This window comes from Mchenga conophoros, linkage group LG15, assembly GCF_057382185.1.
Source record: "Mchenga conophoros isolate Kocher_MC1m ecotype Shallow Benthic linkage group LG15, M_conophoros_male_GT1.1, whole genome shotgun sequence".
NCBI classification, from domain to species: Eukaryota; Metazoa; Chordata; class Actinopteri; order Cichliformes; family Cichlidae; genus Mchenga; species Mchenga conophoros.
Window position 1 is genome coordinate 21,926,217 of NC_140540.1, and position 254,420 is coordinate 22,180,636.

At 39.6% G+C, this 254,420-nt stretch overlaps 11 protein-coding genes and 1 pseudogene across 14 annotated transcripts; 6 read left to right on the forward strand and 6 right to left on the reverse strand.

Annotated features, from left to right (window-relative positions):
* Nucleotides 1-695: 695 nt before the first annotated feature.
* On the forward strand, nucleotides 696-18,456 carry trim54 (tripartite motif containing 54). The gene is made up of 8 exons (XM_085246548.1): nucleotides 696-1,403; nucleotides 2,604-2,782; nucleotides 5,603-5,777; nucleotides 8,507-8,602; nucleotides 9,381-9,614; nucleotides 14,853-14,875; nucleotides 16,974-17,098; nucleotides 17,287-18,456. Exons 1-8 carry the CDS (start codon nucleotides 1,212-1,214, stop codon nucleotides 17,352-17,354), a joined length of 1,092 nt encoding a protein of 363 aa, XP_085102674.1. The 5' UTR covers nucleotides 696-1,211; the 3' UTR covers nucleotides 17,355-18,456.
* A 7,493-nt stretch (nucleotides 18,457-25,949) lies between these two features.
* ucn1 (urocortin 1) lies at nucleotides 25,950-29,065 on the reverse strand. Its single transcript, XM_085246560.1, has 2 exons — nucleotides 27,950-29,065; nucleotides 25,950-27,533 (listed from the first exon to the last, which is right to left on the reverse strand). The coding sequence occupies exon 2, from the start codon at nucleotides 27,528-27,530 to the stop codon at nucleotides 27,084-27,086; it is 447 nt and encodes a 148-aa protein (XP_085102686.1). The 5' UTR covers nucleotides 27,531-27,533; nucleotides 27,950-29,065; the 3' UTR covers nucleotides 25,950-27,083.
* Nucleotides 29,066-29,698: 633 nt separating this feature from the next.
* mpv17 (mitochondrial inner membrane protein MPV17) lies at nucleotides 29,699-45,569 on the reverse strand. 2 transcript variants are annotated; one of them, XR_014888518.1, is made up of 8 exons: nucleotides 45,450-45,569; nucleotides 44,644-44,724; nucleotides 42,190-42,305; nucleotides 39,684-39,776; nucleotides 37,681-37,776; nucleotides 33,822-33,854; nucleotides 33,631-33,740; nucleotides 29,699-33,308 (listed from the first exon to the last, which is right to left on the reverse strand). XR_014888518.1 is itself a non-coding variant. In XM_085246559.1 (8 exons), the coding sequence occupies exons 2-8, from the start codon at nucleotides 44,714-44,716 to the stop codon at nucleotides 33,239-33,241; spliced, it is 534 nt and encodes a 177-aa protein (XP_085102685.1). In that variant the 5' UTR covers nucleotides 44,717-44,724; nucleotides 45,450-45,569; the 3' UTR covers nucleotides 29,722-33,238. The 2 variants fall into 2 exon arrangements, 1 of the variants encoding a protein (XP_085102685.1); XM_085246559.1 differs by having other exon boundaries at nucleotides 29,722-33,308; nucleotides 33,688-33,740.
* Nucleotides 45,570-46,235: 666 nt separating this feature from the next.
* Nucleotides 46,236-75,822, reverse strand: LOC146558303 (uridine-cytidine kinase-like 1). Of its 3 annotated transcripts, none has more exons than XM_085246538.1 (15): nucleotides 75,684-75,822; nucleotides 73,139-73,347; nucleotides 67,086-67,192; nucleotides 66,554-66,724; nucleotides 62,676-62,747; nucleotides 58,115-58,304; nucleotides 57,962-58,023; nucleotides 54,176-54,195; nucleotides 52,440-52,538; nucleotides 51,934-52,027; nucleotides 51,171-51,233; nucleotides 50,853-50,975; nucleotides 50,496-50,603; nucleotides 49,834-49,990; nucleotides 46,236-48,924 (listed from the first exon to the last, which is right to left on the reverse strand). In XM_085246538.1, the coding sequence occupies exons 1-15, from the start codon at nucleotides 75,770-75,772 to the stop codon at nucleotides 48,848-48,850; spliced, it is 1,641 nt and encodes a 546-aa protein (XP_085102664.1). In that variant the 5' UTR covers nucleotides 75,773-75,822; the 3' UTR covers nucleotides 46,236-48,847. The 3 variants fall into 3 exon arrangements, with proteins under 3 accessions (XP_085102664.1, XP_085102665.1, XP_085102666.1); XM_085246539.1 differs by lacking the exon at nucleotides 54,176-54,195 and adding an exon at nucleotides 56,003-56,019; XM_085246540.1 differs by having other exon boundaries at nucleotides 75,693-75,820.
* A 2,596-nt stretch (nucleotides 75,823-78,418) lies between these two features.
* slc30a2 (solute carrier family 30 member 2) lies at nucleotides 78,419-103,566 on the forward strand. Its single transcript, XM_085246543.1, has 8 exons — nucleotides 78,419-78,800; nucleotides 88,696-88,907; nucleotides 89,759-89,905; nucleotides 91,370-91,523; nucleotides 91,871-92,090; nucleotides 94,902-95,007; nucleotides 97,712-97,846; nucleotides 98,083-103,566. The coding sequence occupies exons 1-8, from the start codon at nucleotides 78,718-78,720 to the stop codon at nucleotides 98,226-98,228; spliced, it is 1,203 nt and encodes a 400-aa protein (XP_085102669.1). The 5' UTR covers nucleotides 78,419-78,717; the 3' UTR covers nucleotides 98,229-103,566.
* Nucleotides 103,567-103,650: 84 nt separating this feature from the next.
* gtf3c2 (general transcription factor IIIC, polypeptide 2, beta) lies at nucleotides 103,651-131,976 on the reverse strand. The gene is made up of 20 exons (XM_085246537.1): nucleotides 131,711-131,976; nucleotides 130,992-131,101; nucleotides 130,074-130,641; nucleotides 129,574-129,680; nucleotides 128,193-128,389; nucleotides 127,709-127,794; nucleotides 127,287-127,364; nucleotides 125,853-125,954; nucleotides 125,349-125,576; nucleotides 124,987-125,098; nucleotides 124,770-124,887; nucleotides 113,657-113,688; nucleotides 113,394-113,523; nucleotides 113,065-113,209; nucleotides 109,620-109,781; nucleotides 108,153-108,231; nucleotides 107,096-107,224; nucleotides 106,620-106,877; nucleotides 106,322-106,429; nucleotides 103,651-105,508 (listed from the first exon to the last, which is right to left on the reverse strand). Exons 2-20 carry the CDS (start codon nucleotides 131,014-131,016, stop codon nucleotides 105,326-105,328), a joined length of 2,847 nt encoding a protein of 948 aa, XP_085102663.1. The 5' UTR covers nucleotides 131,017-131,101; nucleotides 131,711-131,976; the 3' UTR covers nucleotides 103,651-105,325.
* A 7,064-nt stretch (nucleotides 131,977-139,040) lies between these two features.
* LOC146558306 (uncharacterized) lies at nucleotides 139,041-140,010 on the reverse strand (annotated as a pseudogene).
* A 2,710-nt stretch (nucleotides 140,011-142,720) lies between these two features.
* LOC146558307 (uncharacterized) lies at nucleotides 142,721-148,420 on the forward strand. The gene is made up of 9 exons (XM_085246554.1): nucleotides 142,721-142,835; nucleotides 143,075-143,407; nucleotides 143,795-143,911; nucleotides 144,008-144,088; nucleotides 144,274-144,302; nucleotides 144,532-144,600; nucleotides 144,696-147,016; nucleotides 147,192-147,260; nucleotides 147,364-148,420. The coding sequence occupies exons 1-7, from the start codon at nucleotides 142,775-142,777 to the stop codon at nucleotides 144,807-144,809; spliced, it is 804 nt and encodes a 267-aa protein (XP_085102680.1). The 5' UTR covers nucleotides 142,721-142,774; the 3' UTR covers nucleotides 144,810-147,016; nucleotides 147,192-147,260; nucleotides 147,364-148,420.
* An 868-nt stretch (nucleotides 148,421-149,288) lies between these two features.
* LOC146558308 (uncharacterized) lies at nucleotides 149,289-173,351 on the forward strand. Its single transcript, XM_085247772.1, has 8 exons — nucleotides 149,289-149,397; nucleotides 149,664-149,760; nucleotides 149,996-150,328; nucleotides 150,720-150,836; nucleotides 172,128-172,214; nucleotides 172,288-172,316; nucleotides 173,052-173,120; nucleotides 173,226-173,351. The coding sequence occupies exons 2-8, from the start codon at nucleotides 149,700-149,702 to the stop codon at nucleotides 173,349-173,351; spliced, it is 822 nt and encodes a 273-aa protein (XP_085103898.1). The 5' UTR covers nucleotides 149,289-149,397; nucleotides 149,664-149,699.
* A 28,857-nt stretch (nucleotides 173,352-202,208) lies between these two features.
* LOC146558309 (uncharacterized) lies at nucleotides 202,209-206,355 on the forward strand. The gene is made up of 7 exons (XM_085247773.1): nucleotides 202,209-202,316; nucleotides 202,546-202,878; nucleotides 203,270-203,416; nucleotides 203,526-203,603; nucleotides 203,677-203,705; nucleotides 206,050-206,118; nucleotides 206,224-206,355. The coding sequence occupies exons 1-7, from the start codon at nucleotides 202,256-202,258 to the stop codon at nucleotides 206,353-206,355; spliced, it is 849 nt and encodes a 282-aa protein (XP_085103899.1). The 5' UTR covers nucleotides 202,209-202,255.
* A 12,448-nt stretch (nucleotides 206,356-218,803) lies between these two features.
* On the forward strand, nucleotides 218,804-221,967 carry LOC146558310 (uncharacterized). Its single transcript, XM_085247774.1, has 7 exons — nucleotides 218,804-218,864; nucleotides 219,103-219,438; nucleotides 220,093-220,239; nucleotides 220,637-220,723; nucleotides 220,836-220,864; nucleotides 221,271-221,339; nucleotides 221,447-221,967. The coding sequence occupies exons 1-7, from the start codon at nucleotides 218,804-218,806 to the stop codon at nucleotides 221,564-221,566; spliced, it is 849 nt and encodes a 282-aa protein (XP_085103900.1). The 3' UTR covers nucleotides 221,567-221,967.
* A 7,711-nt stretch (nucleotides 221,968-229,678) lies between these two features.
* On the reverse strand, nucleotides 229,679-246,736 carry znf512 (zinc finger protein 512). Its single transcript, XM_085247052.1, has 16 exons — nucleotides 246,495-246,736; nucleotides 244,278-244,410; nucleotides 244,098-244,156; nucleotides 243,844-243,902; nucleotides 240,200-240,774; nucleotides 239,896-239,985; nucleotides 239,076-239,180; nucleotides 238,539-238,663; nucleotides 238,041-238,127; nucleotides 237,842-237,940; nucleotides 237,568-237,735; nucleotides 237,176-237,373; nucleotides 236,998-237,099; nucleotides 236,290-236,352; nucleotides 235,793-235,891; nucleotides 229,679-235,473 (listed from the first exon to the last, which is right to left on the reverse strand). The coding sequence occupies exons 2-16, from the start codon at nucleotides 244,375-244,377 to the stop codon at nucleotides 234,712-234,714; spliced, it is 2,691 nt and encodes an 896-aa protein (XP_085103178.1). The 5' UTR covers nucleotides 244,378-244,410; nucleotides 246,495-246,736; the 3' UTR covers nucleotides 229,679-234,711.
* Between the last annotated feature and the right edge of the window lie 7,684 nt (nucleotides 246,737-254,420).

Sequence of the window (254,420 nt, forward strand, 5' to 3'; positions counted from 1 at the left end):
TCCAAGCTCCTGTATAAATGTGATATAATCTGAGGTTTTCTTGCACATTTGACACAGATATTCAATAAATGCTTTCTCCTGAGGCTGAGGGTGCTGAGGGTAAACAGTAGATGGCGTTCTTGAGTCGGTTATCTAGTCTCTGACTGATATTTCTGTATTTATAGAGTTTAAATGTCCTGTGAGCCGTTGTTTGTTTGGAGAGACGCTTGGCCAGTGATTCTGTTAAGCTTATTATTAGGATCTGGTTACTGACGGACTTTGTTTTTTTCTTCTTCTGCCTTCCTGCTTGAAGACTCAGTTGCACACCTCACATTTATATATTTAGTAGAGTGGAAAATGAACATTAAGTTAAGAACCAAACTAAAATTTTTAACTTTATTAGAATTTCTTTTAAAATTTGAACCATTTTGGTACATTTAAAAAAAAAAAAAAAAAAAGTTCTTACTGAATTGAATGTCGTCAAGAAACATAAATCAGCCGTGGGGGGAAAAAATGCTTTATTGTGTTGACTTGTACCCAGCTCATTATTTAGCAAAGCTTTGCTTGTTTGTTTTTAGTGGTTTCGATATTAAATATCTTTGATTAAATGATATTTTCACACTTTGCTTTGCTCCAAATAAGAAGGAGGCTTGTTGGAAAAATACAGCACAACAAATACTCCGGCTTTCTGACTAATCTCCTGGTGAGATTAGTCAGAAAGTTGGATGAACAGAGATGTTGCATACTCAGCGTGTTCTGCAGGAACAAACAGACATCTAAGTTGAGTAATGCTTCAAGCTGTTTATGCCAGCATGCTAATCACCTGAAACTTTGCTGTCACAGGTTGCATTATGTCACCAGGATCCCCTCTGAAGTATCAGACTTCATAAAAATAGAATAATTTGAACCCAGATACCGAACCCTGCTGTGATCCCCTGCCACTCCCAGACTTTCAGGAACGCAGTTTAGACAGTAACCCAAGCCAGAACAAACTGAGGAGCTAAAAATACCAACAGAGGGACAGGCTGGCTGCTGTGGGCCTGAGGTGTGTGGGAGGGTCTTTACATGGGCTTCAGGCAAGCTGGCTGTGGCATAAAGTGTTGGACAACTGGGGTTAGAAATGGCGCAACAGCTAAGTGGAAAATACTAAAAGCAACTAACTTTACAGCCATTTGAGAGTAGAAGGGCGGAACTTCCTGACGTCTTTGACATCTTCCTCACCACTGGAGGTGATGAGCTTTGCTCTCAGCTTTAAGCACCCGACAGCAGGCAGCTCTGGGCCCGGTGCTGGAAGCGGAGCAACCATGGAGAATCTGGAAAAGCAGCTGATCTGCCCCGTCTGCCTGGAGATGTTCTCCAAACCTGTGGTCATCCTGCCCTGTCAGCACAACCTCTGCCGCAAGTGTGCCAATGACATCTTCCAGGTGAGACTAAAAGAAAACAGGAGACGACCTTCTGGGTTAGTTTTAAAGGTTTTAGATGGCGTTCCCCTTTATCTACACTCATCCTCAGAGTCTGCAGTGAGCTTATATTCACGCTACAATGTGATGGAGTGAAAACCCAAACAGACACTATTTATTTTGTTCTAGTCCACTTCCATGTTAGCAGATAGTATCTGTATATTAAATATGCTTTTGAAATTTAGAAATCAGATTTAGTCATTAATCAACACCAACAGCAACCTAAACTCAGAGGCTTTTTCTAATGTAAAAATATTTCTTTCTTCTAGCTGTTTCTTTACATCAGGTACGAGAATCTATGAACACATAACCCCAATTTTAGCCAAACTACATTGGCTCCCTGTTAAATATCGTATAGATTTTAAAATTCTTTTTTTTATTCACTTTTAAAATTCTGAATAATTTAACGCCCAGCTATCTCTCTGAACTACTCCACTTATACAATCCCATCAGAGTACTTAGATCGTCCAATCACAGGCTCCTAGCACAACCTAGGTCTCGACTGAAGTCGAGAGGTGACCGGGCCTTTGCAACCGTGGCACCCAGACTCTGGAATAACCTCCCTGTTCATATTCGTACTGCTGTGTCTCTCCAGTCTTTTAAATCACGTCTTAAAACTTATCTTTTTACTTTAGCCTTTGATTCTAACTAGTTGGCTGTTCTAGCTTATTGTGTTGTTACCTATTGTTTGTTGTCCTGTATTATTGTTTGTTTTAATTGTCTCATGTTTTTACTGACTGTGAAGCACTATGGTCAACACTGTTGTTTTAATATGTGCTATATAGATAAATTTTGATTTGATTTGATTTGATCATATTTTAATGTAATTTAGGGGCACAAACATTGCAGTTAAATGGCCAGATGTCACAACACACCTAACATCTGGCTCATGGAAAGTGGATCTGTGGCTGAGCTGAGGCCTTGACTGACAGTGCTGACTCAGGGTGAGTCAGCACTGTCAAGGCCAAATGTGGCCTGTGGAAAACTGCAGATGTGGGTCACATTTATTGCCATCTGGCTATAAATGTTTAATATAAGTTTAATATAAGCCAAAGCAGAGTCTTCCTCTCTCTACACTGATACTGGGTTCATATGTGCAACCAAACAGAAATGCACCAGAAAGCAGTCTGAAGCAGTTTGTTTCTTTTCCCCTCTTAAATCCAGTCAGCTAATCCTCTGTGGCATTCCCGCGGTTCCTCCAGTGCGACGGCCAGTGGCGGTCGCTTTCGCTGTCCATCGTGCCGCCATGAGGTGGTGCTGGACCGCCATGGAGTCTATGGCCTCCAGAGGAACCTGCTGGTGGAGAACATTATCGACATCTATAGACAGCAGGAGTCCTCCAGGTGAATGACCCACCGAGGGAGGGTTGAAAGAAGGGGTAGTAACCCAGGCAAATGTTTCTTTTAGTGAACTTTTTAAGTCATCACATGTACATATTTGAGGGTCTTCAGGGGCACACTAGCATTGTAGTGATGCCTCAATACAGCCACAGGATTGCTCTGGTGAAGCTGTGCCTCTTAATAAAGTCTAAGCAGAATTGTTCTTTTGTTTTGCAAATACCAGATACAATGGTGTGGTGGAGATAAAATACTCAGTTTGAGACAGTTTTTTCTACTCTTGCTTCTGTATGACGTCAACGAGAGGGTACTAATAATGCGCTCATCTCAGGCCCAGACTCAGTGGCTGGAATTACAGAAGCCCCACCCACCTACTAGTCAACCTTCTATTTGCAAAAGCTGGCCAATCAGGAGAGGGTTGTTTTGAAGGGAGAGAATCTGAAACAGCTTGTTCAGTCTTTGAATGCACTTTCCCAATAATATTTGTTAGTTGTATTAAACCAAAATCAAGTAATTGTACCATTGGACACCCAAGACAACCTGTTTTTATTTCTTGTTGTTACTATGGGACTCACCTTCCTCAGAAACATTTATCTCATCAAACCAATCCTGATTCACTACTAACTGCCACATCCAATCCGGGTAACTCACAAAAGTTAATCAGGGCAAGTTCATCCAACTAATTTATTTTATATTACATTATAATTATGTAATGAGATTAATACAAATCTAAGTAATCAGAAGAATCATTAAATTAAACATTATGCTGATTGTAAATCTTGAAATTCTTCGTTCATCATTTAAAAACACTAACATGTGTATTGAGTGTGCACTTAGCTGTAGTAATGAGTGACTGCCTGCAGAGTGCAGCATCGTATTTTATTACAGCAGGTTTCTGGGTTTGCATGTTTGTCAGCAGAGCAGAAGTGATGTATGCATATACTGTATGTTGTGTTCTTGTTCATTGTGGCTGATATAAAGTATATTTAGCAGTAACGACAAAGCCGTGCGTGCTTACATAATCAACATAATCATAATCAAATAAACAACAACATTGTAGCGTTCATTTTTGGGTTATTTGTCTCCTTTATTTCCAGAGACATATTTAAAGACAAAATCAAGCACAAGTCACTCAGTTTTGAAGTACAGACTAAAATATGTTAGCCAACACGTGTCTTGAGACACGTGTTGGTTTTATATTTTATTGTATTTTCTTTATTGCTATATTAATACATTTTGATGCACAGGTTGATGATCACAGGAGAATGTGTTGTGTGCACAAGGAAAGATGTTGGAGATATGAAGAGTAACGAGAAACGCCTGATGCTTTCGCTGTAGTTACAGATTATTACAGATTGTTGCAGGTAACACGTTTGATTTTTAATAATAGGTAAACAGAAAGATGTTTAATATTTAGATTTTGGCTGAAGAAACACAAATTCTGAACAAGGTCTAAAAGTAGAGTCGTTTTTAATAAGTGTATCAACCAGAATCAGTTATCAAATATTTCCCCAGCTTGACTCATGTGGAACCTGACACAGTAACTGTTCCACCTGAGTATAACCAATACCCGAGCACTGTAGAAATGACAGTATGACAGTTGTTTCCACATGCATCCACTTCGTATAAAAAGTAAAGCGTTTCAAGCAGAAGGCTCTTTAGTATATCTGCTCTCCACACTTACCACAACAGATCGTCCTCAGTGTAAATATGCCTCTCAGAATAGAAGCTGAGTGAGTCAGTGATAAAAAAGAAGAGCGACAGTAGGACAGGAGTCCCCTCTTTATCCGTGTGGGTTAAAATAGATGTGATTGTTCACACGGATGTAAACAAATCTTTTGTAACTTGTGGTTTTCTCATCATTTTTTCACATGCGAAAAATATTATCATAACTTAATCATCGTTTCTGTCAGAGATGCCTGCGTCAGAGTACAAAGGACAGTTTGTTTCATTAAATTTAGCTGTTGTTTCTCGGAAGCTACGTGGCACCAGAGTTATCCATGTCCGAGTCAGCTTCTTTTTTTTAAGTGAAATGTCTGGCAGTGATCAATCTGGGAGGAGAATGATGTCAAATCACACGCGCAAAAATAAAGGAGACAGCAATGATAATGACCTTTAAATGCATACACTATTCTTGTATATATTAAAGCTATAATAAAGGAAACCAGCTGAGCTGTAAGTGAGCAGTGACATTCCTGATTTGCAGGTGGCAAAGGGACAGCTGCCACCTCTGGCAAAATCTTTATGCAGTTCTTCCATCATCCACTGACGTCAAAGTACGTCAGTGATAACAGAAGTAAACTAAGCTGCTTCAACAATACAGACAATGATGCCAAGTCTTGTGCATGCTATGCATGGGAATGAGATTAAAAATGAGCCAAGTTTCCTTTTAGTCACATTTTAAGGGTATTAAAATGATGGCTAACAGCTTATAAAAAAGAGCTACTTTTGGATTATTTTGTAAGTGAAACACTGGTTTTCATCTGAACTTTCTATGTGATTTACTGTGCAACTGCCTTTGTAGCTGTAGGCTGCTGCAGGCTATCTGCAGGGGTGGGATGTTAAATTTAATTTCTTACAACCTTATTTAGATTTACTGTAATGGAGTTTAAGACATTTTAATTACAGGCTGCTTTAAGTTAAAGATTGACTTAAAATATACTTTTTTCACTGCTAATATGTTAAGGTAAATATTAAAACTTACTACAAATGGGTGTGATATTGACAGAAACCTGTTATATAAACCTACCAGGCTTTTATGTCCACATCCAAATTTCCCTGGAGCAATCTTTACATTAAACGTGATATTTTTTTTGTATCTTGCAGACTTGTTAGCATGAAGCCAGAGCAGCAGCAGCTCATGTGTGAAGAACATGAAGACGAGAAGATCAACATCTACTGTTTGTCCTGCCAGACGCCGACCTGCTCCATGTGCAAAGTGTTCGGACAGCACAGAGACTGTGACGTGGCTCCGCTCGGCACCGTCTACATGAGACAGAAGGTGAAGGACAGTTACAGCATACAGTTTCTACTTCGCGCCACTTCACGCCTGACTAAACCAAGTTGTTTTCGCTCTCCTACCTCTCCTTTTAACCAGTCTTTATTCTAACTAGCCGACCCTTGCAATCAGGTTTAAACAACAGGTGGATGATGCTCGTATATTATAAATATCATGAAAAATTACATTATAGCGCAAAGAGTAGGAAAAATACTGTTCAAACAGTTTGAATAGATCCACTTTAAACTCGCTCATAGCACATCTAAATATGAAGTTAAACATGTGAAGATCACAGATAATCCAGTCAGCTTTCAAAATAAAACACTGCTTGCTGATATAAATGCCCCATCTTTGTTTTCCCAGGGTTCATTTGTGATTCTCACCCCTTATTTCCATCTCATACTTTAAATGAGCTCAGTCAATTCACATTTCCACCCTCACATCAACTTCTTTTACCTTCATTTAAGTTTATTTTCAGCTTATTTGCAGAGAGCCCTGCTCCGAGAGCTTGAGCTTGTTTAAAGGTCAAATCACCACAGAGTTGGTAAAATAGTTTCTACCATGAAAAATACAGGTAGGTGTGTTCTTACGATGACCTTTATCTTCCAGCATTTTTTATCTTATTTCTATTTTTACATTTTTCCTCTTCCTCCTCGGCAAAATGCACACCAGCTCCCACTGTGGAAACCAATTCATGACTAAAAAGAGAAACACAGCAACTGTTAGGATGTGAAAATTTAAGACATTTTTTAACCTCAATTTTGATTATTCTGATCAAACTTAAGACCTTACATTATACATGACTTTGTGTTTATGATGCAGCTAAAACGAGACCAAGAGCTGACTGATCGAATACCCAGAGCACACGAACAGGATACATATAACCACTAAAATCAAGGCTTCAGTACATGTACATGATCATCTGTCCATCTAAACATCAGTGGCATTGCTCTGTGCACAGATTAAAAGTGCAACTTCTGTTTTTCAACACACAAAGTCACACAAAGACAAAGTGCAGCAGTTTTGTCATGCAGATGGCAGCAGCAGCGTCCGGCATGTTATCGAGCAGTTGGCTTTGTTGACATTTCAGTGCCGGCCTCTCCATCTCTCACTCTGCATCTGATTCACTCATCTGAAATTTAGATGAGGCTCCTGAAAGTTGTTGATTCCCCATCTTTGTGCAATCTGAAAAACAAAAAAGTTTGGTGATCTCATTTGGCCGGCACAGAAGCGAGAGTGTTTGTTACACGAGCAGCTCATCAAATCGCACTCTAACTGTAAAGTGGCTATAAAAATATGCATGATGTCATAAGATATTCTAAACAGATGCATGTTGATGACTCATGTTGTTGTTGTGCTTGCTGGTGGCGGCGGTTACTAATGAGAAAGTACTCGTCCTGCGGAGCAATCCTGCGATTACTATGAGAGAGGTTTGAGTTAAAGTCAGCATCTGCGAGAATGATAAGACACTTAGCAGTCGACTGTCAGATTTTCTTGAAGGTGGAATTTATTTCTAGTTTGTGTCTGTCCGAAAGCAAAAGTTGAAACCGTCTTTGCAGTCCAAAGAGAAGTAGTTTAAATATAAAAAACAAACAAGGAAAATAGTGAAAAGCTCAAAGTAATCACGGACCTCTGATCAGAATTAAAGGATTGAAACCAACCATATCTGAACAAAAGTGCATTTTTCCAAAACACAAATCACACACAGACTGTTAAATATGAATAACATTTAAAAAAACAACAACAACATTGTATTTAAGAAAAATAGCGGTACTGAAGTGTTTTACTTTAACATATAATCATAGAGGCAGGAAAAAATGCTGAAATTTTTATTTTATAAAATATAACTGGGGCTCCGACAGTATTTTATCAGCTTATAATGTCACCATGAATACAACAGAGTGCCTCTCAGTTAAGAATACCAGAATAACAGTGACGCAGTAGCTCATCTGGCTCATGGCTCGTCATAATTCACAGGTTACTGTAAAGTGTGAAGTACAGAAAGAACATGATGTTTTCTCGTCACTCGCTGTATCGTGAGAATTAAAATTCACTGAGAATGGAAAAAATGTGACCTTGACATTAAGCAGAGTTTGGGTGAAGACCTTTGAGGTGATTGCCAATGTTTGTAAGTTTAGTAGCAATAAACGCCTCACCACTGTGTAAGATCATTGCAGCTTTGGTAGGATGTATTAAAATATAATGTCAAATATTTAGAAAATATGTAGGGAAACATTTAAAAATTCATTTTAAAGATCTGCTCTGGTAGATCGCTCCATATCTGAGGAGCCTCAAGAGCAAACATTAGATAAAGCTTAAAAATCCCTCCTGAAACGCATGTTGAGTCATTAAAATCTGGGTAATGGGCTCACTTTTTCTGCATTATGATGAATTTAACACTTGTTGATTCATTTTTAGTTGGTAGGTGTTAAAAGATGATTGCAATAGTCTAACTGAAAGGAAATAAAATAATTTATAATTGTTCTAGTGTCTTGAAATTTGAATATGTCTTGAATAGCTCTTCTTGGACTTGGGCTGGATGACATTTATTTGTTTATTCACTGGTAAGAAATAGCAGACATTTTCCTGACAGCTTATTTCGTTGTTGACGGATATGATGTTATCAAAGCTGACGATTTCAAACACATTAGGTTTGTTTTTGTAATTTTTTTTCCATGTTAACTTTAAGTTTCCGTATTAACTGATGTCAGTGATGCTCTGAATGTTTGCAGACGGAGCTGAGTGACGGCATTGCGATCTTGGTGGCCAGTAATGACAACGTCCAGGCAGTCATCTCTCAGATGGAAGCAATCTGCCACACCATAGAGGTTAGACATGAACACATGAGGCGCAAAGGATGCAATTTCATGTCTAAATCCAGCCGCTTTAGCTGTACGAGTATATAAGGGTCGCTGAAGAAAACACAATGAAAGGGCTGAGTTAGTGTCAAATACTGAGAATAAAAACTTGAACGTTTTGGGATTAAACTCATAAATTTGTGAGAAGAAAAACTGTTAAATGTAAGAAAGAAATTATACATTTATGAGGAAAAACTAATTTATTAGAAATACGCAAAAAATACAAGTTACAAGACAATGAAAGTTATATGAATGAAATTAACATAAAACAACTTGAATCAGTTACTGAAGAGAGATCATCACCACATCACCCTCATTGTTAGTCTGTACTGCCTTAAAAAACATAATTTAATTTTGTTAAGGATAATTATTTCCTTAAAGAGACAAACAGTAATCAGTAGATGAAATCAGTCTATCCTGGATCAAACTTAGCTAATGCAAAATGTGGTGTGATAACATTAATTTCAGCAATAAACTGAAATTGATTTCTCAGTTACAAAAAAGTTGCTGTGACTGAGGCTAGGTGTAAGAGCACACAGACTAGCTGTGTTGTGGTTTCAGTGATTTAGTTTTTGCATCTTAAAGGAAAGACACACTGGTTTGGGTGATGTCGTGGTGGCTTCATCCATGTTTAATAATTAGTACTGGAAACAATGATGGTGAAGTTTAAGTGGGACTGATGAATAATATTAGATATCTGACATGTTAGTTAGAAAATGACTAACACTGTCACGCCATCATTCTTTAGGAAAACGGCCAGCGGCAGAGAGAACACCTGAGCGGCCACTTTGAACGTTTGGTGGCCATCTTGGAGGAGCGGAAGCAGGAGCTGGTGGGTCTCATCACCAAAGAACAGGATGAAAAGCTCAAACATGTTCAGTCGCTCATCCGTCAGCACAGCGATCACCTGGAGGTGGGCGTCACGCTGGTGGAGTCGGGCATACAGTCCATGGAGGAGCCACACATGCCTCTGTTTATACAGGTGGGAAAAAACTGCAGTTTCACAAAAAGATTCCTTGTGTTTCCAGACTTGATCAAATATGACTCTACAGTGTTTCTCACAGTACACCTCCTAATTTTGCAAATGTGAGGTGTGTGTCTAAACATTCACATTTAAAGATATGTACATCTTTGAAACATAAGGTGAACATCCTAAAATCAAATTTCTGCATCTTTACAAAGAAATATTTCTGTTGTAAATCAAAGTAAGGCATCAGCACGGCTCCTCGTCTTTCCCATTGCTTCTGTATCTTTCCACAGGACGTGGTTATTGTTCCACTTTTCAGTAGGAGGACTGTAAACCTAACCATGATTCAAACCTCTGGCTCAGATGAAATGAACAGCTCACACAATAAGCCTCATTATGCAATCCATTCTAAGGGCCTTGTAACGTCACACTTCCTGGTGCAAAATACAAACGAGAGTCCAGAAATTTCTGCCTCCAATTTTTACACTTCTAAGTCTTCCAGCAAGAGATTGATTCATTGATTCGTTATTGTATTTTCTTTTATTGAATATTATTAGGTGGGCCAAAGATTTCTGCTGGAAAAGGGACCAGCAGTGGACAGACCTCCGGGGTCCAGGCCCACTCTATAAGTCGCTGTACTTCTTCACTTCAATTATAACGTGCGTTAAAACAGTTTGGTAATGGAAAACTTAAAACACCAATATTGGGTTTGCAAAAGTTGAGTGCTTCTGTAGCGATCGTGGTAACCAACATGAGGGAGGAGGACACTGAGTGGACGGGCTTGTGCTGGTCAGATTTGTGTGCAAAGTGTCTCTTTGAAATTAAATAAAAGGTCATTTATCGGCTTGTCAGACTAGTTTTAAAGCTTTATGCTCCTTGAAAATTTGCAAAACAATTAGAAATGTGTTGTTCTAGTGTGTGGTGAGTTCACTTGCCTCCATTGCCTTTGGTTTTGGATACATTTCTCTATGATTATACTAGCGCGCTATACATATATGCTTGTAAATATGTATTGCATTTATTTAATTACTTTTTTGAGAATAGCAAAGTGGATTGAGTCGAATGCCTCTCCATGAAGGTTGGCTGCTGGTCCAGTTTGCACGCTATGCTGGTATCTAGTTCATGATGAAAATTTTTACAATTTACTAAATTTTTACTATAAATTTATACACTCCAATTTTAATGTACTAAAATCATTACTGCAATTTTTTTTGTCCCATTTAGAGTCAAACCTGTACTACATTAAGCTTCTTTTTAAACCATTATTTTTTAGCTGTTCCATTACCAGCAACCCCACTATCATTACTCTTTGCTGTTTATCACTTTCAGATGTCTGTGTCTAACTACCTGAAGTGTTCGTTAATTACTTTGAGCTTTTCCATCCTAATCTATTTATATTGACGATTCATCCAATATTTATAGCTAAGTCAACATGTTATCTGCTACTTCAGAGATCTATTTCAAACATCTATTTTATTGATTAGCACCAGCAAACCCTTTATTACTTTTAGCCCATCATTAAAGCCTTTAAATTTAGCCAACAGGTAATTACTGGTCATTTGTTTTCCAACCACTCGGCTGCCCTTTTAATGCCTTTTCTTTAAATACGTTTCTCGGATTTGTTCACATAATTACAGTAAATACAAGAACACATAATTACCGGAAATGGGAAAAAAAACTCAAAAACTCACTGCATAATGTGCTAAAGTATGCCTGAAAGATGGTCAGCGTGTTATTTACCATCAAGAAAGACTGAATATAAACGTTTTATTTTTATATTTAAATTCTAATTCCTGTTTTTAGCTGACAGCTTAATTCATTTTTCCACATCAGCCTCCAGGCTTCCTTAAATAACTCGCTGCTCGATGACACCTGGCCCTCTTTTAATTATGTTAAAGCAACCGATGACACAACAGCACCACAGACGGATGTTTAAATCAACAGTTTATTTTGTTATTTATTTAACAGTCTCACCGCACTCTTCACGTGCTCCTCCGCTTTCCCTCTACTCATCGATATTTTCCCAGGCTCAGCTCTCATTAGACAGGATAATCCATGCTCACTGATGATCAAGAGCTTTATGTATACAGCCGCAGGGCGAGGAGGGAAAGTGGAGGAGCGAGCCCAGCGGGACGCCTCTCCATCGGGCGCTCTGCTTCAACAACACCCCCAAGGACACATGAGTCTCCTCCGGTCCTGAATAGCTTAAAGGCAAACATCACGTCTGACGCTCCCGTGATTAATTCACACTCGTGTAGAGATAATGAGAAGCAGGTCAGCCCCTCAAGTACACTGCATTGATCCACCAATCAATCACACGCTCATACATTTTGATGTATTCCATATTCAATGTATGGACTTTTAAAACACACTTAATTATGTAGAAAACACACAATAACTAGCTCGGCCTGAGCACGGGGATGCTCAGCAAGAATAAATTAAATTAACTGATTTGTTTTCCTGCTGTTTTAATCACTGTGTATCTGTAGGTGTTCTTAAAAATTACTACTTCAGCTGTAGCTCAAATTAATAAGAACCGGGCTGACGGAGCAGCAGCACGGTGTGATGGTGATAATGAAAATAAACACCATGGAGTCACCGCAGGAGACGAGTTTAACTCATGTTGAGGAATCTCAAAATTACTCACGAAGCATCTTTGAACTTGTCATCCTTCGTGACGAGCCCTTGTGTAAGTGGACCAAATTTAACAACAACAGCTGAAGAACATCAACAATGACCTAGAGCTATACATGAGTCACACTTTAGATAAAAAAGTGTGACTTTTTTATTTATACTGGCATTGCATGCAAACACTCAGTTCGTCCTCGTTCTAAAACATGATCTGAGGATATTTCAATTGATGCACTTTTTGCAGACTGGGTCTTACCTGTTAAATAAGTATTACCTTCTGTATGGAAGGAGCCATTTTACCCACAGTGTTCAATGCAGTCTTCTTTTCATGGTCAGAATAAACAGGTACAACTGAAATTTGTCAACTTTTTCAATTTTGGGTTTTCAACAATAGAAATGAAATGAAAATACTGGTGATGGAACATTCTTTTCAATCAGTTTTTCTTATAACCAAAAAAAAAGAAGCAAAAACACAGGAACACACTTCCTATACACTGGGTGTGAGTGGAGCCCTCTAGTGGTCCACCACAAACTATTCTTTTAGTGGATTTTATGTTAGTAACTCAAGAATTAAACACATCTTTGCTTATGAAATAATCAGAAATATGTCTAGACGTCTAACAGGTACTGTAAGGGTAACATACCCTTAACTATATGTAGAGCAGCCACTTCTCTCGGTTCAAGCCAACTTTCTTCAGATTGGCTGTCCCTCGTAAACTGACGGTTTGAACAGCGGGTGAGTGGGGTAACTGTGTGACCACATTACGAGTATCCTCTCTCAGTGACATCATACAGAGCCAGGAGTACAAATAAAACTGTCTGAAAGTGGGTTTTTAGAGTAGTCTGAAGCCAACGCTTACATACAGTTACCTCGTTATTTGAAACTTTAGTATGTTCAATATGATCATTCATTATTATAACAGTATACGTACACAATAAATAATATACACTTTAAGCTAGCTCCATATTTGGGTTTTGCAGATGTTAACATTGGATGTGCTTCCTGATGCACTGTGTCCCTGCCCGGCCAACCAAAAAGTCACACTTTAGCATTTTTTGGATCAACTTTAGCTTTGATGACAGCTCGCAGTCACCAAGGTATTGTTTCGATATATTAAGGCATGGTTACAGCGTTTTTCATTTTCCGTCCACAGTGGTGTTAATTTTTAACCAACATCTTGTACTGATGATGCGTAAAGTCTTCTCCAACATGTGCCAAAGATTCTTAATGGTCCATATGTGAGAATGATGCCTCATGCACCCCGAATCATCCTTTTAAAATCTGAGCCAAATGAATTCTGGAATCATCTTGAAATACAGCCATGCCATCAGGGAAGAGATAATCCAATCATGGAAATCCTGGTTCATTCAGTGTATTCATGTAGTCAGTTGACCTCATCTTTAAGAGGTGAGAACTCAGTGGGAGGTTCGTACCTCTTAAATATAGCGTAAGTAGCTCAGGCTGGAGATGCTACTCGTTACATCAGAAATAACCTGATGATGTGGTTTAAAAATCTAGTACGCCTCGTTGATGCCTCCTAAATAAGGTGTTTTGAGCAAGTCCTGGAGGAAGACCCTGGGGCAGACCCATAACACACTGGAGAGATTGTCTCAGCTTGCTTGGGAATACTATGGTTTCCCTCCCAGAAGAGCTGATGGACATAGCCAGAGAGAGGGAGGTCTGTCCCTTATCTAGATCCAGATAGACGACAGAAACATCCCATCCATGATGAATAATTCTGGCAGAACGGGTAAAAGCACAACAGGTTGGCATTTTTCAAGAACCCAGCCAAGGGGCAGTGGTCAAATGAGTATTTCAAACCAAACAGAAGCCCTAAAATTTCAACGATGGTGTTTTCAGCTGGACTAAAAGAACAGGCTACTTTGCCTGTTTGTGAATATTTTACCATTACAACACATCAGTTCCACTAATCTAGATTTATGCAGATTGTGTCAGAATTAATCCAGCTACAACTTTCTCAGTCGGCTGCCTGAATCAGTTTTTACCACCTGAAAAAAGTCAGTAATAAAGATCATATTCACGCCTTTCACTTTGGACAGAGCACACATGATTAAATACGATGTTGTAAAATGTAGATGGACTGACATAAATGTGTTTTCATAAGCTCCAAGTATTATTATCACTACAGATATTCAGGCTCTTCTATAGAGAAAAGGTTTTATGGCACACTTTGAGGACTGATGAAAACCTGAAATAAGTTCATAAAACCTGAGAGCCGACAGTTGGAGGACCCACGTGTCCCTGACCCGATTTTAGGTTGTTACTAAATTCGGCATCTTTACTGCTGATGTCTGCGTCACTGCGTCTCCACGGAGGAAAATGTGTTTGTCTGCCGATGCGTTTGTAGGAGAGAGAAAGTCTGAGCCTCAGGTGTCGCTGTTTTATGCCAGAACAGGTGTTAAAGAAGATAGAGCAAGTGGAAGCAGGTAGTAAACACCATCAGGCCATTCTGGCAGCTGTCAGTGTTAAAAAATCCATGTTTTCATTTAGCACGGTGACGTCTATGACAAATACTTGTGACAGATGTTGTTGGCAGAGATGACTGAAGCACAATGTAATTAACTTTCTCTTTCCTCTTTTCTACTTTTCTCCAATACCAGAGCGCTGAAGCCATACTGGAAAAGTAAGTGCTCGTGGATGAAGCTCTGATTGTGAATGTGACCTTTCCATCCTGCATGTCAAATATTTTACTTTTTACTCTGAGAAGTTGATCTAACCTTAATTTTTAACCCAGCCATCTTCAGTCTAGATGGAGTCCTGTAAAAAGTGTCTCACAAATACATTTCCATAGGTTTGGGAAAGCTTTCCAACCTTAAGGTGTTCAATCATTTCACTGATATGACTTCCAACATTAAATCGCTCAACAATCCACGCTGATATGGACCGAGTAATGTGTTAGGAATGAAAGGATGCCGCGTTGTTTGATAGGAGTAAAAATTCATCAATCTACAGAGGGCTGAATCCAAAGACATCTTGAAAATCAAAGTGAAAAAAGTCAGTGTTGCCGAAATTCCATTGCAGAAACTCAAGGTGGTAGTTTGTAAGCCCCCATATGCCTGTATACCTCCATAGCAGCGTCAAGGCATGCACCTATTGAGACCACGGATGGTGTCCTGGAGGATCTCCTCCTAGATCTGCACCAGGGCATCGTTGAGGTCCTGGACAGTCTGTGGTGCATCCTGGCACCACTGGATGGACTGATGCATATCCCGGATGTGTTCTATTGGGTTTAGGTCAACATGGGGCACAGTGTCACTTCCATCATCCTCCAGGAACCAACTGTATGCTTCTGCCACTGCACTAGTGTAGGGTCTGACAATGGGTCCAAGGATTTCATCCCGATACCCAAGTGCCGTTGCTTAGCCTGTAGAGGTCTGTGCATCCCTCCATGGATATTCTTCCCCAAAACATCACTGAACCACCACCAGGCTGAACGATGTTATAGGCGGCATAAAGTTCTCCACACTGCTTCATGTCTGTCACACATGCTTGAGGTGAACATGCTCCTTTTTTTTAAAAAGGAAAACAAACTTTTGTAGCTGAAATGTTTGCGTACACGTGCTTCTCAAAGACATCTCCCCTGGAAAAAGCGTTTGCTTTTGCAAAGCACAACAAGAACGACCAATAAAAAGAGCAAAAATGAGCAGAACACAGAGACAGCTCACTTCAAAAATCTATTTATAGTGATTGATACAAAATTAATTGATTTATATATACAATGTAGATTTTGTACTGTCTTAACCTTCCCCAACAGTCGTTCCCTCTCTGTCAGATGTTTGGCCCTTTCATACTAATTACTTGTGGAGCAGAAGACCCTGCTGGGGCCACGAGATCAAAACACCAAACAATGCTGCAGTCAGCGAGCAGCCACGCGGGGATACCTGGAGGTCAGCGTGCGTTTGCTTTGCTGATAGATCGAGTCACATTTGGCCTTTTACTTGAAATCTCCATCAGTCTCTGAGATGGAAGTCTGCCTGATTAAATACTTAGCGCTGGTTTTATTGATCCAACACTGGCTGCAGATTAGAAGCAACTAAAGAAAAATGAGTTTAACACGACTGAGCATGTCTTATTTTTAATATTGACCTGGATATAAAAGGTGAGAATATCTATAGTTTGCCAGCGCTGATAGACTCTGTTATTACAAGCAGCAAGTCTGAGGGATTGTTAAGTGTTCTGATTCTGATTTTCATGAAGAAGTATGTATTGCTCGAGTTTGATTTGAGTTTAAAATGCTTCAAAATGAAATTTTATTTTGTGCTAAATGCAGAAGCCTTTTATGTTCTTTACTGTTTTGTTGTCGTTTTACTCGTGTGGAATTTACACTTCAAGTAAGAATAATTCATTTAATTTATGACCATTATGATCAATTTCTTAAAAATGTGCAGCTACTTTTTATCTGCAATAAACTCATAAATTCACTTTCTTGCTTTCTGCAATTTTCCATGTTAAAACTCAGGCTTACAGTAAGGTGACATTTTAAATGTTTTATTGGGTTTGGCTTTTGAAAATAAATTAACACAAAGTACAATGCTTCACTTTTATTGCAGACGTAGCAGTTTAGTCTTATGCAATGCATCTCTTTACATGAGAGTTCAGGTTTTTGTATTTCTTTTTAAAGGGGAACAAACTTTTGCAGCTGAAATGTTCGGTACAGTACAGCTTTAATGAAGTTAAAAGCAGTACAGCTTTTAACATGAAGTCTCTGCATTTGTTTACAGAATGGCGGCGATGGCGAGAGCCTCGAAGTTGGAGCTTCCAGAGCTCGGTTATGAGAGCATGAGCCATTTCATCATCGATATCGATGACCTCGCCGACACACTGAGAAACATCAGCTTCTGCTGCGGTATGTAGTTAACGTGGTTATATACACATTTTAAATAGTTGGAAAACAAAACAAAATCCTCACACGGACTAAAATCATTGACCTGAGCACATTAAAAACCACACTGAAGTTTCAGCACAAATAAGTTGAGTCTGACGTCACTCTTACTGGTATATGAGGAGACTTCAACATGTTTGTGTGTGTTTCAGGTGTGGCGGCTGATGAAGAAGATTTTGAAGAAGTTGAGGAAGATTTGGACTTTGGCTCCAGATTTTAAGACCGAAGAGCAAAGAAGCTGATCAGTTTTGACTGACTTCAGTGGAGATTTTTAAACGTTGTCAGAGATACTGACCGAACAGCCTCTGCAATCGATAAACTGGAGTTTTGTTTGGCCAAGGCTGGAGAGTGTGTGCGACTTTGGTATCGAAAGTGTCAGATTCCTCACAGTAGTTATTCCACTTCTAGTTCTTGCCCATCAGTCGTAGAAGAACAAAGTTTGCAGAAATATAATCACATTTTCACAATTAGAGGACAGAATGTATTTATGAGTTTTAGCTCCAAGGACCAATTTTAATAGTTTATTTAATACTAAATTTGGGAAATGTGACAAATGTTCATTATACACCTTTCCACAATAAATAGGGAATGTGTTTGAAACAAACAAACAAAAAAAAGTTCCCTAGAGAAGCTATAACAATGTTTATATATTGTAATAATTGTATGATAAAGAAAGGGGGTGTTTGTACTTCTGCTGAGGAGGCTACGTGATTGGTTTGTCTGTTTGTTACCAGGAGTTACTCAAAAAAGTCAACAAACGGCATGAAAATGTTACCAGAGGTGAGCCTATGATGCAAAATGCCAAAAATTGGACATTTTGCACCATATTTACAGAAATATGCATAAAATAAAAAAGAATCAAAGAAGAAAACCCATATTCACACATGCCATGACGAGAATTTTAAACCATAGTTGTACTAATGCTCGTGTTTACTGGTGGCTGTGAAAACAGAGGAAGCTCATTTTTGATGCTTTTTGGTTTAACTTTTTTAATCAGGAAGTGAAACTCTTGAGATTAAGAATCTCCTTTTTGCAGCAGCGTCGTGGGACAAGCAGGATTAACCCAGCATGCTTTTCACTCACAGACTAATTTGCTTTGAAATTGGGATGAGGATCTCAATATTGTTCCCATCCCTGCTTTAGTCTCAGGTGCTGAAACACATTTGTTTTGCTGTCGGATTTTTGCAAATTACTTGCGCATTGGTGAAGTATGGATATTTCAAGAGACCGACATTATGCAGAGAATCCTGAATTAAAATCAGAGGGAGTGTTTTAAATCTGTATTTTGTGGCAAAGTCATTAAACTGTTTTCATGTTTCTTATCTTTGATTTGACTGGATTTGACTGCTGAACCCATACATGTAGTTTTTAAATCGTATTCAACAATAAAATGTAAACTATTTTAGAAAATGCTTCAATTTTCCAGACGTGTTAAGATCACTGCCGAGTGGTGGTCCTGCTTGTAGAAGGACATTAGTAATGTAACTGCATTTTTTCCTCATGTTGCTTCATTGTCAGTGAATATGTTTGGTGGCAAAGTTCACATATTAAACAAATGACATCATCTCAAAGCTCATCTCAACACCAACACTCGGGTTGTTCTGGTAATATTCCCAGGTCATGATGCTTTTTGATAACATTCAGAATCCACAATTCTGACCAAAAGTATTGACCTTTTACAGAAACTGACAAGAGGCACTGACTGTTGACGATATTATTACTATTATAATATTCACTACCAGTCAAAAGTTTGGACACGCCTTCTCTTTTGATGGTTTTTCTTTGTTTTTACTACTTTCTAGATTGTAGATATATCAATTACATGAAGCAAGATATTTGGAATTATGAAGAATTACGAATTAATTAAGAAAAAATTGATTACCTCCCCCAACTCTTACATTTTAGATTTCTCAAAGTAGTCACTCTTGGCTTTGACAGCGCTGCAAACCCTTGGCCTTGCTCTACAGGTTCCCACCGTGAAGCATGGAGGAGGTGGTGTGCTACCACAGCATCCTGCAGTGACATGCCATTCCATCTGGTTTGTGTTTAGTGGACCCTCATTTATTTTTCAACAGGACAATGACCCCAAACACACCTCCAGGCTGTGTAAGGGCTGTTTGACCAAGAAGGGGAGTGATGGAGTGCTGTGTCAGATGTCCTAGGCTCCACGGTCACCTGACCTAAACCCAGTCGAGATGGTTTGGGATGAGATGGACCACAGAGGCAAAAGGGCCAACATGTGCTCAGCAGCTCTGGGAACTCCTCCAAGACTGTTGGAAAACCATTTCAGGTGATTACCTCATGAAGCTTATTGAAAGAATGCCAAAAGTGCCAAAACATATTTTGAGTTATTTCCCACATTTTTGTTTACTACACAATTCCATATGTGCTCATTTATAGTTTTGGTGTCTTCTGTGAGAATGTACAATGTAAATAGTCATTAAAATAAAGAAAAACCATTAAATGAGGTGTGTCCAGAATTGTGACTGGTAGTGTATAATTGTTATAGGTTATTGTCTAATATAGAAACCTCTGCTAAAAATCATTATGTGTCTTTGTTTTAAATCAAGTCCACTCTTCATCTCACAACGATCTTCGTCATAGCAGAAAGGAAACCTGATTGGTTCCTTTTTTTGTGAGTCTGCTATCCAACCAGAATCCTAAACATATTTCTAACAGTTAATAGTTTCAGTTTTATAACATCAAAACGTTTGAATATGAACTGTAGGCTGAATAATTTACGTGACGCGGTGACCTTAATTTTATCAGAGTTTAAAAGAAGCTTATTGTTGGTTTCAGCGGCAGACTGTAAATTTGCAATGGCCAGATTAAGGAGACAACTATGAAAAACGGAGCAAGACTAGAAGAATTAAATGTGGCAGACACTTAATGCCCAATGTGACAAATTAGATTAACTAGTTTTTGCATTAAAACTATAACTACTGAACAGAAAAACATTGTTTCATACCTGCCGTAGATGAAGGAAACAGTAAAGTTGCAGTTAGCACAAACAGAGTCAGTGAGAAAGAATCCCTGTATGAAATCTTGGTGGTTTGAGGTTAAAAGTGCAGAAACTCTGAAAATTTCTACAAATGCAAAAGGAAAGAAAAGAAAAACATGTCTGATCGCTTCTGACTGAATTAGTGCAAATGTGTCAGAGGCTGTTTGTGGAGGTTCTTGTTGCTGTACAGAGAGGATGTGTGAAAACATCTCTAACAAGACCACTTACGTAAAGCAGCGTGAAGGATTCCCCTCATCAGTGTGTTTATGCTGATTCAGTCAAAAGGCTGCAATCAACAACAGCGTCCTCCTCCTCCTCCATCCGTGCTGCGTATGCGTGGAGTACAGGAACATGAGGCCGAGCAGTTGGAGAGTCACTGGTGATTGTTCAGACGTGGGATGGTGACACTGATCTCATGATATTTGTCTTTTGTTCTGTACTTGAGGTCCCTGCAGTCCTGAGGGAGGGAAAAAACCCACAGAGATGCAAATAGATGTTTTCCATAATCCTCGGACATAAAAGACCACATGAAATCACACATTTATGTACCTCTGTGTTTCCTCCTGCAGCAGCAGATGCAGGGAGGACTGACTTGGCCACATATCTTGCCTCCCACATCATTTTGTTTAGCAGAAGAAGCCAATGCATTGTGTGTAAATATATCTGTGTGTGTGTAACTCACAGGAAATGCATCCAGTGGATTTAGCACTGTGTTCTGTGCTGTGGGTGGGAAAGGGAAAAAAGTCTTTTCCATGTGTTTTCTTCAGGATTAAATCTTTCCAAAAGCTGCAGTACAGCTTTTAACATGTTAGGTAAATTTTAAGAGAAAATAACGTAGAGATTAAAGTCAGTGGGATCAAATGTGTGTCTGTATGTCCTAAACCTGGAAATACAGCAATAGATGATTTTGTTAATATCTGGAACGAACTGTTTTTAAATATGTAAATGGCAGGATATAAGCAGGGATGCTTTATCTGCTGCTTTTAGTTAAAGAATGAATGATCATTTATATCGTCACTGGTAAATATGAAACAAAACCAACAAAGAATTGATTTTCCTAAAGACAAATACTCTTTGTGCATCCCAATTCTGAGAGATCTAATTCTTCTGTGGCATTCCAAAAGCTATTAAAAAGACATCAATGAGCAATGCTGCCGGAAATACCCACTAGAACACCAAATGTGTATTAATCCGTGGCTGAAACTGGTCCAACAATCGCACAAATTTAACATAAAAAGCCTCAGAGCCAGGATGATTAAAGACATTCGCTCCATGGGTGGGAATGTTGGTTGATTCACCACTTTGGTTTAGATCAAAATATCTCAACATTTATCAAATGGATTGCTGTTGGACCATGCAAAGATGTTTATAGTTCCAAGTAGAGTTATTGTTTTATTATCACTTTTTTTTTTTTTTAGCATTTTTGAAGTTACAGAGAAGGATTTGAGGGTGGTGCAGGATATGTCTGAGGACAGTGGTGAGGTGTGCTGTAGGAATGACAGATGACAGGCTTCAAGGTGAAGGTGAGGATTACATTACGGATTGACTCAGAGCCCCTTCCTGTTTACGATGGTGATGGACAGTTTGATAGTTGAGGGCAGGCTGGAGTGGACGATGATGTTTGCAGATGATTTTATGATGTGTAGAGTAAAAAGCAGGTTGAAGAAAGCCTGGAGAGGTGGAGGTGCGCTCTGAAGAGTGGAGGAATGAATATCAGTAGAAATGAGACAGAATAAATCTGTCGCAGATGCAAACACATGGAGTCACACATCCAAAGAAAAAGATGAAGTGCAGGATGGAGTGGGTGGAGATTCGATTTTATTTATACAGCACCAAATCACAACAACAATGGCCTCAAGGCACTTTATATTGTATTTAAACTAATTAAACTAGAGTAAATGGTGAGGTAGACCCTACAATAATACATACAGAGAATAACACAACAATCATATGACCCCTATGAGCAAGCACTTTGGTGACAGTGGGAAGGAAAAACTCCCTTTTAACAGGAAGAATCCGGCAGAACCAGGCTCAGGGAGGGGCGGCCATCTGCCGAGAATATTTGGGATGATGAGTGTCAGCGGTGATTTATGACAGAAGGATACCAGCAAGAGCGTAAGAGAAGGTTTTCAAGATGGTAGTGAGACCTGCTGAAGTAATTTTTTTGGAGACAGTGTCACTGACAGGCGACTGAGCTGCAGGGGGCAAAGCTGAAAAGGATAAGAGTTTCACTGGGAGTGACCGGGATGGACAGGATTAAAACTGAGTGGACAGCTCAGGTTTAGCAGTTTGAAGTCAAAGTTTGAGGGGCAAGGTTAAGTAGATATATTACAGAGGAGGGTAGTGTGAATATACTTTATTTGACAAAGGATGTCAAATATGGAGCTGCCAAGCAAGAGGAAAAGAGGAAGAGCACAGTGAAGACTAAAGGATGTAATGAAGGAGGACATGCAGAGGGCTGGTGTGACAGAGGGGGGTGGTAAGGAAAGGCTGAGATGGAGGCAGATGATCCACTGTGGCGATCTCTAAAGGAAACAGCCAAAAGAAGAAGTAGAAGTTAATTAGCCCTGTGATAGACTGTCAACCTGTTCAAGGTGTACCCAGCCTCTCACCCTTTGACAGCTGGGATGCCTGTGGGAGTGCCTGGCAGACTCAAACCTTTCTAAACAAAAAAAAAAAAAAGAAAACCAAAGACACAAATGTGTCTCTCGACTATGCATACTATATCTATTGGACATATTTTACATTTTATATTGTATATAGTATTGTTGTGATTTGCTTGTCTTTCTTTTAGCACCAATGTGGGACAGTACCAGAATGTCAGTGTGCCATTGTACAAAGTATAATTGTGCAATGACAACAAACGTCAAAGTGATGACAGTCAAATGATTAAACAAAGGTATAATCAAGTTACAAAAACACACAAACACAATTAAAAATAATAACAATTAGCCACACACTGACTTAAACACAACTTGGGATTATAATAGCATGGCTGATTATCATGGGAACACTTTCATGTTTTGAGAAAGACTTGTAGATGTGGATTTGTTTTCATGTTGTGTGATGAATGCTAGAAATTTTGAACAAAGCCACAGTTTTTTGTTTTTTTTGTTGGTGCTTTTGTTGTAGAGTGAATTGACTGAACCATGAGATGCAAAAGGATGGTGGTGACTGGAAGGAGAACTTTCAAAGCTGGTGGCAAAAGTTATTCCATGATTTTACATTTTCTTACCTTGACTGCAGGTTTTGACGTCAGCATCCGTCAGCCCTCCTTCACTGGTTCAAGCCAGGTCACAGTGAGTCAGCTCTGAGAGATTAATGATCATGCTTCTCCTACACCAACCAATGCATTGATTTTTTTTGTAACAATATTTTCAATTTTTAAGGCTTTGGTCAAAAATACATTATTGATCTGTTTTCCTCTCATTGGCTGGTCCGTGATTGGCATTTCTGGGTCAAACCTGATGGTTTTTGTGGTCAGGACAATCAGACAGTCCAACTTAAGGTAGACACGGACCTTTTTCTATTTCTGTATCTAAATACCACAACACACACTGTAGATCATCACTTTGTTCGAATCACATTATTATTAATAATTGTCAATATAATTTACTGTACATTTTAACAGGTCTGTGTTATATGGATTCATTTAGAATAAATAGATATTTGCTGAACCAGGGGACAAAGCACTGTCACAAGAAGCTTCTACGTATAATAATATTAATAATATTAACCTCAAGGATGCTTTACAGAAGAGTAAAAATTAACAAACATATATTAATAAATAAAACATCTTAGGTTTGCAAAGTAGCATCTAAACAAAACACAAAACGTCTGGAATGTCCTTTAGACAGGCCCGAGCAAAGTAGAAATATGCACAACAGCACAAATACAGCTGTCAGGCTGTCAGGAGGGGTGATGGTTTGGGCTTGTTTTGCAGCCATAAGGCTTCGGTACCTTGCAGTCATTTAACTAAAGATGGACTCCAAAGATCCAAAGCGTTTTAGGGTGAAATGTGAGCATGGTTGAAAATATGTTACACAACCATCCCAATGATCCCAATCTAATAGAACGGCTGAAAAAAAGAAAGAAAAAAATTGTTACGACGGCCCAGTCAAAGCCCAGACCTCATCCCAGTAGAAATGCTGTGATGTGTAAGTGAATCCTCACAAACCTCAATGAACTGAAGTGTAAACGAGAAAATTCCTCCAGAACAATGTGAGAGACAAATAATACAATGATACTGAATCATCAAATTATTCATTAGTGAATTCAGATGATGTCATTCTTGGAGAGAGATGAGTTGCCAAATATGCATAAGGGGTGGTTTTAACGTACGTGGGTACACCACCAAAGTAATGTCTATATGTGAGAAACACTGGCCATGTAGAACAGTGCCATCTGCATAAACATGTACATTACAATTTTTCTTGGCTGAGGTAATGGCTTTTTGTGTGTGGAGTTCAAAAGAGGTCCAAGAATGGATCCTTGTTGAACACCTGTTTGTCTGATTCCAGATAATCAATCAGTAACCATTTAATGGATTGTTCATCTAGTTTTTCCAGTATTATCTATTATCTGATGTATGCAAACATTTTTAACTATTGTCCAAGGCTTCAGTGATGTTAAGTACTGTTATACAGCTGCTTTTTTATACACACATAATCTACATCCTGACTACTCTGATTTCAGTTTATATGACCCCAGACACATGAGAATTTAAAAACTTTATGCATGTATAATTAAAAAAGACAGGAATTTTTCACCAGGCCCAATCCAAAAATATCTACTATATCATAAATAAAATAATACATGACTTAGCATTACCTCATAATTAAAATAAGTATAAGTAAAAAATAAGTAAAAATGCTTGTTGGCCTTATTTACTACTTGAACACATTAACAGAGTTGAAAGAAATACGATACGTTTGTCTTTCCTTTGATGCACAAAGTGAAGTGCGATGGCATTTGTGAGGCACAATGTACACACTCACGCAGACAGCTGGTGAAGAATCAGCCACACACCCACAATATGGACTGAGTCATAGAAACACAGGACCCAGAGGCCATTTTCACTTCTGCGTTTGTTTCTTCTCTGTCTTATCATGTTCAACAACTTGGACACAACTCCACTAACTGTCACTTCTATCAAGCCTGAGCCTAATCAGCTGCTGCTCCTATGATGAGATAACAAACTACTTAAAAATGATGACACATTCTTCGCGGATTTTCTTGATATATTTTACTGGTGTCCTTCAACAGCTGTTCTAATTCAGTACTTGAAACTTCACTTAATTTGCTTATTAGAATTTCTGCTTTGAACACAGTCCCAGGTTAAGACCTAATGAAAACAAGCTTCCCAAACAGAGCCTCCTTGTATTGGACCTAAACCAGAAAGTAAAAGCTGAATGCAAATGTAAGGCTTTTAGATTGGAGTGGCATCAGAGAAAAATCAATGGAGGTCATTTGAATTCAAACTAAGGCACCTTCATGACTGAAAAGTTTAGGGTGGGCCTATGCAATCTTTGGCGAAATGTTCCATTAAAAAAAAAAAAAAAAAAGAAAGACTATGAAGAGATGCAAATCCATCAAAAATAATCATAAAGTCCTGCACAGTAATCACAAGGAGATGAAATATCAAGATAGGGAGGAGAATTGACTGCCACTTGTTTCATAATCATTCTATGGACCAATAAACCTGCCCATTTCTGCCCTTCGGCCAATGAAGACAGGAAATAACCCTAAACTACTGTAATGTAGACAGTGAATATGCTGAGGAAAATTCCAAAAATTGCTGTAATAAACACTTGATGACACTTCATCAGAGTATGAGGTTGTATTTTATGATCAATACACACACATAGATGGCAACAATAACAACATCAAAGGCATCCACTTTTACTTCAAACTTTTTTATTACAAAATATAAATGGCAAAAAGCTTTGTTTTTTTTTTCATTTGCTAAAACAAAGAGACTGGTGTCAGACATGAATGTTACAGTAAAATTAAGCATTTTTTTTTCCTTTTTCTTTTTCTTTTTTGTAGGTTACCATGCTACAGTAGATACAGTACAGGTGATAGTGCTCCCGCTCAAAGAAAAATGACAGAAAGGGGGGAAATTAATGTAAAAGGTAATAGCCATCTGTCTATTGAGCTTGATCAAGAGACAAAGTGATGATATACAAACGAGTTGGGCCGACAGAAAAAAGTTTGAAAATTTGTCCTCTGGTTCTCAACAGTGACAGAAATTTAACTTTGGGCAAGCAGATACAATTTCTACAACTCTGTACAAACATGTAGTTTGCTTAAACTAATCTAAATGAATCTGAATGTGCATTTGTATTACTTTATACTTAACTAAATATTAATAAATACATATTTTTAACATTTGTGGCTGCTGGCAAACATAAACTCTTTCTTTTAATCTGTCACATCTACAGCATTCAAAGGTCAAACTAAAGCACTTCTCAGTGGGTTCATAGATTTCCAGGTCAGCTTAGTCTTTCTGAAAACATTAAGCATACAACACATACACACAAACTGCTTAAACAACTTATTTTAGACATAAATTCATAAAGAAGTGTTGATTTCCAAGTCAAACCACATCCATTACTTCAAAGAGTGAAAACGACTTGATATCCAAGGGTTTTCCCTTTTTGCCACGAGTCCACCACAAGTCCAGAGATTAAGAGGATTGTGTGTGTTTGAAATGAGCGGGGTTCTGAGAGGTCCTTTTCCATATCTTCCAACAATGTCTTTAAATAACATTTAAAACATTTTACATTTTAATGACAGCTGCTGTGATGCGTAAAATGGCACCAAATGTGCGTAAAATGATGTGGAGAGGAAGGCAGGCGCACGAACAGAAACTAATGTCAGAGGTCTGGAATATTGATACAGCTTCTGGGCTCTGTTAAGGAGGCATTTTCAAAAAGAAGCAGAGATTTACTTCCCCACCTCGTCGAGCACTTTGCGGTTGAGCTGAGCCTGCTCTCTCTGGCTCTCCATCTTGGCCATTTGGATCATATTCCTCAGCAGGTGGAAGGTCAGGTCGATGGAGAGCGGCGGCTCTTCGCTGCGTTTCAGCAGCTGCGCCGCGGTCCTCATAGCCGCTTCCTCCGCCTCCTCGCTGTCTTCTTCTGGCGGGAGCAGGTGGAGACGATCCGGGTTCCTCCTCTGGAGAATCCTCATGATGTTTTCGCCCAGTAGATCGGAGGCGGCGTTGTCCCCGGCGGCAGCCGCTCTGAGGAGCACCTCGTCCAGTTGCTGCGTTTGAAGGCGACCGCTGCCATTCATCCAGCCAGGGAAGGTGCGCGGTCTGCCGGCGGCTGGACGGAGGTGTGATGACAGGAGGACCGAGGAGAGCAGCAGGAGAAGGGAGACTGGCTTCATGTCCTGCAAGAAAATGAAACATTTAAGATGACATTCAGGTTTAAAAGTACGTTTCATAGTGTATCTTGGAAATGTTGTGTTTTATTTACATTCTCTCTGAGCTAAGCGTGACATTCATACACTTTTAAAACTTTAAAGTTTGGTTTGGGTCGTGATTCGGCAGATGTAAAGTCTCATGTTCGCTCCAAAGGCAAAATAAATGTTATCTGTCAATCTGATGGAAAACCTAAATCTTCTAGAACATTTACTTGAACTGGAATTAAAATTACAAAAGAATATTTAATGGCAACATTTTCTTTTGTAGCAAAAGATTGTTCAAGCTAAAGCGCATAAGATGACGAGCACCTCGCTGCGCGGTTATTAAAAAGTTTAAATGATGAACAAAACTTTAGACTGAATGAAAGAACTACTGTTCTTACTTTACTGTCTCCAGATGCTGCAGCTGGACTTTGCGGTCGGCCGGTGAGATTCAGCAGAGTCTGAAAAGTCCCTGTGAGCGGAGACTAGAGGGGACCGGAGGGTTTTATACGTCCTGCCCGCTCCTTTGACGTCAATGTGAGCACAGATAGCGCATTGGAAACCGGACAACTATCGAGACGCAAAGCACAGAAGTCCCGAGGGACAGCTGGGGAAGCTGTGATGGACGGCGAATAAAGGACGTGATTTTTTTTTTTACAGCTTCATTTCTTTTTCATCCTTGGTGTGTCATCAAGTTTGATGAGGTAAACTCACAGGGGTACAGGAGGAAGGTGCCAATAGGTGTGGGATTTCTGGGGCGATTCAGGAACCTGCCCAACTTTTTATTCTTATATTATCAGAATTATTTTGTTGTGCGTGATTGTTTTTTCTTTGCAACCCGCACTGCCTTAAATTCTCTCTTAAATATGAATAATCTGAATAATAATAATATGAATCAAAATCTGTGAAGAGCCTGTCTCCCTGCACTGCATTGCTAAAGGGCTATTTCACTTTCAGAAGTTCAAATGAAAGAATTAGAGGTGAATTAGAGGCAGAAACTAAGCGCTGAAGTGATGCAAGAAGATGTAAAAGACAATAAATCAGCATTAATTCAGCTCACATTCACCTGCCTGAAGTTAAAACTTTATTTTTCACCAGGCTGTGCTCTAAAGCAAAGTATTGCTTTGGCCAAATGAGACAAAGAAATGACTTTTAAAGATTAAATAGAAGCTGTGAACATGAAAAACGTCTTTAAACTGCAGGCATGTCATGTGCCTGCCTGCTTCAAGTCCTCCACCATAATCCCTGTCCCCAAGAAACCTAGGATCACTGGACTAAATGACTACAGACCCGTGGCTCTGACATCTGTGGTCATGAAGTCTTTTGAGCGCCTAGTTCTCTCCCATCTCAGGACCCTCACGGCCCCCCTCCTGGACCCCCTGCAGTTTGCATATAGAGCCAACAGGTCTGTAGACGACGCCATCAACATGGCCCTACACTTCATCCTGCAGCATCTGGACTCCCCAGGAACCTACGCCAGGATCCTGTTTGTGGACTTCAGCTCTGCCTTCAACACCATCCTTCCAGACCATCTCCGAGACAAGCTTTCCCAGATGAATGTGCCTGATCCCATCTGCCGGTGGATCACTGACTTCCTGACGGACAGGAAGCAGCATGTGAGGCTGGGAAAGAATGTCTCGGACTCCCGGACCATCAGCACCGGCTCCCCTCAGGGCTGTGTTCTTTCTCCTCTGCTCTTCTCCCTGTACACCAACTGCTGCACCTCCACCCACCAGTCTGTCAAGCTAATCAAGTTTGCAGATGACACCACCGTTATTGGACTCATCTCGGACGGGGACGAGTCTGCCTACAGGAGGGAGGTTGAACGTCTGGTGTCCTGGTGCAGCCACAACAACCTGGTGCTGAATGCCCAGAAGACAGTGGAGATTATTGTGGACTTCAGGAAGCACACAGCCCCACTCCCCCCCATCATCCTGACTGACACCCCCATCACCTCTGTGGACTCATTCCGCTTCCTGGGTACCACCATCACCCAGGACCTGAAGTGGGAGCCCACCATCACCTCCGTCATCAAGAAAGCCCAGCAGAGGATGTACTTCCTGAGGCAGCTGAAGAAATTCAACCTGCCAACACGGACGATGATGCAATTCTACACTGCAATCATCGAGTCCATCCTCACCTCCTCCATCACCGTGTGGTACGCTGGAGCCACTATCAGGGACAAACAGAGACTGCAGCGTGTTGTGCGCTCTGCTGAGAAGGTGATTGGCTGCAGACTCCCATCTCTGCAGGACCTGTACACCTCCAGGACACTGCGGCGTGCAGCCCGGATCTCAGCTGACCCTTCTCACCCTGGACACAGTCTGTTTGACCTGCTCCCCTCAGGCAGGAGGCTCCGGTCCATTCGCACCAGAACCTCTCGCCATAAGAACAGTTTCTTCCCCTCTGCTGTTGGACACATGAACAATAACCATATGACTGTTCCCACCACTAACACATGACCCTACGCTGTGTTCACTGCATGATTCCATGTTTGGCACTGATCACCACCTGCACTCATGTATATATCTTTCAACGTAGCACTCTTAATTCTTATCCCTACTTTTATTTTTTTTCCATGTCTATTTAAGTGCTATTTATGACACCATGTTTGCACTGAAGCACCGCAGCAATTTCCTAATGTTGTAAACCTGCTCAACATTTGGCAATAAACCCCATTCTGATTCTGATTCTGATTCTAAAGTCGGACTGAATGGGTGAGGGAGCTGTCTATGGTGCTGAACCTTCACGGGATTATTAGTAAAAGCTCACTTTTTATACCAGTCAAACCAGAATATAAAGAAATCCATAGTACATGTTATTTACTCTGAGTGAGTCACAGAGCTGCATAGTTAAATATTATGAATCACGTAAATAGGGGACAAAAGTAAATAAGGCCAAACACAAGTTTACATCCTCAAGTTCAACTTTTCCTTTTACAGACCTGAAACATTTCCCAGACTCACACTTAGCTATTCTTAATACACTGCACATTACATAAAGGTGGTCTGGCATAATCACAACAAAGTTTTCTTCTTTTAAAACACTTCAAATACTTGGGGTTGTTAGCTCTGTGTGCACTTGCTGTTCCCTTCTTTTTTAAAGAGGGAGATTATTTTTAAAGGAGCAGCAATTGTATTTCCTGTATTTGCATTTCCTCTGATTCATTAAACAACTCAGTTGTTTGACTCAATTCACTGTGAGCTAAACAAACCGACTTCTATGGTGTTAAATCATGATAGTAGATGAAATTAAAGAAGAAACTTAAAGAAGTCTAGTTTCTTTTCTTTCTAATCTCCTTAGATTACCTATAACATACACAGACAGAGATGAAATGTACTCCCTAAATGTTATCTTTGGGTTCTACAAATTTAGACAATAAGCTATAATATGGGAATCAAAAGAGCATTTTTGTGCTTTGACACACAACAATGCCTGCTAGCAACAGCCTGTAGAACAGTTTGATAAAGAAAATTTGTAAATATCATCTTTCATATGAAACTGTTGCTGTTTTCACTTTTTCTTCAGGACAAACATGAAAATGAGGAGAAAACGACTTCTTTCAAACACTTTGAGGTCACAAATTATGTAAATCCACACAAATTATGAGCCAACATCAGTAACTTCAAATTACAGATCAGATCTCATTTTGATCACAGATGTCAGCCCCATCACACACTGTTTTCAGGTTGCGCTGCTAAAAAGCCTACACACTGTATCTTCGTTTAATTACTGGGCCTTAATTCTCAAACACAGCGAGCCTGGGAGATGAATTCCAGATGAAAAATGAAATCCAGCTTTCTGGGGAGAGGCTCATTTCCCTCAGGCAGGCGGTGGGGATATTTGGCAGATTTTCAATCGATTCGTCAGACGTTTTCCGCTTGTTTTTCCCTGATATGGACCATGAGTGTGTGCGTTTGTGTGTGTGGGGGGGGGGGAACAAAAAAAAAGAAAATTTGTGCAGTTAATTTGGTTGGCAGCCCAGCTCAGCAGCCTCCACATCTCCCTCCAAACAAACAACCCCCACCCCATCCAAAGCAAAGTTAGCGAGGTCAAACACACCACAGACTCATAAACTCAACTCGTGTAAAACTTTATTAGCTCTTACACCAGACGTGACCTTTAATTATCAAAAATGTGCCCATTATGGATAAAGCGATTCTTCATATCCTGAAAAAGGGGAACGCAGCACTGACATGATCCTGGGTTATGTTGCGGATTAGTGGTGACTCTTCAGCAGCTACAGAACAAATGTGACGCTGACTGTTAAAGGAACAGTTTGACGTCTGAGTAAATATGACTGTCCTCGCACAGAGAAGACTGATCTCACTCGTGCTTTTATGACACGTTATGTTAGTGTTGCATTAATGTATTTGCACTTGCATAGCAGTTTTCTCTCCTTACTGAACACTCAGAATGCTTTAGACTAGAGGAAACAAACTCCCGTTTATACAATGGTTTATTCTGTTCACTTTATTTTAAATGCTTTCTTGGGGTGAGGCAGCAGCAGTGTGAACCACTGGACCACAGTGATAACCAACCCAATAAAAGACTGGAAACAGGAGTAAACAGCTGCCTTGCTAACAACCACGATTTTAAAGCAAGTATGTAAATCTGAGTATAAATGTCTGACAACAACTGTCCAGTTGACCGTTTTCTGTTTCCAGCCTTTAAAATAGGATAAGCTTGGTGGTTGCAGACACCAGAGACGTATTGAGCTTGTATCATTCAACTCTCTGCAAACTATTCCTTTAACATTATGTTAAATAAGATAAGGAACAAGGCTCTTTCTTTACATAGCCATGATGTTAGATTAGGTACTTTAACCACAGGAACCTCGACCAACAAAATAAACTCAAAGCAGATAAGAGTTGGTGTAATCTGAGTGAAGACAAACTGTGGCATCTTGTCCATTTATATCAGCTTTTTCCTGAGATCTGTCAAATGTAGAAGAAAAGTAGAGACAGCTGACACAACCTCACCTGCTTGCAAACTTCACAGAGGAAAGGAGACAGTCTGAAGATGTCAAATCTGCTGCAACACTTCTCGAATGTAGAAAAACGTCACTACTCTGATTTTTTTTTAAAAGAAAGAAAAAGGCCCCAAGCCAAATGAATTTAATCCAGTAATGCAGCTTTGTAAATGCTGCAGGAGGTTTGACCTCTTCGTCTGTCAAATTAGGGGGAAATGAAGTAAAAGATGAGGCAGGTTTAGACAAAGCAAAAAAACACAACTATGTAAACTAAAATCACATTATTAGAAACTCTGGAATGCACTTAAAATATCTGACTAGAAGTCCATTATAGAAAAAAACCAACACATTACAAAAACAATGATGTCAATACACTAAAGAGATTAGAAAAGTTTCCTTTGTGAGCAATAGGTGTTAATGTATGAGTGTGTATGTGTGGATACACTGCAGCACCACCGCCAAATCCCATTTCCATAAATAAGAAACTTTCACAGACATTTCTGCAAATGCAAGTTTGACTTTCAAGTGTGAATTTGTCACTCGGAGTAGACGAGCCGTTTCTCCCGACCTTTACGCGTGACTCAGTCACAGCTTTACACATTGGAAATACCAGCAGACTAAGTAGCCTAAAGTAAGTTACGCCCATGTCACACACACTACGAATGAGTGCAAAGTAATCATCAGCGAGAACGACACAGGCTGGACTTGTGAGCGTCCTTCACATCTTATTGGCCTTCCAGGTCAGGTAGGAGTTCCAAGCAACAGCAACGACCTGGACGACAGCCAGCCTGCAAGGAGGACGAAATCTGATGTGTCTGGTTTGGATGCAAGTCGGAGAGTTTCATAAAGACGGAAATAAAGGCTTTCTGAGACAATTAAAGTTGGTTTCATGTGACATTTTCACAAGTGAAACAAATGATGTCTTATTTAGACGCAGAAGTAGTAAAACTACAACTTCAAAACATGTTTTCAGGTTTAAAATAATCCACTAAGATCAGACAGAGTATGTATCCTAAAAGTGCAGAAATGACTGTGTTAAAGCAGTCGAAATGTAAAAATAAAACCCTTAAGATTTGACTCTGTACACAAGCTTCTTCTGCTCTCACTAACCTTCAAATATGATCAGAGCTCACTGCCTGCATGCTAATGAAGCCATCAAACTCTCACCTGTGGTGCAGAGGGATGAAGTAGAAGTTGGCAATCTGGACTGGAGGCCAAAGCTGAAACAACCAGGAAACATTCAACTGATCAGCGAAACATATTCTGAAGAGATAAAAAGAGAGATTACACTGAACACTTACATAGTAATTAGAGATCAGGGCATCTGTGTAGTCCTGTGAACACAGAAAGAGAAATATTATCATGTCGGTACCATCTGAAATTACTTTAATGAAAAACATTCATGCTAAACTCAATTTATTACGAAAACAATAGAAAGGAAATGGTTATTTTGCTGCTTTCTTTTTCAGGTTCTCGTATCGTCTTCTGTTATAATCAGAGCATCACGCTCCTCTCCACTCCTCTAAAACCCCAAATAAACAAACATGGTCCTGACAAAAGTTCAACATGAGGTTTCAAATGTGAAGTTATTGTGTTAAATTAAGCAACTCTAAAACATAATTTACTATCTAAGAAAGAAGAACTATTTCTTTATTAGCTAGCTCTTCATGTGGAAATCAGAGGACGTCCAGAAGAAATGTGACACTGTCCCGTGAGCCTGTAAGAGAAACTCTGTTACAGATTCTAAACATACTTTCTTTTAATAAAAAGTAAACTGACTCAACATCAAAACAATCCCATTAAAGATGTGATTTGGTCCACAGTTAGCAGCACAGATTGTTTTACATAATTGAACAAAGATCTGTTTGTTTCTTTGTTCCTTCATCAAGCTCCTGTTCATGGATGAATATTTTATTTCACATTCACTGCCACAGATCCAAGCTTCTGGCCCCTGAGATCATCAGTTAGATCGTGGATGAACGAGTGTCAGAAGACTTCCTGTCCACCTTCCACTGCAGACACTGAGAGTACATTAATTCATGAAAGCTGCACTCCTCTCCCTCAGCCTACTAAAAAAAAAAGACAAAAATCTTAAGAGGAAACTTTTAGTTGTATTTAAAAGACAGAAGTAAAGTGTTTCTCCACGCAAACATGACGGACAAACTCGTGACCTCCTGCTTAGGTACGAGGTTCAGCCCTGCAGCGTTTTCCATCAGAACAGTTGAAGCTGCCGGTGGGGGAGGAAGTGAGGAATGCTGATGTGCTCAAACTACAGCTGGTGAGTAGTTTCTGTCCAAACGGAAGGTAAACTGTATGCATGAACACCTTCATCAGCCACACATAAACACACTTTATTTCACTCATTTTGTTAAAACAAGAAAAATGTATTTACATTGTTACAATAAGTAAATAAATATGATGTGTTAATATATTGCTATATTGAAACTTCAGAGTAAAGGTTATTTAACATAGTTTCCTTCTGCAGTGAAACAAAGAGCTTCACTTATTTATTTGACACAACATTTATCCACCTGTGTCTGCAAGTCGATTACAGGCTGTGCTGTCAGCACGCTGTCTGATCTATGAAATAAAGCATGCTGCCCTCCTCCACCATCGCCATTCATTGAAGTTAATCTGAAATTTATACAAGTTAAAGTTGGATTCGTGCAAGCGTTCATGTAGCCACTGCAGCATATTTACAGGTAGGCCCACATTTTTTTGGACACTGACACAATTGGCTGTAACTCCTCTATATTTAATCAAATGTCTGCTTTTAAAGCCCTCATTCATCAGATAACCCTAAATTCAATATACTCTAAAACCCTGACAATACTTTTACAGACCTAACTGGATATTACAGACGATTTGTGTCTGAAGTCTGCGTGTATTGTCTTAAAGCCCTTTGAATCATTGCTCTGACGTTAATGTGACAAAAATGATGCTGACAATATACCTAAACTTGCACATACCATTTAAAGAAAAAAGAAAAGGCTTCTTTTATTTGTTCCCTTATTTGACGTGGTAGAGCTCAGCAAAAAGATTATGAATTATACTTAAAGAAATGTTTTGGCGTGAGTGCGTCGTGTAGTTTAATCATGTTGTTATGCTGGCGATGCAACCTGAAGGTAGAAATCAGGTGTTTGTTCTTAATAAGCAACTTTCTCTCTCAAACACACGATATTACAAAACACACAGACCGAGAAAAAAACCCAACCTGTCTACTTAAAGGTCACCCTGACATCTCCTGGCATATAAAACCAACAAGCCAATGTTCCAGCTATAATATTTTTCTGCCTTTTTTCCAGGGTGAAAACAGTGTTTTAATTACGGTCAAACAAGCTAGTTTGCCACCTGGGGTGAAATTACGTCAATGTCTTTACCCATACATGACGGGACCTTTCTTACCTCTTCTAGGAGCTTTGTAGGATGCAATAAATATGAAGTTTTGTTGTAAAACTTTAGTGAAATACTAAACCCCAAATTCAGCTAAATTATTCATTAAAAATGATCTAATAAGATTGTCTAAACATTCAAGTTTTAGGATCCAGGTCTTCTCAGGGCAGCACGTGGAAGCTAGATTTGTGTTTGCACTTTGCACACTGTACTGTATATGCAACATCTAACACAGGTCACACTTTTCTGCTCTTCCTGTCTTTACACTGTGCAGAACATTATGAATGTTCAGACTCTGATCAGTTACACAGCACAGCATGTGGTCTGACCCTGACATCGTGGAGTTGATCTTGGAAGAGAATGACGGCAAACGGAACAACATGCTTCAAAACCCCAACCTGCCAAGTGCCTCGAAAAACTGTGCAGAGATAAAGTTGTGATGTTTGAAAAACAGAGCCTCACACTTCTCACCTGTTTTTCTCACTTTTTCTCCAGCGTACTGTGTTTTATTTTTGAGTAATGACCAAGACTCTGACCAAACAGTTGCAGGTAAAAAGCAGAACAGGTAAACAAGAGAGGCAAAGCTGCGACTGGAACTCTGTCCAGATTTATCAATCACAGCGGCTGTTTGGTCAGAGGCTCCATTCATTTTCATCTCACATTTCCTCAGTGCCAGACCCCGTTGTAACGAGCGCATTTGTCATTTATTTTCTGTCCTTTGTGACATTTACCGGGTTGGCCTTTCAGGTCTGCGCCTCTCCTTTTGTAAATAATTGATGGTGATCAGCAGCATGTTGGGAAAGCAAGGCGGCGACGGGCGTTTGAGCAGCTGGCACAAGATGACAGTTAGCTCTGACCTGGCATACAAACACACACTCGCACACGTATATATGAAGGTATGAGTCACACTGGTTATTTCCACACTCCCTCCCTCCCTCTCTCTCTCGCCTCTTCCTCCATCACAGGAAATAGTTTCCAATAATAATGAGAGGTGAGTGTTGGAGGTCAGATACTGTAGCTACGATGAAAACCAAACTTCCTCTCTGTGTACTGTCGTTTACCTGAGCTGTGTGCGTGCAGGAAGCTTACTGCTCTCTGACCAGTTTGTTCGTCTCAGGTTTAGTTTTAGTGCTTAAAAAGGTCAAATTCATGCCACACAATGACGACTGTAAAACTCTACACACGAAGAACAAAGAAAGGAGGGTTCGACGAAGACTTTGCATCTGAAATCTGAATCATAGATTCTTTTTTCTATGTATTTAAATGCAATTTTAGGGTAACACAAAGTAATTTATCTGTGCAATTCAAACTGATACCTTTCAGGCTTTGGATAAACCTGTTTTTACGTGACGATGTAACATTTATAAATAAAAAATGAGCTGAAGACACATCAGGTCAAACTCTAACCTTTTACCTCAAGTGGAGTTTTTCAAATTGATCAACGTCACCTGGAAGATTTTCCACATCACTACAATACTGATGGACTCATTCAACACAGGGTTAAAGGTGACCATTAAAAATGGTCAGAAAAATGTCAAGCAACTGTACCAACCCCCAGTTTATTGCCCTAACTGCTACCAAGCTTCTTTTTGAGGCTCATTAACGCCCTTTTTCAGACTTACACTTCACAAGGGTCAAAGGGTGAGAGACACATGACACAGAGTTATTTCTAGTGTTTTGCATGTTATTTCCCATTTTACACTGGATTGTTTTTCCGCTGGGTAATGATGTTGGGAATGTCAGGGTACTGAAATAAAACTCACTCACCCTCCTGAGCTTGGTGACGTTCTCCTCGACTGTCAGTCCATTCAGCGCGCCAGAGATGCAGAGGAAGGCTCCCAGAAAGCACGGCGCAAAACACAGCTGTAAGGAAACAAACCAAAAAAACAAGAAGAAGAATCATAAGTTAATCATAAGTGTAACTGCTGTGGCCTAAATCAGCAGATTTCAGGTCAGTTTTATTTAAAAAGCTCCCCTCTGGCAGTGTGACATCAACCTAAACTGAGCAGTAAACGTGCAACCTAAAAACAGAACATGACTTTTGATTATGAGAAATTGGGTGATAAATATCTAATTAATCTACTTGTGACAAAACATTTTCCTGCAGCACATCCGGAAAAGGAAGTCTTTAAAGAAACATCATGGAGGATGAAATCTTTCCTTCGCTGTCATTCTTCTTTTTGTCTTACTTTCTTGATGTTTCATTTCCTTCGATTGGATTTTTTTTCCGAGGATCTTGGGATGCTTAGCTGCTACTCCATAGAAGCTGATGGAGTCCAGAAACAAAGTAACAAACTGAGTTTATAACTAAGTAATAAAATACATACCAGTGATAATCTAAGAAATCTGAAAGACTGAGGTTAAACTGTTCCTAGTATGAATCTTACATGAACAGTCACTCGACGCTACAGCTGCATCACCTTAAATCTTTCAAGTGCTGCTGTTTGTTATGCACACTGAGGTGAAGCGAGCAGCGCTGACAGTGCGACTGGATCACTATTCAAGCATGCAAGTGAACCCTTTGCTCCAGTAAATATTTTATTCAGTAACAAGCAGATACTGCTTTTTTTTTTTTTTTTTTTAACATTGTGCTCTGCTGCAGTTTCACTGAAACACAGCAGGGGGCAGCATGAAGCTACCAAAAATGACTCGTTTTTAGACATTTACAGAAAAGTTGCATTCCAAGTTTATGCTATATAATTTTATTGATATGTTTGTGTTCCTTAATCTCAAGTTAATGATTCATTCAGAAAGCATGAGGTACAGATTATAGTTATGTGCAACTAGTCGACTGAACATTTAAACGTTGCAGCTTTTGCTACTCAATGCCAAAAATGATAGTCAGTTATATTCAGCAATATTCTTATTTTATTAAATTACGACAGGAATTCCTGGTTCAAAGTTGTTCTACCACCATCGGCCACTCCCTGGGGCTGAACCCTGTTTCCTCTCTTTCTATGAATGAAGCAGTAAATAAACAGAGGCTTAAACTAAAAAGATGACAGCTGTTCTGCAGCACTTATAAATCAATCAATGCAAACTAACTGTATATCAAGCTTTGTCAGAATAAACTGGAATATAACTAAGCAACCGAAGTCAGATGTAGTCAAACTGCACCTGCAACTCTTAACTAATCTGACATCACATGTGTTTGAAACATTATACAAAGTAAACAACATTTCAAGTATGTTCTGCTTTAGATAGTTTCTTAGGTTTTTCTATCAATTAGGCTATTAAATCTTTTTTTTGGCTGTCTCATTTAAACAACTAAATGAGCAACTACAAAATACCAGTGCTACCACTCAGCACCCTAGTAGATACACCTAAGGTATTAATTTGAAAATCCTCTGTGACTTCCTTCTTGAGTTATCGCATTCACAAACGTGGGTGTCCGCACCGCCCGCTCACCCTGTAGATGACAATGATACCCCACCAACCTACAGCTGAGGGGCAAAAACTGGAGCTCTGTTGCATAACTCAGCCTCTCCACTCAAAAGCTTCACAAAAAGGGAAAACAGTCTGCTAACAAGAGTTTCCTCCCATCAGGACAACAAAGACTCATCTGTCAGTCAAAACGATCTCAGCAGTCAGGCTTCATCCACTCTGTTTGCCACAACTAACAAGCTCAGTGCGAGTGGCAAATACACACTTACACACAGAGAGCTGTTTTTATTGCTGAGCTGGTGTTCGGTTTGCTTTGCTGAGAAGAAGAAGAGGAAGAAGAGGAAGAAGAAGACGACCATTAAGGGTCCTTAAGATGCTCATCTCACCTGGTCGACCAGCATTTTCTTCATGGCAGCGCTTTTGGTTCCTCCAACAACCAGTCGGTCCAAAACCTTGTACCAGCTGCCGATGACAGGGCCCTTTATTGCAACAGAAATAAAATTACTCTTGAAATCCCCCACTTAATTCTCTTCTAATATCTTTAACTGCAATGGAAGCAGAAGACCGATGATGGATTTCATGAAAAATAAAAACATAAAATCTTTGCTTTTTGGTTTGTGCATTAAATACTCAGCCATTTATTCACAATGAACTCACAAAATGAACCAAAGTTAACAACTTGCTATGTGAACTATACAAACCTTTGTGTCTAATTGCAATTTTCTGTAAATGTGTGTCCTTCACAAATCAACACAGGTCCACAAGAGAGAAACTGACACTGACATGGAGTTTGTTCAAAATCAGTCAAAATTTAACAATATTTCTACAAGGTGCAATCACAAAGTTCTAAATTGCTGCTGATAAAATTAAAAAACATGACCTGGCTTAGATTTGGGTTCTCTCCTCAGACTGCTGACAGCTCAGCTGCTGTTTTCAGATCACTCCTCCTCAAAGTCACATTGTTGTGTCCATAAAACTACAGAGTACTTCTTGAAATCAAATTCTCCAGCTTTTATAACACCACTGTGGGCTGTGATCCTCGTTGGCCAGATCAAGGAAAGTATTTATTAACAAACCCATCATACTTGCTAGTTTTGGCCCACTGCAACTCCTTCCTGTTCCCAAAATAAAAGTTACAAAGATGGACTGACATAGTGGGGAACCAAGGAAAGTATAAGACTCCAGCTGAACACCAAACAAAAAACAGATGTCCAGAGGTGCAAAAAAAGATGATGTTGAAGATGAGACTGGCTAAAAATCAAGTATTTTTTGTTTGTTTGGGGTTTTTTTTATGTGCCGAGTCCTGTAACTCTGTGTTTGCATCTTGCAGAAGATGCACAAGTAACAACAGAACAGGGAATTCTTCTCCACTACCAAAAAATACAAAACTTAGGCCATAAAGGTACAAAAATGTTTTATCAAATTTTTACATTAAAAGTTTTACATTTTAAATTAATGTCCAATTTTAAAAACATTTTCCAAAAGAACTCAGCAGCTTTCTGTCAACAGCTTCCCTCCTTAAACGGAAGCACGAGCAGGCTGGCTGAAGATAAACCGAATTCAACCAACAAATGGATGCATTATTTATGTGAAGGAGAACGATACATGATGCATGAATATAGGTGCCAATAAACATGTGTCTCAAGTCCTGTGTGTGCTGAATAGCCACCCTCCAGACAAGACTAAATATCTATACATCTTGCGTGTATATTTTTGTACGATGGAGGAGCTTCAGATAATTACGGAAACATAAATAAACTTTGCCTTCGTCACAGCGACGTCAGAAAGAAATGAGCTACTTGGAGGGCGAATTGTGCAGCTGTCACAGTTAGTGAAATACTGATGAATTAAACATACAAAGACATGAATGAGTGGTATACAACAAGTAACACAGATCAGACAAGTACATCATGAACACACACACTTAAAGTCATTAATTACAGATGCACAAACAAGCAGGAATCTTTTTTTTTTTTCCATGAACACAATAATTTTCCTTTATATTAACTTCCTCAATTTAAACAATTAACCAGACAGTAAAAACCTGTGGCAACATTTCTTCTTCCAGGGAGCCACACTGACATGGATCGAATCAACGAAAACACATCACGCAGTTTAAGTTAAACTCTAAATTTGCACAGCACAGTGTTGTACAGTGTGTTATCTGCACAGTAGAAGGCCTGCCTCTGTATGTTTAAAACTTTGTTTTAAAATGTTGACTTTGTTTTACAAAGGTGCTCATTTGGTGTCCTCTGAGGTGGCAAAATAAATCTTACAGAAAACCTTCCATATTGTAAATCCCCTACTGCATTATATCATATATAACTAGTTAGCACTATGTAGCATAACACACAATTTCGGGACACAGCATTTGGGAATGACTGCTGTGAGTAACTGTGGTTGTCTATAATAAAGAAGCATGATTCAGTGGTTGAGTTTGGGAACGTTTCTGTATGAAATGACTTGGAAGTGTCAGCATAGCGACCACAATAACAAATGTATGAATTTTCCAAATCCTTTGTTTCCCTTTAGCAGAGGACACACTGAACCATCATTTATAAAAGAAAAGGAGATAATGCCTCCCATGATAACAAATTTTAAACACATTTGATTCTATGATGCCGTTTTTATGTCTTGGTGAGCACTAATTACTGTTTTAAATGCTTAACATAATGACCCGGGTATGCACCGACAGGCATCACAAAAATGGCTGCTGAGAGGCTAGACTTGCTTTCATATGAACTAAAATATTATTCTATTTCACCATGATTCACACAGTTTCTCTAGATCTAAAAAAAAATCAAGCATGTAACAGCTTTTTAACAAAATAAAATCAAAAGTATTTAGAAAATTTTAAAAAGTAAATGAACTGAGAGTCAGAAGGATACTTACCACAAAGAAGAAACCAATACTCATCATCTTAGCCGTCCTCTGCACGTTGTGGTTAGCCAATCCTCTCCTCTCGATCAGCTGCTGGGAGATGACATCACCGACACCTACTAAAGACCCTGGAGGTCAAACAGAGTTGATACTGCATCTCAGTCCCCTGAGCACAATCTTCTACAGATATGATCCGTGCAGACATGTTACTGTTCCTGCAGTGAGAATCTGATTAGGCAGCACTCTTGTAATTACTACATAATAACCACAAATATGCCAAAAAATGTATTCAAAGAATCAACTTTACTGTTAATATTGAAAATAATGTGTTAAAATACTTTATAAGCCTTCCAAAATTAACAAAAGCTCCCAACCAAATGTGAACTACTAAAAAAATCTGCATTGTCTTAAAGAGAGATCAGCTGAAGTCAAACTCGACCTGGAAAAAAGGAAAAGTTTCTTGAGATCAAATTTTAACACAACTTGTGATAAAATGCTGCCACCCAGTGGTGAAAGTTTAAGTGACATTTTGCAGGGGGCGTTTACAAAAAGTATCTTTAAATGCAACAAAACAGTCCAAAAGTACAAACTCCCATCCGAGTTCAACTTGGCGATGGTCACGCAATGTGTCCCTCAAACAGACTCAGTTGTTTTTCTTCTCTGTAATTTATCTTATTTATACGAACAAATGAGATTTCATCACCGAGCTCTTGTCTTCATTTGTTTCACACTGTTTATTAGCAGGCATTAAAGGGTTGTCACCAACAAGCCACCATTAACTCATCATCATTGTGTTTTTACTTTGAACTTGGCGCCATCCATGAATTTCCTGAGTCACTGCTAATTTTTTATTTATAAACCAATTTTAGACAAACAATCCTGCTTAACACTGCAGAGATTTCACAGAGGTCCTCTTCAAGTCTTCTGTTTGTTTCTAACAAAAATCCTTTAAAAAAAATAATAAATTGGTCCAGCAACTCATTTAAAGGCCTTAATATCTCCAGCTTGAGTCAGGACCTCAGTAAGCTCTGTGGTAAATTATTCCACTTATTAGCTTTTCACTTTATTATAGTGGGCAGCTAAAACTTCTTGGGTTTGGTACAGACGTGTCACCTCTCATCCATGAAGCTTCTTCAGTTCTAAAGAAAAATGGTGGAGAATCCTAAACATTTAAGTCCTAGTGAAAGTTGTGCCCCTTGGAGGCAGCCCCGACGGTCGTTGACCAACTACTGATTTATGCTTCAGCAGGAAATCTACACCACAGTTATGTAATCACAGTAAACCCCTCTGAACCCCTGTGCTGTAACCTGACGTGCACCTACCTGCAGATGTAACTACATGTTAGGTCGATGCTGGCTGTTCAGCTCCATTGATTAGGAATAATAATCATAGTATCAGTATAAATACAATTGTCAGCTGATTAGACGTCAGCTGGACGTAATGGAATAATAGTAAGATAAACTAAATTCATGTGTCATAACATGTAGTTATAACAAAAACAATTTAAAAACAGACCAACTGCTCAGAAATTCATGATGTGTCAACACTAACCTCAAATCTTTCAATAAATTTGGGTTGGTTTTTTTTCCCCTTTCTTTTTTTGTAGGAAACTGAATGCAAACTGAAATTAAAAACTTTGAAAATGCATGAAGACTGTCAATAGGGAAACTGATTTTTCTTTTTTTAAATTCCTCAGAGAGGCTCCTTTTAGCTGCTCTAGCTGCAAGGTCAAACCTCTGCCTCTATCTAGTGGCGACTAAATAGTACTGCAAACAGTACTTTAAAACTACAGCCTTCTGAAAAAAGTAAAGGGTTAATGCAACACTAACTGCTTAGGTTAGATCATTTACATCTGAAACTTGCTCCAATGTGTGAATCCACCAGAGCTCTAAAAGCCATTTTCAACGCTATGAAATCCAAAAGTGCTACACAACAGTTACAGAAATATTTTTGGTCTAATACCTGCATCATATTAAACTCATCAGCATGCTTTAGCTCTCTGTATCACGTTTTAGACATTTTGGGCAAACAGAGTTCAATTCAAATGTTTTTGTGTGTGTGTTAAATCAATATATTTATGGTTTCGTCTGGATGTTCTGATCACTTATCCTGTAAAAATATATGCAAACTTGATGTTCTCATGAGTATGTACGACTCTACAACCTTCTTGAATAGATGTACATATCATACACATATTATTGATTCTTTTTTCATTTGCTTTTATTCCTGATCACAGTACAATGACCTTTAGCCTGTGTCTATTTGTACACTAAACTGGAGCAAAGGTTTGTAAAGTCAACCAGAAGCTGAAACGGGACCCTTCATTTTATTTTAATCAACAAAGGTCAGTGTATGGTGTACCCAACTGCACCTTCTCATGTGACATCTGTCTGCAGCTTTTCTACATTTACGTTTGCGCATTCAGCGTGTAACTTATTTTTATGTGCAGTGACAAGGTTGTCCTACCCGCTGTCACTATCTGAACTGTCCAGGGGTATTTAGTCATCAAGACCTGGTAGCCTCTCCAAAGGCCTGCCATTCCTCGTCCTAGGAAGAAAGAAAAATAAAAGCTTGTTGCAAATGCAGACTTTTCTGCTCAATCACCCCGCCCGCCGGTTGTAACGTGATTCAAATCAAGTGATACCACTAACAAGTTCCGTTAAACTGTCCATTAGTGATTGCCCATTAGTGTAAACTTCGGGCTTTTTTAAAAATTATTTCAGGGTTTTAAAACACTTAAATGTATCCAAGACCTATATCGAAGAGGTTAGCTCACTCTTTCAAATTCAGTCAAACGGCTAGCTAATCCTCTCCATTCAGTTACATCACACTTATGGTCAACTGCTGACTCAAAGTTAACATGTTATTAAAGTATTCGTGTTTCGGTAAATTTTGTCAATGCCGAATTCTAACACTGGGTCTAACATTTTCTCTCAAGCTACCGAAGTTGTTAATAGATGTCTAGTTTTACGACAGCTTAGATTAACTGTAAAATCTATTTTTTTTTTATGACGTTTGGCTTGAGGCTCGGTCTCGTGCTGGCTGGCGAAGCTAACGTTGCACGGAACCTACGACTTGCACAGTGCGTCATTAGCGTCTCTAAATCACAGCACTAACTTTTAATCACTCGTTTAGCTTACGAAACCAAACTAAACTGCACTCCTAACACACTGTAGCAACTCACAGTTTAAATCAAGAATAACGAACTGCTGAGTCTTTCATCGTTTCTGTAACTTTCCGTTTAACATTATTGCAGCTGCTGTTTAACTCACCTTTACAGCTCACCGTAGTTAACTTAAAGGTCCGTAAACTAGCAAGCTGTGGATAATGTAAATAAAACTGTACACATGCCCGTCTTCCCTGAGGAAACAGGCGGAGATGCTTTCACGGCACGGAATCAGCTCCGACTTTGCAGTACTCCAACTGTACAGCACAGAAAAATATGAATACAAATTTATGTGGTATACTGTTGTTTCTATTTTAAATACACTTACTTCTTTAGGCTTAGCTCACATCAGTTATATTTTTATAGTTTAAAGAAGTTGTCAATCAAGTTGGGTCTTATTAGTCTCAAGTTTTGTATTTATTATATTGGTAATTCTTCCAGTGCAACAATTAAAAAAAAACCTGGTACACAATTAAAGGTCTTCTAAAAATTCCAATACAATAAAAAGGGGATCCAGCTAACACAGACATGTAGGCTTCCCAGTCTCAAAGATATTTCCTGAATTATTTTAGTATTTTAAGTACATGATGTTTTTATTAGTTTATATTAACTCTATATTATTGTCATTTCAGTTTAAGTGAATTTTACAGATTACTTTAGAGTTTACTTAACTTTGACTAACACAGTATTCATTACATCTGCGTAAATTGATTAGTAATCAACAATTTATTTAGCTTTGTTGCAACCGATAAGGGCAGAAGAAACCGTGATCTACTACGACCAGTGAAGACAGCATAGGAACTGTAGTCTGCGTCAGTTCCGCTGTACACAATAACATAGGCACACCCCTGCCCTCTAGAGGACAACTCCAGAATAACAACATGACAGGAAGCAAATTGCAATGATTTTTATTCTGTTCAAGTGAAGTGGCACTTACGATAAATGAAACAAAAAAGAAAGAAAAGTTATTACAATGGGACTTCTGGTTTACAAACAGGTGTAACTGGCATAAATATGACAATGGAATGGCTTACCAGGAAACCAAAATGTAAATCACTCAAGGAGAGGTCAATACTGTCCCCAGAACACATTTTTCAAGTAACGTGTTGTAATTTGCTCTAACGTGACCTTTTTTATTGACTCAGTTTGCATAAAGTCAGAAGAAATAGAGTTATTTGAGAGCACGGGGTGTCAAACATGCAGCCCGGGGGGACCAGAACCAGGTCCATTTTGGCTCATTTGATGACTTCACAAAGTGTAAAAACTGGGAGAGATCTCAGCTTCACTAGCAAGGAGTGACAACATCTGAAAAGTTAATAGTTTTAAATCTAGACAAGTTAACACTTTCGTCATTGGTAACTGAAATGACAACAGACTCTGTGAATGTGGAAAAGCTGAGGCATACTGTTGAGATTGCACTTTTGTAGGATGCAGAAAATGTAGTTTCAAAATGGATGACCAATTAGACAAGAAAATGTAAATAAATAACAAGTAACGAGGGAGTGGGGTAACTGGTGTGGTGTGCTAGGGACAGGGTGAGATAGGGGCCGATGTGGTGACCCTGAATTGGAGCAGCTGGAAGAAGAAGACAAAGACGACACATACATAATCTTACGGGCGTGGCTCACTTAAGATTATTTGTGGCCATTCGTGGGCTGTGAACTGATGTTTGACATCCCGGCTTTAGAGTTTTGCTCACAGTGGACATTTGGCACATGTGTAACAATATCCACGCAGCTGCTGCTCCTGCTCCCCAAAGCCTCATCATCAACTTTACTCGCTTTTTGGTACCAGCTTCCCACTTCACCTCAACGTCGAGAAGAGCAGCCATCACAGCAAGGTGCAACATTACACGAAGCAAAACACATGAAGAGCAACGATGGCACGTATGTGGCTTTGGAAATGCAGAACTTCAGCATTTTCTTAGCTTGCTTAAAACACCAAAAATGGTGGTACCAAGAATCAGTCGCACTGTGTGGTGGAAATGAGGCCTTGTAAGGAGCAGGTACGCAGGTGAGGCTTTTAAGCATTGAAGCACCTGAAAGAGCTCAATTTAAACTGCTTTTAAATCTGTGTTTCTCAAATCAAACTGTCATTAAATAAAATGATACGGCACTGGATAAGAGCACAGAACTGAAAACATATAACATGCAAACAACATTTTCATGATGCAGTTTGAATAAACATCTGTTATGTGTTGAATGTGTGAAGAACCCTCATACAATACAATAAATAAATAAGAAAACATTTTTTAAAAATGTCTGCAAACAGAAGCAGTGTGTGGCATTTACACATGAAATGCTACTAAGACTTAAAGCCAATCAAAATCTGGGAAATCTGAATGCAGCTCTGTTTTAAATCAAAACGTTATAGCAGCAAAGACCCCTGCTGTCATTTGGTTTAAGATGTTTTCTGTTGATGAGAATCAATAAAATCTCACAGTAACAGGGGCTTCAGGTCAAGAGCTGACAAGAAATACAGTACAAAGCATTCCCTAGTTGTGTGTTGATTCAATTAGCAGCTGAAGCTTGGCAGAAATGTTTAAAATCTCAAAATTTAAATTGCTTCAATAAAAAATAACTAACTGGGATATCCTGGCTCTCTTATTGCTGTACAAGAACCATAAAGTCAAAGACACTGAGAAAAAAAAAACAATTTAACAGGAGAGTAACCGAATAAAAAGGAAGCTAAAACCTTTCACCTTTTCACTCGGTCAGTCTTCTTCAAGTATGAGTCGTTGCTGTCCCTTTCAGTGGAAGTCGCCTGAGATAAAAGTGTTTTACAGTACAGACAGCTGCAGCTTCAGCAGCAGAGCAAAGCTGGAATACACTGATTCTTACGAGAGCTTTAAGCTAGGAGAGAAAAACACCAAGCTACACCGCTAACTAGGCCAGACGCATCACCTCCACGCTCGCCTTTATGTATATGTGCAAAGCAAATGATAACATTATTATTGACTGACCCAGCACCAGGAAGTGACCATTTTCATAAACTGCTTATACATCATTATAACTGAGCGTCGCTGGAGCTGGATCTTCCAGTTAACTTAGCGGCTGGGTTTTAAAATCTGTCAATTAGTCATTTTATTTACATTATGCAGGTTATGAAGGTCAGCTTTTCCAGTAAACTGATGCAAATCTAAACATCACCCCTGAAGGCTCACGGGCTGCAGCTTCAGCAACAAAAACACATCACTGGCAAAATTATTAACACCAGAATTAGTTCTCTTTTTCAATAGGTAGCTTTAGGTTTCCCCTTTTTAAATTATAACTTAATGGTATATCATCTTTTTAGAAGCATCCCGCATCCTGCAGGACAGCTAACGCTTTCAACTTTGGCTCCTGACTTTTTTAATAACCAAACTGACCTTAAAGTATATCATTGTGAATGGGAAGCAGTTTGTAGAGCAACAGCTGACTGTTCAGGAGGACATCAATGGCACCAATCAGCTGTCTTCTTCTTCCAGTGACTAAGTGCTTTTGTAACAACCCTGCACCTCTCTCCTCAGAACTCCATCCCCTCGTCACTTTCACACCAGTCCGACGGAGCATCGGTGCCGAAGTAACGATCTCCGAAATTCCCTGAGAGGAGCAGAAGACGGGACAGAAAAAGTTGGACTTTTCTTTATTGTGTTCTCTGTAGTGGGTGACATCCGTTGCGAATATGGAAGATTTTAAAGAACATAACTGCCTTTTTTTTTACCTTTTTCCTAACTTTATAAGATTATAAGCTACACTGTGTACAGAGAGGCTCATTTATAATCACAGTGGGAAATTTCTAAGATCATTTTTGCACCTTTGCTGCCACTGATTTGGATGTGAGACTACAGTGTGTATAAAGAACAGAGCTCTTTCGAGCAAATGTTTACATTGTAAACCTTCCCAATAACTCCCTTTACCTTGCTATTCAAATATTTATAATCCTGGCTAATAATCTACTTTAAATAAACCTAAAACACACCGCTGACTTTTCTGTGGCTTTCCCTAACTCGCAAACACCCTGCAGCCGCTCTGCTGGTGCTAGATTTTGTCTGCAAACGGTAGAGCTTTCATCCATGCAGCAGTGGTTTTGTACTTTGTGTAATTCACAGATGATTTACCTTTTAATGCCTCTTATTGATTTATAGGTGACCTTTTCTTATAGCCTTCCACTGTTTGTCAATAAAGGCTAAAAAATACATTTCAAGGCCAGAGTGCAAAAAACAAACTTGGTTGTTGATCTCTTCCAGCTCTGCAAAGTCCATTAATTTCTTCCATTAAGGCCTCTGACACAGTCCTTGTTTCTTATCAGGACACTTTACCCTAGATATGCTGTCAGTAAAGTTTCTTAACACACTGTTTTGTTTTGTTTTGTTTTGGGCAAAACCAGAAGATTTATGGGGCTAATTATGCTTAAAACTCTATAAATCATGTTAATCGTCTATTAAAAGTACAATGTTTTTCAAACAGATGATAAATGAACTTTGATAAAGCCAGAGTGCATGTACTCACCGATGCCTGGTATGATGTGGAACTGGTCGTTGACCTCCTTGTCTACGGCGGTGGTGATGATCCGAACTTTAGGGAAGGCGTAGGCCACCGAATGGACCCCCATCTCAGCCATAAGCAGGGACAACAGGAAGATCTTATCCTCAGCTACATCGTGGTCCTTCATGTGGAGAAACACAGAACTTATTTCTAGATGATGTCGGTGAAAGAACACATCCAAGCAGAATGAATAATTTCATATATTTACATAATAACTTCAGCTTCATTAACAGCATCACAGGGTAATAAATACTAATGACCTGAGCCTGCACAATGTTTGATAATGGATAAAATAAATCACCTGCAGCACTTTTATTAAACTGATGGTATCTTTTAAAAACAAGCATTTCATTGTTTGCCTACCCTGAAACAGACACTTCAGCCCTGAAGGGTTGGAGCTGGCCAAACAGCCTAATCCCTGCAGTAATCACACTAAGGTAGCTTAGAGAGAATTTAAAAACATCAGCACTTTTTAGGACACCAGTTTTCACCTTTATTTAACCAGGAAGTGAAAGTCTGTTAGCATAACAATGTCTTTTTGCTCTTGGGTCAAGAAATGCAATATTAACCTAGCACGTATTTTGAGGTACGAACAACTGAGCTGTGAAGACGTGGGGCCAACCTACCAGCAGAACTCTGACCGCCATGAGCGCAGCAGCTCCAGTGGACACGGTGCTGTCCATGAGGATGACGTAGTCTTCACTGATGTCTTTGGGCAGACGAAGGTAATGAAGCTGGAGGATGGAGAGAAAAAACAGTGAGAAAGCTTATTAAATCTATACAACATAAAAATCTAACTTGTACAATAATTAGCACTGTGGAAAAAAATAAATCAAACAAGCAACTTATTAAAGAGACAACCCTGTTTGAACAACAGAGTCGAACACGAAGAACCAGCTAGATCTGACATGTAAAATTGTGTTTTTAATGTTGCCACACTGATAAAACTTTTATAGTATTGCCTAAAACACACACACACACACCTCTGGTTCTCCTGTGTCATGATTGGTCTGAATGAGGATCTTTCCAAGTCTGATGTCTTTACACACAGCCATCAGAGCCTGCTCCATGGTCTCTCCCGCCCTCAGGATAGAAACACCCGTTATCTGGAAAAACAGACATTTTTGTGAGGTTTATTAGAGCGATGCAGCTTATCTGGACCAGAAAACACTAAAAGGTTTAAAATTTATGTGCACTTAAACCTTCGGCTCCTCCAGATCTTTACATATGTGCAAAATTATCATCTTAAGTTAAATGTCCTCTTATTATAGTAACTGTTAATGTCATCTTAAAGGACTTACTCTGTTACCGCACAGCCTCTTCCCCTCATAGATGCTACCCTGTGGCGTTTCCACAGACACTGACTGCAGAGGAGGAGAAAGAGCCAAGAGGAACAAAAGGAAATTAAAGGCTGAAGTAAAACAATCTTAGCAAAATCCCAAAACGTTGAATCTGTTCATCTGGACGTAGCATTTTCAGTGGGAGAAACATTTCGTCAATCAGTCTGAAAACGCGACGTCCAGATGAATGGATTCAACCTAGCTGGATGACTGAGCAAGCATCAAGACAAATCTTGGCAAGAGTTGATGCTGCTACTATTGAAAATGTTATTAGTAGACTTCCTGTTCAGAACAGAAACGCCAACCTGCTACGGAGCATAAGCAACAGTAGAAAAAATGTGCTCTACAGCAGCGGTCCCCAACCTTTTTTGCGCCACGGACCGGTTTATGCCCGACAATATTTTCATGGACCGGCCTTTAAGGTGTCGCGGATAAATACAACAAAATAAAACTAGTACCGGTACTGAAAAAAAAGAAAATTTATTCATAACACACGTGAAAAGACCCAGGAAAACAGAGTAAACGATAAAAACGATAACAAAATAACGCTGAAAACCGATAAAAACCCTGAAAACCATACATTTCACACCTGAGCCTCAACTCTCGCGGCCCGGTACCAAACGACTCACGGACCGGTACCGGTCCGAGGCCCGGGGGTTGGGGACCGCTGCTCTACAGGAGTAAGAGCAGGAGTTCAGTTAAAAATCTTCATGCAAAAACTCACCTTGAGAGGCAGGAAGGAGAGGGCATGCTCTATCAGGAGCCTCATTAATCTCTTGGAGTAGAAGATAAACTCATCTCGGTTAGTTTCCCTGTTCCTACACAAACACAGACGGCAGATGCAAACAGGATGACCCTCTGCTTTTTTATATTTTTTAAAAAGAAAAGATTTTTTTATGGCCTAATAAAAAGTCAGCACCATTACACTAGCAAGCTCCTGTTTGATTATAATTTTTAAAGAAATAACTTTTAAATATTTTCTTCTCGTGATCCACATCCCAACTGCAGCGGCTCTATAGCTCAGAAAACTGTCACTATAGAAAGGTCCTGTCTCTTATTTTATTTTGAAGTGGTGCCCACAGTAGGCCTGTAAAAACGTGTAAAGTACAAGAGGTGGTTTGGTTGCAAATCTGCAGCTTCACAGGTAGGTGTCTCTAAATCCTACTCACTGGCCAATTTTAACAAGACTTTGCTTGTGAAATGAGCGTATGAAAGAGTGTTCGTTCTGACCTGATTATGGTGTGCATGCCACGGACTTGTGGCGTGCTCTCCATCACGCTGAGGGTTTTGGGTAATGGCTGACCCTGGTGAGCTGAGGCCAGAGCCGATCTGCGGCAAACAAAACACATTCATGCATCCAAAGTAAGAGACGTGTCTACATTCATTCAACTAAATACTTTTACTGGATTTGCAGGTTAACTAATCAGAACCAATCAGTTCATTTTTCATCTCTTTTTTTATTATTCTGAAAGAAAATATTGAAAACAAACTAGTATTGTAGGTTCTGTAACAAATATTTCAAAATGCCAGGTATTGTACAGCTGCTCAAATATGTACTAATACAAATGTAACCTAAAATCATTTCATTAATTCAGGAATTGATTTAATTTGTACTTATTTGTTTTTTTTATATTTAAGTGACATCTAATAATCATCCAGCATAGTGATGTAATCAGTCAGCTGACCGATGAGCCAGAGCTACCCTGATGTAAACAGAAAGGCTTCAATAGATGCACATCAGTTCTCATATCTGCTGTTTAAAAAAGGTTCAAGTGTCATTTTCATTAACTGCCTTGAAATATCAAATCTGTAATCAATGAGCAACTTTTTACACCAATAATCACAAAATCACACGACACAGAACGATGCTCAAAGAGGTTATATTAAGAAGCTGCAAACATCTTAAGTCCTACCACTACAGAGAGTGCACTGCTTACAAACACCAACGACCAAACGCTCTGCAAAGCAGACATTTTAAGGTTAACTGATGAGCAGAGTTTCCTTTTTTAAATAAATTAGCCAAGGCGTCCATCCATCTCACCAGTCTGTGTAGATATTAACTGCTATAATCAGGACTAATGTCAGTGGCACTGCTTCCTACACGAACGATAAACATGTAGAGCGGGCGGCTCTACGGGATTACAGCGTTTGGCCACCCCAGCATAAGCATGAGGCATCTTTGTGTAACTCGCCCCACATTACACGGTTTAACAAGCCTTTTTGATTTTAAAGCAAAAGTCGAGAAAGAAGCTGATTCTGTGTGTCAGCTGCCAGACTTTTAGAAACACAGCATTAAAAGCCTTGCTTTATTTAAATCAGTGTTCCCCCTCAGACACTTCAGGAATCGACAGCATCGCTCTGAGGGGCAAATTCAGAGTGCAAAAGTACATGTCAATAAATGAAGGACTTGATCCTGCCCTGGCTTTTCACCTGATGTAGAGTCTTTAGATTTAGAAACTGTGGACTCTTCAACTCTATTGCTCCATTGTTCGTGGCACTGGAAGCTTTCTTAAATCTAGCAAGGCTTTTGTTCTCAGAACGTTTTGATCATAATGCCAGATAAAAGTTTGCACTTAAATAAATCAATGCGTGCCATGACCTTGAGGCCACAAACAGAAAAACAATAAAAGCAATCATGAAAAAATTAAAAATTTGGCATATGTGGCGCATACCATTTCAAACACATGCTACTTAGAATACTAAAGAGCAATGAAACTATTCTGCTTCATGCACACTCTGCTGTTGAAAAATACAGCATGCTTTGTTTTAATTGTGCACAGCTTAGATTAATGGAACTGTGACATTTGTGGAATCAAACCCAGCAAACGTGTCGGTTTAACTACAGTCAGAATATGTAGTGCATAGTTTAACAAGTTAAAAAGGCTTGAGTGCATTAAATCTAAGACTACAAATCTGTATCTTTAAAGACTACAACAGTGAAAAAAGGTGCACGAGGTGAGGCTCACATATCCCAGCGCATCTTCCTCTGAAGAAGGTGACAGATATTTGTTTGGTGAGATTAAGTGTTTAAAGGTGAAGGCAGGAGGAAACACAGGGAGGAAAAAAAAAACAAAAAAAAAAAAACACACACACACAAAGGGACAAGAGGAGGAAAAAAACAAAACAGAGAAAGGAAGAGAGAGAAGAGTATTAGCAGTGAAACAGCTTCACCACATTGCTGCTGTACAACACCGAAAAAACACATTCCAGCTCTGCACTGAGGAGCACGCTCACTTCAATTTATCTCATGAGTGGGGTTCGCTTAAGGTGACTCAACTTCAGAAACTGGGATTAGTTTCAGTAAAAGCTGTGAGGGCAGCCGGAATTTCTCCACATTCAACAAATCCATCTAAGAGCTGACCTTAGATTTGCTGAACCATTTAACCCACTGAAACTTCAGCTGAAGTAGGCTTGCAAATTCATCTTCGTTCAAGGGTGAACTGAAGCTAAGAACTTCTACTTCTCAGCAGGTTTCATCTCACACATACAGGAGCACATGACCATCTGTGATCACACATAATTTAGGTCTCCACTCCAGCTTTTCTGCAAGTTTACAGCATCCTGTGGACACCAAAAACTGATCTTTCTCCTCTATCCTGCACCATAAAGTCTATTCTGTGCCTCTGGACCAAAACATGTCCCATTTCTGTTTTTTTAAATGATGTGAACTGGCACAGGCTTCGCCGAGCTGGCTGCATGTTGTTGTGGTTAGGTGTGAACATGACCTGAGGAACTTCAGCAAACTAGCCAATCTATGTCTGAGAGAACCAAATCAGAATTTGCCTAAGTTCATAACCATGAAAAACAGGTTGTTGGTCCAGAATAGAAGACAGGACATAACGACTTGTCTTCTTCTGACCAATCACATTTGTGCTGGATGTGTTTGCATACAATTCATGTGGAGAGTAGAGACACATTTCTCAGTGATTTTGCTTTTCTCCTTTCTTTCTATTTTAAAATCTAAATATTTAAGCAGCTTAAATAAACAGTTCACAGAACAGGAAGTCTTGGCTCAGATAGATCCTGTTTCAATATTGTTTTATTTTCCAGACAGTATTACATAGTGGATAGCACCTGGCTCTACAAAAACACTCAAATATTGCCTGTTGTCCTGCATTAGCAGACTAGATGATAGTTTTCCAGATTGCTTCTGATCTTATTCACTACCAGGACAAAATGAAGGGAATTTCATTTTCTTTTTCAATTCTGGGATCTCTATGAGACTTTTACCTGAATAAATAAAAGATAACAAGTGTGAATAACTCATTCATTAACTTGTTATCACAATTTCTAAACTTAAACTATGATCAATGGTTTCCAGTGACTTACAGGAAACTATTAAACTCACTATTCAGGTCATATACCGTAGTTATATGACAGTACAAGAAATATTACACACAAAATGTGCCACTGGTCATGACGCTTTAAATGATGTTTAATGACATGTTTTTATTTTAATCCATGACTTGAAAAGTATAGGCTGATTAGGTGTTTTCACAATGAATACATTCAAATATTTCTGCTGAGTAAAACAAATAAAAGATTAAACAGAGACAGAGATGATAAAATCATTATAACCCTCTGACCATTATGAAATGAAATCGGGATAAAACAGAATTAAGTGAAAAGGCAGGTGAAGCACTGACATGTGTATGAGTTTGTAGTAAAAACAAAACAGTTTAGTCTTTGCAAATAAAAGAGTGAGGCATTCTTGAAAATGTAGTGGCATAAAAGAGCAGAAAAAAGATGACTCTGAGGATGTGGTAATAAAAAAAAAGCACCAACAATCATACCTCACAGTGATCTCACGCTGGAATGGTTACACAGCATTCAGCCAGGAGAGGAGGGGTCGTGCACGTACAAGGAGACACACACACACACAGACACGTGTGTGCAAACAGCGAGAAACATAAGAAAAAAACAAAAAATGAGACAAGCGGCTTGTCAGAAAAAAAGGATCATTCACAACATAAACCTCTTCCCAAAAGAGAAACAAAAAATTCACAATACACAATAAATGTTTGCCTGTGGAGAGTCGTACATTTGAACAGACAAACACTTCAAGTGTGAACTTTAATTTCATGTTTGGCTGGACAAGAGTTTAACTGTCATATATCAGCTTTTTATGACCACTTCATTTTACTGTAGAAACAACAAGTGAAAACAAGCGAATTATTTCATGAGCTGTCAATCTTATATGACCAAGTGCGAAATAATGTAGTTTAAAACCACAGTCGTGTCAGAAGTACTGATTTAAAAATCTGCAACTTTCTGGATACACAGCACTATGCAAAGGTCTTGAGCCACCCCGTCCTTTATATATCAATGATTTAAAACACAAGCAAAGAATAGTGGTAATACAGTTCAGAAGGCAAAGAAGAGTTGGTATTCTTTCCTTGGCCAACAAAGGAAAGCGCATAATGCCAACGTTTGTACTTTCCATATAAATATAACCATGAATGTGTTTTTTAATTTAAAAAAGGCATATTTTAGTAATTTTAGTAAAGGCAAAGAGAAAAATATACATGCTGACCTGTGTGTGCCCGTCTATTTCTCATTATTACATACTGCACACACGCCTGTGAATGTGACAGATGCTGTGGGTGTTCTGGCACCGACCATGACTGAATGTGCTGAAGGTGGAGCAGATCATTGTTAGCGGTAGATCAAAAAGTGAGTGGATGACAGAACAATGAGGTGAGCTAAGATGAAGGACACGATCTTTCCTTAAAGGGTCATTAATTTAAGGTACCTACTTAAGACCTCTAACCACGAGGTGTAAAAGGAAAAAAAGCATAAAAAGACGTCACAAATCTTCCTCCATCACTTCAAATGGCAAAAGGGAAAAGTGTCCAGGAATTTTACTTTCCTGATTTTTAGTACCCTTAATTACTTTTAGTACTATTTTTATCATAAAGGCCACTGTCGCTTAACTTCATCCAAACTACTAAAGCAGAGGAGAAAAATATGACATCAGCTAATGTGCTCTACCATCAGACGGGAAAAATAGCAGCATGTGACATCGTGTTATTGTCCACAGCCCATCCTGTTCACCAGGTTTAAATTCCTGCAACTTCTTCCAATTTTTCAAAAGTTCAAGTCAAAAGTCTGCTGTGTTCGCACAACAGAGGCAATCCAGCACAGGACAAATGCACACCTGCAAGTGGTCAAGTGGTGTGTGTCACTACCATGAAGGTGCCAGCGTTCAAATTAAAGTGAAGTGTGTTTTTCATTTTCTTTTTTATAATAGGTGAAAAAAAGAAAAAAAAAAATCAAACTTCACCTTATTGTTTGTCCCAACTATGGACCTGACATGTCTGATGAATCTTAGATGTTGGGATGTTTTGGTAAATTTGCCTCCGTCTTTTATTTCTGTATCATTTCCCCCAAAATAAAAATAAATAAAGAAGAATCTTTTGCAGTCAACGCCCCATAGGCCATGTTCACACTATTCCACACCAGCCAGCACCACACTTACTTTGAAAGGTTAAAAAAAGATTGTGCTGAAGTAATCATAAAGGCATTCCCACCTTAGAGTTTTTAGAATATGTACCTACAGTGAAAGCCGGTCAGCAAAATATAAGAAGCTCTATCTAAACATGTAGGAATAGTTAATGCCAGCTTTAATACATTCCACCTGTCTGCAGAAACTACAGATCATAGTATCCTTTATAAGCCCATGCAATTAAAGCTGCAATTTTCCAAAGTAATCCCTCACATCCTCAAATGACAAAATCATAAACATTCCTTACCTTCTCCAGCTGACTGTGTACGTGCTGAACAATCAAATCCAAAGCTACAAAGTTCTCTCCACCTGCACATAAAAAACAAGCAACGTGTAAAGTGCTGATAGAGAAGAGCGCTCCTGTGCTTTTCTATGGTGAACTAAAAATACTGCCACTGACCTCTGGGAACCACAATGTCAGCAACCTGCACAGTGGGCTCAATGTACTGCTCAAAGGCTGGCTTTACAAATTTATTGTACTGTTTGATGATGCCGCTGATGTCCCGTCCACGTTGTGATATGTCCCTCTTCAGCCTCCGTATGAGGCGGATGTCTGAATCTGTATCTACGAACACCTTCATGTCCAGAAGCTGGCAGACAAAAGCCAAAAGGAGGAATCACTCATCGACCTGTAACATTTTTATATGCGCAGTTTTTTGCTTTTGCTGCATTTATTTGATCATTTTATAGTGATTTCATGTTTCTGTATATGTATATACATATTACACACAATGACTATCATTATTGATATTAGGATATTTTTGTAACTCTTTATGGGGTCAATACATTTAAGGTGCTGGCCCCATAAAGGCACCACCAGTTCAGGTTTTATATCAATACTAGTAGCAGGCTTTTCCTGCAAAGTTTTTGGGTATCCTTAAAGTTTAAGCACCTGTGCCCCATTTACTACAGTAAGCTGCAAGTTCTCCTTGATTTGCAAAAGTATCGATAACAGCATCACACACCCACATACATTAACAAGACGCTCCATCAATGGTCCAGTACTTTTTTTTTTAAATTGCTGGCAGCGGACATATTTATATCCTCTAATAGCATCTGTTAACATATGTCCGCCCCTAGGATTCTGTTATTGTGGCCATTTCCCTGTAAATAATGGTTAGTCGGGCTGAGTACATAAAACTTTGGAGTTTATGTGAACAGGCTGAATCCCATTCAAAGGCATCTCTTTTTGCGCTACACATACTTTACTTATGCAGAGTACTGTTGGATCCACTGAGGTCACTTCTCTAAGGTGAAATATGTTGCAACTTGACTCTATATCTGTATATCTTGACTGTATGTCAAGAAACTTTGACATATAGACTGAAGGAGCTAAGAATCATACCACAAACCTTCCTCATCATCAATGACCTCCTGATCCACAGTTGCCCCTGAAATGTAGCTCTGGTGTGTGTATGTGCTTTTAATTAGAAACTCTGGTGATACACTAGTGGCTGTAGTGCAGGACACTGCAGTCATTTATGTTTGAAGAGTTCTCTGTAGGCCAAAACAAAGTTTCCGTTCATAGAATTTCTGAAGACGATGAATGAAAGATGTTTTATTCATTATTTTTCTGATAGCCTTAGATTACTGTCTGAGCATGAGTAAAAATGACAGAAACAACTCCTGAGAGCTGCATATTTATTTTTTTAAAAGCCTGAACGCTTCTAACAAATGTCACTACCCATCAGTTAGGGAGTGTTTTATATTCCCAGCTCTCTGCAGTAAACACTTGATCTTGATATAGTCAGAATTTAAAGTGGGACATTAAATGTCCCATTTCCATTTTTTATCCTTATATGCGACTAAAATAACATAACACGACTCTCAGTGAAAAATATTATTAATAGTATTTTTTATCTTGCACAAGAAGGATAAATGTATTAAAGAAGAAGAGGAAGTAAAGAGCACAAATTGCACAGACTTCATTTTTCAGTCTCAATAAAGTCAGTGTCCGTGAAAAGGCACTTTGAGCTGCTTCAATGATTTGACATTTTTACATCGGAAGCTTGACGCTGGGGTCGGGACATGCTGAAGAATCTGAGGAAACACCAGTTATCATTGCAGCTTCAAAGAGAAAGTCAGCCCCGATGCACCAACTAAGCTCCACTAAACTGAACCTCAATTCAGCAAAGCCAGAAGACAGAAGACAAAAATCAATGGGGCAGCATCACAACAAAGGTGGGACAACAAGGAGGCAACACAAAGAACTATAGATGACTTGTGTGTGATTTAGAGGAGGACGGCAGTGGGAGCGCAGTTATAACTCAGTTGCACAAAAAGCCACTGGCTGGCAGTTCAGGCTGCTGTAAATCTGACAGACTGACCAACCAAAAAGGTGGCAGGTTGCTGGATAAGCAGTGCTGTCAGCTTGGAGCAGGTGAATGAAGAGTGGCCTGGTCCCAAAGGTTAGACAGCAAGGCTGTGGCTCTAGATCATTTCCTAACCTAGGAAAGCTCCCAGTTTTCTTTTGCCAAAGTGATGAGGCTGGAAAATTGGAAAGTTTTCCTTTGATGCAGCTACAAGCCTTGAATGTGCAATGAGCAATGAACACCAGGGAAATTTGTGGATTCGTTGATGACATTTATGATATAGTAAAGAAAAGGTGGAAATTTGTGGATTTTTTTGGTTTAAGTACAAGTGCAGGATTACACAACATATCATACAAACAATATTGCTGGTGGGTTCAGGACTGGGCATGAATACAACTGAAAAATGAAAAGCTATATCTGTATCAGGAACAATACACAAAATCTTTTGCTCTACACTTACTATTGTTCAATCCAAACAAAAAATAATCTCAAACAATTATTTTTTTAAATTAAATCTGCACATTTTTCTACTGGAAGTATGCCTAAAAATGAAAAACCAAAGAAAAAACACCACTGGCTCGGTGTCCAACGCTGTCTATGCAGATGGTTTGTGCCAGCACTGCTTTGACTTCAGGAACTACTTCTTTTGTTTTTAGCACAGACAGGTCAGATGTCATTTTAAAGACCATTTGATGTCCATTCTCACATAAGATGGTCTTAATGGTACCACGTGCACCTACTTTGTGTATTATGTATTGTAAGACGAAACCTTGAGCCAAAAACCAAAACAAGAACAGCTACAGAGCAGAATTTGGCACAACTGAAGTTTTATTTTGATTGGCTTCTAATTGTTTGAAAATAAAATTCTTTAAGATTTATTTTGTCTCATGTGACAAATGCATTACTGCAGCCACTGTTTGTGTTTGACAGGATAGAAAGATAAGGACTCCAAGTTAATTCAACTTGATTTTAAATAAAATATAAAATAATATGGAAGGCACGTGTGTATTATCCAAGAAAATCATTTGAATGAACCCTTCACTGATGTAGTGACTCAAATAATATTTTTCTGTGCTAGTAGTGTTTTATTAAGCCTAAATAAATGAACGGGGGAAGCGAGATGGAAAAGATCTATTATAAAACATATGCAAATTTAATCTGCAAAAACAGCTACTGACATTTAGAAAATACATATATCAATCATGATTCAAATTCAGATCAACAACATACAGACAAAAACATGACATCTTTAGAAAATCCAATGAATAAATTATCTGAAAAACAAGCTGCTTCATCACAATAACTGAAAATTCCTCCTACTATGAAGCAGTCTTCCATAATGATCTGCAACACTGACCACAATGGTTTGATAGCGTGAGAGAAGCACCAAATCCTATTATTAACCATGTCCTTTTGCAACCTCTTGGTTTCTTAAAGGAAACCTCTTTATTAGCATATCGGATCTGCAGCTGTAATTGAATTCAATTACAAGAATGGACAAAAAACACCATTGATCACATGAGACGCTGACTGCTATTAACTTAATCAGATGGTAATCAGCTACACAGCCGGGTCTCAGGAGAGGCTGCCTGTCTTATCATCACAGTCCAGCTCTCCTGCTCTCTCACACTCACTCATACACAATAGAAGAGGCTGGAGAGAGCGACTGCAGGACTGATTAGCAATGAAGAATGCCTCTTTTTATAAGTGTTTATTCCCTCTGACCCTCAAGAGCATTGCAATGATGGCAATGTCTCCTTAGCCTCCTAGCACTAGTCTTCTCTACACATCCATAAAAATGGATGTAAATATCAGCTTTAGGAGCCTAAAAAGCAAACTTTTAAAATAAAGCTTAATTTGAGTCAATTTCTGCATCACATCTTATTTTTATAGTCCAGATAAATATACACACACCCTCCTACCAGCACATCACCCCTGTTCTTCAGGAACTTCACTGGCTCCCTGTGAAATTCTGGATAATATAAAAACTTCTTCTGCTCACCTTCAAGGCCATTCATAACCTCGCACCTCCTTAACCTTTCTGACTTGTTAAGCACCACCTTTTCTGCCCGCTCACTTCAATATTCTTCTATCCAGCTTGCTGTGCCTTCCTTCTGCCTCACCACCATGGGAAGCAGAGCTTTTAGCTGCTCTGCTCCCAGGCTGTGGAACGCTCGACCCCCAGATATAAGGAACACTGGTCCTTTCCCATAGTTTAAATCTCAACTCAAAACCCATCTGTTCAAATCTGCATATTCACTGTGAACCCACTGTTTGTTAATTTTATCTTGTGCTTTTGTTTTATTGTTCTTCATTTTGTCATTTTTCCATTATGTGTTTTATCCTATTGTAAAGTGTCCTTGGGTGTCTTGAAAGGTGCTTTATAAATAAAATGTATAACCATTATTATTATTATGACATAAATATGAACATACACTCAACTTCTTGTTAACACTAACCAGCCAATCACATCTCAACAACTCATTTTAGCATCAACAACAAGCTGAAGTTCAATCCAAGCATCACAGGTGATTTAAGTGATGTGGTATGTGGCTGTTGGTGCCTCAGACACGCACATTCGAAATATTCTAAGGAAGAAAAATGTAAAAGAAAAGTAAAACAGAGTGGAGGGGATACTGATATTCTTACCTTGAGCAGCTCCTTGTTGGCGAAGGCTAGGATTCCCTCAAAGATGACAACATTAGCACCATACACAGTTTTCTGTAAGAGAGGACAAATTTAAGGACAGGTTCACATTTTTTCCCCCCACTTGAAGCTGCACTTGCAGTGTGTTCATGTTGATTGTACTGGTGAACACAATGTTTCTTAGGTTATTAGTTACAAAGGGATAGGGGTCAAAATCCTCCAACCCCGCACTGTGTGGACACCTTGAACTAAGTGGTTCATTAACTAAAAATAATTTCAGTGTCATAAGTGAGGATATGAAAATTAGTCACAATTAATGAGCTACAACGAGTGTGAAATTAAACATTTATGATACAATACGGATGCGTTTTAATTAAGAAAAAATACACTTGAAGGTCAGAAAAAAGTTGTTTCCTTTTTTTTTTACCCAAATATATTTTTAAAGTATTCATTCTTCATGCTGGTCATTTAATGTCCTTTTACTTTGAAACACAAAAATAAATCGAATGTTTTGTTTATACAGTTAAATTTAAGCTGTTAACTATGGATCGAAGAGAATTAGAGATGTCTGTAAAATAGTCTTCTTCCACACAAATTGAAATAATCCACCTTTACTTTTTGTTTTGGTTATCCAATTCAGAGTCAGAGGGTGAGAGTCAGGGTACAAACAATAAAATAAAAAGAAATATATGAAGAATCTATGCGATATTTTACATTTCAAGGCACATGAGTTCTGGTTTAATCCAAGTTCAAAAACACAAACAGCACCACTGTAAGTTGCAAAATTGTCCTCCAAACTATTTGTGATATCACAAAAACCCAAACATCTGGCCACATCTTGGACTGTGACTTAAACAGAGTATAGAAAAGCTTTTCTTCTTCTGGATATGAACATTAAAAAAAAAAAAAAGCCTGCATCTACTTGATTCTGTCAAATTGTCCTGGTCACATACAGAACTGGGAACAATAAGTTTAAACTTGTGGGTTGTCTGTGTTTTCTTTGTGAAACTATGACTTGCCAGATGCACAAGCCTGGACAGCACACTGCTGAAATCTGTGACATATGCAAATCTGGTCTCCTGCTCTCAGACATGAAACCCTCTGCTTTCAGATAAACATGATTCCTGCATTAACTCAACGTAAACCAAAGAAAACTATGAGACTTAAGCAGTTATTTTTTCTTTTTAAATTAAAGGAAACACAATATCCTTGGTAAGGTGCAATAAATGAGATAAAAGACACTGCCCAAGATAACACAAATCTACTGTATATAAGATGAAAGCATAAAACACATTTACAGATGATTTTTATTTGCCTTCAGACTTTTACAGATGTCAGTTAAACACTGTCACTTGCATGTGTGTGCATGACATACAGCCACTGACGCACAAACACAACCTCAACCCATGTTTGCTTTACTAACTTATCTGATGAAACTCACCCAGAACCAGTTTTACTACCAGGCGTTTGAGAAAGAGGTTAATAACCGATTCAATCGCAGACAAAATGGTGCAGAGTATGTCACAATCCTATTACCTTTCCACGACCAGCTTCATGCTAAAGTCAATAGGCTGAACACTTTGCTATTGATTTTGAGAAAGAGCGGCGAGAGAGGCAGAGGCAGTGTGCACAGTTTGAGAGAAAGTGAACTTTAAACAAACAGATGAGTGTTTATTGATTTATTCATTTCCTCCTTCTTTACTAAGAGATGATTTAGTGGCTCTTTAAAATACTTACGTGCCAGTGCTTGAAAGAAAGAAAGAGAGAGAGAGAGGGAATGTGACCTAAAGTTTTACCAAAGAAGAAAAACTAAGTTGCTCGCTCTTGTCCATCTGTATTACTGCTTTATAAACACAGCCTGCAGCTTGATGGCCCTCGGCACCCTTGAGGCCTGAGTCTTAATTACATCCTCCCCGTTACAAAAGGCCCATAAAATGATCTCAGATCTGAGGCGATTTCCCATGTGGTGTTGTGGCTTTCAGCCATGAAATTACATCGCAGAAAAATAGACAGTGAGCTATGCCACCTGATTGATTCCTCACAATGCCTCTGGGAGGAGATGCTGGGCTTAATGTACTGTACCCTAAAATCCTTAATAATTAGCAAATTAGCAAGCATCTGAATTTTCACCAGCTTAAATAACTGAAGCATCCCCGGAGGTGTTAGGTGATTTGTAGCTGTAATGTTCATTTTTCTCCTCTCAAGTGTTCAGTGCTTTTATTTCAATGAAGACAGACTACACTAAACTAACCGAACTCAAGTGAGTGGAAAACTGCTTCTCTTCTCACGACTTTGACACATTTGGGAATATTCTAATAATACACATTTTTATCAAGTCATCAGCTTCAGTAGCTGAAATAGCTCACAAGTTAGTTTAAAGCAACAACGCCACTGAAAACTACTCCTCTATGTGGAGTAAGGCAGGGACTAGTAGGTGGTTTATGGGAGCAGACCAAGTGTTTCTATGTCTTCCCACTGTAGAAACCTCGCTGGTGTCTCATGCTTAGGCATAACTGATGACTCTGTTCTGGTCAGAGTTTGCACCAATCACATGAAAGTCACAAATGAAGTTTTTTTTTTCTTCCTGTCAACATCGTGTTTTCACATTAAAGGAAGCATAGGAGGGTTTTTTATGGAAAAACAACAGAAAGGTTCAGAATTCAATAGAAGTTCACTTGCATCTGAGACCTCTGGAAAAATAGTCCCTGTCGAATATATTTAGGAGCACATTTGCAAATATCAAATATAACATATTCAGCCTAAACTGTTTTTTAAAAGGCTGAGTGAAGATGTCTATGACACACACAGGCTGCAAATACACGATGTCCCCACCCAGACAGTAAACCCACACTGGGAGGAAGAGAAGCTGAAAACAGCAGCGCCTTTTATTGTGATTGCCATGAAAACCTTTGCACCTAAAAAGCCAATAAGAGACAGTGGGGGGAAAAACATTAAACTGGACATTGCCTGCTGGCAGTGGGCATCCTAAAAACTGAGAGGGAACAACAACATTAAGAACCACTTTAAAAAAAAAAAAAAAGCACAGCAGAAACAAGACCAAGAACAGCAGCGCAAAAATGAAAAGAGCTCAAAACTAAGTCAGAAATTGATCTATATGGTGGGCGGGCTTTTGGACTTTGAAGATTAAGTTCAAGGAGATTTTTTTTATTTGATTTTATTGATTAGCATTCAAATATCTCAGAGATCTAATGTCAAAGACTGTGAGTGAAGAGAGGAAGTGGTGCTGAGAACAAAGCAGTGAATGTGAATACTCTCTGTCTGTCTCACAGGTAGCTGAGATATCAGGTTTAACATTTATACAGTCCTGCATGTCAAAACAGCTGATCCTTCATCAGTAGACCAGCATCCCTAATCTTTGTGTAAACAAACAAACAGCAGCCTGAAGGACCTTTTAGTTCCTGGGAAAAATGTTCCTGAGACAAGCACTCCTGGGGGCTTTGGATAGGAGACGTCTGCAGATGACTAGCCAAGACCAACCAAGCAAAGTTATGGGAAAAACATCTTCTGTTATGCTTTACGAGTGTAATCATCAATTACACTTAATCTGTTTCATGAGGACTTTGTGGATGGGATTTGATCACATGACTGACTGAAATTTGCAAAGTGTTCACAACAAAAAGCAGATTATTCTCAACTGAACCCTCCCCACTTTAAACCAGAGTACAGAGCACAATGTGACGAATTAAAACACAGAGGTAAACCAACCAAAGCTGTAAAACCTCTGGAGGAAAGTTTGTGTTAAAAATGCAAATGACAGTAAAAATGGTGCTCCGATTGGGGGAAGGTTTCAGTTTCAATCACGAAACTGAAATTTTCAATCACGACCCAACACAGTGTTAAAGTTAATCAGAGGGTCTCACCCATTCTTTGCGTCTGGAGTGAGTGGTGAAGTCATAAACTGGCACTTTGATGCTTTTTCCCTTCTTCAGCTTTCTCAGGATGTTGACCAGCAGCTCAAAGTCGAAGGCATCGGGGTGATCGAAGTTGTACTCATTTTTAGCTGCCAGCTCCTGCTCTTCTTTATTCAACACCTGAATGACAAAGAGATATAAAGAAGAAAGGAAATTCACACACTGCAAACCAACTGAGCCCTTTGGTTTCAGGTATTTCAGGTGCCTGAGATGGATTTTACCGGCCAGTTTGCATTATCTGTTTTCTTGGAAAAAAAAATCTGAGAGATGACAGATATCCAGTCACAGAGGGCTAAGCAGTACAATTTATATTTTCAGCAAGACTCTTTTCAAATCAAAAAGCTCATTACTTATTGTGGCTTAAATACAGTATGTGAAATAATAGTGTGTCTTGACTGCAGCACTAAAGCTGCTAATGAGCTAAAATGCTATTAATCACAGTACTTATTTACACTTCAGTGCTTTCAGCTGCTTTTTGTACCTTGTAGAAAGAGTCCATTGAAAGCAGAACCACCCAGGGGACATCCAGCGCCTCAATTATCTTATTGGCTACTGTAGTTTTCCCAGAGGCACTTCCTCCACACAGACCTGAAAACGATGGAGAGAGAGAATCACAACACTATTACTGATGGATAACGACAATCTGCTCGACTAGTGCAGAAACGTTAGTCTGTTATATTAGAAGCAGACAGCAAAGCTTTCACTGGATACTTTTCTTTAAGTCAAAAGTCCAACACAATTCTTTTGATAATAATTTTACTTCTCATAATTTCTTCCACCACTTCTCTGAGGTGCATGAAAAGGAATAAATGAAATACTTGGGATTAACAATGACTGCAGCATGAAAGGCACCCAGGAAAACTCATGCAGAAACATTTTATTCAACATCTTGATATCAGGGACAGCAGGAGTAAAAACGCAGGACATCCCTCTAATAAATTAGCACCTCAGTCTATTATATGAATGTCAGTCACAGTTATGCAGTTTTATCTAAAAGGCAAAAAAGTCATGTCATTCATAATTAGGGAGACTTATCTCAGACACTACTGGGTCAGTTTGACTAATGGAAAGATGTGTTTTAAAATATCCTTCAATCCTTGAAGGCCACTGACAGTAATAAATTAGGAAGTCAGAATTTCACAGTTAAAATTACTTGCTTGATTTCCCACTTGGAAAGCCTCAGCAACCCCGTGTGCCCCACAATCCAAGTTGGCGGCACTGAACACAAACAGTAATACAACTGTAACACTTTTAATCTGCAGTGCCACTGTTATGTATTTGTGACTCACTAAATAAGCCACATCCTCCTGAGAACCGAGGAAAAACATTTTTCTGTTTAACTTTCTTGGTCCACTACAGACATAATGATTGGCTGGGACTCCGAGCACTGACCGAGCTCTATCCATGAATGCGCTGTGGTGGTGTTTTTAAGAACAAAACGAGTATAAAAACATTTATGTATATTGTTAGTGATACCTGAATGGATCTACCTTGCTAAGAACCAACACAAATCCTGTTTTCTGTGCTTTTTCTGGAAAACGGTAACACACTGGAGTGACATCACTCCTGTGTTCCAACATCCAAGTTTGGAGATAAATGTTACGACGTCAGCTAAAGATAATCCTAATCCAGTACTTTTTTTAAATTGTTATGGGACAACAGACTGCAATGTTCCTGACCTTACTGGTACACTGCTTCTGTTTCCGATTCATTTTCTGTTTTCCTGGCACATAAACAGAGCGTTCTCTTTACAACTTTGGACACACCGTGCAGATTATGACCCAGGTGATCATGTCTGACAATCATCCCAATCATCTATTTATCACTGCTTTCAAGTTAAAAATCGCCAGACCGATAGATTTTTGTTGCATTTAAAAAAAAGCAGAAAATACTATTTTGTTCATTAAACAGCTGAAAACCACAGGAAAATGCACAGATTTCTATTAAGCGACTATATGAAGACTAATCATTCTTATATGTAGTCACCACAGCATTCTGACCCAGAAAAAAACCACGAGACAACAAGTGTTTATGCAATAAGTTTAACTGTACGGTTGGTATTCTCAAGCTCTTTTCAAGCCTAACATATGTTGAATGAACTGATGAGTTTGTTTGACACAGATGTCCACATGCTCCATTATTAAAACTGTTACACTTCTGTTACACATGTTATCTTTTCTCTGACTGCTCTGATTGCTATCAGCAAATGTCCCCTGACCACATTATACAGTTCTATTCAAATTATCTGTGAAACGACACCAAAACATAAATGCAAAATCAAAATGTATTCAATATCAAGAATTAACCTGACTGCAGCTGCCTTAATAACTGCTGTCACTATTTATTTAATAGCTGATTGGTTTTTTCATTAATCACTGACACATTCAGCTGTCAGATGCCGACAGGTGGTGAGATAAAAGCATAAAATCAATTATCAAAATTAGAGCTCTTACTGACCCATTACAGTGGCGTAATAATGGCTTTACGTATTTGGGTATACAAATTGGTTAATCCGAGGATCAAATGTTCAAACTAAATTATATCAAACTGTTGGAGCAAACCAAACTTAACATTCAGAGATGGATGGATTTTCCATTATCTCTCATAGGGAGAATTAATGTTATTAAAATGAACACTTTGCCTAAGTTCATTTACTTATTTCAATGTCTCCCTACAAATGTTCCTAGAAGTTTCTTCAAAGAGCTTAATAAACTTATAACTTCTTTCATATGGCAAAAGAAAAATCCAAGAGTCAAACTCTCCTCCCTACAGGCCCCATAATCAAGGGGAGGACTTAGTTTACCAAACTTTAGGAACTATTATCTTGCCTCCCAGTATCGATCAATTTGGATCTGGCTACATGCAGAGAGGAGTGAGGTTCGATGGGTTCCAATAGAACAACATGAGGTGAACCCCATACTATTAAAAGATGTTCTATTTTTAGGTACAAAAAAATGTCTATCCAAGCTCACAAACAATTTGATAATATTAACCACCTTCTGCGCCTGGCAGGAATCCCACTCACTTCTGAAAATAAATATCTCTTTTCTTAGAAGGACACCCCTATGTGGCAACCCTGATCTCTCTCATCATATTGCTGACCCAATATTGCAGGGATGGAAGGACAGAAATATTTGAACTGTTGCCGACTTATACAATAATGATACATTTATTGACTTTCAACAACTAAAGGAAAAATTCAAACTCCCAGGACAAAGTTTCTTCAAATTCCTACAAATAAGAGATTGGGTCAAAGAGAAATCCAAAGGGTTATTCCCCGAGATACCAAAAGAAACTCTTCTTGAAACGCATCTTTGCACCAAACCATGGAAGTCAATAAAAGGAATAGCATCATCTATATATGCTATTATCAATGAAAAGTTACCTGACCATAACAAAGCGTCTATAAAAAGAAAATGGGAGACAGACCTGGGCCATGTCTATGAAGAGGTAGAATGGCACCATTTATTGGAACAGGCACAGACCATGTTAATTTCTACAAATCACAGGCAAATGCAATTTAATATATTTCATAGGATATATTACACCCCTTATAGGTTACATAAAATTGATAATAATTATTCCCCCAAATGTTTGAGATGTAAGGTAACAGATGGTGATCTCCTGCACATGCTGTGGAATTGCCCAGTGAAGAGGTCTGGAGACAGGCCATTGAAATAATCTCAAGGGTAATGGGGATCCAAATTGAACTGGACCCAAAACTATGGATTCTAGGTGACACAGGTTCTATCAATGTGAATTACCATAACAAATATTTTATTTTACTTGCGAGTACTGCAGTGAAAAAATGTATTCTGCTACATTGGAAATCTGAAAATTCTTCAACATTGAGACACTAGATTAACGAGCTAGCGTCCTACTGCACAGCTGAGAAGATATTGCATGATGTAAAAGGGAAATATGGAACCTTTGAAAAAATTTGGGGGCCCTTCCTGGCAGTACTACCGTCTTTGGACCTAATAGATCATAGAGATGACGCAAATCCCCTTGGGTCTGCCTTGATTTGATCCCCGGTTAGGCCTTCCTGACTCGATTTCCTGAATGCTGCAGTTTTATCGTGGGGGATGTTGATTCCTGTGCATGAGAGTTTCTATAGATAGGTGTAAATATGGGCTGTCTGGATACACGAATGTGATGAGGTTGAGAGCCATACAGGGGTAAAGGGGTGGGGGGATGGTGGGAGGGGTTCACATGATGTGTTTTCTGTTTTCTGTTTTGCTCCCTTTTTCTCCTGAGTTCTTTTTTGTTTGTTTGTTTGTTTTTAAAATTATGTAATTATCAATGTTGTTATGTTATTATTATTATTATTATTATTATGCTTGTATTTTCTGTGTTTGGTTTTCAGATGTCTGAGGTTATCCTTGAAAGGCATAGATACAAGAGTGTGCACCTGGGAGTGCTTCTGTGGTCACAATGGCCTGCCATGTTGTGGTTATTTGTTGATACTTGCTCTGTCCCATAGTTGTGAGTTTTCTGTTTGTTTGTTTTTTGCTTTGTTTGTTTTTGTTTGTTTTCCAATTTAAAAATGAAAATAAAGCTTAGGGGGGGGAAAAACGTGTCCTTTCTGCTTCACATTTAGCCATCATCTGGATGTGAGGTTAAAAAATACTGAACGTGATGGCGATGAACAAAAATCATGCAACACGCTTTATGCTTAAGAGTGCAGAAAAATCTGTGAACGCAAACATATTTTGAGCTGAGAGACAAAAAAGAAAACATGAAACCAATGGGACAGATGTCTAAAATAAAAGTCAATCCCTGCCTCACCTCCCTCGACCTCCTGGGTTAAAGACCAAAACAGCAATCTTTCAGGAAAACAATCCTGGGAACGGGGCCAGAACACCCTGCTGGCTGGCAGGAGCGGGTGAAAAGCAGGATGAATTTGCTGTTGTGTCTTTGTTGGTGCATGTGTGTGTGTGTGTGTGCACACAGGAACAGAAATAGCCTACAGAGCTGCTTCAACGACATAAACAACTCTTGGTGACATGTTGAAATGGGTTGTTTTTTTTTTTTGCCCTGATAAGACTCATCGGGGTCGAAACTGCTGACTAGGAAACCGGTCAAAGAACACTGTGGGGCTGCTTATTTCCCGATTACAGCTCTGAAGATGTTCTAGAAATACTAGCTAATCCAAAGTATCACAAGCTCCTGCATAGACAAGAAATTCTCAGCACGTCACCCAGCAGCAAAGCCTAGCCACTGGAAAATCCTGTTAAAACAGATAAAACTGCTTTTTCTATAAGCAATAAACCCAGACTGTAGAGACAGCAGCCACCTTTGATACCTATGAGGCTTTACAATGTTTTTCTGCCATTCACTTTTGCTTCCATCCCTAAATCCATCTGTTCCTGCAACCCCAGTACTTTATATTCTCCATTGTTTCTTGGGACCAGATCAGCACAGTCCCCCTTATGTTACACAGACTGCTCCTTTAAATTGGGGGCCACGGTACAGTCGAGTGTGAAATTGTAACCAGTCATTGCGCGCCATTGACGGTAACAGATTGCCAACTAAAGATAATGTCCACCTCTCCCTCCACCTATCACCAGTCATGCCAGTCTGATGCGTTTAACCACGGTACGCTGGCTCTGCGGCTGTTAAACGTGCACAGGCACACACAGGTTTAGTGTCTCTGTCACGCTCATTTTACTGCTGCTGGGACTTGTCCCGATGCAGATATTTTACTGAGCTGATCAGCAAGATGGCAGCCTGCTGTAAATGCACACACAATGCACCCAGAGCCTCATGAAAATGTTAGATTTCAGTCTGAGAAAATGCAAAGCTGCTGCCCAAGATAACTGAAATGTCAGTTCATTTTGGTAAATAATTATTTGTTTTATCAAGTAACAAGACTAAGAACCAGCAGCCATGCAAACATCGCACTAGGGATGTATTTTGGCACAGCAGTGTTTAGACTTAAATGCCAACAAGATCTCACATATGCCTCCTTTCCACCAGCAGCGAGTGCTGAGCCAACTTTCCCTCAGTGGCTGTACAAAAAGAAAAGACGCCACATTATCGCGGGTCTGATAACCAAATACTTACACAGCATTACCTAGCATGAGTTAGGCAAATATTTCTGGGAATAAAACAAAGACTGACCAGAATCTGCTGACTGCATCTGTACAACACAGTTGCAAAAGCTTCTCCCAAATTCCAGTGACATCACTGGTTTTATTGATAGTGCGCCTGTTACAATTTTTTTTGACAACTAAAACCAGTTTTTTCTTTTGTGTGTGTGTGTGTGTGTGTGGGTGGGGGGGGGGGGCTCTACATTCAACAACAGCACCATGGTGGTCAAAAATAATAATATGATTCTGTCCCCAGGTATAATGTTCATTTTAATGCACTAGCTACAGGAAGCGGACGAAAGCACCTGAGATTTTTAATCTGGAAAAACTCAGATAGCTATATTATTGATAGACTCTGGCATTCACTTCCTCCTCATCAGAATGCCAGGAGAATGCTTGGCATAATTTTAAACAATTTAAATGAAATAAGATGTTCTCTCACCTATAACGAAGGCTTCTTTGAAGGTTGTCCCAGTGACATTATACCAAGGTGGTCTGCCAGCAGTGTAGATCGTCCTTTTACTAGTCCTCAGCAGAGGAGGCTCTGTCTTGGACTGGCTTGTAGTCCGTTTTCGTGGCGATAGCGAAGGGGTCAAAGGACAGCGGGGGACATGGTTTGAGAGGCCATCCAAGGAATCGTCACCACTTCCACTGGGGTAAAAGAAAGGAAGGTAAGCGAGCAACATTTAACCCTTTTAACAGGTTTTTAATTAACAGGTGACATTAATGGGAAACTAGGATTCACATGTAAATAAGTATATATCACGCAATGTGTCCCTTGAAGGCTACACTGGACCGGTCCCCAGGCTGTGATGGGGCAGGACTTATAAAGAGACATGACAACCATTCATATTCACACCTACATCCAATTTAGAGTCACTAATGAATCTAAATATGATCTGATATGGGTGAGATTTACGCCATGGAAAAAACTGGACAGGGGTGGGTCTGTCATATCATATCACAGCAGCAATGCAGTTATGCAGCTTCAAATAACACCAACAGAAGAGACATGTTTGGGCACCACAGGGCATTGTATTTTGAACACTCCTCTACATTTCAGGTGTGCGGCTTGACTTTCACCAAAAAACAGATTGTTTGCGTATTTTTAGGCAAGCAAAGAAACACTTGTGGGATGTTTCCAAAGTGCCGTGAGATCATTTAAAGTAATTTTTAGACTCATACTAAGGCTAAGTCCTCATGTTTGCCTGCTTTTTGAACAGTTTGTGTTTGCAGTATGCCATCAGAGATGCCTTGTTCGCTCATAGTGGACCCCCGCTGCTGCTCCAATACAGGCATTTTCATTTTTACAACATATCTGCAGGTTTATGACCACCATTGTGTCAAAAGTAGCCTTTTTCTAACCAAAAGAAGCTCAAAGATGTGAAGCTATAAATGGGTATAAAAAGGGAAAACATTTAGCTAAATATATTCAAAATATTAACTCTTGGGAACCTGCAGATACACTGTTGTCCTGCAGAGAGAGAAGAGGGTCTCTGCTCACTCCGGAGACCCTCTATGAACTCTCCTCTTCACAGGGAAGCATCTGCTGTCGGTGTGGTTGAGGGGGAGGAAGGGGGAACTTGCCGGCCCTCCCCAGGAAATCACACCGCTGCCCTGGACACAGCATGACACTGGGTGGGGAGCCACCATTCACATGAGTAAGGCTGTCATCATTTGGCTGGACTTTATGGTTTACAAGTCACTACAGTTTGAACATGCAGTCAGTTTCTCAGATCGTATTTAGAACACTAAGAAAGCAAGTGTGAAAGCTTCACCACAAAGTTTCACTTCACTAACCAGTGGATGACCACCTACTGGCTATGTCCGTTTTTTATTTATAGTCTAATGCTGTAGCTCAATGGCAGAGAAGGTAGGCCATTAAATATTAACTTGTAAGCCTGCAGAAATAGGCAATAGGTTGCTTTTTGCAGAAGCAAAACATTATGCAAATGTAACACTTTTTAGGCTGATTTATGATTTTATGGATTTCCTTTTGGGGGTTTTTCCCGCTTCTGTGCTTCATGCACATCTTTGTCCCTGTAAAGATAGACACCTAACGTAGATAACTCGCTGACCTAATGTAAATACAAACTAAATGCAACTTTGTATTTTATTTACAATCAGTGCAGCCAAGTTAAAAGAACACCTTCACAGTAACCATCAATTTTTTGAGTGGTTGATATGCGTCAAAGTATGCAAGGATCCAAGGTTTTTCATTGGTGCAGTGACATTTCAATGATTCAAAAACTCATGCATTTGTGCATAGATTTAACACCCAGCTGCACTACAGCTACACAGCCAGGTCACCAAGCTGCCAGACAGACACCTGATCCCCAGCACATCCTCAGTGCTACGTGTTATGAATAAGGGGGCGTTAGCAACAAAGCAACACTAGCTTCCGTTGTGATACCATATGGTCAGTGAACATCTAGAAACTGGTGGTAATTAACAGAAACAGACCCTGGTTAACAGTAGCCATTCCTAAAAATAAACATTTGAAATACACAATTTGAAAGTGAATATTTTTTTTGAGATGTGATGGTTAATACGGCCGAATTTAATAGGCCGCACTGAAAAGCTGCCGAATACTTTTAAATGATGAATAAACGCTTTGTAAGTTGAAAACGTTCATAAAATCGTCATTTGTCGCATTAGTCTTGCATACAGAATGAGAGGATCTGTACAGATGCTTATGGAAAGAGACGAGGGAAGAAAGTAGTGATGTAACCACAGATAAAACCTCCATAGAATATTTTACGACCGGGCCCAGGTCTCTCTGTCCTCACTTAGGTGTTTTTTCGCTAATTCTCCCATGTTCTTCATTAAGCTTTTGTTCTCTGCACCCACGACAAAACACAATGCGTGGGTTACACCGAGTGTGGCAGCTAGCTGGACTAGCTAGCTGCCAAGAGCAGTTTCCACCGCGGGGCTCGACAACACCCCCGCGTGCCACAACAGCCATATTTTATTCCTTCCTTTTTTACCTGTCTGACCTCGACATGGATCTATCCCCTTCCGTCCCTCCATCTGTCTGCGGCTCATCCGGTTTGCTGTCGCTGCTGGTTGCTGCCATGTCTGCTCAGTCAGCTCAGCTCGGCGCGGCGCGGAAACCAAACACTGGGAGCGTCGTGACGTCAGCGGGCGTAAACTAAGATTGTGTTCAAGGTAATAGAAAAAAAACCGAAACTTTTTTCCAAAATTATTTCGAGGATAGTATAAAAGAAATACTATCTCCTGGTTTAAATTTAACAACAACAAAAAACACTAATAATGTATTTAAAGACTTCTATTTATTTTAGCTACTTCTATTAAGGGTTGCCACAGTGGATCATCTCCATCGCACCCTATTCTTAGCATCCTCCTCTCATGCCAACTCGCACCCGTTAATCTCCTCTGAGGTTTTCTGTCCGGTGTATTCATTATACATCCACTGCACATGCCCAAACCATCTGACCCTTTCCTTAACTTTGTCTCCAAACTGCTCATCCTGAACTGTCCCTCTTTCTAATCTTGTCCATTGTGGTTGCCCCCAATGAAAATGTTAGTACCTTCAATCTGCTCTCTCTCTTTTTGTCAGGATCCCCATCTCCAAGCCATACATCATAGTAGGTTTCACTGCCATCTTGTAAACGTTCCCTTTCTCTCTTGCTACTATCATTCTGTCACAAATAGCCCCTGACACTTGTTTCCACCTGTCCTACCCTACCTGCACTTTCTTCTTAACCTCTCTTGTGCACTGTCCATTTCTTTACATGGTTGACCCCAGGTGCTTAAATTCATCTACCTCCCCTACTCCTGCTTCTTGAAGCTTTGCTGTTATAGCTGTCTCCATGTCATTTGGAGATGCATTCTATCTTTCTTCTACTCACTTTTCATTCCTCTTCTCTCCAGACCATACCTCTGCCTGCCTGGTCCCTGATCTCACTACAGATCACAATGTTGTCTGCAAACAGTCCACAAAGACTCCTGCCTGACCTCAACTGCCACTTATCGCACACCTCTATACTGTCTTGCTGTCTTCATAGTTTCATAAACTTTTTCCTCTGTAGTTACAACAGCTCCGCACATCATTCCTGTTCTTAATATAATTAATTTTAAAATAACTTTTAAAATAATTTTTTGGTTACCTTGTTCTTTTGTCTTAGTTCTAATGGTCAATTTTGTGATTAATTTAATTCGCTGGTTTGCCACTATGACAAAATAATGAATTGATTTGTGCTATTATTACAGTAAATTAAACATTAACTATTTTGTTTAGCTAACAGATTCTATCGTTAATGCTTACATAGTAAATAATCTTTTACGTGGTAAAAATACAGGTTTAGAACAAGAAATAATTGCTTATACAAAGATTTAAATAAATTGTTAAGTTCAAATAAAGTCTTGTCATTGTTTTGCCAAGGACTGTCATTGTAAACTGGCAGTTTAAGGCACGCTTGGAAGTCTTTGTTTTACGCTTGGAAAAAGATGCACACATGCCACTGACTGATTACAGGTAGTTTAAATTTACTTTAAAAGCATTTTGGGTGAATTTCTGTGTTTAAAACAGTTTGAAATCGTCCACATATTCCACATATTACATTAGAGTAATACTAGTTTGCACCACAAGATGCTGTGGTGAGTCAGAGTAATCTAAAATAGGCCATGAATAACTTAAAATTATTTTTAATTGGATTCAGATATGTGGAAAAGTTCTTGGGAAAACAAGGGTAAGGCTAGATATAAATATTCTAATAATTAGTGAAAGTTAAAATATGAAAAAGAAAATCCCACTTGCACTGCCAAATAGTAGTAAAAATTAGTTTTTGTTCCAGGTGGTGATTACAAAAAGACAGGTTTCTGCAAATCCAGAAAATTTACGTTTGTCCCATTGGAGCCTGAACGCAGCACTGGAGCGCTGTAGTGCTGAATTTGAGACGAATTACAAGAAAAGTCTCACAACTTAAAATAATTAGCGTATCATGCTGTGTAATGAATAAAACGCATTTCAAAAATAGAGGATTTTGCATGCTCATTAATTCAAATTCTTCTTTAGTTAGAGCCGCATTAACCTGCAGGTACAGAGAAGTATTATTTTAGAATTTTAGAAGCAAACAAATATTTTGCGAAAATGTTAATATGAAATCCTCCTGAGAACAGAGGGGGAAAGGATCTTTCAGTTTAACTTTTTAGGATTTGCGAGTTCACTACAGAGGACATGAATGAAAAGACTGGCGCCAAGACTAACTGAGATTTTATGTACAGGATATTAGTATATATGACTGTGTCCTTGTATTACTTTAGTCGTATGTTTTACTTATTTGTTTATCTATTTATTTATTTGTTCATCCATAGCTACATAATGATAATTTAGGTATAAGAGCTATTTTATTAATTGTTACCCATCTGTTTAGAGTTACGCCTAAAATGTCCTGTTTCCCTTTGTCTAACAACAAACACAGAAATTGCACAGAAATGTCCTTTGGCTTTCATATGTATAAATAAAGCTGTAATGAATGTAAAATGTGACGGTGGATCTGAAATATATATATATATATATACATATATTTGCGTGGGTTTTTTTTAAGCTGACGTTTTCTGCTAATTGACTTTCTTTCACGCTCGTCCCATTAGCATTCACCAATGATGTGCACCGGGTGATCAGTCAGGCTCTGCGCTGCAGGTATCTCTGCTGTCCAGTCACAGCAGCTGCAGTGATCAGCGCGCTGTGTGCCTCGTTACTGCCGCTGCAGCTCCACGTTCGAACCTACAACTCAGACCAAATTAAAACCTCCCTCAGAAAAAGCCGCATGTGGTTTCCTCCTCCTGCCTCTCAGCACTGCAATGAAGGAATTTCCTCGTTTGTACTGAAGTCTCTGCGCTCACAGAAATGAGGTCTCGGCCTGAGTTTTCCCCGCGCTAACTACACAACAGGAAGACCGGAGCGGTCGATTCTCACCTGCATCATCTTCACCTTAGAAAAAAAAGTCGTACTTTTTTGCCTCTCGGACAGGACACCAACTGACTGCTGGCTGCAAAATGGATAATAATGCTGGAAATTCGGAAAAATCTCACCTCATAGACGAGAAGAATGCCAAGACATATTCACTAAAACTGCAAAGGTGGGGAAATGCTTTGCTTCGTATCACTGCAGCCGCATGAAGAATAATACCACATGTAGGACGAAGTTATGTGAACACATTTAGTCATTTTGGGGCATAAACTGTGTATAAAATGTGTGTGTGTGTGGGGGGGGGGGGCGCGACAACAATTCTTTGTTTGCTGACACTTAAAGAAAAATGCAAGTAAGCAGATTTTGTTAAGGACATCAACATTTTTAATAGAAAACTCAAAATATTATTTTTTAAATTATAATTTTAAGATAGATGCAGGAAGAATCCACTATTGTTGCACATTATCTTATAAACGTGCGTAATGAAGGCGCACCGAGAGTGGTTGTTATAGTGCACGTTGAGCAGGCTTTGGCTCTCACGGGTTGTTTTATGTGAATGAACAAATTCATTTCCATGCTTGGCTTGTTTCTGGACAGCCTGTGACAAATGGCCCCGGGGCCAGTTCACTGAGCAATGCTAAAAACTCATCATCTGTCATTAGCAGAGGCTCCAGCCTGCAATCACAGAGGGTACACACACACACACACACACACACACACACACACACACACACACACACACACAATCCATAGGTGCTTAAACCTGCTGATACAAAAAATACACAGCAGAGAATATTACTAAAAAGCATACACAAAGCTGGTTCGAATTTTTAATTCTAGGATAGGATAATAAAAATATTAAAACATAGTTGGAATGCGCTCCTTTTCTGGCGTATTTAACAAATAGCTCCCACATTATAGAAATAAGTTGTATAGGATTTTAAAGAGGCCCACGTGTAAAAACACCACTTTTAATAATTTAATTTAAAAAACCACCGAGTTTAAAATATAGATGGCGGAGCAAATGAAAGAAAAAAAAAAGACGATTTTATGCGCACAGTCAAAGCTGATGCAAACATGTGCATCAGCTTTGTTTGCTCAACATCCAGCCGGCTGCTGCAGAAACACACCTGGTGATTTTTCAACGCGCTGCAGAAAAAAACAGGTGGAGACGCTCTCTCGCTTTAATATGAAATACGTGAGGAAAATTAAATGCAATCGCCCACTCAGCCATTAATCATAATCCTGCAGAATTATCTGTTATTTTCAGCCTTCAGAGGCCCTCATGATGCACGTTTCCACCTCTTTGATCAACTGTTTTTAAGTCAGTGAAGCTGGTGGAAGTGAATCGATGCCTTTGATTTCACGCTTTAAAACTGGCTGTTTTATTTATTTATTTTTTAAAAGATAATTTCCAGATACAACACGATTAAAAAGAGATAAGGTGGCAGAAACTTTACGCGTTATAAAGCAGGAGAAGAAAAAGGGAAGCTCCACCGGGTGGGAAACACGTGTTTTACAGGGTTAGTTACTTGCAAATATTAGTGCGAACTTGCAGGGCCTTTGTATTGTATTTATTTATGTATTTTGAATCAATCAAATAAAAAAGCACATTGCTCTAACATGATTTTGTAGAAATAAGTGAAATAGGCCTACTGATCATTTGGGATTCAAAGAAGTGTTCAGAAACACAGACAGATGTGCATATGGCGCTACATTTGGGATTTCATGCACCATTTGCGCCGTTCTCGTGCAAGTGCACGCATGTGTTTACAGTGTCACCTTTAGCATTTTCCTCCCCAGCTGGCAGTAAAGTGACCTTTATTGTTCACAAATGTTTCTACAGTATTTTTTGATGTATTTTAGAATCAGCAGAACTCGTAATCAAAAACACAGGAATAGATGTAAACATTAGCATTAAAGTTAATAAAATAAATACGAGCATCCAAGGATTCCAAAGTCAGACTTACTCAGTCTATCACTTAGAATTCATTTAATTTCCACCGCCAAATATCACCGGAGGGCTCAACCCGAAGTTCTGTTTTATCAGCTTGAATCTGCTGTTTTGTTTTTCAAGTATAGTAAAAACGAAAATGATAAGAAAAGAGCTTGCATAAGTTTGGAACAATGATTGCTAATCCATTTATAAAATGTCAGAAAATAGAGTAAAAGATCATTACAAATCAATTTAACATGGATGAGTAACAAATACAAAAGTGATTGGATGATTAATTAGTAAGTTGAGATAAAAAAAAACTCAAAGTATTTGTTTGTAAGTGCCTGACTGTTTGAGGAGGAAAGAAGGGATGCGCGAACTGATCCTTACCCAGGTACCTCTAATGAGGTTAATCCGTCCATGTAATTCACTTTTAAAGTGTTTGCAACATCTAACTGATGGCTATGCTGATGATGTTTAAACTTTGCTTTGTGGACCACTTACAAGCTTTAGCCATGAGTCTGAGGTTACCAGGGTTAAAAAGAAATACAAAAAATCTTTCACTCCGTTTAGTGATCAGTAACTACTCTGATGACCAATTGATGGTGCTGTGGATTCAGTAAGGCTGTTTCCATCTTCCTGCAGATTTGTTAAATGTTTGTCATTAATCAGAGTAAATGTGCAAAATAAATTCTGACCATTAAAATACATTTTTAGTCAAAGCCAAAATCAGGAGATTAAAACCTTTGATATTAAAGGCACAGCAGTTCTTGTTCTTGTTCTTGTTTTTCAGTCAAATGTCAGTAAGTCATTCAGCACCAAGCAGGAGTAGTTATAGCTAAAAGGCATCTACAGTACTGCTTTAAATGTGCTGTATTCATTGGAGGCAGGCCTGTGATTCTTTGGTTTCCACGCACGAAACATAAGCAATAGGTGTATGTGTATTCTTTTTTAAATTAGGCATCTCTGGATACACCGAGTTCAGCTATTATGTCAAAATATTAGGTTGATTATCTCAAAGTTTGAACTAATTCAAATTTCTGAGAAAATCACTCAAAACTTAAAATTAAGTAAGTATTTATTTATTTATTTATGTGGCAGGAACAAGCTGTCATACATATCTCAACAATTTTTCAATCTCCCAGAACTCAAAAGTCCCATTTTTGAAGAGTGAACCATTGACCACCAGAGGGAGATGCATTGAAACTGGGGTATTTAAGTATTTAATGTACACTAGTGGTTACTTAATGTTTTCTGGCATGCCCAGAAAACAAAAAAGAAGGCAAAAGGTCCACACCCCAGAAAACTTGAATTTGAAAAAAATAAATAATAGTCAGCACATTTAATTTCAGAAAAACCAGATCTATTTAACTTTAGTCCACTGCATATTTTCCTTGATTGGTCAGACTCCACCTGTATCAGCTCCCACAGTTTAAAAACCACTGATGTAAGCAAATAATTCCTATTCCTGGTATTTCAGTGGGAGGTCCCAAGGCTGAGGCACATCAAGTGGTTGTCATTTTAATGGATGCGACCATATTGGATTTTATTGAGAGTTTGAAAACAAATTCTGTTAATATACATTTTAATATACAACATAATAGGCGTGTCACTAGGGATTTAATCTAATCCATGAGAATAAATATTACAGATTGAAGACCAGTGATGAAAAGGAAATGTGACTTCGGTCTGCAATGTGATGTGAAATCATCGTAAACTGTAAACATGACTTATGGTGCACTGATGTGGACCTTTCTTCTCTCTGGGGAAAAACAAAGGCAAATCTCATGGGTCATTCACAAACATTTAAAAATAAATGTTTTTGTTTACATAAAAAAGCCGGATCATCTGGATAAAACCAGGGCCTTTTATTAAGGTTAAAAACATGGACTGTTGACCAAGATCTCACCAAGTGTAAAGCTTTCAAAACCTCTAATTAAAATATTAGAAACAAATGTAGCATCTGTATAAAACACAAATTTACAACACTGTAATGTGTGTGTTTGTGTGTGTGTATATATATACACACACACAAACACAAACATATATATAGACACTGCCTATTTACTAAAGCCTGCACATCACAAGTGATAAAACAAAAAGATGAGGATATAATAAGATGATAATCACTTTCATTCTGTACTCCACTGATTTGTCTGCTGAAATATTAATATGCATAATAAAACACTGCTCAGTAGTTTCTCGCTGCAGAGATTCTTCTGTCTGTTAACAAAAGTGCTGCGGGATGTTCTGATACAGCAGATTGCAGTTGTAATTAAATGCTTATGATTTTGTTTTTTTCCCCCGCTGGACTTCCAAGATCTCATTTCATTTCACAGATCACTGACTTTTCCCCGAGGAGTCTCTCTCTCTGTTTGTGCTGCCGGTGCTGGGCAACAATAAACGCTGCTTACCTGCCCTGTGGGGTATTGACAAAGACATGAAATCTACTTTGAAAAGAAAATCTAATGTTAATAATCTTAAGGAGACTCCTTGGGTCTGCCATATCGTCAATTTGTAAGGGTGGCAGTGAAAAAAGTACTTGAGGATGACTGCCAGAGGAATATGAGCCATGTATCATTAATAATTACTAGTTTTTTTTTTATTATATTTGGAGTGCAGAAGCAGGTTTTTTGGCAGTTTATAGTACCATCTCATTCTTGTGCTTATGTTAGTTGTATTTAAATGAAAAATAATCATTGATGCCAGACACCAAAAGTGAGGCGGGGTCAGCAGAGGGCTGTAAATCCCTAAATACAGACCACTGAGTGAATTATCCCACTCAGGGAACGTCTCAGTGACGACACTTTTGATTGTTTCGATGAATATTTTGGTCATTGTGTTATTTTTCCCCCCCTGCAGAGTCAACACGAGGAGCAATCTCTCCTACTGAAAACGCTCAGACACAGTTATGTTTGACCTGCGATCGTCTGACTTAAACCAAAGGACTTAAAAACATTAAGACTATTAGCACTAAACGCTGAAAGCAAAAACTAAAATGCACCAATATATTTTTTTGTTGTTTGTACAACTTTTGTTCTTTTTAAGGTCTGTAGTGTTACACATAAAATGCATGAACAGGAAAATACACATTACAAACAAACATAAAAGCTTTTTCTTCAAATTTGTTTTTATTTCTTAAAAGAATTGAAGCCCAGTCACCACCAGGGTCAAAACATCGTCACCACTTTGAAATAAATAGACTGCAAAAAACACATAATTGTAAACTTGTATTTGCATTTCAAATATCATTTTAAACACACTTTTTTCAATTCTCTGGGGGTGTTTTTTGCAGGTAATATTACAGTCACAATATGTCCACCTAATTAATGGATTTGACTATTTGACTTGACAAATTAGTGCTGAATGCTACTGAGCCAGTTTAAGGCACAGCTGCGGTATTACTGCGGTTGGCTGGGAGTGTTTTCAGTGTTTAAAGCCAAGGAGCCACTTGATTAAGGAGTGCTGACCAACAACCATATAGTTTCCAAAAGAACAGTGCAATTTACTACCAAGATCAAATAAAATAAGCAGTAACTTCATGAGGTATTCATTTGCACCAGGATTTTTGGATGAGAAAGTAAGAAAGTGCAAACAAAAACATTTCACCCTTAATAAATGTAAAACCACCATTAAGTCCACCTTTAGTCAAATCAGCTTTATTTGTATAGCATGTTTAAAAGACATCAGGTGTTGAACAAGTGCTGAACATAAGGATAATGTAGGCAAAATAAACAGAACAGATTAAAATAAATGGAGCAATAAGATGACAAGAAATCCATATACAGTGGGGCAAAAAAGTATTTAGTCAGCCACCGATTGTGCAAGTTCCCCCACCTAAAATGATGACAGAGGTCAGTAATTTGCACCAGAGGTACACTTCAACTGTGAGAGACAGAATGTGAAAAAAAAAAATCCATGAATTCACATGGTAGGATTTGTAAAGAATTTATTCGTAAATCAGGGTGGAAAATAAGTATTTGGTCAATAACAAAAATACAACTCAATACTTTGTAACATAACCTTTGTTGGCAATAACAGAGGTCAAACGTTTACTATAGGTCTTTACCAGGTTTGCACACACAGTAGCTGGTATTTTGGCCCATTCCTCCATGCAGATCTTCTCGAGAGCAGTGATGTTTTGGGGCTGTCGCCGAGCAACACGGACTTTCAACTCCCGCCACAGATTTTCTATGGGGTTGAGGTCTGGAGACTGGCTAGGCCACTCCAGGACTTTCAAATGCTTCTTACGGAGCCACTCCTTTGTTGCCCGGGCGGTGTGTTTTGGATCATTGTCATGTTGGAAGACCCAGCCTCGTTTCATCTTCAAAGTTCTCACTGATGGAAGGAGGTTTTGGCTCAAAATCTCACGATACATGGCCCCATTCATTCTGTCCTTAACACGGATCAGTCGTCCTGTCCCCTTGGCAGAAAAACAGCCCCATAGCATGATGTTTCCACCCCCATGCTTCACAGTAGGTATGGTGTTCTTGGGATGCAACTCAGTATTCTTCATCCTCCAAACACAACGAGTTGAGTTTATACCAAAAAGTTCTACTTTGGTTTCATCTGACCACATGACATTCTCCCAATCCTCTGCTGTATCATCCATGTGCTCTCTGGCAAACTTCAGACGGGCCTGGACATGCACTGGCTTCAGCAGCGGAACACGTCTGGCACTGCGGGATTTGATTCCCTGCCGTTGTAGTGTGTTACTGATGGTGACCTTTGTTACTTTGGTCCCAGCTCTCTGCAGGTCATTCACCAGGTCCCCCCGTGTGGTTCTGGGATCTTTGCTCACCGTTCTCATGATCATTTTGACCCCACGGGATGAGATCTTGCGTGGAGCCCCAGATCGAGGGAGATTATCAGTGGTCTTGTATGTCTTCCATTTTCTGATGATTGCTCCCACAGTTGATTTTTTCACACCAAGCTGCTTGCCTATTGTAGATTCACTCTTCCCAGTCTGGTGCAGGTCTACAATACTTTTCCTGGTGTCCTTCCAAAGCTCTTTGGTCTTGGCCATGGCGGAGTTTGGAGTCTGACTGTTTGAGGCTGTGGACAGGTGTCTTTTATACAGATGATGAGTTCAAACAGGTGCCATTCATACAGGTAACGAGTGGGGGACAGAAAAGCTTCTTACAGAAGACGTTACAGGTCTGTGAGAGCCAGAGATTTTCCTTGTTTGAGGTGACCAAATACTTATTTTCCACCCGAATTTACGAATAAATTCTTTACAAATCCTACCATGTGAATTCATGGATTTTTTTTTCACATTCTGTCTCTCACAGTTGAAGTGTACCTCTGGTGCAAATTACTGACCTCTGTCATCATTTTAAGTGGGGGAACTTGCACAATCGGTGGCTGACTAAATACTTTTTTGCCCCACTGTATATGTACACACACCTATATACAAATGCATATACTAGCATATATGTACACATGTATACACCAACATTCACTGTTGTTCAGTTTACCTTCAGAAAGAGATTAAAAAAAATCTTGTTATGTTTGAATTTGGCAGAAGGGTTACAGATGTTAATGGCACAGATGTTTGCTTAACAGGCACCCCCCCCCCCCCCACCCCCCCCACCCCCGACAATGTTGCGCTGCAGGCCACACAGTGTGTTTAATGTCTGAGGATATTTTGCATGAATCTTTTGAACAGGATATTTTTTTTCTGCACACTCTGGAATTTATCATCACCCCAAGGTTTCATTGTGTGTGTGTGTGTGTGTGTGTGTGTGTGTGTGTGTGTGTGTGTGTGTGTGGTTTTCTCTCGTGTCCCGGTGGTATAATTGAACAGAATCTGTTTTCCGCCTGGCTGCTTCTTTTGAGGTTGGACATCTTCGAAGACGAGTGTGTGTGTGATAATCGTACAGCGCTCGCAATCTCCTGTGTGAAGAGTGTGACATTAAAGTGTGTGTCTGGTTATCTCAAGTGAGGCCAAATTAGCTTTTTTCCACCTCATTAGTCACATCATCGAATCCTCCCCCACGCATGATAAGAACAGCAACCTGTGTGTGTGTGTGTGTGTGTGTGTAAGAGAGAGAGACAAAGATAGAAAATAAATGGAAAGGTCAGCATTTTCTTTTATTCTCAGCAGTAATCCAGTCGGGTCTGCATCTTGCTAGGGTTCAAGTATACATAGATCTGTAATGTCCCGATTGAACACTGAAAAATTGACTTTCAAATGAAAAGCATCTTATTGTAGATGGGCAAGATGGTGTTAAATGAAAAGATTCTGTATTTATGTGCAAAATGAACAGAATGGCAACTATTAAATGATTACAGTATTATTTATTTTACCACTGCTACTGTTTTAATTTACTAAATTACCAAATAAACAGGCCAGATTATTAGGTATTAGGTCAACTCAGCAACCTTTAGACCCAGAACCTTGTTCCATCTGTGCTATAAGAATTAAGGCAGTTCTGAAGACAAAAGATTGTCCAGTGTACACATGTTTTTGTATTCTAATCAACTTCCTTCAGATTCCTTTGGAATTACCTGGTACTGGGTTTGAATGGTTGTCTGTTGTCTCTGTGAATCTCTGTGGTTGATGGGTGACCAGTACTGGGTACATCCTTCTTCTTGCCAAACAACAGGTATAGTCTCCAAACCTTGGCAGTCCTAATAGGATTAATGGTAAATAAAATAGATGGATGGAGTATTAAAAAAACATTTATCTATTTGTTGTTATATGTTTGATGTTTGGGCAGTGTCTGGCTTCAAGTTTACAGTCTGATTTATTATACACAAGAAGCACTAATTTTATAATTTGCTTGTCAAAGGATTGTTACACTTTCTTAAGGTTTTTGTTGTTGTTTGCTGTTTGTTTATTCGTTGTTGTTGTTTGCTTGTTTTACAACATTTTGGATAGATATGACTTTCATTCACAAATTTGTTGTCAATTAAAACACTGCTGTAACCTGGATGAATAGAAAACAACACAACGCACAAGACCTAAGATGGAGCGCTTATGAGTTATTAAAACTCAGGAGCAGTCGTGACGTGAAGTTCTGGACTGTAAAACAGGGCAGTCTGTTCACCCTCCTTCACTGTCAACATGAATCGATTTTAATGGGTTCTTCATCGAACGAAACGGCACACCATTCTTTCACTTAAGTGAACACTGACTGCGATGCACTCTGTCAGGTTTCCACTTTGTAAACCATGGGGACTCTATCAAAAGATGATCTGCTGCGCTGTAACATCAGCTAAAAAACCCCACCTCAGCTGTGCTGCTGTTACAAGGATGGACAAAAAGCCGGCCTCCATGAGATCGGACAGGGGGTTTTACTAAGGCTGAAATCACATTGTTTTAACAGACATGTCGGTTAGAAGATACAAAAATAATTTTTTTTCTTAATAAGTAGATTTATCTTTAAATGCACCCATCACACTGCAGACTAGCTCACATCTTCAGATATAATGTTTTCTGTCTGAACAGCCCAGTATGATTTATAATATTTATACTGTATATAGTGCTTTTCTATTTGCACTGACCTCATTTAACAATGCATTAAAACTGAGCTTTGGAGCACATCTTATCTACCTCTCATTTATGATCAGTGTAGAATTACCAGTTAACCCAGCATGCTTGTCAGTTAGGGTTTGAACTGGGAACTGTCTCTGTGACAACACTCATATTTATTATTTTATATTTATTATTTATTTAATAGTCCAAGTAACTCACATCATTATGCAGAAAAAGGTGAGATGTAAACATGCCAAAATTGCTAATTTCCTTCTTTCCCAGGGAAGGTCACATAAAAGCTTTACAATAAACAAATGCGTAAAAATATATAACAAATGAAACATCAAAAACCACAGCGAACAACTCTGTTCATTCATTACCTGAAAAAAATCAAACATTACAGCTGATACAGGTGATGTAACCAAGTATGTTTAAATGTGGTACTGAAAGCTAGAGCAACAGCACAATACTGCAGGTGTAAGATTATAATGGCAGCCCTGTGCATCATAGGTAGGTTCTTCAGGAGGAACAGCTTGAGGGTCACATTGTTTGATCAGCAGCAGCTAAGTGATAATAGCATCCTTCATGGCAAGCTCACTCATTCAAGCTGTGAAAATATACTACTGTTTATTTTCTGCCCCCCTGCAGCTCCTTTCCAGACTCCAAAGAACATTATTCAGACTTCCCTTTAAAGAATGGAGGCATGTCGGGCGCCATCGAGCTGAAACGACCCGTCGGCACTCACTGCCACGGCCCCAAAGCGTCGGCATGCGAGGAGAGCGTGGACAAGCTGCTGGCCAAGAAGAAACTCTACATCGCTTCAGCAGTCTGCCTCGTCTTCATGATTGGCGAGGTCATAGGTGAGAAGCACCAAGAAAAGAAATGAATGAGAAAAGAAAGCAGCTTGAATGGTGACCTAATTTGTTATGTGCCTTCTCAACCATTTGGACATAAATAAACTTCCCTATATTCACACACCAGAAAGTGTGGAGATTTGTGTGGGACACAATACTTATGACAAGAAGATGGTTATAAGCATTTATTAAGCATAGGAAGCTATTACATTTGACCAAATGATCACTTTTGACAGGAGCAAAAAAATCATGCAGACAAGTGTTCATGCAGACGTTAGTATCATTATAAGCATCATAGCAAGAAATGCTTCAGTGGTGAACTATTGAGGAACTCCTTTATTTCCCTGTAAAAGTGTAGGTTCATTTTTCTTTTTATAGTGTAACTTTTTTTTACTGTTAAGAGAATAAAATGGTGGCTGACATTCACTGGCTGGTTGCACGGATATTTAAAATGATCTAAAAGAATAAAATCGCTCTTTTACCTGAGGCAACTGAGGCTTTAAATCACATGTTTAATATACCTCTGAGTGTCTAAGATGGGTGTATTTAAAAGCTATTAAAAGAGATGTTATTACCCAGCAGGTACTTTCACAGTTGGCGAGCTACGACACACTTTTTAATAAAAATCTTTTTTATTAGCTAAATGTGAATGAAAATAAACACAGCTTCACACTTTCTGTTTGCTCTGTTCTGTTTGGATATCGTATTCAACATTTATGTACATACCACAAAAAAAAAAGTGACATGAGTTGGATTATGTGTCTTTCCTTATCTTTAAGCAGACTATTATAAACGCAGTCTCGTGGCTCATATACATTATCATTTGTGCCCAGTGTCATTTTCCTCCTGATTTACAGGAGGCTACCTGGCCCACAGCCTGGCCATCATGACTGATGCGGCCCACCTTCTGACAGACTTTGGCAGCATGATGGTGAGCCTGTTCTCCCTGTGGATCTCCTCCAGACCGCCCACCAAAACCATGAACTTTGGTTGGCACAGATCAGGTGAGAATAATAAGAATTCAGCTTCAGCTTCATGTCGACTGGATGCTGGAGACAAACATTTTGTATATGCATTATATTGCTGGTCATTTGTAGGAGTTCCTGGGCCTGAGTTATTTTGTGTAGATTTTCCTTTATTTTGTCCATGTAAACTGCACATGGGCAAAATAAACTCTACATGGCCTCAACTTGCTTGAGTCACTAGATGTATTGTGGCTATCCTGATTGCACACCCTGGTGTATCCCTGTGTAAAGGTTGGGGCAGGTAATGTCAGCCTGGATTGATGATCTCACTTTTTAAGAAAAGGAACTAGAGGCTGTTTTCTATCTTCAAGTGATCGCTCTCATCAGCCTGCCTGAAAACATCTACACCAAGATACAGGAGAGAATAATCTAAACAGTATAAACTTTGGATTCAGGAGAAATGATGTGGCCTTCCTTCAGTTTTGATGCGTTTTGTGAAGAAGGCATTTAAACATGTCCCTCTGGTTCTCCAAGAGTCCAGTGGTGCTGCAGTTTGGTAAAGGGTTGCTCTTTGTTACCAACTTTGTTCATAATTCTTATCAACGGGATTTCTAGTTGCAGTCAGTCTGCTGCTTCTCCTCCTTGAAAGGAGACAATTAAGGTGGTTTGGCTATCTGAGTAACACACCTACCACCTCCTAGCTGAAATGTTTCTGGCATAGTATGGGATGAGGACCTGGAGTAGACCCAGGATACGCTGCAGAAATCATGTCTCTCGGCTGGCTTGGGAACACTTTAGTGTCACAAGAGCTGGAAGCTGTGCTCATTTCTGTAAAGACTGCTAGTATCATGACACAGTCCTATGCAGGTGGCAGAAAATGGATAGATCGATTTTCTGCTAACCTTCTCCTGGGAGCATTTTTATACTAAGAAAAAATACTGTCTTCATCCTTTTTTTATTTAAATGATTTGTCCTATATATCAGGTGCATGATGTTCACGTGGTGGCTTACACAAGGAGAAATTATATAGACAGATTCCAGATACAGATTATAGAGAGCGCAGTGTTTAGCCTCAACCCTTGGAAAAACAAACACCTATTAAGACAGACTTGGCATCTATGAAATCATCCATTAGTTATGAATTCCTGTTTTAAAGCCTTGATCTGAAATCTTTTTGCTATTTTGAGACCACTTGTTTTGAGCAAGTAATGACTCTGACTGAAGTACAGCGGGAGGCTCATATGGTGTAGAGTTTAAGTGTAGCCTGCTATATTGACCATCATTTACAAGATGAACATTAACTTGCATTTACTAAGACAGGGAACTGGTGATTGAGGCCATCAACGTATTAGTAAAGTCAGTTTAGTTTAAGCTCAGAAGAAGCAGTTTAATTTTAAAAGTATATGGTCAGCAGCATACAGTAGATGTGCCTCCTTATTATCTGTGATGAACTGCATGACTACAATAAAGTAATAAAGGTTCATGATTTTCTTCTTCTTCCAGAGATCCTCGGGGCATTCATCTCCGTCATGTCCATCTGGATCGTCACTGGAGCTCTGGTCTACTTGGCCATTGAGAGGATCGTACGTAACGACTATGAGATTGATGGACACGTCATGCTGGTCACCTCTGGCTGTGCTGTCATCGTCAATATTGTGTGAGTGCTTCACACCTTTAAAAGTATATTAACGCTTGTAAAAACTTTGCTCTCAATGTATGCTGCTGCTATTGACACCATTACATAATATTACCATTACTTTTACTAATAATAAAAAAAATTACAAATATTTTACTAAAAAAAACCATAGACAGTATTTAAAAGATGGCTGTAACCATGGCGACCTCACTCACATTTCCTCTACTGACATCTCGGTCTAATGAGACCAGATGCAAGAAGCAAAAGGGAGGATCTGATTGAGAAAAATGATGGACTGTTTCCTGAGTGCCATGAAGCAAGGCATGCGAATACAACTGATGACCCTTTGTCTCGTTTCCTTTCTCTAGCATGGCGTACATCCTCCACCATTCGACCACCTTCCACGCTCACGGCAGCGGTTACCACCAGATCGACGAGGATGGTCAGAGCCCCGTGGTTCATGGCCACTCGCACGCCCTCCTCGGCAGTCATGGTAACACAAGCGTCCGTGCTGCCTTCATCCACGTGGTGGGAGACCTGCTGCAGAGTGTCGGCGTCATGGTGGCGGCGACCATCATCTACTTCCGGGTCAGATAAACAGATATATTACATGATATAAAACAGAGTCATGTTAAAAGCACAAAGACATGCTTACAGGTACAAGCATATTTGTATTCTGAGCATTAGAGAATTATATTTGAATGTGTACAATGTGTATGGTTTCTTATGTATTATGGATGAAAGATTCAAGCATTTCTGTTGTGTTGCAAGATGTTCTTGTTTTTGTGCCTGGAGCCAGTGGCGTGTCTAGAAAATTTTTGTTGGGGGGGCCAGGTAGGGGCACAGATTTGGAGAAGGGTGGCAGATTTAATTGGCAGATAATGTTTAAAAAAAAAATTCTACCAACCCTTAACCATAATTCAATAATCCTATAAACCTAATAACCAAATGCACTTTTAACTCTTATTAGAATGAGATTTTAACCACTACGGTGCAAAGTTTTTAGATACTGCGTTGATAAAGTACAAGAGATACAATCAGTGCTTTGTCAGTGCTTACTCAGCATTCAAGGACATCAATATTTGCATAGTATTTTTACTGACATATAGTGCACATATGTTTTGGGCAAAAACATTTTTGAAAATTAAAATACGAACATTTGTAACAAACAATTGACAAATTAGCCAGTTCCAATGTAAAACTTTATCTGCCTGTTAAAAAAAGAAGATAATCTTCTCACAAACTGGTGTTTGATTTTGAAACAGGAAAAAAGTGGGGAAACAACTGAAAAGACTAACATTTGAATAAAACCTGAAAGCAAGTAAATACTTTCTCTGCTGCCTTATGGTAAACTTTGGTAATATTGATAAAGAACAACACTGGCTGATGATGAAATACAGTCAGCTGGCATGGTGACACTGCCAGTATTAACCTGCAGGGCTGGACTGGGACAAAAAAATTGGGCATTTTGACTAGAGACCGGCCCACCAGGTATTAAAGCCATAAAGCCTTTGAATGAAAACAAATGCTGTTGTGACAGTGATGTACAGTCTTGTTGGTATATGTATGATTTCTATACATTTTACGTCAGATAAAAACTTTGGTTGTAAGATTTAGATAATTATTTAATAAAAGCGAGACATTTTAAATGAGAATAAGAAAGAAAAGTATTTCTTTGTGCCCCCCTTTCCCTGTTAATGCCCTATCTGGCCCCCTGGCAAAACTTTGCTAGACCCGCCCCTGCACAGTTACCAGCTGTCAGCTACATAAAAAAGGATCCTGGTGTTATTTGTCTCTCAGAAACAGTTCATAACTTCAACTCATTCATGTCACCTAAAAGGTAAACCTGTTTCTCCATCACCTGTTCAGCTCTGATGGTTCAGTAAGGACATCTCTTGGTTTCATCTTCATGTTTCCCTCTCACCACATATCTAAACAGACATCATGACCAGCAGCTTTACAGCTGTGGCTCCAGCAAACATCAGCTGATACTAGAAATTAATATTAAATACATTCTAACAACAGCTGATCAAGCTTAAACGTGCTGCTGTTGTTTAGCGCAATATCCGCTGGTTTCCTCTTTCTGGCGCAAAGTGGGCGATAAACAAACAAGAGAGAAAAGCTGATCAGCTGATCATTGATCAGTTTCATGATTGAAGTAGCAACAGGAGAGGGAGGGGGAGAGAATGAGAGAAGAGGCAGCTGTGCAGCGTAAAGACAGAATAAATCCAGCTTTGTGTCTTTTTTCCATTCTAGCTAAAGTCCGGGACAAACTGCGTCTCTTCTCAGCTCAGTACGAAACGTGTAATATTTTCTCTGAATGAGGGACCATTCCATTTTTTTAAGGAGCCGTTGGCAACTCTACTAACTAACATTATGAATAAAATAAAGTTCACTATCAGTAACATCATAGCACCACCCAGCTGTATAAAAACTCCGTCAAACTGGCTAGAACGCAGTATGAGTTATTGCAACTGACAGTAAAAAGTCAGCAACATGAAAATAAACTCCACATAAAATTGGTTCATATCTGACCCAGATAGACTGCAGGTCATAACTTCTTACCTGAAGTTCAGTTCACCTGACACTCGGACTGGCGGCTGCTTCGGGTCTCTCCTCCTGCCTCCCCTTCCCTCATCCACCTGTTGCCTCTGTGGAAGCCCCGTCATAGCCACCACCAAACAACGGAGTTATTTCTACACATCGACCTGCATCTGGCCAATCCACCACCTCTCATTGTTCATGCCATTACAAAAAAAATAAAAAATAAGTCACTGGGGATATGCCCGGTATGCCCGATGGCCAGTCCAGCTATGTTAACCTGCAACCAAATCTGCAGCTCCATACAGCAATGTTACGTCTTAGATTATATCTTATAACTCATAACTCTTATGTTAGCTCCCCTCAGTAGCATACTGTCTGAAATATTCCACAGCTGCAATAATTCTTTAAGTGTTATTTTTTTCCTTGGTATTCTAATTTCACCGAAGTTTACTAAACTCAGCAAACTTGATATTACTTACCGGGACATTTATTCTGTCCTCATTTTCTTTCACCGAAAAATTGTTTCCTGCAGTGCCATCTTTCGCGCTTGGCTCTCCTACCTTTGCTAACGTGATGCGCATAGCGCAGAAGCGATGCTGCATTCACTTACACTCGGATATCTGAGCGTCACCGTGAAAACATAATCGGACATTTGATATTTGATTGAATTTTATTGTTTTGCCTTTGGGGTGGCACCTGGGGTGGCCAGTCTGGTTTGGGGGGTGGCCTGTGCCCCCCCAGGCCACCCCGCTGGACACGCCATTGCCTGGAGCACTTTAGTGCCTCATGACTGTGCCATCTGACGCCCTTTTCCTTGCTCTTTAAAGTGTCCTTAACCTCTTTTCTCTCTTTCAGCCCGAGTATAAAGTCGCAGACCCCATCTGCACGTTCCTATTTTCTGTCTTTGTTCTCTGCACCACTGTCACCATCCTCAGAGACGTCTTTAGGATACTCATGGAAGGTATTAAACAATCAACAGCTTCTTATGTTCGAAATACTTTTTCATATTTTAATAGTGGAATCATATACTGTACCTGATAGTTCCCATGAAGTATAAAGTATTTTTGTTATTATGCAAAAGGGGTACTTCACACCAGATTTACATATGTGTTTTTCCTCTTGCTTGTTGCGCCACTGATCTATCTACATACTGGGTTCTCCAGATAGAAATGCCTGTCTTTGAGTGCAGGAGGGAACTGACGTTGTGGGCTCAAAATGGAAAAACATGTATTTGAAAAACTCACAAACTCTTGTCAGAAATTATAATGCAGTTACTCAAAAAAACAAAACAAAAACCCATGTAATGATAACAAACCCTGTTGTAAGTCAATAAATTTGATATTTATTTATTTATTATAATTTAATTAAACACATTGAAGTTCAAAAATTTGATTCAAAGCATAAAATGTACAATTGCAACATAATATCTCCAGAAGTTCTTAAAATGGAATTATAACAAATCCAATCCAATAAGTCCAGTATGAAGTCAGGCCAGTTTTTGTGTCCTAAGGTTGTTGTCCTGAAAGAAAAACCTGCATCACACTGAAACTTCTTAAAAAGATCGTCCAGAAAAATAAATTTTTCAATACTGTGATAAATGTTTAATGTGAAGATGCTTTCGATACAACGGGTTCATCTGTAGCTGGATTTGACATGAATGATTATTATTTCTTTTTCTTCTTTTATTGTGTTAAATCTGAGGTTTAAAATCTAGTTCACAATTTTCCTTACATGATTGTGGCATCAAGGGCAGATGTTATATAAGCTGTAGCTTCTGTCACACCCTTTCAGTTTGAAATCTAAATAAAGATAAAATAAGATGAAATAAAAATATAACTGTTATAGCGTCTCCTCCTCTAGGCTTGGCTTAGAGTGACTTAAATTTCTTCTTCATGTCTGTGCAGATGTTTGCATGCCTGCTTCATTTTTCTGCAAGTGAAGACTCAGCTGCAGAGACTTTGCATTACAATGCACCAAACATGGATGCCGTGGTTTCTCCAGCTGTTTGTGTTTGAAGCAGAGTATAATCGAGGCCTTACTGTGCAGAAGAAACTGTGCAACTGCCCGTAACAAGAAGCTCAGGCTAACAGCAGAATGTAATGATTAATGGCAGCTCCCTTGCTGTAATTTCAATTACATGCTTCTTTTGGTTAGCAATAGTTTAGTATGAAAAAAACAACAACACAGTTCCCGGTGAAACTGCTTAAAACTAAATTGGTGGATTTGATTTCATTTGTACATTTTTTTTTGGTAAATCTATCACAGTTGGTGGAAAAATACATTGTGCAGTTTTTCTAATTATATTTTTGTTGCCTTAAACACCACAAACTACCTTTGCTATATTCATGGGTGCCCGATATCGCGAAAAGTAGATAAACAGGAATACGAGCCAAAGAAAAAAACACAAAAAAATCCAACAAACATAAATCTGATTTTTATTTCCTGACTCTTCAAGCTATAAATTCAGTGTCTCAGCTTGATATGAGATTGGAAAAGGGAGAAACCGCCAGCCTACCAATACCTATAAAGTTCAGTAACACTGCTGTTAAAGCCAGCAGCTTGTTTTAGGTCAACGCTCAGAAACAAGCATGCAGCTACCCTGCATCAGTTTATGCTGTTTATTAGAAAAAACTCTTTTGAGAAAGGTTGAATATTGCTTTAAATTAAGCTTATGTGATATTTCTGACCATGATGCCTGCAGCTAGGATCCAGCTGTCAGGCTTTGACCTGGTATGAAAAAGGTTAACATCACATGTTGCAAAGGACAGTTATGTCACGTAGAAGTGCAAAAAACAACATATTTGGAGCCTAACTGAAGTATTCATGGCTTCAGATATGTATGTCTCCAAGCTCCACATGGCATGTTTGTGTAAAACAGCAGAGAAACGCGTCTGTGGTTTTCCTAGCACAGAACAAAGAGGACAGATGGTCACATCCTGGGGATGCCCTGAGATGTTAGATCACCCAAGTCTCTGCACGTCACTGAACTTTCACACGATGACCCAAAGTAGCTTTTGGGCATCTTTGAAACAGTTTGGTGTCAATGAGCAAAATGATAACGTGCATGAGAGCCATGTATCTGATGTAATACTGTATACATACATCAGAGTTTTAATACTTGTATTTATGATTAGTTTGCATTTATATTTTTTTTTGGGTTGAATTTACTTTTTTGTTTCCCTTTTAGGTTTGTCTGTTTATATAGTTTGAAATGTCCAATTTTAGCCTATTTTTATTACTTTCACTGTTAGTTTTAGTGTTTTTATAATCTTAACGTAGAAATATTTCCCAGATTTAAGATCTTCAGAATAGATATTGTAGTACACAAAACAAATTTTGAAGGCAGTCATGCAACTACCTTAGTCTCATGTGCAGGAATGCCTCCTACACATTGTCTCTATAGTTGTAGTGACTAGTTTTAATTAACTACTGTATAACTAGTCATGATTTTAGTCAAATTTGACTTCTTTTCCACCTGTAGATCAGTAAAATAAAATATATCACTGTGTGCTTATCAAGGAATAATATTGTTCTGTATACCAGGCCAAAATCAGCTCTACAAAGTCTCTGTGTATCTGAAGCAGACTGTTTGCATGTGAGCCACACATTCACAGACGTACTGTTAACTTGGTGTGTCTTAATTTTGATGGCCCGTTGTTTTTCAGGGTCCCCTAAAGGAATCGAGTTTAACTCGGTGAAGGAGGTGCTGCTGTCTGTGAAAGCTGTGAAGTCCATGCACTGCCTGCACCTCTGGGCTCTGACTCTGGGCCAGGCGCTGGTTTCTGTTCACCTGGCTGTAGGTAAAGTAACACACTGATCTACAGTGCATAGTACAGTGAGAGGCACAGGGAATTAAGGCTACTTTAACCCGACATTAAAAGCTCCACATGGCTGATGAGCATTAGCCGGCATATTCCGATATGGGAAGAGAAAACTGTGATACGAAATGTGGATTTCTGAGTTACACCCCTCACAGACCACAGTAGAGTAAACCACACTCACTCTGTTCATTTTTACCTTCTTGTTTCACCACCAGAGGAGGGCACTGACCAGCAGTCTGTGCTGCAGGAGGCCACTGACCTACTCCACACCAAGTTTGGTTTCTACAGCATCACCATCCAGGTAGAGCTCTACTCTGAAGACATGAGCTACTGCTCCCACTGCCAGGACCCCAGTGACTGATAAACAACCAGAGTGGACTGGACCCAGCAGGACATGGATGACTAAGACAGATTGTCATTCTCTCCTGGTGGTCTGGAGTCGTGAGGGATGTATTCACAGAGCAGCTTCCCTTCAAGGAAAGAATTTTTGGGTTGTTTTTGCCATTAAGTTTTAAAAGATTTGACAGTGAAATCATCCTTGTGCTGATAGTAGAGTCCTGATACCAAAGCTCCATGCTAACATGGAATATGCCAGTTCATTCAAAGTCCTTCAAAAAGGGGTGGCATGCTTTATTTCCATCACAAACTGAGACAATTTCACAAGAATCATCAGGGTGAAGCTGTCCTTGGGGTTGCTGGTGCTAGCTTGTAAGGAAGTTTTCAAGAATAAAGGAAAGTAGGGCCCTGAAAAAAAAAACACATTTTACCAAAAATCTGACCTCTTCTAATTAATTTCCTCAACAAAACAAAGATCACATCACAATACTATTTATTTAAGGACCACTAATATCTTATTTTCAGTAATATGGTGCCAGTTCTGCTCTGTTCTACCTTGGTGCCTTTTAAGAATCAGCCCACTGGTTATCTGTAAAGTTACTGGCAGAAACTCGAGTACTTATCATGGAAATAACTTTATGTAGTAGTTCCTTCATAATGACAGATGTCCATCTTTGGGATAAGACATTTTGTGGTGTAGAGATGGTGCCCACTTTTGGTCACAAGTACCACTTTTTTGGTGGAAATGCCTGTGCACAAGCTCAAGGTTGAAAATAGATATAAGTGATGCATAGAAATGATCAATAATAGTAATTGTTCTCCATCAGACACCCTATTTTAAATTAAGAACAGTCATACCAGCTAAAATTCAGAAGTTATGAGTTATACTTTACCATAAATTCTGTATTAAAACACCCTAAAGACACAGTGACATTATTTATTGATGTCACTGTGTATTAAGTTTTTATTTGTTTCTTTTTAAAAAAATAACAGTTCTGTTTTACTTGCGCCTCAGCATGTTTCATTTCAGGCTTAATGTAAGTAAACAGAAAACACTGCCAAATAAATGAGCACATACAGTGATTAGGCTTATAGCTATTCCTACAGTAAGGTAAATCCTTCCTTTGTGAATCTAATAATTAGCACAGTTTACAAAGTTAATATTATGTTGCATTACATAAGAAGTGTTACTCGATAATGAGACAATAGACGTTCAAAGAAAGTGTTTATTGAGGTCCTGACTTAAGAGAGGTGACGCTTCTTTGTTCCACTGAGTTCTGTACAACCAGAAGCCTCATTGAAACTCAAGGAGTCGCCCTCTGCTGGTCAGAAGGAAGGATGCCCATGTCAGACATTTGAACAACAAAGAAATAAATAAATCTGAGGAATTTTCTGAAAATATTTTTTTCAGCCACTTCTTGATTAATGCAACTTTCTTACTCATTTTAAATGATAAAATGACTTTAAAAAATTAAGCCATTGTGGAGGGTGATGAATTGCACGTTTTTAATTTTGCAAGTATTTTTTTATAGTTGTCTTCTACAATTGAAAGGCAGTAATTGTAGTAAAATCCCTTCTTCTTTCAAAAAGATGCTGAATCACTCAAACACTTTAATTCAATCAACTGTGAAATTAGTGTAAGTTAAGTTCCACAAAACAGGAACAGTCTCCTCAAAGTCTTCTTCAAATTGCTAAAAAAAATAAATAATTAAAAACACTTTTAAAGCACCACAGGAGATTGATTTTGCTGACGTGATTAAAGGCATCTGTGCAGATGTTTGTCCAAAGTAATTTTCAGTTTATCTTCTGGGCTATTAATTAAATGTTTCCAATTAATTTATGAACATCAGCTTTACTCTGTAACAAGAACATAAGGTAATAAATAAGAGGCATAAGCTATATCATCTGCTGCAGATGTTAATATGGAGCACCTGATGAAACTCTACTACAGACACATTTGTTGTATCAGCTCTACCAGACCCACTATAGTGTAGTCATCTCTATGCAAGGCTTGCAAGCATAACATATTTTTAGTGCTAAAGTGTTAAAAAGCTCACTGATGATTGATTTCTGACATTTCTTTGTGCATGTTTCAAGTACCTGTAACATGCTGTCTTATGAGTAAGAATAAGAATGACTCTTTAAAAATCTTTTAATTTTGTCTGTACTCTTGGTCACCAAAGACCACATTGTGCTGTTACTAAAGACCACAGGGACGTCATGAGACACAAACAGGAAAGGACATAACAATTAAATTGTTAAAGAACAATGTTCATCCTTAAAAGGAAATGTTGGAGGCATGTGGCACTAAATGTGTCACATGCAAAATGTGTGCAGCTCTTCAGTAATAAACTCACATATAAGTTCACACTTTTGTTTTCACTTTAGAAAATACATAAAGACGTATTCATGTTTCTACCAAACAAAGGGAAACGTGTTCCTTCTCATGATTGATAAGCACTTTGACAACAAAGAGTTTCAGAATCACGATTAGCTTTCCAAAGCGACCTTTAAAAACAGACACGATCAAATCTGTGTTGCATGTGTAGCTCAGAGCTGTTTATATAATGGTGGGCAGAGTATCGATATGGATTGAGCAGAAGGAAAATGAACGGAAAGTGTCAGACTGAAAAAGCATTCACCTACCTCCACTGTCAGATCTGAGTGGACATTTGGGTCTGAGGGCAAAAATGATTTAGTTCTGGAGCCGGACGATTAGTTTCAGCTGCTGTCATCTATCTCTCTCTCATTCTTCCTGCAGACATCCATCTACTGTATGTTTCTCCATTTCCTGGGCTTTCATCAATCCATCTGCTCTCCATCCATTCATGTTTTGCAAGTCATGAAGCATCAGCTTCCTCTTACCTTTTTATAGACTGGGGCTGGGCTATGACTTTATGCATATCTGACACAAATCTGTTATATTTTTGTTTTGCTTTGTTTTTGACCACAGAAGAAGGCAATGCTTATTTTTTGTACTGGGATCCAACCAATCCCAAAGAGCTAGGAGAAATTCAAAAGGCATTCCAAATAAGAGACTGGGCCTAGAGACCTAAACATTTTGTTAACTTTCACCAGAATTGTAGACAGATTACTGAACATAGACCAAGAAGCCCAAGAGATTAGTCCAGGGTCCAGTTTGTTTAAAGTGACTGTCAGTCAGTCTACTACAGAGAAACACATAAATATGAAGACAAGAAAAACTATATGAACAAAAGTAATGGGACACCTACACACCACACCTACAGGAGCTGCGCCACTTGCAGCTGATCATATAATTTCTAGGAGGGAGAAATTTCATGAAATACCTTGTTGCTGTGGATCCTATCACTGTACTGTGTTCAGATTCATTGGGCTCTTTAAAGTGACCCATTCTTTCACAAATGTTTACAAAGGCAGGTCGCATGGCTAGATGCTTAATGTGATAAGCTTATGGCAATAGGACTGAAAACACCTCTATTTAAAGATTAAGAGGTGTGGTCCAGTACATTTACTCATATAGTGTAGTGTTCATATACTGTACTTTAACTAAAAACAATCACAGAATGAATGCAGAGGACCCCCCCTCCACCCCACCCCCACTAAATTTACATCAATCTGGCCAACAGTTTGTTTTGTTTGTGTTCAAAATCATGATGTAGCTGTTGGGGTGCTTAGAGGACAAGAACAAGCTAGCAAGCAGAAAGTTTGGGCTGATGATAGTTTTAAGAATGGGCTGTAATCACATTGTCCACTGGGGACCATGAATAGCCACAGGAAGTTTCACACCAATCTTTTCAAAAGTTATAATTTGGCCTAAAGGGTCACAAAAAGACAAACTGGATAATTTATAAAGAAAAATGTAAAGATACCTCCTCTGGGGAGCAGGAATGGGGACATTTTCATAGCAAGCTCTCCATTAAATTGGTTTGTACTAGTTCATTTTGCACAGTGCAGAAAATCTTGAGCTGGTGATGGCACTGGGAGAAGGGGTAATGCAATCATCACAATCAAAGTTTAACTGAGACATCCTCTGGGGACCATGAATATCCACAGCACGCTTCACAGAGAGGTCATTAGTTACACTGAAGATGGCACTTAGAACCGAGCACTTAGACTTACAATTACATATATTTACATAAAAAATACACAGCATTTTAATGGAAAATGTCCACTATTTTAATGTATCCATTGCTTTTGGTGTGATTTACGTGTAAATTCACGATAATTTTTCTTTTTTTCTATTAGATCTAATCCTCTGGGGACAATGAATATGTAAATTAAGTCTTAGAGCAACATGATTATGGTGATTATCTATTAAGTGCCTCCCTCCTTTGGCATGAGAGGTTAAGCTATTTTATGACCAAACCGGAAATTTTAGAGGGCATCACCTTGGGACTTGCTCTCTGGTTGTTTCATTCTAAAACATTTTGAGGTGATGGTGGAGCTGGGTATCTTCAACATTATAAAAATTCACTGTCTTAGATCCGCAAACACCCACAGCATGTTTTATGGAGATTTCAGATTTAGTTTGTATTTTCTTTCAGGTTGAGAAAATATAATAATAAAAAAAAGCTATTTTACACCCATAAAAAAGCCAATGAGTCCGCCAACATGCCTGTAATGCTTCCCAGCTGCTATCAAGTGTTACTGTTGACTGTTGCTTTAAATTAAAGGACAATTATGCATTGAAATTGCCGAATTCACGTCCATTCTGATCCAAGAGCTTGCATGGTTGTTAGCTGTTATTCAATATCATGTACTGTAAGTAGCTTCTTGTTCAACTGCCAGTCAGAATATGTAGACGCACCATGTGGAGGTTCAATCAAAGAATAAAATCTTCTTTAAAATTCTATATTTTCACCAATTTTTAGAGATCCTATATATTTTTTTCCTTTTAGAAATTATAAAATGAGAATATATAAAGGACCCAACACCTACAGATTTTAGGTTAAAACCAAGTAAATATAATAAAGACCAATGCATTTTACTGCACTGGTTTTGATATACATGCAGTTCTCCTATACGGGCTCTACTGTTACAATTGAAGCTTTATAAAGTTTATTTCATTCCAAGAAAAAATAAAATAAAGGAAAAACATTTCCTGTTTGTTCACTCTGAACATCTAATGTCTGAGAATGCTCTGTTATTGTGCCGTTGCCATTTGTGACAATTAGAATTTGTGTAACTGTTGTAAATATGTCAAATAATGTGATTTTGTGTGTACATGTGTAAATATATCTATCTTCCATGTACAAAAAGTGGTTCCCAAAAAGTCCTATTTGTCTGTGTTGTGATGTCACATACGATCCACTTGTCACATGTGTGATGTTTGATATTTCATTTTTATGTGTGGCAACAGTTTTTGTAAAGTGAAATAAAAGACTGCTGATGATGGAAAGAAGCTGGATTATTTTAGTTTAAAAGTTTAACAGGAAATAAAGACTGGAGCCACGGTCTTGCTTTATTATAAAATTTATTATATGTAACATTTCAAAAAAAGCAAAAGCGAGCAGGGAGAAGAACATTTCGATGCTTTTATGAATAAGTTAAAGATAATGTTGTCAGTGATGAAATATGGCCACGGCTGACAACACTATAATGAAATATTATTGTGAAACTGTCACTAAAATTTATAATTAATCAAAAAATGAAGCACACTTTAAAACCCCTAATTTAACTCAGAGGGAAATGTGTCTTTAAAAAAAAGTGATGCCAGTAATTAATTACACCTCACTATTATTTTCTTGTAGACAGTTAAAAATAAATAAAGTTGGAGAAAAACAACAACGGGAAAATGTACACCAGGTAAGAAAAAGATTTAACATTTCTAAGTGTTATATCCTGTAGATACAAAAAATTCAAGTATTTTCCCTAATTAGAGCCTGAGTTGTTTGAACAAGCAAACGCAGCCAAAATTAGCTCCCAGCCTGCTACCGATAACGTGAGAGGCTGATAACAAAATGAGGGAATGCACAAAAAAAAACCCTCTCTAAAAACAAAGTCACAAATTAAACAACGCGTGAGAAAGTCTGGAAATATTACAAACACCAGTGGGTTTAACTAATGAAATTACTTATGACGTTCCAGAACACTCTTGCTAGTAAGCCTAAGAAATATTGGCATGACGCACCAATTCTTTGGAAAACAACGCCATCCTCACTTTAAAAAAAATAACGTTTTAAACGTCTTTCAGCTCTCCGTCGCACTGAGAACATGTGCCTTCAAAGAAAAGGTTGCGCTTTCCTGCTGTAACTAACAGGTTGTAAAAGGTCCAACTTTTACTTTGAAGGTGAGCATTCTCCACGTGTCGCGCTTTTCAGTTTCAATGTTGCTTGGAGAACATTTTGCAAGTGTTTGCAGACAATCTGGCGTCTTCCATGTAAACTATGGGCAACTGTTGTAATGTAATCAAAACGACCAAATCAATCACCAGAAGGTTTTTGTTGCAGCACCGTGTTCCTCTTTGCAACCAAATTCATGTGCAAACAACCACTCTCCAACCAGGTGGCGGACACACATTTCATCACTGAAATGGTCTCTAGGCCTGTGTGAGTGAGGGTTATGAAAGGCACTTAACTGTCAACTGCTGCAGTTTTTCTGATGTAGAGAACAGAACTGTCATTATTAGGACTTTTATTATAATTTGATAAGAAGAAAATGGAAAACATGGAAACATTTAATTGCCAGGAAAAATTAAATGGCTTTGAATTCAACAGATTCTGGTTGGGTTTGGTTTACAGAGAGAAAGTCTTGCTTCAGTTTCTCAGGGTCAACGATGACCAAAGATCAAAAGAAAAGCCCCTAAACTGGTCATGAGAGAGTTTTACTTTTGTTAGCTTGCATACTGTAATTATGTCAATTTAAAGTTGAACTTCATTATATACGGAGTGACATTCAGACAATTTGGATATATCTAGCCATGTCTAGATGCTTCAAAACCTGGACCAATTAAACCTGTAGTACCTTCATGGCTTGATGTCATTAGTTTTCGTTGACTGATTTTCAACATATACAAATGTATAAGAATAAAAACGTAATATTCATACATATTTTCATTATTCACAGCTGCGTGTTTCAGAGGTCACTTTTTTGACTGTCTCTTGAGGGAGTACAACCCACCGTAGCAAAGTTAAACTCCTGCTATAGCTGCTCTGTCACCGCTTGGCCCGGCGAGTACAGAGCGTTGAACTGGGCCTGACTCTCACCAATCATCTTCTTCAGATGAGAGTTCATCAGAGCCCTTACACAGTTAAATCTAACCAGTCCAGTCTGACCCCCGGATGCAACCCAGTCGTGGCAGCTCATGTTTGGGTTGAAACGAACCTGAAGAAATGAGAAAAGACAGCTGAGAATATTTCTCGTCTGTGCTCTTCAACCAACAACTGAACATCAGAGGTCAATTTACAGAAGAGCAGATACTGGCATTATTTACAGGCAGAAAAGCAGAGGACCAAGTGTGGATCCCTGAGGGACTCCACATTTAATACAAACAGCTTTCTTTGTGTTCTACTAAGGCGACAGTGTTTTTTATTTATAGGCTAATTTCTTGTTTTCTCTGTCCACAGTGAATGACGCAGCTGTAGCTCTGAGTCAATATCATCACTTCCCCCTGATTTCTTTACAGACGCTTATCCACCCCACTCACCACTATAAATCCTCCTGGTGCACGCCTCCCTATATTTTTTCACTTCTCCTTCCCAAGTTGCCATCCTCCTCTTTCTAATCCATTTATCCCTCTCAGACAAAGAGCCAGTCAAAAACCTTTCCAGTTTTGTTTTGGAGCCTGTCCCAAGAAGTCTCCGTCCATCATTTCATCCCAGAGGGCACAGCGACACCCTCCACTCTGCCTCTCTTAAAATTAAACACATCAAATCCTCAAATGGCTGCTTTCCATCTCCCCCTCCCTCCTTCCACTGAGGGTGACATTTTTCTCATTTAACACATCATTACATTCAGCCCCTTTATAGCTGCCCATCAGAGGAGGAGGCAGAAGAGGGAGGAGGAAGAGGCTATTCTTACAGATCTCACCTCCATTTCCTCTCATTGCACTGTCTATCTTTTCCTGCTTTTTCTCTTTGTGTTGCACTACAGCTGGAGTCTGATGATACCCGCCCTGTGTGTGTGTGTTTCAGATACCTTATATAGAGCAGACAAAGGCATGTCATCCAGGATGATCTTTGCCTTCACTTCTGTGTCTTTCATGCGTTTCCACACAGCTCGCCTCTCGCTTCCTGCAGTGGTCCGCTGAAAGTCAGAGTGTATGATTATTACAGTGTCAGTGTGGTCTTCCTCTTATTTCGTTCTCTATTCTACTATAGCCTTTTTCTCCAGTTTGTCTTTGGCCTACATATATTACTTGAACATTCCTTACTTTTTAATAAATGTCTGTTTAATAAAAAACAATGAAACCAAATGAAGATAAAAATTAACCCACAAAATCAAAATCTGTATAGTGGAGGCAGTATTTCTTTGTAGCCTCTTTGTAGGTCTGGAATTTCAGCGGAGGACATTTTCGTCCAACTCTTCCTCCTTCACTGTCGTTCTCATTTCCTGCTTCCTGTGTAGCATCTGGTTCTTCTGTCTCTTCTCCCTGCTGCTCTTCAACTGCGTTTCCTTCCTCTTCCTCTCCTCCCATTTCTTGTTTTTCTCTCTCCGTTGCATCATAAGGCACCATAGATGTGAAGTAGATGGGCTGAAGGGAACAGGTTAATAAAATGGACCGTTAGCTTGTCTCTAAATCTGAGCAATTCTTTCACTGCAACTGGCCACATGTTCAATTCATGTTCTTTGTCTTATTTTCTATGAACACTACCAATTTTATATGACATCTGATATAATGTAAAATGATATTTTTGAAGTAAACATAGGGAAAAATAAAGAGCGATAAAAGTAAAGGAAAAGTAAACTTACAAATCGTCTCTCTATTGTGCGTTTGATGTAAGGAGCAACGTAGCTGATCTGAGGTAACAGAGAGAAAATCACCTCTCCGAAGCTGTCTGCGGTCACCAGACTGTTAATCCACTCGGTGTATGACAGAGACTGCAGGGACGCATAGAAAATGAAATATTAAATCACACAGCACTGCTAGGAAAAAAAGTTTCTCTCAGTAACTTAGAGCAAATTTCAGACACTCAGGGATAGTTTGAGTAATGAGACTAATTACAGAAGCACAACTAGCCTCAAATGTATCAGTTCCAGTAGTTTTTTTCAACTCACACACAATTAAACCCAAAACACTGCAGCAAAAGGAGGTTTTCAATGATTACAAAGGGTAAAAGAAGGTAGCAGTCTTTATTTTCCTCATCATCAACAAAACGATAAAATACTGTTTTGAATCCATAACTGACACATCCTATACCTTTCCTATTGCTCAATGCCACCTCGCTCTACGCCTGGCCTAAACTATTTAACACCACACTGTTGTGATGGGGGACGTGTTCATTAATCACAATAAAACACGGACTGTAGTTTATTTTAAATCAATTTAATACTAGAGGGCAACTCTTCTCCCATAAATACTCACTTAAGAAAAAAACGTGGACTAATCCACTGCTGGAGACGGTTCCAAACGAAGGCAAAATGTCCTGACACTTGGAAAAAAAAACTCTGAAACCTACCAGAAAAACTTCTAAAGATTCACATCCTCAGGAGGAAAAAACTGGCTGCAGTGTAAGAAAGACGAGTGAAATGCAAGACTTGGATTTGACCTTTGAGAGGAATTTCTGGCAGTAACAAAACTATGGAATACCTTTATACTCCAGAAGTCTGTGTTGGCCTTAACTACCTTTTATCCATATATATTGAATAATATTAACATCCTCAAACTTTCTTCATCGTCTCGAAAATGACCGTCGTGCCCCTGATTTAAAGGTTTCCTGAAGTTCAAAGCTATTTTATTTTGTGCTCTGTGACTGAATTATGGGCTGCTGATGACTGAAGAATGGAAGATTACAACAGCTACACTCACCCACACAGTGCCGGACCGGGGAAGTGCAAAGAGCGAGCGCATGTGATGGTCGATGTAATGGACTCCTTGTGAACCTTTCCTAAATTAAAAAAAGAGAGAAAGAACGAGTCATAATGACTTTTTTTATTCTTACTTCAAGACTGCATATGTTGACAGATCGCAGAGGAGAAGTGGGGATGTGGAGCTTGTTAGGAGGCAGGAAGGTCACACTATGGCTAGTGTAAGCTCCACTACCTTTGGAGTTTGAATCACTCTGAAAAGTAAGGATGAACTACGATATTACATTTGATGCTGAATTTTTGTTTTCAATGCTAAATGCAGCCACTCTGTTCATCTTCCAGACTGTTTCTACTACAGAATTTACAAAGCTGTAACCTGAAGTTCATAATCTTTGGAAGGTGCTGGCCGTTTTCCACACTTTAACTTTTTGGGACACAAAAATCACAAGTGAGTATGCCAAATGAAACTCAGTTAGGACACTGATACAGTGGAAAGACTTCTGTAAATAGGAGTTTCATGTGGTGACTTTTAGGTTAGGGCTGACACAGTTAGTCCCATGAGCTAAAAGAGCGTACATGAACCCAGCACCAAACCAGCTCCCACACTCTCACCTCTGTCAGTGCGCCACAGGGCAGCTGTGGCTACAATGTAGCTTGCCATCACCAGTGTGTGAATGTGTGTGTGAATGGGTGGATGACTGAATGTAGTGTAAAGCGCTTTGGGGTCCTTAGGGACTAAGTAAAGCGCTATACAAATACAGGCCATTTACCATTTGCTGACCAGGTGAAAATCTCAGGAGAGGCTGAGTACCTGAGGGATGTGCCAGCAGCTGTGGATCCTACTCTTCAGATTCCTTCTGAATTTGAAGAAGCGATTGTGAAGAAGCTCAAGGGAAAAAATGAACTCTGATATTTTCATTCAAGAGAAAGAATTGCTATTAATTTCATTATCAGTGATTGTTTTGGTTCTTATTGTGACAATTTTCGTTTCCATTAGCTGTCAAAGAATTCCTTTCCCAGTACTTTTGTAGTCTTTTTATTTTAAAGTGCACCTTAGGAATCTAGAATCCAAGTGAACAGTGACTGAGACAAATTTTGATTTGATTTCTCAAATCCTTTCCCAAAAAGCTCTGGGGTCTGATCGTGGATGTTCTCTAGTGTAAATGCTAATGTGTCCCTAACAAAGACAGAGGTCAGGGATTTGGCTTTGGTTCACCCTGGAGTCCACTGCTTCAACATACTGTCTCTTTTCTGAGCATGATTAAATACATATAGCACTGTATTGATAGACTTGTGGCTAGACTGCCTCCATGCTTTAATGTTGGACTCACTAACTCTCTAGTATTTGTTCATTTTGGTTTACAACTGTCCAACATATCTTTCAAACCTTAGAGGCAAATACCAGAGATACAATGTAAGTGAGTCAGATGTAAAGTTGTAACAAAGAAACAGAGACAAGCTTTCTTACACCACGGTGCCATTGTCCTGGGCCATCAAAACCCCCGGTGCATTCAGTGGCCAGTTGATTTCATTGGCCAGACAGCGTTTCTGAACCGTGATGGGATCGTAGAGCCTCCTCAGATCCCATGTCTTCACGAAGCGGTCGTCACCTGTCGTCACCAACAGGTATCTAGAAGACAAAAAACAAATGAAAAGTTAAAGACATGTTGACGATGGGAAAACAGACCAGGATGTTCTGTTGGTGGAAAATATAAATAGGCTGAACACAGGGATTTAAATGTGATGCAGTGCTTGAAGTGAAAGTCATTATTCTCTTTACATTGATCAAATCTGACAGCGGCGTCTGCCATAAAACAAATGAAGGCAGAACAATCGATATAGTCGGATTTCTTTTGTAAGACAAAAAATGCTTTATGAATGTGATGACAAAGGAGAAAAAAGACTTTGCAGTGAGAGAAAAAGAAAATACAAAGGTGTTAAAAACCAGAGCAAAGACAAAGAGAGGGGAGATTTGATCTTTTTCAGCATGACTGTGTAATTAAAAAGCAGTGATCCAGACAAGATACGCGTCCTCAGAGTCTCTCTGCTGCCAGCCAGGAGCTTTTTCTCTCTCTGTGGGATTAATCTCGATCATTTATCCACCTTTAATCCAACTTTAGTTTTATCTTTAGAGAAAACTAAAGTCTGTGGTTCAGAAATGAAGAAAATAGTTTAAAAAGTGGAGGAAAACTGGCTGCTATCAAATTAGGTTCACATCTGCTCAAATGAAGGCTGCAGTTGTAGTTTTAATGGAAATACTAATTACCTCAATCATTACATCTGACTACTTGTATTTGCCAGCTGTTTTAAAGCAGTGTTGACTAAAATGGGTCATTAGTTTGTTTTAAGAGGTCACAGCCCCACAAAATGGGCTTTAGCAGGACCATGTGTTTGAAACTATTGTTACCATTATCTCAAATTCTGATCTGAGGTTAAATACACATTTACAAAATGTTATTTGGCAGTTCTTCAAAAAAGCAAAATTCATGACAAGGCAGAAAATCCTCTGTGAAAGCTTTTACATCACGCCACAATATAAGCCATATTAATCATGCTTTAGGTGAGTCGGCAGGGCTGGATGGGTTTAGAAGGAGATGACGCTGATGACCTCACACTGACCTGTTAGTGGGAAAAATGACATTCTGGACAGTTTTTAATGAAAAACCAATTCTGCTTCATCCCCGATACTGACTTGCAGTGTATATCTGTGAATACTCGTATTAGACACAGGTGATTTCAATAACCTCTCCAGCTCACTCCTATCTGCACATACATCAGCTGACTAACAGAGCACAGAAAAATGATTTCAGGAGACACAGTCCGTAATGGGGCTAAAGTCAAATCCTTAGCTATGACATTTTATTATTTTTTAAATTGGCCATCCCGTTTTCACTTCTGTATCGAGCATTTAAAAAGTTTACTCACATCAAGAAAGTTGCGAGCAGTTCATCTGAATTATTTCCACCTGTGCTTTAGTTAATTTGGTTAAGTGATTATGTTGGTATACATACTATAAGAAGATCCAGCTTACACAGTGCAGTCCCTCAGATATCACGGGATAAAGATAAATAAAAGTCAGAAACTAAGAAACCAAACAAAACTAATTCTTAAAATCCACATGAACGATTCTCACATAAGCCCATTATCATCTAGAACCTGTAAACATTCAAGCGTCAGGTTTATGTAACTTTACATACCTTTCAGAGAGCCAGTTGCATACCTGCAGCTTGCCTATTTCTGGGTGTTTATTTGTTATAAGATATGAAGAATAAATATTGGTGACATGAAAAAACAGCACAAAATGTCCTCTATAAACACTTGAAGTTTTTGAGTCAGTTAACTATTCCAAGCGGGGAGAGTGAACTTTAGATATGAATGGAAAATCACACCAGGCAGTGAGACCTCAGCAAGGCTGCAGCCTGAAGGTCAGCGCATGTTGACTTGCATAGAGCTAATTCAGGTTGCCTTGTCTGAGTGGTGATAAGGACGTGGCTGCTTGCCCGGCCTTGTACCCTACATTCTGAATTAGTGCCTGAATACAATAGAGGGAGGGCTCTACTGCAACTCTGTGCGTTCAAAATTTATCGTCTCGCCTTTAGCTCCGAGTACCAGAGGCGCCAACAAATCGCCTGCGAATAACAACTACCAGAGTAAAGTAGATGAAGGAAAAACTGATGAAATAAAGACACAAAGATGGGATCACTGGGTGACTGCAGTATTTTCTTTAAGTTTTACTGAGCTTTGAAATTCTATTGTACTGTTACACAAGCAGTGACCTTTAAAGCTGAAAATAAGGCCAATGTGAAGGTGCTAAAACACTGCAGTCCCTTGTGACGCTGCCTCAAAAAGTGAGTCAGTTCCCACAGACTCCCGTTAACAGCATTCAAATTTACAGCCCAGTCTAAAATAATGTATTTATTTCCTTCAGATATAATTTCTCCTTTTACAGTAAAAGTACAGCTTTTCTGAATAACTTGTCTAACTGGATACAGGCAAGACTTAAAGTTAGACGTGTGTTTACTTTGACTGACAGCTGTAGCTGGCATCTTGACATCTACTGGATTTGTCTGCCATGTTTGTGCTGCTGGAGCCTTTGCATTATGCAATATGTATATTTGGTGTGGAAGCTGGTCACCTCATAGCATGAAGGTCCTAGGTTCAAATCCAGTGGCCAGCTGGACCCTTTCTGTGTGGAGTCTGCATGTGTGCACACCTGTGTGGATCAGCACACTTGTATTCAAAAGGTTTCTCCATGTAACGATCTGCTAGGGAGTGTGGAGAGTCATAGCTCCGCCCCCCAGGGCATGAAGCAGGTATGGCGGAGTTACAGGCCCCAGACATTCAGAGGCCCCAGAATACGAGGACCCAAGGAGGACCACCACAGGGGCAACCGTGCCACCCTCCTGGGAAGAGCTGAGGAGAGCCCCAAACGAGAGGTCACCCAGCAGCCATGGAGCAGAGGCCAGAGGGGGTTGCAGTGACGTGCCCGCGGGTCTGCCGGCAGCCAGCGGTGCCAGAGAGGCCTGAGGGCACCACACCCCCTGGAAGGGGCCCTGCTGGGCGCCAGGCCCCACCAATCAGCCACCAGGAGTGAGTCGGTACATACATGATGATTGTAAATTTACTGTAGGTGTGAACAGCTGTCTGTCTCTATGAACTAACTCTGTGATAGACTGGTAGCCTGTCCAGGGTCTAGCTTGTAACCTCAACAGTTTATTCTTGGATATAGTTTTTAAGCAAGCATGTCACCTGACAACTTAGTACTCCACCCTCTCGTCCTCATAAGCATGAACTGTTCAGCTATCAAAATTCAATAAAATGCATACGGCATAGAGGCATGACAGATTAAAATCTTGATTTTGAAGTCACAGTGTTTTATTTTGATCCAGAGAGAGTTTTGATATTACGCTCACCTGGAGGCAGGACAGAAGGCCAGGGACCGGACTCCATTGTTGTGAGCAAGGATGCATCTGTAGGGCAGCAGACTCAGCGACCTGTCTGACTCTCGCACACGCAACAGCGCAGACTTCGCTGTCAGATCCCAAAGACCTACTACACCTGGAGAGAGAGTTGAGGAGAGAACAAGAACAAGCGGAAAAGTGAAACTACTGGCATAAAACAGTTCTTTAATCCATAATCTTGACTCATAGTTGAATCAGATCAGCTCAGGACTGCTCCTTTGTTTATTCTCTCAAACAGACAACTAGTTAATCAAGAACATCTGCAAGAAATCAATTCATACCATCATAGAATCCAATAGCCATTATATTGTGTGGTTTGTCAGGAAGCCAATCCATAGACAGGACGAGCCCGCTCATTTCATGGTGAGGGGCTTTGAAGGCGCCCAGCTTCAATGTCACCACTCCTTTAACCTGCAGAAAACAAAGGTCATTTTCATTTATGTCCTGTCTCAACCTAATGGTAGATACACAACATCAACAGGGCTGTGACATTATGAGCATCAATGAAAAAAGACAGTGTAAATGTATTTTAACAGGTTCCTACCTTGTATACTTGAGGTGTTTCAATGCCTTTACCTGTGAAAACACATAAAAATCAATTTCTTTAATACCCAGAGATTTTTTGCTAACTGTTTTTAAAAAGTTTCATTTTTTTAAACAAATGATTCACTTTGATGCACAGGTAGCATGTACCTTTACTGTACATGGACCCATCATATTTCTGTCATGTAACCCAACTCAAAGTTCCACTCTGCTATCTGAAATGAACCCTGACAGCTACAGTAATGGTTTACTGATGACAATAACATGAAAACTACAGAAATTCACACAGTGAGCATGAATGTAGTGCTGGATGTCCCTTGAAGATTTTTCTGTAAGCAGTGAGAATAACAGGCTCAGCTAAACATCGACGGCCCTGACTCGGCTGTCTTCAATCTGAGACGCGTTCACTTAGTGTCAGATGTAATTAAAGCTCAGCTGCAGAGCTGTGATGTTACATGTCAAGAAGCCCATTTCTAACATGTTAATATTCTGACATTTTGGGACAGATTTTCTAACAAGCTATGCCAGAATAAAACCCTCTTTAGGTATTAAAAACGTCTCTGTCAGGATTTACCAAAGAGTCGTAGTATTAACTGAAAGGTGTAGGCGTGGTTACTGCCGTTTGGCTCTCATTATTGCACTGTGCATTTGCAGGACTTTCCCTTTCAGAGGGTTAAAAATATTTAAATTAATTGTAAGCTTTTTCTTTCCTTTTTTTTATTTTGTGCACAATGCTGCTGTTACAGTTGCTGCTAGGAGCTTTAATTTATTTGGACTGACTGAGAGAGATGTTAACAGACTGAGTGCATTACTAGTGGAAGCCCACTCTTGGCAGATTGTGTTGGCCATTATTGAAATGATGCGTTTCAGTTTATAAATTAGCACATTGACGGTACATCACCTGCAGAACTTTCCCATCACTGCATGTTGCAATTTTTTCCCACATAGTAAATATGGCCCTTTGAATGCAAATCTCACCATTATCATAGAGCAATGCCAAATGATATTTTACATGCATAAAAGGCTACAGGCTATATACAGTATGAGCAAAAGGAATTGACTCTGTTATAAAGAGTTCACTGAGAGGTGTAGCAGGAGTACAAAAGCAGCACATTTTTACCCTCACCATGTTTTTGCTATACTACGTGCCAGCATATTTAGTGTTGGTAATGTACCTTTAGCTTGTTAGCTAGCTTTTCATACAGATTAACAGGAATCCTGACATAACTAGAAGTACAGACAGAAGGTCTTGTATTCAATTCAAGGATGTAAGAGGGCTGATGAAGCCTTTCACTGCTATTATAGGGCGAGAGGCAAGGTAGGCTCAGTCACAGGACTAATACAGAAAGATGCTACGGCCATCACCTATTAACACCACATAGGTGTTTTTTTTAACTATGGTAGAACATACAAACTTCAGCCACAGACTCAACTCGAACCCAGGACCTTGTTACTGTGAGACTATACTGCTAACCATCACACCACCCTTAAATAACCTTAAAGGTGGAAAAAATATATCTTAGAGTCAAGAGGATTTGCACATTTATAAGACCCAAACAGATAACGGATAAACTTTACGAAATGACTGGATATTTAGTTTGGCAGAAACTCTCCTATCTGTGTTTAGGCAGTCGCTGTGTTTAAAAGCGAAAAACAGAAACACGGTGTCAGACTTTTCCAGATCATTAATTTTCTCTCCTCCTCCAGTTTAGATTACTGAGAGTTTAGATTAATAGTGTCTTCTTCGCTGTTCCACTCCCTCCATCACCTCACCTCTGCCTCAGAAAAATACACAATAATATTTTATATAAACCTTGTTGTAAATCAACTCTTGTTCTTTTGGCCCTCCAGATCATCAGTGAGTGATTATTCAATATGATGTCATATGTCTGACTAGGGTGTAGCAGAAGTTTGAGAAGGCTGGTCTGACAGCGTGAGGGTGATAAGTTTTAACCTTCTGGGACATAATTGGCTCTCTATAATTGTGAAAATCACATCAGTCACATTAAAACAACCTCACATTGTGCAGCCTTCTACCAGCTCGGCATGCAGCAGTGTTTACTCACTTTTCTTGTGAACAGTTTTAATGTTGTGAATAATTCATTCCTTCATTTTCTGCAATTTAAAGTCTGGATCGCAGGAGTAGCTGTACCACCAGAAATGTCCTGACCTCCCTCTAACTAACTAACTATAGATTTTCCTTCTATAATTCCAAGGCTACCGTGACCTGGGGGTACCTCCGGGGTGTCCTTTTTGTTAAACATGCCCAAAACACCAAAGCAGGTATCCTAGTCAGCTGCTCAGACTGACCAGCAGCCCCTTACTTTATCTCTAAGGCTCAGATCTTTTGAATCCCAGTCAGTTCTACACAGTTAAATAGCTGCCGTCATTTGTTTTAACACAAACTTCAGAGTTACTAATGTTGCAAAAAGAGAAAGTATTATAATGAGCTGTGATGACAGATATTCCCATATGGTGAATGATTAGACTGTATCAGTTTTTTTCCCTTTTCTTAATCAACATTTTCACATACTTAGCTTTATAATTATCACATAATTTCCTCCTCAAGATCCACTGCACAAAGCACTTAAGAGTTTGACTAACTCTGGTTTTGACTATGGTGCAATTAATAATGATTATCTTAAAAAATTTCACCTGATAAACAAAGAGATAAAGGCTGACTGAGTGACTGTGTCTAACCGGTCAGCTGTGTTAGCTGAGCAGAAACAGGAGCAGCCACAGACAGAGCTTAAAGACAGTAAAATATGAGGATAAATGGTGGTTAGTCTGTTGTAAGGAGATAAACAGTGTCGATGCTGACGAGAGTCAACTGAAAGGGGAAAAAGAAATGTGTGGTGGTGTCCATGTTTTCTGACATTGCCAACTCAGTGAATCTTATTTATATGAAATGTTCCAACTTGCTTTATATTAATTAAAGAACAATATTAAGACTGGACTCTTTAAAAATTTCTAACCTAGTTTTAGAAGCATTCATCTTTAATTTAAAAAAATTACAGTATTTTGCAATTTTGCACACTTTAACTTGGCCTCTGTGTGACCTCCTCCATCTTCTTCCCTGTCCAGTCTCAAGTAAGTCCTTGATGACTGACAGAGTAAGGATACAAGAAGTGTCATCTAGTAGGCCTAAAATTCATAGCTTCCAACACTAACAACTGGCTCGGTGATGCATCTTCTTTGTCATTTCAATTATAGATCCTTGTCTGATGGAGAATGGTGCTGTAAATTATGTGCGTACACTACCCCCTCCTTCAAAACCTCCAGCCACCCCCCGCCCTCCAATTCTGGAGCTTTAACAGCCTCCTCCTCTCATTCACGCGCTCATTCATTCTGGTGACTGGATACACAAAAGCCATTTATAATTATCTGTTGCAAACAGCACTAAGGGGTCAGGATGAACACACACACACACACACACACACACACACACACACACACACACACACACACACACACACACACAGTTTTAACCCTGTCCAAAGCAATTTCACCTTCAACCCTTGCAGCCGATATAGAAAGATTATATTATATTATATCCACTTTTGGTCCCGTAAGCTAGGATAACTAATCTGCATTCAGTCGGTGCTCGACATGTCAGCCTCAAAGAAGCTATTAAGAAATTCTCTGGTATTTTTTCACTTGGTTAAATGTACCTCTCCATGTCGTCCCCGCCTCACTGCAGGCACAGCAGCATAAAAGTGACACTTTGCCTTTGAAAAACAGTCGCGCTGATGTTAGCCATTTTTCTACTTAAAATAAATTTAATGTCAGGGAAAAAAACGACCACATGTGACAGCAAAATTATTAGTGAAAAACCTGCAAGAAATGTTAGACTGCTGCTTACAATCACACGATTAAATGAATAATTGTCAATGCTTCAGGACTGTGGTGCTGCAGTTGCTGTTAGCAAAGGTGATGGTCACTGAGAAAAAACTGAACAGAGATAATATGACCAAATTATGCTTTTTATCTTTATGAAGGAAGTGCAGTATCAGAGAAAAACAGTAGTCAAGTCAAGTCAAGTCAAGTCAACTTTATTTGTCAATTCTGCCACATGTACAGGACATACACAGAATAGAAATTGCGTTACTCTCAAACCCTAGTGATTAGAAAAATGCAAATAAAATAATTAAAAAGTAAAAATTTAAATAAATTTAAATAACTACAATACAATTTTACGTATAACAAAAAAAGCTATGTAATATACAATATACAATATTTAAGTAAGAAGGCATAGTGGTGCAAAATAGGCAAATAGTGCAAATGGGGATTTAGTAGTGTATGGTAAGAGATAGTGTAACAACAAAGGCTTATGAGGTCCAATGCTTAAGCAGTCCAATGCTCCCCAAAGTGACTGGGGCAGGCCAGTGAGTGCGTCAGAGAGTGAGTGTGTGTGTGTGTGTGACAGAGTTCAGTGAGACCGTGGTGGAGAAGAGGGGAGAGGGGGGCAGAATCGGGAGGGAGTTTAGCTTCCTGACAGCCTGATGGATGAAGCTGTCCTTCAGTCTGCTGGTCCTGGCCTGGAGACTCCGCAGTCTCCTCCCTGACGGCAGCAGCTTGAAGAAGCTTTGCATTGGGTGCGTGGGATCAGCCGCTATGCAAAGGGCTTTTTTAGTGAGACGGGTGCTGTAAATGTCCTGGAGGGAGGGGAGAGAGACACCAATGATCCTCTCTGCAGCTCTCACTATGCGTTGGAGGGTTCTATGGCAGGACGCATTGCAGGCTCCAAACCACACAGTGATGCAGCTCGACAGGATGCTCTCGATGGTGCCTCTGTAGAAAGTGTACATGATGGGGGCTGGAGCTCCTGCTCTTCTTAGTTTGCGGAGGAAGAAGAGACGCTGCTGTGATTTCTTGGCCAGTGCTGTGGTGTTGTACGTCCAGGAGAGATCCTCTGTGATGTGCACACCCAAGAACTTGGTGCTGCTCACTCTCTCCACAGACGCTCCGTCAATGGTCAGAGGAGCATGTTGGGTGTGCATTCTCCTGAAGTCCACAACAATCTCCTTCGTCTTCTCCACATTCAGAGAGAGATTGTTGTCAGCACACCACGTGGCCAGGCGTCTCACCTCACTTCTGTAGTCGGTCTCATCCCTGTTGCTAATGAGACCCACCACCGTTGTGTCGTCCGCAAACTTGATGAAGAGGTTGGAGCTGTGTGATGGAGTGCAGTCATGGGTCAGCAGAGTGAAGAGGAGGGGGCTCAGCACACATCCCTGCGGGGCCCCCGTGTTTAAAATGATGGTGCTGGATGTATTACTGCCGACCCGTACTGCTTGAGGTCTTCCGGTGAGGAAATCCAACAGCCAGTTGCACAGTGAGGTGTTGAGCCCCAGCTGGACCAGTTTTTGAGTGAGCTGTTTGGGGATTATAGTGTTGAATGCTGAACTGAAGTCTATGAACAGCATTCGAACATATGAATCTTTTTTGTCCAGGTGTGTGAGTGCTGAGTGGAGTGCAGTGGAGATGGCATCATCGGTTGAGCGATTGGGCCGATACGCAAACTGGAAGGGGTCCAGGGAGGGGGGCAGGACAGTCTTGATGTGCTGCATGACTAGTCGTTCGAAGCACTTCATCAGGATGGGAGTAAGTGCAACAGGACGGTAGTCATTAAAGCAGGAGGGAGATGACTTTTTTGGAACCGGAATGATTGTGGTGGCTTTAAAACATGTGGGGACGACAGCCTGGATGAGTGATATGTTGAAGATGTCTGTGAAGACATCAGTGAGTTCCACTGCACAGTCTCTCAGTGCACGACCAGGAATGTTGTCAGGACCCGGAGCTTTACGTGCATTGATCCTGCTGAGGGATCTCCTCACGCTGTCCGGGGACAGAGTCATCACCTGGTCACCAGGAGGGGGTGGGGTCTTCTGTGCAGTGGTGCTGTTTCGGACTTCAAAGCGAGCAAAGAAAGTGTTCAGCTCGTTCAGCAGGGGGATAGTACTGTCACAAGTCTGCGGTGGGGGCTTGTAATCTGTGATGGTCTGAATGCCCCGCCACAGGCTCCGTGAGTCTCTGCTGTCTTTGAAGTGATGGGATATTTTCTTGGAGTACTGTCTCTTGGCCTCTCTGATGCCACGGGAAAGGTTGGCCCTAGCTGTCCTCAGGCTTGCCTCGTCTCCATCTCTGAAGGCAACATTCCGAGCTTTCAGCAGCCTGTAGACCTCTCCTGTCATCCATGGTTTTTGATTGGCCCGGACAGTTATGGTTTTCGTGACTGTTACATCCTCAATGCACTTGTTGATGTAGGCTGTAACAGTCTCTGCGTACTCCTGGAGGTCAGTGGTGTTGTTGTAGGTGGCAGCCTGCTTAAACATGTTCCAGTCTGTGGTGTTAAAGCAGTCCTGTAAAGCCTCTGAAGACCCTTCTGGCCACACTTGTATCTGCTTACGAACCGGTTTGGTGGCTTTAACGAGCGGTCTGTAAGCAGGCATTAGCATGACAGTGATGTGGTCTGAGGCGCCGAGGTGGGGGAGGGGAAAAGCTTTGTAAGCTCCTCTCTGGGTGGTGTAAACAAAGTCCAGTGTGTTATTTCCCCTTGTTGGAAAGTCTATGTGTTGTTGAATTTTTGGAAAAACGCACTTTAAGTCTGCATGATTGAAATCCCCAGCCAGGATGAGAAAAGCATCAGGATGGGCTGTCTGCTGCTCACTGATGTGCTGGTACAGTTCATTCAGTGCCTCGCTCCTGTTGTTGACATTGGAGGAGGGAGGGATGTACACAGCGCACAGGAGTATGGCTGTATATTCCCTCGGTAGATAGTATGTGCTTTTACGGCTTGAACAGGAGTTTACTTGTGAGACATATGGTGTATGATTTTAATATTGACTCATCTTAGTCTGTTTAGCATTTAAGTTGGGGCAGATTTTGCAGCTTACAAAATAGCGCTATTATAACCTTGTGAGTGCTGTTAAGAAAAGAAAAATGAAGGTACTGTCCCACTTGAATGTCTATTCTTTTTATTCTCAAGACCGAGGTAACATCACTTTCATATAAACATTCAGTTTGTTCTTTTGAAAATGTTGGTGCCAAGTGACAGGAACAAACAGTCTTTAAGCTGTCATATTCTACATGCACATCTCTGAACCTCACTTATGTCCAGTTCCACAAATCTATGACACTATGAGCATAGTGCATGTAACAGTCCAGAGTATTCACAGCATGCCACCCAATGGCTCCACTTATGGAGCACTTTTCCCAAAACTAAACATAAAATCAAATCTGAGATGAGATCTCCTCTTGTGTGCTTTATGTGAGAAAAATCAAATAAATGACAGTTACCTGATTCTGCTGACAACCTTTCAAACCAGGTTTACCTTCAGAAGGAACCTTTCTGGAGACCTACACTATAACACATGTGTACATTTATTAAAGATATATTTGATATTAATTGACAGGTATACAACTGCAGGTATGGCCATGCAGCTGTAAGGCCCAACTTTCCACAGAAATTAGTTCCAATTCCCTCTTCTGCATTTATGCTACTGCTTCTTCCAGATAAGAAAACACACTGAGGTTCTGTTATATCGCTCAAATAAGATATGCAGCCAGGCTGTGCTAGAGGCCTCCACAGATGCCACACAAAGTTCAATATTACATTGGCTTTACTAAACCAAATAGGTCACATGTCTATAGTTATCAGCTCCATGAACTCAGATTTTTCCAATCTAAGTATGCTAAAATAAAAAGGTTGATTTTGGCACTAGGTAGCCAATTGCAAACAAGTACAGATTACGTGTAGCATATTTCTCCTCAGGTCATCAAACTTCAGCAAAGCTATACAGGATTATAAAGATTCTGATCATCTCCTAGTCTTCCTTAATAGGGTTTGTGGCAACATTAAGACATTCATTACATTAAAAAATATTGAAGGAAAACAAATGTTACGATTGCTGTATTTATGAAAATTTCTCAGTGTAAGCTAAACAAGCTTTTGCAGTAGTAGTTTGTGTGTGCAGCCATCTTCAAATGTGGTATGGTATTCAGTAACCTTTCAATCCAATAACTATAACCTCTGGTTGCAAGCAGGGGGCTGATGGAGTAGCCCTCTGGAAACTGAGCCCAATGATCCATGGCTACAAAACAGAATGGAAACTCGAGTCCACGAGGGAATGAGAAAAGATTAAGACCAGAAATGTCGGGTCTCATTTATCTTTTTATGTCCAAACTGAGGCATTTGAAATACTTCTTAATTTCAAAACCAAACCATGTGTAATACAGTGCACATAATGTTATAATGATCAGAGTACAGGCAGTTGTACGGTCACCTATGCAAGCCATTACTGGTGAGATGGAAAACTGAATCATAAAAAGGCCCAACTCCAGGAACCCTTTTGAAGAATTCTCAAGCTGTGGCCATGATGTAGGCTTCATACTTTTACCCAGTCATGGCTTCCAAGTCCAAAAATATGATGCAAAATTATTTTATTTAGTCCTTTTAATTATTGTTAATGTAGAAGAATTTAATGTGCATGTCTTTCAGTGGAGAGATCAGGTGATTTAAAGGGGACCTAATGTGCTTTATTTCATATATGGTGTTAATGTGGTGGATATTCATATCAAACATGGCAACATTTTCAGATAACGAAGTGAAAGTATCAAAGTAGCTGTCCCTATGAGCCCAAAGCTTCTGTTACACTGTGGAACTGGGAAGACATGCCCAACAAGATAAGCTTTAATGGGATCTAAAAAGGTTGCGTCCACTGAGATATAACACAAAAATGTGCGTATTTATATGTAAGGTGTATGCTATACTCATGATCTCACAATGGTGTTTTGTTCAATCAGATTAGCCTGAACCGCTTTGAGGATACTGACTGATAAACACACACACACTCACATGCAGACATAACTGGGTTTCTCTCTATGATGGATGTGGCAGATAAGTTCGTCATTAATCTCGTTTGTATTGTCTTCTATCAGCAGAGCCCCAGAGGCGACTGACAGCGCAGTGATCTGAATAGACTGGACCACAGGCTCCTCCATCCATAATGTCATCATGTACTTACACTGTTGGATAGTGTTCTGTGTGTGTTCTGTGGCCATTGTGAAAGCTGCATGAGGCTGGTTTCTTGTGGATACTGTTGCTTTGTCAAACACAAGCTCTACCACGTTTAATGAGGGTCACGTCTGATATGATGGATAAGGTGCTATTTGATTGATTACATACTCGTGCTTGAGTTCATCAGGCTGTGTTTAAATGTGTGTAACGGACTACAGCTGCAAGTTCTCATTAGCTATTTGTTCAATAGAAAATTAATTGGCACCTACTTTGATCCTTTTTTGGCAAGCTGTCAAATATTCAGTGGCTTGTGGTTCCTTGTTGTGAGGTTTGCATTATTTTTACTGACAAATCTGAGCTTGACAAAGATGGCAATGGCATTTTTTTTCTTTTCTTTTTACACACAGGGCAGGACACCTTTGTCTTGCAAATAGAAAACCTGTATGGGGCTCATGTAGACAAGCCCATGTGGGACCCACAGCAGTTTTGCCTTTTTGAGTCTCTATGAGGATTTTCTGTTGGCAACCCAACCATAGTGGGGTGAGTGAAAACTCATTTCGGGGCTCCAAAGAGCAAGACTGCTGTGGGCCCTGTGCCTTTGCCCTGCCCTGCATGTTTACTGGCACATTGCTTATAGTAGGGAAACAACATACAGGGAAATTTGACTGTTGTGGAGATGATGAACCCACAGAACACGTGTTATTACACTGTCAGAAATATGAGACTGATTTAGTCAATATTCTGGATCTTAGTGATACACTGCAAAAGAACTCAAGAAGTGACGATAAAGATAATTAATTACTAAGATAAATAATATATTTTCACAAATTCTTTGACTTTGCTTGGTGAGAAAATGTTTACTTTCTTTTACCACAATGCTACTAAAACAGATCTGCAATACAAAGCAAGTTCAAAATAACCAGGATAGATTTTTATTATCTGGCATCACTAAGCCTAGCAGCTGCAATCATGTAGGTCACGTGACATTTTCCTGTGAGCATATTATTGAAAGAGCTGAGATTGGTACTAGGTCATAAACACAAACCGGGCATGACGGGAATATTACCCAACACAAACAACATACTATGACTGTACATTTGATTAAACTCATCCAAAGCCAGGAGGGTGGAGGAAAAAAAACTTTCAGTAATTAAGGATCAGGTTGATGGGATTAATGTGTTACTCCAAAGCCTTTTTTTTTATAATTTTAAGGTCTAACATTTTAAGCGACAACACTGGTGGCATTTAACGGTCTAAGGAGCAAGTACAGGAAAAAGTGTAAACACAAAACTTAAACCTGTAGGGTTACTTGGAAATCTTATATTAGATCTAGAATGAGCTACAAGAATTTGGTTCTTTAATGACTGTTTTTATATGACTATTTGAGTTTATAAAGACAAACAGAAAAATTAGATGCTTTGAAACTGCTTTCAGCCAAAAGGCACAAGTTTCTCAGGAAAAGGGTCCAGACTCACTCGAAAATCCTGTGATATCATGAAACAATTGTGCCAATATTATCCAAATAAACTAGCCAGCAGGTGGTGGGTTTATATGTTCACCTGTTATCAGGAGCAGGTCAGGTCTACAGGACAAGATACCACGGGGAGTCACCTTTATCAAACTGAAAACTCACAGAGGAAGCTTCAACTTCAGGTTTAATCCTGAGCCCTGAATTCTGTTTCACAGTACAGGCCTTAGAGCTTTACTGTGATCACAAACAATCCAAGGGCTGCATGGTGCATCCAAAGACAGCGTTTACATGCCAAACCTTCTGATTTGGCGTGCGAAGAAAGAAAATGAGCTAAGCTAATTCATAAATAAACAGGTATAAAGACATCCAGTGTTTTTATAGTGATGCGCTGATCTATAAACCACCAGTAACGCACTGCTTCAGTGCATCCCTATGTCCTCATAGGATACAGGAGAAAATAGACACCCAACATGCTGACTTCAGACTTTAGAAAGCCAACAGTGCCCTCTGCTGAACACAGGACACGCTTCATTTTTACAAGTAAAATACTTTAGATGGAGCAGTTATAAATGCTGCAAAAAAAAATGTGTAGGGGAAATCACAGCGAGTTATGATCAGTCTTACCAGAGTTTGGCTGAGTGATGTTGGAGTGCAGAGCATCAGGGTGGGGTATGCTATAAATGGTAACCACCCCGGTGGAGGTGGCCACTGCCAGAAGACCCAGTCTGGGTAAGAATGGAGCCTTCAGTGTGAGGGATTGATACCACGTTAGGATGTTATAAGATTTCATCATTTCAATATCAGCTAAAAGCTAAGACACTTCATAGGAAAAACACCTTACCTTTCTGGCACAGGTGGGAAGCTCCCAGCCGCCAGCAGGACACCACTTCAGATGCCAGACGAAGCCCTTATCCTGGGCCAAACTATAGACCACAACTGGCTTGGAGTCTGGTCTGTTTGGACAGAGGTGAAAGAAAAGAGAACATAATATAAAAAGGCTGAAGTTTCAAAGACAAATTTCTTATAAGTTCTGGGAACATCTCACTGCCATCTATGATGTAGACAGTTTGTTTACAGAGGACTATTGGACTTTTTCTGGAAGTAGTTCAAACAAGTCAATCAGTCAAGAGACTGACAGACAATAAGCTTTTATAATATAATATTTTTATCAGTGATTTCCCACTCCGCACATTTCATTTGTACCTGTTGCCATACTTCAGTTTGCCCACATCCCACAGCTGAATGAGTCCAGTTCCTGTGGATGTTTTGTTGACGTAGTGAAAATCATCCATGCGTTGATGACAGGACAGAGCGATGTACTGGGTAGCAGGAGCACCATCAGGTGTTGGACACCACTCCAGAGCCCACACTGGTCCACCTGCATACAGCATCATGTCCCAGCGTTCTGGGTGAGGGGGAATAGATTCGAACCTGCCAGTTAACAGAAAAAAATGAAAACAAAAAAGACACCAAATGCTTTATTCCCCCTCGCCTACAAAAGCCACCAAAAAATCTGCACCATGTAGAACAAACTGCAAATGATCACAATTACATATTTTTATAGGTATGAGTTTTACTAACAAACAAATACAAAAAATAGGTTTTCTTTGGAAATGTATTAGCAGCAGTTATGTCTCAATCGAACTGTTCTTGACATATCTGAGGGAAATCATCAACCGGGGGTAACTACACCGCGATCACTGTCACCTTTTGAGTCTTTGCAGAGGTGCTTCCTCCTTGTTGAGTCCTTCCCTGGACACTTTGAAAGCAGCTGAGCGAGGCGTCTGAGGCAGATATTTCTCCAAATCACTAAATGAAAGCAGAACACACAGACTTTTAATAACTTTTGTGCATATCAGCCAGAATAACACGTCCCTTGTCCAGCTCCCTTTATGAAGCCACCAGACCAGCGCAGGTACATAGTCCTGCGATGTCTCTTCTTTATTCACTAGACTGGCTTCTTCTTGGAGCCACACTTTTCAGACATCATCTCAGCAACCCCTCCTGGCAGTTCCTTTGTTTTTTTATTGTTTAACCCTTTATTTATCAAGTGCTTTTTAAATGACCAGAATTCTCTTAGCGATATTGTTTGAGACAAAATTCAAATTGTTTCAGAAAGAAACGATGACAAGCTTTTGGGGGGAAATCAGTGTATAAAAAAAATCAGCTCCGCCTAAATGTTACCACTTTTACTCACATGACCTTACTTTTCACTCATTATAGGCTAGTGAGAAAATAAAAATTGTTCCTGAAAGATGAGAATCATTTTGTCATTTTACAGCCAAAATGACAAAATAAGTCCATTAGGCCTGTTTGAATCCCAGTTGATTAAGGGTTAATTAGGATAAAGTATCAGATTTGGATGACTCCTTACTATTGTTCCTATGTAGTTTAAAAGCCTTATTTGAACTAATGAATGGATATAATGCAACTATGAGGGCAGGATGGTGGTGTGGTAGTTAGCACTGTTGCCTCACAGCTGGAAGGTCCTGGGTTCAAATCCACAGTTTGGGGCCTTTTTTGTTCACACCAGTCTCAGCCCACAATTCAAAGATATGGGAAATTTTAAATGTGACTTTGAGTCTCTCTGTGTTGTTCCTGCCAAGAGTATAAAATAGTCTGAACCTCATTGGGTTACTTGAAAGCATATACAGCATATCTCATTGCATGACCATGTGACAACTGATTGATTCAGTAATGTGACTAAAGGCAGGTGACACTCTGGTTAACAGGTCATCTTAAATTGATCCTAGGTGTGCATGGCTGTCTGTGTCTGTCTGGCCCTGTGATTGAGTGGTGACCTGTCCAAGGTGCAGCCTGTCTTTGCCACTGTCAGCTGGCAGAGGCTCCTGCCCACCTTCAGTCAAAAAAAGTGGACAGATGTCCCAACACAAACTAAATAACTAAGCATCTAATGAAACAGTCAGATAAACACAATTGCAGCTAAGACTTTCTGGTATGACTTTTGTGTTAGAATTTCAGTGAATAAAATAAAAAAACATTCAAAGTTACTTGGTAAAGAGTGTTGGGTACGGTCGTTGTAACACAGAAAATAAAAAGGTATATCCAAATAAAACTTAATGAGTTATTCAATTAAAACTGGATTCGACTGTATTAAACGAACAAAGCAACAGAAACTACCTTTGTGGGACAGGAACCCAATCCCTGGTGGAGGGCACCCACTCTGGAAACACCCAGCTGCTGTAGTGCTCTTCCCGACTGCAAGCACAAACATCAACAAACACATTGTTAAATAAACAAACAAACAAGCAAGCAGTTAGTCAGTCTGAGACTTACTTATTCAAAATGCTGAAAAAACCTCAACAAAATCAACCAAAAAAGGTGAAGTTTTGTAAGCTGAAATTTTGAGATAACCCAAAATTTGACTTTAAGAAGCTTTCAAAATAAAGGGTTTGAATGTTCAAATATTCCAGTGTCGTTTGCACTTCAAGACTCATTGTGTATGTCGTCACAAAAACTGATGTATGAACTAACAGCAAAAGGACAATGTTCACTGGTACTTCACGAAAACAAATCATTACTGTTAACTGACTGCGACTTACAATTTCTTGGTGGTCTTTGCACTCTCCAAAGCAGTTTTCATGATAGGGGTGTTAAGTCCATTTTGGGCTTTGACGAACGAGCATGTCTGCAGGACAGAAGGAGACAGGATGAACTCATTATGCACATGTTCTTCCTTCTTTTCTATGCAGCTGCATTAAACTTAGAAATTAAAATGTTCTGGTCATTTTAATCAATAATAGTTTGCACTTTGGTTTAGTCTCAGAAAAACACAGAATCTGATGAATCAGAATCTGATGATTTATGTTTGATATAAAGTGCTCATTATAATGACTCATATTTATAAGCCCAGGTTGGTATTGACAAATCACAACAGTTTAACTTTTAATTACCATCATCAAGCAGATTCATCTTTCTGTATTAGACTGATATGGAGATACCGTACTGAAGTAATGTACCCTAGTGCACTGCATGAGGTCATAACCAGTAACTGTGCCATCAAGTTAAAATGAGAAAACCACTGACGTTGTTATTGTTGACGTAATAAACTGGAGGATTTTTTCCACGTTTGTCACAATTGGAGTCGAGGTCTGAGTCATATGCAGCTTCTTCGTCATCATCCTCCAGCTCCTCTGCATCCTCCTCTTCATCATTATCTGGCACAAAGTCTTCGTCTTCTGCTGCATCACTGTCAGGATGTTTCCTCTTTTTGCCTTTACCCACTGCAGGAATAGAACGAGGGATTTAAGTTACGGTGCACAGAGATCTTTACTGATATTGGCAGAAGAAGGAATTTTTCTGCACTGCTATATGAAATTTTACACTGCATGTAACTTGTGAGATTGCAAAACACAACTAACAACTGACATGAAATGCAATGTTGACACAACACTCTAAACAAGTTCAGACAAGTTCATTAATATAACTACATCTATGCCAGTTAGTCAACTCCTGCCGTTTGAAGTGCGGCCCATTTTCAGACGGGAGACACGTCTACAGGTCTTAGGTCTTAGGCTACGTTCACACTGCAGGTCTTAATGCTCAATTCCGATTTTTTGATCAAATCTGATTTTTTTGTCTGCTTGTTCACACTACAAATAAAATGTGATAGCAAACGCGCTCTAGTGTGAACCCACAAAGCGGCGCAAAAGAAGATGTCACACACAACATGCTCTGTTTAGACCCAGACCAAACAGTACTGCTTGACTGATGGCCCTTAATATAAAGACTTGTTTCGGACTTTACGTTCCCCAATTTTGCTTTAAGTTATTTTGTTATTTACATATGGCCTAATAGTTATCCTTATTGCTGTTTCAGAGAGGAGCGGTGCTTCAAAGGATAGTTGCAGATTTCTGTGAGAATCTGCAGATTATTCAGTATAAATAAAATGTTTACGTTGTCTTCCCAACAGTTTCACTGACATCTACACTGGACGGCCAGGAAGCGTTCACGATGTCTTCTCCGGCGCAGATAATTGGCGTCTGTCTTGTGTCAGTGACGTAAGAGACGGATTTAATGCGACATGACCGTTCAGAGAGCAGTTGCTTTCTAAAACATCAGATATGTATCGGATTCAATACCACATACAAAAGTGACCCAGGTCGGATTTGAAAATATCGGATTTGTGTCGTTCACACTGTCATACCATGATCGGATATGGGTCACATAGGGTCAAAAAAATCGGATTTGATGCGCTTTCGCCTGCAGTGTGAACGTAGAATTAGAGTGGTAGCAACCTCACTTAACTCTGTAAGAAATAGGTAAAAAGATGAATAGAATAGAATTCAACTTTATTGTCATTGCACATGTCACAAGTACAAGGCAACGAAATGCAGAAACTGTCTGAGGTAATGCTTAGCTGTGATTGGTGCCCTGGGGAAGAGAGACGGCGAGACTTTCACTGTACCTTTGCTTGCTTTGGGAGTTTTCTGTTCTGATCCAGTATCTTCGCTTCCTGGCTCATCAGTTTGCCCAAATAAGTCTTTTGCCAAATTGTGGAGGTACTTCAACGCCCTGGAAGATTGAGGTTACATTATTTTTGAATGCCTATATTACCATTTATATGAAAAAAATGGCTTTAAAAATGTTTTAAAGACAGAAAATTTATTATTTTACAATTAGCAATGTATGCTTTTATATAGCTACATAGATGCATGTAATTAATGTGGGGATAAGTGTACATGTAACCAAAAAATGAAAGTCTGATTGTTAGGGTGTAATTATCACAAAACTAATAGTGAAAGTAACTATCACCAAAGTCTGGAGTCACAGTTCAGACTTCCTGTGTTTCAACTGATGATGTCTGATGTAAAAATGATTTAACAAAAAAAAGAAGAAAAAAAAAAGGTGACGGTGTTTAGCGTCATTTAACCTATGCGACAGCTCAGTACTGTAGGCGTATCTTACGCTTTGGCAGCTCCTCTCCGCCGCCGGCCACCTTGTCCAGTCTCCTCCTCAGGTTCCTCTGCATCCTTTTCTTTAATAACTGGCTTCACTTGTTGTACATACTGCTTCTTTACATACTTCCTCTTTGGCTTTGGCGTCCCATTCTCCTGCTGCACCGTATCTTTAACAACACCCTCTCCATCTATAAGGTCTACATTGGCATTGCTACATTTTTTTGCAGGGGTTTTCTTAGCAGGAGTCCTTTTTGACTGAGTTTTCTTGCCTCTCAGTGGTTCATCAGCCACTTCTGCTGTAGTTTGTCCATCACACTCTGTAGGTGTTTTATCTTTTTTTTCATTTTCTCCATCTGGAGTGTCCTGTGCGGCAGCCTTGGATTTTCTACTCTTTGTCGGAGTCTTCTGAGAAGCTGCTCTTCTCCTTCCTGAGCTCTTTCTAGGTGTTTTGGGTGAAAGGTGTTCATTCGTTTTGTCATCAGTTTCATAATCCAGATATTTGGGATTTTTCTTTCGTTGTCGTCCTTTTGAGCTGAATATTAAATCTGCACCCTCCTCCAATGGCTTCTCTTGCCCTGCAAGAAATGTGACATTATCATTCCACTGAATGATGTAAAATTGGGTTAATGTGACTGGAAAGTCATTGCCTGGTCAACATTTCCGGTTTGGTAGTGCTGGATTCCATCTGTTAGCTGAACATGCATAATATGAAATCAAGTTCCAGCAGTGCTGCTGTGCTAGACAGGAATGAAAACTAATAATAGAAGAACAAGGTGTGAATAGCTCTTAAAAATAAAGTTTGAAAAAATCCTGAAATATTATTTTCTCATCCTCTGTAATCTTAAAATAGATGACACCCCTGGATTAGACCATTTAGAACATGTTCCTAATTTGAAGTACCTCTTAAATCTCAAGTTTGACAAACCTTGTGCAGATTCAGTGGGCTCCATATGCTCTGGGTTTCTGATTCTGTGGTTCTTCTTTTAGGTGCCTCCTCATGTGTAGAGCCAGTTCCTTCTCAGTGTAGCTTTGCAGCTGCACAGACAGAAAAAGAAATAATGTATTACTTAATGTATAAAATAACTGTCCACTACTGCAATATTTAATCAAAATAGCTGTTTCTTCCTGCAGTTTGGAGTTGTACAATGGACGAATGAAAGTCAAAACAGATATGGCTTTTCAGTGTTTTAAACAACCTTATAGACTTCTAACGACACTAAAATAATTACAGTGCAAAAATTGAGTCAGGGAGCCGGTGTTTTCTACCGATATCAAGTCGATAAGCCGCTGTCTACAACCTACACACCAAACCTCATTCAATAATGTGACAGTTTGACTCTCTCTTCCCTACTCACAGTGAAGACGTAAAATATACACACCGATACTTAAGGCATTTAATGGTTAAGGCCACACGTCAATTCGGCATATGTTTTCAATGTAAAAATATAAAACATCAAGTTATTTAAGAGAAACACATATGTCACTAGTTTTTAAAACGAGTCACATTGTCTTAGTTAGCCATGCTATTGAGCTAACACATTGCTAATGCTAACTGGATATAGTAGCAGTCAAGTGTATCATAATATATTATAATATACTTAAAAATCGGCCTCTAACCGGATAGTAGCACGTTTAAAAACTCACCATGTGTAGTGTTACGGTTTCCTCCTCGGTGGCGGAGGCTGAAACACCTCGTTCAGAACACGGGAAGCTAGAGTCCAGCCACCCGGGATCGAATCCCAACCTCAACCACCAGAAACCACGACATGTAAAGTCACCGGAGCTTACCGGGACACAGCCGTCATAAAAATCATGCCGTTAATTTTTTCAAGGAGGGCAAACTACAAACATTTTCACAGTTGTTTACACCGAGTCAGGGAGCTTTCCGCTTTCCTTACGTCAGACCGCCATGTCACTGTGCAAGCACGGAGGGTCACACCGCCCCCTATCAGCAGAGAGGGAAATTACACTGATTTGATTGTACAGTGGCGGAGTTCCACGCTGCCTTAGGAGGTGGAGGTCATTGAAGCCCAGAGGCGTATGGCGAGGAAGTCGGGACACCGCCCTGGTGCTCAGAAGGTCCCATTACACTGGATGTTTATCTTGATGGTCTTTCAATGAAACGGACATGTTATACAACATCCATCATATATTTAACTCATGGTTCGATCTTGTGAATCAAAACGTTTTATCCAGTAGTCATCTTCCTTATGAAGTTAATTTTAGTTCTCCCAGTGTGATTAAAATAGGCAGAGGGGTATGCTAGGGAATATATTACTTTTACTTTGCTTACTGTCATTTGTGCCAAACAGACCGACCCCTCAAACAGTAACAGACACTTAACCATTAATTCAATATTCAAAGTGTTTATTGTCATGTGTCACAAGAGAAAAAGGCATTTCTCTGTGCAATGAAATTCTTTCTTTGCTGTCCACCCACAGATGCTGATTAATGTGTACAATAGAAATAGAACATAAATACAAATAGTACAAATAAATAAACAAAGACAGAAAGGGAGACAAAATATGGAGATTTGAAACAGAGATGTGTGCAAAAGAGCTACAGCTTTATATGCTGGCTTAATATGTAGGATGACCTGATGTGCAAAAAAAATTATCTTCATTGTTCTGAAGGCAACAGTGATGTTGCCTTCAGAACATCACTGTTGAAGAAGGAGTTGTTGAGTCTGGATGTTCTGGATTTCACACTTCTGAACCTCCGCTCCGAGGGCAGAAGTGTGAACAGTCCGTGTTGGGGGTGTGTGGGGTCTTAGAGGATGGAGGCAACTCTCCTCTGTACTCTGCGATGGTAGATGCTCTGCAGAGAGGGCAATGGAGTCATGATGATCTTCTCCACAGTTGTTATCACTCTCTGCAGGCGTTTGCGGTCCATAGCAGTAGTGCTGCCGTACCATGCAGTGATGCAGCTGGTCACTGTGCTCTTCAAGAGCCTGCTGTCAACCAAGAACCTGCTGAGGATTTTGGCCAACATACCGAATTTCCTCCGCTGCTGAGCCTTCTTGAACAGCTGTGTGGTCTTCAGTGACCAGGTGAAACCAAAGGCAGTTCAATCTCAGACTCATTGATGTGTTACGTATTTATCTGTCAGAGGCTCATCTGGTCCTCATTAAACGTCTAGAGCTCTGCTGCATTCTCACTTCCCCTTCACTTCTAAGAAGAAACGAAGAGCCACATTGTATCAGGGCACTAATGCATTTCACCTGGGTTCTAGCTGCTAATGCTAATGGTCACTGCAGTAGTATCGCCATGTTTTATTGTTGACATCAAGGTTTTCTTGTGTAGAAAGAGTTTTTTGAATTTTGACCTCTTTACATGTGTGTCTACAAACATCATCATGAACACTGTTTTCTAATAATAAACCATATGCACAGAAGAGCTAAAGTACTGCAAACACTTATCTCTACTAACAGTCTTCACACCTTTAACTTCCTCTCTCCTGTTTTTGATCAAGATATCTTCAACTTCTGTACAGTCCTTAAAAACTACAAGTGAGAAGAGAACAAGTGAGTCTGCAATTCACATGAAATCTAGAAGTAAAAATAATATAAGAGAGAGAGGGAGGTTATCGAGCCGCATTAAATAAATTAATTCAGCTGGACACAGGGGAGACAAGTGTTACTTCTTTATTCTCCCTTTAACTGAGACAGTCATGAATAACTCTTTGACTTTATCTGACTCTTGGAAACTAAAGTTGCATTTTAAACTTGTGTTGTATGTAAAATAAACTTCACATTATAAACATAACACTCATATTCATAACATATTTGATGTTTCACATTTCTCTCTCTCTTTTTCTCAACAGGAACAACTGAGCAACATCAAACTGTTCAAACTGTCACAGCTGGACGTGGACATGATGTTACTCTGCCTTGTAAAAATGTGATACAAGGTCAGCATAACTGTATCAGTACTACCTGGATCTTCAGTGATTCACGCAGTTCAGTAGAACTCTTTGAGTTTGGGCAGATTAAAGAAGTCAAACCTGAATCAGACAGACTGAGTCTTTCTGCAAACTGTTCTCTGGTTATAAAGAAGGTCACAGATCAGGATGTTGGTCGTTACACCTGCAGACAGTTCAAAACAGCAACAGGACCAGTAGAAGGTCCAGACTTTGTGATTGATCTGTCTGTTATTAACAGTGAGTATTTACATCTTAATGTTTTCAGCTCAAACTGTCCTGTTAGAACAACAAACTGAAACACCACAATAATTATGATCACGGTGATGAAGTTCATTTTTCTATTGTTGCTTTTCTCTTACAATATCTCCATCTTCACTCATCTGAACCATCTGAACAGCTCTGTGTTGACATATGAACACTGTAGACTCCCAGTTGACTCCCCACACACCTGAACCATAATAGACTACAAACTAGTCTAGATTATTCTCTCCAGTTTGACTTCCTGTTCTTTCATCTTCAGTATTAAACCTTAAACTAGTTTGAGCAGATCTGTTAGTACTGATCGCTTTGCTCTCTTTTTGCTGAATTTAAAAAGATAGAAGCAGATGTTACGTGAGCTCTGCTGTTCATTTTCAACCCATTGTCACTGTTTTGGTGTGTGCTGGGAGGCGGAATTTCAAGGCTGAGTCCTGGTTGTAATTTTCATGTAATCTGCATCCTGCAGAATGCTTGAACAGCTAATAAGTATATCATAAGGGGCGATCGTGGCTCAAGAGTTGGGAGGTCGCCTAATCGGAAGGTTGCCGGTTCGAGCCCCGGCTCGGACAGTCTCGGTCGTTGTGTCCTTGGGCAAGACACTTCACCCGTTGCCTACTGGTGGTGGTCAGAGGGCCCGGTGGTCAGAGGGTCAGAGGGCCCGGTGGCGCCAGTGTCCGGCAGCCTCGCCTCTGTCAGTGCGCCCCAGGGTGGCTGTGGCTACAATGTAGCTTGCCATCACCAGTGTGTGAATGTGTGTGTGAATGGGTGGATGACTGGATGTGTAAAGTGCTTTGGGGTCCTTAGGGACTAAGTAAAGCGCTATACAAATACAGGCCATTTACCATAAGTGTTGCTAGCTTAAGCACATTAATATATCTAAAAATTCATCTTTTCTTTGATGTCTTCAAAAAAAACTTTGAGTGAACTACTTCGCCTCAGTTAATACATCATGTAACTCCGTAGTTACTGAAGAAATCTTTAAAACATATAACTGACTGTATATTTATCAGTCAGTTATATCGTTATGCTGCAGGAATGGCCTGGAAATGAAGAAGACTTCATTGTTATTGTAATCTAGTGACATTTACCTTTATATTAAGTGACACACTGCACGGTATATTGTTATTAAACTTTTTTTTGTTTAAATCTGGTCCATTACATTTTTAACAATACAAAAAAGGAGCGGAGTATATCACTGTATCTATGATGATATCAAACTCCCTGTTAGTGATATTCAAAAAACATCTTTGACAGCAAAAACACTCAATTTCAGCTTTCAGACACTTTAAAAACATAAAAAGAAAAGAATACGAGTGACGATAACATGTCTGACTGTGCACGCTTAGTTTTAAAGATTAGTGTGAACCAAAATGCTCAAGTTGTAGATGCAGTTCAAGGGCTCTGATGCTAACAGGCTAACTTTCTTATTGTGCCGAGCTGACTGGCTTTCCAGCTTCTTGGTAAGTACAGTTTGAACTTTTTCAGTGAATGCTAAACACTTCCTCTTCACTTATCAGAAAAAAACGACTTCAGAGGTGTAAAGAGGAACAATCAGGTCTCAGACCACTAACACATCTCATCTAGCTGCTAACAGTGGTCACTGCTGCAGTGTCATCATTGCGAACATCACAACTCAAATTCTGATGTGTAATAAGTTTAAATCTTGACCTCTTTTCGTGTGTGCAGACAAACATCACCATGGACACTGTTTTCTAATAATGAACCAAATGTACAGAAGAGCTGCATTAAAGTCAACACTTACCTCATCTAACAGTCTTCACACATTTAACTTCTCTTTTCTGTTGTTGATCAAACATTTTACACTGTTCTGCAGTCCTTTAAAATAGACAGGAAAGTCTGCAAAATAAATTAATTACAGAAGATATTAAATGTAAATGTTTTAAAAAGTTTTTAGTCATTTAATATCTACATTAAGAGAGAGAGGGAGATATGGCTGCTTAAACACTATGAACCTATGAGGAAGTGAGCAGGAAGTTGATGCTGTGTTCATCTCGGAGACTCATTTGTGGACGTGAGAGCAAGAACAGAGACTGAGACAGTCATGATTAACTTTTTGACTTTAGCTGACTCTTGGAAACTCAAGGTGAAAATTAAACTTGTGTTGTATTTATAATACACTTCACATAATAAACATAACACTCATATTCATATATTTCTTTATAACGTGATAGAAGGTCAGAATAACTGTAACCTGATCTTTAGTGAATCAAACAGCTCAGTATCAACCTTTCAACTTGGACAGACTAAAGAAGCCAAACCTAAATCAGACAGACTGAGTCTTTCTGCAGGCTGTTCTCTGGTTATAAAGAAGGTCACAGATCAGGATGTTGGTCGTTACAGCTGTGTGGTTCTTCCCCTCAAAAACCTTTTCACATGATGAACACAGAAGACGCAACCAATGTATATACAGTGGCACATTTTTATCCATGTAGTATACAGTACAACACACACCAAGAACATTATTCCACCTCAGCATCTTGTGTGTGTTCTGGGTCAGGCCAGAGAATCTCATCCACATTACAGGCTATATTGGTGCTAGCCAGGCAGCGGGGTTAAAATACTCTAGTTATAGAAAACATTAAAGCTGTAATTTGGTTAATAACATTGGTTACTGTTGTCGGTGTTCCTCGGTCGTTGATCCAGTGTTTTCAGTTTGTTTTTTGTTCTCTGATTCTTTTCCACATGTTCGCATTTGCTGTTTTATCATGTTATCCATCAGTTTGTGTGCATTATGTTCTGTTCCACTTCCTACGTATTATTAGTTAGATTAAGTTCAGCTGTGTACTCACAGGTCTCTAGTCATCATCATTAGCCAGTGCATTTACAGTTTTTCTCGTTTGCTATAACACTATAACCAATCTTGTGAACCCAAATTTCAAAACCATAATGCCACTTTCCAAAAAGCACACCCATTTCCCTGAACTATAAACACTATGCACCTGCTTTAACACATGAGTCAGATGTGGTGAACTGTTACTGCAAAACTCTAGACACAAATCCCTACATTTGTCAGTGCTTACATGATGTGGTCACTTAGAAATTACTAGCAGTCAATAATGTCACATCAAACTCACATCAGCACAGCTTTGGCTCAACTAGCACAATTACAGTTTTTTCTGAATGCCTAAGCACATTTTTTGTAACTATTGGCTAATTTTGCAAAACTCTTCACACAAATAAGAAAACCTGTCACCCAATAATCAAAACATTGTAGTTTTCTTGTAAAAGCAAACACAGCTAGATTAACTCTTCACACCTTCGTAAAAATGGTGTTTCCGTATCAAACAGTACACACAAGCCATCATCTACTAAGCACACAATGCGCCAACTGCACACTGATGGTATGAATACAAAACACATCTGGCTTTTGCTTTCTCTGTGCACAAGGTAGGCTATGTCAGTTTGAGCTCATACTTCTGTCATAGATCCATAAGCATTGTGTGCTTAGTAGATGATGGCTTGTGTGTACTGTTTGATACGGAAACACCATTTTTACGAAGGTGTGAAGAGTTAATCTAGCTGTGTTTGCTTTTACAAGAAAACTACAATGTTTTGATGATTGGGTGACAGGTTTTCTTATTTGTGTGAAGAGTTTTGCAAAATTAGCCAATAGTTACAAAAAATGTGCTTAAGCATTCAGTGGTAGGAAACCTAAAGGCGGTTCAGTCTCAGACTCATTGATGTGTTAACCATTTATCTGTCAGAGGCTCATCTGGTCATCATTAAACGTCTAGAGCTGTGCTGCTGTTGTAACCACATTCTCACTTCTAAGAAGAAACAACGAGTCACATTGTATCAGGGCACTAATGCATTTCACCTTTGTTCTAGCTGCTAATGCTAATGGTCACTGTAGCAGTATCACCATGTTTTATTGTTGACAGCAACAGAGTTTCTGTTGCAGAAAGAGTTTTTTGAATTTTGACCTCTTTCCGTGTGTCTACAAACATCATCATGAACACTGTTTTTTAATAATAAACCATATGCACAGAAGAGCTAAAGTACTGCAAACACTTATCTCTACTAACAGTCTTCACACCTTTAACTTGCTCTCTCCTATTTTTGATCAAGATATCTTCAACTTCTGTCCTTCAGTCCTTCAAAAGGTTGACAAGTTTTCATGTAAATCACATGAAATCTAAAAGTAAGAATGTTTAAAAGTCATTTACAGTTTTTGCCCGTTGCTTGAACACATTTTGCAAAACTTCGCTCATTGTGCCAAAACTCCAAACACAAGTAAACATGACACAACACTGGGAAATATACCATTCACATCTGTGCCAAGTTGAAACTCTCAAAACCTAAACTCTGCTGTCAAAACCTAACATTCCTTTGTCAAAATGTAACTCTGTTGACAAAATGACACATACTTGCATCATATGCAAACACTTACAGATCAGGGGGAGCACACTAGTCTACTTTATATAAAACACTGCAGTCTTTGATGTTCATTGTTTATTCAGAAGGCATATTTTCAGGAGACACATTTTCAAACAACCAAAAAAGCCAATAGGCCTACTCAATATTGTACATTGCAGTACCATGAATTCAGATAAAGCAAAAAAAAAAAAAAAACACAATACAGTAATAGAAAAAACACCATACTATAAACACAAAAAATCATGACAATTGTGCATACGTGGGCTCATGGATCCCGCCGTCTTTTGGGGTCTGGCCACAGGACCTCATCGACATTGCAAGCAATGTCTTCTCCTGCTAGGCACCGGGGAAAATATCCTCTTCCATGTCGAAACCATCCATGGATTGCTGTCACCTGAATGTCGCCGCAGGCCTGTTCCATTGCCTGCAGAAGAGGCATGCGGGCATGTGGTTGGCGGTCATATACACGCCATCTCCAAGCCGAAAAAAATTCCTCTATAGGGTTTAAAAATGGTGAGTAAGGGGGCAAGTATACCACTTCAAATTGATTGTGGTTGGAGAACCAGGCCTGGACCAGAGCAGCCCGATGGAAACTGACATTATCCCATATCACTACAAACCTGGGCTGATCTGGTCTGTTCTGTACAACTATATCATGGAGAGCATTTAGAAATGTGAGTATGTGTTGGGTATTGTATGGACCTAGTTTTGCATGATGGTGCAGAAGCCCTCGAAGGCTTATGGCGGCACACAATGTGATATTTCCCCCGCGCTGCCCTGGGACGTGCACAATTGCCCTCTGGCCAATTACATTACGACCCCGTCGTCTTGTTTTGCTCAGGTCAAATCCAGCTTCATCAATGAAAATGTATTCATGAGGCTGTGCAGCTCCATCCATGGCCAAGATTCTCTGAAAAAAAGGGGAACATATTACTGTACTACAGTGCTACACATACAGAACCCCATCACACAGGTACCTGTGTAGCTCTCAGAATGGATCCATGTGGTACTGATATGGTACATATTCAGCTGCTACTGGATTTCACCAATACTGTATTGTACATTTAAAGGACAGTTACACTTACCCGTACATATTCAGCTCGAAGTCCTTTGACCCTGTCACTGTTCCTCTCGAATGGGACTCTGTAGAGCTGCTTCATGGTGATGCTGTGTTTTCCCAAGATGCGTCTGATGGTGGTGATGCTCACATGGTTTATGCTGTTGAACACTTGCCTGTCTGCAAGTATTTGCTTTCGTAGCTGGTGGAGACGGATGGCATTGTCTGCCCTCACTAGGTCCACAACGGCAAGTTCCTGCTGTTGTGTGAACAGGCGTTGGCGTCCTGCCTCAGAAGGTCTTCGAGTCATTCTGGAGAAATACAACCACATATTGTCATCGGTTTGCTTATTTTTCTTACAGTACTTTACTGTATGTACTGTGTCATCCACTGTACTTCAATATAAGGAATCAGCCACTTTGGCTGCAAAAGGAGCATTAGCACCCTGCAATACCCTGTACACTTGATATGGTAATGTGATATACTGTAGAGTAGAGTAGAAGGTAGAGAGGTGAAGACATACCTGTTTTCTGAACACATTTCTGAACACATTTTGCAAAACTTTGCTCATTGTGCCAAAACCCTAAACACAAGTAAACATGACACAACACTGGGAAATATACCATTCACATCTGCACCAAATTGAAACTCTACTCTCAAAACCAAAAACTCTGCTATCAAAACCTAACATTCCTTTGTCAAAATGTAACTCTGTTGACAAAATGACACATACTTGCATCATATGCAAACACTTACAGAGCAGGGGGAGCACACTAGTCTACTTTATATAAAACACTGCAGTCTTTGATTTCCATTGTTCATTCAGAAGGCATATTTTCAGGAGACACATTTGCAAACAACCAAAAAAGCAAATAGGCCTACTCAGTATTGTACATTGCAGCACTGTACATTGCAGTACCATGAATTCAGATAAAGCAAAAAAAAACAAAAAAAAAACAAAAAACCCATAATACAGTAATAGAAAAAACACCATACTGTAAACACAAAACATTATGACAAGTGTGCATACGTGGGCTCATGGATCCCGCCGTCTGTTGGGGTCTGGCCACAGGACCTCATCAACATCGCAAGCAATGTCTTCTCCCGCTAGGCACCGGGGAAAATATCCTCTTCCATGTCAAAACCATCCATGGATTGCTGTCACCTGAATGTCGCCGCAGGTCTGTTCCATTGCCTGCAGAAGAGGCATGCAGGCATGTAGTTGGCGGTCATATACACGCCATCTCCAAGCCGAAAAAAATTCCTCTATAGGGTTTAAAAATGGTGAGTAAGGGGCAAGTATACCACTTCAAGTTGACTGTGGTTGGAGAACCAGGCCTGGACCAGAGCAGCCCGATGGAAACTGACATTATCCCATATCACTACAAACCTGGGCTGATCTGGTCTGTTCTGTACAACTATATCATGGAGAGCATCTAGAAATGTGAGTATATGTTGCCTATTGTATGGACCTAGTTTTGCATGATGATGCAGAAGCCCTCGAAGGCTTATGGCGGCACACAATGTGATATTTCCCCCGCGCTGCCCTGGAACGTGCACAATTGCCTTTGGCCAATGACATTACGACCCCGTCGTCTTGTTTTGCACAGGTCGAATCCAGCTTCATCAATGAAAATGAATTCATGAGGCTGTGCAACTCCATCCATGGCCAAGAGAACATATTACTGTACTACAGTGCTACACATACAGAACCCTCACCCCATCACACGGGTACCTGTGTAGCTCTCAGAATGTATTCATGTGGTACTGATATGGTACATATTCAGCTCGAAGTCCTTTGACCCTGTCACTGTTCCTCTCAAATGGGACTCTGTAGAGCTGCTTCATGGTGATGCTGTGTTTTCCCAAGATGCGTCTGATGGTGGTGATGCTCACATGGTTTATGCTGTTGAACACTTGCCTGTCTGCAAGTATTTGCTTTCGTAGCTGGTGGAGACGGATGGCATTGTCTGCCCTCACTAGGTCCACAACGGCAAGTTCCTGCCGTTGTGTGAACAGGCGTTGGCGTCCTCCCCCAGAAGGTCTTTCTAGAGAAATACAACCACATATTGTCATCGCTTTGCTTATTTTTCTTACAGTACTTTACTGTATATACTGTATCATCCACTGTACTTCAATATAAGTAATCATGCTATGTTTCACAGAAACTACCACTTTGGCTGCAAAAGGAGCCTTAGCACCCTGCAATACCCTGTATACTTGATATGGTAACTGTAGAACAGTACTATAAAAACCATCTGAGTAGAGTAGAAGGCAGTGAGATGAAGACAGACCTGTTTTCTAGTCGGAATTTTCTTATTACAGATGCCACTGTGAAGCGGCTTAGATGTGGGTGGACTCTCTGCCCAGCTTCCCTCATAGTCAGGCCATGGTTGATGACACCAAAGTTGCTCTTATCTTATCAGAAATATGGGTCTGTGCATGGCCTCTTCGACCTCCTCTTCGACCTCCTCCTCCTCCTCTTCCTCTTGCTCTCCCTCCATCCATGCTTGCAAAGTTCTTGAATTGGCTAAACTGAGGGCTTTTTGTGGTTGGCTAATTGGTGTTCAGTTTTGCAAGTAAGTGCCTTCAGGTGTATATTTGAGTGGTTGCAATTACCCGATGTGTTTTGTATTTTGGATACATGTGTTTTCCAAATGGCACCCTGAAATTTCATTTTGTGAACAAAGTGTCTTATGTATGAAATAGAGTGTAGCATGCAGGACCATGTGTGTTGCATAAAGGAGTAAGTGTGTTGCATAATTGCAACTAGGGTGCAAAGCAGCGCTTTTGTTTAAGGTATGGGTACATGTGTTTGAGGTATGGTAACAAAAGCTTCAAGTTGTGTTACTTTAGTCTAAGCATGGGTTTATAGTGTTCCAAGCAACGGGCAAAAACTGTAATATCTACAATAAGAGAGAGAGGGAGGTTATCGAGCAGAATTAAATAAATAAATTCCTCTGGACACAGGGGAGACAAACAGACTGATGCCACTATGAGGAAGTGAGCAGGAAGTTGACGCTGTGTTCATCTCTGAGAGCAAGAACAGAGACTGAGAGAGACAGAGAAGCACGATGGCTGCATTCACATGGATTCAAATGTCTTCATTACTGATGCTGATGCTTCAGTTTAAAGGTAAGTGTGCATAGAAACACATTCAATTAACAAACTGCATTATTATCACAAGTGTTATTTATTCTTCCTTTAACTGAGACAGTCATGATTAACTTTTTGACTTTAGCTGACTCTTGGAAATGAAAGTTGAATTTTAAACTTGTGTTGTATTTAAAATAAACGTCACATTATAAACATAACACTCATATTCATAACATATTTGATGTTTCACATCTCTCTCTCTCTCTTTTTCTCAACAGGAACACCTGGACAAAATCAAACTGTCACAGCTGGACGTGGACATGATGTTACTCTGCCTTGTAAAAATGTGATACAAGGTCAGCATAACTGTAACAGTACTACCTGGCTCTTCAGTCATTCAAGTAAAACGTCAACAGTATCACTCTTTGAACTTGGGCAGATTAAAGAAACCAAACCTGAATCAGACAGACTGAGTGTTTCTGCAAACTGTTCTCTGGTTATAAAGAAGGTCACAGATCAGGATGTTGGTCTTTACACCTGCAGACAGTACAAAACAGCAACAGGATCACAAGAAGGTCCAGACTTTATGATTCATCTGTCTGTTATTAACAGTGAGTATTTACATCTTAATGTTTTCAGCTCAAACTGTCCTGTTAGAACAACAAACTGAAACACCACAATAATTATGATCACAGTGATGAAGTTCATTTTTCTATTGTTGCTTTTCTCTTACAATATCTCCATCTTCACCAGTGTGTGTACATGAGAACAATGATAAAGCATCTTGAACAGCTCTGTGTTGACATATGAACACTGTAGACTCACAGTTGAGTGTCTGTATGAAGATAAAGAGAACATATCCTCAGACATGAGACATCATCATGAGACTTGTTAGACTGTTAAACATCTCACCACTGTTTCCTCTCTGTTGCTGTTCACTTACTTTCAAGTCTTTTCTTACTGTCAGTGTCTTTAATGATGTTATTGTTTTTCTTTAGATGAAGAGTCGGCAACAACAAAATCAACAACAGCGAAGTTCACCACAAAAACATCATCGACAACAAAATCCACAAAATCAACACCGTTAGAAGAGACATCAAATGATCCACCAGCAGGTAGTGACTGAATTTCTCTCTGAATGTCAGACTGACAGTTGAATCTTTGTGGGAAAATTCAGTATCACCTTTAACACATATTAATAATGTTTTCAGTTCAGTCATGGTTTATCATCGTTCCTGTGGGTTTAGCAGCACTGTTAGCTGTGGTCATCATCATATGGAAGAAAAGTAAAGGTGAGAGGACTCACAGACTAAAGCTGATCATAAATGGAAATAAGGAAATTTAAATATTAATTAAAATAATTATATGGTTGAATGCAGTTTTGTTTTACATTTCTGTAGCTTGTGATTAGTAAAAACAGAAAAAAAAACTGCGATTTTTTAATGGGGAAGTTAATGAATTATTTTCTCTTCTTCAGGAAACAAAACACAACAGAGCGACAACACTGTGAGTTCAAATCTTCAAATACTCAGATGCCGTTTATTCTCCATACCAGAATCATTTTACACCTTTAGTGTTGACTTCAGTTCATAAAGTGAAAAGGATAAAGGGAAAAACCAATGGCAATAACTTCAGCTGACAAATAACTTAAATCACTTCCTCCTGTAGTCTTTTAAGTTTTCTTCAGGTTAAATTTATATTACTGAGCAGTCATTATGTTGTCTTCACTGTGCAGGCTGAAGCCGATGATGAAGTTTCCTACGCCACCATCAGCTTCACAAAGAAAACCAAGAATAAAGCCCGGGTAAGATTTCGATATTTATAGAAATTATGTCAGTAGTAAGTTCAGACTTTTCAAAGGTCTTGTCTTTAAGAAAATTTTGTGATGTTTTCTTACAGCCCTGTGTCGATGATGATGGTGACACTATAACCTACAGCACTGTGAAAGCCTTCTCTCCACCTGCTGGAGTTTCCACTGATTCCAGCGACGTCTATTCCACCATCAACAAATAACCACCATGCAGCAAGCACTTTTTTGAAAGTTTAACTCAAGTCAGTACAGAGAAGGTAGTTTATTTAGCTGCTGAATTAAGTCATGTGAGATATTTTTAAATAAATAACTTACCTGTTGTTTTCTTAAGCACATTAGTAGATATAAATGTTCCCATCCCTGAATTTTTAAAATTTTATATACCTTAAACATATTCTCATGATTATCTATGACAGTATTACATTACACACCGAGCACGATAGGTTGTTGTGAAAAAGTCATCTTAAAAAAAGCAATGTGAAAAAAATGAAGTGATGATGAGCTAGTTTGCATGTTTCAACAAAAGGAAGAAATGGAGAGTCTGAGTTCATCCAGTTCTCACACGCAGGCAGCAGCAGGGAGAATTTCGTGGTTTGATCCACGACTCGAAGCTGCATCATGTTCACACATTCCAGGATGTCAGTGAGGCAGTTTGAGTGCTTGTTAGCAGAGCTGGGGCTTCATCTGAGAAGGCATAGAAATCATTTTTGAGTAGCCTGAGTCAGAGCAGCCTGTAACTGTGTGTCTGAGGTAAAACAGAAATTTTACTATTTCCATTACTCTGCATAATCAGTATATTTGCATTTTGAGCTTTGACCGCACTTGTTTTCAAATGCAGTCGTCTGATTGGTCACATCCGTTTATCCGGTCCCAAAAATCAGGAAAAAAAAATCGGGCTTGGTTCTAAAAATTGAATGCTGCGAAATGAAATGATTATAAAAGCTGTAGTTTCTGATTTTTAATTTTACAGTTAAATGCAACACACACAGATCAAAATGACTCGTTGTTTTAACCTTCCTGTCGTGTTCGGGTCAAATCTGACCATTTACAGATTTAAAAACTCATAAATTGTGTTTTACATCCGATTGCCTCAAGTCCTTATGACATCCTCCACACTTTGCACTTGAACATATAAAAGTGATGAGCACCTCTTGAATTTTGAGTGTTTTAATCAACTTTGTTACATCTGTGGTGTAGCAAATGAATGGGAATCCACCCCCACCCGTCCCTTTGGCCTCTGACCTCCTGAATGGGCCACTGAATGACAAAATGAAAGACCCACTTTTACGACTTACTGAACAACCCACTGACCTACCCACTGAACTGAATTTGGTGGTGAACAATGTTTCTTATGTTAATTTAAGAGCTATTAAAACTGTCCGGTCAATTTTGGCTGGGAACATTAAAGTAAGGGGGTTGGGTGAACACAACCGGAGGGTTAATTTTGTCATTTATATATTTAATTTTTATCTCTCCTCCTTTGTACTTGAGCTTTGAGCTCAGTTCAAAAGATAATTACAGACTGATGTTATGCTCCATATTACAACTTCAGTATTTTCTGCAACTGCTTCTCTTTCTGTTGCCTGTATTATAATAAGAATGAACTAAAAATAAACAGAAAAATCTAAGTAGGGCGAGAGGCAGGGTACACCATGGACAGCTCACCAGTCTATCACAGGGTGTTCCTACTATATGATTTCAAATTGTATTAAAAATGAACAAATAAAACAAAATGATCTGCAATGGTGTAAAGAGTTTTGATCTCTTTCACATGTGGACAAGCATCACCACGGACACTGTTTTCAAAAATAAACCGTCAAGAATAGTTGCAACTAATTGTCTTCACACATTTAACTTCCTCTATTCTATTATTGATCAGTTTCCACTGTTGCACAGTCCTTTAAAAGAACAACAAGGCAATCTGCAAAATATATTAAATATCAACTTAAAGCATGTTGGTGTGTTTTTATCACTCATTTAATATCTATGTTAAGAGTGAGAAGGAGTTAATGATGCTTAAAAGCAATGAACTGAATTCATTCACCATGAGGAGAGAAAAGAAGTTATGTGTTGCTATGAGGAAGTGAGCAGAAAGTTGATGCTGTATTCATCTCTGAGACTGTCTCATTTGTGAGATTACACTGAAAGCACGATGGCTGCATTTACATGGATACAAATGTCTTCATTACTGATACTGATGCTTCAGTTTAAAGGTAAGTGTACATAGAAAAAACATTCAATTAATAAACTGCATTATTATCATAATTATTACATCTTTATTTTTCATTTGCAGCTGATGTTTTTTTCCTGTGAGATGAGTCTGATGACTATTTTGGTCACAAACGTTTTGCAATGACTGAGTTTAAACCCTGCAGACACTGAGTCTGGTCCAGGAACCAGTCAGGAGATGGTAAGATGACACCCTACTACCAGTTCAAAGTGTTATGTTTAGGTCAACAGAGAAGAGGAAGAACCGTGATGTGATGAGGATGAGCTGAAAATGAATTTACTTAAATAAATGTGAAACTCACCTGTTATAAATCCACATATTACTGAGCAGTCATTATGCTGTCTTCACTGTGAAGGCTGAAGATGATGATGGTGTTTCCTACGTCTCCATTAGCTTCACAAAGAAAACCAAGAACAAAGACCAGGTAAGATTTTAATATTTACAGACATGATGTTAGCAGGAAGTTTGTGGTTTTTAAAGCTCCTGCCAGGTATATGTATTTAATAACACATACTGTTTACTTATAGTCATATGTGGTGGTGATGATGAAGTGTGACTTACATCACTGTGAAAGCTTCCTCCTTTCCCACTGGAGTTTCCGCTCATCCCAGCGACCTCTATTCCACCATGGACAAACCAAAGAAACAGTATGTTGCTAATGAAAGGTTGTGTGCTGTTTTTCCTTGATGCTGATGAATGTTTGCTTGATTGAGTAACTTCCTTTTTCTTCCCTTTGAAAAATGTATTTGGAATAAAGGTATACACATCACTTATCATGTTTTTAGAGCTAAATATTCATCTTTAATTTGATCCCTTCGCAGAGCGCTTTGATTAAACTACTTAATCTGAGCTGTTACAACATGTAGCGTCTCAGTTCAGTAAACTCAAACAGTCTCTGCAGTTGGTTGATTTACTTTCTACAGTTTGATTAGTTTGTTTTAGCCATAGCTGTAGTTGTTATTAACCAAACTCCTCAAGTAGCAGTGACTGTTTTAAGGGCTCTGATGCCAACAGAGTCTGAGCTTTTTTAGTCCATACTAATCTTTCTATTATAGATATACCTGTATGTGCACTGTAATTATGATCTGTGTTACTGAATAACATAGTTTACAGTAGCTTATTATGTGTCTTGTTTGCTGCCTTTATTCATTATTGTAAACATAATGTTGAGTATTTTGGACTTTAGTTCTTGTTATAGTTTAGTCTCAGTTTTACTGTTGAATTTGTTCCCTTAGAGTTTCCTGTCATAAATTCTTGTGCCAATTTTCTTATGTGAAGTTCATTCGTGTCTTTTTTCACATTTAGTTATGGTTCTCACTTCCTGTTTTATTGTCTTTGTGTTTAGTTTTACTAATTAAATTGTCTTTGATTATTTTCACTTACATTTCATCAACCACCTGTGTTCACTTCCTGTAATTATGATACCCTCGTTTATAAGTAGTGTTGTCTTTCTTTCAGTCTTTGCCTTAATGTTTCTTTTCCTCCCGGTGATTTCCCAGTTGGTTTTGAAATCTGTTTATTCGATCAGTGGACTTTGTATTTTGGACATTTCATCAGTAGAAATAAATTCTTTTTAATCAGTCAGTCAGTCTTTTGTGTGCATTTTGGTCTGGAAATATAAACATAATTACTTTTTTCTTCAGGTAAATGCAACTATCCAGTAACTTCTAAAAGTATTAAAGAGGGTGTAAATTTGAAACCATAAACAAAATGTTTTGAGTAAACCTGAAACAACCACAGTCGGGCAGAAACTTCGCAGAGAGAAACTTTAGTGCAGTAAGTGTCATCTACAGATTTCTGTCCAGCGATATGAGGTCTAGTACATATTTGCTCATTAAATCTATTTAAAAAGGTTTTTAAACTCTTTTAAAAGAAACAGGAAATGACAGCATTGTTGTCAGCAGACATATTAAATGTACAGACCCACATATGACACACCAATGGAAATATTTTACTTGCTGAAGTAAATAAATTAACACTTCACTACCGTAGGATTAATACAAACGCATTAACCATGACAGTTTTGATCTTCCCACAGTGATGGTTTAATTGTGGAGAGATTACTACTAAATGTGTTTAAAAGTGACAGTAACTGATGTTATACTGCATATTACAATTTTTTAAATTTTATCTTAAATTATGTCTCTTTGTATTGGCTGTATGATAATAAGACTGAACCAAAGATAAACAGAAAATATATGTAATAATATTATTGATTGTTTTGCAGCAGAATTAGTGCCTGTTATTCAAATTACATCAAAAAACAAGATAAAATAATCTGCTATTTGTTGAAAATGATGGGAAACCTAAAGACGCTTCAGTCTAATCCTCATCGATGTGTTAACCATTTATCTGTCAGAGGTTCATCTGGTCATCATGAAACCTCCAGAGCTCTGCTGCTGTTGTACCCACATTCTCACCAAAGCACTTCTGCTTTCCCTTCACTTCTCAGAAATAAATGACTTCAGAGGTGCAATGAGGAAGCAGCAGGTCTCTGACCACTAACACATCTCATCTGTGTTCTTATCTAGCTGCTGCTAGAAGTCTACAAATTGAACTTGGTAACTATAAGACATAAATAAACTAAATATAATTAAAGCTTAAATGTAAAAGTTACTAAAATATAAAAAAAAGTATATAATTACAGATTAGATGTAAAAGTAATTGAATATTTAAAACATTGTTAATCATTTGATATCAACATTAAGAGAGGAGAGATACAGATGCTTAAACATTATGAACTGGATTAATTCAGCAAGAGAAGACAAACAGACTGATGCCACTATGAGGAAGTGAGCAGGAAGTTGATGCTGTGTTCATCTCTGAGAGCAAGAACAGAGACTGAGAGAGACAGAGAAGCACGATGGCTGCATTCACATGGATTCAAATGTCTTCATTACTGATGCTGATGCTTCAGTTTAAAGGTAAGTGTACATAGAAACACATTCAATTAACAAACTGCATTATTATCACAGGTGTTATTTATTCTTCCTTTAACTGAGACAGCCATGATAAACCTTTTGACTTTATCTGACTCTTGGAAACTAAAGTTGAATCTTAAACTTGTGTTGTATTTAAAATAAACTTCACGTTATAAACATAACACTCATATTCATAACATATTTGATGTTTCACATTTCTCTCTCTTTTTCTCAACAGGAACACCTGGACAAAATCAACCTGTCACAGTTGGACGTGGACATGATGTTACTCTGCCTTGTAAAAATGTGATACAAGGTCAGCATAACTGTAGCAGTACTACCTGGCTCTTCAGTCATTCAAGTAAAACGGCAGCAGTAGAACTCTTTAACCTTGGGCATATTAAAGAAACCAAACCTGAATCAGACAGACTGAGTGTTTCTGCAAACTGTTCTCTGGTTATAAAGAAGGTCACAGATCAGGATGTTGGTTGTTACACCTGCAGACAGTTCAAAACAGCAACAGGACCACAAGAAGGTTCAGACTCTGAGATTCATCTGTCTGTTATTAACAGTGAGTATTTACATCTTAATGTTTTCAGCTCAAACTGTCCTGTTAGAACAACAAACTGAAACACCACAATAATTATGATCACAGTGATGAAGTTCATTTTTCTATTGTTGCTTTTCTCTTACAATATCTCCATCTTCACCAGTGTGTGTACATGAGAACAATGATAAAGCATCTTGAACAGCTCTGTGTTGACATATGAACACTGTAGACTCACAGTTGAGTGTCTGTATGAAGATAAAGAGAACATATCCTCAGACATGAGGCATCATCAAAAATGAGACTTTTTAGACTGTTAAACATCTCACCACTGTTTCCTCTCTGTTGGTGTTCACTTACTTTCAAGTCTTTTCTTACTGTCAGTGTCTTTAATGATGTTATTGTTTTTCTTTAGGTGAAGATGTGAAAACGACAAAATCAACAACAGTGAAGTTCACCACAAAAACATCATCGACAACAAAATCCACAACATCAACACCGTTAGAAGAGACATCAAATGATCCAGCAGCAGGTAGTGACTGAATTTGTCTCTGAATGTCAGACTGACAGTTGAATCTTTGTGGGAAAATTCAGTATCACGTTCAACTTATAAGAATAAATACTGTAGAAACTCCACAGTCTAAAAAAAAACCACTCAAACATCATCACTACATGTTAGAAAACTGACTGTTTTTATCACATTTGAAATCTTTTGAGTTGAACAAAAATTTGACACCAACATTTTTGTATTATTTTCAGATTGTCTGTATTTGCTGAGATGCATCATCGTGTCTGTGGGTTTAGCAGCACTCTTAATATCTGCTGTTACAGTCAACATGTGGACAAAAACTAAAGGTGAGAACATTCACAGATGAAACTTTATACATAAAAAGCTTTGAGTTTTACTGTTTGGTGTATGCATTTTTTTTTTGTAATTTCAGGAAACAAAACACAGACTGAAGAAAACACTGTGAGTCTGAACACTCAATATACTCTAATTTCTGTTACTGTTACTGTGCCTGACCCAGGGGAAATCTGGACCAACAGGAAGCGATACACAGACTAAGGGGCACTGCAAAGCCATTCATATAGAAACTGTGGATTAACAGAGAGGACACCGAAGCTAGTGTCTTGCTTGAGCCAGAGCTCTTTTATTTCTGAGCTACAATTCCCTCATTCACTCATGTAAACAGTACAAATCAAATTAATCCCAATTACTCTAAAAAAACAATAAAATAATACATTTCGCTAACAACAGTAAATAAAGTTATTTAAAGCATTCTTACCAAACCCCCCAAAATTTAAATGAATTCAGATAATTAAACCTATATTCACATTTATTTCTGAGCTGAAGGGCTTAAACAGCACCATCTACTGACATAATGAGGTATATAACAGGTCACAATAATAAAAAAGGGGGAATGATTGATTTTCCAAACATAAACATGTACCATTCTTGAACCTACTGCATTATCTTTAGAAATCTCAAAAATGTAACAAAAATATTAACAGAAAATGGAAAATATCAGAAAAAAAGTATCATAATGTATGAATATGAGAGATAATCTACGGTGTGATGCGCTGTTTTCCACAGGTGTCTAATGATGAAGATGAAGGTACAGTGAACTATGAAAACACTGGAGACTCTTCTGCTTCTGTCGGACTCCACTGATCAACAACTTCCACATCAACTGATCACAGAAATGAATCCACTGATGTTTAAAATATTTACATTTTGATTTTATCTCATATTTAGAATCCAAAACCTTTGTGTGTCTCAAACAGTTTATCCAGTTAGTTTGTTACATAAAGAAAAGACTCTCAGACTGAGAACGTTGCATTCAGATGGTTGACTGAGAAGTCGAGTTATGACAAAGGAAACTGCTTCAGCCATGAAAAGGCGAGGCCAATATAATCAGAATAACAGCTTCTTTTTTGGTGTTTACATTTATTTTTTAATGTATTTGATTGTTACACTTTATCTTTATTTGTGACACCAACGTTATATTCAATGTTATAACTTTTATGTTATCGATAACTTTTGTCACAACCGGCTCAAAGGATATGACAAGTAGGTGGGAGGCCACAAAGGCTGTAAGATATTTTAATGGGATAAAGTAAAGAAATCCAAACACAGATTGAATGGTACAACAGCCATAACCAAACATAACCAGGGGAGCATAATGAGCCACAGACGAAGGAGGCCGGAGGTTCATTCAAAGTGTCTTTATAATGCACTGGGACTGGCCTTCTCAGGTTTGCTGCATCTATAATTGGGTCAGCTCCACCTACCAGATATCTGAAAGAGACAGGCAACAAGAAAACAAGGCCAGCCCACTGAGTGTCACACTTTGTTTTGGCTGTATGACAATACGAATGATTTTTATTTTATTTTTAAAGCATTTGTAACTGATTTTATTTGTTAGCAAGCTCTCTCTTTCTGACACTTCACACACCTGAATAATAATAGACTACAAGCTAGTCTCAATTATTCTCTCCAGTTTGACCTGCTGTTCTTTCATCTTCAGTATTAAACCTTTACTCTTAAGCAGCTCTGTTTGTACTGAACTCTTTTTATCTTTTTCATGGATTCAGAAAGATAGAAGCAGATTTAACATGAGCTCTGCTTTTTAGTTTTAAACCCTTTGTAAATGTTTAGACGTGTGCTGGGAAGAGGAGCTTCATGGCTGAGTCCTGGTTGTAATTTTCATGTAATCTGCATCCTGCAGAATGCACGAATGCTAATAAGCTAGTTAAAAGTGAACTTCTTTGAACCAGTCCAGGTTGAGTGATAACAAGAAAGAGCAAATAAGAATCTGTACATGCTGTTAGGAGATCCACTTGAAACATCCATTAGAAAGTTGTTCAGTTAAGATGGGCAGGTAGTAACATCTGGGCAAATTATAAGCAAATTACAACCAGGACTCAGCTGCAAAGCTCCTCCTCCCACTCCCAGCCTCAGTCCCTCCCACACACTCCAAAACATTATTGAAGCTGAAAACCAGAGAGAAAAAGAGAAATTGTAAGAAAACTGTAATGTAAAAAAAAAAAGAGTTTAAAAATGTAACAAAAACCAAGAACCAATTCAGTGTTAATGGTTCGTTTTAGTTTCATTTTATATCTTTCAATGGAAGTTTTATACTTAAGCGTTATTAACCACAATTACACGTAACACACAGAGATCCTGTCATGGCCTTTCCCTGTCATCTCTCAACAAATAAATTCAGTGCAACACTGCCACCTTCTGGTGCAGGAGAGAGAAAAAGGTTGGAAAGACGTAAGACGAGAGAGCGCAGCATGGTGCTTATGATGTGTGGTGAAAGAAGGCTGATGGGGTATTTTTCTGGGATGTTAATGCCAAACAACTTGATGAGAGACTCGATGAACTCTCCTCAGGTCAACTTACTTTCAAGTCTTTTCTTACTGTTAGTAACTTTAATGTTGTTTGACAACAAGAACATCATCAACAGAATCCACAAAATCAACTATTAGACCAACATTAAAATTAACAAACAAATTGACAACAAAATAGGAAAAAAACATCAAAAGGGACACTGACAGCACTAAATAATCTACTAGAACAGTCTGAATTTTTCTTATTTTCAAGTCTAGAATGTCAGACTGACACTTGACTGTGTGTGTGCAGAAACTCAGTGTTAAGTTTTAATAATTTTTTCAGTTCAGTTGTGGTTTACTGATGTCTAAAGTCATAAGATTAACGTTGAGCTCTGGGTGGAGAGTTTTTTAGATTTAGATAGAGATACTCACCACCCTAACAACACCCTGCTCCAGGCCTGGAAGAACTGTGATCATGGAAAATGTTATAAATCCATCTTCGGTCATACGAGGAGGATGTAGAAGAGCCATTTTCCAACTGCTATCAGGCAGATTTATGACTCTTTGGATTTTTCTGTTGTGTCAGGCTATTAAGCATATCTGAATGATATTGTTATTTAAAGAAGTGTTTAAATAAGTACAAATTTTGGTAGGCAAAATGGGTGCTCTAAGGAACAATAGTTAGCACTGGATGGATAAAGATAAGATGAGAGGAGATAAGATGGTGTTGAGTATTGCAGCATCGACAGCGATCAACTCGAAGGAAAATGACGACGGAGGCAAAAATGTCCTTAATATTTTGGGAACTTTATTCCTCATCAACATGCGGCAAAACTTTTCTAATGGGTGCCATTTTCGTTGTGGTATACTTTTTTTTTCTTAGGGGCGTGATGACGCAGCATCCGTGCTCTTACAATGAAACAGTGCCTCCTTGTGGTGGCAACTAAAATACTGTCTCTGTTAAACCACAGTAACCATAATGCAGTTAAACACTGTACAACATGAGTACACACAATGAATATCTTAACAGATGGGCTTTTCAACCCTCGTTCTAACATCAGCTTCACACACACACAAACAAGAACAAAGACCAGGTAGGATTTTGATACCTGCTCATGTAAGGTTACAAGTTGTTTTTCTGGATGCTGCATGAATGTTGGGATGACAGAGTAACTTCTTTGTTCTTTTTTAAAGGAACATGTATGGTGTAATGTTGGGTGTAATATAAACATATGTATGCGATAGAGCATTCAGTAAGTTGCATGAGTTTGAACTGAGTCAGAATTAATTATTGCATCACCTCACATGTTTTTACATAAATAACATCAGTGTTGTTTAGCTTAAGCACATTAGTAGATTCATCTTCCGTCATTGTCGTTTGGTTTAATTCTTTTGATTAGGTAAGTTTGATTTATCCCTGAGATAGGCTCTGTCACGGCCAGGGGATCAGCAGGCCGCTGACTAGTAGTGTTCTCTCTCTCTCTCTCTCTCTCTCGCTCTCTCGCCAGGGCGGAACTCATGGTGGGTTCACTTCCTCGGCCCACGCCCCCTCTGAAAACGAAACACCTGGGCCTCGTCAGCGCAGCCAGCATTTAAGCCAGGGAGTGGCTTCTACTCATCGCTGGATCGTTGTGTGTGACTCGCGTCAGTGCAGCCCGGCTCTGAGCAAGTTCTCTTTTGCTTCCCTGTGCAAAACGTCTAACGTGTGTTTCCCTCTGTACATAGATCCCCTGGACCCGACCCTGCATTCCCCGAGTGGATTCCCTTTTGTGTGAGTGTTTGGAGAGAGAGCCAGAAGAGGAGCAAGTGTCTTTTCCCTACCTGGATTTCCCCGGAGCCCTTTCCCTGTCACCGCTTTGTATATAGCACAATCCCCTGCGCTGTTTGTATATACACCTGGTGGAACTGTAATAAATACTGACTGTGCCTCTGAGTCCTGCGTGTGAGTCCTCAAGCGAACCGTGACAGGCTCCCTTTTGTTTGTTGTTTTGGCCTTGGGTTCACCCCAAAGTTGTAATTCGCTCCCTTCCTTTGTTTCTAAATTTACTCATTGTAAATAAATCACTGTCAAAAAGTATTAATTGCGTGATGTGCTACTTGGGATCGGAAGGGGATGGATCACCCCTTATGTTATGGTCTGGCCAGGCCTAGACGGGTCAACTTTTATGACTGATATATTATTAGGGACCCTAAAGCTCCCCCAAAATAGGGAGAAATATTTTTTTCCCCAAAAATTAAAAAGTCATGCTTGTGAAGCAGACTCATTGTAAATCCACATATTACTGAGCAGTCATTGTGTTGTATTCACTGTGCAGGCGGATGCTGATGATGGTGTTCCCTATGCCTCCATGAGCTTCACCAAGAAGACCAAGAACAAATCCAGTGTAAGATTTATATATATATATTAGGGGTGCAACGATATTCGTATCGATATTGAACCGTTTGATACAGTGCTTTCGGTTCGGTACGCATATGTATCGAACAATACAACATTTGTAATTTATTTTATCAATTTTCCTTCTGACGATGCTGTCTGTGTTGAGCGCTCAGTGAATCTGTGTTCGACTACTCCGCCTAGGCTGCACTGTCGAGCGCAGATCCACTGAGCGCTCCACACAGACAGCATAGTCAGAAGGAAGAGCACAGGGCAAGCTAGCGAGACAGAAGTTAAGCTCTCCTTGCAACAAGCAAATTGAACCTCATTCAGATCTGGCGTTTGGAATTATTTTGGTTTTCATGTGACGTATGACCCTGAAGGTAAGCGAGTCATGGACTAAAGTAAAACAGTATGTTGGATGTGCCATGCAATGCTCAATTACATTGGTGTGAACTAGTGTGTTAGCGCAGTTAGCTCGTTAACGTGTTGGCCGTCTAGCCCCATGCACGGAGCGATCGGCGGTAGCTCGTTAACGGAGATTTGCCGTGTTGTGGCGTTAAGGTCATTTCAACGAGATTAACCTGAAAGCACTAGTGGGAACACAACGAATATGACTGCACATTTACGCCGACATCATCCTAGTGCAAAGACAAAAACAACAAGCATGCTACTAACTTTAGCCGAGTCATTTAGACAGCTGTTAGCACATGATTCTCCTTATGCTGCTGAGAATATAGCCCAGAAGAAGCGGATAGTATAGCTTTTATTTTGGAAAGAGACATTTCTCTGTAATAAACTCTCTTTTCCAAAGATGAGTGATTCCTCAATCAGATACAGGGCTTGCAATATCGCTAGCCCGACGTCCTGGGGCTAGCTATTTTTTCAGTCGGGCTGCCAAAATCTATCTCTTCCCTGCCCGTCGGGCTATCGTAGGAAGGAAAAATATATGTCAATGCTTTTGCATTCTTTCAGAAATGTAGCTGGGTAAATATGTCATTGGCATCGGTGAGCCACTGTCAATATGTGACATATTGAAATCGCGTTTGAATTTGCGCTTGTTTTTTTGCTTTCACTTTGCAATCGTGCGAACTGTGTATAGAGAGCGACAGCGCTGATCTGTGAGTGATGATAATTTGTGCACCAATTCCTCTGACATCATCTTATTAATCGTTAGCTTACTATGCAAACATGACAAGTGAAATCTCCCGCAGCAAGCTTAAACATGTGAGAGGTTGATCGCGCAGAGAATCGCTGAGCTTATGTGAGTGAGTGTGTAAAAGCATTTCAGTTCTGCTGAGCCAAATAAGACAGGTCAGGGTGAAGAAGTGACAGCCAAAGAAAAGCTTACCACAAAACGGAGAAGTTATGACAAATCAGACTATAAGGCCAAAGAAAGTGCAGCTTTATGGTTTATATGGACAAAAGAATTTCTGTGGCTGCAATATGATGAGCTAAATAACCAGGGCTGCACATAAGTGGTCCACAGGTGCGCATTCGCTGTCAAAATAAAAAACACGCACAAGGGTTAGGGTTAAATTTAAAAACTGTACTTTTGAGTTAAAATATATATTTATAATTTTAATAAATGACAAATTAAAAATGCATGAACATTTTTTTGTATCGAAAAAATATCGAACCGTGACACCAAAGTATCGAACCGAACCGAACCGTGAATTTTGTGTATCGTTGCACCCCTAATATATATATATATATATATATATATATATATATATATATATATATATATATATATATATGTATGCATACAGCTGCATACGCTATCCAGCTTTATGCAAGCACTAAGATGAACAGGCACATGGGTCAATACATGAGCGGGGCAAAGAAAGGGATGGGCAAGAATACCAGAGGCGCAAAACACCAGCTACTGGCAGACCAAGCAGTCAGCGAGACTGCAGGACCAGACTGACCAACCTGTGCACTGCCTGGATTGATTACAAGAAGGCCTATGACTCAATGCCCCACAGCTGGATACTGGAATGCCTAGAATTGTACAAGATCAACAGGACCCTGAGAGCCTTCATCAGGAACTCAATGGGGATGTGGCGGACAACACTGGAGGCCAACCTCAAGCCCATAGCACAAGTCACCATCAAGTGCGGGATCTACCAAGGAGATGCTCTGTCCCCACTGCTGTTCTGCATAGGCCTGAACCCCCTCAGTGAGATCATTAACAAGACTGGCTACAGATACCGACTACGGAATAGAGCAGTTATCAGCCACCTCCTGTACATGGATGACATCAAGCTGTATGCCAAGAGTGAACGAGACATCGATTCACTGATCCACAATACCAGGCTATACAGCAATGACATTGGAATGTCATTCGGGCTGGAGAAGTGTAGTCGGATGATAACAAAGAGAGGGAAGGTAGTCAGAACGGAGGGGATCAAACTACCAGAAGGCAACATTGCAGACATAGAATAGAATAGCCTTTATTGTCATTGTACAGAGTACAACGAAATTGGAGTGCCACTCCCTTGGTGCAAGTTTCAATAATAAATATAAATGTAAAATATAAAAAGTACAAAAAAAACAATCGTAAGTACTCAAACAATAGTATGTACAATATATACAGGATAGCAGCATTAATATAATGACAGTATGAATAGCAGCATAATATAATGACAGTGACGGTATGGAATAGGTTCAATTGTTTTTGTGCTTATTTACTACGGTGATAGCTCTGGGAAAGAAGCTATCCCTGAATCTGTTTGTCCTGGTTTTATGTGACCTGTACCGTCGGCCTGACGGTAATAGTTCAAACAGTTGGTTGCTGGGGTGAGAGTGGTCCTTGATGATATTGCCAGCTCTGCTGAGGTACCGAGAGTTTGCAGTGACCTCCAGGCTGGGCAGAGAGCAGCCAGTGATCTTCTGGGCTGTGTTGATGACCCTCTGCAGTAGAGGACAGTTACAAGTACCTGGGGATCCTGCAGGCGAATGGGAACCATGAAGAGGCCGCTAGAAAGGCTGCAACCACCAAGTACCTGCAGAGGGTCAGGCAAGTCCTGAGGAGTCAGCTGAACAGTAAGAACAAGAGCCGGGCCATCAACACGTACGCCCTGCCCGTGATCAGGTAGCCTGCTGGGGTAATAGGCTGGCCAAAGGAGGAGATAGAAGCCACTGACATAAAGAAAAGAAAGCTCCTTACCATGCAAAAGACCACAAAGTTTGTGGTAACTTTGCTGACTCTTGGTGGCGCTGTCACTTGGTGTTCGCTCGCTCTGTGGTAGAGTATCACTTCCTGTTCCTGCTCAAACACAGTGGTGTTTCTGAGTAGCTTATTTGCTTAGCGATTTAATTAACAACTTTTAAATACATTCTTCTTTCATAGTATAATCTTCACGTGCTTCCTCCGAAGCACACTTTCTGTGTACTCACTACCTAATTTATAGCCAAAGTATTCACTCACTGTCTCTGTACTGTCTCGCTAGCCTAGCTTAGCTCGTAGCCGAGTCATTAGCACCATGGCTACTTCACCTGTCCCTCCTGCACTTTCTTGCTCATTGTGTCAGATGTTTAGTTACTCCTCGGCCTCCTTTAGCAGTAATGATATCTGTAACAAATGTAGCATATTTGCAGCTCTGGAGGCCAGGATTACTGAATTGGAGACTCGGCTTCGCACCCTTCATTCACCCGCAGCTAGCCAGGCCCCTGTAGCTGGTGCAGCCGAAAATAGCGTAGGCCCCGCTAGCTGTTCCCCGGCAGGTCCCAAGCAGCTGGGGAATCAGGGCGGCTGGGTCACGGTGAGGAGGAAGCATAGTCCTAAACAGAAGCCCCAGGTACACCACCAACCCGTTCATGTGTCTAACCGTTTTTCCCCACTCGGCGACACACCCGCCGGGGGTCAAACTCTGGTAATTGGCGATTCTGTTCTCAGACATGTGAAGCTAGAGACACCGGCAACCATAGTCAATTGTCTTCCAGGGGCCAGAGCAGGCGACATTGAAGGAAATTTAAAACTGCTGGCTAAGGGTAAACGTAAATTCAGTAAAATCATAATTCACGTCGGCAGTAATGACACCCGGTTACGCCAATCGGAGGTCACTAAAATCAATATTGAATCGGTGTGCAACTTTGCCAAAACAATGTCGGACTCTGTAGTTTTCTCTGGTCCCCTCCCCAATCAGACCAGGAGTGACATGTTTAGCCGCATGTTCTCCTTAAATTGCTGGCTGTCTGAGTGGTGTCCCAGAAACGATGTGGGCTTCATAGATAATTGGCAAACCTTCTGGAGGAAACCTGGTCTTGTTAGGAGAGACGGCATCCATCCCACTTTGGATGGAGCAGCTCTCATTTCTAGAAATATGGACAAATTTATTAAACCCCCCAAAATATGACTATCCAGAGTTGGGACCAGGAAGCAGAGTTGCAGTCTTACACGCTTCTCTGCAGCTTCTCTCCTCCTGCTACCCCCCCAAAAACCCATCTCCATAGAGACTGTGTCAGCTTCCAAAAAGACAAAAAACAAACTAAAAACCAGCAACAAACAACTTAAACATAAACAATCACAAAGAAAGAACAATACAGTATCCACATCTGAACCAAAGAGTAAAACAGTGAAATGTGGATTATTAAATATTAGGTCTCTCTCCTCCAAGTCTCTGTTAGTACATGACTTAATAATTGATCAACAAATTGATTTACTCTGCCTTACAGAAACCTGGTTGCAGCAGGATGATTATGTTAGTTTAAATGAATCAACACCCCCGAGCCATTCTAACTACCAGAAATCTCGAAGCACAGGCCGAGGGGGCGGTGTGGCAGCAATTTTTCACACCAGCCTATTAATTAATGAAAGACCAAGACAGACTTTTAATTCATTTGAAAGCCTGATGCTTAACATTGTCCACCCCAGCTGTGAAACTCAGAAACCAGTCTTACTTGTTATCATCTATCGTCCACCTGGGCCTTACACAGAGTTTCTGTCTGATTTCTCAGACTTTATATCTAATTTAGTTCTGAGCTCAGATAAAATAATTATTGTGGGTGATTTTAACATCCATGTAGATGCTAAAAATGACAGCCTCAACATAGCATTTAATCTGTTATTAGACTCAATTGGTTTCTCTCAAAATGTAAAAGAACCCACCCACCACTTTAATCACACTCTAGATCTTGTTTTAACATATGGCATCGAACCTGAACATTTAACAGTGTTTCCTGAAAACCCTCTCCTGTCTGATCATTTCCTGATAACATTTACTTTTACAATAATTGATTACACAGCGGTGAAGAGTAGACTTTATCAAAGTAGATGTCTTTCTGAAAGCACTGTAACTAAGTTTAAGAATATAATCCACCCACTGTTATCATCTCCAATGCCCTGTACCAACACAGAGCAAAGCAGCTATCTGAACGCTACCCCAACAGAGGTCGATTATCTTGTTAATAATTTCACCTCCTCACTACGTACGACTCTGGATACTGTAGCTCCTGTGAAAACTAAGGCCTCAAATCAGAAGTACCTGACTCCGTGGTATAATTCTGAAACACGTACCCTAAAGCAGATGACTCGTAATCTGGAGAGGAAATGGCGTGTCACAAATCTAGAGGATCATCATTTAGCCTGGAGAAATAGTTTGCTGCTTTATAAGAAAGCCCTCCGCAAAGCCAGAACATCTTACTATTCATCACTGATTGAAGAAAATAAGAACAACCCTAGGTTTCTCTTCAGCACTGTAGCCAGGCTGACAAAAAGTCAGAGCTCTTTTGAGCCAACCATCCCTTTAACGTTAACTAGTAATGACTTCATGAACTTCTTCACAAATAAAATTTTTATCATTAGAGAAAAAATTACCAATAATCATCCCACAGATGTAATATTATCTACAGCTACTCTTAGTACCATTGATATTAAGTTAGACTCTTTTTCTCCAATTGATCTTTCTGAGTTAACTTCAATAATTACTTCCTCCAAACCATCAACGTGTCTTTTAGACCCCATTCCTACAAAACTGCTCAAAGAAGTCCTGCCATTAATTAATTCTTCGATCTTAAATATGATCAACCTATCTCTAATAATCGGCTATGTACCACAGGCCTTCAAGCTGGCTGTAGTTAAACCTTTACTCAAAAAGCCATCTCTAGACCCAGCAGTCTTAGCTAATTATAGGCCAATCTCCAACCTTCCTTTCATATCAAAAATCCTTGAAAGAGTAGTTGTCAAACAGCTAACAGATCATCTGCAGAGGAATGGTTTATTTGAAGAGTTTCAGTCAGGTTTCAGAGCTCAGCACAGCACAGAAACAGCTTTAGTGAAGGTTACAAATGATCTTCTTATGGCCTCTGACAGTGGACTCATCTCTGTGCTTGTCCTGCTAGACCTCAGTGCAGCGTTCGATACTGTTGATCATAATATCCTATTAGAGCGATTAGAACATGCTGTAGGTATTACAAGTACTGCGCTGCAGTGGTTTGTATCATATCTATCTAATAGACTCCAATTCGTGCATGTAAATGGAGAGTCCTCTTCACACACTGAGGTTAATTATGGAGTTCCACAGGGTTCAGTGCTAGGACCAATTCTGTTTACATTATACATGCTTCCCTTAGGCAGTATCATTAGAAGACATAGCATACATTTTCACTGCTATGCAGATGACACCCAGCTCTATCTGTCCATGAAGCCAGATAACACACACCAATTAGTTAAACTGCAGGAATGTCTTAAAGACATAAAGACCTGGATGGCCGCTAACTTTCTGCTTCTTAATTCAGATAAAACTGAGGTTATTGTACTCGGCCCTGAAAATCTTAGAAATATGGTATCTAATCAGATTCTTACTCTGGATGGCATTACCTTGGCCTCCAGTAACGCGGTGAGGAACCTTGGAGTCATTTTTGACCAGGACATGTCCTTCAACGCACATATTAAACAAATATGTAAGACTGCTTTCTTCCATTTGCGCAACATCTCTAAAATTAGAAATATCCTGTCTCAGAGTGACGCTGAAAAACTAGTTCATGCATTTATTACTTCCAGGCTGGACTACTGTAATTCATTATTATCAGGATGTCCAAAAAACTCACTGAAAAGCCTTCAGCTAATCCAAAATGCTGCAGCAAGAGTCCTGACAGGGACTAGAAAGAGAGAGCATATTTCTCCTGTTTTGGCTTCCCTTCATTGGCTTCCTGTTAAATCCAGAATTGAATTCAAAATCCTACTCCTCACATACAAGGTCTTAAATAATCAGGCCCCATCTTATCTTAATGACCTTGTAGTACCATATCACCCTATTAGAGCGCTCCGCTCTCGCTCTGCAGGCCTACTTGTTGTTCCTAGAGTATTTAAAAGTAGAATGGGAGGGAGAGCCTTCAGTTTTCAGGCCCCTCTTCTGTGGAACCAGCTTCCAGTTTGGATTCGGGAGACAGACACTATCTCTACTTTTAAGATTAGGCTTAAAACTTTCCTTTTTTCTAAAGCATATAGTTAGGGCTGGACCAGGTGACCCTGAATCCTCCCTTTGTTATGCTGCAATAGATGTAGGCTGCCGGGGGATTCCCATGATGCATTGAGTTTTTCCTTTCCAGTCACCTTTCTCACTCACTATGTATTAATAGACCTCTCTGCATTGAATCATATCTGTTATTAACCTCTGTCTCTCTTCCACAGCATGTCTTTATCCTGTCTTCCTTCTCTCACCCCAACCGGTCGCAGCAGATGGCCGCCCCTCCCTGAGCCTGGTTCTGCCGGAGGTTTCTTCCTGTTAAAAGGGAGTTTTTCCTTCCCACTGTCGCCAAAGTGCTTGCTCATAGGGGGTCATATGATTGTTGGGTTTTTCTCTGTATCTATGAAGCGCCTTGAGGCGACTTTTGTTGTGATTTGGCGCTATATAAATAAAATTGAATTGAATTGAATTGAGGGTTTCACCCCAAGTCCAACACCCTGAGGCTGTACACTAAGCGGAAGGAAGGGGGCCGGGGACTGGTGAGTGTCAGCACCACAGTCCAGGATGAGACAACGAACATCCACGAATACATCACGAAGATGGCCCCAACTGACCGAGTGCTCAGTGAATACCTCAGGCAGCAGAAACCCAAGAAAGTGGCGGAAGGCGAGGAACCATCATGGAAGGACAGGGCCCTGCACGGTATGTACCACCGGCAGATAGAGGAGGTGGCTGATATCCAGAAATCCTACCAGTGACTGGACAAAGCTGGACTGAAAGACAGCACAGAGGCACTAATCATGGCAGCACAAGAACAAGCTCTGAGTACAAGATCCATTGAGGCTGGGGTCTATCACACCAGGCAAGACCCCTGGTGCAAGCTGTGTAAAGATGCCCCTGAGACAATCCAGCACATAACAGCAGGGTGCAAGATGCTAGCAGGCAAGGCATACATGGAACGCCATAACCAAGTGGCCATAGTGTACAGGAACATCTGTGCCGAGTATAACCTGGAAGTCCCAACGTCAAAATGGGAGATGCCCCGTAGGGTGATGGAGAATGACCGAGCTAAGATCCTGTGGGACTTCCAGATACAGACGGACAAAATGGTGGTGGCTAACCAACCGGACATATTGGTGGTAGACAAACAGAAGAAGACGGCCGTAGTGATCAATGTAGCGGTTCCAAATGACAGCAACATCAGGAAGAAGGAACACGAGAAGCTGGAGAAATACCAAGGGCTCAGAGAAGAGCTCGAGAGGATGTGGAGGGTGAAGGTGTCAGTGGTCCCAGTGGTAATCAGAGCACTAGGTGCGGTGACTCCCAAGCTAGGCGAGTGGCTCCAGCAGATCCCGGGAACAATATCGGAGATCTCTGTCCAGAAGAGCGCAGTCCTGGGAACAGCTAAGATACTGCGCAGGACCCTCAAGCTCCCAGGCCTCTGGTAGAGGAGCAGAGCTTGAAGGATTGACCGCCTACAAGGGCGAGTGGGGAATTTTTATATATATATACAGTGGGGCAAAAAAGTATTTAGTCAGCCACCGATTGTGCAAGTTCCCCCACTTAAAATGATGACAGAGGTCAGTAATTTGCACCAGAGGTACACGTCAACTGTGAGAGACAGAATGTGAAAAAAAAATCCATGAATTCACATGGTAGGATTTGTAGAGAATTTATTCGTAAATTAGGGTGGAAAATAAGTATTTGGTCACCTCAAACATGGAAAATCTCTGGCTCTCACAGACCTTTAACGTCTTCTGTAAGAAGCTTTTCTGTCCCCCACTCGTTACCTGTATGAATGGCACCTGTTTGAACTCATCATCTGTATAAAAGACACCTGTCCACAGCCTCAAACAGTCAGACTCCAAACTCCGCCATGGCCAAGACCAAAGAGCTTTCGAAGGACACCAGGAAAAGTATTGTAGACCTGCACCAGACTGGGAAGAGTGAATCTACAATAGGCAAGCAGCTTGGTGTGAAAAAATCAACTGTGGGAGCAATCATCAGAAAATGGAAGACATACAAGACCACTGATAATCTCCCTCGATCTGGGGCTCCACGCAAGATCTCATCCCGTGGGGTCAAAATGATCATGAGAACGGTGAGCAAAGATCCCAGAACCACACGGGGGGGCCTGGTGAATGACCTGCAGAGAGCTGGGCCCAAAGTAACAAAGGTCACCATCAGTAACACACTACAACGGCAGGGAATCAAATCCCGCAGTGCCAGACGTGTTCCGCTGCTGAAGCCAGTGCATGTCCAGGCCCGTCTGAAGTTTGCCAGAGAGCACATGGATGATACAGCAGAGGATTGGGAGAATGTCATGTGGTCAGATGAAACCGAAGTAGAACTTTTTGGTATAAACCCAACTCGTCGTTATTGGAGGAAGAAGAATACTGAGTTGCATCCCAAGAACACCATACCTACTGTGAAGCATGGGGGTGGAAACATCATGCTATGGGGCTGTTTTTCTGCCAAGGGGATAGGACGACTGATCCGTGTTAAGGACAGAATGAATGGGGCCATGTATCGTGAGATTTTGAGCCAAAACCTCCTTCCATCAGTGAGAACTTTGAAGATGAAACGAGGCTGGGTCTTCCAACATGACAATGATCCAAAACACACCGCCCGGGCAACAAAGGAGTGGCTCCGTAAGAAGCATTTGAAAGCCCTGAAGTGGCCTAGCCAGTCTCCAGACCTCAACCCCATAGAAAATCTGTGGCGGGAGTTGAAAGTCCATGTTGCTCGGCGACAGCCCCAAAACATCACTGCTCTCGAGAAGATCTGCATGGAGGAATGGGCCAAAATACCAGCTACTGTGTGTGCAAACCTGGTAAAGACCTATAGTAAACGTTTGACCTCTGTTATTGCCAACAAAGGTTATGTTACAAAGTATTGAGTTGTATTTGTGTTATTGACCAAATACTTATTTTCCACCCTGATTTACGAATAAATTCTTTACAAATCCTACCATGTGGATTCATGGATTTTTTTTTCACATTCTGTCTCTCACAGTTGCAGTGTACCTCTGGTGCAAATTACTGACCTCTGTCATCATTTTAATCATTTTAGGTGGGGGAACTTGCACAATCGGTGGCTGACTAAATACTTTTTTGCCCCACTGTATATATATATATATATATATATATATATATATATATATATATATATATATATATATATATGAGACAACGAACATCCAAGAATACATTGGGAAGATGGCCCCAACTGACCGAGTGCTCAGTGAATACCTCAGGCAGCAGAAACCCAAGAAAGAGGAGGGAGACGAGGAACCATCATGGAAGGACAGGCCCCTGCACGGTATGTACCACCGGCAGATAGAGGAGGTGGCTGATATCCAGAAATCCTACCAGTGGCTGGACAAAGCTGGACTGAAAGACAGCACAGAGGCACTAATCATGGCAGCACAAGAACAAGCTCTGAGCACAAGATCCATAGAGGCTGGGGTCTATCACACCAGGCAAGACCCCAGGTGCAGGCTGTGTAAAGATGCCCCAGAGACAATCCAGCACATAACAGCAGGGTGCAAGATGCTAGCAGGCAAGGCATACAAGGAACGCCATAACCAAGTGGCCGGCATAGTGTACAGGAACATCTGTGCCGAGTATAACCTGGAAGTCCCGAGGTCAAAATGGGAGATGCCCCCAAGGGTGGTGGAGAATGACCGAGCTAAGATCCTGTGGGACTTCCAGATACAGACGGACAAAATGGTGGTGGCTAACCAACCGGACATAGTGGTGGTAGACAAACAGAAGAAGACGGCCGTAGTGATCGATGTAGCGGTTCCGAATGACAGCAATATCAGGAAGAAGGAACACGAGAAGCTGGAGAAATACCAAGGGCTCAGAGAAGAGCTCGAGAGGATGTGGAGGGTGAAGGTAACGGTGGTCCCCGTGGTAATCGGAGCACTAGGTGCGGTGACTCCCAAGATAGGCGAGTGGCTCCAGCAGATCCCGGGAACAACATCGGAGATCTCTGTCCAGAAGAGCGCAGTCCTGGGAACAGCTAAGATACTGCGCAGGACCCTCAAGCTCCCAGGCCTCTGGTAGAGGACCCGAGCTTGAAGGATAAACCGCCCGCAGGGGCGTGCTGGGTGTTTTTTATATATATATATATATATATATATATATATATTCAAGCTATATATATATATATATATATATATATAGCTTGAATATATATATTCAAGCTCGGGTCCTGGTAGAGGATAAACCGCCCGCAGGGGCATGCTGGGTGTTTTTTTATGTATATATATATTTGCACATGCCTCGTTTTTTTGGGATTAACTTCAGTGTTATCCAGAATCCTTAAATAGTAGTTACTGTTTCAGGGCTCTGATGAGGATTTCTTACTATGCTGTGCTGACCTGTTTTCCACCTTCATGGTACAGTAAGCAGAATCTGAGCCTTTGAATGCATGCTAAACTTTTTGTTATATGCCAACACTGAATCAGTGCTTTCAGTGATATCCTGCGATTAATGGAGTCAATACCATGACATAAGTGTATGGGTAAGAGTACTTATTGGTCTATGCACAGAGTATGTGATAGAAATAACAGCATGGTTACAGGGGAAACAGCAATTGTTCAGACTCACATATAATAATAATGGATTGCATTTATATAGCACTTTTCGAGACCCTCAAAGCGCTGTACAATTCCACTTTTCATTCACTCTCACATTCACACACTGGTGGAGGCAGCTGACTGACAGAAGCGAGGCTGCCATATCGCGCCATCGGCCCCTCTGGTCATCACCAGTAGGCGGTAGGTGAAGTGTCTTGCCCAAGGACACAACAACCATGACAGACAGAGCTGGTGATCAAACCAGCAAAGTTCCGGTTACAAGATGAGCTTCCAAACCCCCTGAACCACGGTCGCCCCAGATGTCAGTGTTAGACAAATGAGAAAATCCTGCATATTCATATAAACAAATATAACGAAACACTGCACTACTTTGAGATTAATATAGTTTAATATAATTAAATCTATAGTTTTATAGATTAAGATAGTTTTTAATTAATTTTTAAAACTATCACAGTAGGGATAGTTTAACCAAATTTTATGGATCTTTTCTCCCAGTTTCTTAAATTCTTAAGGACAGTGAATTGCACAAAAACAACAGACATTTGTCACCAGCTGTCTTCATGAGACGTTCACAGGAAGAAGAACTTTGTGTGTGATATGTATGTGGTCAGCTTTAGAGGGTTAAACCTCCACAGCTCTGCATATCCTCACCAAACTACTTCCCTTTCACAAATAATTACTTTTAAAAAAAAAAAAAGGGGGGGGGGGGGGGGGGAGAAAGGAAAGAAAAGGTGGAGTGAGACCACCAATAATTGTTAATATGTTTTTTGTTTTTTTCCCAATTGCTAGCACCGGTGACCTGTGCTGCCCATTCCCTATTTTTTCTTTTATGATGGATAATATGTGCTCTATCAGTTACTGAGCAGGGGGAAGACATCAGTGACAGTAACTAATGTTATACTACATATTATGTTTTTTTTATTGCACGTTTTGCTCTGTCTCCTGACACCTAAGACTAAAGTAGCAGCTAGCATTTATTTTTTTTGTCCAGCTTAACTTCCGGTTCTTTCATCTTCAATTTCAAAGATTTAATTAATGGATTAATGGGTTGATCAGTTCTATTCTTACTGTACCCTTAACACCTTTTTCTAAATAACGCATGAATGGCTCTGCTTACATTTCAGCTGTTATAGGATTTCAAATTATACTCAGACAGCATAAAAAAACAAGATAAAATGATCTACTATAGGTTGAGAATGGTGTGAAACCTCAACACAGTTCAGTCTCACACACCTGGATGTGTTAACCATTTATCTGTCAGAAGTTCATCTGGTCATCATGAAACCTTCAGAGCTCTGTTGCTGTTGTACCCACATTCTCACCAAAGCACTTCCCCTTCACTTCTCAGAAAACAAAAAGAGGTGCAATGAGAACCAACAGGTCTCAAACCACTAACACATCTCATTTAGTTTTCTTTTGTAGCTGCTAATAGTGTTTACTGCTGCAGTATCATCATGTTTTATCGTAAAAACTTGGATCAAATTCAGGTGAGTAGAGGTTGAATCTTAACCTCTTATCATGTGTTCAGGAAAACATAGTTATGAACCTGTTTTCTAATAATAAACTATGAGAGAACATTATATACAGTGAGTGAATATATACAAAGAGGACATTGTGTGCAGTAAGCAAGTGAATTATATACATTATATAAAAAAATAAAATAAAACAATGTGGAAATTTACAGTTCAAAATATGAGAATGTACATTGTGTGTGTGGGGTGTTAAAGTGTCTTGTGCCGTAGTAAAGCCAGAAGAATCAGGCGTGATCTAAGTATGTGTTAGCAATGAGTCCTGTCTCAGTCACTTACTTGTTTGATAATTTACTTCTTTGATATTGAGCTTCGAGCGCACTTGTTGTCAAATGCATTAGTGGTCAGTGGTCACATCTTTTTATCTGGTCCCAAAAATCTTGGAAGAAAATTGAGCTTGGTTCCAAAAATTGAATGCTGCAAACTGAAATTATTATGAAACTACAACTGCATTGAGAATAGGTGAGCACGGATTAAGACTCACACTTTTTTTTCTTCATTTTTCTTAAAGATGCAGTTTCAGATTTTCACTATTACAATTAAATGCAACAGACAGATCAAAATCACTGGTTGTTTTAATTGTGTCATCTGTGTATTTGAATTTTTATCTCTCCTCTTTTGTACTTCTTGAGGTTTGAGCTCAGTTCAAAAGATAATTACAGACAGTAATATGGAGCATGTTATGCTCCTTATTACAATTACAATATTTTATGTAACTACTTCTCTCTGTGTTCCTTGTACTGTATGTTAATAAATATGTTGCCAGTCTATTGCAGGGTGTTCCTACCATATGATTTCAAATTTTATTAAAATGAAAAAATAATACAAAATTATCTGCAATAGTGTGAAGAGTTTTGATCTCTTTCACATGTGGACAAGAACCACCATAAACACAATTTTAAACAATAAACCGTCAACAAAAGCTGCAAAAATAGACACATCTCAACTAATTATTTTCACACATTTAACTTCTTCTATTCTATTATTGATCATTTTCCATTGTTGCACCGTCCATTAAAGGCACTATAAGTGAGTTTGCAAAATGCATTAAAATACGAATATTTAAATATTTAAAAGGTTTTTACTTCTTTCATATTGAGAGAGAGGTGAGGATGCTTAAAATCTATGAACTGAAATAATTCAGCAAGAGGAGAGAAAAGGAGTGATGTCACTATGAGGAAGTGAGCAGGAAGTTGATGCTGTGTTCATCTCTGAGAGCAAGAACAGAGACTGAGAGAGACAGAGAAGCACGATGGCTGCATTCACGTGGATTCAAATGTCTTCATTACTGATTCTGATGCTTCAGTTTAAAGGTAAGTGTACATAGAAACACATTCAATTAACAAACTGCATTATTATCACAAGTGTTATTTATTCTTCCTTTAACTGAGAAAGCCATGGTTAACTTTTAACTTTTTGACTTTAGCTGACTTAAAGTAAAACTAAGAAACTGAAACTTTTATTTTATTTTAAAATAAACTTTATATCATAACACTCATATTCATAACATATTTGATGTTTCACATCTCTCTCTCTCTCTTTTTCTCAACAGGAACAACTGAGCAACATCAAACTGTTCAAACTGTCACAGCTGGACATGGACATGATGTTACTCTGCCTTGTAAAAATGTGATACAAGGTCAGCATAACTGTATCAGTACTACCTGGATCTTCAGTGATTCAAGCACCACAGTAGAACTCTTTGAGTTTGGGCAGAATAAAGAAGTCAAACCTGAATCAGACAGACTGAGTCTTTCTGCAAACTGTTCTCTGGTTATAAAGAAGGTCACAGATCAGGATGTTGGTCGTTACACCTGCAGACAGTTCAAAACAGCAACAGGATCACAAGAAGGTTCAGACTTTATGATTGATCTGTCTGTTATTAACAGTGAGTATTTACATCTTAATGTTTTCAGCTCAAACTGTCCTGTTAGAACAACAAACTGAAACACCACAATAATTATGATCACAGTGATGAAGTTCATTTTTCTATTGTTGCTTTTCTCTTACAATATCTCCATCTTCACCAGTGTGTGTACATGAGAACAATGATAAAGCATCTTGAACAGCTCTGTGTTGACATATGAACACTGTAGACTCACAGTTGAGTGTCTGTATGAAGATAAAGAGAACATATCCTCAGACATGAGACATCATCAAAAATGAGACTTGTTAGACTGTTAAACATCTCACCACTGTTTCCTCTCTGCTGTTGTTCACTTACTTTCAAGTCTTTTCTTACTGTCAGTGTGTTTAATGATGTTATTGTATTTCTTTAGGTGAAGATGTGAAAACGACAAAATCAACAACAGTGGAGTTCACCACAAAAACATCACCGACAACAAAATCCACAACATCAACAATTAAACCAACCGTGAAAATAAACACATGGACAACAAGAGAGGAATTAAAGAAATCAGAAGGGACACTGACAACAGCATCAAATATTCCATCTGGAGGTAGAAACGGAATCCCTCTTTTTTTGAAGTCTGGATGTCAGACTGAGACTTGACTATGTGTGGAGAAATTCATGTTAATGTTTATCATCTTTTAATAATCTCTCCAGTTCATTCAGCGTTTATCATCATTCCTGTGGGTTTAGTAACACTGTTAATCATTGTTGTGGTGATCATCAGATGGAAGAAAATTAAAGGTGAAAACATTCACAGATTAAAGTTTATGATAAGTTGACTCATAAGTAAACTCATCTTTTTTTCTCTTTTCAGAAAACAAAACACAATGTGGCAACAACACGGTGAGTTCAAATTCAGCCATGTAATTTATATCATCATCTATTAACTCTATAGTTTCATACCAGACTGAGCCTATAATTGGAGAGTAAATGTTGGTATTTCAGGAGTGGGACCATGCCTCCCAACATGTTCCTTCTGGTTCTCATGTATATATATGGGTTCCCCCAGTTCTACAGGCTGCTCGTTCTCATTTACGTGCCCCACCGTCCCTCCCCTTTTCAATTCTTTAACTTCTTTACTTCTGTTTTGTACATTGGGATCTGCCAGGCCTGGCAGCCACCGCCAGTCCCCTTCAAGGCCTTCCCCAAACCACTAAAACACTGTCAAACCTAAAATGAGGGCGTGGGCCCAGCTAGTGAAATGATTTTTATGGATTAAGTTCAGTGACATAAAGTATCAAAGGTTCAAAGGAAGAAACACGGACTGGGAAATACATTGAATTAATTGATTAAATATTCTTTAGATTAAATTTGTTGTTTACACTGAGCCGATTTTAAAAATAAAACTGTATTTTTTCAGGGACTGAGCTTAAACCCTGCAGATACTCAGTCTGGTCCAGGATCCAGTCAGGACATGGTGAGATCACACACTACTCCCAGAATAAAGTTAGTTTCAACAGAGAAGAGCAGAAACTATGATGTGATGAGGACCTGATGCTGAACTTAAACAGATGTGAAACAGACTCATTATAAATCCACATATTACTGAGCAGTCATTGTGTTGTATTCACTGTGCAGGCTGATGCTGATGATGGTGTTTCCTACGTCTCCATCAGTTTCACCAAGAAGTCCAAGAATAAATCTAGGGTAAGAATTTGATATTCATACAGATGGTGTTAGTAATAACTTCACCATTTTCAAAGCTCCTGTCAGGTTATGTCTTTAAGACGTTTTTGTATTATTTTCTTAAAGTCCCGTGGTGATCATGATGATGGTGACACTGTGACCTACAGCACTGTGAAAGCTTCCTCTTCACCTGCTGGAATTTCCCCTGATCCCAACAACCTCTACTCCACCATCAATTACCCAAAGAAATAGGATGTTACTCATGCTAAGTTTTTTAACTAGATAGATAGATAGATAGATAGATAGATAGATAGATAGATAGATAGATAGATAGATAGATAGATAGATAGATAGATAGATAGATAGATAGATAGATAGATAGATAGATTTTTAAAAACATTTTAAGTAGAATATAAAAACAAGTAAACAAAAACTAAACCAACACAAAACACAAAGTTACAAATAGTGTACTAGTGAAAATAACATGTCTGATTGCACATGCCTACTTTGTGTTAACCAGAATCCTTAAATAGTAGTTAGTATTTCAGGGCTCTGGTGATGTGTCTTACTATGCCGTGCTGACCTGCTTTCCACCTTCATGGTACAGTAAGAAGAATCGGAGCTTTTTAATGCATGCTAAACTTTTTGCTATAAATACACCAACACTGCAGCAGTGCTTTCAATGATATCCTGTGATTATTGGAGTCAATATAGTGAAATAAATGTATGGGTAAAAGTACACTTTGGTCTATGCACAGACAAAGTATGTGATGGAACAGCATGGTTAGCAGGTGACAGCAAATATTCAGACTCACATATGACAGTGTTAGATGAATGAAAATATTCTGCATGTTCATATAAATACATTAATGAAACACTGCACTAAGATTAACATTAAAAACTATCACAGTAGTGATCTCCCTACAACTGTTTAATTCTGGAGCAATTTGCACTAAAAACAGAACTGTGTAAATGTTAGACTTTTCATTAGGCTGACATTTAGTAGTAAGCAGTAAGTGTGAAGTATAAGTAAACTGTTTTCTTTTCCAGTTTCATTAGGAAATTTATGATTACTCACTGATTGTACACCAAACTTTATGGTTCTTTTCCCCCAGTTTCTTAAATTCTCAAGGACAGTGAATACAAGAAAAAACAAACAAACAGCAAACAGACATTTGTCACCAGCTGTCTTCATGAGAAGTTCACAGAAAGAAGAAGTGCATGATATGCATGTGGTCAGCATTAGAGGGTTAAACCTGCACAGCTCTGCATATCCTCACCAAACCACTTCTCCTTCACAAAAAAATACATACAAAAAAAGAGACAGGAAAGAAAAGGTTCAATGGGACGACCCATACATTTAATGGGTTTTGTTGGTTGTTTTTGTGCAATACTCTTTCCTGGCATCGTTTTATTATACTCAATTGTATACAGCATTTGTATTCTATTTTATTCTATTGTATGTAGTATTTTATTTTATTGTATTCTACTATGTACAGTTCTGCACAGTATCTTATTGATATCACATCCCAGTGGGGTTTTTTTCTTCTAATTTTTCTACAGCATTAAAAAACAAGATAAAATGATCTAATATATGTCGAAATGTGTGAAACCTCAACATTCCACCAGTTTGTGAATGCGAGAGTGAATGAATAGTGGCATTGTAAAGCGCTTTGGGTGCCTTGAAGAGCGCTATATAAATCCAATCCATTATTATTATTATTATTATTATTATTATTACTACAGTATATTCTCACGCTCATCAGTGTCTTAATCATCTGGTCATCATGAAACCTCCAGAGCTCTGCTGCTGCTGTACCCACATTCTCACCAAAGCACTTCCGCTTCACTTCTCAGAAAACAACATCAACAAAAAATAAAAGACTTTAGAGGTCAACGAGGAACCAACAGGTCTCAAGCTACTAATACATCTCATTTAGTGCTCTTATCAGCAGTCACTGCTGCAGTATTACTGTTTCATTGTGAACACTTAAATCAAATTCTGAGATTGAATCATGACCTCTTTTTATGTGCGCAGGAAAACATCATCATGAACCTGTTTTCTAAAAATAAACCAAAAAAACAGGAGACTTGGATTTATGCAACGACTTATCTCACTAACAGTCTTCACACGTTTAACTTCCTCTATTCTATTGTTGGGGGATTCCAGCTTCATCTCCACAACATTACTGGCCTTGCTGGTCAGTTTATTGAGTCTGTTGGCATCTGTGACCCGTCACCTGATGCCCCAGCGTGCAACAGCATAGAGGATGGCACTGAGCATTGTCCGACAGATGTTGTAGGACCTCAGCTGCCTCAGAAAATAGAGACGACTCTGGCCCTTCCTGTAAAGTGCAATGGTGTTTTAAACCTAGTCCAGTTTATTGTCTATGTGTACTCCAAGGTATTTATAGTCCTCCACAATTTCCACATCGACCCCCTGGATTGAAACAGGGGTCAAGGGTTACCTAGTCTTCCTAAAATCCACAATCAATTATTTGGTCTTTGCCACGTTGAGCTGCAGATGATTCTGCTCGGACCACGTGACAAAGGAGTCGACTACAGCCCGATACTCTGTCTCATCATCCTTGCTGATGCATCCAACCACCGCAGAGTCATCAGAAAACTTCTGAAGATGGCAGGTCTCTGTGCAGTGGCTGAAGTCTGTGGTGTAGAGGGTGAAGAGGAAGGGGGAGAGGACAGTCCCTTGTGGTGCCCCTGTGTTGCTGATGACCTTGTCAGACACACAATGTGGAAGACGCACATATTGTGGTCTTCCTGTCAGGTAATCAACAATCCAGAGGCATCTATCTGCATCACTGTTAGCTTATCGCCCAGGAGGGTCAGCCTGATGGTGTTGAATCCACTGGAAAAGTCAAAAAACGTGACCCTCACAGTGCTCGCTGGCTGGTCCAGATGGGTGTAGGCACAATTGACCAAGTAGTTGATGGCGTCCTCAGATCCAAGGCGGGGCTGATAAGCAAACTGAAGGGGATCCTGATGTGGCCTGACTATGTGTCGGAGCTGGTCCAGGATGAGTCTTTCCAGAGTCTTTCATCTCTGAGACTGTGTCGTTTTTATTTATTATTTATTTTTTATTTTTTTTTATTATTTTTTTTTTTTTGCCTGTCCCGTTTGGCTCTTTTGCCATCAGAATTATTGTCTAAAGGCAAAGAAAGATGCCCAACGGATTTACTTTACCAAATTGACCATCCCAGCCTTGCCGTAATGGTCCATTTGATTCACCTTTTATTGTTTATTTTATTTTCACTTACTGAATACGGGACAGACTTGACTGGGGGAAAGAAGGGGAGAAAGAAAGAGGGAAAGAGAAACAGCTGAGAAGAGGGACGGGGGAGAAGGGCAAAAGACAAAAACCAACAGAACGGCCAGAGAAAAAAAAATGCATATATCGATCACCTGGATCACCTGCTGAGAAAGAAAAAAGAAAACAAGCAGAAGAGAACAAGAGTAATAGAATAAACAACATCACAATGATATATGGGAATATGACAGTAAATACTAAATATTAAACATTATTGTGCAGCACATAAGATCAACAGAACACAGTGTGCTTTGAGGTAGGAGCCAAAAAGGGTGTAGTTTGTGGGTGTGATCACCCGTGTGTACACCTGTGAGCATGGACGCACTTGTTTTTTTGTTTTTTTTAAAAGGTTCCTTCATGTAATAATCTCCGCCGGCAGCCAGCTGTGCCTGAGTGACCGAGCCCCAGGCCGAGAGGCCGGGGGCACCCCACCTCCGAAGTGGCCCGAGCGAGCCCCAGGCTCCAGGCCCCGATAAGCGGCCGCCAAGGAGTGAGCCGGTGTGTACCTGGACGCCCATCCCCGGACACAAAGAACCACCAACGCACCGATGTCTGAGGGAGTCCGCCACTGGCAGGGGAAGTGGTGGTGGGGGGAGATAGGCCTCCAAACTTTGGAGGGCCTGAGATGTCCCCAGAGAGGTGGTGTCTGATACCCAACCTGGCATATAGACACAGACATACAGGCACACACAGACACAAACATCCATTCCCACCCTCATGCCCTCATGAGACTGTGTCATTTGTGAACGTGAGAGTAAGAACAGAGACAGAGACAGGCAGTCAGGATGTGCTTTTAACTTTTTGACTTTAGGTGATTCTTGGAAACTAAAGTTGAAATTTAAACGTGTTGTATTCAAAATAAACTTCACATTATAAACATAACACTCATATTCATAACATTTGATGTTTCACATTTCTCTTTTTTTCTCAACTGAGGAACATCCAACTGTTCTTGAATCTTCAGTGATCCAGTCAGCTCAGTAGAACTCTTTGAACGTGGGCAGATTAAAGAAGTTAAACCTGAATCAGACAGACTGAGTCTTTCTGCAGACTGTTCTCTGGTTATAATTCCCATTCCCAGCGAGCTGAGGAGGAAAAGACGGGGGTGTCGTGCTGGGAAGGAGCGCCGTCGCCCGAGAAGGAGACGTTATCGACCATCTCTTCCTTCTGTAATCATTGGAAACGTAAGATCTTTGCCCAATAAGATGGATGAGCTCACGTCGCTAACCTGGTCACAGAGGGAGTACCGGCAATGTAGCATCATGATGCTAACGGAGTCATGGCTAACACCGCTAACTCCGGACACAAGCGTGACACTACCGGGATTCCAGCTGCTGCGAGCGGACAGGACGAGAGAGAGCGGTAAGAGGAAAGGAGGGGGACTGGCAGTTTTTGTGAACGACAGATGGTGTAACCCTGGGCACATCACTGTGAAAGAACAACTCTGCAGCAGAGACATTGAGCTGTTAGCCGTTAGCATGCGTCCGTACTATCTGCCCCGGGAATTCTCGCATGTTATCGCAATAACAGCGTATGTCTCCCCCTCGGCCAACGCGGATGCAGCCTGTGACACTCTCCACTCAGTGGTCAGCAGACTGCAAACACAATCTCCGAGAGCCCTTCTCATAATATCAGGGGACTTGAATCATGCCTCTTTGGACTCCACACTGCCCACCTTCACCCAGTATGTGACCTGCTCAACCAGAGACAATAAAACACTGGACTTACTGTATGCCAATGCTGAAGAGGCATACAGTTCATCACCTCTCCCTCCACTGGGCAAATCTGACCACAACCTGGTGCACCTTGTCCCTGTGTATGAGCCCTTAGTGCGCAGGGAGCCACCAGCCACCCGCACAGTGCAGAGATGGTCAGAGGAGAGCGAGGAGGCTCTTAAGGACTGTTTTGAGTCGACTGTGTGGGAGGTGATCTGTGACGACCATGGAGAGGACATCGACAGCCTTACTACATGCATTACTGACTATATTAATTTCTGTGTGGATAACACCGTACCTACCAGGACTGTACGGTGTTTCTCCAACAACAAACCTTGGATTACCCCAGCAATTAAAGCTGTCCTCAAGCAGAAGAGAAGGGCCTTCAAATCCAAAGACAAAGAGGAATTGAAAAGGGTGCAGAGAGAGTTGAGGGGACTGATAAGGAATGGGAAGGACAGCTACAGGCAGAAGATGGAGAACCAGCTTCAGCAAAACAACGTTGGTGAAGTCTGGAGAGGCCTCAGAACCATCTCAGGCCACAAACAGCAGAACTCTCTGCCTGGGAGGGATGTGAGGTGGGCAAATGAACTGAATCATTTCTTCAACAGATTTGATTCAACCATGAGGCAGTCTGCAACATCGGCTGCAGACTCACCCACCCCCACTGCTGCTGTTCCACCTCTGACACCTCACACCTCCTCTATTCACCCTGCTCACTCCCCCCCACCCCCAACAACAGCATCCAATACACACTCAACACAAGGCTCCAGCCTGTCTCTCTCAACCACCCAGGTTAGGAGGGAACTGAGGAGGATTAATGGCAAGAAGGCAGCGGGCCCAGATGGCATCAGCTCGAGGGTCGTCAGGTCCTGCGCGGACCAACTGTGTGGGGTGATGGAGCACCTCTTCAACCTGAGCCTGAGGTTGGGAAGAGTCCCACAGCTCTGGAAAACCTCCTGTGTTGTACCAGTGCCAAAGACTTCACGCCCCAAGGACCTCAACAGCTACAGGCCGGTGGCTCTGACATCCCACCTGATGAAGACCCTGGAGCGGTTGGTCCTGGCTCAGCTTCGGCGCCTAACAAGCTCATCACTGGACCCACTTCAGTTTGCCTACCAGCCTGGCATTGGAGCGGATGATGCCGTCATTCACCTCCTACATCGTTCCCTCGCTCACCTGGAGACCGCTGGAAGCACTGTGAGAATCATGTTCTTTGATTTCTCCAGTGCCTTCAACACCATTCTTCCCTCGGTTCTAAAGGACAAGCTGGTGAACTCTGGAGTGGACCATCACCTCACTACCTGGATCCTGGACTACCTCACCGACCGACCACAGTATGTGAGGACTCAGGGCTGTGTGTCGGACAGGGTCGTCTGCAGTACGGGGGCCCCACAGGGAACGGTTCTGGCTCCGTTCCTCTTCACCATCTACACTGCAGACTTCTCCCACAATTCCACCCAGTGCTTCCTGCAGAAGTTCTCTGATGACTCTGCAATAGTCGGCCTCATCACTGATGGGGACGACAAGGAGTACAGAGGACTGACTCAAGACTTTGTGGACTGGTGCCAGCTGAACTACCTCCAGATCAACGCCAGTAAAACCAAGGAGCTGGTGGTAGACTTCCGCAGGCACAAGCATTCTCCACTGCAACCACTGAACATCCAGGGTATGGACATTGAGGCTGTGGACAGCTACAGGTACCTTGGTGTTCATCTGAACAACAGATTGGACTGGACTCATAACTCAGACGCCCTCTACAGGAAAGGGCAGAGCAGGTTGTACCTGCTGCGGAGACTCAGGTCGTTTGGGGTGGAGGGCCCACTCCTGAAGACCTTCTATGACTCTGTGGTGGCTTCTGCTATCTTTTATGGTGTGGTCTGCTGGGGCGGCAGCATCTCTGCTGGGGACAGGAAGAGACTGAACAGGGTGATCCGAAGGGCCAGCTCTGTTCTAGGATGCCCTCTGGACCCAGTGGAGGTGGTGAGTGACAGGAGAATGGCGGCTAAGCTGTCATCCCTGTTGGACAACGTCTCCCACCCCATGCAGCAGACTGTGACAGCACTGAGCAGCTCCTTCAGTGGGAGACTGCGGCACCCACGGTGTGAGACGGAGAGATTTCGCAGGTCTTTCCTCCCCACTGCTGTCAGACTCCACAACAAAGACTTTAACTGAACAAACACACACATCCACACATGTGCAATAACACTAAGTGCTATAATCTTTTCTGGCATCGTTGTATTTTTACTCAGTTGTATATAGCATTCGTATTCTATTTTTATCTTATTGTATATTTTTATTCTATTTTATTCTACTGTATATAGTATTTTATTTTATTCTATTCTGTACAGCTGTGTACTGTATTTATTCTTATTGTATTCTAATTTTTGCGTCATAACTTTTGCACTGTCCACTTCCTGCTGTGACAAAACAAATTTCCCACGTGTGGGACTAATAAAGGTTATCTTATCTTATCTTATCTTATCTTATCTTATCTTATAAAGAAGGTCACAGATCAGGATGTTGGTTGTATTCACAGATTAAAGTGGATCATAAATAGAAATAAGGAACTTTAAATGTTAATTGATATGAATATATGGTTGAATACAGCTTTTTTTTTTTTAACATTTCTGTAGATTATGATTATGATGCTGTCCCAGCATGGTATCCACCCATGGGCAGGGCCTACAGCCTCCCTCACCTGGAGTTGATTCAGGCAACTAGGTTGGAGATGTAAGCTGCTCGCTGACACTCCTTCCTCGCCAGTTTGTCAACTACCCTATGTTGGTAACCAGGGCCCTGTTTCAGGAAGCCGGTTTAGAAAACTCAGAGTGAAAAACGATACGCAGGGTTGAGTAACCCCGAACTGTCCAACTCGGAATATTCGGTTTCAGAAAGGCTGATAACAATTAGTTCAGTCAACGCGGAGTTGCTTTAACCCCAAGTGAAGCGCGCGGACGAGGATACATAAAGCCCTGATAAGCGGAGCACAGATTAAGCGAGTCACCATGGAGACGGAGGGAAAGAAGGCGTGGTCAATGTATTTTACAGCGCTTGAGGCCGAAATTCTGATGGCAGCATATGCCGATAACACGCAAATTCCGCGGAAAAAAGTAACACAGCCACAGCTGCGAAAGAAAGGGAGCATGCATGGCAAAACATAGCCGACAGAGTCAATGCGTGAGTGTTAATATAAACATTGATCTAGGGATTTCCACCCATTTAACACGTTATTTTATCATATGTTATTTTATTTGTTATTTTATACATTTTATTTTGTGATGTGATGTGAGCGCAGGTGCAACCCAACAGGCCCCAAACGTTCCTGGCAGCAAGTAAAAATGAAATATAAAAATATAGTCCAAACAGGTAAGGTGTAATTGTATTATGAGCCATAGTGCTTGGTCTGTTTGTCCCATGTAAATCAATTGCAGTTAGAGGCTACATTAATTTTCTTTCTGTAAGCACTTATTGAAATTATCTGAGCACATTACAAGTACATATTTGCTTACTCTGTATGCTCAAATGTGGCCCGTTATAGCCAACAGAAAAAAAGCGGAGGCCTGAAAAACAGGTGGGGGTCCTCCACCACCACCACTCACAGAGGCTGAGCAGTTGGCCCTCAGCCAAAACAGTGGGCGCCCTGTGGCCGAAGGCATCTCTGCGGGGACATCCTCTGAGTCAATAACCCCGCAAGACACAAGTGCCTACATAGGGGGTAAATCCAAAATAATACATGATGTGCATACATCCTTTCTTCACAGTCACCTTTGCAGTGCTGCTCATTCATTTGATAAACTCTTTACCATAATGGATTATTTTGTAGTGAAGTTATTTTCCTACTGATTTTGCCTTCCCTCAGGCTTGGTTGTCTTTGAGAGCATAATGACAATGAAGTGTAAGGTGATTGGTATGTTTGTTAATTGCCATTTGGTCCCTTGTAAGTTATAAGTGACCTGTATAAACCTCATATTCTATCAGTTGATGGTGGTGGTGTACTGCATCTGGTGCAGCCTCCTGTTGAGCCAGACCAACATGCAGTTGTGAGTAATACTCCACAGATTATATGAGTGTACAGTAGAACAGCAATGTTGTTTATTTCTTTACTACAGGAAAATAATGAAGAAACATTGACAGCTGTTACAGAGGAGGAAGCAACAGAGACACTTTATGAGGTGTACATCTTTTAATACTTTGTGTACAGGAAATACAGGCGACCAATAAAGCCAGTTGAACAAAAAATCTGTTTATTCTTCTTTCAACATGTTGAGGTGATGGGTCAAAAGAAATGATTGTGACATATGGTGTCTCTGACTGCACTTCCATCTTGTATGTCCGTGGGAGGGTCAGGATGTTCATGGTTTGGATCACTGCTGATGTTTGGTTCAGAAGGACAGTGTTCTCCTCTAATTGTGGCAATGTTGTGAAGAATCACACATGCCACAATAATGTCACATGCCCTTTCTGGGGTGACCCTGAGTCTTTGCAGGCACTGGAACCGGGCCTTAAGCATTCCGATAGTCATTTCAATTCTGGCTCTTGTCCTGCAATTAGCCAGATTATATCGCTGCTGTGGGCCCGGTTCAGGGTCAGGGTAAGGGGTAAGCAAATAGGGTAAACATGGATACCCCCTATCACCAAGCAAGTAGCCAGTGAACTCTCCTAAGACAGAAGGATACACTTCAGTTCAAATGTCCCTGAAGCAATTGGTCTTTATATATTTTAAAGTATTCTCAACTCACCATGTCCAAATTTTGTGCTCAGTGTACATTCACGGAATATTTGTGAGTCATGGACAGAGCCTGGCCACTTGGCTTCCACATTTGTGATAATGTTGGCAGCATCACATATGATCTTCACAGTGCAGAGAACACAAATTAGCATCCATTACTATGATAAAATAATTTGTTAGTTTGAAATGCTACAGGGAACTATGTACCTGTACATTAATGCTGTGGAAAGACTTCCTGTTCACATAGTCTCCTTCATTTACTAAAGGAGCAATGACTGGAATGTGAGTGCCATCTATACAGCCAATCACGCCTGGGAACCCTGAAAATAAATGTAAAATTTAAGTAGTAGTCCAAGTATCACCACACCATAAATTAAGTTTTGGTCATCATGATACCTGCAATTTTGTGGCATCCCTCTTTGATAAATCTTGTGGGTCTGTGACCGGGGAACACCACAGACGAGTACAGGAGACGTTTCAGTGTAACTGTAACATTCCTGACTGCCCGACAGACGGTAGCCTTGGAAACGTGCTCAGCGTCACCAATATTATACAGAAAGCTCCCGTTTGCAAGAAACCGAAGTGCAATACAAATAATATGCAATGAACTGAGAGAATGTCCGCGATGTGTCACATGCGTAATATATGGCCTGAGGATGTTATCCAAATAAATTATAGATTGTGCTGAGAAACGGTAACGTTCGCACAGAAAATCATCAGGAAATGATAAAATGTCCAAACGCGCTCTGATCACTCTCTCCCGGCGGAGAGCTCTGCGGAGAATTTGGGCTTCACGATCTACTGGCTCTTCAAGGAAGTGGCACGCCATGTCCAACACTTCCTACTGTCAGGTTTCCGACAAAGGGGCGGAGACAGTCAGGGTTAGTTGTAGTAAACCTGCTAGGGGGCAGGTTAGCTTCACGGAGTGTGTCGTCATAGTGACTCACTCAGGCTGCAGCTGAACTCGCTTTGTGAAACCGAAAACCCAGAGTTTTCGTTAACTCAGGGTAAACTTACTCAGTTTGTCCACTAAACCGGCTTCCTGAAACAGGGCCCAGGCCTCACACTTCATGCCAGTAAGTCTCAAGTGCTTTGCTTACTTGTGATCTTGTGTTCTAGTTGCTCCCGGGTATTCCACAACGCTGAACAACTCATCCTGGAAATCTGGTTCACCTGCCTGCCCTCCTGCCCTTACACTACCACGGAACCTTCCCCGCTCAGGACAGCTGACACACACCACCAAACCCACCCGGACCGCACCCCCTCTCCTTCAACACTTACATCAGCCACCTGCACAGTAAGACGAAGATTTTCATAGTTTCCACCCTCTCCAGAACTCCTCATTGGCTACGATTTTAACACTGTTCTCCTCTCTTCCATACCGTACCTAATCACCAGCCCAGCTCCCGTTGCTTTCTTGGACCTGCCACCTTGCTTTATTTCTCTCTCCTAGCCAAGACCCCCACACACCATTTGTCAAGCCTTAAGCCATTGTAAATATCATCCTTGTGCTAGTTAATAAAATTGTTAAAACCTTTCCTCAGCCTCCGCTTTGAGTTCTCTGCACATGGGTTTGGTTTTGGTACTCGACCTCCGGGCCTTTTTGTGACAATATACCTGTATGTGCACTGTAAATATGATCTTGAATGACATAGTTTACAGTAGTTTATTATGTGTCTTGTTTGATGCCCGTATTCATTATTATGAACAAAATGTTGAGTATTTTGGACTAGTAGTTGTTATAGTTTAGTCTCAGTTTTAGTGTTTAATTTGTTCCCTTAGAGTTTCCTGTCATAGCTTCTTGTGCCAATTTTCTTATGTGAAGTTGATTCATGTGTCTGTTCCCACCTTTAGTTATGGTTCTCACTTCACTGTTTTATTGTCTTTGTGTTTAGTTTTACTAATCAAATTGTCTTTGATTATTTTCACCTACATCTCATCATCCAACTGCATCCACTTCCTGTAATCATGGTACCCTCATTTATAAGCATTGTCTTTCCTTCAGTCTTTGCCTCAGTGTTTCTTATCCTGCCTGGGATTACTCAGTTGGTTTTGAACTCTGTTTATTCGTTTCGTGAACTTTGTATTTTGGACATTTTATCAGTGGAAATAGGCTTTTTAATGAGCCAGTCAGTCTTTTGTGTTCATTTTAGTCTGGAAACATGAACATAATTACTTTCTCTTCAGGTAAATGCAAATTCAGTGACTGCTAAAAGTACTAAAGGGTGTGTGTGTGTGTGTGTGTGTGTGTGGGGGGGGGGGGGGGGGGGATATTTTGAGTACACCTGAAACAGCCACAGTTGGGCTGAAACCTATTGGAGAGAAGCTGCTTCTAGTTTAGTTCAGTAAGTGTCATCTACAGATTTCTGTCCACTGATATGAGGTTTAGTAGATGTGTACTCATTTAATCTATTTAAAAGGTTTTTAAAACCTTAAAATAGACGCCTGTTCCTGCTCAAACACAGTGGTGTTTCTGAGTAGCTTATTTGCTTAGCGATTTAATTAACAACTTTTAAATACATTCTTCTTTCATAGTATAATCTTCACGTGCTTCATCCGAAGCACACTTTCTGTGTACTCACTACCTAATTTATAGCCAAAGTATTCACTCACTGTCTCTGTACTGTCTCGCTAGCCTAGCTTAGCTCGTAGCCGACTCATTAGCACCATGGCTACTTCACCTGTCCCTCCTGCACTTTCTTGCTCATTGTGTCAGATGTTTAGTTACTCCTCGGCCTCCTTTAGCAGTAATGATATCTGTAACAAATGTAGCATATTTGCAGCGCTGGAGGCCAGGATTACTGAATTGGAGACTCGGCTTCGCACCCTTCATTCACCCGTAGCTAGCCAGGCCCCTGTAGCTGGTGCAGCCGAAAATAGCGTAGGCCCCGCTAGCTGTTCCCCGGCAGGTCCCAAGCAGCTGGGGAATCAGGGAGGCTGGGTCACGGTGAGGAGGAAGCATAGTCCTAAACAGAAGCCCCAGGTACACCACCAACCCGTTCATGTGTCTAACCGTTTTTCCCCACTCGGCGACACACCCGCCGGGGGTCAAACTCTGGTAATTGGCGATTCTGTTCTCAGACATGTGAAGCTAGAGACACCGGCAACCATAGTCAATTGTCTTCCAGGGGCCAGAGCAGGCGACATTGAAGGAAATTTAAAACTGCTGGCTAAGGGTAAACGTAAATTCAGTAAAATCATAATTCACGTCGGCAGTAATGACACCCGGTTACGCCAATCGGAGGTCACTAAAATCAATATTGAATCGGTGTGCAACTTTGCCAAAACAATGTCGGACTCTGTAGTTTTCTCTGGTCCCCTCCCCAATCAGACCAGGAGTGACATGTTTAGCCGCATGTTCTCCTTAAATTGCTGGCTGTCTGAGTGGTGTCCCAGAAACGATGTGGGCTTCATAGATAATTGGCAAACCTTCTGGAGGAAACCTGGTCTTGTTAGGAGAGACGGCATCCATCCCACTTTGGATGGAGCAGCTCTCATTTCTAGAAATATGGACAAATTTATTAAATCCCCCAAAATATGACTATCCAGAGTTGGGACCAGGAAGCAGAGTTGCAGTCTTACACGCCTCTCTGCAGCTTCTCTCCTCCTGCTACCCCCCCAAAAACCCATCTCCATAGAGACTGTGTCAGCTTCCAAAAAGACAAAAAACAAACTAAAAACCAGCAACAAACAACTTAAACATAAACAATTACAAAGAAAGAACAATACAGTATCCACATCTGAACCAAAGAGTAAAACAGTGAAATGTGGATTATTAAATATTAGGTCTCTCTCCTCCAAGTCTCTGTTAGTACATGACTTAATAATTGATCAACAAATTGATTTACTCTGCCTTACAGAAACCTGGTTGCAGCAGGATGATTATGTTAGTTTAAATGAATCAACACCCCCGAGCCATTCTAACTACCAGAAATCTCGAAGCACAGGCCGAGGGGGCGGTGTGGCAGCAATTTTTCACACCAGCCTATTAATTAATGAAAGACCAAGACAGACTTTTAATTCATTTGAAAGCCTGATGCTTAACATTGTCCACCCCAGCTGTAAAACTCAGAAACCAGTCTTACTTGTTATCATCTATCGTCCACCTGGGCCTTACACAGAGTTTCTGTCTGATTTCTCAGACTTTATATCTAATTTAGTTCTGAGCTCAGATAAAATAATTATTGTGGGTGATTTTAACATCCATGTAAATGCTAAAAATGACAGCCTCAACATGGCATTTAATCTGCTATTAGACTCAATTGGTTTCTCTCAAAATGTAAAAGAACCCACCCACCACTTTAATCACACTCTAGATCTTGTTTTAACATATGGCATCGAACCTGAACATTTAACAGTGTTTCCTGAAAACCCTCTCCTGTCTGATCATTTCCTGATAACATTTACTTTTACAATAATTGACTACACAGCGGTGAAGAGTAGACTTTATCAAAGTAGATGTCTTTCTGAAAGCACTGTAACTAAGTTTAAGAATATAATCCACCCACTGTTATCATCTCCAATGCCCTGTACCAACACAGAGCAAAGCAGCTATCTGAACGCTACCCCAACAGAGGTCGATTATCTTGTTAATAATTTCACCTCCTCACTACGTACGACTCTGGATACTGTAGCTCCTGTGAAAACTAAGGCCTCAAATCAGAAGTATCTGACTCCGTGGTATAATTCTGAAACACGTACCCTAAAGCAGATGACTCGTAATCTGGAGAGGAAATGGCGTGTCACAAATCTAGAGGATCATCATTTAGCCTGGAGAAATAGTTTGCTGCTTTATAAGAAAGCCCTCCGCAAAGCCAGAACATCTTACTATTCATCACTGATTGAAGAAAATAAGAACAACCCTAGGTTTCTCTTCAGCACTGTAGCCAGGCTGACAAAAAGTCAGAGCTCTTTTGAGCCAACCATCCCTTTAACGTTAACTAGTAATGACTTCATGAACTTCTTCACAAATAAAATTTTTATCATTAGAGAAAAAATTACCAATAATCATCCCACAGATGTAATATTATCTACAGTTACTCTTAGTACCATTGATATTAAGTTAGACTCTTTTTCTCCAATTGATCTTTCTGAGTTAACTTCAATAATTACTTCCTCCAAACCATCAACGTGTCTTTTAGACCCCATTCCTACAAAACTGCTCAAAGAAGTCCTGCCATTAATTAATTCTTCGATCTTAAATATGATCAACCTATCTCTAATAATCGGCTATGTACCACAGGCCTTCAAGCTGGCTGTAGTTAAACCTTTACTCAAAAAGCCATCTCTAGACCCAGCAGTCTTAGCTAATTATAGGCCAATCTCCAACCTTCCTTTCATATCAAAAATCCTTGAAAGAGTAGTTGTCAAACAGCTAACAGATCATCTGCAGAGGAATGGTTTATTTGAAGAGTTTCAATCAGGTTTCAGAGCTCATCACAGCACAGAAACAGCTTTAGTGAAGGTTACAAATGATCTTCTTATGGCCTCTGACAGTGGACTCATCTCTGTGCTTGTCCTGCTAGACCTCAGTGCAGCGTTCGATACTGTTGATCATAATATCCTATTAGAGCGATTAGAACATGCTGTAGGTATTACAAGTACTGCGCTGCAGTGGTTTGTATCATATCTATCCAATAGACTCCAATTCGTGCATGTAAATGGAGAGTCCTCTTCACACACTGAGGTTAATTATGGAGTTCCACAGGGTTCAGTGCTAGGACCAATTCTGTTTACATTATACATGCTTCCCTTAGGCAGTATCATTAGAAGACATAGCATACATTTTCACTGCTATGCAGATGACACCCAGCTCTATCTGTCCATGAAGCCAGATAACACACACCAATTAGTTAAACTGCAGGAATGTCTTAAAGACATAAAGACCTGGATGGCCGCTAACTTTCTGCTTCTTAATTCAGATAAAACTGAGGTTATTGTACTCGGCCCTGAAAATCTTAGAAATATGGTATCTAATCAGATTCTTACTCTGGATGGCATTACCTTGGCCTCCAGTAACGCGGTGAGGAACCTTGGAGTCATTTTTGACCAGGACATGTCCTTCAACGCACATATTAAACAAATATGTAAGACTGCTTTCTTCCATTTGCGCAACATCTCTAAAATTAGAAATATCCTGTCTCAGAGTGACGCTGAAAAACTAGTTCATGCATTTATTACTTCCAGGCTGGACTACTGTAATTCATTATTATCAGGATGTCCAAAAAACTCACTGAAAAGCCTTCAGCTAATCCAAAATGCTGCAGCAAGAGTCCTGACAGGGACTAGAAAGAGAGAGCATATTTCTCCTGTTTTGGCTTCCCTTCATTGGCTTCCTGTTAAATCCAGAATTGAATTCAAAATCCTGCTCCTCACATACAAGGTCTTAAATAATCAGGCCCCATCTTATCTTAATGACCTTGTAGTACCATATCACCCTATTAGAGCACTCCGCTCTCGCTCTGCAGGCCTACTTGTTGTTCCTAGAGTATTTAAAAGTAGAATGGGAGGGAGAGCCTTCAGTTTTCAGGCCCCTCTTCTGTGGAACCAGCTTCCAGTTTGGATTCGGGAGACAGACACTATCTCTACTTTTAAGATTAGGCTTAAAACTTTCCTTTTTTCTAAAGCATATAGTTAGGGCTGGACCAGGTGACCCTGAATCCTCCCTTTGTTATGCTGCAATAGATGTAGGCTGCCGGGGGATTCCCATGATGCATTGAGTTTTTCCTTTCCAGTCACCTTTCTCACTCACTATGTATTAATAGACCTCTCTGCATTGAATCATATCTGTTATTAACCTCTGTCTCTCTTCCACAGCATGTCTTTATCCTGTCTTCCTTCTCTCACCCCAACCGGTCGCAGCAGATGGCCGCCCCTCCCTGAGCCTGGTTCTGCCGGAGGTTTCTTCCTGTTAAAAGGGAGTTTTTCCTTCCCACTGTCGCCAAAGTGCTTGCTCATAGGGGGTCATATGATTGTTGGGTTTTTCTCTGTATCTATGAAGCGCCTTGAGGCGACTTTTGTTGTGATTTGGCGCTATATAAATAAATTGAATTGAATTGATTGTAGATGAGCAGTGGTTATCCAGCCGGACATGTTGGGGGCGGTTGGTCAGGAAGTCCAGTAACCATTTGCAGATGAGGTAACTGATGCCCAGGTCTGTCAGTTTCCTGATGAGTTGTGAGGGGTGGATTGTATTGAACGCTGAACTGAAGTCTATAAACAACATTCTGGCGTATGTGTTGTTGTTGTCCAGGTGTGAGAAGACAGAGTGCAGTGCGATGGAGACTGCATCCTCTGTGCTCCTGTTCTGGCGGTATGCGAATTGGTGGGGGTCCAGGGTGGGGAGGAGACAGGATTTGAAGTGTGCTAGGACCAGCTGCTCTAAGCACTTAGTGATGATGGGGGTGAGTGCTACTGGGCGGTAGTCATTGAGGCAAGATGGGTTGGAGTTTTTGGGTATCGGGACGATGGAGGTGGATTTGAAGCAGGCCGGTACCACAGCGTGGGCCAAGGACAGGTTGAATATGTCTGTCAGCACTCCTGCAATGATGATTAATGAGCAATGATGAGTTTTTGCCATTTCAATAAGGAGAGATAACTTGAAATAACTGAACATGATTTATTTAGATAGAGAAATTAATGTATTTGGCAATTAGACTCCGATGACCCATCATGGCAGAACTGAATCCCAGTGTTGATAGGATTTAGGACAGCAGCTGCTGGAGTCTAGTTACTGATGGTGGTGAAGATGAAGACTGAGGCTTGGATGAAGCTCTGACTCAGACATCTGTGAGGTGTGGATGGGGAAGAGGTGGGTTCCATGAATGAGAGTCTGAAAGGCAGAATGACCGAGAGCACAGATTTAAACAGAGTGGAGGCTGACTGGCTTGAAGAAGGTTGGCAGGACGATGATCGGACTAAAATAATTACATCAGTATTGAGAATGGCAGAATGGAAAAGTGGTCATGATGTGAATTACAGACAAGCAGCTAAACACCCAGGAAAGCAGGCAGATGAATGATTACAGATGTTCCTTATTGAACCTATGTATAAGCTTCATCTGGTATTTGTAAACAGACAAGTGTGTTGTGCTGTTTTCCACAGGTTCATAATGATAAAGATGACGGTAAAGTGAAATATGAAAACAGTGGAGACTCTTCTGCTTCTGTCAGACTTCACTGATCAACAACTTCAACATCAACTGATCACAGAAATGAATCCACTGATGTTTATGTCATATGCTGTGGGAGTGTCTGATCGGGTGTGGTCCAGGTTCCTGTTTTCCGTCCCCTGGGGTGGAGTTGGCCAGCTCATCACCTGCTTCCAATTTCCGGGGCTCCATCTAGAGGGTTTTTAAACCAGCACTGCCTGCCACTCCTCGCCAGTTCGTCCTGCTACCACCCGTGATTCATCACCCGTCGTACTCATCAGCAGCGCTGGTTCTGTTTCCATCCCATTCTCCAGTCTGCCTAGTACCACACACTCATCTTCTCCTCGGCCTGCCCTCCAGCCCGTACTTCAACTTCCCTGGACACCTTGGAACCTGGACCAGCTTCCCCACACTCTCAACCATCCCTGGGACGCTCCCACGGCAACCCCTTCCCCGCCTAATAGCCGGTGTTTTCAAGTAAGCACAAAAACTCTTCACTAGTACCACTCACCTCTGCCCTTTAATTGTTTCCCATTCAGTAAAACCCTTCTCCTGTGTTTGCAGAAGTTCCCGTCCATGTTCTCCTTGTGTTCTACGTCCGTTTCTCCGCCCTCGGGCCTCCCTCAGTTCCTGCGAATGATTTCTGTTAGACCCAGTCTTGTTTAAGTTCCTTTTCCTTTCAATAAATTGTACATAGTTCGAGCAATTGAGTCTGCTCTTGAGTCCACCGCATCCTTGTTTGACAGTTTAAAACATTTAAGTGTCACGGCGGAGCAGGGAGGACTCGGCGCAGACTGAAATCTCAGAAAAACAGGTTTATTTACACACTCCAGGTGCACTATATACAGGTGAAGGAGAAGGGGGCCAGGGTTCCCAGGGGTGCAGAGAGGAGTCGGGAAAAGCGTCCAGAGTCCCCAAACCAAGCACGAGAGATCTGCATACAGAGAACAAGAGTTAGCACGGAACTTTCACGGACAGAGCTCAAAACTGGCTGAGGCTAAAGTAGCACTGACGAGCGTTACTCAACAGTCCAGCGGCGAGGTGCTCTCAGTCACTGCCTTAAGTAGCGGGAGCAAACAAGGTGAGGAGCCACAGGTGATTGCCTACAGGTGGTGGAGGCCGGGAGCTCACAATGAGCTCCGCCCAGGCAGCGAGCAGAGAGAGAGGAGAGAGAGAATAGACAAAAACATAACATGTAGCCACACAGGGCCAACCGAGCAGGCACGGGGACCATGACATTAAGTTTTGATTTATTGTCGTATTTGGAAGCTGAAACTTGTTTTCATGTACAGTTAGCTCTAAAAAAACATTGTTTTCAGATAATAAATTATCCCATATTTATTTATGATAAATGGCATGCTACCAATGTCACAAGCTCTACACATGGTTATTTTATCATTTAGCTCTGAGAGTAGGATTCACAAGATGTTTGGTTTTCTACTTTCCTTGCTGGTTATTAAGCTAAGGCTGATGATGTTTAGTGTACAATAAAATGGTAAATGGCCTGTATTTATATAGCGCTTTTCTAGTCCCTAAGGACCCCAACGCGCTTTACATATCCAGTCATCCACCCATTCACACACACACTGGTGATGGCAAGCTACATTGTAGCCACAGCCACCATGGGGCGCACTGACAGAGGCGAGGCTGCCGGACACTGGCGCCACCGGGCCCTCTGACCACCACCAGTAGGCAACGGGTGAAGTGTCTTGCCCAAGGACACAACAACCAAGACTGTCCAAGCCGGGGCTCGAACCGGCAACCTTCCGATTAGGTGACCTCCCAACTCTTGAGCCACAATCGCCCAATAAAAGGTAAAACACTGAGAGAGAAAAACATGTTCATCACTGCTGTTTACATTTCTTCTTTTGTAGTTGATTGCTAGTCTTTATTTCTCATTTTTATCTCTGGTCTTTCTTGTTGAGCTGCAGTAACTAATGTTATGGTCTATATTATAACTTTAATGTTATCTGTAACTATTTTTCTGTTTTTGGGGGTATGACAATAAAACTAAATCAAAAATAGTTAAAAGTATTTCTGATAGATTTTACTGTATCTTTTTTGGCTCTTTCTTTCTCTCTGGTATCTCACACATGTGATCCATGAACCTCAGACCACAGTACAAAACACTATTATTGTCTTCAGCTTAATTTCATGTTCTTTAATCTTCAGTATTAAATCTTTACCCTGCTAATTTAAACAGCTCCTTTTGAACTGAATTCTAAACAGTCTTTTCTAAAAAACACATAAATATATCTCCTGTGATACTAGGTACTATACAATTTCAAATTACACCCATATGGCATAAAAAAATCGGATTAAAGGATGAGCTATGTGGTGAAGAAGGTGTGAATCTTAAAGACAGTTGAGTCGCACACTTGTAGATGTGTCAGAAGATCATCAGGTCATCATGAAACTTTTCGAGCACTGTTGCTGTTGAACCCACATTCTCACTGAAACACTTCCTCTTAACTACTGAGAAAAATTAGAAATAACAGGTATCTGACCACTAACACCTCTCATCTGTGTCCTTGTGACTGGTGCAGTCACCACTGTTAGAGCTGCTAACAGTGGTGACTGCACCAGTATCTTCATGTTTAACTGTAAACATTAAAGGTAAAATCATGGTGTGTAAAGAAGTTGAACCTTCACCTGATTCATGTATGCAGACACACATCACCATGGAAACTGTTTTCTAATAATAAACCAAATGTACAGAAGAGCTGCATTAATGTCAACACTTACCTCATCTAACAGTCTTCACACCTTTAACTTCCTCTATTCTGTTATTGATTATTTTCTACTGATGCAGAGCCCCCGGAAAAGGTGACACGGGAGTCTGCAAATTACACTGAATATTAAAGTCAAAAAAATGTAGATATGAAATTAGTGAAAAACTTTAAGAGAAAGGGGGTAGGTAAGGAAACACAAAAGCTAAAAACTGAAATAATTTAGACATGGGAAAACAAAAGGAGTGATGTCACTATGAGGAAGGGAGCAGGAAGTTGATGCTGTGTTCGTCTCTGAGAGCAAGAACAGAGACTGAGAGAGACAGAGAAGCACGATGGCTGCATTCACATGGATTCAAATGTCTTCATTACTGATACTGATGCTTCAGTTTAAAGGTAAGTGTGCATAGAAACACATTCAATTAATAAACTGCATTATTATCACAGGTGTTATTTATTCTTCCTTTAACTGAGACAGTCATGATTAACTTTTTGACTTTATCTGACTCTTGGAAACGAAAGTTGAATCTTAAACTTGTGTTGTATTTAAAATAAACTTCACGTTATAAACATAACACTCATATTCATAACATATTTGATGTTTCACATTTCTCTCTCTTTCTCACAACAGGAACAACTGAGCAACATCAAACTGTCACAGCTGGACGTGGACATGATGTTACTCTGCCTTGTAAAAATCTGATACAAGGTCAGCATAACTGTAACAGTACTTTCTGGCTCTTCAGTGATTCAAGCAGTGCAGTATCACTCTTTGGATTTGGGCAGATTAAGGAAGCCAAACCTAAATCAGACAGACTGAGTCTTTCTGCAAACTGTTCTCTGGTTATAAAGAAGGTCACAGATCAGGATGTTGGTCGTTACATCTGCAGACAGTACAAAACAGCAACAGCACAGCAAGAAGGTCCAGACTCTGAGATTCATCTGTCTGTTATTAACAGTGAGTATTTACATCTTAATGTTTTCAGCTCAAACTGTCCTGTTAGAACAACAAACTGAAACACCACAATAATTATGATCACAGTGATGAAGTTCATTTTTCTATTGTTGCTTTTCTCTTACAATATCTCCATCTTCACCAGTGTGTGTACATGAGAACAATGGTAAAACATCTTGAACAGCTCTGTGTTGACATATGAACACTGTAGACTCACAGTTGAGTGTCTGTATGAAGATAAAGAGAACATATCCTCAGACATGAGGCATCATCAAAAATGAGACTTGTTAGACTGTTAAACATCTCACCACCAGTGTTGGTCAAGTTACTTTGAAAAAGTAATTAGTTATAGTTACTAGTTACTTCTTCAAAAAAGTAACTGAGTTACAAGATTCTAAAAGTAATCAATTACTTGAAAAGTAACTATTGCATTACTTTAAAAAAAAAAAGTTAACCCTCTGAGGTCCAGCTTATAATTGGCCATTTTTAACTACTTTTGATTTTCCCTCTACATTTCACCTTTAAAAACTGTTTAGTTTGCTTTGTTTTGTATCATTCTTTTCAGCACAACCTCATGTGTCTGAATTTACAGTTGTGTTTTAATTTTGACATACTGTATTAACACAATTGATCTAAAATCAGAAAATAAAAAAAATCAGAGTAGAGTAGAAGTTATATTTTTACTGTAACAACCACAAACATGTTTAATGAATCATATTTCATAAATTTAATTAAAATATAAATTGTCAATTTTAAAATCCTATGCACAAGTTTTGCAAACAACAAGTTATTTGCAGCCATTTAGCTTTTACCCCTTTTTTAAATAACCATTTAAAACTATTTACAGAACAATCAGCTGTTCTGCAGTCAATAAGATGTCACACAAATGATTTGTGCCACTCCAAAAATTTCTGTCCATTATAAAGGAGAACATCACAGCCTGATACCTGCAGGTCTGACGGCAGCAGGTGTATCAATCCTGTTCTCTACCTGGAGACAGCAGTGGCCTCATTGTTCTGACACACAACACAAAACTATCCACAACACTACAGACTAACTACACAAGACGACACAACACACTACAAACACACTAAACGTCACAAATCTCTCACTCAAAACTCTCTCTCTCTCTTTTTCTGCTGTCTGTCTTTCCCTCTCTCTCTCCCTCTCTCTTGCCGTCACTTCTAAAACGTTTGTTTTTTGTTTTGTTTTGTTTTGGGGTTTTTTTGGTCATAACCAGAGAGTGCTTTCTAGCGCTGTCCTTAAACAGTAAACGTGACCAAACTATTGAGGAAAAAACGCCTTGTATATATTGTTAATCATGACTCTGGTTTTACGTGGCCTATCAGCACAATTTAAAAACTGGTATATATCACCTTGTTGCTTTGTCATCTTGAAGTAGTCATGTGATTGGCTTACCACGACTACTTTATTCTTCCTCAGTGAAACAGCAGCACTCATGCGATTGTTTTGCCCGTTAGCAACAGGTGTTGTGCCAGAAAGTAGTGAATGCGCGAATCATGAACGAATCGTTCAATACTCGAGAATCACTTTACTGATTCATGAATCATGATTCACAAGCCCAACTGACTCACTGACTCATCCCTGTTGCTGTTAGCAAACTAATTTCATTAGTAGAAATATATCTAACTTATAATTAAAATTGTGGAGAAAAACACAACATCCAGTATCTTAACAAAAAAAATTCTGCTCTGGACTAGAAGAAAAAACCCTGAGTAGAAGCTCACATGAAGACAATAGGTCCTCGGTTCACAGTAGCATCGCTCTGCTAACATGCTAACAGCACATTTGAGCTAATCACCCCTTCCCTCCTGTGCCGAATCGTAGCATAAGCGAATCACTCAGGACTCACTAACCCCCTCCCTTCCTGTGCTGAATCATAGTGCGAACGAATCATAGCGCGAACGAATCGCTAGCTGTGTCCCAAAACGTCGGCTGCATCCTTCGGAGGACCTGGCCTTCGCGGTCTACGTGGGCCTTTGAAGACCGAGAAGGCCGGAAGTGCGAGGCTGTGAAATGGGACGGTCTAGCCTTCAGACTTGCGTCACCGCTGTGTCGGTGGAGTTTAATAAACTCGGCCGTCTGCTCCTTGCTATCTAAAATATAACAGGACACTGGTGTAAACTCTCGACCGTCTCACACTTCTGTTAAATCAGTTTTCTGTTTAACGTTTATTCAGCTGTGTGAAAATCCCAGAGGAACCCACCCGGAGGAACCCACCCGATGGATTAATAAAGTTGTATTTAATCTAATAATCTAATAACTTTGATCTCAGCCAAACCAATTTACTCCGGAACATATAAAACACCGAAAAAAGGCAAACAATTACATTTTTAAGTTATCTGAGTGACTTATTTATCATGTTTAACCTGAGTAGCAAAAAAGCGGGGGTCTGAAAACAATGAAGCCAGGAGTCCGCTGCTCTCGCCGGCTGGAGTGACCACTGAACCCCCCGGCTTGCTATCGAGCAGGTGGGTAACAGACGTCTCCGAAAACGTTGGCACACTTTTGCAAATATACGATGTCTTGGTAAACCAAGCAGATATTTGTAATTTACACAGCTACTTTCTCGCCTGAAAATATTTTAAAAGTTTATTTTGTGACCCAGAAAGATTAATAAGACTAATTTTAAAACTTAATAGCAGCCGCCATTGTTGGCAGCTGAAATTTGGCTGGGCCGCGCTATGAATTCTGGGATATGGTGGGCCAAGCAACTTCAAGCAACTTAAAGAAATCCAGACGCTTTTCTTTGCAAGCTCCTTTGACTACGATGACCTGGATGACTGAGAACCTTCACAGACATACGGCCACGAAGGACACTCCCGACCCATCCTTCAAATTCGGGGAAATGAAGGACGCATTTGTCGGCCGCAATTGAAGGAGTCGACGAATTGGGACAGCTTTCGTCGCCTGGCTGTGACGTAATCGGCCTTCAAATGCGGCCTCCGGAGGATGTCCTGCCCAAAACCGGAAGTGACGTCATCTTAGCAGTAGAATATACATGAAAAGAGAAACAAATTAAGTTTGAGTGAAAATATAAATTTTTTGCACTCTCTGGTCAACTGACTCAGTGACTCAAATGACTCAAAAAAACCCGATTCACTTTGATGAGTGACTCATTAAAACTTGATTCAGTAAAAAGAATCAAATTTACCATCACCACCAGAAAGTGATCGTCGGGCAGAAAGCGATTGCCGTCCGCGGGAGCGTGCGCAGCTGCTTAAAGCTGTAGTGCCCAGATTACTTACAGCTACTTCAGTGCAACTGATATAAGATGCGGTAAACTGAAGACAGCTTCATCCGTCTGTTTGTTGAAAAATAGTAACGCAACCGCACCGCATTTTCTTGTTAGTAACGGTTATTGCGTTGTAACGATAGAAATAGTAATTAGTTAGATTACTCGTTACTGAAAAAAGTAATGCTGTTAGTAACGCCGTTAGTTGTAACGCTGTTAGTTGTAACGCCGTTAGTTGTAACGCCGTTAGTTGTAACGCCATTAGTTGTAACGCCGTTAGTTGTAACGCCATTAGTTGTAACGCCGTTATTCCCATCACTGCTCACCACTGTTCCCTCTCTGTTGTTGTTAACTTACTTTCAAGTCTTTTCTTACTGTCAGTGTCTTTAATGTTGTTATTGTATTTCTTTAGATGAAGATGTGAAAATGACAAAATCAACAACAGTGAAGTTCACCACAAGAACATTACCGACAACAAAATCCATAACATCAACAGTAACATTAAAAATCGCAAACATATGGACAACAAGAGAAGAAATAAAGAGATCAGAGGAGACACTAGCAACAATCAATCAAGGTAAGGCCTTCACTGTGTGTGTGCAGAAATTCAGTGTGATGTTTTACATGATTTAATAATCCTTCCAGTTCATCTGTGGTTTACTGGAATCTAAAGTTAGAATATTAACTGTTGTCTCTGTGTGGAAATTTTCTATTATTCAGATATAGACACTCACCAAACCAAACAGCAACCCGCTCCAGGTAACTGAAAATCTATAAATGAATCCTCTGTCACACCAGGAAAATGTAAAAAAACAAATTTCCAACTGTTACCAGGCTGCTGAAATTGTAAAATTGTAACCTGTTTTTTATTATTATTATTCAACTGACAGAAATTTGCTCTGTTTTGCAAATATCTAAAACAATTCTTTTTATTGTGTTTTTTATTGCCATCTGTTAATATGCACCTTTGCAACAAAAGTGTTCCACCCACAATTTTATTTACTTCTATAAGCCTGTGCCATGACAATAAATCTAAATGTCAAGCTGAAGGTCGTCAGTGTTTCAAAGCCAGACTGACATGCTCTTCTTCTAATAGTGTTTTGCATAGACCACGATGCCTCTGCAGCTTTTGTGACTAAACTGTCCCTCATAAAGGGCTGCAGACAATATAACTCGTGGGATCACTATGTCTCACAAAACCCAGGAGGGAGGAGGAGAATGATGGTCACAAAACCCAGAATTTATTTGTAAATCTTTATACTTTAGTTTGAAGACAAACTCAACAAAAGTCAAAATATTATTTTATACTAAGTCATTTGATAACAAACAGAACCTGAATGTCGAAAACAAAAAAAAAACATGTAAGGTTGAAAACTCAAGACCATGACAGAAACTAAAACCGTCACCATCACTGCGTCTTTCAAGACTGAATGTATTTATCTAATTTGAAAACATTTGAATTTTGCAAAGAATGAAAAGTTAAAACCAAAATTGTTTCTGTCTTTTCAGATTTTCTGTATTTGTTGAGATGCATCATCGTGTCTGTGGGTTTAGCAGCTCTCTTAATATCTGCTGTTACAGTCAACATGTGGATAAAATGTAACGGTGAGAAAATTCACAGATGAAACTTTTACACATAAAAAGCTTTGAGTTTAACTGTTTACTGTACTCTTTTTTTTATTTTTTTCTTATCAGGAAGCAAAACACAGATGGAGAAAACCACTGTGAGTTTGAACACTCAATAGTCCTCTCTAACTCTATACAGCAAAATCTCTTTGTGGTGTCTGTTCCTGTTTGACACGGTTGTTAAACAAAGAGGTTTTAGTTAGTTTTTCACAGTCTCTGATCGCCTTTTGTTTTGGTGTTTTTTGCAGCCCACAATAAAGGCTCGCTTTTTGTTAAACATTCTCCTGCATCTCTGTGTCTGCATTTGGGTCCACGTTCTCTCCTCTTCAGGCCGTCTGCCTCATCAGACGTGACAATATCAGAGAGAATCTAAAGTGTGTTGTGTTGTTTTCCACAGGAGCATAATGATGAGGGTGAAGATGGAGTGAACTATGAAAATATTGGAGACTCTTCTGCTTCTGTCAGACTCCACTGATCAACAACTCAAACATCATCTCATCACATAAATTAGCCCATTGCTGTTGAAAACACTGTGTGTCTGTGTGTGTGACTGGGTCTTTGTCTGAGACTTGCTGAGCCTTGACCACTGTGGGACATGGTTATAGAAGGTGAGGGTTGCTCCTCCCTTCCACTCCCTTCTGGTCATTGCCCATGAGAACAGTCCTGAGCTCATGCTTGGATGGTTCTGGCTCTTAAACGTTCACCATGGGAGCTCTTTCTGGGCCTCCCTTGTCATTCGTTTCTCCTTCTACTTGTGTCAGCACACGGTTGTCATCTGGACGTGTGGGCTTGGGTCTGCAGTAGTCTTGGGGTGGAGGGCCCAACTAAACTATGTGTTTCTCTTTCATATAAACACAGACATGCAAGATTGTGCATTTTTCTGAGGTGCTGTTTGTTTTTTGTATGTTTTTCTTACAGGTGCAACAGGTGGTGATCTGCTGAGTTGAGCTATGTGTGCTGTGTCCTTTTGGTTTTGTGTTCTCTCAATTTTTCTCTGTTTTTCTTTTTTCCCTTTCTCCTCTCTACCCATTCTTACCTCTCCCTACCTGTCAGCTCTGGTATTGATCAATTACACATAAGTTAATGTGAATAACAATGAAAATGAATAAATCAAGTAGAATAAAAAGAAAGACTAAGATAAGAAACCTATACAAAATTCATATAGCTCCTGGCAAGCAAATGTGTTGGTACAACAGAGCATTCAGATCATGTTTCTGATTGTGAATGCTGTTGGACAAGACAGGTTTAAATAAAGGAAACAAAAATTACATTTTGATTTTATCTCATATTTAGCTAAAAACTTTTTCATGTACATTTAGATTGATCTAACAAGTAAAATACCGTACAACAATTATTTATCCTTTATTTAATTATGATAAACTGAATCTTTTGTTTGTTTAAATTTGCTGTTGATGATTTTTATTAAAGGTTACCCACTGAGTTAAAAATGACAGCTTATTCATTGCTGTTTAAATTTTGTGTTATTTGATTGTTAGTCTTCATACTTTATTTTTATTCCTGAGGTTAATTTTAATGGGATTTAATAACAGTAACAGATCTAATGATCCAAATTAAAACTTTTTGCTTTTTTGCTGCACGATAATAAGAATAAATGTAAATATGTTTGTGGACAACTTTGTGTGTTTTTAAACTCTCTCCATCTCACACCTCACACACACCTGATCCCTCCACCACAGACCACAGTACAATCTACCGTCTGTTATTGTCTCCAGTTTGACTTCCTCTTCTTTCATATTCAGTATTAAACTTTTACTCTGCTGGTTCGAACAGCTCTGTTTGTACTGAACTTGTATTATAACATTTCCAAACATGTGCAAACATCTGCTTTCATTGTTAATATTATTCTTCTGAATTATACTTACACAGCATTAAAAAAAATAATAATATGGACCTGCTGTGTGTAGAAACTGCTGTGAATCCTAAAGACAGTTTAGTGTCACGTTCATCGATGTGTTAACCATTTATCTGTCAGAGGTTCATCTGGTCATCATGAAACCTCCAGAGCTCTGCTGCTGTTGTACCCACATTCTCACCAAACACTTCCCCTTCACTTCTCAGAATGAATGACTTCAGAGGTTCAAAGAGGAACAAACAGGTCTCAGACCACTAACACATCTGATCTGTGTTCTTATCAAGCTGCTAACAGCGCTCACTGTGGCAGTGTTAGCATGTTTCATTGCAATCATTAAGACTCAGATTCTAGTGTGTAAATAATTTGAGTCTTCACCCTATTTCATGTGTGCAGACAAACATCATCATAAACCTATTTTCTAATAAGAAACACAATGTACAGAAGAGCTGCGTTAATGTAAACACTCACCTCATCTAACAGTCTTCACACATTTAACTTCCTGTGTTCTTTTAATGATCAAGACAGTTTAAACTGTTGAACAGTCCTTTAAAGGAAAAACAGGGGAGTTTGCAAAAGAGATTAAAAACAAAAGTTATTAAATGTTAAAAAGGATTTAGCAAATGTTATATCTACATTAAGACAGAGGGGCAGATACAGATGAGTTCAGATCTGTATCATAAAGATTCAGTAAGAGGAGAGAAAAGGAGTGATGTCACTATGAGGAAGTGAGCAGGAAGTTGATGCTGTGTTCATCTCTGAGAGCAAGAACAGAGACTGAGAGAGACAGAGAAGCACGATGGCTGCATTCACATGGATTCAAATGTCTTCATTACTGATGCTGATGCTTCAGTTTAAAGGTAAGTGTACATAGAAACACATTCAATTAACAAACTGCATTATTATCACAAGTGTTATTTATTCTTCCTTTAACAGTCATGATTAACTTTTTGACTTGAGCTGACTCTTGGAAGCTAAAGTTGAAACTTGTGTTGTATTTAAAATAAACGTCACATTATAAACATAACACTCATATTCATAACATATTTGATGTTTCACATTTCTCTCTCTCTCTCTTTTTCTCAACAGGAACACCTGGACAAAATCAAACTGTCACAGCTGGACGTGGACATGTTGTTACTCTGCCTTGTAAAAATGTGATACAAGGTCAGCATAACTGTAACAGTACTACCTGGATCTTCAGTGATTCAACTAAAACACCAGCAGTAACAGTCTTTGAGTTTGGGCAGATTAAGGAAGCCAAACCTGAATCAGACAGACTGAGTGTTTCTGCAAACTGTTCTCTGGTTATAAAGAAGGTCACAGATCAGGATGTTGGTCGTTTTACCTGCAGACAGTTCAAAACAGCAACAGGATCACAAGAAGGTCCAGACTTTATGATTCATCTGTCTGTTATTAACAGTGAGTATTTACATCTTAATGTTTTCAGCTCAAACTGTCCTGTTAGAACAACAAACTGAAACACCACAATAATTATGATCACAGTGATGAAGTTCATTTTTCTATTGTTGCTTTTCTCTTACAATATCTCCATCTTCACCAGTGTGTGTACATGAGAACAATGATAAAGCATCTTGAACAGCTCTGTGTTGACATATGAACACTGTAGACTCACAGTTGAGTGTCTGTATGAAGATAAAGAGAACATATCCTCAGACATGAGACATCATCAAAAATGAGACTTGTTAGACTGTTAAACATCTCACCACTGTTCCCTCTCTGTTGTTGTTCACTTACTTTCAAGTCTTTTCTTACTGTCAGTGTCTTTAATGATGTTATTGTTTTTCTTTAGGTGAAGATGTGAAAACGACAAAATCAACAACAGTGAAGTTTACCACAAAAACATCATCGACAACAAAATCCACAACATCGACAATTAAAGTAGCCATGAAAATAACAAACATATGGACAACAAGAGAGGAAGTAAAGACATCAGGAGGTAGAAACTGAATCCCTCTTTTTGGTTGTCAGGTTCTTAGACAACAAGTTTACTATGTGTGGAAAAATTCAATGTTTAACATGTTTAATAATCTCTCCAGTTTGGTCAGAGTTTATCATCATTCCTGTGGGTTTAGTAACACTGTTAATCATTGTTGTGGTGATCATCAGATGGAAGAAAATTAAAGGTGAAAACATTCACAGATTAAAGTTTATGATAAGTTGACTCATAAGTAAACTCATCTTTTTTTCTCTTTTCAGAAACTAAAACACAATGTGGCAACAACACGGTGAGTTCAAATTCAGCCATGTCATCTATATCATCATCTATTAACTCTATAGTTTCATACCAGACTGAGCCTATAATTGGAGATTAAATATTGGTATTTCAGGAGTGGGACCATGCCTCCCAACATGCTCCTTCTGGTTCTCATGTATACAGTGGGGCAAAAAAGTATTTAGTCAGCCACCGATTGTGCAAGTTCCCCCACTTAAAATGATGACAGAGGTCAATAATTTGCACCAGAGGTACACGTCAACTGTGAGAGACAGAATGTGAAAAGAAAATCCATGAATTCACATGGTAGGATTTGTAAAGAATTTATTCGTAAATCAGGGTGGAAAATAAGTATTTGGTCACCTCAAACATGGAAAATCTCTGGCTCTCACAGACCTGTAACTTCTTCTGTAAGAAGCTTTTCTGTCCCCCACTCGTTACCTGTATGAATGGCACGTGTTTGAACTCATCATCTGTATAAAAGACACCTGTCCACAGCCTCAAACAGTCAGACTCCAAACTCCGCCATGGCCAAGACCAAAGAGCTTTCGAAGGACACCAGGAAAAGTATTGTAGACCTGCACCAGACTGGGAAGAGTGAATCTACAATAGGCAAGCAGCTTGGTGTGAAAAAATCAACTGTGGGAGCAATCATCAGAAAATGGAAGACATACAATACCACTGATAATCTCCCTCGATCTGGGGCTCCACGCAAGATCTCATCCCGTGGGGTCAAAATGATCATGAGAACGGTGAGCAAAGATCCCAGAACCACACGGGGGGACCTGGTGAATGACCTGCAGAGAGCTGGGACCAAAGTAAGAAAGGTCACCATCAGTAACACACTACAACGGCAGGGAATCAAATCCCGCAGTGCCAGACGTGTTCCGCTGCTGAAGCCAGTGCATGTCCAGGCCCGTCTGAAGTTTGCCAGAGAGCACATGGATGATACAGCAGAGGATTGGGAGAATGTCATGTGGTCAGATGAAACCAAAGTAGAACTTTTTGGTATAAACTCAACTCATCGTGTTTGGAGGAAGAAGAATACTGAGTTGCATCCCAAGAACACCATACCTACTGTGAAGCATGGGGGTGGAAACATCATGCTATGGGGCTGTTTTTCTGCCAAGGGGACAGGACGACTGATCCGTGTTAAGGACAGAATGAATGGGGCCATGTATCGTGAGATTTTGAGCCAAAACCTCCTTCCATCAGTGAGAACTTTGAAGATGAAACGAGGCTGGGTCTTCCAACATGACAATGATCCAAAACACACCGCCCGGGCAACAAAGGAGTGGCTCCGTAAGAAGCATTTGAAAGTCCTGGAGTGGCCTAGCCAGTCTCCAGACCTCAACCCCATAGAAAATCTGTGGCGGGAGTTGAAAGTCCATGTTGCTCGGCGACAGCCCCAAAACATCACTGCTCTCGAGAAGATCTGCATGGAGGAATGGGCCAAAATACCAGCTACTGTGTGTGCAAACCTGGTAAAGACCTATAGTAAACGTTTGACCTCTGTTATTGCCAACAAAGGTTATGTTACAAAGTATTGAGTTGTATTTTTGTTATTGACCAAATACTTATTTTCCACCCTGATTTACGAATAAATTCTTTACAAATCCTACCATGTGGATTCATGGATTTTTTTTTCACATTCTGTCTCTCACAGTTGAAGTGTACCTCTGGTGCAAATTACTGACCTCTGTCATCATTTTAGGTGGGGGAACTTGCACAATCGGTGGCTGACTAAATACTTTTTTGCCCCACTGTATATATGGGTTCCCCCAGTTCTACAGGCTGCTCGTTCTCATTTATGTGCCCCACCGTCCCTCCCCTTTTCAATTCTTTAACTTCTTTACTTCTGTTTTGTACATTGGGATCTGCCAGCCCTGGCAGCCACCGCCAGTCCCCTTTGAGGCCTTCCCCAAACCACTAAAACGCTGTCAAACCTAAAATGAGGGCGTGGGCCCAGCTAGTGAAATGATTTTCAACGATAAGTTCAGTGACATAAAGGTTCAAAGGTTCAAAGGAAGAAACAAGGACTGAGAAATACATTGAATTCATTGATTAAATATTCTTTAGATTAAATTTGTTGTTTACACTGAGCCGATTTTAAAAATAAAACTGTATTTTTTCAGGGACTGAGCTTAAACCCTGCAGATACTCAGTCTGGTCCAGGATCCAGTCAGGACACGGTGAGATCACACACTACTCCCAGTACAAAGTTAGTTTCAACAGAGAAGAGCAGAAACTGTGATGTGATGAGGACCTGACGCTGAACTTACCTAAACAGATGTGAAACAGACTCATTATAAATCCACATATTACTGAGCAGTCATTGTGTTGTATTCACTGTGCAGGCTGATGCTGATGATGGTGTTTCCTACGTCTCCATCAGTTTCACCAAGAAGTCCAAGAATAAATCCAGGGTAAGAATTTGATATTCATACAGATGGTGTTAGTAATAACTTCACCATTTTCAAAGCTCCTGTCAGGTTATGTCTTTAAGACATTTTTGTATTATTTTCTTAAAGTCCCGTGGTGATCATGATGATGATGATGGTGACACTGTGACCTACAGCACTGTGAAAGCTTCCTCTTCACCTGCTGGAATTTCCCCTGATCCCAACAACCTCTACTCCACCATCAATTACCCAAAGAAATAGGATGTTACTCACGCTAAGTTTTTTAACTAGATAGATAGATAGATAGATAGATAGATAGATTAGTCAAACATCAAGTTATGTGATTATGTTTACTTGAGAATACAAAGACTGCAGGATTACTTTTTCATACCACTGCATGTGCTCATAGATTCAGTGGATTACTTTGAACAAGGTGAACATTATTACGATGAATATTATTACATTAAAATTCACCTTAAGGTTTCTTAAATCGATTTAGGTCATTTACAAAACCGTTTTTAAGTAGAATATAAAAACAAGTAAACAAAAAACTAAACCAACACAAAACACAAAGTTACAAATAGTGTACTAGTGAAAATAACATGTCTGATTGCACATGCCTACTTTGTGTTAACCAGAATCCTTAAATAGTAGTTAGTATTTCAGGGCTCTGGTGATGTGTCTTACTATGCCGTGCTGACCTGCTTTCCACCTTCATGGTACAGTAAGAAGAATCTGAGCTTTTTAATGCATGCTAAACTTTTTGCTATAAATACACCAACACTGCAGCAGTGCTTTCAATGATATCCTGTGATTATTGGAGTCAATATAGTGAAATAAATGTATGGGTTAAAGTACACTTTGGTCTATGCACAGACAAAGTATGTGATGGAACAGCATGGTTAGCAGGTGACAGCAAATATTCAGACTCACATATGACAGTGTTAGATAAATGAAAATATTCTGCATGTTCATATAAATACATTAATGAAACACTGCACTAAGATTAACATTAAAAACTAGATCACAGTAGCGATCTCCCTACAACTGTTTAATTCTGGAGCAATTTGCACTAAAAACAGAACTGTGTAAATGTTAGACTTTTCATTAGGCTGACATTTAGTAGTAAGCAGTAAGTGTGAAGTATAAGTAAACTGTTTTCTTTTCTGATTTTTAATTTATGATTAATCGCTGATTGTACACCAAACTTTATGGTTCTTTTCTTAAATTCTTAAGGACAGTAAATTCAAGAAAAAATAACAGCAAACAGACATTTGTCACCAGCTGTCTTCATGAGAAGTTCACAGAAAGAAGAAGTGCATGATGTGTATGTGGTCAGCATTAGAGGGTTAAACCTGCACAGCTCTGCATATCCTCACCAAACCACTTCCCCTTCACAAAAAATACATACAAAAAAAGAGACAGGAAAGAAAAGGTTCAATGGGACCACCCATACATTTAATGGGTTTTGTTGGTTGTTTTTGTGCAGTACTCTTTCCTGGCATCGTTGTATTATACTCAATTGTATTTAGCATTTGTATTCTATTTTATTCTATTGTATGTAGTATTTTATTTTATTTTATTCTACTATGTACAGTTCTGCACAGTATCTTATTGATATCTTATTCCAGTGGGTTCTTTTTCTTCTAATTTTTCTATGTAACTTTGCACTGTCCACTGCTGTAACAAAACAAATTTCCCACGCGTGGGACTAATAAAGGTTATCTTATCTTATCTTTTTCCTAAATGCTAGCACTGGTGACATGTGCTGCACATTCCCTATTTTATCTTTTATGATGGAAAATATCTGCTCTATCTTAGTTATTGAGCTGGGAGAGGACATCAGTGACAGTAACTGATGTTTTATTACATAGTATGTTTTTTTTATTTTATTTTTTGCGGCCTGTCTGAGACCTCAGAGCTCAGTATCAGCAAGCATTTAATGTTCTCTCCAGTTATCCTTCCTGTTCTTTCATCTTCAATTTTAAATATTTAATTAATGGTTTGAACAGTTTTGTTTGTACTGACCCTTTTCTAAATAATGCATGAATGGCTCTCCTTACATTTCAGCTGTTATATGATTGGAAATTATACTCAGACAGCATTAAAAACAAGATAAAATGATCTAATATATGTCGAAATGTGTGAAACCTCAACATAGTATATTCTCACGCTCATCAGTGTCTTAACCATCTGTCAGAGGTTCATCTGGTCATCATGAAACCTCCAGAGCTCTGCTGCTGCTGTACCCACATTCTCACCAAAGCACTTCTGCTTCACTTCTTAGAAAACAACATCAACAAAAAATAAAAGACTTTAGAGGTCAACGAGGAACCAACAGGTCTCAAGCTACTAACACATCTCATTTAGTGCTCTTATCAGCAGTCACTGCTGCAGTATTACTGTTTCATTGTGAACAGTTAAATCAAATTCTGAGATTGAATCTTGATCTCTTTTTATGTGTGCAGGAAAACATCATCATGAACCTGTTTTCTAATAATAAACCAAACATACAGGAGACTTGGATTTATGCAACGACTTATCTCAACTAACAGTCTTCACACGTTTAACTTCCTCTATTCTATTGTTGGGGGATTCCAGCTTCATCTCCACAACATTACTGGCCTTGCTGGTCAGTTTATTGAGTCTGTTGGCATCTGTGACCCGTCACCTGATGCCCCAGCGTGCAACAGCATAGAGGATGGCACTGAGCATTGTCCGACAAATGTTGTAGGACCTCAGCTGCCTCAGAAAATAGAGACGACTCTGGCCCTTCCTGTAAAGTGCAATGGTGTTTTAAACCTAGTCCAGTTTATTGTCTATGTGTACTCCAAGGTATTTATAGTCCTCCACAATGTCCACATCGACCCCCTGGATTGAAACAGGGGTCAAGGGTTACCTAGTCTTCCTAAAATCCATGATCAGTTCCTTGGTCTTTGCCACGTTAAGCTGCAGATGATTCTGCTCACACCACGTGACAAAGGAATCGACCACAGCCCGGTACTCTGTCTCATCATCCCTGCTGATGCATCCAACAACCACAGAGTCATCAGAAAACTTCTGAAGATGGCAGGTCTCTGTGCAGTGGCTGAAGTCTGTGGTGTAGAGGGTGAAGAGGAAGGGGTAGAGTACAGTCCCTTGTGGTGCCCCTGTGTTGCTGATGACCTTGTCAGACACACAATGTGGAAGACGCACATATTGTGGTCTTCCTGTCAGGTAATCAACAATCCAGAGGCATCTATCTGCATCGCTGTTAGCTTATCACCCAGGAGGGTTGGCCTGATGGTGTTGAATCCACTGGAAAAGTCAAAAAACGTGACCCTCACAGTGCTCGCCGGCTGGTCCAGATGGGTGTAGACACAATTGAGCAAGTAGTTGATGGCGTCCTCAGATCCAAGGCGGGGCTGATAAGCAAACTGAAGGGGATCCTGATGTGGCCTGACTATGGGTCGGAGCTGGTCCAGGATGAGTCTTTCCAGAGTCTTTCGTCTCTGAGACTGTGTCATTTGTGAACGTGAGAGCAAGAACAGAGACAGAGACAGAGACAGGCAGTGAGGATGTGCTTTTAACTTTTTGACTTTAGGTGATTCTTGGAAACTAAAGTTGAAATTTAAATGTGTTGTATTCAAAATAAACTTCACATTATAAACATAACACTCATATTCATAACATTTGATGCTTCACATTTCTCTTTTTTTCTCAACTGAGGAACATCCAACTGTTCTTGAATCTTCAGTGATACAGTCAGCTCAGTAGCACTCTTTGAACGTGGGCAGATTAAAGAAGTTAAACCTGAATCTAACAGACTGAGTCTTTCTGCAGACTGTTCTCTGGTTATAAAGAAGGTCACAGATCAGGACGTTGGTTGTATTCACAGATTAAAGTGGATCATAAATAGAAATAGAAATTATGATGCTGTCCCAGCATGGTATCCACCCATGGGCAGGGCCTACAGCCTCCCTCACCTGGAGCTGATTCAGGCAACTAGGTTGGAGATGTAAGCTGCTCGCTGACACTCCTTCCTCGCCAGTTTGTCAACTACCCTATGTTGGTAACCAGGCCTCACACTTCATGCCAGTAAGTCTCAAGTGCTTTGCTTACTTGTGATCTTGTGTTCTAGTTGCTCCCGGGTATTCCACAACGCTGAACAACTCATCCTGGAAATCTGGTTCACCTGCCTGCCCTCCTGCCCTTACACTACCACGGAACCTTCCCCGCTCAGGACAGCCGACACACACCACCAAACCCACCCGGACCGCACCCCCTCTCCTTCAACACTTACATCAGCCACCTGCACATTAAGACGAAGATTTTCATAGTTCCCACCCTCTCCAGAACTCCTCATTGGCTAAGATTTTAACACTGCTCTCCTCTCTTCCCTTCCATATCGTACCTAATCACCAGCCCAGCTCCCGTTGCTTTCTTGGACCTGCCACCTTGCTTTATTCCTCTCTCCTAGCCAAGACCCCACACCCCATTTGTCAAGCCTTAAGCCATTGTAAATATCATCCTTGTGCTAGTTAATAAAATTTTTAAAACCTTTCCTCAGCCTCCACTTTGAGTTCTCTGCACATGGGTTTGGTTTTGGTACTCGGCCTCCGGGCCTTTTTGTGACAATATACCTGTATGTGCACTGTAGATATGATCTTGAATGATAGTTTACAGTAATTTATTATGTGTCTTGTTTGATGCCCGTATTCATTATTATGAACAAAATGTTGAATATTTTGGACTTTAGTAGTTGTTATAGTTTAGTCTCAGTTTTACTGTTGAATTTGTTCCCTTAGAGTTTCCTGTCATAGCTTTTTGTGCCAATTTTCTTATGCGAAGTTCATTCATGTGTCTGTTCCCACCTTTAGTTATGGTTCTCACTTCACTGTTTTATTGTCTTTGTGTTTAGTTTTACTAATCAAATTGTTTTTGATTATTTTCACCTACATCTCATCATCCAACTGCATCCACTTCCTGTAATCATGGTACCCTCATTTATAAGCATATAAGTCTTTATAAGTCTTTCCTTCAGTCTTTGTCTCAGTGTCTCTTATCCTGCCTGGGATTACTCAGTTGGTTTTGAACTCTGTTTATTCGTTTCCTGAACTTTGTATTTTGGACATTTTATCAGTGGAAATAAAGGCTTTTTAATGAGTCAGTCAGTCTTTTGTGTTCATTTTAGTCTGGAAACATGAACATAATTACTTTCTCTTCAGGTAAATGCAAATTCAGTGACTGCTAAAAGTACTAAAGGGTGTGTGTGTGTGTGTGTGTGGGGGGGGGGGGGGGATATTTTGAGTACACCTGAAACAGCCACAGTTGGACTGAAACTTATTGGAGAGAAGCTGCTTCTAGTTTAGTTCAGTAAGTGTCATCTACAGATTTCTGTCCACTGATATGAGGTTTAGTAGATGTGTACTCATTTAATCTATTTAAAAGGTTTTTAAATCATTAATTTAAAAGAAACAGGAAATGACAGCATTGTTGTCAGGTGACATATTAAATGCACAAACCAACACATGACACTCCAATAAAATAGCACTTCACTACCTTAGGATTAATAGAAACTCATTCAAAACCATGACAGTAGTGATCTCCCCACAATGATGGTTTAATTGTGGAGATATTACTACTAAATATCAGAAACATGTATTTTGTTAGATCTTCGACTAGGCTGACCCCAGTACTGAACACCTTGTGTAGTAAAGTGTAGTATAACTAAACTGTTTTCTTTTCCGGGCGCATTAGGAGACTGAGCTATAACAAACTGTTATTGTTCTTTTTTCCTAGTTTTTGCTGGGATGGACAACAAGGGCAAATAAACATTTGTTACCATCTGCCTTCATGAGAATTACACACAAGGGTTCATTACTCAAAGCTTTTCAACACAGTGCTCTTTGGCGCCATGTTGTGGACAAAAGCATGAAAAGCAGCTTGAATCTACAACTTGATATGAACTGCTTGATAGAGACTGCAGAGCTGAGTTTACAGCTTGTGTTTAATATCATGTGACAGTTCTGTGTGATATTGGGCTACCACTGTGGTGCTTTGAACGTGTATTTTTTGTGGGGGGAGGAGGGGATAACAATGTTATGTCTGTTTGATTAATAAATTTTTGATGAACAAACTTTCTTTGTTTGAACACGAGCCATCGTGTGTTCTCCCTTTGTTTGACATCTTGACATTTGAAAACATAACTGACAAAACAATCTTTATAATAATAAAAAAACACTCTTATAGTAGTTTGGGAGTATGCTTGTGCTGTGAGGTCCATGTGACTGCGTGGGTATGTAGCCTCTCCTTAGCTCTGGATTTAACCACCTTCTCTCTGTCTCAGTTGACTCTTGCTAAGTTCTCCATGTCACCTGTCTCATTTCACTGTGTTCAATAAAGTTTTGTTAAAGTCATCATCTTTCTGTCCATTTAGTCTGCTTTTGGGTCTACTACTGAATGAAAAATGACCTCATAGTGCCGTATCACCCCATTAGATCTCTTTGCTGTCAGACTGCGGGCTGACGTGGTTCCAAGAGTATCTAGAATGGGAGGTCAGAATGGGAGAATGGGAGTGGTCATTGCTGCAATATTATCTTGTTTCCTTGCGAACATTAAGACTGAAATTCTGGTGTGTGAAGAATTTGTATCTTGACCTCTTTTCATGTGTCCTGAAAAAACCCAGCATGAACACTGTTTTCTAATAATAAGTCAACATGTAAACAATAGCTTCATTAATGCCACACTTACCTCATCTAACAGTCTTCACACATTTAACTTCCCCGTTTCTAGTGTTCATCACAAATTTTTCCATTGTTGTACAGTCCGTTTAAAGGGACGACAGGGGAGTCTGCAAAAAAGATTAAATATAAACGATAAAATTTAAAGATAATATTCATTTTGTATGTACACTGGGAGAGAGATGGAGCTAAGGATGGTTAAAAGCTATGAAGTGAAATAATTCATTCAGCAACACGAGACAAAAGGAGTGATGTCACTATGAGGAAGTGGGAAGGAAGTTGATGCTGTGTTCATCTCTGAGAGCAAGAACAGAGACTGGGAGAGACAGAGAAGCACGATGGCTGCATTCACATGGATTCAGATGTCTTCATTACTGATACTGATGCTTCAGTTTAAACGTCACACATTCAGTTGATAAAGTTCATTATTATCACAAGTGTTGCTTCCTTATTCTTCCTTTAACTCAGACAGTCTAGATGTACCTCCTGACTTTAGCTGACTCTTGGAAACTGAAGTTAAGCCTAAATAAGTTTTGTATTTAAAGAGCAAAGAGAGTTTTGGGCATTTCAATAAGGAGAGATAACTTGAAATAACTGAACATGATTTATTTAGATAGATAAATTAATGTATTTGGCGATTAGACTCTGATAACCCATGGCAGAAGCTCTACACATGGTTATTTTATCATTTAGCTCTGAGAGTAGAATTCGTAAGATTTTTGGTTTTCTTTTTTTTTTTTGCTTGTCCCATTTGGCTCTTTTGCCATCAGAATTATTGTCTAAAGGCAAAGAAAGATGCCCAACGGATTTACTTTACTAAATGGACCTACCCAGCCTTGCCATAATGGTGTATTTGATTTTATTTTCACTTGTTAAATATGGGACAGACTTGACTGGGGAAAAGAAATGGGAGAAAGAAAGGGAAATACACTGTTTGCTGCTACAACTACACATGTTTCTTTTCCAACTATTTATTTATGAGTGACTTATGTATGTATGTATGTATATATATATATATATGTATGTATGTATGTATGTATGTATGTATGTATGTATATATATGTATATATTGTACTATTCTTAGTTAGTGTATTGTCTGTCTTGTCTTAATGTTGGTTTAAAATGGAGCACTGTAACAAAAAATAATTTCCCCCAGGGATCAATAAAGTATTCTAATTCTGATTCTGATTCTGAAATAAAAACAGTGGAGAGGAGGGACGGGGATAAAGGGCAAAAAACAAAAAACAACAAAATAAGCAGTGTTAAGATTCAAAGTTGAGGAAGGAGAGTACACACCACCCATGGTCCAGAAGGTCTTTGGTCAAACAATGATTTTAATGAACACACGTGTGGGAAGACAACTCTGTACGCAGACAGGAAGTAGTCTTCGACTTAATCAAAGCATGAACAGATATTTTATAGCATCAGGGTTTATTTACTGACGCCCCTTCATGCGTCACCGGTACATTTTATACATAGATCAGATCAACATCATCATGACTTTTCACCCAGAAAATCATCTTCTATTTTCATGGCTTGGTACTTTCCGTTCTTATCTTAAAATGAATTGTTCCTCTTTCTTGCCGAGACAACAAGGACGGTTCCTCTAAATAAATTTAACTCTATGTGTGTGTGTCACGACCTCACATGCTCTTTGTGTCACCTCTTCACCTACTGTCTGTGTCTCGTCCTCAAATGCTCTTTCTCAATTCACCTGTTGCACTTCTGACCTTTTACCAGACCAGAAGCTCACTGAGACTATGTGTATGTCTTCTACTAAATAAATGTTTTAACCAAGAACCTCTACTAAAACCTTAATATAAAATGATCTGATATATAAGTGTTTTGTAAGCATGTATTGCAATTCCTTCTATGGCTCCAAGTCACTTGCACAATAGATTGTCCGAACATCGCGCCGAACAAAGCTTCCGACCCCCAATTAATTGACCGAGCTCCAACTCTTTAATAAGCACAGATATGCATTGTGTATAAAATAGTCATAACTGCTTAAGGCCTTCTTAAAGCTATCTGTTACATTGTTAAAGCCTCGTCTTAGCCTGCGGCTCAAAATAACTATCTGCTTTCACTTCTGCATACAACTTCCTGTCAGCCTGCAACTCAGTCTTTCTGAAAGAGACACTGTTTAACCCCTGAATGCAATATAAACTCCAGATTTTTATTATTAATGCAATGGTAATGATGACAATTATTTAACAATAGCAGTAAAATAATTTCCCTGCTCCACACTCCCTCTCACGACCTCTGGAACACCAGAGGTCGCAATACATTGTGGTTCAGCAGGCCTCGAGATCTCCAGGATCCTCGCCCCTCCTGTGGTCGCCGAGATCTTCTGCAAAGGAAACAAAACACCTTTTCTTGCATCTCCCTAACTTATCCTTTTTGGGACTCTTTAATCAAAAGCATGATCCTAATTATGCTCTTAACTTATTGACTTGTATTTATGTATATTCTTCAACGTTCCTCATCACTTTAAACTCTTTAAGCCCTGCTTTCACGTCCAGTTGCTCGCTCTACTTTCCCTTATCTGATCATCAACATCCTGTGCACAAATTGTCGCTGCTGCAAGTTCCTCTACTCCAAAAGAAAACAACCACTTTAATCAATTAAGTTTAAGCATATAAGCAATTACTCCTGTATACATTTCATCATAGCTAAATGCTGCCTTGAAACAACTCCTATGTGTTAACACTAACTTCATTTTAAAACCTCACATTTCCTATGTTATCACCTGTTTTTGGTATAGCCTTTTTTATTTCATTTGCTCCCTTTAATGTAACAATACCTTCTAATTCTAATTTATCAGACTTAACCAAAATATATGCTTTCCTTACTCTTTAGTCCTTCTTTAAGTTCAGTCAAAAAGCTAAATGAATTTAGGGCCTTTTGCCTGGAATCAATACTGTCATGTGTGTTTCTTAACTCTGTGTCTGTAAGCGTGCAATCCTTCAATAACTTCAATAACTCATATCAAAAAATGCAATATGTATAAAAATCATTTCTATTTATAAGCTCCCCCTTTATCCTAAAAATACCTCCTATGTAATATCTGTATGTATAAGCCTACATTATAACCACTACTTCTAGAAATCAAAAAGAAATCAAAGCTGTTCTACTCCTTCAACCCTCACTAATTTTCCCTCTAAGACTCATTCACAGCTTTGAAAAACCGGCATTGTATCTTCTAAACAGGATTCAGTTCTGTCTTGGTCCTGGGCCATGTTGGCCCAGTATTCTTGGTTCCTTGTATTTTCGCTCCTTATTTAGGCCAGGTTTTCTGAGGTGTCCTGTTGTGGTGTTCCCTAAGTGTTTTTTCCCTTTGTGACTCTTACCCCCTTGTGCCCCTCTGTGTATTTATGAGCTCTCGTCTCTCTTTGTGTTTATTCCATGTTTTCCCCAGCCTGTTATGTCTGTGTTCTCCCCGTGCTCTCTCTCCTCCTGTCTGAACCTCTGTGTACTTCCTGTTTTACTTTGACAGTCTCTCGTCAGTATGCGTAATATTGTGTTCACTCCTGCCCTGTCTCGTTATGTTTATCAGTGTCACCTGTGTTCCCCACCTGTGTGTAATCTCCCTGTGTTCTCTGGGTGTATTTAAGTTGTGTCTTCTGTTATGGTAGTTGCTGGTTTGTCTGTGTTGTTTCCCCTCGGTCTCCCTGCGTCTCTTGTGTATTTCAAAAAATACATATATTACATTATTGTGCAGCACGTAATATCGACAGCACACAGTGTGCTTTGAGGTAGGAGCCAAAAAGGGTGTAGTTTGTGTGTGTGAGCACCCGTGTGTACACCTGTGAGCATGGACGCGCTTGTATTTAAAAGGTTCCTTCCTGTAATGATCTGCTGGAGGGTGTGAGCCACAGCCCCGTCCTCCAGGGCATGAAGCAGGTATAGAGGAGATCAAAACTCCAGACATCCAGAGTGCCAGAGTGACCGGCGGTGGGGGAGATAGGCCTCCATACCTTGGAGGGCCTGAGATGTCCCCAGAGAGGTGGCGTCTGATACCCAACCTGACATATAGACACAGACATACAGGCACACACAGATACAGACATCCATTCCCACCCTCATGCTCTCATATGCACTTTACTCAACACTCACCCAACGTGGAGACAAACATAGAGAGACACTGTATTTTTGAGATTTTTGGTTTTCTACTTTCCTTGCTGGTTATTAAGCTAAGGCTGATGATGTTTAGTGTACAACAAAAGGTAGAAGACCAAGATCAGAAAAACATGTTCATCACTGCTCTTTACATTTCTTCTTTTGTAGTTGATTGCTAGTCTTTATTCCTCATTTTTATCTCTGGTCTTTCTTGTTGAGCTGCAGTAACTGATGTTATGGTTGTTAGCACCCCCTCTGCTAGGGGACAGGAGGGGAGTAACATACACGAACCCTCACACGAAAACTGAGTAAAATAAAAGGTTTTATTGCAAACTTCAAACAAATGACAGACAGAGCTGTTCAAAAGACCACTGGGCGACCAATTAACATGTAAAGCATTAACACAGGAAAAAAAAGTAAAAGTTAAGGGTTAACTAAGGCAAGCTAGCATCACAAAACTCACATCAAACTAAGTTCAACCATATACAGGGTTTAACAAACAAAGTTCAAAAAGAGAGGCGGGTGAGGAGGACACGGCACAGCAGCAGCCCTGTAGCGTGAAGGCTCTTCAGCCTTTTATAACTGCAGATGGACACAATCAGCCACTTATTGGCTCTTGGAGTATCATGGCATCCCCAGGTAGCCAATCACCTGCATGGACTGTCACACTTCAGTCTGCATAGAAGAGGGCCGGCACAGGTCTCCAAGTAACCAATCATCCACGAGTCCTAGCATGTTTGGATTTGCTTGAATAAAAAAAGGCAGTCTCGCTCCCTTCGAGGCTCAGGGCCATAACATGGCCTATATTATAACTTTAATGTTATCTGTAACTATTTTTCTTTGATTTGGGGGTATGAAAATAAATCAAAAAAGTCAAAAGTATTTGAGATTTTATTGTATCTTTTGCGGCGCTTTCTCTCTTTGGCATCTCACACACATCTGATCCATGAACCTCAGACCACAGTACAAAAAACTATTATTGTCTCCAGTCTGACTTCCTGTTCATCTTCAGTATTAAATCTTTACCCTGCTAGTTTAAACAGCTCTGTTTGAACTGAACTCTAAACAGTCTTTTCTAAATAACATATAAATATATCTCCTGTGATATGTTTATATATAATTGCAAATTATACCCATATTGCATTAAAAAATTGGATTAAAGGATGAGCGATGTGGGGAAAAAGTGTGAAACTTAAAGACAGTTCAGTCACACACTTGTAGATGTGTCAGAAGTTCATCCGGTCATCATGAAACTTTTCGAGCACTGTTGCTGTTGAACCCACATTCTCACTAAAACACTTCCTCTTAACTACTGAGAAAAATTAGAAATAACAGGTATCTGACCACTAACACCTCTCATCTGTGTCCTTGTGACTGGTGCAGTCACCACTGTTAGAGCTGCTAACAGTGGTGACTGCACCAGTATCAGAACCTTCACATGATTCATGTATGCAGACAGACATCACCATGGAAACTGTTTTCTAATAATAAACCAAATGTACAGAAGAGCTGCATTAATGTCAACACTTACCTCATCTAACGGTCTTCACACCTTAAGTTCCTCTATCCTGTTATTGATTATTTTCTACTGATGTAGAGTCCTTGGTGATACGAGAGTCTGCAAATTACATTGAATATAAAAGTTAAAATAAAGTTCTTCACTTATTTAATATTTACATTTGGAGAGAGGGGGTAGGTAAGGAAACACCAAAGTTAAAAACTGAAATAATTCAGACACAGAGGAAAAGAAAAGGAGTGATGCCACTGTGAGGAAGTGAGCAGGAAGTTGATGCTGTATTCGTCTCTGAGACTGTCTCATTTGTGAAGGTGAGAGCAAGAACAGAGACTGAGAGAGACAGAGAAGCACGATGGCTGCATTCACATGGATTCAAATGTCTTCATTACTGGTACTGATGCTTCAGTTTAAAGGTAAGTGTACATAGAAACACATTCAATTAATAAACTGCATTATTATCACAAGTGTTGCTTCTTTTTCTTCCTTTAACTGAAACAGTCATGATTAACTTTTTAACTTTAGCTGACTCTTTAATACAAAAGTTAAATCTTAAACTTGTGTTGTATTTAAAATAAACTTCACATTTTAAACATAACACTCATATTCATAACATATTTGATGTTTCACATTTCTCTCTCTTTTTCTCAACAGGAACAACTGAGCAACATCAAACTGTTCAAACTGTCACGGTTGAACGTGGACATGATGTTACTCTGCCTTGTAACACCTCGTTACAAGGTCAGCATAACTGTAACAGTACTACCTGGATCTTCAGTGATTCAAGCACCACAGTATCACTCTTTGAGTTTGGGCAGAATAAAGAAGCCAAACCTGAATCAGACAGACTGAGTCTTTCTGCAGACTGTTCTCTGGTTATAAAGAAGGTCACAGATCAGGATGTTGGTCCTTACACCTGCAGACAGTTCAAAACAGCAACAGGATCACAAGAAGGTCCAGACTTTGTGATTGATCTGTCTGTTATTAACAGTGAGTATTTACATCTTAATGTTTTCAGCTCAAACTGTCCTGTTAGAACAACAAACTGAAACACCACAATAATTATGATCACAGTGATGAAGTTCATTTTTCTATTGTTGCTTTTCTCTTACAATATCTCCATCTTCACCAGTGTGTGTACATGAGAACAATGATAAAGCATCTTGAACAGCTCTGTGTTGACATATGAACACTGTAGACTCACAGTTGAGTGTCTGTATGAAGATAAAGAGAACATATCCTCAGACATGAGACATCATCATGAGACTTGTTAGACTGTTAAACATCTCACCACTGTTTCCTCTCTGTTGTTGTTCACTTACTTTCAAGTCTTTTCTTACTGTCAGTGTCTTTAATGATGTTATTGTTTTTCTTTAGGTGAAGAGTCGGCAACAACAAAATCAACAACATCACTGACAACAGCATCAAATAATCAATCAGCAGGTCGAGACTGAATCTCTTTTTTATTAAAGTCAAATATTTATATATTTATAATTATTTATGTATTGTATTTCAGACTGGCTCTTAACTGTGTGTGGAGAGATTCAGTGTTTTGTTTTACATGTTTTAAATCTTTCCAGTTCAGTTGTGGTTTACTGACATCTAAAGTCAAATCATTAACCGTACGCTCTGTGTTTCTTTTAGATTCAGGTAAAGACTCGGAAATAGCAACATCAACAACAGTGAAGTTCACCACAAGAAAATCAGCAACAGAACCAACAAACATATGGACAACAAAAGAAGAAGTAAAGACATCAGAGGGGACACTGACACCAAATAATCAACCACATGGTAGAGACTGAATCTGTCTTCTTTGGAAATTTTAATGTCAGACTGAGTCTTGTCTGTGTGTGGACAGACCGTTCTCACTCCCGAGGCATAATATACTTACGATTTGTCATGTCTCAACCCTAACCATAACCTTATCCCTAACCTTAACCACTTTAATGACGTTAGATAGTGTTTTCCAAAGTGATTTAAGTAAAATGAACGTACATGTGTAGATTCATTTCAAACGGTTCTCAAGTTTCCTCATTTTTCCGATCTCGTAATATAGGGACATGTTGGGTACCCGGAAGTGTGATATACTGACGATTTGTCACCTAGCGTAAAATGTTAGGCTTTGGGGGCGAGAACATGTTGGTGTGCAAGAAATTCATTGTTTAACACATTTTAATAATCTCTCCAGTTCAGTCAAGGTTTATCGTCATTCCTGTGGGTTTAGCAGCACTCTTAATAATTGTTGTTGTGATCATCAGATGGAAGAAAACTAAAGGTGAAAACACTGACAGATGAACATTTAACATCATAAGCAGAATGAAGGAAATAAAATGTTGAATTCTTTGATTTCTAATGTGGAAGTTCAACTATTTTTTTTCTCTTGTCAGTAAACAAAACACAACAGAGCGACAACATGGTGAGTTTAAATCTCCAGATAACAAGTTCTCTTTCACCAATGTTCTTTTCATCATCGTCTTTAGACTCTATAGTTCCACACCAGACAGAGACTCTAAATAACTTAAAGTCAGCTGGAAAATACTTTGAATCAGTTCCTCCTTGAAACAGTTTTGTTAATTCAGTATTATTTTGGTCACAAACTGTATTTTTGCAGCGACTGAGCTTAAACCCTGCAGACACTGAGTCTGGTCCAGGAACCAATCAGGAGACCAGTGAGATCTCTCAGTACTCCCAGTACAAAGTTACACTCAGTGTTATGTTTAGTTCAACAGAGAAGCTGAAAATGAATTTACTTCAATAGATGTGAAACAGTCCCATCATGAATTCACATACTGAGCAGTTTTTATATTGTGTTCACTGTGCAGGCTGATGCTGATGATGGTGTTTCCTATGCTTCCATCAGCTTCACCAAGAAGACCAAGAATAAAGCCCGGGTAAGATTTTGGTATTTACATTGATGATGTTAGCAGTAAGTTTGTGATTTTTAAAGCTCCTGTCAGTTTATTTATTAAATAACATCTTATAATATTTTTTCATATAGGCTTGTGGGGATGATGATGACACTGTGACTTACAGCACTATGAAAGTTCCCTCCTCACCTGCTGGACTTTCCACTGATCCCAGCGATCTCTATTCCACCATCAACAAACCAAAGAAATAGGGTGTTACTCATGAAATGTTTCTAGTTGTTTTTTCTGGATGCTGCATGAATGCTTTGATCATAGAGTAACTTCCTGTTTGTTCTTTTTATAGTAACATATATGGTATAATACTGGGTGTATTTGTGCTGGGGTAACAATGGTTATGCTACAGAATTGCTCATTTTAAGATCTCCATTGTTAATGTAGTCTAGTGATAGTTACCTTTATATCAAATTAGATATCCACACAGAATATTGTTATTAAACTTTTATTCATTTGCTGTGTGCCATTTTTAACAATACAAAAAGGGCCATAAAACTAGGCTTGAGAGGTGTATCTCACTGTATCCATGACGATATTAAACTTCCTGTTTGTGACATCTTAAAAACATGACAGCAAAAACACTTAATAGTCAACTTAATTTCACTTTTCAGACCCTTTCAAAACAAAAGAAAAAAGAATAGTGTTGATAACATGTCTGATTGTGCACACCTAGTTTTAAAGATTAGTGTGAACCAAAATCCTAAAGTCGTGCATACTGCTTGTCGGCTTTGATGCTAACAGGCTAACTTTCTTACTGCGCTGTGCAGACTTGCTTTCCAGTTTCTTGGTAAGTAGAGTTTGAACTTTTCTAATTTGTGCTAAACTTTCTGTTATGAATATAATTCCATGTCCATTGCAAATATGATCTGTGTTGTTGGATGATATAGGTTAAAGTAGCTTAAAATCCATCTTTTAAGCTGCTTTCAGTGATTATTCTAAAAATAAATAATGAGTATTTTGGAGTCATTGTTATAATTTAGTCTTAGTTTTAGAGTTTCATTTGCTCCATCAGTGTTTCCTGTATTTTCCTCTTGTATCAGCTCCCCATGTTAAGTTCATTCATGTGTTTACATTTCCCCATTTAGTTTTGATTGTCTCCTGTTTTTTTTTTTTTTAGATATATATTTTCTTGTCTGGTTATCCAGCTGTATCAATGTCCAATAATTACCCTCATCTACATTTAGCATTGTCTTTCCTTCAGACTTTGTCTTAGTGCTCGTTATTCTCCCTGTCAGTTCCCAGTTGATTTTAGACTCCTTTTTTATTCTCTCATGGGACTTTTCATCAGTTGAAGTAAAGGATTGCTTTTCATTAAATCAACCTTTGTTTGTTTTCCTTAGAAGTATGCAGAAAGATGAAGCAGTGCATTATATGTGTGTGGTCAACATTAGAGGGTTAAACCTCAAGAGCTGCTGTATTTTTACCGAAACACTTCTTCTTAACTTCTCAGAAAGAATGACTTCAGAGGTGGAATTGGAAACCAAAAGGTCTCAGACCACTAACACATTTCATCTGTGTTCTCACCTCACAGCTAACAGTGGTCACTGCTGCAGTGTCATCATGTTTCATTGCAAACTTCAAGACTAAAATTCCGACGTGTAATAAGTTTAAATCTTGACCTCTTTTCATGTGTGCAGACAAACATCACCATGAACATTGTTAATCCAAACACTTAACTCATCTAACAGTCTTCACACACTTAACTTTCTCTAATCTGTTGGTAGTCAAGACAACATCAAGACAATCATGTCAATAGATGACAAAGGGAGCCTGCAAAATGCATTGGATATAAAAGTTAAAATATTAGAAGTTTTTCACTTAGCTAACATCTACAATAGACAAAAGAAGGCTCAGATGCTTAAAAGCCATGACATATAAGCTTTGGATATAAGATCAGAAGTAAAGACATCAGAAATGACACTGACAACAGCAACAAACAATCTACCAGGAGGCAGCGACGCTCACTCTTCTTTTGACGACAAAAAGGTGAATATCACACTGACACTTGATCGTGTTTGTGTGGAGAAATTCAGTATGTTTAAAAAATTCCACTTCAGCTGTGGTTTACTGGAGTCTGAGTCAGAAGAAGGTCAGAAGAGCTCTTAGATTCACATCTAGACACTCACTACAATAAGAACTCCTCTCCTCTTTTTTCAGTATTATTACCTCCTTTTAAATCCCATTTATCAGTGTTTAATTAGAAAGGTCACTCTGGGGCAAACACGACGTCCAGCTGCTCTGCACTGAGTAAAGAAGGTGCACTTCTTTGTTTCATGCAGATTATTGCAATGATGTTATGATATATTGAGCAGGCAGCTGCCCAAGTTAACTGTGACTATCACCAGTTAATGTGGGCGTGTTTCCTAAATCAGCGGCAGGGGTTAGTGAACAGGATGTGAATAGGATGTATGTAGGCAAACTCAAGAATCCAGCGAGCTGAATGGTAGTTTGTGAGAAACACAGAGTTACGAACTGAAGTGGAAGACAATTTATTTTTTATATTACAATTATTTTATTGTAGTAAAAAAACGTAGTAATTAATTTTAGTTGACACATATCGATTTGTTTCTCCTAAATTGTTAAGTGTTGATATTGTTACAATATGTTAAATTATATTGTGTACAAAACCATTTTGATACAGTAGTTAAAACACACAGACTGCCTGCAGCCGTTATGGGCTATAGAGGGATAAATGCATTTCTTTACCCAGTGTGATTCCAAATTATAATAGGACAGCAAGTACCTGCTATGTGGTAACTAATGGTGGGAAACCTAAAGACAGTTCAGTCACACACTCAAGGATGTGGTAACCATTTATTTATCAGTGGCTCATCTGGTCATCATGAAACCTCCAGCGCTCTGTAGCTCTTGTACCCACATCACCAAAGCATTTCCCTTTCACTTCTGAGAGAAAAAATGACTTCATAGGTGCAATAAGACACCAACAGGTCTCAGATCATTAACACATTTCATCTGTGCTTTATTAAGCTGCTAACAGTGGTCACTATGAGGAAGTGAGCAGGAAGTTGATGCTGTGTTCATCTCTGAGAGCAAGAACAGAGACTGAGAGAGACAGAGAAGCACGATGGCTGCATTCACGTGGATTCAAATGTCTTCATTACTGATGCTGATGCTTCAGTTTAAAGGTAAGTGTGCATAGAAACACATTCAGTTAATAAACTGCATTATTATCACAAGTGTTACTTCTTTATTCTTCCTTTAACTGAGACAGTCATGATAAACCTTTTGACTTTAGCTGACTATTAGAAACTAAAGTTGAATCTTAAACTTGTGTTATATTTAAAATAAACTTCACACTATAAACATCACACTCATATTCATAACATATTTGATGTTTCACATTTCTCTCTCTTTTTCTCAACAGGAACAACTGAGCAACATCAAACTGTCACAGCTGGACGTGGACATGATGTTACTCTGCCTTGTAATAATGTGATACAAGGTCAGCATAACTGTATCAGTACTACCTGGATCTTCAGTGATTCAAGCACCACAGTATCACTCTTTGAGTTTGGGCAGATTAAAGAAGTCAAACCTAAATCAGACAGACTGAGTCTTTCTGCAAACTGTTCTCTGGTTATAAAGAAGGTCACAGATCAGGATGTTGGTCGTTACACCTGCAGACAGTTCAAAACAAAAGGAGGATTACAAGAAGGTCCAGACTTTAACATTCATCTGTCTGTTATTAACAGTGAGTATTTACATCTTAATGTTTTCAGCTCAAACTGTCCTGTTAGAACAACAAACTGAAACACCACAATAATTATGATCACAGTGATGAAGTTCATTTTTCTATTGCTGCTTTTCTCTTACAATATCTCCATCTTCACCAGTGTGTGTACATGAGAACAATGATAAAGCATCTTGAACAGCTCTGTGTTGACATATGAACACTGTAGACTCACAGTTGAGTGTCTGTATGAAGATAAAGAGAACATATCCTCAGACATGAGGCATCATCAAAAATGAGACTTGTTAGACTGTTAAACATCTCACCACTGTTTCCTCTCTGTTGCTGTTCACTTACTTTCAAGTCTTTTCTTACTGTCAGTGTGTTTAATGATGTTATTGTTTTTCTTTAGGTGAAGAGTCGGCAACAACAAAATCAACAACATCACTGACAACAGCATCAAATAATCAATCAGCAGGTCGAGACTGAATCTCTTTTTTATTAAAGTCAAATATTTATATATTTATAATTATTTATGTATTATATTTCAGACTGACTCTTAACTGTGTGTGGAGAGATTCCGTGTTTTGTGTTACATGTTTTAAATCTTTCCAGTTCAGTTGTGGTTTACTGACATCTAAAGTCAAATCATTAACCGTACGCTCTGTGTTTCTTTTAGATTCAGGTAAAGACTTGGAAATAGCAACATCAACAACAGTGAAGTTCACCACAAGAAAATCAACAACAGAACCAACAAACATATGGACAACAAAAGAAGAAGTAAAGACATCAGAGGGGACACTGACAACAGCATCAAATAATCATGAACATGACGGTAGTAGCTGAATCTCTCTCTTTGTGTGCAATCTTGACAGACATCTGTTTTGTTTCCATGACAGACAAAAAATAAATAATATTAATAATATATTTTTAAACACATTTACTTGACTTTTATCCTTTCCATTGTTGGTGTTTATTTATAATTTAGAATAAATACTGTAGCTAAAAACTCCACAGTGCAAAAGAACACTCAAACCTCATCACTACATGTTAGAAAATTGATTGTTTTTAAAACATTTGAAATATTTTGAGTTTTGCACTGAACAAAAAGTTGAAGCCAAAATATTTTTGCTCATTTTCAGATTGTCTGTATTTGCTGAGATGCATCTTTGTGTCTGTGGGTTTAGCAGCACTCTTAATATCTGTTGTTACAGTCAACACGTGGACAAAATCTAAAAGTGAGAAAGTTCACAGATGAAACTTTATACATAAAAAGCTTTGAGTTTTACTGTTTGCTCTATAATTTTTTTGTTTTGTCTTTTCAGGACACAAAACACAGATTGAAGAAAACACTGTGAGTCTGAACACTCAATAGTATGAGGTGCCGTAAGGGACATTATTACTGAAACGCACGCACACACTCCACTGAAAACCAAGGCATTTCAGTTGAACAGGAAGTTGTTTCCTGACAAGGAAACTGAAGGGAAAAGTGGTAGATTTCAAACAAACCACTACACAGATGTCTACTCAGCAACCTGTTAGTAGCTTAAGTGAAGCAGCTGCATTACTTAACAATATATTAGCTTTAGCATAAGTCAAAATTTAGAATAGCAGGAGACGGGCAATATCCTGGTTAATTATTTGCTGTTTGTCTTTTTTGGCAAAGAAAAAAATATCTTAAAATCATTAATAAAACCACGGAGAGAAGGCTCAGCGTTCCTCCATTTAGCACAATGGATATAATATGTACTCAAAAGTATGGTGATGTTAATAATGTCTGAGACACCCAACGCTAGATGATCTATATAAAAAAAAAGTACATGATGTAATTCAAATGGTTGCACATCATTAATTTTGAGGGAAAACCTATTTTTAAAGTCGCACCAAAAGCACTGTGTGATAGGACATAGAAAAAAAAGATGATCTATGGTTTCATTTTCATCAGTACAAAAAGAACACTGACCCACCTCAAAGCCAAATCTCTTTTTTTTAGAAATTCTGCCACTGGATTAATTTTGTTTATGACTTTAAAGTGTGTTTCTTTAACTTTAGGTAGAATAGGCTATTTCATAAATTTCAAGAATGCTTAATCCAGTGTATCTGAAATAACTAAATTAGATCCATGCCATGTAACCATTCTGTCATAACTATGAAATATTTTGTCTTTGAAGAAACAACTAATACATTTATTATTGCATTTTTATCAAACAACTGACATTGTCCTAGCAATAAATTAGAAAGCACTGATGAAAAATTATTGTACATCATAAAGTTTTTGATCAAATGAAGCAGAGGCAGTGGGATCAGTTTACAAATTAGATACAACTAATTTTATCTTTCAAAAAAAATAGATGTATCATCTGCAAATTGACTTATTTTGAAGTCTTTATTAAAAATTGATATTCCTTGTATGTCGTTAGAATTCTTGATTAATAGTTTTAACAGTTGAGTTGCCAATATAAAAAGCTTAGGGGAAATAGGACATCCTTGCCGAATTCCGCGTTGCACCTTGAATTCATTCCTGGATTCAAGGAAGCTAATATATTGTTAAGTAATGCAGCTTCTTCACTTAGGCTACTAGCACAGCGGTCCCCAACCCCGGTCCCTGAACCGGTACCGGTCTGTGAGTCGCCACCGGGCCACAAGAGTTGAGGCTTGAGTTTGACATTCGTGGTTTTCAAGGTTTTTATCATTTTTTAATCGTTATTTTTATATCGCTTATATTGTTAACTGTTTCCCTGGGTCTTTTCCCATGTGTAATGAATAAACCTTCTTTCTTTTTTTTGGTACTGGTTTTATTTTATTGTATTCATCCACGGCACCTTAACGGCCGGTCCGTGAAAATATTGTCGGCCATAAATGAATGGTCCGTGGTGCAAAAAAAGGTTGGTGTATTTAATTAATTCATTATGGCAGTCCTGGCGTTCCATATACTAGCAGGTTGCTGAGTAGACATCCTTGTAGTGGTTTGAAATGTACCACTTTTCTATCAGTTTCCTTGTCAGGAAACAACTTCCTGTTCAGCTGAAATGCCTCGGGTTTCAGTGGAGTGCGTGAGAGCGTTTCAGTAATAATGTCCCTTACGGCACCTCATATTGCTGAACCTGTATTCACATGTATGTCTGAGCTGTGTATGGGCTTGAACAGCTCCATCTACTGACATAATGAGGTATAACCTCAGTACGCAACATATAATAATGTATACTTTATTGATCCCCGTGGGGAAATTTGTCTCTCTGCATTTAACCCATTCACCCAGTGAAGCAGTGGGCAGCCACCAATCAGGCGCCCGGGGAGCAGTGTGTAGGGTCAGACTCTACAGATCAACACCTTCAACATCGACCCAGCACAGAAATGACTCCACTGATGTTTAAAACATTTAACTTTTGATTTTTCTCATATTTACAAACCAAAACCTTATTTTCTGTGCGGTTATCTTTATCTAACAAGACAATTCACTTCAAATATTTTATATGGTATACACCTTTGTTTTTCCTCATTCAGCTCTGAGAGTAAAATTCACAAGTTGTTTTTATTTTATTATATTCTGTGCACAGTTAGAGGTAACACACTGAGATACTGTCATGGCCTCTGCCAAGCAATAAATTAACCGAATTTCCGTTCAATACTGCCATGTACTGGTGAAGGGTCAAAATCAGAATGGGCAGATGAGAGGGAGAGAGCACAGCAGGCTGTCCATGATGGATATTTGTTTTTCCTGTATGCGTTATGGTCGCTGACCTCTAGGGGCTCTCCCTGTGTGAGAGAGCTCTTTCTCCTCCTCCTGTGTTCCAGGTCTGCCTCATAAGCACAACTGAGATGTGTTGCAGCTCGTCAGCCACTGCATAAAGACTGCCATCTCAAAATGCCATGCCCTTTTTTCTTTTTTTTCTTTCAAGATTCTCTGGGCTTTGAGATGCAGTGATTTGGGCAGGGGACAGTCGCTATGCACTTGTGAGTAAAGGTGTGCCTTTACAATGATGACTGTAGTGATCCACAGTGGAAGCAGATAGGGGCTCTCTGCCATTTTTGTTTCAGCGGTTTTTCCCGTTTTGTGGTCAGACGGGGAGCTCAGCCATTGTAGTTGTAGTCTTTGTTTTTGTACAGACAGTGTGGCCTCAGTTGTTTTTTTTTGTTTTTGTTGTTTTGGCCTTGGAGACAATGACGTCTAGAGGTCCACTGTGTTTTATTCTGGTCCTAATTGGTTAATGACATTAACTTTGTTGTTTGTTAATTTATTTCAAACATGTAAACAACAGGTACATTTAGTAAAGAAAATGGACCTGTATATCTGTTGATGCTGGACACTGGTGCCGGTGGCGCCAGTGTCCAGCAGCCTGGGACTGGGACTCCTCAAACCTGCCTGATGCACAGCCACAGTTCAAATAAGATGTCAAGGAAGAGCAAACCCCAAATTTGTCGGGTTAAAGTTTCAACTATGGAGCAATAATCTGAGATGATTTGAGATGTGAATACCACTGCTGCAGTCAAGAAAGAAGAGCCATGATTTAAAAGATATGAATTAAGACAGGCATTTCTACTGGGGAATGCAGTGGGGTTAATCCTTCACCTATCACTCTTTATGCCAGCCTCCACTCAGTATTATTAAGACACAGAATGAGCATGAATACATCTTTATTATGTTGTTATAACACTGCCAGTACTATGCAACAGCAGCACATAACTTCTAATAAAAAAAACAATGTGGTGTTAATGGTTGAATAAATGTTGTCACTTGAATAAAAATCATGTCTCATAAAATTAAAAAAAATCAGTCACTTGGTCTGTTTACAGATGTTACATGGCTACTAACGGACTGAACCTTTATTTAAATCTGGCCTGGACAATACAGGATATCGAACTGTTGTTTTTTTTGAAGAGGGTTAAAAGTTGAGTCACAAGATATCAGTTTTCATCATTATCATTTGTCAGTTCATTAAAAACACTTCAACAACAATAAACTACTTCTGCTCCCAGCATTACTTCTAGTATGACCATTGAACTGAAACCTCTTAGAAATCAATCACTTAACAGGAGGTTGAGATCAAATCATGTTTACATTACTAATATCAAATGGAAATCTTGAGCGCCTCTCACTACTTCTTTCCAGTTGAATGGAACAGAAAAAATTAGAATAAAAACTCACACTAGATGTCAGAGTTGTGCTCCAGCATTAACAGATGCTGGTCTACAATATAAGGACAGGAAGACAGCAGGAAAAAGCAAAGTTTGAACCACACTGACCTTAATAGTTTTGTTATGGTGAAAACATATTTCGGTGTTATCCCATAAAATGCAGAGCTTCAGTTATTAAATAGGTCAAATGTTTAGTCAAATAGAAAAGGCTGATGCAAGTCTGCTTTCATTTGTGCTGTGACACATGCCAAAGTGCATCCAGGGTGAGAACAAAGTTTATTATAAATATGACTGCCATAAAAAAGGGGGGAGAAATAATAAAACATAAATTGTCTAATTTTTTACACAGTCCTTCTAATCTTCGCTTAATATTTTATAAGCCACACTTTTAGGTCTCTGAAGAAACCACAGCATCAACACCTCACCTTAACTGATAAGGTAACTTTGTGCAATCTTTAGCAAGTCAAAACAACAGCTCTGTAAACCCTGATGAATGTACCAGTTCAATGACGTTACTGCCCTGTATTAACCTGTAACACATACATTGACGTATACAGTTTGCTGTTTGATATGATTTTATATCAGAACTTTATTTTTATTGAACATAAAGCAGATAAAGGTGTTCAGAGTCATTTAGAGTTTAGTAAGTTTAGGAGTTGTTTCCTCTCCACTATCAGCACTGTTTGCAGCACCTGTAGCAGAGTAGCATTACAGTACAGTAGGTCATGGTGACTCAGAAGTGTCTTAGGGGTAATAAGGTTTTGTAAGGCGTTACTGGAAAGTTTTGAATGGAATCCCCCCAAATGACCCTTTTCAGCATCATAAACGAGCTGTACGTATACACTTTTTGCTACATTTAGGAAGTCACTTTTATTTTATTTTGAGTTACTGAATGTGATCTATTTAACTGAATTCTTCTCAGCTTTCTACTGTATTGTTGTTCTTTTATTGTATTTAGGGGATTGACAGAACTAGAAATGAGTACATCAAAGGTTAAGAGGTTTGGAGACAAAGTTAGAAAGGTAATGCTGAGAGGGTTTGGACGTGTAGAGCAGGGACCGTGGAGAAAGGATGATGATGATGGAGCTGAAAGGTAAGTGGAAAAAGAAAAACCCAGAGAAGTTTTATGGATGGACAGGGAGATTGTTGGTGTGACCCTAAAGCAGGGGTAGGGAACTCCAGGCCTCAAGAGCTGGTGTCCTGCAGGTTTTAAATGTGTCCTTGATCCAACACTGCTGATTAAATGGCTAAATGAGCTCCTCAACATGTCTTGAAGTTCTCCAGAGGCCTGGTAATGAACTAATCATTTTCAGATTCAGGTGTGGTGACCCAGGGTGAGATCTAAAACCTGCAGGACACCGGCTCTCTCCCTACCCCTGACCTAGAGGCTAAGAATGTGGAGGATGATGTGCTGTGGTAACCCCCGAAAGTGAACACCCAAAAGAAGGAGAAATATTAATAATTTTACCCGTTGAGCTTAATTGAGCTCATTTGTTTTCTCTTTAATTGGGCTATTTTGTTGAGCTATTTTAATTCATTCAAGCTATTTTGTCACAGGAGTTTTACTGTTTTGGCTCCAGCAGCTATCGGTATCAGTTATCTTGTAAATTATTTCGGCTCTAAAAAATCTACTTTTATGTGTAGATTATGTTGAAGAATATCAGAAATGTGCTATTGTGTTTATTATAGAGCTCATCATGATAAAAATGTTCTCGTCCATCATATTACAATACAAAATAATTCATATATTAAGCAAACCCTCAATATTTTAGACAGAAAGTAGGCTTTACATTCGGAGAGTTGAACTGAATCGAATTAAGATTGGACAGGTGTACCTAATAAAGTGACCACAAAGAAAACGCAATCTCTCATGAAGGTAGATGCTGGCTTCACTTCATGAGATCACAACCCACAAAGATTAGAAACTAAGTCTTATAATTATTTCCCTCATACGTACAAACACCATCAAAAGAAATCTGCAGTGGTTAGTGACAAAGTCAGATATAAAACTATATAAAACTAAAGTAAAATTAATGTTTTAAAGACTTTTCAGTCTTAACAGTCTAAAAATGAAAAAAAAAAGAAACTTGCAAGTAAGTATGCAGAGGTCCTGACACAACTCAGAACCAAATGTTCACCAACACTTAAAATTAACAGAGAATAACAATAATAAAAATAAAAAATTATGCGTTTTCTAATTTGAGACTAAAACAACACCAACTATTCATCCTAAAGGCATCTGATGGAGGGTAAAGAGAGTTAAAGCACTTTAAAGAAAATCAAACACAGTAAATACAGTCATGGGTGTTTTTCATTTTACATAATTTCACTGATTAAGAGACAATTTGTGTTAAATGGTTCATTTATCCAGCTCTATGGGAGTGCAGAAGAAATGAGAGAAACAAGACCTAAACACATTTATACATTCAAAATAAATTTGTAAAGAAATATGCACATTTATAGGAAAACATCACAGAACTGATTGACATGACAATTTCCCACTGTAGGAGATACAAAACACAGAGTACATAAACATTAGGCTACATGCTGTCGGTTAAATAAGAGTGAATATCCTTCATGTTACATGACAGTTAGCTTCCATTCATCACACCCCAGTCAGCTGCATTTATGTCAGTGGAGGAGAGCTGGGAGGATGCATGCACTCTGACTGAAGGTCTGCACAACATAATCAAATGTGACATAAAAATGTGAAATAAAGAAGAGACAAAATAGTTGTTTTTAACATTTACTGATGTTTTTCTTTTTTTTTGGTATAGGTCACCATACACTGTGTTGCTGGGAGCGGCCAGCCCAGGTTTGAATCTGACCTCTTTCTCTCCCTCCACTTTCCTGTCACTCTTCACTGCACTTATCTAATAAAGCCAATAAAGCAACACGCGCATAACTTGAGTTAAGATTATTTTTAACTGCTGACGTTGAACCAGGTTTTGGCAAATAAAGGATTCTTACATTTCAACAAAAATAAAAGAACAAAAAATCACGCCATGTCACTCACGGGTTAATTTCTACGCAAACAAATTAAACTATGTTTGTTTCTGTTTCTTGGTACATAACAAATTTTCTAAGGTTTCCGACTTCACAGGTTACATCAAATAATCCTACACGAACAGAGCTTTAATTAACCGGGGGTACATCCTGTAGCTACCTCCACTAAGGAGGCTGTGTGCTTGGTTAATTTGTCAGTTTGTTCACAGGATTAAGGAAAATGTTACTGATTTTATGCGCATGAAATCTTTACCAGAGGTTTAGAAGTGATTATAGCGAAAAACTGGACATTTTGTGCCATATATTCACTAATATCAAAAGCAAAATAAGAAAATAAATGTGTAATATGGCCTTCAAGTTCTCAAGAAATTATCAGAACATTATCAGGAACAAGAGATTCAGTTTAGGAGGGAATTTCCAGATGTGTTGGTGATACGTGGTTTCAGACTGCTCATTATATTCTGTAACTGATGGATATGAGTTGCAGTCATACAATGGACACAATTACTTGCTTAAGCTGTTTTGCACTTAATAAGAACAGTACTGATGTTTCCAGTACACTTTAGGAAATAAAGTGTTGGTTGATACAATGTTATTTTCATTTCTTTCCTTTTACATTAGATTTGCTTCAATGCTACTTATATGTCACATGTACATGCCAAAAAGTCTGTAAACTGGCAGCAGGTTTCACTTAAGAATGGCAACTAAATACAAAATTATATAAAAAAAATCTGAAATGAAAACAACATCAGACAGACAGAAGAATCCAAGCCAGTGAACAGTGATCCTGTCATTTCCAACATTACTTCACCAAGGATGGTGATCAGTCATAATTAAAAGTGATGAGTAGTATGAAGTTATACTAATCATACTCGAGAGGCACAGAATGTCTTCAGAGAGCGTGACTAGACAATTACAAGTAAACACTCCACCTGGCAGTCTCTGTTCAGGTTAACCTCTGTCAGTGCGCCCCAGGGCAGCTGTGGCTACAATGTAGCCATCACCAGTGTGTGAATGTGTGTGTGAATGGGTGGATGACTGAATGTAGTGTAAAGCGCTTTGGGGTCCATAGGGACTGAGTAAAGCGCTATACAAATACAGGCCATTTACCATTTAAATCAAAACATGAAAGACAAGAAGAGTTTTATGAAACCTTTTAAAACAATAAGACAATTAAAGTTGGTGAAAACAATCTGTTACAGATAAACACGATAAACTACATTTCTCAAGGTTATACAACGACAACCATTTCAAGACAGAAACAGCCTCTGGAAACGAGCAGTCTGAGCTTTCCACGCTCACAGCTTGAGAACATGTCTTCAAGGCATCCACCGTCACTTCCGAAAGGTGGATGCAACACATCTCCATCAGTTACAGAATTGTCTCAGCTGCCGTCTCACAGGTTTGTCTTGTGGAAAACTTATGCAGACGTTTTTCTCGCTTCACCGTTTTTCTACTTCCATTCAAATCAGCTGCAGACATTTGAAATGTGAAGGAAAGTGTGTTTTTTTAGGTCTTTTTAAATGTTTCTCTGTCGCTTTCCAGCCTCAGCGAGAGGCCCATGATGCCCGGTCGTTTCAGGCTCCACTGGTCAATCTGTCTCTGCCGCTCCTGCTGCTCGACCTCCGATTCGCTCGATGAGCTGCCGGTATTGCTGCTGCTACTGCTACTGCTGCGCCCACAACCTCCGCCTCTGCTGCTACCGCCGAAAGTGAAGCAATCCTTCTGCTTCCTATCAGCCTTCCCCCTCTCCCCTACATCTACTCCTTTTTCCTCCTTCCCTCTCCTTGTATCCTTCACCATCCCACCACTGTCCTCCTCAGGTTTGTCAGCCATTTCCATTTCGATCGGGGCCTGCTCCGGCCCCAGCACGGCTCCTCTGTGGTCCATATCGACCCACACTGGCCCCGGAGGAGGCTCCAAACTGGTGTACTGGAGCATCGGCTGTTGGGGCTGGGGGTCCACTTGTGGAGGAAGGTTCTGCCTCTCTGGATGGAGGTACTGAGTTTGGTGTTGGAGGTGATGCAGCGGCTGAAGTGGGTGCTGCAGAGGCTGGTGCTGGAGCTGGTGGTGCTGCTGCTGCTGATGATGGTGGTGATGTGAGTGTTGTTGATGGTGCTGCTGCTGATGATGATGAGGATGATGCTGCAGGTGATGATGGTGGTACTGATCAACAGTCTGCTTATCCACATTACGGACGACCTCTTTGGGCTGGTTTTTAAGGAACTTCTCAAACTTCTTGGAGGCTTTTTTGTTCGTCACAAACCAATCCTGTTGAGATACATGCAGCACGAAGGGGTGCTATTATATAACATACACTAAACTTGCATTATTTATTATTTATTGCATTATAGGCCAGAAGGGGGCAGCTCGTCTGTTTGCAAAAAGAAATCTGATTCTGCTGTTGTAAGTCTGAGACATCACTTTATTCATGACTTTAGTAAAAACTTTCCTGATGAGTTTAAACAACTACACTATGGAGCTGCTCATATCCAACCCCTGATATAGAGTATATGCATTCATGGCAATGTCATCTACATATAGTTACAAAAAAAAGGCTCAAGCCAGAAACTTGTGAACTTTTCATTACCTGTGAATGGACAGAGTTGATGTGGTATTTCACTCCACTTTCAGAGTTAAACTCTTTATTGCAGATCAGACATCTGTATTTACCGGCCTCAAAGTCGCCCTGAAATCAGATCAGGAAAAAGCAGCCTTGAAAAGATTATAAGAATTTAATGCATATAAAGTATTAACTGCGCATAGTGCACTGCCTTTTATATTTCACTTAATGGTCTGAGTAACTGACTGAATAATTTTACAAATACACACATTTTCAAAATTCTGTTCAAAGCAGCTTTTACAAATTTAACACTTCATTCTTTAATTTACAGGAATCATCCCAAAAAATTGAGGAGCTGACTAAAAGCACATGTAAATGCCGGTCCAGATGAAGCATTAGAAGGGTTTCATGCTAATACATTGATGAGTTTCAACTTAACTATACCTGGTGTCATTTAATGTATTGCTAATCCTAGAAAGTTTGTAGGTTTGTTATTTCCTAAACAAAGAAAAAAAGAGACAAACCCTCGTGCAGAGTCCCAGATGAGCTTTGAGTCCAGACACACTCGTGTAGGTGCAACCGCAACCCTGAGGACGACACACATTCTGTTATATTATGGGCTTAGAATACTGTGTTAACCATGTTATGGACATCTGCTCCCCTTGACATCATACACATCCACAGGGATTACTTGTACATACACTGACCTCTCTATTTGAAACTTCGGCCATGTTTACTATGAATGTTCACCAATGCAACAGTGTATATATGACATAAAATAAAATATAAAATATCTCCATATATCTCTTTAAAAACATACATTTACAAAGAGAAACATTTCAGGTTATTGAAAAAATAATAATAATAATGGATTGCATTTATATAGCACTTTTCTAGGCATCCAAAGCGCTTTACAATTCCACTATTCATTCACACTCATATTCACACACTGGAGGAGGCAGCTACAGTTGTAGCCACAGCTGCCCTGGGGCAGACTGACAGAAGCGAGACTGCCATATCGCTCCATCGGCCAACAAACACCAGTAGGCAGTAGGGTGAAGTGTCTTGCCCAAGGACACAATGACCAGGCCAGACAGAGCTGGGGATCGAACCGGCAAAGTTATGCTAATTATACTTGTTCTTGACATCTTGATCCAATTACTCAGATAAGAAAATAAATAAGTCTGCTGATTTCAATTAAACAGGTAAAAATAAGACTTGTTGTTTTCTACCTGGTTGGGGCACTGGACTTTCCTCTGCAGCTTCACCTCATTCTTCCACTTCCTCAGCACCTCCTGGCTGAAGGCAGGGAGGCCGGGTCGGGCATATTTCAACTGAAAAGAGCGTCAGGAGAAAGAAGAAATGCATTTATGTTTAGTACAAACTCAATTTTAGTGAATCTTCTCTTACCTTCTTGTCATCTGGTACCAGGTCGGACTGAAACTTCCTCTTGGGCCAGTCTTTGGGCAGTTCATTGTTGGCAATCTCAGCCAGGTGGAAGTTGGCCACCTGGGCCGAGGCTCTCTGCACCCTGCCGCTGGGCGTCCTCTCTGGATTAGCCTCCCTCTGAGCCTTCAGTGCCTCATCTTCCTCAGTCTTCTGTGGTGTCTGGATGAACCAAGAGAATAAACTTAATGGAGATGAGGCACAAAGAGTTTCACAGACACTCGAATTAAAAGGACAGGTGATAAAACAAGGCTGGCATCTTGTCTAATTGTCTATTAATTTAAATTTGAATGAAGAGTATTAACGAATTACAATTTTTATAGTATTTAGTGGCTTCGATGACATATATGACTCACAGGAGCATGCTCTGATTTCAGGTGATACTCTAGACCAGCCTTGGATTTATACGTCTTCCCACAGTGAGAGCAGTTCAGCAGCATTTTCTCCAGCTCAGACTCCTCCTTTCCACACTTCTTCATGTGATACACGTAGCCCATGATGCTGGTAAATGCAGCATTACAACCCTATAAAGAAAAAACCCCCACATTTTTTCACACCACCAGTTTAATCTTTTATCTTACTTTCATCAAATCTCCTTTCTTAAAACAGCACAATCCGTGCAAATTTTACCTCTTTGGAACATTTTAATTTGCCCAATCTCTTCAGGATTTTACGTAGCTTGTCTTTTATAGCACGATCATCCAGGTCCTTGGCATCATCAGCTGAAGGCTACAAAAGCAGGAAAAGGTAGCAACAAACTCAGTAAAACCATAATAAACTAAACTAAACTAAACTAAGACTGAAAATGTTTATTTCTGAGTAGTCTTACCAAGTGGCTGTGGTCAGCCATGATGTGATACTTCATCCCTGTTGAAGACTTGAGCTGTTTCCCACAGTGTTGGCAGGTAAAAGGTTGCTACAGATAACAGAGTGACACAGTGACTTTTTCATTTGGTAAACATTTACACCAGCAAAGAACACAAGCAGATTTTATGTTATGGAAATATTAGTCAGACTAGGTTTTCCCAGTGCAAATGTAAAGCACAAACCACACTACAGACCCATTCATTTTTTAAAAACTTGATGCTTAATATGAAGAGTGTGTGAACTGGTTTCAGTGCAGAATGTGTTTCATAGAAAATTGACATCCTGGAAAAAATTATAAAAAAAAACATACAAAGCATAATTTATTTACTCCAATTATTCCAAATAATGTCATTACTAGTAATAACTAATTATTAGAGTCTTCCAGGAGAAACAGTAAAGCAGAAGGCTCCTGCTAGATGGTCCAAAACTCTAATGTCACTATTATGCATGAAGGGCTCACCAGTCGGCAGTTCTCCATGTGTTTCTTCAGCCCCTCCACAGTCTTCCTGCTCACACTTTTACACTTTGGACAGGTGACTCTTCCTTTGGCAACAATCTGGAGCTGCCAACGTTCCTCTTGGCTTCCTAGTTGATGTCAACAAATAGGCAACTTTTCCTTTTTTTTAACTTTACACGACGCACAGAGCTTCACAAAAAGAAGCAGCTTACTCCTTACCTATTTTAATAATAATAATAATATTTTGATTAAATCACAGATTATCTTCAGCACCCACTTTTAATCATTCAAATTTAATAAAAGTTTTAGCAACATCTTTTTCAATTTCTTACAATCAGTTTAAATCAAGATAAAATACCACCCCCCACCCCCCACCCCCCCGAATCCCCTTTAAAACTCATACTTGTGTGAAGCAAGAAAAATGCAGTCAGATAAAGCCTATTGACAGTTTCAATCAAAGAAGTGCACATAAAACATAGTGTAATAAGATTACTTTCTATTAAATCACATAAATCTGTGGTAAACAGCTGCTGCTCTGACCTGGAGGATAAGTAGGAGGTTCCTTCTTAGCCGGCAGGATTGAAGGCTTCTGGTCTTCGTTCGGCTGAGCTGTTGAGGCCTGACCAGCACTGGCAGCATCTGAACCTGCAAGATTCACACTGAATGACTGGATGCAATCAAGCTTATTTTTCTTTTTATACTATTTTATCATAATTATTATTTAATAAGGTCAAATTTCCTTATTGATTAGATGCAGAGACTGCTGCCAAAGTTTGTCATCTCTCCATTAGCAGCATGTAGAATTTTATATTGAATTACTTTAGAAATAAAAGATAAAAGATACACAGATATATACAAGTATATACAATGTTTTCTTTTCAATGCATGAATGCTTGTTGGTTGTTGAATTATGATTACAGCATTCCTGCTACAGAAAGCCTGGCTCTTAGAGAAACCTCACGATAAGTTACAATGAGGGGAAAATGCTTCTCTGTAATGATTCTCTGATCAAACAGTGAAACAGTCATTGGCTATGGTGTGCCAGACGCTCTGCCAAAACAAATTAGTGGCTGATAGTACTGCTGCCAAGACTGAAAGGAAGGTGGTGCACTTGAGAAAACGGCCTCATATTGTTTTCCCATAATGGTTAGGGACAAACTGTGAAACAACTTTTCAAATTCCTGATTTATGTCTAACTATAGTTCTGATTTATAAAGTTACTTCAGTCCTAAGTATTATTAATAAGGAAATAATATTCAGTTTAAGACAAAAAAAGCAGCATGAAACAGATATGTGAGATAGAAATGTAACATATAGAGTTTTCAGTTATGCATTAAATGCAGACTCCTTGAAAACTTACAGGATTCTCTGCCCTCTGGTGGCTGTGTGAAGTTATTGGGTGCGGGGCTTGGCTCCATCTCTGGCCTCTGGACCTTTTTCATGTTCAAGTCTTAAAAATTAGACAAAATCAAAAATCATAACCTAAATGATGACATCTACTCTGCACATATATCGCCTGCACTTCTCTTATAAGCTGTCACTCGCACATGTGTTATAGGTTCTGGTTTTCGCTTGTAGCTTGCAGATATCATGAAAGAAGCTCATATTATTTTACGACATTTCACAGTGTTCAAAACAAAATCAGTCCATATGGTCATTTTTACCAGGTCTCCACACGTTCCCTCTATCCCTGTTTGTGTTGTTCCAGGCTTGATCTGGGCCTCGGCCAGTACCCCACCCTTGCTCCGGTCCTGACGAGTCCGGGTCCCTTCCTGGATCTCTGCCTCCATTCCAGGCCTGATCCTGTCCTTGATCTCTGCTAGCTGCCCAGCCCTGATCAGGACCCCGCTCCCGGCCTGTCATCCAGGACTGATCCGGCCCACACTGAGTTCTGTCCCTGCCTGGAATCCATATCTGGTCCTGACTGGAGTGTCCCCCTCTGTCTCTGCCAGAGTTCCACACCTGGTCCAGGGGTCGGTCTCTGCCTGGAGCCCAGGCGTCAGGTCCTCGCTCCCTGCTGGAGTTCCAGCTCTGATCATGAGGCTGGGACTGCTCCCCGCTAGCTTCTGGGCCTTGAGGCCAAACATCCTTCGCGACCAGTCTTGGAGGGAGCCTTGCAGTGGGCGGACCGATGGACCCTGGGTCTGACCCATTGGCCAGGCCATCTGATGACATCACAGAACAGCTGGTTGTCGAGTAATCTACTGTTCCCAGGGAAACACTCTGGAGGTCCTCATACCTAATAAAAGAAAAAAAAAACTTAAATTAAAAGTTTCTAAATGCTGATGGAGACAGGAACCTCATTTGGTCCTGAACAGATTATTTAACTGTAGTGTGGGTCAGAGGGTGTAAATAAAAGATATATAACAATATAGTGGATTTTCTGTAACCACTACATCAAAAGTACTAATGGTCATTAGAAACTACCCTGTCTGTAAACATCGAGTGTCCAGTCTCATAAAGTGCACCGTTAAACTCATACAGACATGCATGGTTCAATTCGTCCACATATCTGTTGTTGCAGTGTTGTATGCTACGTTCTGGATTTCCTGCAATACTTTGGACTCATGATAAATGAGGCAAATACACTTGTTTTCGGCTGAGAGTTGCGTACCTGGAGTCAAGTGTTTTGACCAACACATGAAACCATAACTTTACTATATATTAATAGATATTGTGAGTCTTTATTATATAGCGTGCCATGTGGAAAAACCTGTTGTAACATTTGAGAGTGAGGTCTATTTTGAGCACCTGACAGCTTGTTTTTTTCTTCTCATTTGTAAAATCTTTCGACCAGTTTGCTTCATAACCGGCACATTACAGTTTTCTACACCGTGTCAGGCTTTTCATAACCGAATCATGTCCATGACACAGAGGTAGCCCCTTTTGTAAGAAAACAAATAAGAATAACTTAGATATCATTCATGTGTCTGACACAGCTCATTTGCAATGATTTTCTTGTTACGATGAAATAAGTTCTTCGATTAGTTTTGGCTGGTCCTTCTGTGGTGCCTCAGTGACTACTACAAACTGTCATCTGAAGCAATGAAAAATTGCAGTAAACAGTGTGTTTTTGTAGGGAAATCGTAAGTACAGTGAATTGTCATTGGCGATATGACCCAAAAAAATCATATCTCGATATTTTTTAGCTGGATGGCGATATACGATATATATCTCGATATTTCTTTTTAAAGCCATAAAGTAAGAACAAAAAGAGAGTTCTTAGTCAAAGCTGTGTCCCAGATGTCACACAGGCACTTTTATTAACATACAGCGTAGATGTACATGAAGAAATTACTCAAAAATAAATTATCAGCATTTATTAAATAATAATGCTCCATAAATTAAAGAAAACAATGTTGTTTTTGTGCATAACAAAAAGCTCACAATTGTGCAGTCAAAATGTAAACTAAAAGACAATGAGCATAATAACAAAGACAGACAGATTTCACAGCTGCTCTGTTCCCAACTTCTACTGTGTGACTGACAGCCTGGAGTTTGAAATCCTCTTTGTAACCATGTCTCTTAACAGGTGCCATTTATGGCCCTTATACACACACAGTACGGTAATATTATGTTGAAGCACAGTACGTATCACTCCGCGAGGCTCCTCGGTAGCCGTAATGCTCCGACAATCCATCAAGCGCTGCAGCTTCGTAGCTTACCAAAGTTGTACTAAAACATTTTTTGACAGATTGCTGAGTGCCGTGTAGCACATAAAATCGGTTCGCGGTCAATAAGCACAACCAGAATTCATACATAAGGCGCACTGTCGATTTTTGAGAAAATGAAAGGATTTTAGGTCATGCAGCCCACGGTAGCGCGGTTAGCTCGTTAGCGCAGTTAGCTTGTTAGCGCGGTTAGCTCGCTAACACATTGACGCCGTCCAGCCCCACGCACGGGGCGATCTGCGGTAAATCGTTAACGGAGATTTGCCGTGTTCACCTTGTCATTGCCTGCAGGTGAAGCGATGGGGGAGGAGGGGGAGTTGTGTTCAGTGAAAGAGAGGCGAGGCCGAGTAATGTTGCGTAGAGACAAAAGTGGACGAAAGAGAGGCAAACTTGCGGCTCCACAAGTATAATTATAACGTAACATAGACTATATCGATATAAACAATATTGTCACATCTTATATCTCGTATGAAAATATATCGATATTTTTAAAAAACTCTATATATCGCCCAGCCCTATGTTTTTGCAACAACACAAAATAAATGAAGAGTACAACATGAAACAATATACGTGTTAATGTCACGATTTTGTCATATCGCACAGCCCTAGTGGCTACATCCAATCTGATCCCCCTTCAGGCCATTATAAAGAATACAGGTGCAAGCAACTTCACCTTTTGCGTCAATATTTAGGTTCATCTTTTATATACAGTTGCTATACTGCACAATATGAACAGAATGCAGGTAAATAAATGAACTATTTGTTTATTAATATAATACAAACATATATGCTTTTGAGCAGCACTTAAAAAAGCACTTTGCACATAAATTCTGTAGCAAATTGAATTTAATTAATTAATTAAACAAAGTTTAAACAGCCAAAACCAAGAAGGAGCACAACAGTGGAGCCGGGTTTTATGATTCTTTTAGATCTAATCTTATTTCATTTTCATTAATCACTCATTAATGATGGGTGTTCCCATTTGTTTAGTTTTTCAGTGCAAAGAAAAATTAAAGACCCAGGTCATTTTTTGTCTTTCTTTTTTCTCTCTTTTATCATTTCCCATTTTATACTCACATATCCTCTCACACCCTTCGCTTCCTGAGCTTGTGTATTTCCTCCTGCCAGAGTGATTACTTGCTCTTTAATCTGCCACCTTTATCTTGCGTCCTTCCTTCACTGTGTCTGCCACTCTCTATGTACCAGACTCTGTCCTTTCACTTCTTGCTGTAAGATGTTTTTCACTCTGTTTATTCTGTGTAACAAATTTTTTTTGCAAAGCAAAGACTTCCTTTTTTGTTCTTGAACTTCCTTGCCCTGTGCTTTGCTTTTGAAGCCTTAAATTAACACCATATTCAAAACTGAATGATCCATAGCTCATTCTACCTGAACCTATACCAGCCATTTGGTTAATATCTGCATGTGGATAAGCAGCAAGTGCAAACGCTGAATTTCCTCATCTCATTAGGAAATCTAAACAAAAGAATTCTGTATGCAGATTTTTAAAAGGCATTGCACTTATCAACAATGATGTATTTTACTGAAACCTGTGTACTTGTTTAGATATGATATCTGTTTACTGTGAATGACTTATATAAGAGTACAATGTATAATCACCAGGTTAACCAGCCTCTTACCTTTTCCTACTGTAAGTTCTCTTCATCTTTACTCCGTCTTCAGTTTGGGACTCATCCCCCTAAAACAGTCGATGAAAAAACTTTGAAGCAGAGATCCAGCTGTGCGCATGAAGCTAACTGATTTTTTATTACCACACTTGAAAATGGAAACACAGTCACAGCGTTCATGCTAGCAGGACTGCCTGCTCCTTACATACACTATCTCAGAAACAATAAAAAACGTAGGTTTTTACATTATAGATGTGTATTCTTACCTCTGAGTACCCAACTGTATTTACTTCACAGGCTCTTTCTGGCATTCGCTGGACAGCAGCTTTAAAAGTGAAATTGTATTAAAAAAGACACAATTAAAAAGATGAAATTACCAAGTTTTACCAGTGTAAATGGCCACAGTGATGGATGCACGCTGCTGTGTGATGTGTTTTTTTTTTTACCTGGACATTGCACTCCACTTTTTGAAAGTGAGTGAACAGGCTTCCTCTTTCTTGGCATATACAAAGGTGACATATCCCCTCCGATGTGGCCGGGGTCCATACTAGGAGGGCCAACCCTGCTCAGAAATCACCACTGACAGCATAGAAAAAAACAGAACATCTAATAAAACAGAAAACAGATACCTCTACCAAAATAGCACACGTTATTGAAATACCTTAATTTGGATATATTGTATTTGTTATTTGTTTATTACCAAGCTGTGATAAATGACACTGCTCAAAGAATTAAGGGAACGCTGGATCATCACAGTTTAATACAAACACATTTTAACTTCAGGGATATTAATGTGTCCAGTTAAGAAGCATAAATCATTTCACCTGGTTTGGTGCAAATGAAAGTGTCAGCAGGTGCAGTGGAGAGGCAACGAGACAATTCCCCAAAAAGGCAAGACCAATGCTCTCTTTTTATCCCTGCTGACTGATTTTTCTCTAGTTCTGCTTTTGTTAGAGTGTAAAAGGATTCACACTGGTCTAACTGGACACACTGATATCCTGAAGCTTCAGTGACTCTATTATATTGTTATGATCGAGTATTTCCTTAACTATCCTCAGCAGCGTAATCTAGAATTTAACAAAAATGAAAACAAACGGGCACGGGGTTAGAATCATTTAATTTTTCTTTCCATCCAGCTTCTGCTATTTAACCAATTCAAGGTAGCGGAGGCAGGAGCTTATCACTTATTCAGCTGCAAGAGGCGGGATACACACTGGATAGGTTGCCAGTGTTTCATGGCTAACACAAAAAAACAGACAATCACTCACACCTGAGGCCAGTTCAGAATCACCAGTTAACCTAACATGCATTATAAGTGTGATAGAAAGGCAGAGCACCCAGAGAGGCAAACTCCACACAGAAATACCCGACAGTGGATTCAAACCTTTCTGTGAGGCAACAGAACTAACCACTGAACCACTGTGCTGCCTTATTTTTATTTAATTTTCTCGTCTAAGTAAGTTTTCTTTAGTTTCCAAAGAGGGTTTGCTTAGATTAGTGTTAAAAATGTTTCGTTTTAATTTAATTTGTTACTTTCAGTGCTTCATTTAATGTTTTTGCAATTCGGTTTTTAGGAAGTGAAGATCAAATATCACAACAAAAGTACCTTCTGCATGTAGCTCACTCAGATCCAGCATGTCCTGCACATTTTTTACTTTACTTTAGCTTTATGTTCTTTTTTCCTCCCAAATTCTAATTTGAATCTTTTTTTTAGATTAACTAAAACATTTGTGCGCCTAGTTTATAATAATCTTTTAAACAAATACCTGCATTTGTTTAAAATGCAGGTTGACTTGAGACGAGTGTTGTTGTGATTTGGCCCAATATAAATAAAATTGAATTAAACTAAAAAAGCTGATTACAGTTATTATAATTAACTGAATCAAAGAGATCATACGTTATGTTTAAGACATTCATTCAAAACTAAGTCTCCTTTTTCTTAAAAATTTGTCTAGTAAACAAAACAAATATTTGCTGACATGAACTTAATAAGTCTTGCATAAGCAGCCATGCATATCAGCCTATTTACTCCCTTTAGGGTTCGTTTAGCCAAATATTTACTCTCCTAGCCCCTTTCAATCATGCACTCTTTATATTTTTAACACTAAAATTCACACTTAGTATTGAATTATTATTTTAAATGCACACTGAAGTTATTACATTAATCATAATTATGCAAAGGAGACTTTTTTTAAAGAACCTGATGAATTTGGCTTCAGCACCCGTTGTGTTTACAGTGCATGTGTTCATCCTGAATGTTATTTGTATAGTGCTTAAATATTTATGTGTCACGTTTGAGGACACTGGATGCCAGAAACTGTGATATGAAATAAAGCCAGAAAACTGTTAAAACGTCAAGTGTGTGATGTTTTTCTCGGTCCAGTAAACCTCTGAGACCAGCCATTCCCGGACTGAGCCAAAAAGACTTGCAGCCACCACCATCATTGTCTGTGTGGATAAGGAAAAAACTCAAAAATTGGCTTTTTCACGACGACGGGCAGAAAAAAACATCCGAAAGCTGAAACTGAAGGAGAACTGGTGGTAGAAAGGTTTCAAGCTCCCCTCCCTCTAAGCAGAGGTACTATAACCTGTCCTGTCTGCCTTTCATTGTTTCTTAGCGGAGGAAGAAATGCAAGAGAGAGAGAGAGAGAGAGCGCGCCTACCGTCCTACAGCTCACTCCCTCTGCAAGGACGGCTAGCCTCCATGTCTTCGGGCCTGGCCTCCTCTGTCGCCTTTCCCCCGGCAGTGTTACCACCAGGAAGGCTAACATCAAGGAAGGCCCGGGGTTCAAAAACACAGACCCTGGGATAACAGCTAAGCTGTGGCAGCATCTAAATATGAATCAGTGCGCACGTACGCCGGCATAATTCACCACAGTGTGTTCGTATGTTCTTCAGCGGAACGCCCTCCTGGTGGAGAGAACAAATAAGACCCGCATCTGCCGCTGCCTTCAGGGGCCGTGGGAAACACCGCAATTTCAGCGCTTCAGCTGTGGAGTCTGAATCAATAGTACGCCTCGGAATAATACAAAGCCGTTACCACATAGTCTCTGATTATGAACCTGTTATCAAGTGGAAAAGCACTTAGTAAATGGTTTTTAAAATGTTGCATGAAGAATTGGGAGTAATGTTCCAAACTGAAAAATGGAGAGAAGGAGACCACTGATACTTTTTTCTCTTCCTAATTCGTAGAACTCCCCTCCTCCGCATTATTACTTTTTACTTGTATAATATGGCACTTTTGAAGGATTGATTGAATGTTCAAATTGATTCTACTAAATTGAACACTTTGAAATTCTGTGACATGTTCCTCTTATTTAAGTTTATTAAATTGAATATTTTTGATTAATTTTAACTAAGCACCTAACATTAGGTAAGCAACTCTTGAAAGTGTAACTCCATTAGCTTTTTGTGACTCACAAGATGATTCGATTTCAATTAAAATAACAATAATAATAATAGGTTTAAATCAGGTAGCTTACTTAAAAACTTTACATTTTTACTTGTTATTTTCTGGCAACGTAATAGCCATTTCGTTCATATCCAAGGTTTTGATTATTGTTTCGAAAAATTGTTGGACTAGGAAACTGTAATTGAAATTAAATTGTCACTATTTGCTTAGCCCTACTAGTAACTTCAGTCAAGTTTTTTTTCTGTCATTGTTACATAGTTTTTTTTTGTTTGTTTTTTTCATTTTTCCTCTTCAGACCCTGTGTCTTCATGTAGGCACATTACATTTTAGCTTTTCTTCAACTTATACTTCATTCTGCTCATTGGTATTTTATACTTAATTTATTGTTTTGTTGCAAAATAAACCAATAATTCCTATATGAGGAATTAAAAAGTAATGACTCTCCTAAAATGAAGCTTATATATTGCACACATTGCCAGACTGAGAAAATCTCTGTTTAGCTTATTTTTTCCACACTTGCACACACTTACAAATAAAGTTATTTACCACTGAACCATTAATAAATAAATAAATTTATTAATCAGCTTATAATCCAGTTAAGAAATGTAAGGTAAGTATGAGGAGAACCAACATTTTATCACTGCCACATTAGAGTTAGACTGTGGACAGCATTATAATATGAAATAAATGTGTCACTGTTAAACATGCAGACTTTAGTAGTCGGGGGGTTAATAATAGCCACATTAATTGATATAGACTGAAGCAAGGGACACGTTTTAATTGATGATGATCTAAAGCTATATGAAATAAACCAAATGACATGTTATCATTCTGATCTATTGCATACACAATCAGAAGAACTTTCAGTAAGTACACAACAATCATTCAACAGAGGCCCATTTCTACAGTAACTGAAATCACCTCATTGCCAATACAGCCTTACTCTTAAACCACAATTTGATCCAGTTTTAAAGAGTAAACCCCATCATCTGTTATTGATGCAGAATTTCAGTGTCACGCTACAGACTAAATATTCTCATTTTGGCATTACAACTCAGCATTAATAAAATAGCTATTCATTCAAACTGCTTCAGTACCTACTTAAAGGTAGCAATTTGAAGGAATTTGTAACACCTAATCCACTCAGAGATGAGATCTGGTTTTTAATATTTTACTGTCACGGTTTAGCTCCAATTAAATCCTTCCAAGATGACAATGCCTGGACATAGGAGTTAAAAATTATATTAATTTTGGACTGATGTAATGGAAAGTGCTCTCCACTGCCATCAAAGCACCAAATAAAGGATAATCTTCTAAATGAGTGGGGCTGGAATCCTCCATTACAATTTAGAAGACTTGGGGAATCATGACAATGTTCACCAGATGGGACCCAGACACATTACTGAGACACTTTATTGTTTTTATTATTATTTTGTCACTAGTACAATTCTTTTTGTTTGTTTTTTGTTTGTTTTATTTATTTATTTTATGATGGCTGAAGAATTTACCTTCAGTTTCAAAAATTGGATCCTTAAAGTTAAAACTACTTTCAAGTCTTATTTTTATTTGATAAAATTACAGTGGCTTGCAAAAGTATTCGTCCCCCTTGAACTTTCCCACATTTTGTCACATTACAGCCACAATGACTCAATTTTATTTGAGTTTCACGTGAAAGACCAACACAAAGTGGTGTACACCTGAGAAGTGGAACGAATATCATACATGATTCCAAACATTTTTCACAAATAAATAACTGCAAAGTGGGGTGTGTGTAATTATTCAGCCCCCTTTGGTCCGAGTGCAGTCAGTTGCCCATAGACATTGCCTGATGAGTGCTAATGACTAAATAGAGTGCACATGTGTGTAATCTAATGTCAGTACAAATACAGCTGCTCTGTGACGGCCTCACAGGTTGTCTAAGAGAATATTGGGAGCAACAAGACCACAAAGTCCAAAGAACACACCAGACAGGTCAGGGATAAAGTTATTGAGAAATTTAAAGCAGGCTTAGGCTGCAAAAAGATTTCCCAAGCCTTGAACTGTTCAAGCGATCATTCAGAAATGGAAGGAGTATGGCACAACTGTAAACCTACAGTACCAAGACAAGGCCGTCCACCCAAACTCACAGGCCGAACATGAAGAGTGCTGATCAGAAATGCAGCCAAGAGGCCCATGGTGACTCTGGACGAGCTGCAGAGATCTACAGCTCAGGTGGGGGAATCTGTCCATAGGACAACTATTAGTCGTGCACTACACAAAGTTGGCCTTTATGGAAGAGTGGCAAGAAGAAAGCCATTGTTAACAGAAAACCACAAGAAGTCCTGTTTGCAGTTTGCCACAAGCCATGTGGGGGACACAGCAAACATGTGGAAGAAGGTGCTCTGGTCAGATGAGACCAAAATGTAACTTTGCAATGCAACATCATGCTCTGGGGGTGCGTCTCTTCAGCAGGGACAGGGAAGCTGGTCAGAGTTGATGGGAAGATGGATGGAGCCAAATACAGGGCAATCTTGGAAGAAAACCTCTTGGAGTCTGCAAAAGACTTGAGACTGGGGCGGAGGTTCACCTTCCAGCAGGACAACGACCCTAAACATAAAGCCAGGGCAACAATGGAATGGTTTAAAACAAAACATATCCATGTGTTAGAATGGCCCAGTCAAAGTCCAGATCTAAATCCAATCGAGAATCTGTGGCAAGATCTGAAAACTGCTGTTCACAAATGCTGTCCATCTAATCTGACTGAGCTGGAGCTGTTTTACAAAGAAGAATGGGCAAGAATTTCAGTCTCTAGATGTGCAAAGCTGGTAGAGACATACCCTAAAAGACTGGCAGCTGTAATTGCAGCAAAAAGTGGTTCTACGAAGTATTGACTCAGGGGGTTGAATAATTACGCACACCCCACTTTGCAGTTATTTATTTGTAAAAAATGTTTGGAATCATGTATGATTTTCGTTCCACTTCTCACATGTACACCACTTTGTATTGGTCTTTCACGTGGAATTCCAATAAAATTGATTCATGTTTGTGGCTGTAATGTGACAAAATGTGGAGAAGTTCAAGGGGGCCGAATACTTTTGCAAGCCACTGTATTCAGTCTAGATAAGCAGAGAAGAATTTAGCTCATACAAACACACCATGTAAAAATATAGTAATTACAGAATCCTAAGCATCAGTTTTCTCTGTCAGTGTTTCTCAGTTGTAAATCATGATGAACAATATTTAATTCCAACCGAGCACAGCATGAGCTCACTGAACAATAACGCTTAACTACAGACGAGGGAAAAGAGAAAAATAGAAATCAGCTGGTGGGGTGTTTGTTTGGAGCGGCAAGTCAGCTACTGATCATTTCTGAAACCTACACCACTGATGCCTTGTGGAGCTTCTATGAAGTTGTCTTTAAGGACACAGAAAGTGGAACTTGTGACACAGATCTGTCCATTTTCTTAAGAACACATCCAGCAGTGGGTTACAGGTAAATCACAAGTGCAACATTTCATTGCTTATTTATTTTATTTTATTTTTTTATCAGAGAAGCTACATTCGTACAGATTCATTATTCTTTGTGAATGTATCATTCGCATATGTTTCAGTGTTTACAAATGACAAAGTTTTCAAGCAGACCATGAAGGCATCAGCAGTGAAAAAGCCTGGGACTTGGGGGCGGGTCCCTCTCACAGCACTCTTATTTGTAAGGAGATGTTGAGTAGGAGATGTCTATAGGAAGCTTTTATATACTCACTGACCAATTTATAGGGTACAGCTATGTCTACTCCCATTTTCCTCTGCTTCAAAGTCTTTTTTTAATAAAAAATTTTTTTCTTGTTATTGTTGGCAAGAAATGTTTGTAAAATAAAATTTTATGAAATGTACAAATCATTGCATTATTTATTTACATTTTACACAGTGTATCAAATGTTTTGGAAATGGGGTTGTAGATGCACATATGCAATTAAAGTTAACTGCAGGTGCAGCAACAAAGTGGTTTACATGTTAATGAATCTATAATTGTGATCCGGGAACACAATGATATGATTCTGCATAATAGTTTTACTTAAGCTGCGTTAACTATATTTTGAAGGATGAAGATGCATGGAGCAGAGGTAGTATTAGTTTAAATATCCAGGGTTAACCACTCAAAGCACAAGAGAGGTGAAGAAGAAAATGGAGGCCGGGTGGAGGTGAGTGGCAGGAATGGACAACAAGGAATAGCAATTTCAAAAAAAAAAATGTTAATAACATGATATATGGTTTGGACAGTATCACTGACAAAAAGGCAGGAAGCCAATCTGGAGCTGGCAGAAATAAGATTTTCCGTGAGTGTGGCCAGTTTGGACAGGATTGGAAATGAGTATATCTGAGGGACAGCTGAGGTTTAGCAGTTGGAGACAAAGAAGCAGATTATGTACTAGGCTGACACCTGAAGGGGCAGATGAAAGAAGACAGGAAGGAAGGAGAAGGGAGCAACTAGTTGCAAAAAGATCTAGAAGGGCAAGGAAGAAAAATAAAACAAAGCATTTTCCCGATGTATATGTAACACACACTTAAAGATTCTAGGTCTGACCAACCGTCTCAGCCGTGGGCAAAAAGTTGACAGTCCATAAAAGGTAATTTATTAACACAATAATCAAAAAGGTAAAAGATTAAACAGTCCAGTGTCCCATTTGCGGATCAAGTAAAAACACACAGTCCAATGCCAGAGCCAGTTATGCCCCAAAGCCAGTTGCACTCCACACATTGACTTCAACAGGGTTATCGGTTGTCCTCTGAGACCCACCGCCCTGTAAGTAGATAGCCAGTGGTCACTCCAGCCTCTGCAACTCAGCTGCCTTTAGGCTGAGGTATACAATACAACAGTTACACCTGCCTCTAATTAGTCCAACCCCATTACAGCCAATGGCTCAGCAGAAACGTGACACACATACAACCACTCCAAACCCAGTGCAACGTCACACAATAATATGGAGATGAATTAATACAGGCACATTAGTCTACGATGTTACAACACTGCCTAAGGGAAGCATGTGTAATGTAAACAGAATTGGTCCTATAGCACTGAACCCTGTTGAACTGTGTGAAGAGGACTCTGCTTTTACATGAGCAAATTTGAGTCTATTAGATAAATGTGATATAAACCACTGCAAGGCAGTACCTGTAATGCTTTAATTGTTTTAATAGAATATTATGGTCAACAGTATCAACGCTGCACTGAGGTCTAGCAGGACAAGCACAGAGATGAGTTCACTGTCAGAGGCCATAAGAAGGTCGTTTGTAACCTTCACTAAAGCTGTTTCTGTGCTGTGATGAGCTCTGAAACCTGACTGAAACTCTTCAAATAAGCCATTCCTCTGCAGATGATCTGTTAGCTGTTTGTCAACTACTCTTTCAAGAATTTTTTATATATAAGGAAGGTTAGAGATTGGCCTATAATTAGCTAAGACCGTTGGGTCTACAGATGGCTTTTTAAGCAATGGTTTAACTACTGCCAGCTTGAAGGCCTGTGGTACATAGCCGATTATTAGAGATAGTTTGATCATATTTAAGATTGAAGCAATAATTAATGGCAGGACTTCTTTGAGTAGTCTTGTATGAATGGGGTCTAAAAGACACGTTGATGGTTTGGAGGAAGTAATTACTGAAGTTAACTCAGAAAGATCGATTGGAGAAGAAGACTAAATGAATATCAATGGTACTCAAAGTAGCTGTAGATAATGTTACATCTGTGGTCACCGGGATCAGTGGAAACTTCAGAGGTAGAGGAGGAAGCTTTCACGGTGATGTAAGTCACAGTGTCGCCACCATCATCATCACCAAATGACTATAAGAAAACATTATTTGTCATTAAAACCTTCCTTTCGTGTTCGGGTGAAATCTGACGATTTACAACTTAAAACACTCATAAATATTGTGTTTTACATCTGATTGCCTCAAGGCCTTATGACATCCTCCGCACTATGCACTTGAACATATAAAAGTGATGATCACCTCTTTCATTGAATTATGAGAGTTTTAATCATCCGTGTTACATCTGTGGTGTTCCCGGTCAACCATAGGAAATGAATGGGAATCCACTCATTCACATTCAGCTTTATTGATGGATTTGCAATAGTTAAAATAGGTGAAATACATTTGTTTTGCAAAAATCCAAATTAGCTGATCACAATAAAAGAAACACAATTTATATATGTGCAAAACACCAAAATGAACACGTCTGTCGATATGATGATAAATAATCAGGTCACAGTTTAATCATCAGCCTAATAGCAGTTGGAAAATGGCTCTGTCCTCCTCATGTGACAGAGGCTTTAACATCCAGCAGGCTGACAACGATACCCCATCAGCATTTTGCTATTGAGGGGTAAAAAATTGTTCTTTCACCACGCATCATAAGCATCCTGCTGCACTCTCTCCTTTCTCATCTGTCCAACGTTTCTGTAGCCTCTGCACCAGTAGGTGGCAGTGTTGCGCTGAAAAACAAAGGTTCATGAATGTATTTGTTAGAACATGACAGAGAGGCCATGACAGTAGCTCAGTGTGTTACCTGTAGTTGTACATTTAAAAAATTAATTTCTATGAAATTTCCATCTGCTCACCTTTAGTTTTTGTCTATGCATAAAGAAAGGTGACACCTGATTTTGTACTGAAAAAAACAAAAACCAAAACTGGCGTAAGGAACCAGTGACTGAATAAAAGTCTTTTTTATTGGTTTCTGTTAAAATCAGTTTACAATTGCATTTTTTCTCTCTCTGCTTTTCACCTTCAATCAGCTTTTATTTGCTTTTTCTTGTTATCACTCTCACTGACTGGTTTAAAGAAGTTCACTCTTAACCAAATTATTAGCTGTTCAAGCTCATTCTGCAGGATGCAGATTACATGAAAATTACAACCAGGAATCAGCCATGGAGCTCCACCTCCCAGCACACACCAGAACAGTGACTATGGGTTGAAACTGAAAAGCAGAGCTCACGTAACATCTGCTTCTATTTTTTGAAATTCAACAAAAAGAGAGCAAAGAGATCAGTTCTAACAGAGCTGCTAAAACTAGTTTAAGGTTTAAGATGAAAGAACAGGAAGTCAAACTGGAGAGAATAATAGAGACTAGTTTGCAGTCTATTATGGTTCAGGTGTGTGAGGAGTCAGAGAGAAACAGAGCAAAAAAACAAACAATAAAATCAATCTT

What these genes read in the sequence shown, in the direction of transcription:
- LOC146558307 (XM_085246554.1), top strand. Translation starts at nt 142,775, where the DNA reads ATGGCTGCATTCACATGGATTCAAATGTCTTCATTACTGATGCTGATG. An exon ending in ATCAAATGATCCACCAGCAG is followed by an intron (nt 143,912 to 144,007) that starts GTAGTGACTGAA and finishes TAATGTTTTCAG; the next exon opens with TTCAGTCATGGTTTATCATC. An exon ending in CATATGGAAGAAAAGTAAAG is followed by an intron (nt 144,089 to 144,273) that starts GTGAGAGGACTC and finishes TCTCTTCTTCAG; the next exon opens with GAAACAAAACACAACAGAGC.
- LOC146558309 (XM_085247773.1), top strand. Translation starts at nt 202,256, where the DNA reads ATGGCTGCATTCACATGGATTCAAATGTCTTCATTACTGATGCTGATG. An exon ending in TCATCTGTCTGTTATTAACA is followed by an intron (nt 202,879 to 203,269) that starts GTGAGTATTTAC and finishes GTTTTTCTTTAG; the next exon opens with GTGAAGATGTGAAAACGACA. An exon ending in AGTCCAAGAATAAATCCAGG is followed by an intron (nt 206,119 to 206,223) that starts GTAAGAATTTGA and finishes ATTTTCTTAAAG; the next exon opens with TCCCGTGGTGATCATGATGA.
- gtf3c2 (XM_085246537.1), bottom strand. Translation starts at nt 131,016, where the DNA reads ATGGAGCCCACTGAATCTGCACAAG. An exon ending in CGGAGAGGAGCTGCCAAAGC is followed by an intron (nt 129,681 to 130,073) that starts GTAAGATACGCC and finishes TCAATCTTCCAG; the next exon opens with GGCGTTGAAGTACCTCCACA. An exon ending in CCTCTGCAAAGACTCAAAAG is followed by an intron (nt 125,577 to 125,852) that starts GTGACAGTGATC and finishes GTTAACTGGCAG; the next exon opens with GTTCGAATCTATTCCCCCTC.
- LOC146558303 (XM_085246538.1), bottom strand. Translation starts at nt 75,772, where the DNA reads ATGGCAGCAACCAGCAGCGACAGCAAACCGGATGAGCCGCAGACAGAT. An exon ending in AGGAAGATGCGCTGGGATAT is followed by an intron (nt 52,539 to 54,175) that starts GTGAGCCTCACC and finishes TGTTTGCCGCAG; the next exon opens with ATCGGCTCTGGCCTCAGCTC. An exon ending in CCACATCATACCAGGCATCG is followed by an intron (nt 48,925 to 49,833) that starts GTGAGTACATGC and finishes TGCTCCTCTCAG; the next exon opens with GGAATTTCGGAGATCGTTAC.
- trim54 (XM_085246548.1), top strand. Translation starts at nt 1,212, where the DNA reads ATGAGCTTTGCTCTCAGCTTTAAGCACCCGACAGCAGGCAGCTCTGGG. An exon ending in GTGCCAATGACATCTTCCAG is followed by an intron (nt 1,404 to 2,603) that starts GTGAGACTAAAA and finishes TCTTAAATCCAG; the next exon opens with TCAGCTAATCCTCTGTGGCA. An exon ending in CAATCTGCCACACCATAGAG is followed by an intron (nt 8,603 to 9,380) that starts GTTAGACATGAA and finishes ATCATTCTTTAG; the next exon opens with GAAAACGGCCAGCGGCAGAG.
- slc30a2 (XM_085246543.1), top strand. Translation starts at nt 78,718, where the DNA reads ATGGATAATAATGCTGGAAATTCGGAAAAATCTCACCTCATAGACGAG. An exon ending in TATTCACTAAAACTGCAAAG is followed by an intron (nt 78,801 to 88,695) that starts GTGGGGAAATGC and finishes GCCCCCCTGCAG; the next exon opens with CTCCTTTCCAGACTCCAAAG. An exon ending in CATGATTGGCGAGGTCATAG is followed by an intron (nt 88,908 to 89,758) that starts GTGAGAAGCACC and finishes CCTGATTTACAG; the next exon opens with GAGGCTACCTGGCCCACAGC.
- znf512 (XM_085247052.1), bottom strand. Translation starts at nt 244,377, where the DNA reads ATGGACCCCGGCCACATCGGAGGGGATATGTCACCTTTGTATATGCCA. An exon ending in ATACAGTTGGGTACTCAGAG is followed by an intron (nt 243,903 to 244,097) that starts GTAAGAATACAC and finishes CGACTGTTTTAG; the next exon opens with GGGGATGAGTCCCAAACTGA. An exon ending in ACCTCCTACTTATCCTCCAG is followed by an intron (nt 238,664 to 239,075) that starts GTCAGAGCAGCA and finishes GACATCAACTAG; the next exon opens with GAAGCCAAGAGGAACGTTGG.
- ucn1 (XM_085246560.1), bottom strand. Translation starts at nt 27,530, where the DNA reads ATGAAGCCAGTCTCCCTTCTCCTGCTGCTCTCCTCGGTCCTCCTGTCA.
- LOC146558308 (XM_085247772.1), top strand. Translation starts at nt 149,700, where the DNA reads ATGGCTGCATTCACATGGATTCAAATGTCTTCATTACTGATGCTGATG. An exon ending in GCTGATGCTTCAGTTTAAAG is followed by an intron (nt 149,761 to 149,995) that starts GTAAGTGTACAT and finishes TTTTCTCAACAG; the next exon opens with GAACACCTGGACAAAATCAA. An exon ending in TCATCTGTCTGTTATTAACA is followed by an intron (nt 150,329 to 150,719) that starts GTGAGTATTTAC and finishes GTTTTTCTTTAG; the next exon opens with GTGAAGATGTGAAAACGACA.
- mpv17 (XM_085246559.1), bottom strand. Translation starts at nt 44,716, where the DNA reads ATGGCAGGCCTTTGGAGAGGCTACCAGGTCTTGATGACTAAATACCCC. An exon ending in AGTTCAGATAGTGACAGCGG is followed by an intron (nt 42,306 to 44,643) that starts GTAGGACAACCT and finishes TTTGACCTCCAG; the next exon opens with GGTCTTTAGTAGGTGTCGGT. An exon ending in ACGTCACCAAGCTCAGGAGG is followed by an intron (nt 33,855 to 37,680) that starts GTGAGTGAGTTT and finishes CTGTGTTCACAG; the next exon opens with GACTACACAGATGCCCTGAT.
- LOC146558310 (XM_085247774.1), top strand. Translation starts at nt 218,804, where the DNA reads ATGGCTGCATTCACATGGATTCAAATGTCTTCATTACTGGTACTGATG. An exon ending in ACTGATGCTTCAGTTTAAAG is followed by an intron (nt 218,865 to 219,102) that starts GTAAGTGTACAT and finishes TTTTCTCAACAG; the next exon opens with GAACAACTGAGCAACATCAA. An exon ending in CACAACAGAGCGACAACATG is followed by an intron (nt 220,865 to 221,270) that starts GTGAGTTTAAAT and finishes TTCACTGTGCAG; the next exon opens with GCTGATGCTGATGATGGTGT.